Source organism: Globicephala melas, chromosome 19, assembly GCF_963455315.2.
Source record: "Globicephala melas chromosome 19, mGloMel1.2, whole genome shotgun sequence".
NCBI classification, from domain to species: Eukaryota; Metazoa; Chordata; class Mammalia; order Artiodactyla; family Delphinidae; genus Globicephala; species Globicephala melas.
In genome coordinates, this window is record NC_083332.1 from 52,211,146 (window position 1) to 52,499,503 (window position 288,358).

The 288,358-nt window shown below is 42.8% G+C and overlaps 2 protein-coding genes, 1 long non-coding RNA gene and 1 other non-coding gene across 5 annotated transcripts; 3 read left to right on the plus strand and 1 right to left on the minus strand.

Annotated features, from left to right (window-relative positions):
- The first annotated feature begins 27,266 nt into the window (after positions 1–27,266).
- LOC115857052 (U6 spliceosomal RNA) lies at positions 27,267–27,373 on the plus strand. The gene has a single exon (XR_004041098.1). It is a non-coding gene; the product is annotated as a U6 spliceosomal RNA (small nuclear RNA).
- Positions 27,374–58,879: 31,506 nt separating this feature from the next.
- ADAMTS18 (ADAM metallopeptidase with thrombospondin type 1 motif 18) lies at positions 58,880–215,734 on the minus strand. Of its 2 annotated transcripts, XM_060289772.1 has the most exons (22): positions 215,461–215,734; positions 212,225–212,541; positions 143,633–143,915; positions 141,228–141,421; positions 140,877–140,960; positions 139,176–139,335; positions 134,378–134,483; positions 130,692–130,829; positions 128,511–128,664; positions 122,982–123,077; positions 118,565–118,713; positions 112,526–112,698; positions 108,357–108,487; positions 107,405–107,528; positions 106,213–106,457; positions 87,524–87,665; positions 84,776–84,902; positions 81,294–81,498; positions 78,770–78,955; positions 72,665–72,877; positions 66,853–67,000; positions 58,880–59,791 (listed from the first exon to the last, which is right to left on the minus strand). In XM_060289772.1, exons 1-22 carry the CDS (start codon positions 215,732–215,734, stop codon positions 59,676–59,678), a joined length of 3,765 nt encoding a protein of 1,254 aa, XP_060145755.1. In that variant the 3' UTR covers positions 58,880–59,675. The 2 variants fall into 2 exon arrangements, with proteins under 2 accessions (XP_060145755.1, XP_060145756.1); XM_060289773.1 differs by lacking the exon at positions 122,982–123,077 and having other exon boundaries at positions 215,461–215,641.
- A 540-nt stretch (positions 215,735–216,274) lies between these two features.
- LOC132593896 (uncharacterized) lies at positions 216,275–228,638 on the plus strand. Its single transcript, XR_009559900.1, has 3 exons — positions 216,275–216,361; positions 224,832–224,996; positions 228,208–228,638. It is a non-coding gene; the product is annotated as an uncharacterized lncRNA (long non-coding RNA).
- A 28,148-nt stretch (positions 228,639–256,786) lies between these two features.
- LOC115857026 (large ribosomal subunit protein uL18-like) lies at positions 256,787–277,591 on the plus strand (the record flags this gene model as incomplete). Its single annotated transcript, XM_060288305.1, is given in 4 exon segments — positions 256,787–257,015; positions 257,018–257,784; positions 277,181–277,223; positions 277,434–277,591. Coding segments are annotated over 4 exon segments (1,197 nt in total), but the record flags the coding sequence as incomplete, so codon positions are not given.
- Between the last annotated feature and the right edge of the window lie 10,767 nt (positions 277,592–288,358).

Below are 288,358 nucleotides of genomic sequence, written 5' to 3' on the forward strand. Positions count from 1 at the left end.
GTCAGTTCTACTTTCATATGTGTTCTGGCCGTTGTCCATTTGTACATTCATTCTCTCAATTCCAAGCACAATGAAGTAGTCATGAAAGAAATGGTATTGCATTTAAGTGCTATTAATAATGAACTGATTCTAAATATTAAGCTTGGGCTATAATCTAGTCTTAATGGTTATTCATCTGTAGAGTTAAGTCCTAGATTTTTGCCGAAAATGAGTTTCAGGAAAAAGTAATCTTGGTAGGATTTTAAATAAAAAGGAAAAGATGAATGAGATTGGAGAGGTGAGGTAAAAAGATGAGAAGATTGCAGGGAATACATTCCATCCTCAAGAGTATAATGGCTGCATGATTTCCGGAAAGAGGGACAGGCTCAATCTGAAAAAGAAAACATTTAGGAGATGGAGTGCTGTGGTCGGTTGGCAAGTCTCACTGCATTCACAGTATTTAAACACTCCAAATAATGTAACGTGATTTTTCCCTTTCTTAGCCCTAGAAAAGTTTCTGTTCATGGTTTTGTTGTGTCAGGTTCAGAGAGTCAGAAATAAGTGAAACAATATAAATCACTTCAGGGGTTGGGTTTGTTAAAAAGGCAGTGAATGACTTTTCAGTTGTTCCGTCCAACGGGTAACCAACTAAATGGATATAAACATGATTTTTCACCCTCAGTGAGCGTAATTAAATTATTTTGAATAAAAATAGAAGATAAACTGAGGTCTGGAGAGAATTTTAGAAGGAGCCTCTATACTTCAAATAAAACCAACCATAACATTAGCGAATTTCAAAGGGAAATTAATCACTACGTTCCATTTACAGCTAATCTAAGCGCTATAAATGATTCTGATTCCTCACAACTTTCAGATTCACTCTAGAAAAGTCTACATGACATGTTTCAAGAGACACTGGAATGAGAGGGCATTTGGCTTCGTGAAGAAAGTGGATTTTATGAGGAAATAAAATTTTTTTCCTATAAGGGATGGTGTACTAGCTTCCTAGGGCTGATGTGACAAAATAACACAAGCTGGGTGTCTTAAAGCAACAGAAATGTCCTCATTCATAGTTCTGGAGGCTGGAGGTCTGAAGTCAAGGTGTTAGCAGGGTTTAGTGTCCTCAGGAGGCCCTGAGGGAAACTGTCTTGTGCTTCTCTCCTTGCTTCTGGCGGTTGTAACAAATCCTTGGAGTGTCTTGGCTTGTGGACACATCACTGCAATCTCCATCTCCATCGTCCTCTTTCCTGTGCCTCTGTGTGTCCTTTTCTCTTCTTCTAAAGACACTCTCATTGGATTTAGAACCCACTCAAATTCAGCATGATCTTACTTTAATCCTTAACTAATCAAATCTGCAACGACCCTATTTCCAAATAAGGTCACATTCAGATGTTCTGGCTTTTGAAGCACAGTAGTGAACCTACTACAGATGGGGAAAAATTCTTAGAAAAACAGCCAAGCGAGGCTCAGGAAGGTTTTTAGTTCAAATTCTGGCTCCTTGCCTAACTGGAAATATGACGATTAAACACCCATCTTACAAAATTCTATGTCTAGGTTTCTCTGTTATCAAATGTGGGTTCCCACTGCTCGCCGCTTACAAAATCAGTACTCTCAAATGGTAGAAAGGAAAGGCGCCTTTAATCAGAATGCCAACAATCTGGGGAGATGGTGGACTCAGCTTCCCCCCCAAAACCACCTCCGAAGATTCTGCTCAGCCATGTAAATTTTTTTTTTTTTTTTTGCGCTACGCGGGCCTCTCACTGCTGTGGCCTCTCCCGTTGTGGCGCACAGGCTCCGGACGCGCAGGCTCAGCGGCCATGGCTCACGGGCGCAGCTGCCCCGCGGCATGTGGGATCTTCCCGGACCGGGGCACGAACCAGCGTCCCCTGCATCGGCAGGCGGACTCTCAACCACTGCGCCGCCAGGGAAGCCCTACATATTTTGATATTACAAATATTCTTTTTTTTAATTTTTTTAAAAATTTTTGGCTCCTTTGCATCTTCATTGCTATGCGCAAGCTTCTCATTGCGGTGGTTTCTCTTGTTGTGGAGTACGGGCTCTAGGCATGTGGGCTTCAATAGTTGTGGCTCGTGGGCTTCAGAGCACAGGCTCAGTAGTTGTGGTGCACGGGCTTAGTTGCTCCGTGGCATGTGGGATCTTCCCAGACCAGGACTCGAACCCATGTCCCCTGCACTGGCAGGCGGATTTTTAACCACTGTGCCACCAGGGAAGCCTGATATTACAAATATTTTTATGAATGTCAATGTCAAATTGTTAGTTCCTAGAGACAGAAATATAATTTATTTTTTGTATATTGATCTTGTATTGGCTTACTAAACTTAGAGTTTTAAGAGTTTTTTGGTGGATTTCATAAAATTCTCTCTATAGACATGCGTTTGAGACAATGTATATCATGCTATTTTTGGTGCAAGGTTCTATAAATGTCAATTAAGTCAAGTTGGTTAATGTTGTTTGAGTCGTTTATATCTTTCTTGGTTTTTCTGTGTACTTTTTCTATGTATTATTGAGAGAGGAGTGTTTATGTTACCAAACCAGGTTCATTTTGTGTAAACCTGAGATGTAGGGGTTTGCAGCAAAGAGGGGGTTCATTCGCGGACAGCCAAGTGGGGAGACAGGAGAGCAAATCTCCAATCTGTCGCCCTGAAGGCAAGGGGCTTGTGGTATTTATAGGATAAAGAATAGAGAAGCTGGGCAGCCTGAGGTGTGGGGTGAGTGAGGAAAGGTGATGAGAAAAAGGTGTGGCAGTCGTGGTTCTGCGCAGATGCAGCTAGGCTGCAGGCCTCTGTTCTGAGGGTGGAGTTTTCCGTCCTCTAAGGTCACTGAGAGGACAGTCGCGCATGCCCAGTTGAAGGGTCAGAGGTCCTATCCAGTCTCAAGCAGCTCAGCTTCAACTAGATGCAGCTGACTCCAAGTTCCTGGAAAACAACTTGGGGAAACATTTTATTGTTGAGGCTACTTGCTGCTTGAAGGAACTGCAAGTCTTTAAATGACCTTGATTCGTGAAGTCAGGTGAAATGGAGTTAACCCATGGTTTAAATATTTGACTGCAGTGGTGGGTTTGCCAATTCCTTTGCTGTTCTATTACTTTTATATTCATGCATTTTCAAGCTCTGTTATTAGTAGGATGAAGGTTTAGGGTTGTGTGCTTTTGGTGAATTTTTCATTGTAACTCTTTATCTTTATAAAATGACCCTCTTTGTCATTGGTATATTCTTTCCTCTAAAATCTACTTTGATATCTTTTTCCATACTTTTGATTTTAAATTATTTGTCTCTCAGTATTTAGTGTGAATTTCTTGTAGGCACCCTAAAGTTGGGTCTCGGTTTTTTGTCCAGTATGATAGTCTCTGTCTTCAATAGCATGTTTAGACTATTTACGTTTAATGAGATTATTTTTATGCTTGGATTTAAATTCACCATCTTGTTCTTTTTTCTTTTTTTATAAATTAGTCTCATCTAGTATTTGTTATTTTTTCCTTCTTTTTGTAACTTCTTCTGGATTGTGTATTTCTTTATTCCGTGTTATCTCCAGTGTCAGTATATTAGTTATTTTAAGGATTGTGTAGGGTACATAATTGAAATCTTTAGGTTATCTCAATCTGTTCAAGTGGTATACATTTTTTTTTTCATATGGACATATTTTAGCTCTACATTTTAGAGAGAAAGAAAGCTGAGATTCAGAGAAGTGACTTGTCTGTGGCCAGAAAACTTGGTTGGGGTAAAATAGGAATTCTAGTTTACTGACTTTAGATTCAGTGCTTTTTCCACAGTGTAATGCTAGGATGAGTGTCAATGCACTTTCTTTGGAGAATACCAAGTCACCACACTTACAAATTATACATATAAACACCAATGGGAAAAATTGGGGATTATTCTTTTCTTTATTGGGAAAATACAAGTTTTAAACATCCAATAGAAAAGCCCTAAAATTTCCCTGCAGACCACTTGGATAGGCATCACACAAAGCATCAGATAAATAGAGATAAACCTGTGAGCCAGCTTTTAGTTGAGACCCTGGAGTGGAATTTGGCTTCCTTTGGCTTCTCACATTAGTCACTGTGGGAGAGTGATTCACATCCCGTAAGTCACATTCTGCCTGTGGCTGGTAGGGTTGTCTGAAATCGTATTTACTCATATTATTCTATGTGCCAGGATTAAAGAATATCTGAGACCGTCAGCATGATGGGGACCTCTGTCTAGGCCTGGTTATGTAAAAACTGAACGGAAGATGCATATTTACTTCTTGAATTTGTAACATTAGGAGTGCACTGTTCATCTGTTAATATACTCAGTTTTGGGGAGATCAGATTTTATGTTCCCTGGATCATCACAGGAACAAAAAAAAGAGTCTATTAATAATACAAATACATTAAGATTACTTTTAAACACAAGTGTGACATAAATAGGAACCAATATTTATTAAATTCAAAATAATTTTTTTTTCTTTCTTTTTTTCCCTTTGTGGTACTCGGGCGTCTCACCGCTGCGGCCCCTCCCATTGCGGAGCACAGGCTCCGGACGCGCAGGGCCAGCGGCAATGGCTCACAGGCCCAGCCGCTCCGCGGCATGTGGGATCCTCCCGGACCGGGGCACGAACCCGCGTCCCCTGCATCGGCAGGTGGACTCCCAACCACTGCGCCACCAGGGAAGCCCCAAAATAAATTTTTGAATTCCCACAATTCTCTCAGATAGGGTTTCCTTATTATAATTGCACTTATGTCCAGATTTATTTCGCGTATTATATATTTATACAAGACTCAAATGAAATGCTCTTCTGGGTATTTACACACCATTATTTTTTTATAAGTTATTTTTTAATAAATTTATTTATTTAGTTTTGGCTGTGTTGGGTCTTCGCTGCTGCATGCGGGCTTTCTCTAGCTGCGACAAGCGGGGGCTACTCTTCATTGCGGTGCACGGGCTTCTCATTGCGGTGGCTTTTCTTTGTTACAGAGCACCGGCTCTAGGCCCACAGGCTCAGTAGTTGCGACACGCAGGCTCAGTAGTTGTGGTGCACGGAGTTAGTTGCTCCGCGGCATGTGGGATCTTCCTGGACCAGGGATCCAACCCGTGTCCCCTGCATTGGCAGGCGGATTCTTAACCACGGCGCCACCAGGGAATTCCCCACACCATTATTTTTTGTTAGTATTCATGAGCTCTAAATAGCAGATACTTACTCTCTGAACCTAGAAGACAGGTCATAAATGTAATCAGCTGTTATCATTAGTTTGATTTCTGATTTTTCTCTGGTTGAAGAAAATAAAGAGTAGAATTCTTAGGTTGAAACAAAGTTGGTCAGACCAGGAATTTATGTAAGTATGTATGTACGTGTGTGTGTATGTATGTATATATGTATGTATGTATTCATCTATTTTTCCAGAACTTGTTTTTAAAGAATATTAGTGATGCCAAAATGCCTGGATTTCTTTCCTATATTTATAAGAATGTTATATAGAAATATATATTTCTGAAAATAAAACTTTTGGACTAACATTTATATAACCAGAAGAATTTTTAGACTTAGTTGTTAAGGCATTTGACAGTATGTAATCAGCTTCTCCTAGAAGTTTACATCGTATTGGGGGGAAGAAAAAGGAATAACCGTCGTCCGGTGGTTTCCACTGTAAATGCACAACAACGACTGTGCGCGTGTGCAGGCAAATGATCTTCACAAATGTAGGCCTCTGAAGACAATGTACAGACGAGCTCCTGTGCTGGGTGTGTGAAAGTGGAGAGTGGGGAGGTAAACAGTGAAAGTGAGAGGACCGAAAAACGAGGCCACTTAGCCTAGTCCCATCACTCTTCGCTGTATAGCTGTGCAACTTCCAGACCAGATGCTGTTCTTTTCAACCTTTCCCATATGGTTTAATAAAAAAAAGAAATTTCTCCAACCTTCTGCAGTGCAAGCACCTATTGGAATAGAGGTTTAGCTGGCATTTTCACTCTCTTTTCTTTAAAAGAGATTTTTAGTGCTCTTTTCATTTCAGTTCCAGGAAATTGCTTTATTTCTGTGTGGTGGCTCTCTACCACATTAGACTCGATGATGGTGTGTTATTGCCCGGCACGTCCACTGCAGGTGACCATGATGAGTCCCCTCCTGGGCATGGCTTGACTTCATTTCCTAAAATGTGCTTTAGACAAGCTGATCATTTGGGTGAATGATAACACAAAAGCTCTGTAAAACTGAGTTAAAAATGTTTACTCAAGAAAATCAAGAATGTAGGGTGAAATTTTGTAAAGGATTAGTAGTAAAAGATTGGGTTTGATTGAGATGTGCATTCATTTATTCAGAAATATTTCTGAATGCCCTCCATGTCCCAGGCACTGTATTATGCTTGGTTATAAGTTGGCAAATTAAAAAAAACAACATGACCCCTGGGAACTCAAAATCTGGGAGGGAATCAATAAACAAGTGGACAAGTAAAAATTTAAATTCTGTATTATAATACAATTATAGTTGATGAGTGCTATGATAGAGAATCATTTCGTTGGGCTCCTGTTCAGAAATAAAGGTTATGAAAGTCCCTCAAGGAATTAGTATTTAAACCCAGACTCAATGATGGATATGACCAGTTCACTCTGTGAAAATTTGGTGATACCACTCTAGGGAAAGGAAATAACATGAGCAGAAGTCTGAAGATGGACGAAACTGAGCATATTTGAGAAAGGGCACAGGGAGCCAGTGTGCTGAGGAGGAGACAGAACTGAAGTCAGGGGAGATGTAGTTTGGATCATTTAGGGCCTTTTAAATCATGTAAGGTGTTCAGCATACAGATAAAAAATAGTTCAGTATTTTAATTCCATTTCTTTACTAATTGGCATTCTGTTACTCAATATAAATGATTGAACAAACACAAATTATTGAATAATATATCAACTACTTTATACCTACTTTAATCCTGAAAACAAATGATCTCAGACCATCCAGTGGAAAAGTACAAGCATTGTGATAGGGCTGACAGGCTGAGGGAAATGATAATGACTTTGAAATGACATAGACTAAGGTTAAGTGGTGTAAGCAGATTTAGAACTCAATTCATGTTTAACCTTTGACATGATTCTATTAAGCATCAATGGATTGAAAAAATAAATCCTGCATGTATTGATGTATCACGATAAAAGGTGACAAAACACACTGTATGACAAGCAGGATTTAGAAACGGATAACGTAATGGAGGTGGAACCGTTTTCCAGTTCGGTTGTCTATACTTCCTAAAGAAGACGGAAATGAGTAGAAACTTAAAATATCATGAGATGCGGTAACCCATATATGTGTCAAGAATGTTAAAATTAAGAGCTGGACCAAAAATGTCCCCAATTATGTGGAGCATTTCCTTTACTATAGTAGCTGGGGGAAAGGCATGCAGGATAGGTCAGTATTGTGGTAGAGTTGTCACCTAAAGCATTTTTTATAATGATTTGTCTGCCCTACTTTCAATCTCAAAATGTATTTTTCTCTTTATGAGTTGGCTTTTCATGTCTTCCAACCCTCTGGGCTCTTCCCTCCTTTTGAGTTCTTTCGACAGAGTGCTGTCTAACATATGCCCCTTCACGCAGTAATTCACTATTTAAAAAATAATTTCTATTCAGGACATATAATAAGATACTGCCTTTCAAATAGTGAAACTGTATCAGTAGAAAGAAGTATTTACATTAGTAACTACAATGCAGGAAAAAGAGTTGTAGTTGGTGCTACAGAAATTAAAAACATCTGCAGGGGGCTTCCCTGGTGGCGCAGTGGTTGGGAGTCCGCCTGCTGATGCGGGGGACGCGGGTTCGTGCCCCATTCCGGGGGGGGGTCCCTCATGTCGTGGGGTGGCTGGGCCCGTGCGCCGTGGCCGCTGAGCCTGCGCGTCCGGAGCCTGTGCTCTGCAACGGGCGAGGCCACAACAGTGAGAGGCCTGCGTACCGCAAAAAAAAAAAAAAAAAAAAACTGCAGGGCTTCCCTGGTGGCACAGTGGTTAAGAATCTGCCTGCCAATGCAGGGGACACAGGTTCGAGCCCTGGTCCAGGAAGATCCCACATGCTGCGGAGCTACTAAGCCCGTGTGCCACGACTACTGAGCCCACGTGCCACAACTACTGCAGCACGTGCGCCTAGAGCCCGTGTTCCGCAAGAAGAGAAGCCACCGCATTGAGAAGCCCACGCACCACAACGAAGAGTAGCCCCTGCTCGCCACAACTAGAGAAAGCCCGCGCGCAGCAATGAAGACCCAGTGCAGCCAAAAATAAACAAATAAAAATAAATAAATAAATTTATTAAAAAAAATCTGCGGGGGGAATTCAGAAGAGAAAGTGACAACATTTAGTTGGGAGGGAGGATGCACACAATTAGAGAAGCGGCGGAACTTGAAGTGAAACTTGAATAGTGGGCGTTATTGTGCAGGTCGGGAAAGGAGGTCCCAGTGAAGGAATACGGTGAGCGGAGGGGAGGCGGGCACGCGCACATCCTCAGGAGAGTGGGGTGATGCCGCCGACTGATGGTTTGTTTGGACACAAGCCAGCATTCTCCACCTTGCTCACTTGGTTCATCCTGCTTGGCACCAAGTGCCTATCCTGATACGGCTCATTTATGTTTGTTTCACTGTGGGAGCCAGGTTCCCTGTGATTCGCGCTCTTGTGTAGTTCACTCCCACGTTGCACCAGGGTTGGTCTCCGGGTAAACATGATACAGAAGACAGGATGGAAAGCAGCTTCCGAGGTGAGGTCATAGGATACTGCTGCTTCTGGCTTGGTGGTTTGCTCGCTCCCTCTTGGGTCGCTGACTCAAGGGAAAGTCAGCTGCCATGTGATGAGTAGCCCTATGGAGCGGTCCACACAGTGAGGAACTGAGGTCTGCAGCCAGTAGTCACCTGAGTGGTCTTTGTAGGAGATCCCGAAACCCCAGTGAAACCTTCCGACGAACGAGTCCTGGCTGCCGTCTTGAGGGCAACCCCATGGGAGACCCTGAGCCAGAATCACCAGCTAAAGCGCTTCTAGATTCTCATCCTCAGAAACTGTTGCTGAATGGTTTTTGTATCAAGCTGCTGGGTTTCGGGGTGATTGTGTTAAGCATCATCAGTAGATAACTAACACTTTTCCCAACACCTAGAATAATGTCTTTTAAAAAATTTTAGTTCTAAATATATAATTTTTTTATAGAACTCAAATTATGTTTAAAGAACTTTAAAAACTATTAATTTGCAGCTATTCAATGTACTGTTGACTTATTCCTTTCTTCAAGTGAGTCCCTGACATTCAAATACCAATGTTGGCTGCAGGTTAAGATTTAATTTTCAGCAGCTGGCTCCATTCCATATAAAAGGCTATGATTCTATTTTGTTTATTATGTATGACTTTTATTTTGGTCTCCAGAAGCAAATTAGAAAACAATTTTCATGAAAGTGTTGATTCTTCAATGCAAAATTCGTAGATAAACATAATCAGGAGACTTAATTTTTAAAATTTTGTCTTTAGTTTTTATTACATTTAAAAGCTCCTTGTCATGAGGGTATCTGATTTAAGAACTTAACATTTGTACAGGATCACAGTGAAATGGAGGCTTGAGGTATTATTCTGCATAAGTCTTGATCAATCCTTTAATTTTTAAAAAGGCATTATCTTCTGAGAGTTTAAGGTTCACAGCAAAACTGAGGGGAAGGTACAGAGATTTTCCATATACCTCTACCCCCATGCGTGCATAGCCTTCACCATTATCAACATCCACCCATTAGATGGTATATTTGTCTTAATTGATGAGCCTATATTGACACATCATAATTCTCCAAATACATAATTTACATGATGGTTCCTTCTTGGTGTTGTACAGTGTATGGATTTGGACAAGTGTATAAGGACATGTTTCTGTCATTATGGTATCATACAGAGTATTTTCACTACCCTGATAATCCTCTGTGCTCTGCCTCTTCATCCTTTCCACACCCCCAACTCCTACAACCAGTGATGTCTCTCCCGTCTCCATAGTTTTGCCCTCGCCAGAATGCCATATTGTTGGAATCATACAGTAGGTAGCATTCTCAGATTGGCTTCTTTCACTTAAGACTCTTGATACGTCGCATTTTGTTCAGTGCTGAGCAATATTCCATTGTCCAGATACGGTTTATTTATCCACATCTACTGAAGGACATCTTGGTTATTTCCAAGTCTTGACCGTTATGGATAAAGCTGCTATAAACACCCATGTGCAGGTTTTTGTGTCGTCTTAAGTTTTCAGCTCCTTTGGGGGAAGACCAAGAAGTGTGATGGATGGATTGGATTGTAGGTGTATGTTCAGTTTTGTAAGGAGCTGCCAAAATGTCTTCCTACGTGGCTGTACCAGTTTATACTCCCATCAGCGATGAATGAGCGTTCCTGTTGCTTCAGTCGTCACTAGCATCTGCTGTTGTCAGTGTTCTGGACTTTCACCATTATAATAGATGTGTAGCTGTATTTTGTTCTTGTAGTTTGCATTTCCCTGGTTACATATAATGTGGAACATCTTTTTATATGCTTATTGGCCACCTGTATGTCTTCTTCGGTGATTTGTCTGTGACGGTCTTTGGCCCATTTTTTAAAACACATTGTCATTAAGTTTTAAGAGTTCTTTGTGTAGTTTGGATAACAGTCTTTTATCAGCTGTATCTTTGATAAATATTTTCTTCTAGTCTGTGGCTTGTCCTCCGATTCTTTTGACATTGTCACAGAGCAGACGTTTTTAACTTTAAGAAAGTCCAGCTCATCAGTTATTTCTCCCAACCCTTTAAGTATTGAGAAAATGGATACAAATGTGTTTTTTATAAGTTACTCATATAACTTAATGTAGAAGACAGACCCTAAAGTGATCCCCAACCTCTGACGTTCATGCCTTTGTGAAATCCCCACTCCTTGAGTGTAGGAGAGCCTGTGACGATATTCTTACCAGTAGAACACAGCAAACGTGATGGGCTGGCATTCCTGTGATTATATTAGGTTACATAAGACTGTGTCATATCCTACTGGAGCTACAGACTCCCCCTGTGAACCTGATGAAAAGAGTGGCCATTTAGAGAAGCCTCGTGGAAGGGGACCTGCAGGAGGCTTCCAGGGCCCGTGGGTCCCCATGACCTGTGGTCACCTCCAGCCGGCAGCCTGCAGGAAGCCGGGCGCTCACTTGTACAGCTGCAGATGTTGGGATCGGACAACCGGAATGAGCTTGGAAGCTAGTTCTTCCCCAGTGAAGCCTACACGTGGAAGGCATCTGTGCAGACACTGTGATTGCAGCCTGGTGAGACCATGAATGGAGGACCAGCTGAGCTGCGCCTGGACTCCTGACCCGTGGAAACTGAGAAAATAAAGATGTGCTTGTATTAAGCGGCTAAATTTGTGGTAATCTGGTGCACAACTAGAGAAAACTGACACACTTTGTGATTTAAATGTATTGTTACTCATGTTCTTAACCTTTTAAGAACCCACTTCTATCTTTGATAATAACAAATATACATATATATATTCGCTATTTCAAAATAAAATTACTTCAAAACAAATAATTACAATGACACATCAGAACAAATCTTTTTTTTCCTTCCCTGAAACTGGATGACAATCATTTCTCTAACTTATTGGCACCTGTTAAATTATTTTTACATGTAGGAGGACGAAAGGGAAGTGGGAAGGCAGGACCATTTGCTGTTGGTGGTCACTCATGCATTTTCTTGCAAACAGAAGTGGTCCTGCACGGTGATCAGTCCCCCTGTGCTAAATGCCTGGGTCCGTTTCAACGTGGGGCAGCCCGCTGGCTTCTGTTCTGCAGGGAGGATTGGCTGACATCCGTGTATCAGTTTTCCTCCTGCGTTAGCTCCAGTCTAAATATATGGGCATACGAAGAACGGCTGCATTTAACAGTCACTACGTATGATCATCTAATTCAGTATGATTTACACTGTGACGTGAACCTCAAACTTTTTTCAGTCTGTACCAGGTCATTCACTGACTTGTCGTGGCAAAAGTAGACAAGAAACAACTTCAGATGCTACAGTCCACATTCTCTGCTTTTGTGAAACATCCAACTTAAATATATCCTGGATGGGAAGACTGCTCTCATCTCTACGACGTCTCTCTAACAATATTCTGCATGTTTTCTTGTTATTTTCTGTCTACGTATTTCCCTGTCGCATGACACAGCATATCCTTCAGGGCAGGCATATGTTTCCTTTTGCGTTCTCAGGCTACAGTCTAAGCTTCTCCACCAATTATTCAGTTGCTACTGCCAGGTGCTAAATGTTTCATGCATTGGTTCATTTGGTTCCCCTAATAACTTTGTATTTTAGGTAATAATATTATCTCCAGTCTACAGATGAGGAAACAAGCTTAACATGTTGTTTAAAGCAGTTGGCATTGGAAAGGCAGTTGGAAAAGATTTTTTAAAAAGGATAAACAGAAAGCAAATGAAAGATAAGTTATTTTTTAAAAAAGAAAAGAGAAATAACATGACACAGGAGAATTTTGAGGGGAAAATATTCAGTGAACAAAACATGTTTAGGGCCCTGACCTAGGCTCTGAGAAGATTACAGATATATTAAGTGTGATCTGATAGTGAAGGAAGGACATTGCTTCCCCAGATACCTGATAGGGACAGAAGTGTGGACTGAGGGGAACAGTGAGAGCTACTGGCCCTCACAAAAGGGATGGCATGGTGACAGGGGCCACATGCTGAGATTTGATAGGTTAGTATAGTAGTAGTAGTATATATTTTGCCTAGGCAGAGAGTGAGAAAAAAATTCTTCTAGACCAGGAAAACTGGGTGACCAAGAGTGGGAAAATGAGAAAATATATTGTGGCAGATTTAAAAAGAAATTTTTTTGGGCGGTGAAGTAGAAAAGAATCCTTTTATTTGCCAGGCAAAGGGGGCCACAGCGGGCTCATGCCCTCAAAACTGTGTATCCCCCCAAAATTTAAAAAAGTAAATAAAATAAATGCAGAAATGAAGGCAGAGGAGAGAAGGAAATCTCTGCCTTTCTCTCCTCTTGAAAGTCAGCCTCATGACCCTGATCTCCCCAGCCTGAAATCCAGCACCATTTTCACACCAGGTATGTTAATTTGCTTCAGTTGATGAGATGACTAAATAGATGAGTTGACTAAACACCCAGTTCCTAACCGAATGAGACCAAATCTCCAAAGTTCTCCTCTTCCTTCTGAGTCATTTTATTTTAGTGACACACGTGCACGGTTCACTAACTGCTAACTATCCAAGTAGGGTTTCTGTGTGCGTTTATCCAAGTGCCACCACAGACCACTCAGCACAGCAAGATCTTAGTGATTGTCGAGAGCCCTGGAGGCGAGGTTGGGGAAGGGGGATTAGGTGGAAGTGGCTGGATTGCTGGCTCCTTCTTGGTGGGAACAGGAGGGCTTGTTGAGAGCACAGCTGGGAAGCAGGGCACGGGAGACCAGGTTGTGTTTTGTCATCTCGTCACGAGCAGCCCCTGCAAGGTCTCTCGAGAGGTGGAGCCGTCATGAGCGGAACCACGGTTTGAAAAATTTAACTGAGCAGGAGATTGAAGGAGGAAAGATGGCACTGGAATCTAATCTAATAGTTCAGGAGGAGGCAACAGGGGCCTTAGCCCGGCAGCAGGAATAGGAAGAAAGAGATGACAATACTGGGATCTAAAGAACAGGGGTAGAAGTTCAATTCTAATTCCTTCTCTGAGACGCTCCAGAGTGTGAACGTTGAGTCACTGTGTTCCTTTGATTGTTGGCCTCCAAAAGGAACGTCCTGTTGCTCTATCTGGGTGGAAGGCGTGTTGGGTTGGTTATTGGTGTCGTGCCATTGGTCTGGTGGAGCTCAGCCCCTGATCCCTACTCATGTTAGGGAGAGTGTAGCGTACACAGAGGGAGGTGCTCAAGTTCTGCTCAGACTACCTGGGCTCAAATCCTTGCCTTCCCACCTGTACCTGTGAGTTCACTGCTGACCCTCCCTGATCCCCCGATTCAAGTGCACACGAGGTTGGCAGGACTGAGTGCAGCGTGGCCTCCGTGGGGATTAAGGGATTTCTGTGAAGCACCGAGCACAGTGTCTGACCCACAGGAAGTGCTCGATCTCACTCGCTAGTGTGCAAACTTCTCAAGGCACATGGTTCCTAAACTCTGATCACCACGTTCCGTGAACAAGGAGTAGACGTCCTGCCTGATAGGTTCTGCCTGTGTGTATCATGTTCTTAAATACTGGGCTCGCAATTATTTTTACAGTGGGACCTATTAAGCTTATTTTCTTAGGAACAGAATTGGTATGTATTGCCCCTTTTCAGTGAACAAAATAGAAGATTCACTTTTGAACTGTCTTTTGAAGAAGAGGAAAATTTCCACACAATGGAACTATAAATTTGAGTGAAATACACTCTGGAATTTACAAGAGATGGCAGACCACGTTCTTAGTCTTTCTGAAGGTGTAAAATTGTAGTTAATTGCTTTGTTCTCAATTTTAAAGAGCAAAGAGTTCATAAAATAATACGATTGAGTGGCAGTTTGCAAAGGCTCTAAAACCTCTCAATGTAGTTTTCATTGTCAAAGAGGTAATTCTTCTGAATGCTCATTATTTCCATGCATCTTAAAATATTTTAAAATACCCTACAGAGACAGGTAAGAATAAACTCTGAATTGCTTTTGAATAGAGCTGTATATTTCAACGAGAAGCCTACTATTTTGGTCTCCTATGACAGTTGCATCCTTTATCTAGATATAGTTCTTAAAAATGTAGGGTTTTACTATGAAATTACTACATCCTAACTGTAAGAAGTAAATTTTCAAAAATTTTGATTTACACACTATATGTGTGTTTATGTGTATGTTTGTATATATATATGTGTGTATGTATATACGTACATATGGAGAGAGGGTCTATTTACTTCATATCTGACAGCTATTTGTTCACTGCAAATATCCATCATTAAGTCTCTGCAAGATCTATTGGGTGGGCCAAAAAGTGCCTTGGGTTTTTTAAGTAAAAATAAAAGACACATTTTTCATTTTCACCAAGAACTTTATTGAACAACGTATTCACTGTTTTGTTCCACTACCTTCTGCCATTTTTCAGGCAACTTCATAATTCCATCTTCCCAAAACTTTTTATCTTTTTGAGCAAACAACTTTTCCAGGTGCCTTTTACAGTCTTCCAGGGAATTTAAATTTTTTCCATTAAGTGAATTTTGTAAAGACCGAAATAGATGGAAATCCGAAGGTGCAGTGTCTGGTGAATACGACAGATGAAGCAGAACTTCCCAGCCAAACTGCAACAGTTTTTGCCTGGTCACCAAAAAAACATGTGGTCTTGCGTTATCCTGATGGAAGATCATGCATTTTCTGTTGACTAATTCTGGACGCTTATCGTTGAGTTCCGATTTCAGTTGGTCTAGTTGGGAGCAGTACTTGTTGGAATTAATCATTTGGTTTTCTGGAAGGAGCTTATAATAAAGGACTCTGTTCCAATCCCACCATATACACAACATCATCTTCTTTGGATGAACACCAGCCTTTGGTGTGGTTGGCGGTGGTTCATTTAGCTTGCCCCACAATCTCTTCCATTCCACATTGTTGTATAGTATCCACTTTTCATCGCCCATCACAATTTGTTTTAAAAACGGAACGTTTTCATTACATTTCAGTAGAGAATCGCATGTGGAAGTAACGGTCAAGAAGGTTTTTTTCGCTTAACTTACGTGGAACTCAAACATCAAAGCGATTAACATAACCAAGCTGGTGCAAATGATTTTCAGCGCTCGATTTGGATATTTTGAGTATATCAGCTATCTCCCACGTGGTATAATGTTGATTGTTCTCAATTATTGTTTTGATTTGATCGCTGTCAACTTCAGCTGGTCTACCTGACTGTGGAGCATCGTCCAGCGAGAAATCTCCAGCACGAAACTTTGCAGACCACTTTTGACACGTTTGGTCAGTCACAATACCTTCTCCATACACTGCACAAATCTTTTTGTGTGTTTCGGTTGCTTTTTTACCTTTCTTCCAATAATAAAGCATAATATGCCGAAAATGTTGCTTTTTTCCCTTCCATCTTCAATATTAAAATGTCTACACAAAAATTAACCAATTTTGATGTCTTTTTTTTTTTTTTTTTTTTTGTGGTATGCGGGCCTCTCACTGTGTGGCCTCTCCCATTGCGGAGCACAGGTTCCGGACACGCAGGCTCAGCGGCCATGGCTCACGGGCCCAGCCGCTCGGCGGCATGTGGGATCTTCCCGGACCGGAGCATGAACCCGTGTCCGCTGCACCGGCAGGCGGACTCCCAACCACTGCGCCACCAGGGAAGCCCTGATGTCTTTTTTTAAATGCACGCTGATATGACGGTTGTCACATACACTCTAACAAAATTGTTTCAAATGAAGTTAAAGACAACTAAGTGCTACTAGAGCCGTCTTACGGAAAAAACCAAATGAACCTTTTGGCCCACCCAATACTTTAGTATCCTAAATTCTTTTGGATTACAAATTTCATCAAACATTTAAAAATACTTAAATGTGTATTTAGTATGCTACTATCGTTCAAGTAAAGATACAATAAATATACATCATTTCTCGCCCCTTCCTGTAGCCGAAATTCAGCTCTGTACCCCAATACTGAATTGAATCTTGGAAACAGAGTTTTTGGTTAAGTAGAAAAGAATAGCTTTATTGCTTTGCCAGGCAAAGGGGGCCACAGTGGGCTAATGCCCTCAAAACTGTGTGTCCCAACCTGGAGGTGGTAGTGAGGAGGTTTGTAGTAATGGTTCAAAGAGGAGGGGTGATCAGCTCGTGCACATTCTTCTGATTGGTCAGTGGTGAGGTAAGTGGGAGTCAGCATCATCAACCTTCTGGTTCCAATTGGTCTGTGGTCTACATGCTTGTGGGTAGCATACAGTTTAATCCTCCCAGCTGGTGGGCCTTTCAGTATCTGAAAAACAGCTCAAAGATATTATTTATATCCCTTCAGGGGGAACCAGGACCCTGCCTCAAGGCTGCACTATTGTTTCTTGACTGTTCCTCCCTTGTCTCCCCATCCTCTCACTTCCCTGATTACCAGCTGTTTGAACCTGCCCTTTGAAATTCAGGGAAGGTCATGGAGGCTGAAGCCCATTCCCTGAAAATAAGAAATGGGGGACACACAAAGACTTTTATGCCTGGGAGCCCCACAGTGTCCGGCTCAGTTTCATTCCTACCAAAGCCAGCACAAATAACCCAATGAAAACCACAATCGTCTGAGGTAAATATAATTCTTTGGGACACCCCAGCACCAAATGATTGAGATTTTCAAGGCACTAACTCAACCTGGCCATGTTGTATCACCATTTTAAAGGCAGGTTTTGTATACAAAGAACTTTCACACATAACAGGGTGATCAGAATCCTCGTTTTAGTGGCCACAGGTTCAGCAGATAATAGTATGTATTGCATATGTATTTATTTGCTGCAGATTTAAGCAGCAAATAAATACATGAGCAAACCAACCAAATCCAGGCATGAAGAGAACAGCTGTTTTTCTAACTCAGCCCCCTGCCCCGGGAGTCCATAGAGGGGGTGGTAACTAAGGTTTGTTTCACTTAAGTTACCAAGAATCCCATTTTCCTCTGGGTTCTTCAAATCCCACCATTTCCCACCCAAGCAATTAGAAATCATACATGAAAGCACAATTCAGAGAGAAGAAACAATAAATCGCTTAGCTTGTTTCTGAAGTTGAATGTAATTTAATCTTATGGTTTGTCTTTGAGAAGTTATACAATGGAAACATTTATTTTAGGTGACATTCCAATGTCCGTGCCATGACAACCAGGAGTTTGCCCTGGGAAGTGGCCAGTACTGGAGTTCTTTTTTTTTTTGGCCACACCGTGTGGCTTGTGGGATCTTAGTTCCCTGACCAGGGATTGAACCCTGGGCCCACAGCAGTGAAAGCACCGAGTCCTAACCACTGGACCACCAGGGAATTTCCAGTACTTGAGTTCTAAACATAGCATTTGAATTACAACTTGACCACTAAGAAATCTTCCTATCGGGGCTGCACTGTCTTCTTTTAATTAGGTTTCCTCGATGAGTAAATTGCTCGAGAAAATGGTTTGTAAATTTAAAACACTATGCAAGAATTAGTCACTATTATTTTTCCTTTTTTTGTAATTTCAAACTCTTGGGGAGCCATCTTGTAAGCTCAACCTGAGTGTGATCTGTCATCACTTGAGATTTAAGTATCATGTCAGTCCTAAAATTATTAACAATGCCACTGGTATAGAAGTAAAAATTAACATTTCCATCAAAGAGCAGTCATATCTGAAAATACAGCATGAGTCATCACTGTTTGATGAGATTCTTTTTAGAAGCCAGGCTTAGAGACAGCAGGTTTTCTTTTCACTCTTGTAATTCCTTTTGTTTGGTGTCAGGTAAATAACCATTTAGAGAATACACTGTAGAGTATACAGGAAAATTAAAGGATGGTTGTACTACGTAATCCCTAAAATCCATAGAAAAGAAAGTTCTTTGCAAAAAATATCTTCCCCATCGGGGAGGGTGCTCCAGAGTTACTATTTGTAGTGATAGCGTGACAATTAATTTTATAGAACAAAAGCCATGTTGTATTCTTTCTCTCCCTGGACTTGCATCATCTGACTGACATTATTGCCTCCAAAATAATTGGACAGTTCACTGTTGGCACTTTCAGGGAATGGACGGTGGAAATGAGAGCTGTGCTCTTTTCTGATTTTCATCAGATTCTCAGCAAAAAACCTTTACCTTACTCCATCCTGTTGTTTTTATTCTTCCTGTCATCCAAAACAAAAACAACTACTTGAAAGAAAACTCTGTACTTTAAGGATTATACTCGTTTCCAGTATAATATCTACAGCTATTCCATTTCCCTAAATCATTACATATATATGTAACATTTAGGACCTAGAAGGAGGAAAGGAGGATCTTGAAATACATAGGACTCATCTCTGATGTCTCTGAAACCAGAGAACCTGCTTTACTTGCTAATTCACACAGATAGGCTTGGTCTGGGTTCATCTGCCCCTCTGTGCCCCACAGAGAAGGGATGCAGTTACAGCAGCACAGAGATGACTATGTGATCCTTCCAAAGAACGAGAACTGGGGACACCCTGTGGTGTGCAGGGTAAAGCGATGGGATTTTCTCCTTACTGTAATAAGGTGTGAATGGTTTGTGACCTTTCCTCATATTCTGTAAAACCTCACATTGAAACACTAAGGACATGGGTAAGGTATACCCTTTAAGTAGAATTTAATACACACTTCATGTTTACTTATTTATAAATATTTTTTAAAATTAGAGAAGAGGAATTTTGTTTTACTAGCTGGGTTTCACCTATGTTGATCATATATTTATTCTCACTCAAAACATCGTGGTAGCTCTGTGCATGTGTGTCTGTGTCTGTCTGTTTGTCTCTGTCTATCTCTATCTCCATCTCTGACTTGCAGAGGTTAGAAGCACATATGACACATGTAATCAGATAATTTCTCAGTGGCCTGGAACAGGTATTGGCACACGGCCCCCTGGGCTGCTTCTCTGCAACTCCATTCACTAAGATTATCGTGGGTTTCCTGTGTCAGTTGGGATGATTTGGGCTGCAGGTAAGACGGTATCCTCACTACAGTAACGCCCAAGGCAGTGAGAAGGTTGTTTTCTGCCGTAACGATTGTCGGAGGGGTGGCCGGCTTCAGGCTGGGTGGTGACGCCCTCACTGACGTCTTCGAGGACCTTGGTGCTTCCCGTGTCTCTCCTCTGTCTTGTGCTTTTCCACACAGCCTCCCTTCCTGTGTTGCGTGATGGCTACAGGGATTCCAGGTATCACGTAGAAAAGATAAGAATGAGCAGAGAAGAAAGGAATATCGTCCCTTGCATCTTTTCAGTTTAGGTTTGAATGACTCTTGCCCAAGTCAGCCCTGTGCAGCCCTTGCCCGTGGCATCTTGCACTGCCCCTTGGGGCACCTGAGAGACAGCATTTCACCTGCGTGGTGTCAGCATCTGCTATCCCCGCTCTAAGCAGAGGGTTTGCAGCATTTCCAAACAACTGTTGCCTTTTACTGTGGCAGCATTCGCCTGACTGCCTACCTGGTTTGACGTTAAAAACTTATCTCCTCAGAAGAAATTTATTTTTGTTAGTATTCTGGCAACAAGGTTGTGTAGATGGGGGGAAACTTATTTTTCCCATAAACCCTATTATTTTTATTTTATTTATTTAAAAATATATATATTTATTTATTTTTGGTTGCCTTGGGTCTTCGTTGTTGTGTGCGGGCTTTCTCTAGTTGTGAGCAGGGGCTACTCTTCTTTGCAGTGCGCGAGCTTCTCATTGCGGTGGCTTCTCTTGTGGAGCACGGGCTCTACACACATGGGCTTCAGTAGTTGTGGCACGCGGGCTCAGTAGTTGTGGCGCACAGGCTTCAGTAGTTGTGGCACGTGCACTCAGTAGTTGTGGCTCACAAGCTCTCGAGCACAGGCTCAGTAGTTGTGGTGCAGAGGCTTAGCTGTTCCACAGCACGTGTACTCTTCCTGGACCAGGGCTCGAACCCGTGTCCCCTGCATTGGCAGGTGGATTCTTAATCACTGCACCACCAGGGAAGCCCAACCCTATTATTATTATTTTTTAACTTCAGAGAGAAGTTGCACCATGGTTATAATTACAGGCAATATCCTGTGATTATGCAATTATGCAATCTTTGGTTGCTGTCAGGAATGACCGATGAATGCTAAAATTCAGAATACTCTTTGATTCTGAGATGGAGTTTTTAAATGTGGTTTTACCTGGTTTCCAGTGGTTCACAAGGGCCTCTGCTTAATTCTCCATGCTCATTTCTCCCCATTTTCTCTTCCCCTTTACATTCTAAACCTTACAGCATGGATTTACCTTGTTAGCTGCTCAACACTCTCCATCCTCTGTGTATATTTTTGGCTCTGAGTGGACAACGTTCTCCCCATTTCTTACCTCATTGTCCTCTATAGTTGTTTAGATCTCAGCTGAGATGTCACTGCCTCTGTGAAGCTTTCCTAATTCCTTTAAGGTTTTTCTCCTCTTTCTCATTCTGGAACAATCAGTCATTTTACTTTCCTTATCTACTTTTCATACACAGTTGTTTCATTTTTTTTTTTAACTTTTTTTATTATTATTTTTTACTTTTTTTTTTTTTTTTTTTTTTTTTTTTGCGGTACTTGGGCCTGTCACTGTTGTGGCTTCTCCCGTTGCGGAGCACAGGCTCGGGACTCGCAGGCTCAACGGCCATGGCTCACGGGCCCAGCCTCTCCGCGGCATGTGGGATCTTCCCGGACCGGGGCACGAACCCGTGTCCCCTGCATCGGCAGGCGGACTCTCAACCGCTGCGCCACCAGGGAAGCCCTGCACTGTTGTTTCTTGACTGCTCTTCCCTTGTTTCTGCACTCCCTCACATCCCTGACTAGCAACTGTTTGAATCTGCCCTTTGGAACTCGGGAAAGGACAAGGAGGCTGAAGCCTTTTTCCTGCAAATAAGAAACAGGGTACATAGAAAAGATTTGTACCAGGGAGGGCCTCACAGTGTCTTGCTCCATTTCAGTTCCACTTATTTGACTTTTAGTAAACCTAGGTAGAATAAAAGTATTATATTTAATGCTGATAATTCTAAAGACATGCATGTTTTAATTCAATCAACAAACTAGCTTTTATTTACTGAAGATTATCCTAGATCATGTGAACTTCTAAAACATTTGGCTTAGTTTCTATATTTCTGAGGGCATACTTGATTTCTTTTATAAATGCTTGTTTGTCTTTCAGCCAATTAAATGGAGCTCTTTACAAGTTAATTTTAGTAATACCATACAGAGGTGCAAAAAAAATCACAGATTTTATAACATACATAAACACAGAGACAAATGAAAACAGATATCTTACAGCTTTTGTTTTAAAATTTTAGCCATGAGACAGGTACAATAATGCAAAAACCACTAGTTTATAAAAAAAAAAAAAGTTGGTTCTAAATTGTTTCTGGCAGAGGGAATGAATTTTCTGCTCAGATGGCTAAAGCTTTTTACTGATAAATGTGGAACAGAAACTTAAGATTTTTCACTTGCTTAATTTCCAAATAGGCTTCCCCCTCTTTTTTACCCTTCTGATAAGAATTACCTTCCTGAAGTTTGCATTTCAAAGAGATGGCCTAGATAAGAGTGCTTGGAGAAACTTGGTAGAACATTTACAACTCAAAGGCACAGAGAAAGAACGCATGTTCCTCCAAGAAGGACTTTTCCCCCGCTAAGGCCAGAATTTTACAATATCTACAAGACTTTGAGATGAATAGGGGAGGTTTGGGAACAGGATAGGTGGGCATTGAATTGCTTTCAGAGCTGCATTTCTGTTATTGTAAAGACTCAGTTTGTAAGACAAGGAAAGTTGTTTTTAATTTCTCAAAGAATTGGGTTGCAACCTGATGAGTTCAAAAGCTCCCCGTCCTGCCCATTCTAACTGCTTATCTTTAAGTTGCTTCTTTATATCAGCGAGAGGATCTTCACCCACGATGGAAATCAAAAGATTGCCATGTTATAGATCTAGAGCTTTGTCTCTGGAATATTTGTTGTTGTTTGTTTGTTTTTCCTTTGCATACATTTAGCTCAGTGGGGTTTAAAGTAGACTATAGCTTCCAGAATTTGGCAAGGTTTTCCATTAATTTTAATTTTATTTCCCCCTCTGGTAACAGTTTACCAGGGACTCCCTTGGAGTCCCTTAAACTCTGAGCAGCTCATGGGAGGGTAGATATGGGCTTGTCTGTTAGGCCACTAGCTCAGCCACTTAGTAAGGCCACCGACTTGGACTTTTGTTTATCGTCTTGTAGTTTCTTCAAAGTGGAAAAGCAATTCAGATAGAAGATTCGTAGACTCTGAATATTCAGGGAAAGGAGGATAGAGGAGTGTAGCAGGAGTCATGTAAGTCTGAGTCTTGTAGGTACCTCTTGTGTCTTTAGGTTTTTTTAGCCTTTTGCGGTGAACCTTTCAGTGAAGCTGCTTTGGAGCACTGAGGCTTTTGGAGCTTTCTGCGTGCCAGTTGAAGCAGGTATCCCATACTGTTGGTTTGGTTTGGCACCCATTCCTTTCAAGTGTCCTTTTTAGATGAAAGATCTTGTGTAGTGAGAACATTCCCTATAACGGTAATTATAATCCTAGGTTGTCTCAGTAAGATTCTGCCATTTTGATAAATATCTACAGCTTCCAGGACCACAGTTCTTAGATAGAAGAGAATGCGGTTGTGCCAGACACTGGCATGCTCAATTCTTTGAAACTTGAGGACCCTGTTTCTTTAGCTAAGACTTATTAAGTCTCTCCTAAGACAAATTAGTACCCAAGAGAAATGTGCCACTGAGTTGGTGATCGTGTGGTGTTTTACACTGTGCCTCATGGCATGGAAATTTTCATGAGGTTGGCCAGCAGCTTACTGTCAATCCAACCTATTGCATGACCGACTTATTCTAGCGCAGGAGCCTTAGAGTTTGGTGGCAAGTGCTAGGATAGTTTTTATGTGCTCGATCCATGCCCACCAATTCTGTGGCTTTGGCTTCCAAGACTCCCACTAACAATAGATTTATTATTCCTTTACCTCATGTAAAGGAATCAACAGTTAACAAGGAAACAGAGCTGTGCACACCAGCAGCAGCCCAGGAGATGGTCTTGCGGACTGGCCAAGAGAAGGCCTTAGGTGCTCACAACCAATAGTTCCCCAAGTGGAACTACGGACTAAACGAGCAGAACCCAGCAAATGGGGACTGTGGGCCAACCAAAGGCTGGGGACTCAGGTTCTGTCTGCCAGCTGAAGCCCTGGGCCAGGGTCACACGCTAACCAGTGGCTAAGGACTCATGCTGAGTTAGAGCCACCTGTCAGTCTAGACTGACTCCTTAACCGTGGACTGCAATGCCAGTTCGATCAGGAGCTCAACACACAGACAGCAGAGCTTAGTTCTAAGAGGAACTTACCCACGGCCCTTGGAGACAGAAAAAAAAAAAAAAAAAAAAAACAGAGCTCAAAAGGTTCACAGGTACCAATGCCGGCATTTCTTCTTGTCCTTAAAGCTGTCAGAAGTCTCCAGATCCCATCAATGCCACTAAACTGTTTAAAAAAAATTCAACTGAATACATTTAAAAATCTTATTGGCTTTATGTAATGATTCTTGAGTCAGGTAGCATCCCGTCTAGCAGATAGAAAGGAGCTCCGGGGAGCTGTATGAAATGAAAGACTTTTATAGGCAGAAGGGAACGGGGACAAGGAAGTTACACTAGACAAAAAAGCTGGTTATCGCAAGGTCAGTTTCCTTTGGGGGGTAGTAGGGGTCTATCAGGACGTTACCTAACTAGTGCTTACCTAGGACGTTACCTAACTAGTGTGGAGCTTAGCATAAGCAACTCCATTTGAGCTTGTTGTTTTTACAATCTGGTAGTGAGTAAAGATCACAGTCCATTTGACTTAATTCTTTGAAGTTCCGTGATTCGACTTGCATTTGTTGAGACTCTGCCACATCCCTGGCACATTATTAGTCATTGGGAAAATAACAGAAGGTGTTTTAGCCACACGTTCTGCTCTCAAGGAACTTACAGACTCACTTGAGGGAGGAGACTTACACAGTTAACAGTAGCAAACATAAAACAGTACGCATTTGTGGGGCAGGAAGGATCATCTTTCCTCTACCCTTGGAGGTTCTGGCTGAGACACCCCCTGTAATAAAAGACAGATTAACAGGAGAAAAACAAGGAGAAGTTTAATAACATGTATACCTCCTGTATACATGGGAGATAAACTGAGTAACTCCTCTAAATGGCCCAAGTCACGGCCTTAAGTACCATCTCCAGCTAAAGACAAAAGCTGTTGGGGGAGGGGGAGGCCACTTATTGGAGGGGACCAGGAAAAGCACGGTAAACAGAGGTGAAGTTGTGCAGATTTAAGTCATCGCCTTCTCCACTGATAAGAGTTTCTGGAGCTTTAGAGTCAGCCTTCTCTTCTTGGTACAGAGAGGGGTCTGTAACTTTTACAAATAGAGATGTCCCCTGTAAGTGTCAACGTCTCTTATGAAAGGATAAGCTTTCAGAGCATCTGGTGCCATAGCAAATCTCGGAGACAGAGTTTGGGATGAAGTAGAAAAGAAGAGCTTTATTGCTTTGCCAGGCAAAGGGGGACACAGTGGGCTTGTGCCCTCAAAGACTGTCTCCACCCGGGAGGATTTGGTGAGGAGTTTTGTAGCATTGGTTCAAGGGTGGGGTTGTTGATAAGGATCAGGGTGTGTTCAGGGCCTGCACTCCTTTAATCTGGCCTCAGGTGGTCTCTTGAAGAGCTTCTGTGGTTCTCAAGGTTATCAAACTGTGACCTTCTCTGGAATGAAGAATGCTTCATCAGCTGGTTAACATCTTCCATTTGTTGGGGGTATTAGTTCTGTAGAAGAGCTCAAGGATTCTGTCTCAAGGCTACACTATTGTTTCTTGACTGTTCCTCCCTTGTCTCTGCATCCCCTCCCTTCCGTGATTAGCAACTGTTTGAACCTGCCCCTTGGAACTCAGGGAAGGACATGGAAGCTGAAGCCCATTCTGTACAAACGAGAAACGAGGGACACAGAAATGCTTCTGTGCCTAGGAGCCCCACTCGGTCCTGCTCAGTTTCACTATGTCTGCTCTTTCTTAAAAATAACCAACTGAAAATAATCAGTATGCCAAAGAGACATATTTTGAGGTGGTATGTTTTGCTCCCCTTCACTGTTAGGAGGAAGCGGGGCCAATGGAAAGAGTATCCAGCCAGGAATCAGGTGTTTCCTTTTCTAACTCACTCAGTCCTGGTTCATTGTGTGACCATGCTGGGGAAAGATTACTAAAACAAGATCTTCTGCCAACCCACAAAACCTCTCTGCAAAAAGTAGAAGAGGAAGAAGACAGCTTTATTACTGAATAAGCATTAAACTAGAATGTGATGCACATCGCAGGCACTCCACTAAAGAACAGACCGAAAGTGGATAAACAATGACTCATCCTCAAACAGCAGGCTTGACAGCACCATTTGTCCCACATAGGTTATCCTAAATTCATTTGGTAATTGGAGTGACCATATGTGTTAGCTAGTATGATTTATCCAAAGAAAAAATCAAATGACAGTAGGTCATTTTGGAACAAGGCACCTGCCAAATCAGGCTCTGACCCTCTCACAGAAAATGCGAGATAGAGGTGCTGTCTTCCTTAATGATGACATTTCAAAGAGATGATTCCTAGGTCCTTGAGAAAGACACTCCTGGGTCATAAAGGTGGTAAGAGGCTTATTTAGCTTTTAGTAAGATTTATATGCATTTCAAAGAAACAGAGATAGAGCCAACAAGTTTTCTAAAGTAGATGCTGAAAGAAGAGGCAGGTGAAGCCTCTTCCCTTATTTTCAACAGGAAGAACTGAGCCTCTTATTTTTAATTCATATTTGCTCTTACAGCCTTCCATCGGTCACTTCATTTTTGGCCACTTTTTCCTCCAGTGTAGAAAAAAGGGGGAGATCTATATCAGCATTCATAAACTACCTGCCCACCAAGTTTGAGAACTAGTGAAGTACCACAAGGAAGAGCTTCTGAAGTCTTGTACTTTTTCATGTCTCTTCTTGTCGTAGACTTAATAATAATGATAATAACAGCAACAATAATAATAATAAAAATGGCAGCCTTTGAAGGTAGAAAATTTTAGGTCCAAGCCTAAGATCCTCACAACTGAAAACGTGACCCAGGAAAAAGTATTTTCCTAATTTCCAAATACCTCACCTGTAAGTAGAGATTGAGATAGAGGTTTTTTTTGGCGATAGAGGTTTAAATAAAGTTACTGTAAAGATGAAATAAGGTAGTGTCAATTTACCTCCCTTCCTTATTAAGGGGATCACTATTTCATGATATGTGTCTATATATTAATGGGAATGATAAGCAGTTCTGTTTATTTACCCTGAATTGAAGCTTTGAATGCTAAATATGTCTGTCAGAATGTCATACTCCTTTTTTTTTTTTTGATGTTTTGGGTAGTTCCTTTATTTATTTTTAAATTTTTAATTGAAGTATAGTTGATTTACAATATCATGTAAGTTTCAGGTATACAGCACAGCGATTCAGATTCTTTTCCCTTATAGGTCAGAATGCAACACTCTTTATCCATGGCTGAGGTCAGTGTTTCACCAAAGTGTGGGACTCATATCACCTGTCATCCGTGTGGTCCAGGTGACCCATTTAATAACGTTGAATCACATGGTGGAGTGTTATTCACTGCTCAGAATTGTTCAGAATAGTTAAATACATTAAAAACTTACTTTGGTGCTTGCTTCAACAGCACATATACTAAAATTGGAATGATACAGAGAATATTAGCATGGCCCCTGCACAAGGATGACATGCAAATTTGTAAAGTGTTTGATATTTTTAGAAGATGTGGTATGTATATACAATGGAATATTACTCAGCCGTAAAAAAAGAATGAAATAGGGGCTTCCCTGGTGGCGCAGTGGTTGAGAGTCCGCCTGCCGATGCAGGGGACACGGGTTCGTGCCCCGGTCCAGAGGAGCCCACGTGCCGCGGAGTGGCTGGACCCGTGAGCCATGGCCGCTGAGCCTGTGCGTCTGGAGCCTGTGCTCCGCAACGGGAGAAGCCACAACAGTGAGAGGCCCCCGTACTGCTAAAAAAAAAAAAAAAAAAAAAGGAACAAAATAATGCCATCTGCAGCAACATGGATGGACCTAGAGATTATCATACTGAGTGAAGTAAGTCAGACAGAGAAAGACAAATATCATACGATATCACTTATATGTGGAATCTAATAAAAGGGTACAAATGAACTTATCTACAAAACAGAAATAGAGTTACAGATGTAGAAAACAAACTTAGGGTTACCAGGAGGTAAGGGGCAGGAGGGATAAATTGGGAGATTGGGATTGACATATACACACTACTATATATAAAATAGATAACTAATAAGGACCTACTGTATAGCAGAGGGAACTCTACTCAATACTCTGTAATAACTTACATGGGAAAATAATCTAAAAAAGAGTGGATATAGGTATATATATGACTGATTCACTTTGCTCTATACCTGAAACTAACACAACATTGTAAATCAACTATACTCCCATAAAAATTAAAAAAAAACCTCTTACTTTGGTTTAAAATGCCTAAAATACATCTCAAAAATGTCTAATGCCCCCTCCTCTTTCAATAAAGCCTTTGACAAGCAAGTATGTTTTTCTAGAACGTAATATTTGTTTAGTTTTTCCTCAATTTATTTTTGCACTTTCCTTCTAAAGACAAATGGTGCTAGGTTTTCAAGTATGATAGTAATAAAAAGATTCTTTTTAAGTACATTTAAGTAAAAAAAATGAGTTTATTTAAAGAAATATTTAAAATAGAATGAGTGGGTTCTACACAGTTATGACCAGTGTAGACATGCCTGAAAATCAGCATTTCCCATACTTCAGAGGTGGTAAACAGAAACCGTAGCCTTAAACTCTCATAATCAAAGAGGAAGATGAGTAGATGGAAAGTCTGAAAACAGAAGGCAGAGCCAATCTTGTCATGGCATAAATGTGAGTACTTTATATTCTGGCTGAAAGGCCAGGGTCAGTATATAGAAAATTTAGTAGAAGTTTGTATGAAAGAGAGCTGGATGACATTGTATAAAAATGTTTATTAACCTTTTCAAACCACATGTATGCGTCTTTTTTTCTTTTTTTTGCGGTACGAGGGCCTCTCACTGTCGTGGCCTCTCTCGTTGCGGAGCACAGGCTCCAGACGCGCAGGATCAGTGGCCATGGTTCACGGGCCCAGCCGCTCCGCGGCATGTGGGATCTTCCCGAACCGGGGCACGAACCCGTGTCCCCTGCATCGGCAGGCGGACTCTCAACCACTGCGCCACCAGGGAAGCCCACATGTACGCTTCTTTAAATGCATTGATACAACTCTGGTGTACAGAACAAGAAGATCATGGTCCTGCTGATCAAGGCATTCTGTAAAACTCTGATAAACTCGGTTTGAGAGGGATATTAACAAAATAAAGCGTATCCAAATAAGTAGGAGAAGTATGATAAAGATTTTGAAACCTGTGTCATGAGAGCTGAGACTGAAGAACCTAAGAAAATTAATTCTGATGAACATGGATAGTGAAATCCCCTTTGTACTTCTCAACGGGGGTCACACGAAAAAGGAGCCAGACAGATGAGGACTTGCTAACAAACAATGTCCAACAGTAGAATCAGCATCCACTTTGGGTAGTGAGAGCTCCATCACCAGAGGTAATCAAACAGGTTAGGCAGTAGCTGACGAGTGTGCAGTCACAGATGTGTGCAGTTCTGGGGAGGTGAACATAACAGGCTTGTTTGGGGTGTGTTGTGTTGAGGGGCAGGGTTAGAAAGGGAGTTATTAAGTGAAAAATAACTGCTATGTTTAGGCTATCTACCAGTATTTTGGACCACATGTTTCAGTGTATGAAGAACTTTTCAAATTTACTTTTAAACGTGTAGAATCGCTGAATTCCCACCCCAAACAACAACAACAAAATCTTCATATAACATTGATGCTTCAGAATCATGCCTCTCATCCAGGGTCTTCAAAGACCAGAAGGAAAGCTAGGAGCACGTGCCAGTTTGCAAAGTGCAATGGCAGAGACATGTGTAGGGGAAGATGGACCCAGAGCATGTTTTGCGGTAATTATGGGCTCTGCTGACAGCCAGCTCGCTTTTCCTTCGTGTTTTCATGCCTTCCACAAGCCGACTTTGGGGCTTCAGGTGAACAAACGCCCAAGCCCCTGTAGCTTCCGGCTTAGAACTTTGAGCATTTGAAGGTTGCAAAATGTGACTCTAACCAGGAGATGGCAGCATCTACCTAGAGATGCGCCAAGCAGCGGCTGCTGCCTCGCAGCACCGTGGAATGTGTTCAAGGAACACTAGAGGGCGCTACGTTCCCACTGCTGGTCAGAGATGGGGCTGGTTCAGAGCACTTCGTAGGGAACAGTCCTCCCCAAGTCTCCACCCTACACCTATTCACAGAGAGGGTCCTGTGGCTGTCTGCATAGGTGTGACTATCTCTCTCTCTGTCTCTCTCTGTCTCTCTCTCTCTCTCTCTCACACACACACACAGTCACTCACTCACTCACTCAATTTCCAAGCTGACACAGGACCAGTGAGCTACCAAATCTCAAGGTTCAGAGGCAGCTGTCATCTCTTCTTTACCTACTCTTTTACACCTTGGCAGTCACGGGAAGTGTTCTACATTAAATACCGGTTTCAGTGGCAGGATTTATTAGACTCCCAGGTCAACCAGGGCACCAGATGGACAGAAGTTGTATCCAGTAGGAAACAACAGCAAATAAGGAGCTAGGACTCTTTGTGTGCTTCTATGCGGTGAATGTATGTAACCAATGAGATTTTAGACATATATACAGTTCAATTTTGTGAGAGAAGTAACTGTATCCCCCCCTTTAAACTTTGGGTAGCTGATTCTCAGTGTTGTTTCTTAGTCGCTTCTGCATTGTCATAAACTACCTAGTAGTGGAAAAGAGGTTCAATCCTAAATTTACCTGATTGCAAACACTGTTCTTTCTACAGCCTCTTTCTACAGTTTGCCCTGTAACACGGGGACAACAAGAAATAGTCAATCCCCTGAAAGGAATTTAGTGTCACTTGTGATTGTTTTCCCTTTTCCAAATAGAATGCAGTTGAATTAAACAAAGACTTTTTGGTCAGATCCCACTCTGGGCCATACCTCTCCAGGGCCCTCAGCGATTTCCTAGTCTGTAGGCTGAAGAGATGTTTAAGGGGGGAGCATAGCACCTGTATTCAAATATGCAAACATGCAGGGGACATTTTGGGAGCTCTCGGTGAACAGATGTAAGCCTATAAACAGAAAATAGAAATAGAGGCAGAGTGTATCTCATTTAAAGGAAAACACTGGCACACGTACCACTGTCCTGCAGTGGAATGGGTGACCTGGTGAGGGCATCAGTAAACACTTGATGGACTGATGAGACACACAAGCAGAAAATTCTTCCCACGCATGGCATGTGCTAAACCAAAGCTGGGAGCACAATAACGGCTGAGGCAGGCTCTGTGCTTGCTTTGTTGAGCCTTCAGTCGGATGGGAAAACAGGTATTACAACCATAAGGGTGTGAAAGGTACTATAATAGGAGAAAGAAGAGAGTGCTAGGGAGCCTGGCAGAGAAGCACCTGATCCCATCTCAGGGGAGTTGGAGAAGAATCCCCACAGAAAGGTTGTCTAATTAGAGACCTGAATAGCAAATAGGAGCTAGTTGGATAAAGAGAATGGGAGAAAGAGAGACATTTCCTATGGAAATAACCCACCTTCCCCAAAACAAAGGTTCCTGTGACTTCCTATATGTATGTGAACCTTTCTAAAACACCTAGAAAAATGTCTTATTTCATCTGTTATCTACTGCTATCCAACAGACCACCTCAAAATATCGTGTCTTGAAACTGTGACTATTTGTTTGCTCATGGTTCTGCCGTTTGGGCTGGGCTCAGCTGGGTGGTTCTTCTCTTGGCTTGTCTGGGATCTGTCATGGGGCTGCTGTCACCTGTTAGCCTGGGTGGGTTGGTGGCATTTGGTGTTAGCATTCTCTGGGGGCACTTTGGATCTTCTCCACATGGCTTTATATTCTCCAGTAGGAACGACTGAATTTTTTAATATTGTGGGCTCAGGTCAGCATTTCCAAAGAGCAAAAGAGGACATTTCAAGGCATCTTGGGAACTGGGTTGTAGAATTAACATAGTGTCACTTCCACCACATGGTATTGTTCAAAGCAAATTTAAGGCTAAAGAATGAGTAACTAGAATCCTATTTTTGTTGGGAGGCATTGCAAAATACTGTGATCATGTTTTTCAACCAACCAGTATCATGCTGAGAAAACCCAAAGTAGAGTCGATTAAAGGTGAATCCAGAAACGTGAAGTTTGAGCTCAGTCTTTAATGATAAGATTTTATTAAGCAGAACAGAAGGGAGCACAGCATAGCAGGGGGAGGCTGGAGAGCATGGCTGGACTGTTTGGAGAAGTTCACAGAGTTGGGTATCAGAGTCAGGGGAGTAATTGCAGGAAAAGACACAGCAGGAGAAAAGCATCCTCACCTCTCCGCAGTATCCCACAATGCACTGGGATGCCTATGGAGTGATCATACAGGGCCCTGTATGATCAAGGTAGGAGCTCAGCAAGATAACATTTACATAAGGAGATTTAGACCATAAGTCTTGTTTTTGTACATCTGAAGTGTCATTTCACAGACCCTGCATGAAGCAGCCTCAGAATTATTTCATTCCTATCGATTTGGTTGGAACCTTAATTACTAGGACTTGCTGCGTCTCCTAGTTCGATTATTTCTGTGAGTCCTGCCTGCTTTGGTCACATTACTTCCCTAGGAGTAGAGGAGAAATGCTGTTTTCTTAGCTGGCTGCAAAAACTCCATTGAGTTTCCTCGTGGACACAAACCAGTGAGTCTGAGGACCGTTAGGAAAGCACATGGACTTCAGCACGTGAGGGCAGAAGCCATCTAAACCGACACACACCTGCTGACAGTAGGATCTCCACAGGATTCCCCCCTACCCCCCCATTTATCTTTAATTGGTAGGGAGAAAACATTTTATTGCTGAACAGCCAGTGAGAGGAAGAACTGGAGAGCAAGCAACTTTTTGGCAAAGCCAAGAGAGGGATGAATCAGATCACCGAAGGTCATACGATAGCCAGATGGTCTAAACCACTGCGGATGGATTGCAAACATTTCCTCACATTTTTGGTTGCTCTGTGGGCAGGAACAAAGCATGATTTAAAATTAAAACGCAAACTCTCTGTTTTGAGCAAATCCTTCTGTCATTTTGAGGTGGGCTGGCAACACGTAGCCTATATGCTGAGAAAGCCTTTTGAAAATCAAGTAGGGGCACGTTTCTAGAAGCAATGGCAGGCGTAACAAGTGTCTTCCGCTTCCTAAACATCCCCCGTTGTTCCTTTCAACCCGAAGGAGCATCTTTCGAAATACAAACCAAGAATCCAGCCGTTCTTAATAGTTATCAGTGGGCATTCGTGTTGTTTGGTCAGCCTTAAGGCTGGCAAAAACGATTCCTTTGTTTTGCTTTGGGGAGAAGTGGAGGCTCTGAGAGGTGGCAGGAATAAAAACCTGTTGACTCAAAGCATTTTGTGTTAGGTTAGCTAGAAATGAAGTGCCCCTGGGCCCTGGGTTGCCTGTGTTTTGCTAAGATAGGAAGGATTCCCTCAGGGACAGACAGGCCTGGGGTTAATTATGCTGCTGGGTGAATTCATCACTAAATCTTTTTTTTTTTTTTTTTTTTTAACCCACAAAGACAAATTACCTCATATGTTTTAAAAGGCCCTAAAAAAAATTAGGTGAGTGAATCAAACATCCAGCCAACACGTGAACCCAGAGTCAGCAGTTGGCAGCCTGCCAGAGAGATTCCTCACTGTTGGTTTGTATAGACAAAGATGAGAACAGGCAGCCGTCCTCGGGCACGGAGTTCGCGTGAGCTTTCACATACCATGAGCTTCGCTACAGTCATTGAGAGGAGGGGTATTATTACTACCTTCATGTGTAAGCGAGGAAATTGTGAACGTCAGCACCATGGATGCAGAAGCTTGGGTCTTGCAGACACACAGCTCGGAGCCCCGATTCTGTACCTACCCGTCATTTGCTGCAAGCATGACGTTGAGATTTAAGAATCTCTTTGACGCTCAGTCTCCTCGTGTTTACAGCGGGGATGACAATACCTACCTCCTAGGCTTGTGACAGCAGAACTCATTCACGTTACACACTCACGACATACAGTACACGCAAGTCAAAAGTGCTTATTTTGCCAGGTGGTTAATAAGCAGTGGACCCAGACTATCTGTGTTCGAACTCCAGCTCTGCTCTCTACCGAAATCATAAACCGGAGAACTAGTTGAGCTTCTCTGTGCCGCATTTCCTTGTTTAGAAAATGTGGGCAATTATAACAGCTGTCCCAATGGTTTTCTGTGAAGCTTAAAGCTGATAATGATAGGTAAAGTCAATAATAGGCACTTAGGGTTTCCCTGGTGGCGCAGTGGTTGAGAGTCCGCCTGCCGATGCGGGGGACACAGGTACATGCCCCGGTCCGGGAAGATCCCACATGCCGCGGAGCGGCTGGGCCCGTGAGCCATGGCCGCTGAGCCTGCGCGTCCGGAGCCTGTGCTCCGCAACGGGAGAGGCCACAACAGTGAGAGGCCCGCGTACCGCAAAAAAAAATAATAAAAATAATACTAGGCACTTAGATGATGATGATGATAGTAGTGATTCTCTTATCCCTCAGATGATTTGTCCAGGGTCACATAGCATGTGACCCTGGTCCAGAGCCAGGGTCCAATCTTAGGAATTCTAGCTTTAAGTTGTAAGGTTTTTCTGTTGTGACACAGGAGCACAGAATTAAGTGCAAGGATGGGAAACAATTTGAAATCCCAAGAGATGAGATTTCCGTGGTGGTAGAAAAGACTTGAGCAACTTTCAAGAGACAGTGCAAGTGTGGGAAGGCTGGGCTAATGCCTTCCTTATGGCCAGGACGGGACCTCTCAGGCTTTGGTGTGGGAGGCTCAGAAATGAGGTTATACTGCAAGACCTACATCGTCTCTCTAGTCTGTGCACAAATTGTGTTGGACATGGGACTGAATTATGGAGCTGTTGGATCTGGGTTGCGGTCTTCAGCTCAAGTTTGAGAGAGGGATCTCTGCCGTGGTCACAGGAAAACCATAATTCCTTTATTATTTCTCCCTTTGTCCCCATGGCTTCCTCTTTGGGGGGAAGTATCTGGGGGTAGTCATTTATATGTGTAGTAAAAAGTATCTTATTCTGTATCATTCAGTCATGGACTCATTTTCTGTGTACTACTCCTTGCCTGAGATCAAATGGCCAATATATTACGTTTCAGTGTCCTTATCTGTAAAACTGGTAATATGAGTATCTATCCCTTAAGATCTTGTTCAAGACCGTATAAGATAATATAGGTAAAACACTTAACTCTTATTGGTTAGTTGCTGGTTTACTACTTATTGAAAACTCTATTAGAAGCACATTAGGGATACAGCGGCAAGAGAGGGATTTGGTCTTTCTGGTTAATGTCTGAAGGTCTAGGTTTGAGTCCTGACTCTGCCACTGATGATTAATGTGACCTATTCCAAGTCACTTTTTCTCTCAGACTCTTTTCTTCTTATCTGTAACATTAGGATATTGGAAAAGGTCAACATTGAAAGGTTATCTTCCAAGAAACGTTAGTCTCATGAGATTGTCCTTAGAATGAAAAGGGGTTCGGTGGGCATATAAGTTTGGGGGAGTTTGTATCTTAGATTCCTCTCCTAGAAATCGTCAGTACACATCACCATAGTAAAGACCCTGCAGTGAAGGAGTCCGATAATAAAGAAACCTGTTTGATTGGGTTTAAACTGAAGTTTCCCAAAGCCATTTGATCACCGGACATTTTTCCCTTTATAAAAGCAAATTACTTTCCCGTGGATTATTCTTTGGGACACACTGAAGCGGGTAATCTCCTAAGAGCCTTTTCAACTTCGACGATCTTTCCCCCTCTGCCAACATCACCTACGTTTGATGTTTCTTTCTGTAGTTGCAGCATCAGGTATAAGTCAGGATGCTCTCCTTGTTGATACAGGTCACATCTGTCAATCCCAAATCATGTGGCATGGACAGCTGAGAAGTCTATATTTACACAGAGCTGCATGGATAAAATACACACCCATCTGTGTGCACAAAGACGATGAGAATATGAAACATCTAAAAAAGCATTTCACAGCTTTCTATTGCTGCCAAAACTGTTTGGGTTTTATTTAAAAAATTTTTTTCACTGTTCCCTGGGCAACCTTTTCTTTCCAATTGTGTCCCAGTTTTCTCACCCAAATGGAGAGAAAAGCTTGGACCCAGAGCCTTTCATTGCCTTCTGAGTAGCTGAGCCAAGTCAGGGTGATGGTCTGGAAACCAGAAAGTTCGGATTCCATTTCTGCCTGTGCCATGAACTTGACCTTGATTTGGAGCAAGTCACCTGTCCAGTCAAATCCTGCATTTCTCCACGTAGAAGGTGGAGGGAGCTGAGCTAGATTGGTCTCTGTGTTCTTGCCCGGCATGAGATGCGGTTTCTTCTAGAGAAATGGCATCTGAAGGCAGCTTTTTGGTCCAGCCGTCTCAGTTTGTTCCTGCAGCCTCCTGTAGTAGCCATCTGATCTGCGTGGCTTGTATTAGCCTCCCTGCACCAATAAGCAATAGAAGGGGATGGGAACAGTTCAAGTCCCTCTGGCTCTTTAATTAAAAAAAAAAGTTTTCTTTTTAATTTTAAAATTTTTATTGGAGTATAGTTGATTTACAATGTTGTGTTAGTTTCAGGTATACAGCAAAGTGAATCAGTTATACGTATACATATATCCACTCTTTTTTAGATTCTTCTCCTATATAGGTCATTCCTCTGGCTCGTTTAAAAGGGGCTGTACTTCACCCACTTCATGCCATTGCCTGTACGGTGTCCTCTTCATTCTTGGGGAAAATGCTCTGTTAGGACAGCCTGTGTCCACTAGATCAATGGCCTGGATTGTAGGGATTTGGGTGTTTTTCTTCTTTTTTTATATTATAGCAAAAGAGATACTAATGCAAACCCTAAATTAAGTTACGTGAAGGCTTTTACTTAAATCCACAAAAGCAATGAGAACCAGACCTGGGCTTGCAAGGAGGGCCAGACACAAAGGCTTAGGTTAAGGCACGAGGATCAGCTTCAATTTTGAGGTTAAAGATTGTTCCTTCTTTTGTGGCTCTGTCAGGCTCTTGACATCACTTAAGCATAATTGATTCGGGGGGGACTGAATCCTGTGAATGTGCACACTGGCTTCTGTTTCTCCAAAACTGTGCTTTCAAGGAGCTCAAATTCCCTGAACTACTGAGCACAGAGATCCTCTCCCCAGAAAAGGCCTGAAGTGTTGATTTTGTGCCCCTCTCCGTGCTCCATAGGTGATCAGCTAATTAAGACCTAGTTGGGGCTTGTCTGGACCCCCCCAGGAACTTCCAGTGGGGGGATATTCATACAATTGCAGGTGGAGGAGCATCAGAGACCTGGGCTGTCTCTGGGTGGCTCAGTGACGTTACTACTCTGCGATCGTGGACCAGGCATTTAACCCCTCCTGGCCCTACTCAGCTTCCTTTTCTGGGCAGTGCGGTACATAAGGCCTGCCATGAACCTCTCATGGGGCTGCTCTGCTGGGACCCTCTTCCTTCTTCCCCAGTTTGTTCTGTAATATCCGTGGAACATCTTGCCTTTGTCTTGACCTTGTTCTCTGGTGTCTTGGAGATTTGGCAAAGGTCGGCCCCTCTTCTGGCAACAACCTTCCTCTTTTGCTTGGTGACGGTGTACTCATGCTTCCAGGCTCAAATGGAGTGTTTTCTCCCCAGGTCGTTTTTCTTGACGTTTCAGGATAGATTTTCCTTCTCTGTGCTCCCCTCTCACACCCTGTATTTACATTTGTCATAGCACTTAGGAAACCCGAAGTCCCCACCCCCAAGATGCTCACAGACCTGTGCTGCTTCTAGAGTTGTATGTTTCCAGCATCCCATCCCCTTTAGGGTGGTTAATGCTATCCTAGGCATATCATCGTTGGTGAATGGAAGTGAAGAAGCTATCTCATTTTTACACACCGGTAGTGGAAAAGGTCTTTCTAGTGAGTTGGGTGAAGGAAAAAAATCTTGGTCTGTTATGAGCCAAGATACTTTACATATGGTACCTCATTTAACCTCTTCCAAATTCTGATGATGTATATGGTAACAATGTAATTTGAGAGAGGAAAAAATGGAATCACAGAGAGTTTAAGTAACTTACTCTGTTAGTTGGATCCTTTGGGAAGGAGACACTGAGATGGAATTAGTAGTTCTAGTGGCTCATTGTGTGTGTGTGTGTAGGGCTGGGGGATGGGGCAGGGGCTTTGACAAAGTGTGGGCCAATTCAACAGGGAGCTCCAGAGCAATGATTGCTCATTAGGGATGTCCCACGTTGAGCAGAAATGGTCATCCTCCAGTATCCCCACTGTGCTCAAAGGCTGATGTGAGCAATGAGGGTACTGCAGCTGAAAGTTCTCAGCTAACTGTACTCCCTGCCATATTGAATCTAGCTGTCCCAACAAAGCCACAATTTGCAAGTATGTCATTCTGACTTTAAAGCCCTTTTTTTTTTTTTACTACACTACACTTCTGAAATTTAAGGGGCCTCCTATTACATATCCTGAAATAAAGTTTCATAAATCAACTGGATGACCAACATTAACACAATACCAACATAAATATGACACTTGAGTTTAAGCTCCTATGTAAAACAAGAGAAAAGGTGACCTGCTCATTCACAATCTTGCTTCCATTACTTTATTTCCTTTCTCTTGAAACTGTGTCTTGGCAGGACCTACAGGGATTGTATAATATACTGAATGATTAAAAGTTATTAGAACTCCACATGATTGAACCTACTGATTAAGCAACTGTATGGACATCCAAATCGCTTAACAGGCCTCTCATGGTCGCCAAGTGTTGTAACCCTGGGCTGGAAAGGCAAGGGGTTTATACAAGCTGGAATGCTTCTCAGGCTTCCTCTACCAGGGCTTGGTCTGAGCCAAGTCTTGATTAACCATGACCTCATCTTCATCACAGACATCCTAGGACTGCAGCCTTCCCGTCACCTTTTTCCAGGGCCACAGGAGGGCCATCAGAGTGAGACGGCACCTGATCTATTACAGTGTGAACTCTCTGGAGTATTCAGAAAACTACGAATCAACGCAAAGCCTCTTCTTTCAATCCAGTGCTTTACAATAGCTGCAGAATAAGATATCAACTAGAGAGTGAGTTGGGTTCAGCTTTCCCTCAGATGATTCCTTTGCTCAGTTTGGTAAAGCCAGGTCTAGAGATGGTAGTAATGGTAAAGTTTCAATCACTCTACTTCTCAGACCCCAACTTAGAGTTAATGAGTACCTCTGGGGTTAGAGCTCAGAATCATTACTTTATTACTGATCTGTTTGAACTCATCTCAAGAGAATGAGCAGACTAGTGGCGGCCCCTAGAGTCTTGAACCCCATCGAAGTCTTCACTGATCTTAAAAATTCTAGTCCCAAGGTGACCAGTTGTTTAGTGGGAGAGACAAGCCTAACAGCCAGTCCAGTAGTCCATTAGAATTATAGGGAGTCATAGAACTCTTCAAATCAACATGTTGGTGGCTGACTCAGCTGGTGGTGAGCTTCCCATCCCTGGAGATAATCAAGCAGATGTAGGAAGGTTATCAGTTAAGTAGGCTGTAGATAAGAGCCTTGAAGAGGGAAGGAGGTGGGAATCCATAAATTCTCTTGCAACTCCTCTGAAAGTCAGCCTCTCATAAAGGTAGACACAGATAATCCAGTAGGAAAAAAAAACACTGTAATTCAAGGCTAATATCATATCTGCCAACACCTTTCTTCAGATCATGCTCTGGTGTCTAGGCATTTACCTTCTAACTCTCAAATTCAGTTGCATCAATTTTTTGCTAAAGTCAACAACAGTCCCCTCTTAACAGCTCTCTATGGTCCCCCCTGACTACAAGATCTTTCCAATCCCATCATCCCCTTCCCTTCTGGACCTCATCCCTTACCAGTCCCCCTCTTATCTCAGAGCATGACATAAACTTGGATGCCACCTACATTAACTACATATTACAGTGTAACAAATTACCCCCAAATTGAGTGGTTTTCACTAATAAACATGTATTATCTCACAGGAATTTAGAAGCGGTCAGCTGTGTGGTTCAGGTTTGAGGTCTCTCATGAGGTTTCAGGAAAGATGTTAGGCAGGTCTCAGTAATCTGAATGCTGGGCTGGGGAATCTGCTGAGCCAAGATGGCTCACTTACATGGTTCTGGTTGTTGTCAGGAGGCCTCAGGTCTTCTTCGTGGGGTCACCTCCATGGTGCTGCTTGAGCACCATTACAGCATGGTGATGGACTTCCCTCAGAGTGTGAACTCCGAGAGGGACCAAGACAGACAAGAAAATATTCTATATGGCCTAGCCTTGGAAACACACACAATCATTTAGGCAATATTTTATAGGTTACACAGGTTGGCTTTTTTTTTTTTCCCTTCAGTACAGGAAGGGACTACAGAAGGGCATGAATACCAGGTGACAGAGATCACTGGGGGCTTTCTTGGAGGCTGGCTGCCACACTCATACCTCTGAGCATGCTGCTGTTCCTTTTGCCTTGATTTCCCTTGCCTCTTCTCTACCTATTACTCTTCTAGCCATCCTTCTAGAAGCATCTCGGATCCCATCCCATTTGTGAAATCTTCTCTGAATCCATGAAACAGAACTAAAATTTTTCTTTTCTGTTTTCCCAAAGCACTTTGTACATACTGCTACGTTATCTCTTATAAAAAGATATGTTTTATTGTAAAGTACAGTTTTATCTCTCCACTAAGAGACATATAAAAGATGAGGCCAAGAGGTATGTAAAAGAAAGGGCCACATCTTATCTAGTGTTTCTAATATTGAGTTAAGTTTTGGCAAATAACAGGTATTTATGGAACATGTCAATGAATTAGTATCATTTTCTTCATCTTATCATCTCTAACCTACTTTCGGGGCCAAAATTAATACAAGTGAATTAAAGTACAAAATACTACCTAAGGCAAAGTAAAAGGCACCAAGTGTTATTTTTTTTACTTAAACCCTAAACCTAAGTATAATTTTAATAGGAAACAACTTTCTGTAGGGAAAAGTTGAGACAAAATGGAAATTAAGTGTTACAGCAGGAAAAAGCCTTTAAAGTTATGTTGTCCAAATTTCTCCTTTTGCAAATTGTAAAAATTGAGGCCTGATTGTAACACATATTTTTCACACACATTTTAACTGGAAAAGAGGGTTAACTAACCTTGATAAAAAGAGAATTAAATCTCTTGAGTAGATTTGGTTTTTATTCTTTTATCCGTTTCATAATCCAAATTCCCTAATTTCATCCCCGTAAGTCACCTTAAAGAAAAGAAACAGAGTGAATTAAATTGAATGAGATATTAACTCATTAAAGCAGATATTAACTCCAAAATATTAAGAGAAAACTCAGGCATTTGGTGCCAGGCATAGGTAGAAAGAAGTCTTTAAAAAAAAAAAAAAAAGAAAGAGAAAGCTTGGAGGAGGCCCAACTCACCTCTGTCTGAGCTCCAATATTCTCTGTTCTTGATATAGAATCCTAACTCCTAGAGTGGGGTGGTTTTTCTCTGGAGAAAGAAAAATAAATACAATGGCAGAGGCTAAGTACTGAAGATCAGTATTCAACAACAGAGGCAGATTCAAGATGGCCAAGTTGGAAGATGTAGAGTTAGCATCTCCCCACAACTAGGGTGCCTGCCGGTCACTGGTGGGGGACTCTAACCTCCAAGGAGACAGGTGGAACCCCAGAGTGAACCGGTAGGACATAGGGGGAGAAAAGGGGGAGGAGAAGTGCAGGCCAGACAAGATTGGCGCCCCTGAGACCGGGGAGATCAGGAGCGGCAGGTGGGAGGGGGCCTCCTGACCCCAGACCAGAGGAGCAAGAGAAGAGAGGAGAGGAGGGTGTTTGCTCTGCCCACTCAAGCCCAGGAAGCCTGCTGGGCTCCCAGGTGAGGTCCCCCGCCCAGAACCATGTAAGTGAGCCATCTTGGAAGCAGATTCCCCAGCCCAGCATTCAGATTACTGAGACCTCCCTAACATCTTTCCTGAAACCTCATGAGAGACCTCAAAGGGAGAGGACACAAATCAATAAAATTAGAAAGGAAAAAGGAGAAATCACAATGGACACTGCAGAAATACAAAGGATTATAAGAGACTACTACAAACAACTATATGCCAATAAAATGGACAACCACAAAGAAATGGACAGATTCTTGGAAAGGTACAATTTTTCAAGACTGAACCGGGAAGAATTAGAAAATATAAACAAACCCATCACAAGTAATGAAATGGAAATTGTAATTAAAACTCTTCCAACAAACAAAAGTCCAGGACCAGATGGCTTCACAGGCTACTTCTATCAAACATTTAGAGAAGAGCTAACACCGATCCTTCTCAAAATCTTCCCAAAAATGGCAGAGGGAGAAACACTCCCAAATTCATTCTATGAAGCCACCATCACCCTGATACTCAAACCAGAAAAAGATATCACACAAAAAAATTATAGATCAATATCACTGATGAACATAGATGCAAAATTCCTGAATAGAATACTAGCAAACAGAATCCAACAGCACATTAAAAGGATCATACCCCATGATCAAGTGGGATTTATCCCAGGGATGGAAGGATTCTTCAGGATATGCAAATCAACAATGTGATGCACCACATTAAAAAATTAAGGAATAAAACCATATGATCTTCTCAATAGATGCAGAAAAAGCTTTTCACAAAATTCAACACTGATTTATGATAGAAACTTTCCAGAAAATGGGCATACAGGGAACCTACCTCAACATAATAAAGGCCATATATGACAAACCCACAGCAAGCATCATACTCAATGGTGAAAAACTGAAAGCATTTCCACTAAGATCAGGAACAACACAGGGATGTCCACTCTCACCACTCTTATTCAACATAGTTTTGGAGGTCCTAGCCACAGAAATCAGAGAAGAAAAAGAAATAAAAGGAATCCAAATTGGAAAAGAAAAAGTAAAACTGTCACTGTTTGCCGATGACATTACACTATACATAGAAAATCCTAAAGATGCCACCAGCAAACTACTAGAACTAATCAATGAATTTGGTAAGGTTGCAGGATACAAAATTAATGCACAGAAATCTCTGGCATTCCTATACACCAACAATGAAAAATCAGAAAGAGAAATTAAGGAGACACTCCCATTTACCATTGCAACAAAAAGAATAAAATACCTAGGAATAAACCTGCTTAAGGAGGCGAAAGACTTGTACTCAGAAAAGTATAAAAAACTGATGAAAGAAATCAAAGATGACATAAACAAATGGAGAAATATGCCATCTTCTTGGATTGGAAGAATCAATATTGTGAAAATGACTATACTGCCCACAGCAATCTACAGATTCAGTGCAATCCCTATCAAATTGCCAGTGGCATTTTTCACAGAACTAGACCAAATATTTCACAATTTGTATGGAAACACAAAAGGCCCCGAATAGCCAAAGCTATCTTGAGAAAGAAAAACGGAGCTGGAGGAATCAGGCTCCCTGATTTCAGACTCTATTACAAAGCTACAGTAATCAAGACACTATGGTACTGGCACAAAAATGGAAATATAGATCAATGGTACAGGATACAATGCCCAGAGATAAACCCATGCACATATGGGCACCTACTTTATGACAAAGGAGGCAAGAATATACAATGGAGAAAAGACAACCTCTTCAATAAGTGGTGCTGGGAAAACGGGACAGCTACATGTAAAAGAATGAAATTGGAACACTCCCTAACACCATACATAAAAATAAGCTCAAAATGGATTAAAGACCTAAATGTAAGGTCAGACATTATAAAACTATTAGAGGAAAATACAGGAAAAACACTCTTTGACATAAACCACAGAAGATCTTTTTTGACCCACCTCCTAGAGTAACAGAAATAAAAACAAAAATAAACAAATGGAACTTAATTAAACTTAAAAGCTTTTGCATAGCTAAGGAAACCATAAACAAGACAAAAAAACAACCCTAAGAATGGGAGAAAATATTTTCAAATGAAACAACAGACAGAGGATTAGTCTCCAAATATACAAACAGCTTATGGAGCTCAATATCAAAAAAACAAACAATCCAGTTAAAAAATGGGCAGAAGACCTAAACAGACATTCACCGAGGAAGACATGCAGATGGCCAAGAGGCACATGAAAAGGTGCTCAACATCACTAATTATTAGAGAAATGCAAATCAAAACTACAATGAGGTATCACCTCACGCTGGTCAGAATGGCCGTTATCAAAAAAAACTAGAAACAATAAATGATGGAGAGGGTGTGGTGAAAAGGGAACCCTCTTGCACTGTTGGTGGGAATGTAAATTTGATACAGCCACTATGGAAAAGAGTATGGAGCTTCCTTAAAAAACTAAAAATAGAACTACCATATGACCCAGCAATCCCATTACTGGACATATACCCTGAGAAAGCATAATTCAAAAAGAGACATGTGCCACAGTGTTCACTGCAGCACTATTTACAATACTGAGGACATGGAAGCAACCTAAATGTCCATCGACAGATGAATGGATAAAGATGTGGCACATATATACAATGGAATATTACTCATCCATAAAGATAAACGAAATTGAGTTATTTGTAGCGAGGTAGATGGACCTAGAGTCTGTCATACAGAGTGAAGTAAGAAAGATAAAAACAAATACCGTATGCGAACACATATATATGGAATCTAAAAAAAAAAAAAGTGGTACTGATGAACCTAGTTGCAGGGCAGGAATAAAGAGGTAGACATAGAGAATGGACTTGATGACATGGGGTGGGAGGGCAAAGCTGGGGCCAAGTGAGAGTAGCATCCACATATATACACTACCGAATGTTAGATACTTGGCTGGTGGGAAAAAGCAGCAGCATAGCACAGGGAGATTGGCTCAGTGCTTTGCAATGACTTAGAGAGGTAGGATATGGAGGATCGAAGGGAGGCTCAAGAGGAAGGGGATATGGGGACATGTGTATGCATATGGTGATTCGCTTTGTTGTGCAACAGAAACTAATACAGTATTGAGAAGCAATTATACTCCAATAAAGTTCTATTTTAAAAAAATCGAACAGTAAAACTGACTTCCTTTTAGGAGTAGGGAATCTAGGGAATTGGAAAGAGGACAGAGAGAGAACACTAACTTTTCAAATTCAATCTTGAATTTAAGCTGTATTTTTTTTTCTCAGTAGAGCAGGGCTCATTTATGCCCCTGTCTCATTCCTCTGTGATCTTCACCAACCAAAAGTGGTTTGAGTAGTTCTATTGTCAAGAGTTACGACAATATCAGTGTGCGTTTTCAGATGTTCTTAGGTGAGAAGGAAAGTAGGTAATTGTGGAGCCAGAGAACTCTACTGCCTGTTGTACCAAAGCTACCAATAGAGTGTAGGCAGGATGTTTGCTGCTAGCATCATAGCAACAGTGACATACATCTAAAAAGGTTTGATTCGAGTTTTCCAACAAGTTCCCTGAGGACCATCTTCCCCCATCCTCATTGTGTCCCATGTCACTGAGGCAACTAATAACTCAGCACAGATGTTTTCAATCTTTGCTTTTTGAGCCCACGCAGGGCAGATAAATAAATTTCTTCAGCAATTGCACTTCTGGGCCACTTACACAATAGGCTGAAGTCATTCTTAGATTTCCAGAGACTGGAAACCACCGTAAAATTATGGAAGGTTCAAGGGCTTGGAAGAGCCCTTAAATGTCTCATCTACAATGTTGTTGGAATTGGATCAATGGTTCCAAGTCCTGCTGAATATAAAAATAACCTGGGGAACTTTCAGCTCTATCCCAAATCAGTGGAATCAGAATCTCTGGAGGTGAGGCATGGCATAATCTTTTTTACATTCTCTCCACATTGCTGTAATGTACATTCAGGGTTGAGAATCGCAAGATCGAATGATATCCTGGGTTCAAGAAGGGTATGAGAATAAATGAAGTTCATGCAGAGAATTAATGCAGAATAAAACCTAAACCCCAGATTTTCTGGCTTCCAATGTGGTCTTCTTTTCAGTGCACCATAGCAATGCACTTAGTAATTAATGCACTTAGTAATATCTGCTTAATCAATTCAGGGAAGAGAGACAGTAAATCTTAAGATCTCTTTCTTTAAGTAATGAAACTCAGGGCTTCAGGATCCTCAGTTACTAGAATATCAGGTTCTATTACTTGTTGTTGAGAATTGGGCTGAATTTATTATTTCTGAGAGGCAGCAGAGCTCTTAGAAAGCATGTTGGGACTGCAAGTCAGGTAAAACCAGTTTCTAGTATTGGCCTTGTCAGTCTTGTTTGTTTTCAGTGACAATTACTCCATGTGTAGGTGTATTTTTGATGTGTTTGTGTGGGGAAGTGAGCTCAGCGTCCCCCTACTTTGCCACTTTGATCTCTCCTCACCAGGTCAAGTTAGTTGTGCTTCTCTACTATCAACAATCTACCAGAAAAAGAAATTTAAAAAACAATTCTATATTTACAATAGCATCAAAAGCAATAAAATACTTTGAAATAAATTTAACCAAGGAGTTAAAATATCTGTGTACTGAAAACTGTAAGAAATTGATCAAAGAAATTGAAGACACAAATAGAAAGATATCCCATGTTCATGGATTCGAAGAATTAATATTGTTAAAAATGTCTATGCTACCCAAAGTGATCTATAGATTCATTGCAATCCCTATCCAAACTCCAATGGCATTTTTTTCCCACAGAAATAGAAAAAAAAATCCTAATATTCATATGGAACCACATAAAACCCAGAAGAGCCAAACCAATCTTGACAAAAAAGAACAAAACTGGAGTCATCAGTTTCTGATTTCAAGTTGTATCACAAAACCATAATAATCTCAACTGGTTTGTGTTCAGGTTTGCCGCTTCTTCCTTTTGCCTTGTCAAATTTGTTTCTTAGCCCCTCTAGTAAATTACTTTTTGTTTCAGTTAGTGGACTTTTTAAACTCCAGAATTTTTGTTTCTTTTTTTGTTTGTTTGTTTTTTAATAATTTCAACCTCTTTATTGACATTCTCTATTTGGACCATTGTTCTCATACTTTACCATCACTCTTACACTTTTGTTTAGTTCTTCAGGCGTGATTTTCTTTCATTTTTGAAATATTTGAAATAGCTGATTTATAGCCTTTTTAAAAATTAAGGCTAAAATCTGAGCTTCCTCATGGGAAGGAAAGGAAAGAAAGGAAAAGCAAAGAAACTTCTTTGCTCTTTGCTTCTCCACACTTGTCCCTTCAACAATGTGCGTGTTTATGTTTACTCTCAAGATCGTTAGGCAAGTGCTGTTCCTATTTTATCCAAAATTTTTTTGATTGAGACTTGATCTCTAGAAGACTTAAACCATCATCCTGTAAGTGGAAGTCACAGGGCAATTTTTAAACAAATCTTATTATTGGCTTTTTTTTTTTTTTTTTTTTAAATTAGCTCCTCTCTTTCCTAAGTAGAAAGATTTTACTACCTGAGACAGACTTATATTCTAAACCCAGCAATATCATGTTTTGCTCTGTGACCTCAAGAGAATTATTTACCTTTATCGAACCTCAGTTTCCTCAGCCTTAAAAGGGAGGAAATGATAATAAGGGATTTGATGTGAGAATTAAAGGAGAGAATGCAGAAACAGAGCACAGGACAATATCTGGCACACGACTGGGGTTTGGTAATTATCAGCCCACTTTTCTCTGTGCAGCAATAAAGGCTTTGGAAAGGAATTGAACTAGCTGGTGATGATTATCTGGCTCCTGCATTTGAAGGCAGTAAAACCAACATCTGAATTATCTGAGTTGATAAGATTATCTAGATCACTGCTAAATCTCCCTGCCACTTTGTACTGGGGATACCGAGACACCTAACTCCCAAACATAATCTTCTGAAAAGCAGGTTTTTTTACAGGGTAACTCTGAAAGACGCTTTGTGCTAGGAACAATACCCAGAGTGTGCCTTCCAGGTAGACAATATGGTACAGAAACACATTAATCTTCCCCGCAATCCTATTTCATGTCTTCCGGACCTTGCAGAGGGGAGATGGGTGAAAACAATTGATCCATTGAGAATCGCAGGCTGACCTCCAACTCAGACCTCTACCTGGGTGAGTAAATTTGGATGGAGAACAAGTGCTCTGGCCCCAGCCAAAGGTGGTTTCCTGCTCCTTGACTGAGGCTGGCTCCAGTTCAGTTATGAGATCTTGCTAGCAAGGCTCCCCTTGGAAAAGACGTTAAAAGTGCCCACCCAGTCAGGATTTAATTAATAATCACACAGGAACCAACTTCCTCCCACTCTGGGAAAAGGAGGAGTTGGGCAGGTGGCCATTCCCAGGCTGCCAGCTCTCAGACTTCTGAGATCCTCAGCCGTGCACCTGTGCCAGGACGCTGTCAGCTGAGGGTCAGATGATCCAGGGCCTCAAGAAATCTTGGCCACGAATAAACCTGCTTCTCAAGTTATTTCCTGGAAAGCTTCAAAATCACAAAACTCTTCTTTTACCCTTTAAATCTCCTTTGCTGTTGCAAGAGCATCTGTTGCCTTCTTCACGATTCTGTCTTCTTTTTCTTGATTGTCATTTTTATGGGTACCATGTGTTCAGTATTACGGTGGGTCAGGATCTCCCATTTAGTGAACAGTACCTTACTGGGCATTCGAACAATTTTAGTTACTGGAGTTACTCCTGACTAGGTTAGTCACCAATGAATGAATGACATATGGGTTGAGGGTTTGTGCAGGGTTGAGTCAGGGAATACAGTTCCAGTGGTTTTCTGTGCTTGCAGGCAAAGTGGGTGCTGGCAGTGAGAGCACGATCTTAAGAAAAATAAATGCAGGTGCTGGCTTTGGGAGCAAAATCACACCACAGACTGGTGTGCAAGAAATTGATTAAGGGTTCCAAGCACATATGGCTAGAATACCATGTAGTTCCTGCTACAACTATATGCTTGTTCTGCTTAGTGCTTATCATGGTTGTAATTTTATGTTTGTCTATGAGATGCCTTGGTTAATTAATTTATTAAAAAATTTTTTTTTGGGCTGCGTTGGGTCTTCATTGCTGAGTGTGGGCTTTTTCTCTAGTTACGGCGAGCAGAAGCTACTCTTCGTTGCAGTGTGCGGGTTTCTCATTGCGGTGGCTTCTCTTGTTGCAGAGCACGGGCTCTAGGCTCGCGGGCTTCCGTAGGTGCAGCACTCAGGCTCCGTAGTTGCGGCAGGTGGGCCCCTAGAGCGCATGAGCTTCAGTAGTTGTGGCTCACGGGCTCTAGAGTGCAGGCTCGCTAGTTGTGGTGCACGGGCTTAGTTGCTCTGCACCATGTGGGATCTTCCCGGACCAGGGCCTGAACCCATGTCTCCTGCATTGGCAGGCGGATTCTTAACTACTGCGCCACCAGGGAAGTCCCGATGCCTTGGTTAATAGCTGTACTCACCCATGAATATAAACCCAAAGAGGGCAGAACTCTTGTCTACTTTTCCTTAACCGTGTAGTATCCAGCACAGGTGGTGCTAACTTTTGTTGAATAAATGATTCAGTGTCTGTTTCTAGATGATGAAATTAAGGATCAAAGAAATGAAGTGATATTGCCACTAACGAGATGGGTTCTCAGAGGGAATTCAGGATATGAATTTGAGGTTTGTGTAGATGCAAATTTCTTGCTCTTAATCAACATAATAGTGTCACCATGAATCTAATGCCATCGTATAAAACGTCTGTGAGCCTTATTTCTTATGAAAAACTAGGGGAGTTAATAATAATTATTTTACATTGTTGTTTTAAGATTCAGATAACTACAGAAATTGAGATTAATATATGGAAAATACCAAGTACATTCCTTGCACATAGCAGATGTGCATTAATGTTAGTTATGATTATTATTATCATCATCACATCATCCTTGCCTCTCCCTGCTGTTCCCACTCTAGTATCTTATTACATTGTTATTTTTGGTTTTCCAAGGAGGTCCTAGGAAAATTTTATGAAAATAAATGAAACGTTTACATTTCACCAAATCACTCTTAAAGCATTAAAAAAAATCTGTTTCATAGAATGCACATGATATTAAAGAACACTGGGTCCAAAACACCTTCCCTCAGGTATACCTCTTTTTCTCTTTTAATGTGTGGGACAGGAAGAAGGGAGTAAGATCAAATTCGTTTTTTTTTCCTTCCACCCTCTCCAACTCCAACCTTATCATAATTTTGGGGGGATGGAGGTGGCTAGAAATGCCAGATGTAGCTGTCCCTGCCAAACTCTTGAAGAGTGGAATTGAATTGAGAGAGTAGATTGAATGAGTAAGGCATAATGCCAAGGGTAGCCCCTACCCTCCCAACTGTTTTCTACAACCAGATTCCAGAACTTTAAAAATGCTTCCCACCTTACTCTTGTCCAGCAGAAACAGACCAGCTCCTGACAGGTCCTTATCCTTCAGCGACATCCCAATAAAAATGAAGGGTTGACTTCCAAGCTGCTTAATTTCTTCATACAATCCAAGCAGGGGCAGGAGGGTTTAACTATTGCTTCAATTGTTCTATATTTATTAAGAGATCACATACAGTAAATCAAACTACCGTTTTAACTTAGCATATGTGGCCATTTTAAACATAATTGATTCGTGATAACATTTGGGTCAAAACATGCTTGCTATCTCTGTCCTAAATATTGATACTGTGAATGTTTCTCCTTTGTGAAAGAGTATAAGGGAATCCATTTAGAAAATGTTTAAAACAAGTGCTAACATTGAGCTTTTCATCTCAGTCATCAAGTGAGATAATCACAAAAAAGAACTTTAGAAACAATATGATTTAGTGCTCTTTTTTCTGGCCCTGCAGAGTTCTCTTTCATAGATGATTTCAATTCTATAGTAAAAACGCTATTTAATGGGTTTCTCTGGTGGCGCAGTGGTTGAGAGTCTCCTTGCTGATGCAGGGGACACGGGTTCATGCCCCGGTCCGGGAGGATCCCACATGCCGCGGAACGACTGGTCCCGTGAGCCATGGCCGCTGAGCCTGCGCGTTCGGAGCCTGTGCTCCACAACGGGAGAGGCCACAGCGGTGAGAGGCCCGTGTATCGCAAAAAAAAAAAACCCCCAACCCCCCCCCAAAAAGCGCTATTTAATTTTCTGAATCCCTAACACCTAGACTACAAGTTTGAAGAGGCAGAGACTATGTCTATCTTGTTCCCCTTTGTATCATCCATTCAAGAAATGGTAGGTAATGACAATACCATACTAAACAAGATAGAAAAATCCCCTACCCTCATGGACCTTACATTCTAATGATATCTTCAGTACCAAGGACAGTGGCTGAAAGTTACCCTTGTCTGGTTGAGTGAAATAGCAAATAGATGAATGAAGTTGCCCCTTCTGTAAACAAAATTGGTTTGGGGCACTCTTGAACCAAGTAAATGGGGTGTGAACAGTACAGGAAGAATTAGTGCTACACAGCCAAGTTCCTATGTGATCACAGGTGTGAGCAAAGACAGTCCTCATCTCAACCACATTCTTATTTAAACAATTTTATATCTCAATAAAGAGGTATAATCTACATGCCATAAAATCGCCCATTTAAAGTGTCCAATCCAATGTATTTGAGTATATTTACAAAGTTTTGTCACCTTCAACATCCTTACTAATTCATGGCTCAAAGCAAAGCAGTAGTTCAGTTCCCTGAAGATACCAGCCTTTGGGAAAGGAAATGGGTCAGATATTTAAAAAGATTTTGTTCTTTCATGAAGTCCCCTTTGCCCTGCAGAGAGGAAGTATGACAACATCTTTATGCTTTTTATGGTCCCAGAGTATTTCTTTTGAGGAAGGGGAACTTAATACCATAGATATCATATGAACTCAGCAGTTTTTCTTACTAGGTTTCTATTTGAAACTCACTACTCATTAAAATTCTCTGAAGTCTCCAGAGTAATTGTCAATAAAAGCATTTACTTATCAAGTGAAAAATCAAATATTTTATAATACAGTGAAAAGAATACTTGTATAAAAATTATTGTATCTGATTTTACTCTTGGACTTACCATTAACTCACCGGGTAATTTTAGGAAAGGCCCACAAATATTTGGGTCTCAGTTTCTACATTTGTGAGGGAGAGAGAAGGAAATGATAGTTCATTCCAGTTCATAGTTTTTACACATTAATTTGCAAGTGGGCCACTCTGCTTAATTATAATTGGGTGATTTTATTATTTTAGAAGGGGACCCCGCCTTCTACATCTACATGATCCTGATTTGCATTATGTGATATGGACAATAATACAGGCTGAAAACAAGCATTTTCAAATGCTGAGTGGGGTGAATGTAAAAGTGAGGAATTCTAAAGAAATCTTAGGACTGTATGACCTTGGACCATTGCCTCATTTCTGTGTGGATGAGCGTTTCAGATTTTTAAGAATCCGTCCCTTTGGGTCAGGAAGAAGATCTGTTTCTATGCTTGGATCTCACATTGTAGTAGATGCTCAATAAATGCTTGTTGAAGGAAGAATATGTTTTAGATAGCAAAAATGCGGGGAAAATGTTAGTTTAGGTAGAGCGAACTACAAGAGAGTACATGTGATTTTTTTTTTAAATTAATTTATTTATTTTTATTTATGGCTGTGTTGGGTCTTCGTTTCTGTGCGAGGGCTTTCTCTAGTTGTGGCAAGCGGGGGCCACTCTTCATCGCGGTGCGCGGGCCTCTCACTATTGCGGCCTCTCTTGTTGCGGAGCACAGGCTCCAGAAGTGCAGGCTCAGTAATTGTGGCTCACGGGCCCAGTTGCTCCGTGGCATGTGGGATCTTCCCAGACCAGGGCTCGAACCCGTGTCCCCTGCATTGGCAGGCAGATTCTCAACCACTGCGCCACCAGGGAAGCCCCGTACATGTGATTTTTATGTCAGAGAGATTTTAGTGTGAAAACAAATACTAACTTCCACAAACACGTGAAGTCTGCCGACCTATCTGCATGTCATAAAAGCTCTGGGTAATGTGGGCCTCATAACAAAGGCAGAAATTCGCTGTATACAATAACAATTACTCTTTTATTGCTTTAAAATGATGCAGATATATACATAGACAGACATGTTCATTTTAAATATCTGGAACCAATCTTAAAAATAAAAACCCAGGGCTTCCCTGGTGGCGCAGTGGTTGAGAGTCCGCCTGCCTATGCAGGGGACACGGGTTCGTGCCCTGGTCCGGGAAGATCCCACGTGCCGCGGAGCGGCTGGGCCCGTGAGCCGTGGCCGCTGACCCTGCGCGTCCAGAGCCTGTGCTCCGCAACGGGAGAGGCCACAACAGTGAGAGGCCCGCGTACCGAAAAAACAAAAAAACCCCATAAATTAATAAAATTAGCCATTAAACAAGAAAAATAAGAGGCCCAGAAAAGGCACAAACCATGGAATTAAACTGTTTATTCTTTAGCATGGCCCCAAAGCATCCTCCTAGCAGCTCTTCCCTATTATTATGAAAGATGTTGTTTCAGGGCTTCCCTGGTGGCGCAGTGGTTGAGAGTCCGCCTGCCGATGCAGGGGACACGGGTTGGTGCCCCGGTCCGGAAAGATTCCACATGCCGCGGAGCTGCTGGGCCCGTGAGCCATGGCCGCTGAGCCTGCGCGTCCGGAGCCTGTGCTTCGCAACGGGAGAGGCCACAACAGTGAGAGGCCCGCGTACCGCAAAAAAAAAAAAGATGTTGTTTCTTTTGTCTTCTGTTGGACAAAAGCTGAAGTTACCATTTTCACTCAGTCGAGTCAGCCATTGCATTTTTTGCAGTTTGTAAGGAAGGGACAGTTGGCCTAATTCCTAAAAATGATTGATTCACCTCTTGGCACCTAATGACCGGGCAGGAAATAGGACGGAAGGCTTCATTCTGCCTTGACTCTGGATCTCAGGAGTACAACTGTTTTCATGCACTGTGTGTTTCTTCACACACACACAAGAGCGCTGGGAGTGATTTGCCAAAAGACACTTTCCGATGGGGATTTCACTGGCTTCTCTATGGTAGGCCCTCCCTCCCCCACCATTTTTAAGAAAATAAACGACAGTACAGTAGCTGTTGCATGTGGGTGCTTGACTGAGAGAAATGGCTAATTTCCCTCAATACTGTTCCACTGCCCGCCAAACCCCTCTGTAGGCTACTGACATGTTTGGGCATGAGAAGAGAGAAAAAGGTGAGCAGGTGGTCCCTGCCTGCAAATCCTTTTCTTGACACACAATTTACCATCACAAGAGTTTACCAGGTGAAACATACATGCAAAGAATGAGAAGAGGCCAAAGGCCCTTCATTCTCAGCTGAGTTTGGCCCAGACCGCTGCAGAGCTGCACTGCAGGGCGTGGTACCTCGGGGACTCCCTTGCCTGTATAAGGCAGACAGACCCAAGGCACTTCCTTATTTGCCCCAGACCAGTGGTTCCAAACCTAGCTGTTCCTCAAACCTGAATGCCTTTTTCAAAATATTAATTAGTTAATTTATGGCTGCGTTGGGTCTTTGTTGCTGCACGCGGGCTTTCTCTAGTTGCAGCGAGCGGGGGCTACTCTTCATTGTGGTGTGCGGGCTTCTCACTGCGGTGGCTTCTCTTGTTGCAGAGCACGGGCTCTGGGTGTGCGGGCTTCAGTAGTTGTGGCACGTGGGCTCCAGAGCGCAGGCTCAGTAGTTGTGTTGCACGGGCTTAGTTGCTCCGCAGCATGTGGGATTTTCCCGGACCAGGTCTCAAACCCGTATACCCTGTATTGGCAGGCAGATTCTTAACCACTGCACCACCAGGGAAGTCCAACCTGAATGCCTTTTAAAATATAAATGCCCAGGTCTTGCCCCCAGGTTACTTAATTAAATTTCTGGAATGAGGCCTGGGAAGTTCTATGTAAAATATCCTTAGGTGATGGTAATGTAGCTCATGATTTAGAAATTATTGTCCTGAGACTTATTCTAGATACAACTTGGCTTTCAAAGGGGATGGGGCAGGGGAGAGAGGACCCTCTTTCCAAGAAATGGGAGATACTATGCCCCTTGGTATATGAGACAGAAATCTGCAAGAATGGTAGACTATGTAGACCTTCTGCCAAGTGGGGGGCTGCCCCATCCTTCCTGTGTTCCGGCCACATGAAAGAAGAGAGAGGAGAAGTCAGAGAGAGAAACAGGTCTGGGCCTTGTCTCTGGCAGGAACAGCTCCTGGCCCTGGTTCACCTTGAAAGGCCATTTCCTCCAGGGCTCTGATTGTTAACACAGAGAAAGGGCTACTCTTCGTACAGCACATCAGTTTTAGTTAAGTCTGTTAGCCTCGGGGATGGAGGATTCAGGCGTACCAAGTGTTCCTTTAGAGTAGTGCTTTCCAACTGGCGTATGGACGTTCTGGTGCAACACCAGGTAATGTCAGGTGATGTCCTAACCTGTATGAGGCAGAGGCAGCCTAAATCAGGAGGCCAAGGCGATGGAAGGAAGAAGAGAAGAGGGGAATAAGGAAACGGGGGTTGGGGAGAGATGGCCTACAGGATTTCCTTTCCCTAGACCTTGGTGCCTCTTTCTCATCCCAGTTAGTGTGCTGGGAACAATCCATGAACATCATTTGTCCATTTTACCAACCAACGATTGTATAAATTTTTTTTTAATTGAATGACCTGGTTATGAACTCAGCTGTGTCCCTTATGAAACAGAGTTTAGGAAAACACTTAGAAATACTTTGCAAGTATCCCTTCATAGCGTTCAAAAGGGGATGCCCATTGTGTGCACTGGGTAAGGCAGTTTGCCATTGTTTTGCAGAAACTAACAACTAACTGGATACATTTAGAAAAATACTTTCTGGATATTTCTCCTCATGTCTTCTTTGTGCACAAAAATTTGTTGAACAAAAGTCAAGTATGATTCTCAATGTCTAATTCTATCAGCATAGGCACAGTTAAATGGATATAATCTGCCTTTTCTATGTACAAATATGAGGTGGGATTCAAGACCAAAATAATCTTATTGACACAGCACTTTATCTTAAGCTTAATGATGCTAAATTGAATATTCCTGAGGAACTAGGAACAGTCACTTATTCTCAGGGAGAAATTTTTCTTAGATATGAATTCTGTGAGCCAGTCATAGTGACTATATTTTATTTTTCATTAAAATAAATTTAAATGTTAATACTATTCAGTGGGCTTTTCTTTGTCTTCATTTATGGGAAATAATATAAATTTTCCATTTACAGGAGTTATAAAAAGTTTACTTTTTAAACAGTATTTTCTTTAGATCACATCACTTTTAATTAAATAGATAGATAAATTTAAATAACACATTTAGTAGAGGTGTTTTGTGCTTACAGGGAAACTCAAGATTTATAGTAAATGAATGACAGCAGTTCAAGAATCACTTCTTCCTGTGGTACCTTCCGGAGGACGAAGGTAAAAATCACCCAGATACAGGGGTGATTGATGAGGTGTTCAGAGCCTCAGCATCAGTGGCGACCACAGAGGAGTTGAGGACTTAAGATCTTATGGGAAAGATAAGGTAAGGCAGACGATACATGGAATCTGCAAACAAATTTTTAGTTTCCAAAATAAACCTGTATAGGACATAAGTAAGTGGCCTTTTCTATCGATATATCACGTTTTGCAGTAACGGGTTCTATGCAGTTAATTCCATAAACTATCTCTTGCAGCATGCACGCTGCTGTGACAGCGTCCTTCCCCACAGTTGGCATACAGAATCTATGCCAAGAGCACTGTTCCTCACTCTCTCTCTCCATCCTCATGGACTTGGCATTGCAGGCTCCCGACACTGAGGTCCTGTTGCCCAGGAAACACTACCATCCCAGAGGGAAACAGTTATTAAAGAATAAAGACTTATGCAACAAGTCTTTAGGTATCTTTTTATGGCCGTTCCGCACGGCATGCGGGATCTTAGTTCCCCCACCAGGGTTTGAACCTGCGCCCCCTGCAGTAGAAGCGCGGAGTCTTAACCACTGGACCGCCAGGGAAGTCCCAACAAGTCTTTAAGCATCCTTTATTGAAAAGACAGGCTAAGTGGGAATGTATTGCCTCCCATCTCCAATGCCCCACCTTAAGTCATCCCAGCTCTCCCCATAATTCTTCACTGTTAAATCATTTATTGTCAAACCCTCTTCACGTGTGTCTCAGGGGCCATAACAAAATTCTAAGGCCTAGATGGACTTCTCTTTTTCTTTCTCTGTCTCTTTTTAAAAATCTTTCCCAGGGTGATGCAGCACAGTGACAAAATAATAACCTTTTAAGTCTGACAGACCTGGATTTGAGTCCTGACCCATCACTCAATGACCATGTGCCCTTGGGCCAAATATGTGATCTCTGTGAATCTCAGAGTCCCCATCTGCAAAGGGAAGATAATAGTATCTACCTAACTAGGCTGTTGTGAGGATTAAATAAGATAACATATGGTTGCTTTTATTAATAATATTTTATTAACACAAGGTAGTAGAAAGGTAACTTATCTGCCATCTATTCCATTTTTCATTATTAACCATAATTTTTGTTATGTCTGCCAAATAGCAATAATTCACTTAAAAATCCTCTTAAATATATTTTAAAAATAGCATGCATAAGTTTTATACATATATATGTGTGTGTGTGTGTGTGTGTATATATATATATATATATATATCTCACACATGTAGGGAAAAAATACTGTTTATTCAGGTCATTTGGACTTACTTTGCCCAGATAGTTTTATTTTTCTCTGGTCTGAATATTCAAAATTTCAAAAACCTGAGAACAATTTGCTTTTCAATTTATTACTTAGTTTTTTTTTCTTTCCCCCCTCCTTTCCCTTCCCTCTCTTTCTTTCTGCAAAAAGATTTTCAAGCAGAAAAAAAAAAAAGAGATGCAACTACATTTATGGCTTATCTAACTTGGATGACTTCCATAAATAAATGATTACATGACTATTAAGAGTAGAAAAAAAATAATTCAGTATCTCCACAAGATGGTAAATGTCATGTATTTCATCCCAGCATTTGACGGTTTGTAATTTTCTCATACACAAACAAAAAAAATGATTAATGAATATCTTACCGCAAACCTTTTCTCAACTTTTTGAGAAATTACTCTGAGATTCTTAATCAACATTTGTACACTTATATCACCTTGGTAATCACTGGCTTCTCACTAATTTATTCAAGAACTTAACAAGTTTCAAAGACAAAGAAACAGAACACTTTATTATAAAACTTATAAAATAATTAAATATTACACATATATTTTGACTTTTCTCTATAACCCATGTTTATTTATTCAACATTTTTCCTCAGAATTAATATCACTTAGCGAAGCAAGTGAGAACACATAAGAATAGGCTATTAATTAATAAATTAATTCTCCATAAAATAATAAAATGATAATTATATAAAGAAACAACTTGCAAGTTTTCAGAGGGCAAGGGGGTGGTGACGTAGCACGATATATATATATTTTTTTATGATAAAATGGCCATTATTCTGGGCCAAGCCAAGGAGATTGAGAGAATATTCTAATCATCATTTCTCTGAGATCTGAGAATGCATGATTCTAATTAGAATGGAACAAAGGATGCTCTAAATTTAACAAACCGCTGTCTCGTTGGTTGTGCTGAGCTGGCAAATCCCTGTTTGAATTGAGACTTTTTAAAGCAGTAAAATTGGGTTACATTCATCAAAGACACTGAGGAATAGAGAAGAATTATATAAATATGCCCTTAATAACCACATCTCAAAAAATTACAGAAGGACACAGTCTCGTAAGTTACTTTGGTTTTGGCAAAATACTGTGGTATTTTTCCAGTTGAGCGCAATTTTAAGCTCATTAGTGCCTACCAACAGCTGGTTTCTGAACACTGAAACTATGACCTGAAAGATTATAAAACATTCTTATTCGTTGAAGGGTCTTGGCATATTATGACTTATTAATATTCACATAGCAAGAAGACAGATGGATTTTTCTATTGCTACTGTGACTTTTTTCTTGTTAACTAAATCCTAGGGCAAATTTAAACATGTCAGTTGGTAGGGGAAAAAAAACCACAAGCGGCCTTTAATTTTCCAAGCATCCCTGATAATATGTAGGGAGCATTATAAATGATGTTTTCCTCTCCTTCAAAACAGGGCTGTTTTGCTGTTTAGCTCCTCTTAGATTTTTACCAGAAATGAACAACTCACCAATTGTGATTCCCAAAGAGCAGACTTGAGGCTCCTGAGTACTTGTTCGACTAGCACCAAAAATTATGAGGTTCATGGAGTGTGTAGGGCAACAGTGTTTTGTGGGGTTTTTTTTTTTCTCCTTTTTTTCAGAGTGTGAATTTCAATTAAGTGGCGATCTTAACTAGTTCACGTTGCCCTGTTTTCAGAATATTCCTTTTCAAGTTGTGAATTTTAGTCTCGGAGACTGTCTATAAGTAGAATATACTTTAAACAAAATAATAAAAAAACAACACACACACACACACACACACACACACACAAATAAACAGGACATGAAGCTTGCTAGTCCAGCAGCAAGCACAGTCACGAGCACCATCTGGCGTTTGTATAACTTCTGGTTTGGGGTGTCCACAGTTGCATCAAACTGTGAGCTCCAAGGAAGTTAGGCAGTGTGTTCCGTCCACATTTGATTGCTCCAAGTCTCAGTCTTTGACTTGAAGTCTTAAAGGGCCTTTTCACAACTGACGTCTTGGTCATGGAACCCTCTGAGGTTCACAGGGGGGGTCTGTCCCAAAGTTAACAAGAGTCTCACTTGGTCACAATTTGTTCTATCTCATTGTAAGTTATCACTTCTTGCGTGTAACAGTGCAAATCAAAGCTGTTCTCTTTCTGTTTTACGTTTTTGTAAATCAGATTTGTCATCGCTTCCCATTTTCAAGTGCTTCTGAGTACCATGTGCATTGGGGAACTGAAAAAGGAGCCTGTCAGTACTTGAGAGCGGGCCCCTCCAACACTGCGGTCAGCTCACACGTGGTTTGCAGTGTTCAGCTTTCGATGGGAATGTGGCTGGTCTTTCTGGAGGCTGGGAGGTAAGACCCTGGCCCTTCCAGGCTGGAAGGGTGTCAAGATCAGCTCTTCCTTGTGCATGACTTGCAGCACTGTTTGCCATAAAATTTGTGGTTGCAGACACCATGCTGAGGCACAAGATGACACCAGCCGAAGAAATCTACACAGGATGGATCCTCTAAGGTGAGAGAACACATTCAGCACGTTAGGATAGGTTCTTAGCCTTTTTCTTAAGGTCAGGGCCTAGAGAACAAAGACTTGGGGTCGACTTGCCTTGTGCCCTGAGTGGTTCTTACATTATACATTAGGACTTTGGTGGGAGAGTGGGGAAAGCAGGATTAGGACACCTAAAGGGACCCATAACCATTAACAAAATGTAAACAGGTGGGGGGGAAAGTGGGTGTTTGAAAAAAGTCATATCCAGCCTGAGGTTAATGTCAGATCCTCCCAAATAACCCGGGGGCTACCGTTCTGCCTCCAAGGGAGGTACCCTAGAACAGCGCATTAGGGATACCCTGAGGGTGTTGTTAAACCACTAGTTCTGCTTCAGAAGGTCTGGGGTGAAGACTGAGATTTTTTATTTCTGCCACATTCTGTGTAGGTTTAAATAAAATCTCATGGCCAATTTGCAAATAAGTGAATTTAAGTCAGCACCAATCTTTTCAAACTTCTTTAGTTCTTTAAGATAACAGACGTGATTATCTATTGGAAGCAGAACATTGGGCATCAAAGGGTTTTACCCAAAAGGGCCTCAGGAGATACAGAAGGCACAGGAAGTTGTATGTAAATTTCTCTTTATGTAAACATAAATGCATGTTTTAGGAGTTAGGGTTCAGTCATTCTACTGGATTCTCAAGGATCTTTGACTTCAGAAATATTTAGGGTCTACCCTATACTCTCATTCATAGCTGGAATTTTTTTCTCTATGAAAGCCTTAAGTCACCCTCAACTCACCCAAAACCACACTCTGCCCACAGGCACCCAATCATGTCCCTTCCGAATTTGTCCTTCAGTGGCTCCCCTGTGTGCCTTTAGACATGTCATGAAAGGTTGCCGCTCTTCTGTTTTTCCTGCTGCTCCCAATTTTTATCCTGTCCTCCTGCGATTCAGAACTGCCTACAGTTCCTTCTTCCCTTCCTTAAGACTTGGTTCCTCTGCCTAAAACTCCCTTTTATACACACACACTTCACCCCTGTCTCATAGTAGCTCCAGTGATCCTTTTAACACAGAAATCCATTCATGTCATGTCCCTGCCCCTAACTCTGCCACTGGATCCCATCCACTCAGAGTGAAAGGTATGGTCCTTACAATGACTGACGAGGAGGCCCTAGGATCTGGTTCCCCTAAGACACCTGAGACACCTCTCCTTCATTTCCCTTAAGTCTTTGCTCAGAGGTCAGCGATCAGCAAGGCCTTCTCTGACCACCCTATAAAAACAGCAAGCCCCTTGGCCTCCCAGGAAGGAATCCCTGTGCCCTCCCTTGCTTTATTTTTCTACACTGGATTTACTGGTATTTATCATATTATGTTTACTATCTGGGTCCTCTCTAGAGTACAAGATCCTTAAGCAGAGGTTTTATCTACTTCTTTTCACTGCTTTGTTCCCAACATCTAGTGTCTTCTGAGTAGCTACTCAAAAAGTATTTGTTGAAAAAATAAATTCCCTGTACCTCTCATGGCTGAAACAACCAACTGAAACTATACTGTCAGCTTGGGTGTAAGGATGAAATGGAGTTGTTATTGTCTTTCCAATAAGTCCTGGGTATATTTTGGAGGTAGAGTCTAACGGATTTACTGAAAGGTTGGTAAAGGGTATGAGAGAAAAAGAAGAATCAAGAATGACTCTAGGATTTTGACCTGAGCATCTAGAAGAATGGGATCACGTTTACTGACATGGGGGACCTCTATAGGAGTGGAGGTAGGGCACCAGGAGACTGGTTTAGGATGTATTGTTAGAGATAGAAGCTAGACATGACACGAATACTTTGCCTATGTGTCTATTTATACATCTTCAAGTTCAATTTTTTTTCTTTTTTTTGCGGGCTTCTCACTTTTGTGGCCTCTCCCGTTGCGGAGCACAGACTCAGGACGCGCAGGCTCCGCGGCCATGGCTCACGGGCCCAGCCGCTCCTCGGCATGTGGGATCTTCCTGGACCGGGGCATGAACCCGCGTCCCCTGCACCGGCAGGCGGACTCTCAACCACTGCGCCACCAGGGAAGCCCCTCAATTATTTTTTAATATACACTTGTACAGTGTCTTATACCCCATTAGCATGCACCCTAATCAATCAGAATGTATGTCTGGATCAGTTTCTATTTAGATTGTAGAGATTATCTTCTTGATGCAGTGGAGATACTGGAGGATAAAAACAGACCACTAAAAGCATGGTCCTAACTGCACTGCTTATCGTCACTTACCCCTCTCGAGATAAGAATGGAATTTTGACAGGTAGCTGCAGCTTGTGCTATAAGCTAAACGTAAGTCCCGAAGCAGACATGAGGGGTCTCACTATGCTATCAGTATAAGTGCCGTGTTGGGTTATAGTTATCATGATCATTACTAGTAGCTTGTTATTCGAGCTTCTATTATGAGTCAGGTATTTTATTTACACTATTAAGGACGACCCTAGAGTGAGCTTCACATCTTACATGCAGACAACTGACAAATATTTTTGGCTTCATCTTCAAAATACAGTCAGCATCCAGCCACCCCCACACCTGCGACTGCCCCAGTGGGAACTCGTCCCCTCGCTGGACTGTTGGAGCTGCCTTCTGCAGAGCAGACAAGTCCTCGTTCTGTTCTAGGTCCCCTGCCCTCATCTCAGTATAAGTGCCAATGATCTCCAAGTCAGATCCTCCTGCACCTCTGCTCTAAGTTCTCTGTTGCCTTCCCTCGAACTCAGACTTTTATCTGAGGTCCTTATAATAACTTACAGGGCCTCCAGGATCACTTTTAGCTCATGGCTTAACCCCCCTTCACTGTATTCATCCTGCTCCAGGTGTCTTGCTGTCCTGCCTTGATCAGATTTACATATTCCTGCCTCAGGGCCTTTGCATTTGCTGTTCCCTCTGCCAGGAACACTCTCCTAGATGCATACATAGCTCACCTTCCTTTAGGTTGTCTTCAGGTCTCTGTTTAAATATCGCATCATCAAAGTGGCCTTGCCTGACTATTCTATCTAAACTGGTTTTCCCACCACCTCTTCAACCCCAACTATTCTCTTGTCATACACCCTTCTTCAGTTTTATTCTCTGCTACTTTGCCATATAACATTGTACATTAATTGGTTGGTTTGTTGTCTGTTTCCAGGTATGAAGGTGAAACTGCCCATTTTGTTCCCTGCTCTATCTACAGTCGGACATCAGAACAGTTCCTGGTTCCCAGTAAGCACTAAATAGGTAAGTATTAAGAACTGAATTACCTTATTTAACTCTCAGTAACCTTTTAAGGTAAACATTACCTTAAATGCTTTTTATAAATAGTTTTATAAATAGTTTTAAAACTATTTATAAATAGTTTTATAAATAGTTTTAAAAATAGTTTATAAAAAACTTTTTATAAATAGTTTTATAAGTAGTCCATTTTATAAATAGTTCAGAAAGTTTAAAACCTTGTCCATGTCCACACAGTAAGTGGCACAATGTGGACTCAAATCCATTTTTTTCCCCATTATTAATAGATGCATGTTTTATTAAAGGTATAAAGACCAAAGATTTGTAACTTTAATAATCCAGATTCTTATTTTAAATTCACCAACATTATTTATTCATTTTTTAAACTTTTTTTTTCTTTTTAACATCTTTATTGGAGTATAATTGCTTTACAATGGTGTGTTAGTTTCTGCTGTATAACAAAGTGAATCAGCTATACATATACATATATCCCCGTATCTCTTCCCTCTTGTGTCCCCCTCCCTCCCACCGTCCCTATCCCACCCCTCTAGGTGGTCAAAAAGCACCGAGCTGATCTCCCTGTGCTATGCGGCTGCTTCCCACTAGCTGTCTATTTTATATCAAATCCATTTTTATGAATTCAGAGTCCTTGCTCCTTTCATTGTACAGTGCTGCCCACCCGTCCCCCTCCCGACTTGAAGATGTGAGGACTTCCATGAGGAGTAGCTTGTTTGTATTGTGTGTCTAGTCATCTCCAACTTCATCTCACTAGTCTGCAGTCCAGGCATCTTCCAGACGGTTACCAGTTATAGGGCAGTGTGACCGACAAGTGTCTGGTGGTTACAGCCCAGGGCTTTGCTCTTTTCTGAATAAGCCTTACACATAAAATATATGTAATACCAAGTCATAGGGTTGGTCCCCAAAGTGGAGATCCAATGAATACATCCAGGTAAAGCAACCCACAGTGATGATGGTATGAGGTGAATGCCCTAGATGGGCTGCCAGCATGGCGGGGGGTGTGAGGGATGTCACACCTGCTTGGCTGTCCTGGAAGACAGGATAGAAGAAACATCTGCTCTGAGGTCCAGTTTGAGTTACTGCAATGCCTCAAAACTTCCACCTGACTGTCAGCTCCTTGAGGGCAAGACTGTATGTCTGAAACTCTCACAGTGCCTAGCAGAGCACGCAGCCCCCCGCAGGGGTCTCAGAGAAGATTCAGAGAACAGAAACCTCTTCCCTGTATCCCCATGGGAACGCTTACTGCCCACTCACAGTTCCTGAAAACTCAGGGCCGAAAATACACTCAAATCACTTCCCCCAGTGGGCATCCAGCCAGCAACATAAGAAGGAAGACTTCTGGGCAGTAGCGTGTGCATGCCACCCTCCTTACCTTGGGGATGGCAATGGGAGAACTGAGAGGAAATCTCCAACTTAGTAAGACTATAGCCCACGTTTTTGGCCAGGAAGAAACACCTGGGCTTGTGTCCTTCATATTTGCCTTCTCATTTTACTCCTCTTTCTAAAAGGAGACCTGACTCGGTCAAGAGGCATGGAGAGAAGTCCCTCTTCCAGGAAGCCTTTCCCCACATCCTCCTTTTTCACTTCGCACCATCCCTGCAAACCAGCTAGAGCTCACCGCCGTCACAACGCTAGGGACGTTCCCCCTGTTTTATTTGCAGTGGTGTCTTTCTCCTCTTTTGAGACACTGAGCTCCCTGTGGCTTAAGACCAAGACCCTGCCATGTTCTTTTATCCCTAGAAGAGCGGTAAAGGGGAAACAAGAGTACTTAACACACAGTCCTTTATTTACACACTCCTGCATTTGTTCATGTAACACGTGTTGAGCACCTACTGTGTGCCATGTGTGGTGACGGGTGCACAAAATAATAAACATCGACAGCCTCCCCACCGCCTTGCCCCTAGCATGCCTCTTGACTCTCCCTACCTCACAGTCCTGCCCAGGAAATACGTACTCTTGAGTATTTTCAGGATTGGCCTTTGGCCTTTCTGAAAGTACTGAGGGGGCATGCCCTTTATTTGTGGCCCTTCCAGACTGAGCCTTTGTATGTGTGGGTTTGTCTGTGGCCAACTGACTAAAGGGTGAAAGTGAAAAATCACCGATGGTGAGGAAAGGGGTCGTCAGTCTGGGAGTATATGACCACTTACTTCTTCCCCTATAAGCTTTATGCTGAGAAAGGCTGCAGGTTTGTAGAATTCTGGCATTGCCTTAGAGGTGATCTGGCTCTGCTATGTTATTTGTTTTCTTATCTTGTGCAAACCCCAGATAAGAAAGGAGAAAGAGCAGAGGAGAGAAAATTGATGCCTGGAGCTAAGGCTGTAAGAAGGAGATAAACAACAACATCAATTTAGAGATGGGAAGTGGTATGGACAGTGAAAGAGGAAGTGAGGAACAGGCCTGAACCTGATTCACCACAACTTGGAAAACCTGGGGTAAGAGATTGGATAAAGTGAAAACTCAGCAGGTACACGATGGAAAATGATTCTTGGGCACAAGGAAATCTGATTAGGCTGAAGAAATATTTCCTGGTGTTTGTCAGATTACTTTAAAATAAGATGGACTAGTGAAGAAGAGTATGGTTCACTCAGACAAGTGAATTTCCCATTTTTCCATCAGCACTCACTGTACTTCATTTGACCTAACTTGAACCAAAAAAAAAACCATTCAGGGTGTAGTGCTAGGATAATGCATATTCACTGCAATTGTAATTTATCTGTCGCCTCAATTAAAATGTAAGTTCCTAGGGCTTCCCTGGTGGCACAGTGGTTGAGAGTCCGCCTGCCGATGCAGGGGACGCGGGTTCGTGCCCCGGTCCGGGAAGATCCCACATGCCGCGGAGCGGCTGGGCCCGTGAGCCATGGCCGCTGAGCCTGCGCGTCCGGAGCCTGTGCTCCGCAACGGGAGAGGCCACAGCAGTGAGAGGCCCGCGTACGTATGTTCCTAGAGGGCAATTCTTGTTCACTCTTGCATTCTGGTGGATAAGCATTATCTCTGGCCTATGGTGGTTACTTTGTTCAACTTTTTTTATCTTTCTTTTTTTAAATGTAATTTTTATTTGATCTTGCAGTATAGTTGATTTACTATGTTGTGTCAGTTTCAGGTGTACAGCAAAGTGATTCAGTTATACATATATCCATTCTTTTTTAGATTCTTTTCCCATATAGGATATTACAGAATATTGAGTAGAGGTCCCTGTGCTATACAGTATGTCCTTATTGGTTATCTCTTTTATATATAGTAGCGTGTATATGTTAATCCCAAACTCCTAATTTATCCCTCCCTCCCCACGTTTCCCCTTTGGTAACCGTAAGTTTGTTTTCGAAGTCTGTGAGACTGTTTCTGTTTTGTAAATAAGTTCATTTGTATCATTTTTTTTTTAGATTCCACATATAAGTGATATCATATGATACTTCTCTTCCTCTGTCTGACTTATGATGAGCTCTAGGCCCATCCAGGTTGCTGCAAATGGCATTATTTCATTCTTTTTTATGGCTCTGGCGCATGGTGGTTACTTTTTTCAATTTAAATTTAAGAAAAGGGCCTTGCAACATTACCATTTCGTCCTTTCAAAGTAAAAATGAATGGCTAAAAAGCCATTAATTGTAGAATTAAATGTTCTTGCATACCCATGCAAACAAGATCACTTTGAGCAGGAACTTTCCTGGATCTGTGCCTTGTACACCTCTCAGGAGTGCTCTTCACATAGACTTGGATGTGAATGGCGCCCCCTAGCGTTGTGCAATGCATAAGCTACGCAATCAAATACGGTAGGCTTTTGAAAAATATTCCAAAGAGCAGTAAAACTGACTGGCACGTGGGGTCCTTTACCTCTCTTTTCAGGAGCTGGACAGAAGTTTGTATTACAGGCTCGTAGCACCGGAGGTTTCTGCCGGAGCAGACAACTTGAGGAAGGCTGGCCCTGCTGAACACAGTGGACTGATCGAGTCTGGACCCCTCCTCCACAGGTCACCGTGCACTGCAGAAAAGGGAAAAGAGGAAGGTGTCAGGATCAGTCGGGATGGTGTCCTGTCTGATGTCAGTGACATCAAATAAAAGGAATCCCTATGCTTCATGACATCGCCAAGATGCCTGTCCATAAAACAGGGATTGTCCAGAGCCAGGCACAATGTGCTCGTGGTACACTGAGTCTCTTCTAACATGTGGGAGCCATGGGATCTGATTAGAAGGCTCTTAAGCAAATGCTGTCTATCTCCCCCAAGAATGTGTGTCTCCCAGTTAAGTGACTCATAAAGAAATACAGAAGCTGCTATAAGAATGCAGAAACAAAGAGAGACACATCTAGGCAATTCATCACAGTATTTAAAGAATTCCAGGCAATCTCTGCAGATACGATAGTGGAGGGGATAGTTCAAAACTTGGACAGCAAAAGAAATAACTCTCCGAGACAGCTTTGGAATTATGCCCTCTGTGCCCAGCCGAATTCTGAGTTAGCCTGGTGGATATGGTGCTTCCTAGAAGTCAATTATTTCACTGTCCAACTGAAGTTTAAAAAAAAAAAAAAAGACTAATAAGGAGTGTCAAGTTATATTTTTCCAGGCACACATATAAGGATATTTGTGCCTGGAAAACAAGAAAATATTATCAGGGGAAAAAGATAGCCCTTTAAATAGATTTTTATATGTATTTTGCTTTTAAAAAATTCACTAAATTATCCTTATTATTTTTCTTATTTTATTGTGGACAGGTGCAGACTTCATCTTGGACAAGCATCACTGTATGGATTGGCATTTGAGAGGAAAAGATACGTTGAGGTAAAAAGAGTATGAGTTTTGGATTTAGCCCCAAATTCAAATACAGCTGTATTAGTGTTATCAAATCATTTAAACCAGAAGTTGGCAAACTTTTTTTGTAAAGAGCAAGACAGTAAATATTTTTATTTGATTTACAATATTGTATTAGTCTCAGGTGTACAACAGAGTGATTCAAAATTTTTATAGATTATATTCCGTTTATAGTTATTATAAAATATTGGTTATAACCCCTGTGCTGTAAAACATGTCATTGTAGCTTATTTATTATATATACAGTAGTTTGTACCTTTTAATGCCCCTCCCACTCTGTTACTGGTTCTCTATATTTTTTACATTCTACGTATAAGTGATAACAGTGTTTATCCTTCTCTATCTGACTTATTTCACTAAGCATAATACCTTCCTGGTCCATTGATGTTGCTGCAAATGGCATTATTTCCTTTTTTATGGCTGAGTAGTAGTCCATTATATACATGTACCACATCTTCTTTATCCACTCATCTGTTGATAGGTACTTAGTTTGCTTTCATATCTTGGTTATTGTAAATAATGCTGTTACGAAAATTAGGGTGCATGTATCTTTTTGAATTAGTGTTTTCTTTTTCTTTGGATACATACCCAGGAGTTGAACTGCTGGGTCATATGGTAGTTCTATTTTTAGTTTTTTGAGGAATGTCCATACTATTTTCCACAGTGTCTGCACCAATTTACATTCCCACCAACAGTGTATAGGGGTTCCCTTTTCTCCACATCCTCGCCAACATTTGTTATTTGCGTTCTTTTTGATGATAGCCATACTAAGAGGTGTGAGGTAACATCTCACTGTGTGTTTTTTTTTTTAATGTAACTTTATTTTTGGCTGCGTTGGGTCTTCGTTGCTGTGTGCGGGCGGGCTTCCTGTAGTTGCAGGGCGAGTGGGGGCTACTCTTCAGTGTGGGCTTCTCATCGCAGTGGCTTCTCTTGTCGTGGAGCACGGGCTCTAGGCACGCAGGCTCAGTAGTTGCGGCATGCGGGCTCAAGAGTGCAGGCTCAGTAGTTGTGGCGCGTGGGCTCAGCTGCTCTGCGGCATGTGGGATCTTCTAGGACCAGGGCTTGAACCCGTGTCCCCTGCATTAGCAGGCAGATTCTTAACCACTGTGCCACCAGGGAAGCCCCTCACTGTGGTTTTGATTTGCATTTCTCTGACGATCAGTGATGTTGAGCATCTTTTCATGTACTCTTTGGCCATCTGCATGTCCTCTTTGGAAAAGTGTTTATTCAGTTCTTCTGCCCATTTTTGATTGGGTTGTTTTGTTTTTTGATATGGATTTGTGTGAGCTGTGTATATGTTTTGGATATTATCCCCTTATTAGTCACATCATTTGCAAATATTTCCTCCCAGTCGGTAGGTTGTCATTTCATTTTGTCTATGGTTTCCTTTGATGTGAAAAGTTTTTAAGTTTAATTAGATCCCATGTGTTTATTTTTGCTTTAGTTTCCTTTGCCTGAGGAGGCAGACAGACCTAAAAACACATTGCTACAATTTATGTAAAAGAATGTTCTGCCTATGTTTTCTTCTAGGAGTTTTATGGTTTCTGGTCTTACATTTAGGTCTTTACTCCATTTTGAGTTTATTTTTGTATATGGTATGAGAAAATGTACTAATTTCATTCTTTTACATGCAGTAGTACAGTTTTCCTAGTACCACTAATTGAAGAGACTATTTTCTCCACTGTATATTCTCGCCTCCTTCATTGTAGATTAATTGACCTTAAGTGCATGGGTTTAATTCTGGGCTCTCTATTCGGTCCCATTAATCCATGTGTCTGTTTTTGTGCCAGTATCATACTGTTTAGATTACCATAGTTTTTTAGTATAGTCTGAAGTCAGGGAGCATGATACCTCCAGTTCTGTTCTTCTTTCTCAAGACTGTTTTGGCTATTTAGGGTCTCTTTTGTTTCCAAACAAATTTTAAGATTATTTGTTCCAGTTCTGTGAAAAATGCTATTGGTATTTTGATAGGGATTGCACTGAATATGTAGATTGCCTCGGGTAGTATGATCATTTTGACAATATTAATTATATTAACTCTTCCAGTCCACAAACACAGTATATCTTTCCATCTGTTTATGACCTCTTCAGTTTCTTTGATCAGTGTCTTATAGTTTTACGAGTACAGGTCCTTTACCTCCTTGGGTAGGTTTATTCCTAGGTATTTTATTCTTTTTGAGGTAACTGTAAATGGGATTGTTTAATTTCTCTGACAGGTTGTTATTAGTGTATGGAAGTATAACAGATTTCTGTACATTAATTTTGTATCCTACAGCTTTACCAAATCCATTGATGAGCTGTGGTGGTTTTTTTGGTGGTGTATCTTTAGGAGTTTCTATGTACAGTATAATGTCATCTACAAACAGTGACAGTGTTACTTCTTCTTCTCCAGCGTGGATTCCTTTTATTGCCCTGCCTTGTGCAGAGGCTGCTGACCGCTGCTTGGTGAGGCTGTGTCACAAGGTGGCTGGCTGCAGAACCCTGGGGTTAGTGCTGGCTTGCTGGGGAGCAGGGTCAGGGTCCAGGAGATCCCAGGGCTGAGGCCCACCTACTGGTGCATTCAGCCGGGTCCTGGGGCTAGTGCCAGCCCAGTGGCAGGCAAAGTCAGGTCCTGTCGTCTGGCTGCAGAGTCCAGTGGTCCCAGAGGTTGTGTCTAAATGTTGGTGGGTAAAGCCATTTTCTGACACAGCTGCTGTGGGCCTGGCATGTCTCACAGCTTGTGTTGGCCTACTGATGAGTTGGGCTGGATCCCAGGGCAGCTGGCAGCCAAGGTATCTTAGAGCTGGTGTTGGCCTGCTGGTGGGTGGGCTGGGTCCCGCCATGGCTGCAGTTGTCCTGAGGCTGCTGTCCACCTGCTGGTGGGTGAGGCTGGTTCTGAGGCTAGAGCAGCCTCACTGGTAGGCTGGGCTTGGGCCCAGGGAGTCTTAAGGCAGCCTCTTTGCTGGTGGGTGGGGCAGCATCTGCACCCAGTTAAACTGCTTGGCCTGAGGCGTCCCAGTACTGGTGCCTTTAGGCTGGTAGGCAGGGCTGGATCCCTAGGCTAATCAGCTCGAGGGAGGTTACAAAATGGCGCTTGCCAGCACTAGTGTCCATGTGGTAGAATGAGCTCCCCCAATGCCAGTGTCTGTACCCAGGGTTTGTTCCAGTTGCTTCCTTCTTCTCCAGGAGACTCTCCAAGATCAGCAGGTAGGTCTGACCCAGGCTCCTTTCTAAGCATTGCTTATGCCCTAGGTCTCAGAGCGTGTGACATTCTGTGTGCACCCTTTAAGAGCGGTGTCTCTGTTTCCCACAGTGCTCCGGAACTCCTGAAAGTAAGCTCCACTGGCCTCCAAGGCCAGACGTCCTGAAGGCTCAGCTTCCTGGTGCAGATCCCTCGCTCCCTGGGGACAAGCTCTGCAACTGTAGCGATTCTTCCATTTGTGAATCACCCACCCGGGGGTATACTGCGACTCTGCCTCTCCTACCCATCTCACTGTGGCTCCTTCGTTACATCTTTAGTTGCAGAAGATCTTTTCTGGTAGGTTCCGGTCTTTGTCGTCAATTGTCGTTCTGTAAATAGTTGTTATTTTGGTGTGCCCGTGAGAGGGGGTGAACTCCTACTCTGTCATCTGGGGAACTCTCCTCTCACAGTAGTACGTATTTTAGGCTTTATGGGCCATACGATTTTTGTTGCAGTTACTCAACTTTGCCTTTGCAGCACTAAAGCAGCCGTGAACACCACAAACAAATCAGCATGGCTGTGCGCTAATGAATCAATTTCTAAATCTGTTAAAATTTTTTAAAGGAATTCATAGCAATAGGCATATCACCTAGTAGGAGCCTAGCCAATTAGAGAGATGCAATCATGCTAATTTCCTGATCTTTCCTCCATGTTTTAGTTCCCAGAGCCTCCCCAATACATACCCAAACCTACCTGGCACCTGTGTTGCATGATGAGGTGGGTAGCACCTCTCAAGCCAGTGGGGTCTCTGAAGAGCTATGTAACTCCCATTGGTTGTAACAATGCACGGACCAAAACACAGCTTTGGATTCCTGAGGGCATATCATTCTCTGAGACTTAGCATCACATACCAATCCTAGCCCAAAGCAGTGTGTCTAAAGTTGCCTCCAAGTCTTTCGAGGATCTGAGTTTAAAAGCTGGGTGTCTTTGGCTGAATTGCCGAAGTCACTGAGCTTTACCTGCCTCAAAAAAGGGGCAATAATACCCACTGATAAGACTGTTTCCAGGATGAACGGAGGGAACAGAGGATGCATGCACAGTCCGTAGCGTAGAAAGCGTTTGACAAATGTTAGCTATTATATTATTCAGAAACATGACATAAAAACCAAGCGAGTCAAGCCTCTGAGCAGCATTTCTAAAATACAGAAGACTCTCGTGATGGTTTGAACACCAGCAACGACTGTGAACATCAGCACGGTGTGACGGCCCTGGGACTAAGGACTTTATTTACTCATTAAAAAAGGCTTCCCTGGTGGCGCAGTGGCTGAGAGTCCGCCTGCCGATGCAGGGGACACGGGTTCGTGTACTGGTCCGGGAGGATCCCACATGCTGCGGAGCGGCTGGGCCCGTGAGCCATGGCCACTGAGCCTGCGCATCCGGAGCCTGTGCTCCGCAAGAAAAAAAAAAAACCCAGCTCTGCAAGATATTATCATCTCAATTTTCTAGATGTGAAAATGGAGGCTCACAGATGATGGAATCTGCCCAGGGCCGCATGGGCAGTGGAGCTGGCCAAGGAGCTCAGGTTGTTTGGACAGGTCTGTAACAGCAGCAGCTGTAAACTGCCTCCTTTTCTTGAATCTCTCCTAGGTGTAAAACCCCTCACTCTGTGTGCACTCACCTGTTGCCATGGCGACGAATACCACCCAGCTGCCATACTGTACACTGGACGGGCTGGACACGCCCCTCGGTTGCAGGTTTCTTCCAAGTCCAGGTTTGGTTTCTTAATATTGCGGCACCGTCGCTCAGGGAGGGTTACCAGCTTGCCCTGGAAGGCCTTCTCGCTGCATTTCATTTCCCTCTTCCTTACCCCCAAACCACAGCTAGCGGAACACTAGGGGCCAAGAAAAGAGGCGTCAGTGTGCAGGCTCCACCGTTACGTCTGCTGCACAGATGCGTTCTGACCTAAGGAGGCACCATCCACGTGTAATCCGAGGGACGGGACTGCAGCAGGTCAACCTGCACCACGCCTGGATCCCGAAAGCACTGCACCCAGTCCCTCGTGCTGTAGAGGCCAGAGAATCGGAGTCACTTTCCCAAGGTCACAGAAGTCATCAGTACCGTAGAACAAAATGAGGCCCTGCCCAGCAGGACCAGGAGATGCCACGTGGAGGGAGTGAGACAAAGTCCGAGAGAGAGACAAAATTGGCAGAGGATGTGATCAGGATCTCTGTGTAGTGACTGGATGTCCAGGAATACCTGAGGCCTCTCTGCAGAGTCAGGGCTCGGTGTGCCAAGGAAGCAGGGCAGGGAGACTGGGGTTAGATGCAGTGCAGGGGAAGAACCGTCAGATCACAAGTAACTTGCCTTCATTTTTACCCTGCTTCCCTCTTGGCTGAGATACAACCTGCAGCTGTGGTATGGCAGGAAAAACAGAGAAGGATGGAGGCTGATGAAAAGTATGAGAAAACCTGTTTGTTTTGGTTTTAAACAGTATTATGGAATACTGTACGAAGCCTTGATGAACTGAATAAATCCGTAAGAAGTGGCATCCGTGTAACCATCATAAATAACGAAGGACAGGGATGGGATCGAGATGCTGGAGGACCAGGGTATGGAGCTCACCTTCTGCCACAAACACATCAAAAATACACCTGCACGTGGACTGATTCTCACAGAACATCTACTGAACCCTGGCAGGAGACCTCAGACTTTCAAAAGGGTAAGAAAATCTCCACATAACTGGGTAGGACAAAAGAAAAAAGGAAACAAAAGAGGAATTGGGACAGGATCTGTGCCCCTGGGAGGAAACTGTGCAAGGGGAAGGCTTTCTGCACCCTGGGAAGTCCCCTCACTGGCAGGGAGATCAACCAGGACAGAGGGGAAGCTTTGGAGCCTTGGAGGAGCACAGCAACCAGTTTGTAGAGGGCAAAGAGGAGAGAGACCTGCATGGAGGGTTGGTACCACTGCCCGGAACCCCCTAGCCTGAGATGCTCCTCTGCTGAGGCAGGCAGGGGCTGGGTGCTGACGCTCGGGATTTGGAGGTCAGACCCAGGGAGAGGACTGGGGTTGGTTGCTTGGAGACACCCAGAGGGGGCTAGGGCGTGGTATGCCCCAGCTGAGGGAGGACAGAAAGAAGCCTGGGCCCATTAGAGAGGCAAGGCACTATTGTTGGGGGGGGGGTGTGCTAGGAGGGGGGCAGGACCGCCATAGGAGCTTCTTTCTCTGTGAGGGCACTCTCGGCAGCAAAGTCCTGGAGGGGAAAGTCTGCAACCTAGGTTACTCTACCCAGCAAGATTACCATTTCGAATAGAAGGGGAGGGAAAGAATTTCTCAGACAAGCAAAAACTAAAAGAATACAGCAGTACTAAACCTATCCTAGAAGAAATACTGAAAGGTCTTTTCTAAACAGAAAGGAAGATATAGGAAGGAGGAAATCACAAATGGAAAGTAAATCACTTAAAGAATTCAATATACAGATCAAAAGGAAAAAAAAAACCTATCTGTGAAAGCAATGATAAATACAGGAACAGCAAAAGGATAAACATGAAGATGTACAAAAGGACATGAAAATCATAAAATGTGGGGAAAGAGTAAGAAAATGTAGATTTTTTTTTCTAGAATGTGTTTGAGCCTATTTGACTATCAGTCTAAAGCAAGCAGATATAGGAAGGGGTGAACATACTTGAAAAACAGGGCAACCACAAATCAAAAACGTACAATAGATTCACAAAAACCAAAAGGAAGAAAACACAAGCATAAAATAAAAGGAAATCATTAAACCACAGAAAGAAAAACAAGAAGAACAGAACAAAGAAGAAACAAAATTAACTGGAAAACAAGGTTTAAAATGGCAATAAATACATATGTATCAATAATTACCTTAAATGTCAATGGACTGAATGCTCCAATCAAAAGACACAGAGTGGCAGACTGGATTAAAATACAAGAGACCCACCATAGGGCAGAGGACACAAATAGATTGAAAATGAGGGGATGGAAGAAGATACTTCATACAAACAGAAACGACAAGAAAGTGGGAGTCACAATACTTGTATCAGACAAAAGACTTTTTCTTTATGGCCTCTGTTTTAAAGAAGGACACTATATAATGATAAGAGGGTCAATACAAGGAGAGGATTTTACACTCCTTAACATATATGCACCTAATATAGGAGCACCAAAATACATAAAACAAATCCTAACAGACATAAAGTCTCCAACTATTATTGTATTCCTGTCAATCTCTCCCTTTAACACCCCACTCACATCAATGGACGTATCTTCTAGACAGAAAATCAAAGACAACAGAGATCCTAAATGATACAATAGAACAGTTACACTTAATTGATATTTTCGGGACATTACATCAAAAAAACCCAAACAAACCAGAATACACATTCTTTTCAAGTACACATGGAACATTCTCTAGGACTGACCACATACTAGGGCGAAAAACTAACCTCAACACATTTAAGAGTATAGAAATTATTTTGAGCATCTTCTCTGACCGCAATGGCATGAAGCTAGAAATCAACCATAGGAAAAGAAACGAGAAAAAAACCGATTACGTGGAGACTAAACGATGTGCTACTAGAAAAACCAGTGGGTCAACAAGGAAATCCAAAAAGAAACTAAAAAGTACCTTGAAACAAATGAAACGAAAGCACAACCACACAAAAGCTATGGGATGCAGCAAAATCAGTTCTTACAGGGAAGTTCCTAGAACTACATGCCTTCCTCAAAACAACAAGAAAAATCTCAAACAACCTAACCTACTACCTAATTGAGGAGATAATTAGAAAAAGGAGAGTAAACAAACGTAAGGCAGCAGAAGGAAGGAAACAATACAGTTTAGAGGAAATAAAACAGATTAAAAAACAATAGAAAAAAATAAAATCAAGAGCTGGTTCTTTGAAAGGGTAAACAAAATTGACAAACCTCTGACCAGACTCACCAAGAAGAAAAAGAGAACCCAAATAAACAAAATAAGAAATGAAAAATGCCTTAAAGACTTAAACTTAAAACATGACACTGTAAAACTCGTAGAAGAGAGCATAGGCAAAACATTCTCTGACATAAATCATACCGGTGTTTTCTTAGGTCAGCTTCCCAAGGCAATAGAAATAAAAACAAAAATAAACAAGTGGGACCCAATCAAACTTACAAGGTTTTTCACAGCAAAGGAAACCATAAAAAAACTGAAAACCTGTGGAACAGGAGAAAACTTTTGCAGATGATGCTGCAGATGATGCAACCAACAAGGGCTTAATATCCAAAATATACAAACAGCTCATACAACTTAACAAGAGAAAAAACAACCCAATTGAAAAATGGGCAGAAGACCGAAATAAACATTTCTCCAAAGAAGGCGTACAAATGGCCAATAGGCACGTGAAGAGATGCTCAACATCACTAATTATTAGGGAAATGCAAATCAAAACTACAGTGAGGTACCACCTCACACTGGTCAGATGGCCATTATTAAAAAGTCTACAAATAACAAATGCTGGAGAGGGTGTGGAGAAAAGGGAACGCTCCTGCCCTGTTGGTGGGAATGTAAGTTGGTGCAGGCACTGTGGAAAACCGTATGGAGGTTCCTCAGAAAACTAAAAATAGAATTGCCACATGATCCAGCATATAACCAGACAAAAAACTTTAATTCAAAACGATACATGCACCCCTACGTTCATAGCAGTACTATTCACAATAGCCAAGACACGGAACCAACCTAAATGTCTATTGACAGATGAATGGATAAAGAAAATGTACATATATGAAATGGGATATTACTCAGCCATAAAAAAGAATGAAATTATGCCATTTGCAGCAACATGGATGGATCTAGAGATTATCATACTAAGTGAAATAAGTCAGAAGGAAAAAGACAAATACCATATGGTATCACTTATATGTGGAATGTAAGATATGACACAAATGAACATATCTATGAAACAGAAACAGACACACAGACATAGTGAACAAACTTGTGGTTGCCAAAACGGAGGGGTGGAGGGAGAGGGATGGATTGGGAATTTGGGCTTAGTAGATGCAAACTGTTACATTTAGAATGGATAAACTACAAGGTCCTGCTGTATAGTACAGGGAACTATATCCAATCTCCAGGGATAAACCATAATGGAAAAGAATATAGAAAAGAATGTATACATGTGTATAACTGAGTCACTTTGCTGTACAGCAGAAATTAGCACAACACTGTAAATCAACTCTACTTCAATAAAGATAAAATAAATAAATAATAAAGGATAACACTGAGCTTATACTTACAGCAGCTCTATGAGGGAGGGAGGTGCAAGTGTTGGCTCCAAGGTGCCAAGGAGGAAAATGAGGCTTAGCCCAAGGTCACACCTGTAGTAATCACTGAAGGCTGCGTTTTAACGGGCTAAGTCTGATTCAAGCCCATGCCTTTAGCCATTAGGTTATAATGTCTCTTAAAGAAAATGAGCGAGGAGGAGAGAGGCGGACGTGTTGCTCTATACTTGTCATCTACATAGAATGAAAGGGCATTGATGGAAAAGACCCAGAGGCTGTTGGGATAGAAGCCCCTCCACTACTGGACCTCACCATCCCCACTAGTGACCTTTTCTCTTTCTGGGCGTCTGTCTTGCTCACCAGACGGTGGACTCCATAGAGCAGAGACCTCACCTTACGTGTTTCTGATGGACACTTGCGGTTTGGCGTCTTTTCTCATGTTTCCTATGCCTGTGAACTCAAAGGATTTTCCCAAGCTACAAGTCTGGGGGGCATCTTTAAATCTTCCCTCTCCCCTACCCAACATATGCCTGAAGGTACCAGCCGGCTTCTTTAGGAACTCTCAAAGACCCTGCTTCCTGCCATCCCTGGAAAACTTTCATCTTTCATTTTCATCACTGCAACGTCCAGGCAAGCGGCTTTCCTGCCTCTGGCTTTGGGTTCCCCTCTGTCTGAGATGAAAACCTGATTGTTCCACTGCTTTATTTAAAATTTTAAATAGCTCCCCAACCGTTATAGGATATATTTGTAGCCCACCACCCCCGGCCCTCACGAGCTGTGCGTGATGAAACCTCCAGCTTCCACCCCGACCCCCTGCCCAGTTCCGCCCTGACTGCGTTATATTCTCCGGTCTCTCCCTTGCGTAGGGTGCACCCTCTGTCTGAACAGCCCTGGCCCTGGCTTTGCCTGATTCCTGCTCATCCCTCAGGCTCTCACTCCCTGGAAAGTCTCTTCTGCCAAGGTTTCCTCCTGACGCGGGGGTTGGGTGGACCTCAGGCTCTCCCGTGGGATCACAGACCTCTACCACAGCACTCTGCTTACCTAACCTGTATTTTTTTTTGTTTATATAAATTATTTATTTTTGGCTGCGTTGGGTCTTCGTTGCTGTGGCTTTCTCTAGTTGCAGCGAGCAGGCTCTAGAGCGCAGGCTCAGTAGTTGTGGCGCACGGGCTTTTAGTTGCTCCGCGGCACGTGGGATCTTCCCGGACCAGGGCTCGAGCCCGCGTCCCCTGCATTGGCAGGCGGATTCCCAACCACTGCGCCACCAGGGAAGTCCCATCTGTATTTTTATACACATGCTTTATACGTACGGTTTGGTACCTCCACAGCCCAGGCACTGCCCAATCAGTGTGATGGGTGCTTTATTAATATGTGAGGAAGAAATCAGCAGGGAAGAATGAATAGTAAGCAGCCACTTGGTATACACGTGTGGAACAGAGAGGAGCACTGAGTGGATGCTGGGGGATGAGCTGAGCATTCCCAACAAAACCCAGCACTACATCTGAACTCATACCTCACTCCACGAAGAGACGACCCACTGGAGCCGACTGTTCTTGGGACATCGTCCTAGGACGCAGCCCTCCTGCGATTCTGGTCTCGGGCTGCTGGCACACAAGCTCTCAGGGACGTCCTCTACCGTGGCAGAACTTTTACACAGGACTTCACGTCTCCTCACCCCTCGTCCACAGGTCTTAGAACACTTGAGATTTAAAAAAAGGCATGTACATGCTAGTCTCAAAAGACTGTCTTCCAGACGAATGCATTAATGAAGGGTTTACAGAGCAATTTTTAAGCACTAGAACCAAATGCCCAATAAAATCCCTTGCAGCCAGCAGAATTAATCTTTCCTCCCTCCAGAGCCTCTAAGTACAGATTACTGTTCCCTTTCAACATTCTGAATGCCCAGGGGTTGCTGTGTTGCCCCAGGTCTGAAGACAAGTTTTATTCTTAATGGAGAAGAGAGGGGTTCTGTGCACAGCACACATGATAACAATTTGGAAAATGGTACAGGGCCTATTCATGGATGTAACTGTATCTCTCTCTGGCACAAGGCAGAGTCAATCTGGGCATTGGTGAAAGAGGACCGTCAGTGCTTCGGACAAGGAGAATAATAGCAAAGTATAATATGTACAATAGGGACGGCAACAGACCGTGACATCTATGAAAATGGGCTGGGAGTGTCCAGTTCCTGCCCCTAACATCTGCTGTTTCTAGGCGGGGCACTGTGCTAACTCTTGGGGAAAAACTAAGTCGACACTCATCAAATATTTGGAGGCAACTGTGCACGGTGGTCTCATACTCTTCTAGTCTTACTGTCTTGACCTTCACAAGCACTGTGAAATATATAAGGCGGCAAATCATCTCCTGGCTTTCAGATTTGTACTTCACGAGCTGCCAAGATCACTTAGAAGACTTTGGCCCCAGGCTGGGGTGTGCCCTCAAGGGACGTGTCCCCTCCCTGGCCTTTACAGTCTTCTTGTTGGCCTCTCAGAAGGGCCGCACGAGATGTGGTCCCGCTTGTCTTGGCTGTCTGTGAGTTTGCAAACATCTGGGGCACCGTTCCAAGCCTGCTCAGAGGACCGGTGGGAATTCTCATTCTTCCTATTTCTAAGGGAGATGGAGACAGGATGGTGATGATATCATAATAATCATCTCTCTGCAAACCACAGCAGAGGATGTTTATTGAATGCCTTCTGTGCACGGTGATACACCTTAGTGTATACCAGGGCCTATATCACATGACCCTCTAAACAGCCCATGAGATAACCGCTATTATCCCATTTTACAAAGGAGGTGTCTGAGTCACAGAGCTTAGGTACCTTGACCAAGATGAATCGACCGTCTGCCAAGTTGTGGAGATGGGCAAATTCGTCTGATATCAGACCAGGGCTCTGCACCCCTAAACGTCTCTCATTCACGTTCATAACATCCAAGTAGTTAAATTCTTATTCAATAGAATTCTTATTTATCGCGATTTTTTTCCAGCGTGGTAAAATGTTTAAATTGCTTCCCAAATGGTTTCCAGAGCCATGGTCTCTCATGGAAGAACTGGTTGCTCTCACAGTTCTGAAGGACCCCTTTCATACTGAGTAAGTTCTCAAAAGGACATATTTGGTTTTAGTTGTCAAATAAAAGGGGGTGTGAGGGTGCAAGGCTAAACTGCATCCGAAATCTATACTGTCCAGGATGTAATGCACCCTATGCGGAAACTCGGGAGAAATGTGGCCAGGGGCTCCTACCTGGCTTCATAGTTCAGGTGATGAAACCTCTGCTTGCCATCCATGGTTGGGCAGAGGCTGGGCTCTCACCTGCAAGGATGCTGTGTACCAGGGTTCTTGGCACATTTTGGACCAGATAATGTCGGGGGGCCAGACATTTTTTACAATGCCCTGTGCCTTGTAGGATGTTTCCCTCTACCAACCAGATGCCAGTAGCACCATCCTCCAGAGCTGTGACGATCAAAATGTCTCCACGGCCAAATTCCCCTGGGGGGCAAACTGCCTCCAGCTGAGACCCTCTGAGTTGTGAATGTCAGGTAGTTCTAGGGCTCTTCCAACTTCATGAGTTTGTACCTTTCACTGGGAGTTCGTGGCAAGAGCCAACTTCACGCCCAACTCCTCTCTGTATCCTAATAACCGCACCTCTTATCACTGAAGCAAGATGATGCCTAGTTCTATGTTTCTATGCCTAGTTCTTGCTATTTTCCGTTTGCTTTGGAGAATTCAGTAGCCAGTTTCATCTGCCAATCCTCCAACACTCACTAGTCTAGCCTAAATGGCCTCCATATTCTAATTTTTTAGGAGATCAGACTTTGAAGTACTCTAAGCTGTCGTACAGGGGGGTCTCACACTTCCGGCTGCATAAGCATCGCTACAAATGCTCATTCAAATGCCCCATTTCCCATTAACTCAGTGTGATTCCCACAAACATATCAACAGCTGAGACACTCTTAGGGGAAAAAAGATACCACCCATATTTCTGTCACCTTCCTTTTCCACGGGGAATGAATCCAATGACTCCAAGCCTTTGCCACTTACCTGAGACCAGGGCCCAGGGCTCCATTCTGGAGGGCAGGCATGGCTGTTGCAGACTTGAACCTGAGTGGGTGTGCTCACTGGGCAGAGAGAATGCAACACCGCTTCCTCCTTTTGGAAGGGCTTCTTCTGGACACACTGGACCTTCCGGCTCTGCTGGCCCCCCGCACATGACCGGCTGCACACGCTCCATTCACCTGGCTTCCAGCTTTCAGTGAAAGACAGAATTACTTCTGGTGAAGCTAAGACTAAGGATCATCAATTCCAAAGCAGTTACTGTGAAAGATTAACCACCTGATGAAAGTCTAAGGTCAACTGTAGAACCAATATGGCCAATTCATACTGATTCTGCTTTTATAGATTTTCAAGCCTACGTGAGTGTGGTCCATTTGTAGGGGATCACATGGAATCACCACGTGATTCTGGGGAAAAATACGTTCCTGCCCTCTGCAGGCAAAGAAACATGTGGCATCTGGAAATGTGAGCGATTCATTCGTTCAGCCAATTGGGATCTTAAACCCTGCGCCACGGGATCTCCTAGGCATTAGGGTTGGAAAAGATGGATGAAGCAATGCTTTTCCCATTAAGAAGCTTATGGAAGGAGGTGGCTATGTGGACAAATAAAGAAGATACTTGCTGATAATTGCTACAAAGAAGTTAATAAAAGTACAATAATGAGACTAATGAAACAAGGGGTCAGTGAGGGGGAGAGAGGGGTGTGTGTGTGTGTGTGTGTGTGTGTGTGTGTGTGTGTGTGTGTGTATGTGTGTGTGTGCGCACGTGCGAGCATCTGAAAGAGAGAGGGGCACATTCAGAGAGGGTCTCACAAAGAATATTTCTAAGTAGGTGGTTCCCCCACCTACTTTTTCTGGTTAGCCTTAAACTTTACTGATGGGTTAGAGATATAATCTCGAGTTCTTTATTTAAAGATTGCCAGGTCGCTTCTTTTTTTTTTTTTTACAGCTGTCTGAGACTTGGTGTACACTGAAGAATGATCAACTGCAACCAAGAATCCTTGTCAACAACTGGCTGTGATTAATTGAAATTCTCTGATTCGAAGGCCTAGCATTAAAAAGATCCACCAGATAGGATCACGATACGTTTCAAAGCATCAATGTCTAAAACTGCTCTTGGTTTACAAATCTTCTAAGTATCATTTGAAAGCATAAAAACATCACCCAGACCAAATGTGTGTTTGTTACACGTCTGCATTTCTGCATCTTCCTAGTCCTATGATATTTGCTCTGGTTTCCCCTGCCCCCACAAGCCTGAGGTGTGAGGTTAAAGACCCTTCTGTTAGTCCAGAGAATTTAGCACATGAGTTCTAGGATTCTAAGTATTCTAAAACATTGCATAATCCATGTTATCTTAGTTAAAGAGAGATGATACCAAATAAAAGAACTCCTTGTATTTGTATAATCATTTTCTCTTACAGTAAGATGCAAAGAAAAGATATATATTATCATGAAATTATTAGTTTTAATCAACCCCGACCTCACAGACCTGATTCCTCCACTTTCCATTTTCTCCCTTATTGCCTTTTTTTTTTTTTTTTTGGCCGTGTCTTGTGCCTTGTGCAGAGTCCTAACCGCTGGACCACCAGGGAAGTCCCCTTACTGCTTTTTTATATTTATCATTTTTATAGCACGTATCTCACTGCATCTCAATTATCTGTTTACACATCCAGCTCTTCCATTCGATGGTGGGTTCATTGATGGCAGGAAATACAAGCTATTCATCTCCATCTTCCAGTCCTCAGCTGAGGGCCTGGCGTACCGTAGGACATATAACATGGTCATTACATGGGAAAATAATGGAGTTAGATCAGATGAACTCCTTTGTCCTTAGAGCTCTAATAATCTAAGCCCTTATTTCTAGTATATCTCTGCAGAAGAATAGTCCCTAAAAGGTCCCATTATTCAACAGGAAATACTGAGATAAATAATAGGGTTGCAGGGAATTCCCTGGAAGTCCAGTTGTTAGGACTTCGCAGGTTTGATCCCCAGTCAGGGAACTAAGATCCTGCATGCCTCTCACTGCGAGGCCAAAAAAAAAAAAAAAATAGGGTGGCATAAAAGGGAAAAGAAACAAAAGACACTGCCCATTTCACTCCAACTCTGCAGAGTCACTGCAGGGGGCTGTTCTGCTTTTAAAGAGCCAGCAAACTAGTTACTGCACAGAATATCATTTCTACGTGGAGCTATCAGGAAAGTTCTGGGAGTTAAGCATGACTAACGCTCTCTCTCCCTTTTCATGGAGGTACATACGAATGGGGTTTCTTTCTTTTCTTGGCGGAGATAAACAATGATGGAAAGGAGGCTTAAAATAGGAAAACATTAGCTTACATTCAAGTGTACTGACAATCCCTACACGCACCTAAACGTACACACACATGCGCGCACACACCCCCCCATCTAAGGGAGAGATTATTCCACAAGGATCAGTAACACTGTCTGGTTATCACGTCTTAGAGCCACGGGATATTTTTAGAGCCAGACATTTCTTAGCAAGAGAGAAAATTCCATGGAAGCCCCCCACATGTCTTTCTCCTTTTTGTGTTCAGGATACAGCTGGTTCCAAACTCTAAGGGAAAAACGGAGTTGACACTTGGGCCTAGGGGATTGGTGGGGAGCTGAAGCCCCAAACGATTATGACAAATACACTATTTACAGGGAAAAAAATATGTATGTACATAAAAAGACTGTGCAATATAATCGCATCACCACAAAGCAAACACTACTTATTAAGATGATCGGAAACAGCAGGGAACACAACAGTGCTGCAGAAGAAACCCTGTCAACTCTATATAAATACATTTGGCAGAAGATAAATCAAACAAGAAGAGACTCCATTTGGCTGGGAACATTAGTTAAAATTAGCGTTCAAATAGTAGTGTGGCTAAAATCAATCCAAAAGCAAACCCACTGAGCTCCCCACCGTGTCTCTTCATCAAAAATGGGGTTACCACTTGGGCTCTACACACTTCCTTTTAACTTTGTGTCTTGCTACTGTGTAATTTGCATTTGGGCCTTCATGGGTTGCAGAGTAATATGATTTTTAAAATCTTGGATGACTCTCTAAACGTTAAGCATACAACCACATAGAAATTTAACTAACATACGATTCTGTGTTATTTAAATATCTGTTTTAGTTCAGAGAAGAGGGGTCTCTATGAAAAGGTTGAAAAAAGATGCCTTTATGCCTTTTTTTTACCCCAAGCTTATGCTGGCATAGCCAGAGTCTGAGTGTCTGAAGCAAATTTGTGTTTTTCAAGTTATATATTTTAACTGCAACTCTCATCTCCTTTCTTATATTGACTTTTTTTGGGGGTGGGGTGGGGCGGGGGGTATTCTGTCTATCTTTGAATGACTTTTTTTTGAATCACTTTGGATCAGAGGCGTCAACAGTGGCTTCAACCATCTCCTATCAACAATAAAGGCACACAAGTACAGATGCAACCAGAAGGACATTTCCAGATGACTTACTAGGCAGGGCAGGAGAAGGCATTGCACATTTTGGGTTCAGTTGCTGGCTTGGCTCTCGCATTGCAGAATGAGGAATTGACTTGAGTGTTTTGATCCCGTAAGCAAATGGCCTTGACACTTATGTAACCTAATAAGATATCAGAAGTTACAAAGTGAAAATTGCAGGTAACCAATTCCGCTTAGTTTCCAAGTGTAGCTTCGGGTTTACCAGGGTTCTGATAATTTACTGAAGATACAGAACCTAAATATTGTACGAAAACACTTCCTTCTGATAAAATCTACAACTCATGTGAATTCCACCCTCATGCCACGCCCCCCCAACAGTTTTCATATTTTAATAGTTTTTAACATGTAGCGTCTTAGTTTTCAAGACTGCCGTGGATTCTAGAACGATATAGTAATGAAGGCAGGGCAATATTTTGAAATTGAAAACAATTTTGAAAACGGGGCAATATCTGTTTGAGGGAAGTATCCCAGAAGCTTTAACTCACACTGCACATATCTAATGGAAAATGTTCTGCAAAGAAAAATCTTGGGGGAATTCTGTGTGGAAACTCTAAGATTTTGCTTTTTCATGAAGCATCTTCTACACTTGCCTGAGTATGTGCACATATAAACAAAAAGTTGAACTCACTGAATATGTGTTCATACTTGTCCGCAAGGACTCTGGTTTTTTGTTTCTGTCTGTTCACCCCACTGCCTTGTTTTCGATATTCATTTCAGGACCTCTCATCAAGATACACTTTATTTTGTGTGTGATTAACTGTATTTGTCAGCTCCCCACATAGGAACGCTGCCCCCTCTTTCAATTGTCTTTATTCACATGGACTTTTCCTTAAAATGGAATCTGAGCAACAGTGAAAAGTCACGCCCGCTAGAATGATTAGGTTGAAGGGGGTCTGCTTTCAGGAGGAACTGATCAAAATATTGGGACTCCCTAAAGTCAAGAGTTTGCTTCTGGAGAACGTATTCATTTGGACTTGTCTTCTCTTAGACTTCCGACATGCTATGGTCTGTGAGTCACACGAAGGTGTTGCTAACTCAAGGCAAAGGAGAATCCCATAATGCACTTGTCCAGCATCCTCCCCTTGGTTGTATTTATTCCCTGTAAATGGAAAATGGATTGACTCTCTCTCTTTCCCACGGAACCTGTGCTCTCTCTGGAATACCAGGAAGTTATCGCGAATGATCTCAAAGAGCATTTGATACATGAACAACTGCTCATGCTTGAAGACTACGTGAAAAACAGCATAAAGATTATGGTTTCTGTTCTGTTAAAAAAAGAAAAAAAAGAACATAAAATGATACATGTGTGGCATGTGTCTGAGTAGGTGAAACACGTGTTTTTATGTTTGCTTAAGAAAAAGAATACGATATAGACCAAAGTATTAACACTGGCTATTGCTGATTAAAAGATTATGGGAGATTATTTTCTTCTTTATAGCATATTGCTTTTAAAATGTGTATTAATAAAAAATATATTCCCTTTTAATTATTTCATATATATTTTAAAAAAGAAGTATTTCTTCATATTTTGTTAACTAGCATGGGCAGCTGAAGACAGAATTTCTTCACTTTCTGTATTTCTGCTCTGTCTCTGGTCCCAAGATGCCCCATTTTGCTCAGTGGGATGGACACAGTAGGGACACCTGCTGTCACCAGGTGCTCTGAGCATGAGGAAATGAGGGACCAACCTTCATGCTTTGGTTTCATGGACTCATTTATGGACTCATTCTTCTTCCCAAAGGGCAAGTGTGACAAAGATTGACTTACCAACCAATATGTGATATTTTGGGACCTAAATAAAATGCCTCCCGTCTACGCACTGAGAGGATGGCTGTTGTTTTTCCCTTCCTTACAAGGGCTATTTCTCGGATTTAATCCATTTCCCTGCGGGGCTGGAATGCCACTGCTTCCACGTGTCAGATCGCTGTCTTAAGTCTGCCTTGCGTGTGTTTTCACTGTCTTGCCCCTACCTTCTCTAAGTCCCACTGGGAGGCTGACAACAACAGAGAAGTCAGGACAGAAAGACACGAAGCTGTGAGCTGAAAAATCCATCAATGACTCAATCCTTATAAGAAATGGACACATATTTTCTATTTCCCCCCCTTGTAAGTTTCAGATGCCTAACTCTTGAGTCCTGGTTGTGGCTGACTTGAGATTTGTGTGAGTGGGTTCCTTTCTACCTAGGAAAATCCCCGAAGAGTACAAATAATATTTGCTTTTTTTTCTTACAGTGACAGTTCCCATAGAGATAGTTCTTTTGTTGCTTATTTAAACCATACAATGGAAAGATGTCTGGAGTGAAAGAACCTGTTTTTGTTTTTTTTTTAAAAAACAGGGCAGGTGAGGGGGGGTTCTACAAAAGGAAACTGAGGCGGGGGCCAGACCACGCGGGGGCCAGTGGGCCACAACGAGGAGCGTGGGTTTCATCCAAGTGCAAAGAGGAACCATGGATGACTTTGAAGTAGAAGAACATAATTTCATTTTTTTTTCTGTTGCTGTAATGTTTTTTTGAATTTAATTTTTTTATACAGCAGGTTCTTATTAGTTATCTATTTTATACATAATAGTGTATATATGTCAATCCCAATCTCCCAATTCATCCCACCACCACCCCTGCCCGCCACTATTCCCCCCGTGGTGTCCATGTTTGTGCTCTACAACTATGTCTCTATTTCTACCCTGCAAACCAGTGAAAGACCCTGTTTGAGGAGAGACGTGGAAGACGGTGAGGAAATCAACTACCTCCACCACAGGAGAAGGAGCAATCTGACTGCACTGTGCTCCAGGTGTGGCTGTGTCTTTCTGAGGCTGGCTGAGTTCCATTCACGACCTGGGGAAGTGCATACTTCCAAGATATCCCCGGATTTTTGCCTTGCATCAGAATCTGGACAGTGTAAGATACAAATCAGAGATCAAGATACAGGTCAGACCCTGGAATTCCAGAAATCTCACTGAACATTTTAGAGATATTTGCATGCCATTTTGACCTCAAAGCCGGTTCACATCATTGTTCCCAAGTAGGTTTTATGTCGATTTAAAGTTTGCCCATGACACTTTAACATGTGTACCTCTAGAGCATCAGAACTGGGATTTAGAAAGACAGCAGGGAAACAGGACATTTGCTATGAGCCCACAACCCTCAGTTCTAGGCGTATCCAATGAATAAGGCAAGAAAATAGATTTTTACCTTATGTTGAAGGAGAGGTTATACTATGAGGTCTCAACCTTCACTTTAAACTTGAAAGCCTAGCATGATACTAAAATATGCTAACTCTCAACATAGGCATAACTCTCTCAGCAGAAATCATCCTCATATTGAATACTGGGTGGATATATGTGGAACCTCCCAGGTTTGGGATGTTGAAATGTCTTTTCCCCCCCTAGGGTCTCAAACCTTTGGCCCATATATCTTTGTTCTATTATTTTAGGTATGACACCAGACAGTTCAACAACTCTCGTAGAGAGATTCTAGTCATGGTGGTGCTCCAGAGATAACGGCTGAAATTGAATCAGCGTATATAGACTTTTATGATTTATCCTGGCCCACAACTTATAATCCCTCTCCTGGATGCCAGGAGATGCTAGACACAAGGGAAGCACTCAGAAAACCTTAGAACACCCCACTTAGAATCCCTATCATCAACCTTAGAATCCAGGCAGATTCCCAATAGGATTTCCAAAGAGAATCTGCCCAAAGAGTAGGTGTCTGTTAACTGTGTACCAGGATGAGCAGATAAGACAAAAAGAAATACGATCAGACGTCGTGGTTGGTAATATATATACTGGAACGGATCTGACCTCAAAAGGGCAAGGACTTGGGATAAATCTGACACTATCAGGCACTTCCCAGGTGTCAGACACTCTGCCGGGCTTTTTCTATGCATTATTTCAAGAGTCCTCTAACAACTCTATAATGTAGGTGTCTATTTTTTCATCGAAAAAAAAAAAAAACTGAGAAGAATGAACTTGTGCAAGATCACACAGGTGACTGGTGAATGAAATTGAAATAGAATTTCGGCCCTCCAACAAAATGTGCCTGAAGACTGTAAGATATCACTTTTTTTTTTTCTTGGAGTATAGTTGATTTACAATGTTGTGTTACTTTCAGGTGTAGCAAAGTGATTCTGTTATAGGTGTGTGTGTATCTATGTGTGTGTGTGTGTGCGCATATGTGTGTATGTATATATATTCTTTTTCAAATTCTTTTCCATCATAGGTTATTACAAGATATTGAATAGGGCTTTCCTGGTGGCGCAGTGGTTGGGAGTCCGCCTGCTGATGCAGGGGACACGGGTTCGTGCCCCGGTCCGGAAAGATCCCACGTGCCGCGGAGCGGCTGGGTCTGTGAGCCATGGCCACTGAGCCTGTGCGTCCGGAGCCTGTGCTCCGCAGCGGGAGAGGCCACAGCGGTGAGAGGCCCGCATACCGCAAAAAAAAAAAAAAAAAAAGATATCGAATAGAGTCCCCTGTGCTATACAGTAGGGCCTTGTTGTTCATCTATTTTATATATAGTAGTGTGTATCTGTTCATCCCAAGCTCCTGATTTATACCTCCTCCCGACCCTTTCCCCTTTGGTAACCTTAAGTTTGTTTTCTGTGTCTGGATATCACCTTGTTTTTGGTTTAGGCAAGCACATTATCACATTATTTGCCTCCCTTCCTGATCCTCTCTCTCTTTTTTTTTTTGGCGGTACGCGGGCCTCTCACTGTTGTGGCCTCTCCCGTTGTGGAGCACAGCCTCCGGACGCGCAGGCTCAGCGGCCATGGCTCACGGGCCCAGCCGCTCGGCGGCATGTGGGATCCTCCCGGACCGGGGCGCGAACCCGCGTCCCCTGCATCGGCAGGCGGACTCTCACCCACTGCGCCACCAGGGAAGTCCCGATCTTCTCTTTTCTTAACTACTTCTCTTTGTTTTTTCTTTCAAGCTCAAAGCGTAAATACAAACAGCTGGTTTTCTCCCAACCCGTGTCTTGTGAAAAACGTGTGTGACCACCAGAACTGGGCATTCATGGCCGAGAAGCAAAGCAGGTTTCGGTTAAAAATAGGAACTCCTGGCTCTGGCTCTGTCTGGTGGGATCCCACCTCCATTAAAGTTGGGTGGGTGGCAGCTTACACCAGACCGCTCCTTAGGATGCTACAAAATGCTTTCCACTCTGCTATTAGCGTAAATGTCTCCAGAAGTATTATGGCTTGCTCTGAAGATTCCACGATGTAGACATCATTTGTCATCCAACAAAACAAATCCTGGTGGCTCCCAGAAACAACCAAATTGTTAACAGATGGGTCTTTGTTTCCCTCACCCCCATCCACAACAAAAAGCAAACAAAACACAACAGGTAGTACCATTAAAATCAACAAATGCCTAATTCTCCTTAGTCACCAATGAAAACCTTCTCAAAATCAAGGTCTCAGGAGTCTTTGAATTCCGAGGATCCTTCTAGCCTTTGCTTTTCTTAGTTTTGCAGCTAAGTGATACAAAGCGTTCTTGGAATCATGTGTTCAGGTATGGTATAACATTTCATATATTTTGAATAAATAGAATGCTTTCCTTATTTGAGATGTTCTGCAGTGTTTTTCTTAATGTCTCTCATGTGATATTATGTAAACAGAGACACTTCAGAGCTTTGTTCACAATCAAGCTAGAATTTTGAGAGGAATTTCACATTCAGAAGGTAATACTGATGCCCATGGATATTTCAACTCAATTTCTCCTTGAGTTAAAGTGATATCTCAAATGTAACACTTTTGGTTGCTATTTTCTTTACGCGGTAGTAATGCAGAGATCTTGTAGGGAAGAAAATAACGCAGCACACCACGTGTGCGAGCATGGCACTAAAATACAGGTGAAATGTATCAGAGTTACAGTGAGCTAAGGCTCAAGGTCGGGATGATATTACAACACAATGGAGCTGCAGCACACACGCACATAAGATAGACAAGTTCAAGGGCAAGTGTGACAGAGACAGAAATCCACTCACCTAGCTCCGCTTCCTAGTACAACCCCACCCCACGTTCAGACTAGATCCTGACTTCCACTGCCGCAGGGGAAAGGGATCCCCAATGGAAGTGCAAAGAAAATTAGAAAGAACTTTAGTTCTTGCCTTTTGAACGTCAAGGACTTACGTTCTGGTGATTGAACAGTGGGTTAGCACATTTTCAATGAGCATTTGAAATATATTCTACTTTTACCTTTCAGACAGATTCTAGAACCTAGGCCATACGGTGGCATGTGGTTTCACTGTAAAACTTTTAAGATGTTGCTGTGAACAGCAGGCTGCATTTAAGAGAGGGAGGAAAAAAAAGGACTGTGAAGGTCAAAGTGTCGTCCCTATTAAACAAACAAAAACAACCAAGATGTCAAGGTTCCCTAGGCTTCCAGTAAAGCAATCCATAAAATATTATTGATGCTACCATCAAGAAGAGAACGTAGGCAATCTCTCCCGTCAACTGTGTTTCTGCGTCTGGACCCACACGTTCCTCCTCTCCTTCTGTTACCCAGGATGCTCAGCCGGGTTGTCCACTATTGCCCTGGAGCCCATCTTCCCTCACCTACTTAAGGGCATCGCTGCTAGTGTCGTCCCCTCTCTCTTGAACCTTATTGAAATGTCCCTGTCTATTGGATCATTCGATAAGCACATGAACATGCTATTATATCCCTCATCTCAAGAGGAAAACAATGATCTCATCTCTACATACACTTCCAGCTCACATTCACTGTTTCCCTTTGTAGCAAAAATCCCTCTAAGAGTCGCCTTGACTTTGGATCTCCGCGTATCCCTCATTCTCCCGTGGTCCCTCCTTCTCAGGCATCCCTCCCCACCACATCACTGAAACCTCTCTTTCAAGGGCACCTTGTCATTTCCAACAGTCAACGGCTTTGTCTTACTCAACCAGTCATCAAGCACTGGACATAGCTGATCACTTCCTCCTGTTCTCACTATTAGAAACCCATCATTTCAGTTCTTTTCCTCCCTTAGTGACCGACCGACCTTCATTCCTAGTTTCTTTTGCTGAATCCTTATTTCCTAATGATTCAATGTCAGATTGACTTCCAACCTCTCGACCTCTTGTTTTTCTATCCTCACCCTTCTAGGTGATCTCATCCAGTCCTGTAGTTTAAGTGCAATCTACAGGTTGACCACTCCCAAATTCGTAACTCTACAGCAGCGCTTTCCGGTAGAACTTTCTGCAATGATGACAAGTATTACACTATAAACCTGTGTTGGTCCATGTGGCATCCACAAGCCACACGTGGCTCTTGAGCCGTAGTATACATTGTGACTGAAGGATAAAACGTTACGTTTAATTTAATCTAAATCTAAACTTAAAGAACCACGTGTGAGTAGTGGCTACCATATGGGACAGCTATAAATGAAGCCCATCCTCGGACCTCCACATTCGAAGAGTTAACTGTCTAGTGAGCATCTCTACTTTGTTTAAAAGGTGTAACAAAGTCTAACAACGAACTCGGGATTTTCTACCCTGTTCTCTGAAAGGCTGTTCTTCCCAGTCTCACAACATGGCAACCCAATCCTCCTAATTGTTCAGGCTAACATAGAAAGTTGATCTCCTCTCTTTTCCTCACACCCCACGCCTAATCGACCAAGAAATGGTGTTATCTTTACTTCCAATATTACTCAAATCTGACCACGTCTCACTTTATCTATTGCTACTGCTGCTTCCTTGGTCTAAGCCGCCATCATCTCTTTGGATTTCCATGATCATGGCTCTCTAGGGATGAGAAGAAGCCGTATTCTCTAGCGGAGGAGATGGACACAACCACGCTTAAAAATAATATGGTTACTTCAGAGGTTAAAAACGAAGTGTCGTATAACCTGCCAAGGGAAATCAAATGTTCCTGTGAACCTGGGGGAAGGGGATCACGTGACTGCCTAAGGAAACTGTGTAGCTGTTACTTAATTAATGAAGTATTTTGGTGATGATTCCTGCCAAGAAGCCACAAAAGAACAATAGAATTTGTTTTCTTTGAGGATTTCTATTCCCCCCAAAAGGACAAACTTTTTTTTTTTTTTTTTTTTTTTGCGGTACGCGGGCCTCTCACTGCTGTGGCCTCTCCCGTTGCGGAGCACAGGCTCCGGACGCGCAGGCTCAGCGGCCATGGCTCACGGGCCCAGCCGCTCCGCGGCACGTGGGATCTTCCCGGACCGGGGCACGAACCCGCGTCCCCTGCATCGGCAGGCGGACTCCCAACCACTGCGCCACCAGGGAAGCCCAAGGACAAACTTTCATATTGAGTTTCCCACCTTCCTTCCCTTAGGTGAAGCAAAAATATGTAAAGATCCTCTGAAAAGTAAAACGTCTGCGCTAAAAGTAGTTAATAGCAAGAAGGCAACTACTCCATTTCATACTATCAAGGTAATAAAAGAAGCTTACTTATGCAGCCACGTCAAGAAGAGGAATAACTCCCACGATTTACTGTAAATGTGCACAAAATTATGCAACTTTAAATGACTAACTCATAACATATGTCGTAGCTGGTTACTGTCATATTACTAGTATAGTTCTATAGCCAATGGCCTACAGGACATATTGTTCATATTTTTTTTGTTGGACATATTAATGCATTCATTGAATGCACAAATGAATAAGACTCTCATCTTTAAAAAAAATCAGATGACTCATGGCTTCACTACAATGTCTGTGTATCTGTAAGGTCACAGGGAGTTCTATGTGTAATCACGTAGGCTGAAGGACAGTATTTGTATAAACCAGCAGAAAGCTCACTTTAGAATTTACTTTAACATCAGCTCACAAAGCCTTCTTAAAGAGAGTAATTATTTAAACAAATGGACACCAAGACCAAATATATAAAAGATGAGTATTTGCCAATTACATTATTTGCTTCTCTATGATAATTTAGGCATTCTCTGCCCTTTTTCTAATCCTGTATGAGGAACAAAGTAACCGAGAATGGAATACACAGCAGTTGTCTTATCTTCTACTGTTTGATGCTTGCAATAGCCAATCCTTTGGAAATAGACTGATCGTCTGGCTGAAAGAATCTCTAAGTCCCTCCTTTACCCCATTCTGAAGAAAGACTGGACTTTGTTCAAAAAAAAAAAAAAAAAAAGTCAATCCCACCCTCAGGAGTGGCTACATAATTTGCGGGGCCCAGACGAACATGGAAATGCAAGGCCCCTCGTTTAAAAAAATGATTAAGGATTTCAAGCTGGTGACAACAGAACAGTAAACCAAACATAAGGCACTTCTGGGTCCGAGGTCCCCTGTGACTTTGCGGGTTCCACGTCCATGAAGCCACCTCTGCCCGACCTGAAGGCTGAGGTTTTCTCACCTGCATCAGTTTTAAGACACAATTTTAAATGTTCCAAATTCTAAATGGTCCTGCGGTCTAACAATGACTTTGCCCACTCCTCTCAGTGGAGATGACACCCACTAATCTGGCAGGCTCGGCTGTACCTAAGTACCTCAGTGTGACCATGACCATCACCTTGACCACAGACAGTGCGACCCACCCGACGCTCGGAAGCAGGACCGTGGGACGATGTGCGATAACCGCGTAGCTAAGATTCTAACTGCCTCTGCAGATGCTGAGGAGCGAACCCATCTGAAACAATACGTCATTTGAAAATGCTAATTCCCATCGCTCACATCTATTTAGAGATATTTTCAGTGACCCTGTCAAGCGCAGTCGATAACTTTTTTCAGCACTAGTGGAGAACACAAAGGCCCTCCAGGTCACGTGGATGCCACAACCCTTCCCCACCCCCCATCATAGCACAACATCACAATAACGCCCCGTGCTGCGCGTCGGACTGTATAGCCCAGCTGCGAAATGCACAAGTTTGGAAAGACTGCCAGCAGTTCAGTCTACTTAACTGGACTCAGTCCAGAGGATTTTCCAGCCAACTGGCACTGGGTCTCTAACTTACAGTTGGCAAGCAACCTCCTTAAATGCTTCCAGGTCCTCAGTAGAACTGTTCAGTGTCTACCTTTAACACACCAACCACCTGACTTCAGACACAGCACTCAGCAGTTCTGACCGCAGGGTGCGGAGCTATAAAATTTACAGCTTCTTAAGTTGGAAAACCACAGACGGGGCTGGACTCTACCAACTGCCCTCTGAAGGAAGGGGGATGCAGGCTCTGCTTGGGGCACACGAAGTTAAAACAAAGGACACATTGAGTAATCTTGGGTAAACAGCTTGCTTTCTGTCACTCCCACTTTTAATTTTTAATGTGCAAACTATAAATGCCTTCAATCAGCTTCTTTTTTGTTTCATTACTTAAGGCCCCTTTTTCCTTTTAAGGAAGTTGTCCTAATTCTCCCATGGAAACTAAAGAGTTATGCATAGGTTCTGAAGACCGACTTTTTATTTAGTGCATGCTTGGAAGCCTATTTCTTGTCTTCAGTAATGTACTTGATCGCTTTAAAAAAACAACAGCAGCAATACTTAGTGTTATGCCAGGCAAAGCACTGTACAAGCATTATCTCATTTAAAGCTAGTAACAACACTCGGGACTTCCCTGGTGGCGCAGTGGATAAGACTCTGCGCTGCCAAAGCAGGGGGCCCGGGTCTGATCCCTGGTCCAGGAACTAGAGCCCACATGCATGCCGCAACTAAGGAGCCGGCGAGCCGCAACTAAGGAGCCCGCCTGCCGCAACGAAGACCTGAGGCAACCAAATAAATAAATATTAAAAAAAATAATAAAGCTGGTAACAATACTATGAGGAAGGCACAGTGCTGTTAATATCTTAGTACTGTAGATGAATGCACCAATACACAAGGTCCCGTAGCTAGTCAGTAGCAACACTGAGAACGCAAGTCTCTGATATTGTCCGACTCCCAAACTGGACATCTTAACTCTTGGGACACTGCATCTCCAGCTCTGAAATGTCACATCTAGGATTCTAATTTAAAGTTCTAAAAACTGGATGAACTGTTGAAAAGACGTTGTCACTGGGATGCAAGAGCATGCTATAACATTTACATTGTGCTATCGGGTTCCAACCTGAAAACGTTGTTTCTTGAACACGCTAATATCTGACTTAAGGATACATGATTTTTAATCTCCTCAATCCATGTTCCCCTGCATTTATAGATCTGTTGGATTTCACCATTGTTTTAACTGCTGAAATACAACCTACTTTATAGACTGACCCCTTCCGAGAAATGATGAATTGCGCCGTACGTTACGCGTTGGCTAAGTCAGGGAAGGGATAGTTTTGTAGTGTGAATTCCTGTTTTTGTATAATCCTGTGATTTTTTGGAAGCCTCGTGATGTGAAAAATCAGCCAGTTGTCTTTGCCTTCTTGTTTGCTTCAAAGTCTGAAAAACATGACCAGGTATCACCACTGCTATTAGGTGTGAGTGAGTTGGATTTGACAAGACACAGCACCACAAAGACCCCGATCGGGGCCTTGGAAGTACATCTGTGAGGCAGCTTCAAAGGTGTGGGCTGACACATTGAACCCCGACTACAGTTCTAATTCAACTCATCAACATTCCTCAGAGTTTAGTGAAGAGAAATAGTGTTCTCCGACCTGTCACAGAAGTATTTGCCATGAATTAACTGGGGGCCTGCACTTCAAATAGCAAATGGCAATCTCTAGACAAATGATGTGGCATCATGAAAGCACATCTGAATCGTCCTCTGGAGTCTGGAGTTTCCTATCATCTGTTCTGAATTTATTCTCCATTACTTCTTTGCCTCTTTTGTGTTTTGTGTCTTCACCCCATCCCTGCTCCTTGGATAATCTACTTTCCCTTACACTGATTTTATCGTGAGGCACATCTTTACTCATTTCAGCCCCTTCCCCTTGTGGGGGGCGGGGGATGCAGACAGCAGGGTCACAAGGAAGGAGCTGGCTGAGAAGGTGAGTCTCTGTCAGTGATGCTCGCACACTGTCAACTCAGCGATCAATGTGCCTGTCTACCTGGTCCCCCGCCACCCCATCATCTCCTTTTGCCAGAGAGCGGAGGAAGTTGTTTATTATAGTAATTTTCTTTAGATGTCTTTTTCTGCCTTGAAACTGGCCTGTGGTTAACCTATTTCTCACTTACTGTCATTACAAAGGCTGCTGTATTTGTCAGCTGCAGGATTCTCTCTTGGTACACGATTCATTGGGAAAGGGTTTTCAAAGAGTTAAACACCCCCTTTTGCCTCTTAACAGAGAGAGAAAAAAAATCCTTAACATAAAGGAGAGCTTTCATTTTTAAGACTTTTTTTTTTAAAAAAAGGAATGCTGTAAAAACACAGGGGATCATATTTCAGCCCTAGACTAGCAACCTGTGTTATCATGTCGTCCTGACTCACTGTTTATCAGACAGAGATGAAGTTACTTTATAAATGAAACACTCATGGTGAATTTCCTCACCTGCCCTCCAATTGCATGACAGTTTGATGGAGAATATGACTCATTCACTGTTGTGTGTGAGAGAGAGACAGATAGAGAAACAGAGACAGAGAGAAACAGAGCAAGAGAATAAAGGAGAGGAAGGAGAAAGGGGGGAGGGGCATGAGAGGGGGAAGGGGGAGGTGGGGAGAAGTGGGGGGAGAGAGAGAGTGTGAGAGTGCATCAGCTAGCAAAAAAAGCTGATCTTCAGTCACTTCTAAAGAATGCATCATCTCTAAGTGGACACCTTCACTAATCACGAAAAGAAAAGAGAATTTTTGTGTTTTTCGTTCTCATTGCCAAGGCTCCCTAAAATTATATCTTAAACGGGGCTTTTGCACTGCACTTATACAAAGGACAAAACCGGTGACCTTACATTACCTATAGCTCAATCTCAAAACGGAAAAACATTAAATTTTCAGCCATACTCAAAACGCCCAGCATATAGACGTCTACTTCAGATTAAACGATTATTTTTCAACGAAGACGTGTAAATTTCAACTCTGAACTTCAGTTTTCACATTTCTACCACTTCAACATTTAATTCCTTGTACAAGACACACACATACACACACACACGCACACACACACACAATTTAGCTATGTGATGTGCAGAAGATTTAGTTTTTCTTGTGTTCCCAAACCCAGTAAAATAAATACGGTAGGTCTACGCATAGTATCCTGAAGACTATTGAAATATAAGCTGACTTTTAAATCTTTCAGATGACTAATGAGTGCACTAGTTCAATGAGAAATTCCTTAGACTCTATGCCAGACTCACGTTGTAGGGGATAAGCTGAAATAAAGAAAGATGTGGAAATTATCTAGTTTATAATAACTGTGTCTGTAGTGATCTCAGAAAGTATATGGTTGCCAAATCAATATTGATTTCTTTCTGTGCTGGGGTGTGCACGTGTGTGAGTCATTTTCCCCTGGGCAACGCAGAAATATGATACAGGGTCATGAACATTAGCTCCATTTCTCCAAGTCCTTTACATGTATATGTATGTCTGTACTTCAAAATAAAAAGTTGATTGATGGGCTTAAATAATGCCTAAAAATTTAAGACCTCAGACAATCATATAAATCCTTGATTACCCTTAGGAATTTCCTCTTGGCCACTGAGGAAATTAAGGGGCCAGCTCACTCTAAATTGACATCCACCTGTTGCTAATGTTGGACCATGTAGAATCCGGGTTCCGAGAAGAATGAAGGTTTGTAACAGAGACTGTATTTGAAAATTAGGCAGACACATGCCTTGGTGATAAAAGTGAAAATCTGTTTTCCATTTAAACTGAGCTTCCCTATGAAGACATTCTGTAAAGTTCTGACATTAAAAATAACCAGAAGCAGAAGACACTTGTGTCAGGCCATGCACTTATTTCTTGAGGTTAACTGACAGCAGTCAATCTGTCCCAGGACTGCATTACCCCTGCCTTGCACTAGAAAACACCCAGAAATAAGTGAAAAGATCTGTTAAACCCACCACCCTGGGAGGGCAAGTTGCTGTTCTCCCAGATGAAGGTAAGTCAACTGTGAGCTAACTGGTCAGCAAGTTCTTATGTGTAAATTATTCACTTTGGGAAAGGCAAGCCTTTCAGAAAGCAGATCGATTCCTCAAATGCAACTGAGGAGATCAAATTTCAATATTTAAATGCCCTTCACTGTACTTAACTTTCAACTGTACAATTCTAGGACTAGTCCTAAGAGACGAAGAAATCCAGTGGTTTTTAAAATGTGTACCGCAGAAGTCTAAGCCTTTCAGAGAACTTCAGATTACGACTGTGGTTTGGGACAGAAGGGCAGAAATGGGGAGGAGAGGCTGGCCTCTGGGCCCTGTCACTCTTGACTTTGGTCAGAGAAAGTCTCCTTGCACTTGATTTATTGTCTCCATGTATGATTTTTCAACTTGGGAAGAAGATTCTACTATTTATTTATTTTATTTTTAATATTTATTTATTTCTTTGGTTGTACCAGGTCTCAGTTGCAGGAGGTGGGCTCCTTAGTTGCAGCACGTGGGCTCCTTAGTTGCGGCAGGCAGGCTCCTTAGTTGCGGCTCGTGGGCTCCTTAGTTGTGGCATGTGAACTCTTAGTTGCGGCATGCATGTGGGATCTAGTTCCCTGACCAGGGATCAAACCTGGGCCCCCTACATTGTGAACGTGGAGTCTTATCCACTGTGCCACCAGGGAAGTCCTTCTACTCTTTAAATGAATGAATGAACTTTATCACTGGATGTCATTCATTCAGTAAATTTTTGTTTTTGAGTGACCACGACGTTCCAGATACTGTGCCAATTGTGGAATCTACGAAGAGGAGTTAAGTCATCTTTCGGCAACATAGGGTTTCAGGTGCTTAGAAGTGCTTCAAGACAGTGTTACAGGACAGAGTAGAAAATATTAGTTTAGTCTGGGGAAATCATTTCCCAAATGAGAAGACTGGGCCTCAGATAGTTTAAGTGACTCATGCAAAGTGACAGAGTAGTATCTGAGTGACCCGTATCACCAACTATTTATAGAGATGTTCCCTGTTCAAACCCACGTTGCTTCCAAAAAGAATGGGATCAACCTACCAAAACTCGCTCTTTACATTTTTTAAAGACCTGAGACTATAATGATCTGGTGACATGATTTATGTCTTAACCACTGGTGCATCTCCAATGTCTATACAGGGCTGGGCCCAAATGGGCACTCAACAAAAGTTTAGTTTTCTTCTATCAGACGTCAAGAGAAAAGAAACAGAGGAATACTGCTTTGAAGGTAGCTACCTAAATCAACACATGCCAAAGTAGTTGAAGATAAGACTTAGCTAAGATATTGGGAGGATCTGATTAAAATAAATGAATGAGATATAAAAAGGGACGTTATCCTTACACTGCTATCCTCATGTGTTCTGGCAAACACACCCTTCTGCTGAATTTTACACTATAATATGAGCTCGGTGGACGTGCAGTCATTTTAAGCGGCCAAGAGAGAAAGTGCTTTCTTTCACAGGCTTATACTTTCTGTGGATAGAACAGCACTTTCCATTTTGGTAGGTTCCCACTTTCATCATCCCACAGGACTGTGAAACACATTCAACATTTCGTATTGGACTGAACATATTTTTGGCTCCAAAAGTATTCATTTTAGTTCAATTCATAGTTGCATGGAAAGGCATATGAACTTTATTTAACTTCCTTTAAAGAAGAAGGCCATGGATTACTTGGATGTTGATATATAGCCTAGTTTTGGAAAATGTAATTTATCGCTTATTGTGATTTTCAGTTTTTAAAGTCACTGTGTTCTCTCGATTTTGGAAAGGCATGAGCATGCGATAAAAACCGACCTGAAATTTGATGATGTTCTCCTGAGAGCAATAAAGTACAATTTAAATATTAAAGTCATTAGCCCAAATTCTTTGAAAAGATAAAATAGACATAATACGAGGTTACTGGATTGGATTTTTTAAAATCTCCTAAAATAGTTGCAAGTTTTGAATGAAACCATAACTCCTTTAAAACATACAAGCAAGGCATGACCAATTAATCATACATGTTTCCCTCTGGAATATTTTCAGACAAGTCACATTCTTAGGACATCAATTGAAGCTTTCATGGAATCTCTAAGTAGAATGTATACATAAAGTAAGACTTTGTAAAAACAACAGCTAAGCAAATGTGACCTTACTGCATTGTGGTGAAACTACAATTTTGTATTTATAGAGATCTTATTATAGTTTTTACCCTATTTATATAGTAGGAAAATTATTTTATAAAACCGTACATATCCAGTTGAACCTGGGGAAGACTTTATGTTTTTATAATTTTACTAGATCTATCCAATAATTTATCCTTACATTTTGATTGTTTGTGTGTTTGCGTTTTTCCCCCGAGGAGGTGTCTGTATCTGCAAGGACAATCCAGCTGTTTTTGTTTGTTTCTTAGTTTGTTTTCTGGCCGTGCCCCACGGCTTGTGGGATCTTAGTTCCCCGACCAGGGATTGAACCCAGGCCCTCGGCAGAGAGAAAGAGGAGTCCTAACCACTGGACCGCCTGGGAATTCCCTGTAAGAAAATCGATGACGAACCTGACCGATTCTGCAGAACTCCATCACCAATTGAGGCCACCCTTTCATTTCTCAAAAATAGCTCCTAATCGTCAGGAAAATGTTTGGATCTGGTGAACAGTCCAAAGATTTACTTTTAATCAGCACTAAATAATGGAGATGAGTGAGATAAGGAGTTACGCTTCAATTAAGCAAAGCCCAAATAAAAATTCTCAGCTTCAGGCTGGCATAGCGCTCGGTGACAATGTGGCCGTTATCTGGTCAATTTGATCAACACAGACAATGACAGGGGACATTCAGGTTCTAAAGATGAAAGTCAGAAGGAACTCTGCGATTCTGCTTTGCACTTTCCATCACTTCTTGTCTCATTCTTTGTTGTGGTTTTCCCGCAGATAACGTATGTTTAACAGCAAACCTTAAATTACAAACAGAACTGTGAAAACCTACCGGAATGGCTTTGTGATGATGAAAACTGGACAGAGAAACAGCAACAACAAAAAATAGCTGCTTGTCATCAAGTAGTAAAACACATATTTCTTACGAGGAATCATTTGGACTTAGTTCTGGTTGCCCGGGGCAGAAGCCCTGAGAGACACCCACCTTCCAATCTGGTAACTTTCTAGCCACAGAACTTGGTTTGTGTACATCTGCTTAGAGATGGATCAAAGGCCTCGTGGCAAAACTAATGAAACCATGTTGCTCTAAAACGAATCCCTTGCAAGCTAAATATACCTCTCTAAAGAAAATACACCTTTTCTAAAGAAATGGAAAAGATGTTTGCTGCTCAAATGCTTGATAGAAAGAAATAAACATATGCACCTAAAAAATTAGGACTGAATAAAAAGTCTCAAAATCTTTAACCAGAAAGTTCAATTCCTATGCCTTAGGCGTAATTACAGGGTGATTTTAGGGCCTTGATTCATTGTTGAGCTTCAAACTACCCTAACAATAGTCCAATTTGATTTGGGGTTCCTAATCTCATCTCCTGAAATAAAAGAAACAACCCAATCAAAAAATGGGCAGATGATCTAAATAGACATTTCTCCAAAGAAGACACACAGATGGCCGAAAAGATGCTCAACATCACGAATTATGGGAGAAATGCAAATCAAAACTACAACGAGGTATCAGCTCGCACTGGTCAGAATGGCCATCATCAAAAAGTCTACAGACAGGGCTTCCCTGGTGGCGCAGTGGTTGAGAGTCTGCCTGCCGATGCAGGGGACACGGGTTCGTGCCCCGGTCCAGGAGGATCCCACATGCCGCGGAGCGGCTAGGCCCGTGAGCCATGGCCACTGAGCCTGCGTGTCCGCAACAGGAGAGGCCACAACAGTGAGAGGCCCATGTACCACACACACACACACAAAAAAAGTCTACAGACAATAAATGCTGGAGGGGGTGTGGAGAACAGGGAACCCTCCTACACTGTTGGTGGGAATGTAGATTGGTGCAGCCACTATGGAGAACAGTATGGAGGTTCCTTAAAAAACTAAAAACAGAACTACGATATGATCCAGCAATCCCACTCCTGGGCATTTATCCAGAGAAAACCATGGTTCGAAAAGATACATGGGCCCCCAATATTCACTGCAGCACTATTTACAACAGTCAAGACATGGAAGCAACCTAAATGTCCATCAACAGAGGAATCGATAAAGAAGATGTGGTACATATATACAATGGAATACTATTCATCCATAAAAACGAATGAAATAATGCTATTTGCAGCAACATGGATGGACCTAGAGATTATCACACTAAGTGAAGTCAGTCAGACAGAGAAAGAAAAATACCATATGATATCACTCATATAGGGAGTCTAATTTTAAAAAAATTATACAAATGAACTTATTTATAAAACAATCATGCAGATTTAGAAAACAAACTTACGGTTACCAAAGGGGAAATGTGGCAGGCAGGGATAAATCAGGAGCTTGGCAGTGCTTTGTGTCCACCTTGAGGGGTGGGATAGGGAGGGTGAGAGGGAGACGCAAGAGGGAGGAGATATGGGGATATATGCATATGTATAGCTGATTCCCTGTGTTATAAAGCAGAAACTAACACACCATTGTAAAGCAATTACACTCCAATTAAGATGTTAAAAAAATAAATATGTAAACACACACATACACAAATTAGGAGCTTGGGATTAACACACACACACACATTCACACACACACACTACTATATATAAAGTAGATAACCAACAAGGACCTACTGTATAGCACAAGGAACTCTACTCAATACTCTGTAATAACCTATATGGGTAAACAATCTGAAAAAGAATAGATACATGTATATGTATAATTGAATCACTTTGCTGTACACCTGAAACTAACACGACATTGTAAATCAACTATACTCCAATATAAAAAAAAAAAGACCTGAGAGGGTTGGAAGACCATTTCCTAAAGACAGCTGCTCTCAATTGTGAAATCTTTGCAGGACCTTCTATCACACAGACAGAGATGACAGGACCTAGTGTCTCAAGTTCACAAGATAATGGGAAATTAACTCACGGTCAAGACCTAGGGCCAGGGTTGCAAACTCAAATATCTACTGGGACCAGAAGTTCCTTTTTCGTGAAAGATGTCAAAATCTATATTTTTATAAGAAATCATCTGATATTAAACCTCTGATCCATTTTTTAAAAATTATGAAGATCTGGGAGCTGGATTTGGCCTGTGGTTGCCAGTTTGCTCATCATGGTCTGAGGTTTAGGTTTTTAAAAAATATATCTGTTATATGCTCAGAAGGCAGAAGTATGGTAACAGTTAGAAACGTTATGCGCCAAGCACTCTGTAAGCACTGAAGTTACCTTAAATTCTTCTTATGCTAGCACTGACAGTTAGCTGGTATTGTTTGCCCATTTTTACAAATGTGGACATTAAGTGACACAGAGGTGAAGATACTTGTCCAAGTTACATAGCTAATTACGAGTCTGTACTCTTAACCATACAATGGGTACAACATCTGACTTAGAATCCAAAGTTATGTTTAGTCTATATACAATGGAATATTACTCAGCCATTAAAAAGAATGCCATTTGCAGCAACATGGATGGACCTAGAGATTAACATACTAAGTGAAGTAAGTCAGACAGACAAAAACAAATATCATATGATATCACTTATATGGAGAATCTAAAAAAAAAGATGCAAATAAACTTATTTACAAAACAGATATAGACTCATAGTCTTAGAGAATGAACTTCCGGTTGCCAGGGGGAAGGGTGAGGGGAAGAGATAGATTGGTAGTTTGGGATTGACATGTACACACTGTTATATTTTAAATAGATAACCAACAAAGACGTACTGTATAGCACAGGGAACTCTGCTCAATACTCTGTATTAACCTAAATGGGAAAAGAATTTGAAAAAGAATAGATACATGTATATGTATAACTGAATCATTTTGCTGTACACCTGAAACTAACACAACATTGTTAATCAAATATACTCTAATATAAAATAAAAATTAAAAAAATAAAAAACGCAGTGCTTAAGAATCCACCTGCCAATGCAAGGGACATGGGTCCTATCCCTGGTCGGGGAAGATCCCACATGTGGTGGAGCAACTAAGCCCGTGCGCCACAACTACTGAGCCTGAGCTCTAGAGCCCACGCACCACAACTACTGAGCCCATGCCACAACTACTGAAGCCCGCGTACCCTAGAGCCCGCGCAACGCAACTACGGAAGCCCGTGCGCTCTAGGGCCTGCATGCCACAACTACTGAGCCCGTACACCTAGAGCCCGTGCTCCACAACAAGAGAAGCCACCACAATGAGAAGCCCGCACACCACAATGAAGAGTAGCCCCTGCTCGCTGCAAATAGAGATAGCCCGCGTGCAGCAACGAAGACCCAACACAGCCAAAAAAAAAGTATTTCATAGCAAAAATTAAAATAAAATAAAATAGGTCCCTTCAAGGGGGAAAAAAGTTATATGTAGTCATACTTTTAAACTATCTTTTTTTAAATTCATCTTCCTTAGTAAATGTTTAAGACTAGTACCTTAAATAATAACAATAATAATAATAGTTGAATTAAGCTTATGTTTCCTTGATTCCAGAAGAGTATAGCAGTATGACTGGACTGAGAGGAGATATCATACTTGTAGATGGAAAAGATTTGGACTCCAACTCAACTCTGCTTTTTTCCTAGCTATATGAGTTAGGCAAATCTTTTAACATTTCTTCACACTTCATTGCTTATTTTGCTGGCAAGTCAGTGAGATAGGTTTTCTATCCCAATTTTGCAAGTGAGAAATTGAAACTCCACGTGACTAACAGGAGTGCCTGGTCACATGAGTCCTCAGTACCTGGTGGCCACGACTTCTACACAACCTCAAGCAAATCACGTGCCTCTGAAAGCGCACAATTAGCCCCATTTTACAAACTGGAAAAAGCAAACCCAGAGACGTGACGAGGACCGAAGAAAATGTACCCAGGATAATTGCGTTACAGAGTCATTTGCAGACATGGTGGCTGTTTTTATTATCCTCATCATTACCCACTTATTTTTTTTCTTTTCTCACCTCTAAAGAAATGATAGCTTACAAAAGTAAGGTGGTTTGCTATGACTAAAACTTTCTTGACATCAAGCAAGTGTGCTTTCTGTTACATCACTCTGCATGCCACAACTACTGAGCCCGTGTGCTGCAACTACTGATCTATGTGATGAACAGCCACAATGGGTGATCCCAACAGCAGACACACACAAACTGGAATCAGGTAAAGACGATTCCTTGTATATCCCTCAGCTATCACAACAGCCAAGTGTACCCGTGAAAGGTGGGCACCTGCACGTGAACATCAACACATTCTCTCCGGGACCCGTTGGATCCCTGCCCGCTTCCCCCAGATGGAGCTGCTGTCTTTTCCCCTTTGCACATTGAGATTTAGCCTATTAGGAAGCAAATGTGAACTAGGATTTTTGTAAGCTAGCTCAAATCGGGGTCATCACTATAAATTCCGCAAGAGGCACTGAGAACTGAATAAAGAGAAGGGGCTTACTTCAAAGACCAGGGTCTCATTGGTGGGTCCCAGCGCGGACAGGCGTTCTGGGTGGTTGAAGGTGCGCTGGTACTCAAACACCGTCCCCGCGAAGGCGAACTCCCCTGGCCAGTCGATGCTCCAGCCCCCCGTGAGGTAATACTTGTGACTGAGGCTTCGGACGGCGAGGTAACTGGAGGATATCTGAAGCTCCTGGACCTCGATGCTGCGGGCGCCCGGTGGGACGGTGACAACCGGATAATATTCTAAGTGGAAAAGAACAGAGTATTTCTGACATCCACGTCGTGCACTGGAGATGGGCTCAGAGACAGGTAGTGGCCATTTTTACAGAGTGGGGAGTTCGATCATCAGCTGACATTCCTTTCTACTCTTATGAAGTGAAAACACTCAGTTATTTCATTTTCCAAGTGGTAGGAACACCAGAGAGAGAAAACGGGTGACCTTTTCCCAAGCACATGTGTGTGGACAGGAAACACTCTTCCCTTTTGCAGAACAACAAAGGCCATGCAACTCAAGGATGCTTTTTATTTTTAATCTACCTGGAAAAAACTTGGAGCCACCTATTCTCAACAGTGATGTGCAGAAGACAGGGCTCAAAGTTCAATTCTACTCAAGATAGACAATTGCTTCAAATATTCATCTAACGTTGTAAGTGTGGACCATCTAAGTTCCATAATACATTCTTTGTTTAACAAATGCACGTGGGGCGTATGGCAGCCTGGTCACAATATTGAAATTGCTAAGCAGAAAGGCGTTTGTTGAACACCCCTCCGGGATTTTTTTTTTTTTTTTTTTTTTGCGGTACGGGGGCCTCTCACTGCTTTGGCCTCTCCCGTTGCGGAGCACAGGCTCGGGACGTGCGGGCTCAGTGGCCATGGCTCACGGGCCCAGCCGCTCCACGGCATGTGGGATCCTCCCAGACCGGGGCACGAACCCACGTCCCCTGCATCGGCAGGCGGACTCTCAACCACTGCGCCACCAGGGAAGCCCTGGGATGTATGTATTGATGAAACTACTCACACGAAAAACCCACCAATTCTCCCTTGCTCTTGCATAAGCACTAAAAGCCATCATCTACTGTGTGTCAGGTGAGTTAGTAAAAGGCTCAAGCGTACTTAGCATGACTTAAGTTTGCTCAGCAGCAAAGGGTGTGTCCCACCAATGACAGCACTGAATTTGCAGCATCACTTACCATTCGCTTTGTGCTGGTTGAGGTACAGGCCTTTATAAATCTTGCAAGTTGAATTGTCACCTTTGCAAACACCACAGGCATCTGAAACTGCTTTAGAGCCAAGTTCATGATCGCATCCCACTGGCTGTCACCAAAAAAAAAAAAAAAAAAAAAAAAAAAAGGGAGAAAAGTCAAAGACTATAGAAGCCAGTAGCTTTGAATAACCAAGAGATACATGGTTTTCCATATTTACTGAACATTAGGAAGGTAGGGCAGCTTTATGGTTAAAAGCAGAGTCTCAAGTTTGACCAGGCATTCAAATCCTTCCTCTGTCATGACTGGATGTAAGATTAGGTAAGTTACATAACTTACAGACATCTGTAAAACTGGAATGAAACGTCACCACTGCTACTAATGGGAGGGGAATTTATTCAGGCCAGCTCTACCAGTGAAACATAAAAATGCTGGGACACCACCCCCTTCCCCACCACGAACACACACACAACCCTTAAAAGATCACAGAGCTCACAATCCAATTAAGACCAAAGAGAAAGTGGATACCGGAAGGAAAAGAAAAACTAATCCGAAATAAACAGAGTGCTCTTTCCAAACACACTTATGAGGTTCTAATCACAGAGTGAAAATACTTAGTGAACACGAAAGAAAAGTCTACTACTATTATTTACATTCTAATTGAATTTTGACAACTACTGTGTAAAGTAGGATATATCATCATCTCCATATGTGGAAAGAGTGAAAAGATAACTCAAATCACTGGACGGGGGTCACGCAGAAATTAAGAGGGAATTTGGAGATAAAACTCACATCCAACTGGAAAATGTTACCCTCTTCCCCCCACACCACCTGCTTTTATCCAGACCCAAGAATCTCTTGGAACACGTCTCACACTATGCATTTGATAGGAGGCAACACAAGCATGACCATACACCCCAAAGCAAAGATGTTCTCTTACTTCACAAATCCCATCAATGCAAACATCATTTTTGTGTGGGGAGCAAGGAGTTCCGTCTTTCACCTTGCTGGACATGGCAAAAAAGAATTCAAAGTTCTCAGCCTTGCAGTACAGCTTACATCGATCTTCCTCTAGAAGCAAAGAGACCAAAAGAGGTCATGGTCAAGAGGAAATCATAGAAAAATGACACGAGTACCAAAAAGATGAGTTAAATTTAATTAGAAAGCTATTATGATCAAGATGGAAGATGTTACACACAGTTTTCTGGCGGGGTGTGTGTGCAAGGGCATGCCCGAGGGCAGATGTGTGTGGCTTTTAAAAACATGAGTTCCTTTTAGTAGTCCACATAAAGTCTGCTCTAACATTGATACATGAGAATTTTATTTCTCTAATCCTGAGTAAGAGCCATAATACACGTGGTTGGTGGGTTGTGTCACTACCCTCCTTGGATAGTAGATATTTAAGGCTTTACAGGCCCTGAGGTCAGCCACTGACAATACGTAAATGAAGGACTATTGCTGTGTCCCAATAAAACGTTATTTTTAAAAAACGGGCCAGATTTGGCCCACAGGTCATAGTCTGCTGACTGTGATTTAGGACACGGATTATTTTACGTATTTATTCAGTCTGCTAAGAGGGAAAATTCTAGGCACTTTGGAAAAAAGGCATATGGTCAATAATGTTTATAAAACATATAGAAAAGAATCATATCATGAAAAGGAGGAGAAAGCAAACAAACTAAACATTCAGGCTAAAAAAATGTAATTTTTATTGATCATTAAGTCCCTGAGAAGTTTCTGGTATCACAGGCAAAAACAAAGAAGTATTATCTCTATAGAGCACTTGGTACCAGAAAGGAGTTGTGCCTATTTCTCCAACAGAAAGAGTTCTTTTTTGACCAGGAATTCCAGATGACGTTTCTCCCATGAGACCTGACGTGCAACTGTGTGATATCCCTGATAACAGTTTTACAACAAACGTGTAAACAGTTTACAAACGGTTGTGCTTCACAAAATCTCTCAATAAAAGACAAAGTCAAAAATATGAAGGCAGTGGAATTATTATGGTCCAAACATGCAGCCATGTGGATGGATTCCATTTTTTTTCTCACCTAGGAATTCTTTCTAATAGAAGTTTTATCTCACGCCTCCTACCCTGTGCATATGAGATTAGGAAGCTGGAAGACATGTTACCCTCTTTTTTCTCCCTCATTCCCAGGAATTAACAAGTTCTAGAAAGTTCAGTTTTTCCAGTACAGGTTCCTGGGAAAGTTTAGGAACTAGTCTATTAGAAAGAAACAAAGAAGCTGGGGCAGGGGATAAATTAGGAGTTTGGGATTAACAGATACACACTACTATATATAAACAGATAAACAACAAGGTCCTACTCCATAGCACAGGGAACTATACTCAATATCTTGTAATAACCTGTAATGGAAAAGAATCTGAAAAAATATATATACACATACACACACACATATATATATATATATATATACACACACACACCAACTGAATCATTTTCCTGTACACCTGAAACTAACACAACATTGTAAATCAACTATACTTCAATTAAAAAAAAGAAACAAGGGGCTTCCCTGGTAGCGCAGTGGTTGAGAGTCCGCCTGCCTACGCAGGGGACACGGGTTCGTGCCCCGGTCCGGGAGGATCCCACATGCTGCGGAGCGGCTGGGCCCGTGAGCCATGGCCGCTGAGCCTGCGCGTCCGGAGCCTGTGCTCCGCAACGGGAGAGGCCACAACAGTGAGAGGCCCGCGTACCGCAAAAAAAAAAAAAGAAAAGAAAAGAAAAAAAGAAACAAGAAGAAGGAAACTCATCACTGGAAGACAAAGACTGTCTACATTTATGAATAAATTCTTTCCCAAACTGCATGAATGGCACAGACCTTCAAATCATGGTCAGTCTTTTCGATTTTAAATAAGTATCAAAAGGAGAAGAGGGAAGGATGAGAAGGCCTTAACTTTTTTGTCTCCCACTCTAGGATGTGCGACCCTAAGTGTCTGTTTTTTATTCTTTATTTTTATTTTTTGGCCAAGCGGCATGTGGGATCTTAGTTCCCTGACCAGGGATAGAACCCATGCCCCCTGCAGTGGAAGTGCAGAGTCTAAACCACTGGATCGCCAGGGAAGTTCCTGGGGTCTCTGTTTTATTCAATGTACTCGCCTCTGTATCTAGCAGAGTGTCTCCCAGGCAGTAAGTACTCAGTCAACATCTGATGAGTGAATGAATGAAATGCCAGGCTCCCTACCTGGTAAAAACTGCAATAATATTAGTGAAAGAAATTTGAAATCAAAAACCATTTTATAAGTCACAAAGTTTACCTGCTTCACTTTCTCTTTATGTATTCAACCCACAACTTATCTAAAGGATGATAACAACAGATTCTGTGCACACTATATTTAAAGGAAGATGTGGGAAAGACCAAGAAGACAAAGCAAAGGAAGGACAAGAGAGTCTTGGATAAGGAACCATAGATGAGAAACATGGAATTAGGGGCGAATACAGCCAAGAGAAAATAAGTCTTCAAGTGTCAGAACTGAGAGCAACTGCAGCTATCCTAAATGTTTGTGGGAACCTGCTGCATGGTACCCATCCTAGGTAATTTCTTAGTTCCTGATAGAATGTCTCCAGTGATAGAGCATTTACTGCTCAGGATGGGACACACTTCCATTAAGGACAGTTGATATTTATTTATTTATTTGTTCCAAAAGTTATAAATATGTTCCAAGTGCTGTTCTTAGATGAGAGAGATACAAGCATACTCAAAACGGACAAAGGCTTCAACCCTGGGGAACCTAATAATTCTTGTGGGAGAAAGATAATGAATAAATGCCAATATAATATCAATTCTCGCACCAAGAGCAATGCAGAATAAAGCAGGCAAAGGATTCAGAAAAGGACAGGAAGGAAGGTCTCTCTGAGGACACGGCCATAGGAACCATAGGAATTTCTGAGCACGTGAATTAATTCTGTTTTCAGAAGCAATTTCCAATAAATTGAAATCTCCCTCTGTTCAATCTCTCTGAATTTTTGAAGGGAACTAGTTTCTCTCCTACAGTCAACATCTGTCAGTCCCTCACTGCTTTCTCCTAAGACACAGATTTCAGAATTTTAATGTCAGTCCCAATTTGTGCTTTTAGACAAGCAGCTTTTGGACCCAGAACTAGATTCACACTCCTGCAACTGCTGGGCTGGTGTTAAGCAAAGCTGAGTACCACCCCCTTTGATTTGGAGGTGTTACTTGTCATAACGATGTCTCTGATTGCATTAGCTTCTTTTTGGTCTCTGATCATATAGGTTCATTCTGAGCTTTTGCACAGAAGCAGCCCTCCATCTTATTTCCCATGAATTATCATTAAATTTGGTCTCTTCCCATCCTGCGTATGTACAACTGCGATTCACGTTAATCCCTTTTCCAAAGGAAGAGTGGATGAGTTTTGATAAAGCAAGTGAATGGAAAAAAATGAAAAGGAAACAACCAAAATGGTGACAGCTTATTCTGCACAGGTAACACAAAGTACGTTAAATTTGGTACTTGTACTTTGTACACATGGTAACTAAAATAAATTCTGATGCTCAGCTAAGATCAAATCAACATAAAAGGTCAAATACAAGCCATTACTTTAAGGTATAATAAGTACCAAGAACTTAATATAGAGACATTTTTTATTCATGATGCGTGTGCGCGCGCGCGCGCGCGTGTGTGTGTGTGTGTACACTCTGCAAACAGGCCTTTCCATGCTTGTAATCATCTACCACCTCAGGTACCGAGTGTGGTGTCTCTATGGGGCATATATGGTTTCATGAGTTTTTGGTCTGGACAATTCATACCAATTTCAATTAACATCCCTGGGAGACTTAATTGCTGAAATGTCAAAGGTAAGTTTAGAAACGTAAGTACATTCCAAACACATGAACTCTTCGACTTATACATGTGGGAGGAAAGGGGTGTCTTGTGAAAAAAAAAAGAAGTGTGGAAAAATAAACAAAACCTAAAGAAGTGAATGAAAAACTGGGCCAGGACGGGTCTGGGGAATGAAAGGTAAACATGGAAACTTTTTTACACAGGCAGCAATTTCTTCTGTGCTGTTCATTCACGTTACTGTTCACATAGAGACATACTTGTTTGAGGTTCGTAGAGACCAAATTACCTTCCACTTTCGTATAGGGTTTCCACTGGTAGAACCATCCACGGAAAGGTTTGCTGTTATATTCTGCACACTGCTGGGCTCGAAAATCCAAGCTATTTTCATTACAAGGGTTAATATTGCACAGCTGATATACACGGCTAGAGCCATGACAGAACTTGCCACCATACTGAGGCCTAAAAAGAAAATTAAAGATCTTTAACACTAGCAATCAAAAGGCTATTAGTCACAGGCAATAATATAAGGAGGGACAGTCAAGATGATCATGGTCACAGTGTATGCAGTCCATACAGTCCATTACAAAAATGGAATTATGTAGTCTACTACCCTTATGTCCCAACCCTTCTTATACCCATGGCAGACATAACTAATCAATCAAGGATTTTTCTTTTTCTTTGCTTTCTTTTCTCAGCATAGCCCTTGGGCAGCCACTACCACTGCTCATCAATTTCCATGTTAGACCAAACTTACTTGCCACCTCTGAGCCAATTTTTACATTCTGGCGATTTCCATAAAGACTGATGAAGGCATATTCTTGACACTCATCCTATCACCTCATGAGTTAGGGAAATCTGTAAACACACCTCAATGTTCTTGTTAATGTAGATGTGTGCTTGTGTGCTACACATGCAAACACACACGCCCCATTTGTTGGCATCAAAGCTCTTCCAACGCAGACCCAACTCCTCCCCAGCTTGTCTGCCATCTCTGACCACTCCCATAATCTTCCTACAGCTTGCCATGCACCTGCTGTGATGTAGAACAGCGGTCCCCTACCTTTTTGGCACCAGGCACCAGTTTCGTGGAAGACAATTCTTCCAGGAACCGGGGTGGGGGGCGGAAGGCAGGGGATGGTTCAGGAGGCAATGCGAGCCATGGGGAGCGGCAAAAGAAGCTTCATTCCCTCACCCGCCACTCACCTCCTGCTGCGCGGCCCGATTCCTAACAGGCCGTGGACCGGTACCAGTCCGCAGCCCGGGGGCTGGGGACCCCTGACGTAGAAGGTCAGTCAGGACACTGAGGATATTACATGCCATATTTTCCAATCCAGCTTTGTCAGTCACTGAGCTGATAGCTTGATGACTGTCAGACTCACGTGTGCTTTATTCTAATTGATTCTAAACGCTGGGGGAAAAAACATGTCCTTGTTTTCATCTGCATCATCACTTTTTAACGTTGCAGGTGGCCTGCTCCTTTCCTGCCAAGCACAATGGGAAATGGATTTCCAGAGTAGGGAATCCCATTAGAACATAAATAATTGTGATCTAATGGCAAGCTCTTTAAGATCTCGCTAGGCAGACTGCAAAAACCAGAAAGCAAAATAAAAAGGAGCGTCAGCCACACTGAAAGTTACCAGGGACACCTTACCCAGCTGACTCCTGGCACAAAGCAATTGCTTCTTTTCATTCCCACTTTTTTTTGGGGCTTTCTCCTAAGGCTAGACACCAACTACAGATCACCTCGTACAAAAGCTCAGGGCAAACATGTAACATGAAAGAAGGCTCCAAGTTAATAAATTTCTGTGATTAAAATTCCTTGTCTCTTTAGGAAGCACAGGAATGCTATAAAACTCCCCTGGATTTGCTTCGGCACATTTTATCAAATTCTCCTATGCTAAAATGGATTCAACAGAAACGGGAAGTGTCACACCGCCAGAGTGAGATTTTTCAGCTATTTAAAAACATTCTGGAACAACTACTAAAACATTCAGCAGTCACTGTGCGAGATTAAATCCCTGAAGACTTCTTAAATCATTATCCGAAAAGCGTTTCGAAAAACCTTAAAGTGCCACATGAGAGCCTTACTCTATTCTCGGTCATCTTCATGAGTCATAATTAAAATTTTCTCAGCGTAAGTCTTTCTTGTCGCAGAGTTTACAAATAAGCTTCATTTAGACTACTCAAATTCAATAAAGTGAAAGAGGACCACGTGCGACTGCTTCAACTCAGACACTGTAACATGGGAAAGACCTCAAAACTCATAGAGCCATCCCCTCATTTTATAGATGAAGTGGAAAACGGCTAATAGAGCTTCCAAAATGTGCTCAGTGAAGGTCACATGTCTAGAAAGAGACAGAACAGAGCTCAACCTCATCCCTTTGCGCTCTCCCGGATGCCGGTCCTGCCCTGCCAGGCATGCATTTAACTGAGTTAGGCTACAGGGGCGGGGCATGAGAGGACCGAGAGGGAGACAGTGATGTCCAGTGGTTAGGGAACTGGCCTTGGACAGTGAAGCAGACCTGAATCGAAACAGTCTCTGCCCTTTCTCAGCTTAACGTTAGGTAATTTTAGCTAACCACCTAAATCTGTAAAATGAGGACAGCTGTGATGATTACCTGAGAGAATGTTGGTAAAGAATTTCGGGCAGAGTCTACAGCCCAGCTAGCACAAATAAACAGTAACTATTTTAAAGTGCTTGCTACTCTTAATGACTGGCAAAAATTTGGACTTTGCCATCAAATCCTCAATTACACATACATTTTTTTCTGCAGCTTTGAACGTGAGTATTAGGATAAATTAACAGAAAATTCTACCATGATGGCCCTTGGTACAATGAGTTCTTTATCATTAAAAACAAAAAACAAAAAAACCAGAAAACAAATATCTAGGCACCCGATTTTTCTTTGTATTAAGCTACTATAAAGTATACCCATATTTGCTTCTGCATAATTTACCAAGTCCTGACTACAAATGGTTATATATATATAACACATACATATACACATATACACACACATATATTTATACATACATATATTTACATATATATGATTTACATACACACACGGACACATATACATAAATGATAGTCCTGGGCCCTCTGCAGGCTTTCTCAATAAAAATACATGAGGAGGGATATCAAGAAATCAGTGCTTTTTAAAGCACACTTGATGATTCTGATAATCAGCTGAGCCCAGAATTTACTGGTTGAAAAATGGGCCAGAGATATGATTCAACGATTCTCCTGGCACTGTGACTCCAGTGGCATGACATTCTTTCTCAAATCGACTCACGTTTTAGGAGAGTTCTAGAATGCCTTAGCAAGCTTACTTATCACTATTTGAATTATTTTACTATTTGAATTTTCACTATTAATTTTCTTGAACAGAGTGTATAGGCATTTCACGAGGCTCTCTTCCAGGGACCCAGAAAAAATGTTCACTGTAAGGATTAAGACAGTGGGATCTTGGTCTGACTCTCCCATGTCCAGCTTGGTGACCCAGCAAGAGCCGCTCCTCTGAATGGGACCCTCTGTCTCCCCTGGTTACCCATTTGCAAAATAACTAGAGGAAACAACAGGTTTCAACTCGCGTATCTGTTCTAACCTGATTGGGAGCAAACGCCTGGAGAAGTCTTTTGAGGAGGCACAGTGGGGAGGCTTTGATCCATTAATAAGGTCTGTCACAGACACAGACGAAGAAGAAGGGCCACATTTGCCAGGGACTGGCCATTCCAGAACCAGATAACCTTTCAATTCTTTTGAAGCTGAAAAGTTGGATAAATCCATGACCCAACCAGAAATAATTCATTTTTTATGAAACAAACTATGTTCTGAGAAAACCATCATTACTGTGCAATGAAATGCTCACATTGCTTTTCACGTGAAAAAATGAAATGGTTAGGCTGATCTGAACAGACCAAGTGTTTAAACTGAAGCAAGCGAGAAATAAGTAACTTGAAAGAGGGAGAAAAAAAACAGCTTTACGACAACAATGTGAAATAAGAATGGAGGACTGATTCAATTGTCGTGAAGCAGCCGATCACTTACTTGTTTTAGTTGTGACTTCGTGCATAATCAAAGAGAATCCTGATTAGCCCTAATCTTGCTTAAAATGATAAAACTGCACCCAGTAGAACTACTCGAGTGATTAATTCTTTTATAGACATCTCTGAAGTTACAGTATGCTATTTCCATGAACAAGGCCCTATTATAATGAGTGTTCCCAATCCCACAGATATGAGAGAGGTTTTAATTTAAATCTCAGGGGCGTCATTCATGCACTTCACCAGCAGAGTTATTAAATTAGGTAATCTCTTTCTTTCTTGGGAAAGTAGCGAGATTGTAAAATGTTGCGATGTATGAAAACCAGATTCGTGAAATATGCTGCAAAAATGAAAAGTAATACAATGATTTCAACAATTCTATCCAAGACACGGGCTACATTCAAAGGATGAGGAGGGTGTTTTTAATAATCTGGTATAAACTGCAAATGTATCACAAGCCTCTCTACCATTAGATCTAGTTATTGGGTCAGATTAGAGCAGAACATCTCAACTGGGAATGACTTTGCCCCCTACAGGATGCTTGGCCAAGTCTGGAGATATTTTCGTTGCCATAACTTGGAGGTTGGGGGGAGGGGGACTCATCCTACTGGCATCGAGTGGGTAGAGGTCAGGATTGCTACTAAACACCCTGCCACATACAGGACAAACCCCCAAAACAAAAAAGTTTCAGCCTAAAATGTTAAGAGTGCCAAAGCTGAGCGATCCTAGATCAGCCTGAGATACTGCAAGCACCTAACAAACCATGCTCAAAGCATCTCCAAACCCTCCCTTACATTTTGGAACAAACTGGCCTCTTGATCCAGCTCAGATGAAGTACGATTTGTCTTTTCAAAAATTTCCTTTTGCTCTAAGTTCATTATTTATTTAAATTTGCAATCCACCAAACATTTATGCAATGCTTGCCATGTACCAGGCAATTGTGAAAAGCCCTTTACAAGTACCAGCTCAGTTGAGGGAGGTCCCATCATTATCCCCTTTTTACAAATGAGGGACCCAGAGCAGGGAGAGTTAGGCGTCCAAGGCCGTCTAGCAAGGAAGGGGTGGACAGGAGGCCCGCTTAGGTTCCTGGGCTTGAGAGTCTCTGTTCTCAACCTCCATGCTATGTCACCAACCGAATCGTGTGGTAGAATTAAATCCACTAGTTTTTCAGGGTCCCATCAGTTTCTTCTCACCCCCATAGCCTTCTCCAGAGTCCAGTTTCATCAGGAAGGCCTCTGCTCGCTGCTTCTGAGCACTGACCCTCTGTTACCCGTGTTCCTGGCGAGTTCAGGATGAGGATGATGAAAACCACATGGGCCCCAGAACCTTCTGCCGAATGCCCACTGGATGCTCCCCAGCGTGCCGGGAATTCTAGAGACACAATCTCTAATCCCCCCAAACCATGTGAGGTGGGCGCTGTCATCTCCATTTTATACATAAATCCAACCTCCAAGTTCAAGCGATCTTCCCAAAGCCACACAATTAATAAGTGACAGACCCAGGATGTGGAGTCATATCTTTCCATCTCCAAGTTCTGAGCTCTTTCGACATCACCACTCCAGTCAGGAAATGTACATCTCACACTTGTTTCACATGGGAATTAGAGCAGATAAAAGGAACCTAAAACCACCTTCATCTCACAGAGCACAGAGGGCAGCTCAGACTCCCAGCACCACCAGGTCAGACGGTGCTCGCAAGCCAATCTCAACCCAGGGAGGTTTTGATCAGTCCTCCCAGCATTTGATCTTTCTAAAGAAAATTGAGTTTGTTGTCAATATTTTAAAAATTGGGAAATTTCACACAACAGTGTTTCGGATTTCTGGTTTCTCTCGAAAAGTCAGGCTGATCTGTCAACACATGTTGATGTACATTCCTGTAAGGCAAAAATCAGCATACTTTCTCCAGTTCATCAGTTTGCAACACACACACACATACACACACAGAGTCTACCAGCCAAGCTTCTCTGTCCTACAATATCCCAGGCATGCAGCTGTAATTTAGATGCGGAAAGTAATTCACACCATTACTGGAGTCCGTGACAGCAGACTCACACAGAGAATAACTCCTTTGCTGTTTTGAGGTTTCTGCCCATCATACCTCCCCCAGTGCATACAGCCTTTATATACAAGCAGTAAAACCCTCATTCTTTGATTGCTATTAAGCAGATGGAATAAAACTACAGTTATAAACAGGTATAAACAAGACAGACAAATATGCAAATATGTAACAGGCTGAAGGTTCATGCCTTACAAATGCTGACTTCGTGTCAGAGCCTTACTTGGGGTTATTGCAGTGTCTCTCCTGATACTTCACGCCTCCACCACACGTTCGGGAACATTCTGACCACTTCGACCAGGCGGACCACTGGCCGTGGATGGGCCGAGGCCCGTGCTCCCCAAACTTGACACACTGGCCTTGTCGACACCACTGTGAAAAGAATGTGTGACTTTCAGAGACCACCTGGGAAAGCACGCGGAGATGCCTTCATAGCATCCCTTTCGCTGGCTGTGCTTACACGCTGGTACCCTGCCTTCCCCACGTGCATTCTGAAAGGCTGACATCTAGGGAGAAGGGGCATTTGTCACCAGAAGGCTGAGTATAACAGGACAGGCTTTGCAAGCTGTCCAGGTGACGTGTTCAGATAAGGATCTACCCTCCCGCCTACGGAGGCAGCGCAGACACGAAGGCGAGCCTCCCCTGACATTTGGAAACAATGGGGCTCAGAGAACCCTTGGGCTCATTTTTCTTCCGGGAGAATCAGCTTTTCAGATATGAACACAGAATTTATCATGATTATCACATCCGAAAGACAGATATAAGTATGCATACGTTTTTATTTCAAATCATCCCTAGAGAGCATTTCTGTTGAAACCGAGTAGCTTTCAGGCTACACAAATTGTGTTTTTAGATAACACCTTTGCCCTTCTGTCTGTATGAAAGGTCCCTGTGTCAGACCCTCTGATGACTTTGAACTGAGTGTCTTTTCTGAATCAGCTCTGGGTCTCTCATGTGCTGGTGATCTGCTCAGTCCGAGAGCTGTTTTCTGTGCTGACCTTTCCATTTGAGTTCTTCTTTGTCATCCAGTCCAGTTCTGTGGGTCACCTCTGTCCTCTGGGGTTGCACTCACCGCTGGGAGTGCTTTCTTTTTTCCCCCTGCGGCGCTTTTATTATGAGCAAGTTCTGCATGATTTAGAGCATAATTGCACACTTGCCTAAAAGCCTCTGCAATTAGATCCAAAGGGTTGGGGTTTGGATCGTGCCAGGTTCTGCCGAGGAGTGGGGATCGGTTACAGAATTACGGGGAGTTGGTTACGCGTTCAAATCTCCACTTTTCCCCCGTGATACACTTGGCTTCGTGGCGGTCTGTTGTGAGGCTTGGTTGCTAGCGCGCTTTGACTAGGTCAAGAGATGGCTTCCTTCCTTCAGTTTCTTGCCATGTGCTGATGAATTCCTCTGTTTTCCATTTTTCTTTCCCCTGGATTAATTGCTACTTCAGAGTCTGCATGAAATCATATAACGTTGTTGAGAACTTTGACGGGGGAAGCAATGGGTCATTTGAGGATTTTGTCAACCATAAGCACGAACCTGAATCTTCCCCACCAAGAATGGCTGCGTCTCTCAGGCACTGAGCTCAGTGGCTGGGACAAAATGATAACAAGAGCCAATACTAACAACAACAGCAGCTACAGTTTATTAAGTTGCTTCTCTGTGTGCACAATGGTGCTGGGGGGGAGATGGGGGAAAACTTCAGATGCAGTATCTAACGTAACCTTCACAAAGCACGTCGCAGTTAATAACTATTTTCTGAGTGAAAGAAATTTAGCAAAGAAATACTAACTTGCTCAGAGTCAAACTACCCAACTAGCTACACAACCAGCCGAGACTGGGTTTAAACTCAGTAGCCTAAGGACATATTTACTACTCACCTCGGAGGCAAATGACTGACCAATGCATCTTAACTCAAAATTTTTTTTATTTTTTAGAAATATGGTTTTGAGATCTGTTCCAATCCTTCAATTAATTTGCCTTTCTTTTATTTCAATATTCATCCTGGTATCAAGTTAAGCTGCTCAGAGATTTGTCTCCTCTGGCGTTTTTAATCAGTAGAGAAACCAGGAATACATAGGAATATACACACATACATGCACGATCTGCATGTTTATTACATATAAAACGTAATACATAAGATATATACACATGTAGTTATATGGATCTATTCATATATGCTTCTATCACTGCTTCTAATTTCAAATTAAATGGCCATGACTTGGGCAAATACCTTTTATAATAGACAGCAAGCACAAACCTTTCTTTCCTCATACACATAACCTAGATAGAAGTATGAGACTTTCATATCCTCACGTGTTTACCCGGTATTCGTGGCACAAATACCACTGAAGGACCAGCGAGAAGGGGGCAGGGAGGATTCAGGTGGGTTTCAGTTACAATGAAAGAAACAAAACATGGGGTGACTGCTACTCTACAGGACATGGCCCTGGCCTCATGGAGTTTACAGTCTAATGAATAGCCAATTACATCCCCTAGGGAAAGAAGACTCTAAGAACCATATCCATGAGTGCAGTGTAATTATACTGGAGTGAAGCTGGGTGGAAGTTACCAGAATGCTCTCAACTGAGGGTGACCTTACTGGTAAGGGCTTTTCCGCAGTTTATTATTATAACCATAGTCTGGTGTTTCAAAATAGTGAGATGGGGGCAGTGGTCTAAGGACATCTATTTTCTAATTCTGGCTTGATTAATCTCATGCTATATTAACTTAAGTCTAATCCAGAAGCAGTTTAGCCCCTGTCGAACTAGATCCTGGGTGTATTTGCATAACGGACCTTTGATCTATGCCATTTACCACTTATTTTCCTCATTTACTATATAAATCTTTTCTCGTACATCCCTCTCATGATTAATGCTGTTGTGTTCTTAATGAAAGAATGCCCACTAATCCTCAAGTTGCAAGTTCGCAACTTTGACACGCCAAAAATAAAAATGATGTGAGCAGTATTTACATATTCGATTAATTCATTGTTTTGTATCACCACAGCTAAAACACCCTTCTGCACATTTTCGCTGAGAATCCTTACTGAGATTTCCTAAGACCAGGACATCTGATTAAAAATCGCATAGGATGCTTCAATTTTTTAAATGTTTATTTGCTTTAAAATAAAGAGTTAAAAAATAAAATCTTTTTAGAGGTATTGAAGAAATGCCTTAACGAATATCAGAAAGCATCTTCTCAATATTCATTTATTTCATGTGTCTGTGTCTTTGCCTTTATTGCTGGTCTCTTCGAAAAAGTCTCTCTTTCACCCAACTGAGGAACTTCAAATTCAAATTCCTTCACCCAACTGAAGAACTTCAAATTCAAATTCCAACAGCCATCTTGGGGCACCCATTCATCGTAGTTTATTCTAAGTGCACCCCTATTTCCAAGCAGGATTCATTTCTTATTCACTTGGGCTTCGATAGCAGCTACGCGCTTCGAGAAGATGTGTTTAAAAAGAACCAAAGTTATTGGCTTCTGTGCAGGTTCCCCCATTGGTCTGTAAATGTTTGAAGAGATAAAATGGAGTTTTATTTATCTCTGTAGATATTTCACTGATATCTAGTGGTCAAGAAATTATGATGGAATTGAATTCAATTTAAGTGGCCAATTCTTTTCTACAGGCTTGGCTGTCTCAAGAGAGCCAATGGCAGAGACCGAAAAACCTGCAATATCTCCAGCTCTCTCATTGTTCACAGCTTCTCGGTCATGGTCTTTCAAAGTTATGCCCCAAATCTGGATCATTTTACTGGGACCTCAAGTGTATCTTTTTTTTTTTTTCCTGCGGTACGCGGGCCTCTCACTGTTGTGGCGTCTCCCGTTGCGGAGCACAGGCTCTGGACACGCAGGCTCAGCGGCCATGGCTCATGGGCCCAGCCGCTCCGTGGCATGTGGGATCTTCCCGGACTGGGGCACGAACCCGTGTCCCCTGCATCGGCAGGCAGACTCTCAACCACCGCACCACCAGGGAAGCCCCATCCTCAAGTGTATCTTCCCCTCCAGACTCTACTGGGAAAGGGGAAGAAAAACAGAAACTCATATATGAGAGTCCTTCCTTCAAAACACAGAACTCTCCCATAATCTTCTGTAATAGAAATGGTTCTTAGGGTTAAAGATATTGCGAGCGAAAAACCCTTCTGTACAACCTAGACGGAGACACAGCTTGCCCCTCAAGAGATGCTGCTATAAGGGACAGGATGCTGCTAGCGGGCATGTCGGAAGCTCAATGACTGGTCCTGTGAGGTGCATCACAGAGGCTTTGTATGCAGGCACAGTCCTTCCTTTGCTACTAAAGGAAATATCTGCTTCCCAAGGCTTGTCTACACTGAATCAAGTTTAAAAAACAAACAGTAAACAATGAAGCCCTCCAGCTCACTGAACTAGAAACATTTGAACCCAAGCCTCCATCTAAAAATGGAAAACAAAGGCAAAAGGAAAGAAACCTTCTTAAAAGATGGAGCCAACTCGGTTATATTCGCAGTGAGTTTTAGAATAGCTGCTAAAGAATGCTGGTTAATTGAAAGCAAAGTCCGAAAACAGATGAAGCCAAAGTGTTCCGGTCTGAGGTAACAGTACAAATAGTTTGGGTTCTATACTTTATGAAGCCTCTAGAACTAAAAACTAACAAGTAGGCAGTTTACCATACTCAAGCCACAAACGGTCCCTTCCGCGGCAGGCATGAACTTGGTCTCACACCTGTGGCCCGCTCGGTGGCACCAAAGCGATTTGCAAATGTCCTGAAAGGAAAGAAGGAGATGGCGAGGGTGATGATGCAATAAAAACAAAGACATCCAAAGCTGTTGTATAAAACATTCTATTTCCAGGTGGCCGAAATGGGACATTATCCAGAAAGCAGAGTCAAGTGAAGCTGGTAGTAGCAAGGTAACCAGTAATATGTCCTAGCAAATACGTAAGCAGGAAACTTCTACACTACCCGTATATTCATGTGTGTTTAGTAATGACTGGGAGGTCACAATAGTTAATGTGGAGACTATTTGCCTTTTAACTAAGAGATCTGGTTTCTAACCGTCATCACCACCATCATCACCACCACCATCATCATCATTTAAGAACAGACCAGGACTGGAATAATGCATGTCTGATTCAAATCCTTGTCCTGCATTTCCAGGTTGCAGGACCTATGGACATGTTATAGAAGCCCTTTAAACTGCAGTTTCCTCACCTGTGAATAAGTGATAAAATTAGCACATGCCTCAACAGGGTTGTTCTCAAGGATAAATGGTGTAAATGATCATCATCGTTCCTTCTTCACCTTTATAATAATTTTCAAGCATTTGGACAATTTAATTCTTACACTAGGCCTAGGAAATAATGTAACTCTCATACTGGATTGTAGTAGGCAGAATGATGGCCCCCAAAACAACCATGTCCTAATTCTTGGAACCTGTGACTATATTAGGTTATATAGCAAAGGAGAATTAAAGTTGCAGATAAAATTAATGTTGCTAATCCGTTGACCTTGAGGTGGGGAAGTGCTGAGATTTTCCAGATGGGCCCAAGGTAATCACAAGGGTCCTTAAACAGGGAAGAGGAAGACAGAAGAGAACCGGAGAGATGGCAGCGGGGGGAGAACTCAGGGAGCTGTTGCTGATTCTGAAGATGGAGGAAGAGGCCGTGACCCAAGAATGCCAGCCACTTTGGGAAGCTGGAGAAGGCAAGAGAATGGCCTCTCTTCTAGACCTTCCAGAAGGAACACGACCTGGCCAACACTTGATTTTAGCCCAGTGTGATGCATTTCAGATGTCTACCTCCAGAACTGCAGGAAAATAAATTTGAGTTGTTTTAAGTCACTACGTTTGTGGAAATGTATTACAGCAGGCATAGGAAATAAATACTGTCGTTAACACCATTTAGTGGTGAACAGCAATTCCTCTTATAAACTCATTGAGATGAGGAAACTGAGCAAGATACTGACAGTTTCAAGCTGTAAGGTCCCCCAGCTGGTAAGTGGCAAAGGCAGGACTCAAACTGGCCTGATTTCAGAGTCCGGATCCTTGACCATTGCTCTGGACCTGGATGTACCACCAATGGATGCTAGAAAGCTCTCAACTTCTCCAGGCCTTGGCTGCCTATCTATAAAGGGGGGGGGGACTTCCTTGGTGGCACAGTGGTTGAGAATCCGCCTGCCAATGCAGGGGACATGGGTTCAAACCCTGGTCTAGGAAGATGCCACATGCCGTGGAGCAACTAAGCCCGTGAGCCACAACTACTGAGCCTGTGCTCTAGAGCCCGTGAGTCACAACTACTGAGCCCCCATGCCACAACTACTGAGCCCATGCGCCTAGGGCCCATGCCCCGCAACAAGAGAAGCCACCGCAATGAGAAGCCCACGCACCTCAACGAAGAGTAGTCCCCGCTCGCCGCAACTAGAGAAAGCCTGCGCACAGCAATGAAGACCCAACGCAGCCAAAAATAAAAAACTAATTAAAAAAAAGAAAAAAATAAAGGAAGGGGACTGAACCAGATTCCTTCCAGCTCAAAAGGTGGAATTGCTTTTCAGAATGACATCATTAATGGAAGTCAAAATCATGAATCGCCAAAGTCATTCCATTTTGTTCACCACATTCTACTGACTAAGGTAGAAAGTGAACACATCTATTTTTGGGAAAATAGTAACGATGAGGGAGAATACAAAATGACTTTTGTGGTCACTTGTTGTACTCCTGAAAATTCAATGAACCAGGCAGGCACCTGATTCTCCAAGCATTCCAGTTAATAGACATTTCATGGTTAGAAAATATGGCAAGAACATACTTAGAAATATTTCACAAAGAAAGTGTTCCACAGGACTGAGAAGAGAAAACACAAGGAAACGAGAGATACAGGCAGTGAGCCTGGTCTTACGGAGCGTAAAATTCTTCTCCCAAAAAGAGAAGGGAAGGACCTCCAGGACACTGCTTGGAAACACCACCACCAGCAGCAGCCCCAGATAGGCACCACACATGCTATTTCCAAAGCTCGATACAGCTCAGAAGACACAATATGGAAACATTTCCCATGGAAATGGACCTGCTACTGACATTAGTAGAAAGCCTAAGGCAGCCTTCGGACAAAATGAATGAGGTTCATCATCTCCGTGTGCTCCCACATTGGGTCATAGGTGGGACAAGTTAAGCTGGGAAAAGGATAATCTACATCAAAATGGAGGAAAGGGAGGTAACCATTGAAACAAAGCCGCAGTTCGAAAGGCTTTCAGAATTAAATTGTTTTCCCTCTTACAGCCAGGGGAAAGCCATAACCCACACCCGGAGCCTAGGTGGCAGCCACCCAAATGACCCCAGGGTGGACCAAAGCAAAGGAGACCCCCTCATTCCACAGCCAACGCCAAGCCACAGGGCTAAGGAAAGGGGGCAGCTGGAGAAGACCAGGAAAATAAAGCAAAACACAAAAACACAGGGATTCCAGAGTGAAATACGACAGGCTGTATGAACATGTTATTTCTTTTGCGGTGAAGTACAGAAGTCAAACGTAATTATAGCCAACGACATGCTCTGACGACCCGAGAGCCCTCTGAGAAGGCTTCCTTTCAAAGTAAACAGAAATGAGAGTTTGCACTTTTTTGCTTATTCTTCCCTCTTTTTTCCCCCAGCCTATTCATCTAACTTTTCCTTATCTATATAATTCCCTAGTCTTAAGTCATAATTTAAGGGAAAGGAAAATAACCACGGAGACTCCAAAGGTCTCAGGTTGCCTGGATGTGGCTCTTTAAGGAAAGAGTCTCTTTGCAGTATGTTGCTCTGTCCTGTCCCTGTTGGCCACCTTTCTCCTGTTGTATTCTAAAGATTGGATGCCCCTTCAGGGGAAGCATGACATACTCAAAACGTTAATGGTCCTTGCATACCAAACTCTATCAAGCGTCTCAAACTTAACATGTCCAAAACAAAATTCCCCAGCTGTCCCCCCAGATCTGTCCCGTGTTCAGCCTTCTCCAGCTCACTAGCGTTTGCCAAATTAAGATCCACATACCATGGAGGATACACCAAAAAATGTGGATGGTGTATGCATAAACTTTTCTAATGGTTACGCATTTAAATTGCACTAGAAAAATATGCAATCCCATATAAAACTGGCGTTTTGGTGGTTATTATTTCTCAGGACTGGACTTTTTTTTTTTTTTTTTTGTGGTACGCGGGCCTCTCACTGTTGTGGCCTCTCCCGTTGCGGAGCACAGGCTCCAGACGCGCAGGCTCAGCGGCCATGGCTCACGGGCCCAGCCGCTCCGCGGCATGTGGGATCCTCCCAGACCGGGGCACGAACCCGTGTCCCCTGCATCGGCAGGCGGACTCTCAACCACTGCGCCACCAGGGAAGCTCTGGACTTTTATTTTTTTTTAAAGTGAGTTGATTCATAGAAAAGCAACAAGTGAAAAATACTACAAAGATATGGCACCACTAATAAAGGTAATTGTTAAGGACTGAACATTAATGCTGAAGTTTAGGAAACACTGGTGCTAACTAATGAAGAAGAGGAAGCTTAACATCAATGTGGGTGATGCAGCTTGTTTAGCTTCCACCAAGGAAGCTTTTTTTTTTTGTGGCTCTGGGCCAATGGAATACATTTTCTGAGCTCTACTTAAAAAGTGGGTGATAGGGCTTCCCTGGTGGCGCAGGGGTTGAGAGTTCGCCTGCCGATGCAGGCGATGTGGGTTCGTGCCCTGGTCCGGGAGGATCCCACATGCCGTGGAGCGGCTGGGCCCGTGAGCCATGGCCGCTGAGCCTGCGCGTCCGGAGCCTGTGCTCCGCAACGGGAGAGGCCACAGCGGTGAGAGGCCCGCATACCGCAAAAAAATAAAAAAAAAGTGGGTGATAATTCTCACTTCAAAAGGTTTTTGTGAAGATTCAGGAAAAGTAAAATAAGTCTCTAAGTGGAATGCTTTATGTGGAGCACTCACGTGGCAATTGCTGGGGGGTGACGGTGGATGCTGGTGACGGAGGACAGCAGTGATGGTGATAGCGATGGCGGTGGTGTTGCTGATGGTGGTGGTAATGGTAGTGGTGATGGTGGTGGACAAAAAGGAAGAGGGAGAAGAAAGGAGGAGGAGAAGGAATAGGAATAGAGAGGGGAAGAGGAGCTATAAATCTCCAAAATTTCCATGTATCCAGATACCTAGAATTTCCACGTTTCTCTTTGGATACTAGGAATTAACCAACTTAAAAATGATTCTACTTTTTAGGGATGTTGAGATGGTCAGTGATGTAGTTGTCAACCAGTTGGAACCATGCTTCTCTCATTTCTACGTCCTGGACTTTTGCGTCTTCCCATATATCTTTTTCACAGAAAGGTAATTCCTTCTTTTTTTTTAATTTTTAATTTTATATCGGAGTATAGTTGATTAACAATGTTGTGTTACTTTCAGGTGTAGAGCAAAGATGAATGGATAAAGAAGATGTGGTATATATACACAATGGAATACTACTCAGCCATAATAAAGAATGAAATAATGCCATTTGTGGCAACATGAATGGACCTGGAGACTATCATACTAAGTGAAGTAAGTCAGACAGAGAAAGACAAATACCATATGATATCGCCTATATGCGGAATCTAAAAGAAATGATACAAATCAACTTATTTACAAAACATGTAAGTCTTTCTTGAACAAAAGATGACACAAAAATTTTAAGATTACTCAAGATACACCTTGATACTCAAAAAAACAAAAGATTACTCAACATACATACAAAAGAAGTGTTAAGATTACTCAAGACACAAGAAAAGTTAGCTGCCAATGATCATGGTCCTATTACTGTAAAAGGCATATGTACGTCTTCTGAGGTGGTGATGATCTTATATGAATTACATTAAAAGGGAATATGAAACAATGATAACAAAAACAGTTACGAGCAGTAGGTAAAAGCTACTGTATCTAGATTTACTACTTGTGATAAAATCTTTGTCTACAGAGGAGGAATTTTCTTCCAAGGACGCAGTCAGATGGTATTTAAACCAGGCACGGTCTATAGGGGATAAGCCTGGATAATTCACTGACAGTAAAATTGCCACTTAATTATCACGCCAAACAGATGACATTGTAGAGATAACCCAGACTCTAACCCTTGGCCTCAGCAAACCAAATGTTTATACTTCTGGTAGATACACAGACACGCGATAGAATCTTAACGTAGGTTTGAAATCACAAGCAAACATACCTTCACAAAACCAAGGCTGCATAGCTTGGCTTTGGCTCCGAATTGCCACTTGCATTGTGTGTCAGCGTCATAAATCTGTCCTGGGAGTTGGTCCGGATATTTATACTGTCCTGTTTGCTTGGGCTCATCCACCAGACACCCAGCCTGAGGTGTACTGCAGTGATAACACATCCTTATTAGTTACCATGTCTATCTGTCATCTGGCCACACAAAACAACATACCTCCGAAGGCATTCATGTGAAGAAAAATGTAACATGGCAAAGAAATAGGAACACGCTTAAAGTTAAAAGAGTGAGTCCTGTCCCGTCCAAGAAGATGAAGTTTACACAACTGCAAAGGGTTTTTGTACATGGTACTGGAAGTTATAGCCATCCAGCTTGTGAGGCCTGACCTACTAGGAGATGGGAGAAGTCAGTACCTTTGAAAACTTTCCCCAATAGTCTCATTCAACAACGTTCAACAAATTTGTCTGAGTGCCTACTCTGTGGGGAGTATTCAAGGTACAAAATAAACTAGTTAGAGACAGTTACTTGTCTTTAAAGAGTTGAAAGTCACGCTGTGTTTTTTACAGACAATGGGGCAGTGGTCAAAGATGTATTTTACCTCAAATAATCTTTATGAGCAAAAAACGGAAAAGATTTTGAAACAAATCAGGGAATCAGGAGAAAGGATGTGTTGAGCAAAAAAAAAAATCAGTCTTAATGGGATGGATTTTCATAGAAAGCACCTTATCTCCACTTACTTAAATAATTAAACTAGGATGTCACTGAGAGGTGAAACAGTATGGTGGTTATGTGGCATTTTGGAGTCAGACAGATGGGGGTCCTAGTCAACCATGCAATCAAGATCAACTCTTATACATCTCATTACTGACATAATTTGACTTCCATAAGAGCTGTTAACACATCAAGCGAGACAATGTAACATGCTCGCCACAGCGCAGGAAGCATTCAAAGTTAGCTTCTGTTGCTGTGATTATTATTATACACAAAAAAGCATTTAACTATATCATAAAAATGATGGAAGTTCAATCTATACTAAATTGACTTTGATTTATAATATTTATTGATTTCATTCTCACATGAGATAGAAGAGATAACTTCAGGCCCCGGATCATAAATTTAAAATGAATTAGAAAATCTTCTATGTGCAAAAGTCACATAGCGAGAGGTTTGTCCATTTTTTACTGTCCTTTGGGGCATCATTTGGTTAGACATCCTTCCATTGAATCAGCCTTGCCCGTGTGTATGGCTAATTCTGTAAACATTTGCAAACAATATGCACTGGCACAAGTTCAAAACAAAAAGTATCAGGGGAATACGAATTCTCAAAGAAACGTGGTTAGTTTCCCTAATATCTGGTCAAAGGGAGATGCGATAAGAACCTGAGGGTTCTTACAAGTCAACATAAACAAGCTATATCTACATACATATAAAATAATACAATACATGTATGTTTAACCACAACTCTAGTGTTGTAAAATGGTCAAATAGATATAATATTTAAGAAAATCAAAGGAAATGTCCAAGAGTTTCAAGTTTGTGTTCATCATTTACTATGAATCAAATAGTGCTACCTTCCTAACTCCCATTTTACTAATGAAATCTAGGAGTTTTGAGTTATTGAAGGGATTCTACGTAGGTATCATCACGCCCTTTGGATGTCTCTTGGACACTGAGCTAGCTCGTGGCCATTTCAAACAAAATAGCCAATCAACACAGGGCTCCATTCACCGTAACACAAGCGCACCATTTCAGCACTTTTAATACTCTTATGACTGAGGTGACTGATCACATTAAAATAATCAGTTACAGTAAAAAGGCAATATATCCAGCAACCTCTGGACTTCATAAAGAGAGAGTTCTAAGCACAGACCATGGAGTCACAACACACCTAAGTGTGAGGCTTATGTTGACAACTTACCAGCACAATTAACCTCCCTAAGACTAAATTTCCTCAACTCTAGAATGAGGATAATAATGGGATCGACGTGAGGATGGAGTGGGGCAATATATGAGGAGCACTTAGCACAATATTAGACCTTCACTGTATTTCTTCAGCAATAATCATGACAATATCATCGTCATCAATCCACCAAGTATTTGTTTTCATGTCTGTTGAGCACCGTTCACGGTCACTACTCCAAACCTGGGAACGCCCCTGGCTCTGGCCTGTGTTACCTGAGGAATTTCTTCAGGTACTGCCGGCTGCACGAGGACCACGAGAACACCCCATTGTTTCCGGTCAGCGTGGGAGACATGATGTTGCCTTCCGCTTTCCTGCAGGGGTTGCCTTCCCCATCGTGAACCATGCCGAAACTACAACACAAAGAAGAAAACAGAAAGCCTTCTGGGAACCCGTTTCCCAAACTATAAGCAGAGGAAGAAAAAGATGTATTGAGAATCAGGGAACCCAAGTGAGGGACAGAGTCACTGAGATTGTAAGAAAAGGGAAAGACAAAACGAGGTACTATCTACTGTTGTAAAATTCATGTAGAAAATTCTAAAGAATGCTAAGGGCTTTTTTATATTATATCTTGGCCACAAAATCAAAGAATGGCATACGTGCTACAGATTTTAAGGGCAAGAAAATTTTGGTCAAGATTTCCAAGTTAAACTAAAATGATGAGACAGTCAAATTCTTTTATTCCAAACAGCAAAAATTTTTTTCTTGCCACCCATATGGAACTGTGGTAAGAAACTTCAGAATGAGTAGGAGGTAGGTACAGACAAAAGCTGATTATACTTGTTTACTGACTGTTTATGCATTAGTGTGACATATAAACTTCTAATGCTGATCACTTTATTGTGGAAATCACAGACTCTTTAAATAATTGAATTCCCCTACCTACAGCCATAAACATCTTTGAAAATTAATAGTTGAATCCATACACTGAAGGCACATGATGGACTTCTTTTGAATGCATTTTTTGAGAAGACTTTAATTTAGTCTATTTCACCAAAGAAGGTTCTAGCAATAACAGAGTAAAAATAATTTTAGGTGGTTTACCTAGAAATCATATACATTACACCTCAGTGACTCAATGACTCCCAAATCTCCTAACTGGTAGCATAAATGTGACATTAAAGTTTATATGCACATAGAATACACACACCACAAAGACAGAGCTTACTTCAGGCCATATTAAATTGGAAGGGGATGGGGAAATAAGCTTCTTTGGTCATCTCCAAAAAATTCAGGGCCCAAAAAAGCTTTTTCTGACTTCTCTCTGGAGGTAGAGAATGGAGGGATACCAATTTATCATCGATTTAGATTGTTCTTAGCCTAATTATTTAGAGGAGTAAAATGTGTCTCTTAAGAACATATTTTTAAGAGGCAGGTAGGATTTCTGTGGAAATAAGCATGCTACTCTGATATAATAACTTATCAATATAGCCATCCTTCGAAGGTAGCCTATTCCAAATAAACAACTGTATTATAACCATAGATATGATCCTATTGTGACCCATGTCTGCAAACTAGCTATTTTCCCATCATTCCTCTCAATTTATCAGGCAAGGAATGGTAGGATGGTGGTATACTGTGGTCCTATCAGTGAGTACCCCAGGGCTTTAGAGGTGACGGATTCACACATAGGTATTAATTAACCTCAAAACACACTCGGGGGAAAGCATTTTCCCATCCTCCACTTTGCCCAATTCAGTTCATCGTTGTACCTAACCAGGAAACTAAGGGAGTTTGTTTGGGAGACACTCTAAAAATATTTGTGAAAGTCAAAAGCAGAAGGAAATTTACATGTAAAGCACCACAGGAAAGGGTAAGAATCACAGAAATGGGGATAAGGTGGGGAGAGATCAAAGCCATTACTCTAAGAGGAGAAGGTCATTAAATCGGCATTTCACTGTAGTTTTACGGACATAAGAAAACCAAGTTTGAATTGAATTTTGAACTTGAAATTTCTTAATTTTCTAATTTACTTTGATTTAACACCCTTTTAGAAGATAACATGCGTTTTCTTTAGCACATGTCAAAAGTCTTGTCAAAATCTCATGAATTGTCTGTTTCAAAATGTAACTCTGTTAGGCCATGTTATTTAGAATTTGAGTAGGTACTTTCCATTATATCTGTTCTTCCTGCTACCTCTGACTCTCCTCACCCCACCTGGAGAATGTCTTTGGTTTTCCTTACTAATGTGTTGGATTTTGATTTTGGTAACTTTAACTCATGACCAAAGATGATTACATTTTTTAAAGGCCAATACGTTTTTTTTTTAAAATTTATTTATTTTTAATTTATTTATTTTTGACTGCATTGGGTCTTCGTTACTGTGCGCAGGCTTTCTCTAGTTGTGGCGAGTGAGGGCTACTCTTTGTTGTGGTGTGTGGGCTTCTCACTGCGGTGGCTTCTCTTGTTGCGGAGCACGGGCTCTAGGTGCGTGGGTTTCAGTAGTTGTGGCACGCGGGCTCAGTAGTTGTGGCTCGCGTATTCCAGAGCGCAAGCTCAGTAGTTGTGACACACAGGCTTAGTTGCTCCGCAGCATGTGGGATCTTCCCGGACCAGGGATCGAACCCATGTCCCCTGCATTGGCAGGTGGGTTCCCAACCACTGTGCCACCAGGGAAGTCCCTAAAGGCCAATACTTTTTTTTTTTTTTTTTTTTTTTTTGCGGTACGCGGGCCTCTCACTGTTGTGGCCTCTCCTGTTGTGGAGCACAGGCTCCGGACACGCAGGCTCAGCGGCCATGGCTCACGGGCCTAGCCGCTCCACGGCATGTGGGACCTTCCCAGACCGGGGCATGAACACGTGTCCCCTGCATCGGCAGGCGGACTCTCAACCGCTGCGCCACCAGGGAAGCCCAAGGCCAATACTTTTTTTAAAAGTGAGAGACTGGTTCATGTGGACCTCATGCTGGTGAGACAAATTTAGATATTTTATTTTCTGCACTTATCAGGGACCTTGTGCCTAATGGGCATTTTTGCACCACTGTTCCAATAAAATTGGTTCATTCATATCTTGCTATAAAAGCAGTTGTGCTTAGATATAAAATGCTGGGTGACTGTTGGATAATAGTAATGGTCAAGATTCAAATTTTCTGAAGATAATAAATAGCTCACAAGACACACTAATACCAAAATACAAATCATAGTTGCAAAACAGATCGCGTTTGCTTTTATTTTTAAGTCAGAAATTAACTAATGCTCTGAAAACGAGCATTCAGTATAAATGCTGAATACAAGACACACATACATACACTCCTAAACTCATACACCCTCTGAGACAGTCATTTTGTGAAGCAGTATGCTTATTCCAATATAGATGCTACAGCTTAAATAATGTTTGAAAATTCTCTGTAGAACTGTATGTGTACCAGGTTATATGCTTCATAAAATACATTCATCTCATTACTCTTAGGTTTCTTATTCCTCCTTTCTAACCCTATTCTCACAAAAGAATTAAATTAAAAGAATATTAAGGACACGCAATGACACCGAGGAAAAGAATATCCAGCATACACAAAAGTTTTTAAACAATTAACATGTCATTACATTCTAGGAATTGACATGTCCCCATGACTATTTCTGTAGTATAATGAACTAAAAGTATCTTTACTGCCGCAAAACTTGGAAGAAAATAAACACATGCCTAAATGACCAGCGGATCCATTAGATAACTCGCAGTCCCTTTATGCACACAATCTACCATGGAGTAGCTATCGAATGTCTTTAACAAAAGCCTCGACAATGACTGGCCTTCGATTGAGCCCTCCTTAGAGTCAAGTACTACTCTAAGCTTTATACAAGATTTATCCTATTGATTCTACCCAGGTCAGTAATAATCATTAGAGGAATGTCAATGAATCGCCCAACTGGTTTTCATATAAAGTGGTATATCAAGGGGTCACTTACTTGTGCCCTGACTCATGGGCGATGGTGAAGGCCAGGCCAAGTCCCGTGTCCTCATTGATGGTACAACTTCGGTACTTACTGCACATTCCACTGATGGGGGCAAACCCTGTTGAAAGAGCAATTTCAAACCCAAATTCAAAAGGAACACACACAGATACCTGATCATTTCTGATGCCCTCAAAATGTTCTGTACAGTTTTAGTTCAAAGGATTAATGTATTTTCTTTTTTTGGTAGAAAAACACTAAAGGTGTTTTACGCCTCTCTGTTCTCTCTAAATAGATAAGAGTGGGACTTAATACTTTCTTGCTTTTAAAAGATATTGTCATCAACTGACCCTCCTAACAACTGTATGAAGGCAGTATGAGTATTGTAATTCCCATTTTATATACAGGATGGATAGCAAGTCACAGGGTATTTATATGCCTGATCTAAGCTCATTATTTGGGTCAGAACAATTGCTAAAATGACAGCTAAACCAATGTAAAAAAGTCACTTAACGGTAGTATTAGCATCAAAGCTCAAGGTGTATTTTCTAAGAGAAAACAAGGTATATTTTCTAAGAGACGCACCCTCATTTTCTTCTAAAGCAGATAACATGGAAAAGCCTAAAGAGTGTTAGCAGATTAACTTTATTTTTCTCCTAGGAGCAGTTATAAAATCATTCCAGCCTGTTCTCAAGTTTATCTTGAACTACGTTATAGTGTTGAATGCCTTTCTTCCCAAGTGTGGGTCTTCATAACTAGGAGAACAAGGATATGTACCCAAGAGTATGAAATATATGCTTGTGAATTGACTGCTTCCACCTTGCTGCCATGATGTAAGTGGGGTCATCTGGTAAACCTAACGTATAGGCAGGCAAACATCGTGCATGGCACCATCATCATCAATGCTAAATAAATGGCAGTTAAATACCATACACTGTCCTATATGCCTCGTGTACATCTACGTGTGCGTAATTATATATTAGAAACTGAGGCTCAGAAAGGTGAATTAATTTGCGCAAGATCTCACAGTCATAAACTGTAGACTCAGGATTTAAGTGCAGACATATTCGAAAGTCAACACCCATGTTCTTTGCAATAGGACATGCTGCTTTAAATAAGTGACTTGTACACCAGTTGTTAGGGTTATGTCCTGACATGACTGTACTTGTTTCTCCAAGCCTTTCCGTATATTTTGGTCTCTGACTGACTGATAAAACTACCTCTTCTCAGAATCCCTCTTCAAAACAGCAACAATGCACTGGGCTATCAAATGTCACTTTGCAAATTCCAAGCTCAGAATATGACTGAATGTATACCACCTCCGTCATAAAAACCCAAACTATGGAACAATACCCCAAACGGTTGATTCTCAGTCATGCACCGTGTTTTGAAGACTGTGATTAATGGTGAACTATTAAAATAAACTTATTTTATAGGACATAATACAGGCATTACAGAGAATTTTTTTAACATCTTTATTGGAGTATAATCGCTTTACAATGGTGTGTTAGTTTCTGCTTTACAACAAAGTGAATCAGTTATACATATACATATGTTCCCATATATCTTCCCTCCCTCCCTGCCACCCTCCCTATCCCACCCCTCTAGGTGGTCACAAACCACCGAGCTGATTTCCCTGTGCTATGTGGCTGCTTCCCACTAGCTATCTATTTTACATTTGGTAGTGTATATATGTCCATGCCACTCTCTCACTTTGTCACAGCTTACCCTTCCCCCTCCCCATATCCTCAAGTCCATTCTCTAGTAGGTCTGTGTCTTTATTCCTGTCTTGCCCCTAGGTTCTTCATGATCTTTTTTTTTTTCTTAGATTCCATATATATGTGTTAGCATACGGTATTTCTTTTTCTCTTTCTGACTTACTTCGCTCTGTATGACAGACTCTAGGTCCATCCACGTCTCTACAAATGACCCAATTTCGTTTCTTTTTATGGCTGAGTAATATTCCATTGTATATACGTGCCACCTCTTCTTTATCCATTCATCTGTCGATGGACACTTAGGTTGCTTCCAAGTCCTGGCTACTGTAAATAGAGCTGCAATGAACATTTTGGTACATGACTCTTTCTGAATTATGGTTTTCTCAGAGTATATGCCCAGTAGTGGGATTGCTGGGTCGTATGGTAGTTCTATTTGTAGTTTTTTCAGGAACCTCCATACTGTTCTAAATAGTGGCTGTATCAGTTTACATTCCCACCAACAGTGCAAGAGGGTTCCCTTTTCTCCACACCCTCTCCAGCATTTATTGTTTCTAGATTTTTTGATGATGGCCATTCTGACCAGTGTGAGGTGATATCTCATTGTAGTTTTGATTTGCATTTCTCTAATGATTAATGATATTGAACATTATTTCATGTGTTTTTTGGCAATCTGTATATCTTCTTTGGAGAAATGTCTACTTAGGTCTTCTACCCATTTTTGGATTGGGTTGTTTGTTTTTTTTGATATTGAGCTGCATGAGCTGCTTGTAAATTTTGGAGATTAATCCTTTGTCAGTTGCTTCATTTGCAAATATTTTCTCCCATTCAGAGGGTTGTCTTTTGGTCTTGTTTATGGTTTCCTTTGCTGTGCAAACGCTTTTAAGTTTCATTAGGTCCCAATTGTTTATTTTTGTTTTTATTTCCATTTCTCTAGGAGGTGGGTCAAAAAGGATCTTGCTGTGATTTATGTCATAGAGTGTTCTGCCTATGTTTTCCTCTAAGAGTTTGATAGTGCCTGGCCTTACATTTAGGTCTTTAATCCATTTTGAGTTTATTTTTGTGTACGGTGTTAGGGAGTGTTCTAATCTCATACTTTTACATGTACCTGTCCAGCTTTCCCAGCACCACTTATTGAAGAGGCTGTCTTTTCTCCACTGTATATTCTTGCCTCCTTTATCAAAGATAAGGTGACCATATGTGCGTGGGTTTTTTCTCCACTGTATATTCTTTGCTCCTTTATCAAAGATAAGGTGACCATATGTGCGTGGGTTTATCTCTGGGCTTTCTATCCTGTTCCATTGATCTATATTTCTGTTTTTGTGCCAGTACCATACTGTCTTGATTACTGTAGCTTTGTAGTATAGTCTGAAGTCAGGGAGCCTGATTCCTCCAGCTCCATTTTTCATTCTCAAGATTGCTTTGGCTATTTGGGGGTCTTTTGTGTTTCCATACAAATTGTGCAATTTTTTGTTCTAGTTCTGTGAAAAATGCCAGTGGTAGTTTGATAGGGATTGCATTGAATCTGTAGATTGCTTTGGGTAGTAGAGTCATTTTCACAATGTTGATTCTTCCAATCCAAGAACGTGGTATATCTCTCCATCTATCTGTATCATCTTTAATTTCTTTCATCAGTGTCTTATAATTTTCTGCATACAGGTCTTTTGTCTCCTTAGGTAGGTTTATTCCTAGATATTTTATTCTTTTTGTTGCAATGGTAAATGGGAGTGTTTTCTTAATTTCACTTTCAGATTTTTCATCATTAGTGTACAGGAATGCCAAAGATTTCTGTGCATTAATTTTGTATCCTGCTACTTTACCAATTACAAAGAATTTGAAAAATACAAAATATAAAAAATTCTAAAAGTCCAATCTACTTTTTTTTTAAACAAACTTATTTTATTTATTTATTTTTGGCTGTGTTGGGTCTTCGTTGCTGTGCGCGGGCTTTCTCTAGTTGCGGCATGCAGGTTTCTCATTGAGGTGGCTTCTCTTGTTGCGGAGCATGGGCTCTAGGCACTCGGGCTTCAGTAGTTGTGGCTCGCTGGCTCAGTCATCGTGGCTCGCAGGCTCTAGAGCACAGGGTCAGCAGTTGTGGTGCACGGGCTTAGTTGCTCCGCGGCATGTGGGATCTCCCTGGACCAGGGTTCGAACCCGTGTCCCTTGCATTGGCAGGTGGATTCTTAACCATTGTGCCACCAGGGAAGCCCATAAAAGTCTAATCTACTTTTATCTTTAAGATATTATGAAGGAGTATAAAGCACTTCAAGGAAAAATATATTTTGAGGAAAAAATGGGAGTAAATCACGTAAACTTTTCTCAGTACCCCCAAATTTTTACCATCAATCTGGACTATCAGTTGTGTCTGAAAAATATGGTTCCCACTGCCTGTTTTAGTAAAGGAAGTTTTATTGGAACACAGCCATGCTCACTTGTTTACATACTGTCTTTTTCACTAATACAGCTGAAGTGAGTAGTTTCAACAGAGCTTATGTGACACACGCAAAGCCTAACATATTTACTGTCTTGCCCTTTACAGAAAACATTTGCCCACCCCGATCTAGATGAGCATCAATTCATTTAAAAACATTGTTGAATTCCTACTGTATGCAACAGACTATACTAGAAAATATAATATAGATGTGAAAGATAGAGTTCTAATTCACTGTCTTGTACAAATATGGAAGAGCTGAGTGCTTCAAAGTTCAAGTAACTTTCTAAAAGAAGCGTGCTACCTAGGGGCATAGTTGAATGCCACGGAGACCAGTCAAGTTCTTTTCAGCTATCCAGTTCTGCCGTCAAGATGCTTATGGAATAACCTACAACTTGTGTAGTTACATGACAATTTATCTCATGCCTAAAGGATCATCCAAAGGTTTAAAGAAAAACACAACAGGAATAAAGTAAAGGGGTTCCCATTCCACACTGAGTTCAGTTAAAAAGAACAATATTCAGCAGAGGGTACAATGAAGATACTCCACAATGTGCAGATTAAGTCTCCTTATTAAGAAACCTGAGGGCCACCCACCCAATGGAAAGTTTCCAGACTGTGTTTTTAGCTAACATGGGTGTGCATGAAGCATTTGCTCATATCATACCTAGAGTGTCACATGGTTCGTTCTTCCAGGAACAGATATCAAATCCCGTGAGTAAGATGGCGTGGTCATGCCTCTTCCCATTCTTTCCAATGAGGGCAGACTGCCACTGACAAAAACTATTCAGAGATTGGTCCGCATGATGGTTGATCAATAATCCTCCCTATGGGAAACCCACACAAATTAAAGTGTGAATTTGTCACAGAGATGAGAATGTTGCATCATTCCATTTGTACAGGCACACACAGAAGCATCTTGTTTCTGGGGGAAGGGTCAGCAGAGGAAAACATTTGAGCTAAGGCTGGACATACTGGTGTTAAAAAAACAACTAAAAGTATTTTGGGTAAACGCTCACAGTATTGCTAGTTACTACAGAGTTTCAGTAGTGGGCTTTATGACCAACTGTGTTTCTACAACAAATAAACTGGCATCAGTTAGAAACACCTCTGTTCATCTCACGCTGGTACCATATTTATAGAACTGTTATTACTTTTAGAACATAATTATTAATTAATGGGGATAAAGTTCCATGGCTTCTTCAACAAAGCATGAGGACGGTACTGACCATAGCTTGTTTAGCCCCATGTCAACATTTCCAGCCAAGGGCTCGGCACATCATAGGTTACAATCCATCAACCGATAAAATGAAAGCTCGCTGAATGGATGAAGAAACAAAGAGCCACAATATTCTAAAGGGTAAGAAAGGACCTAGTCTTCAAATAATTTTTATCAAAATGTTTTCTCAGAACTATTGACTTGGGTCAAAAGGGTTTTTAGGCAAAATCTTTAATTATCAGTGAATTAGGAGGTTGCTGTCTTTGAGTCCTTGGGCAAAGTGTGAGTGGTAGGTTAGACAGAAGGGTCTCCCGAACAACACACACCTTTTCTGCCCTTCCAAAATTCTAAGAATAATTTGATACGTTGTTAACCTCTGTAGCGCTATAGACCTGGGCAGTTAGGTTCATTTTTCTCTGGTCTCTGACTCTCTGCTTTGTCCATTCATTACTGGAGTTACAGATGGAGAGGAAAAGCCTCAGGGGACTTAAAAATAGTTGTATTGGTAATCCCCACCTCAGAAAATACAGTTTCAACATCAAAACGCTACAAAGCAGTAGGCGCCATGCAACTTAACACTTTATTATATGTTCTGTCTTGCATCTCACTGTAAGCAGGTCAAGGGCAGTTGAATATTCCTTGTTCAGTTTCTGTAGTACCTAAGGTGGTTGGTTTTGGGAGACAGTAGGTTTACCACCAGAATTTTCAGATGACTTATTTCCAGTATATTTTCAAAATACCCTTTGTACCTACCCAGCATCTCCAACTTGCAAAATCCAGCTAACTTTTAAAGCTCTTACCAAATGCACTTTCCTTGTGAAGCTTCCATAATATTTATATAACGTAATATCCATACTTTACTTTTGTATTCATATTATATATGCACATTTAATCATATTGGATATCACCGTATATTGAAAAATATATATTGCATATATATTTTGTATGTTTATATATAAATAATTATTTTGTGATGTTTTAGAATTTAAATGCACAACCCTATCAGATTGTACTTTCCTTGAGGGTAATTGGAAATTTTCCAATTTGAACTTCTAATGACAATGACATGGGTTGGCACACAGTAGGTGTTCAATAAGTGTATTCTGAATGGCAGGATGAATGATGAAGTAAATGAGGTTTGGCACTTACAGGTTCTTGTTCCAGAAGAATGAGGCTGACTACAACAATGTTTATATCACTTCCAATGGTCCCATCTTTAAAGAGGCTGGAAACCTGTTGGAACAAATTGAAATCAAACAAAAGTGAAAGAAACAAAATTGGAAAATTTCCAAAACTGCCAGGGGAGATCAGACATATATATAAGCATGTATGTTTTGATTTTACCAAATACATGTAGGTATGAAGCCAATTTCCTCCAAATTTAATTTTTTTCAATAAAATCATGTGGCTACACCTGCTCTTCAACCCATGCGAGGGAATTCCATGATTCTTAGCTATCTTGGAGAGGCAGGGGGTTGGGGTCCTGACAATCTCCCTTACCATGTTCATGACCGTGAGAATGTACGTGGTGACGTTGGCCTTGCCATGCTTTTCCACCATTTTCTTATCTGCTACCACAAGGGTTTCCACGTTTAGGCCTTTGTGTGACTTTCCAGCTGATCTTCTGGGCCGCCCTGCGCTCCCGTATTCATCAAACATGAGATAGGTATCCTCTGTGGGAGGCTTAGGGGCATCTACAAGGAACAGAAGAGCATTTGGAGGGCTATCAGCAGAGATCTTCCAGGGGAGACAGACAGAAATCTAAACAAGGGGAGGAGAGAGACCATGTAACCAACACTTCACTCATCTCCTGATAAATGACGCCACTGGTACCTGTCCTGGGGCTATGGACCTAATCTATGGTCAAGAGAGATTCTTTCAAAAGAAGGTTGGATGGATGGATGGATGGATGGATGGATGGATGGATGGACGGACGGATGGATGGACAAATGGATTCAGTAACTCAAAAATGTTCTTCTAAAGAGTCAAAGAAAACAAGCTACAATTGTAGTTGGAAGAGTGGGTCAAGAAAAATCAGTATGGTGGGAAGGAAATGCTCATTTTATTTTATTGCTAAGAAACTGCAGAAACAAGACATTATCCTTTGCTTCTGAATTCATTATCACACTTTGTATATTATTTTCTAAATAAAATTTAGAAATATGTATCCTGTAGAACACTGCCCATGTTCTTGTTTCATCAACACAAACTTTAATGTAGCACAAAATAAGTGGTCAATAAGGGCTCTTTGACCTGATATTAATTTAGCTGCTGGGGAGACAGCACAGTCAGAAGTGATATTTAAAATTAATACTTTGTAACAGATAAGGTACAGGCATGGATACTGGCCACAGTCTCTGAGCAGAGACCCGGAAGTACCCGTTGGATTAAGCACGACCCCTTTAGTTAATGGGCTGTGACAGATGCAAGGGTTGCTGGGAAGGGAAACGCATTTGAAAAGCTCAGGACAGTATGTACTACTAATATAGATATATTTTAATACTTTAACAACCGGTATAGTCATTATAGTGAAGTCAACGCTCCCCAGAGAGAAATTAAAACATCAAATCATTGAGAGTTAGATTTAAAACCTCAAGTACGCCATTTTGATAAATGACTCTGAGTTTGTTTCCTCATCAATGAAAAGAGTATAATATCCAACCATAAAGTTGCTCTAAAGATTAGCTTTTACATCTCATATCAAATACATATCACTGCCACTATAAATATCATTACTATCATTAATTAACGCCACAACTAGTATAAATTCATGCCAAATAGATGTTCTTTAAAAAGGATGTTTCAGTTACACCCAAATCCCCAAAACCAATTAAAATGGTAGAAAGAGTCTTGCATCTTCCTCCTGATCAGCACGGCAGGGATACCACTTCCTCTTCTCCGTGGATATCACCTGGCCGCTCTGTCCAACTGGCTAGTCATGTGCTGCTTACGGCTCCTGAGACTTTGAAATGGGGCTGGCGCCACTGAAGGAACCAAATTTTTAATTTTATTGAATTTTTATTCATTTTGTTTTACACTTAAAAAGTAATATTTGTTTCAGCTGTTGAAGACCTTACGCATATGTGGAACAGTCTGACTATGTAAGTCTACGTTTAAACTTGAACTTGAAGTTTTATGAAATCGAGATACAGATGAAGTATTTCTGGTGAGAATTTTTTGTCTGATTTGAAATTGTTCTCGAAGTGTTAAATAAATAGATTTCCAAAACTTAATATGAAAAAAGAATACAAAATACTTCATTTTAATTTGTTTTCATTGATTATATTGATGACATGTTGAGATATTTTGTATATATTGTGTTAAATATATTATTAATATTAATTTACCCATTTAAACATTTTTTAATGTGGGATTTAAAAAATGTAAAATTACATTTGGGGCAGGTGTTATATTTCTATTGGACACTGCTGGTCTGAAAAATGCAGACGGTTGGGCCCGGGTCACAAACCAAGTCCAAGGGTCCTTATGTTTCATCGCCACCTCCAATCAGGTGCCAGTATTCTTGTTAACTGGGAAGTCTTTCCCTCAAATCCTCAAAAGGAACACCCAACCACACCTGGGAATTCACCTCTGATTTCTTTCATCATTTGGAAGACTGGGTCCTTTTCTCACGGGTACAGAAACTAAAATAATATTGGGACCTCCGACTAAAAAGTAAAAGATGTTAAAAGAGGAAAATAAATCTTTCTAGTTTAACTTAGAAAAAATGATCACCCAGTTTTTTGTCTGACAGGGATGATTCATGGTTCATCTCCAAGATTAATTTCAGTGGGGGCTTAGTGCAGCCCAATTTTAACCTGCAAAGTCAGCACACCCAGTGGCACTTGGGAAAACCTGTCGAGGGCCCAGAGAGGAACAGAACAAGAAAAAGTTTCCTTACATACATTTCTTGCGTCGTCCACAAAAATGCTGCTTTTGCAACCTTCCGTGGTGATGTTTTCTTTCTGGACTCCAAGATGTGTGGGGAGTGCGACTTGGGGGGTGACCAGCAGAGTTCCCGCTGGAGCTCAGGTAGCCATGGCAACGCTGGACCTTCTCCTCCGCCGTCCTTTTGTATAGCACGTGAGGATGGTGGCCTGCAGGGGAGCTGTAGTTGTGTTCCTGGGCCAGGAGCTGAGGTAATGGCGAGATGAGGAATTCATTTCTTCGTGTCCTTATGAGACCTGACTAAAAAGCCAGACACAAAGAAAACGTTAAGGATACCGCGCATCCCTTTTTTGATGTGTTGATTTTCAGCCACTGTCTATCGGCTTCTTCCCATATGCAGGCACTGCGCTAAATGCTTGGCGTGTATCATGTCGTTTTATTTGCACCATGAGCAGTGGCAACTGTTATTACCCCCATTTTACAGATGAGAAAACTTAGGCTAAGACAGTAAGTAGGAAAGCTAGTACTGGCACCCAGAATTCTCCACCTACTGGAGCAGCACTGTTAATTACTATTCCAGGCTGCCAGGCTTGATGTTTGGGACTCAAGGGCTAAGCCATGTAACATCCTGGGAGTCTCCACATCTAGGACATGGCAGACACTGTGGTAAACACAGGACAGAGTGATGAGCTGAAAAACAGCCCCACCCTGAAAGAGCTTATAGTGTAGACAGTGAAAACAAAGACATTCCATCTTGATTTCATAAGCGCTCGACAAAAGTAGCAAGGATTGCAAAGTGAGAGATTATCGCTTATCTCCAAGTAGAGGTCTGGGGAATCCAATGGGTTGCACCATCACGAAGAGACATATCTGCTAAACTGAGAGGAAAGAGGGGACTGGGGCGAGCCCACCCAATCACAACGTCACTTTCAGGCTCATGGCACAATACGTCTATCTTTGTACCTGATATTTTGGCCACAGCACACCCCTGCCTTGTCCCCAGCACGCTTCGTGCTCTCTCTTCTCTGCATTTGGCTTAGAATTTCCCTGATCTCCAGGCGCTGCTATGGAAAGTGTAGTCTGTGGACCGGCAGCTCCAGCCTCACCCGGGGGTCTGGTTAGAAATGTAGACTCTTAGGTCTCTCCCCAGACCTGCGGACTCAGAATCTACGTTGTACGTAGATCCCGGGTGATTTATCTGCCTGTTAACGTTTGCAAAGCACTGACACAGGCCAGCAATTCTTAAACTTTGCTGAACATAGGAAACGCCTGCAGATCTAAATACACACACACACACACACACACACACACACACACACACACAGAGTCACTCACTCCCAGACAAAATCCCATACCATCAAAAACCAAATCTCTTGTGACTCATGTATCACAAATTTTTTTAACTGCTCCAAGGATGACACCAAAGTACAGAGTCTGTGACCCAGTGCTTCAGGTCCCACCTTCTTCATGTGCAAAATGGGGAGAATTCTTCCTGCCCTGACCACCTTTCAAGGGGAGATAAAATAACCATTGCAGAAGCCCTTTAAACACTCTCAATCCCAGCAGTTTGGATGACTGACAATAATGAGTGAGTAAATCAACCCACATTCACTGAGCGCCAGCGAGGTGCCAGGCATTCAGGTAACTGCGAGCACATAGCTGTGCAGGACATACGCACACACAGCATGCAGTTTACTGGGGAGCCAGACACGTAAATATTCAAGGACGTAAGGGGGTGTCAGGGTGAGGGCAGGTTACCAAGGGAACACAGAGGCGTGTGTGGGGTGGACGGGTGGCATCAGAGGGGCTGTCCCCAGACCTTATTTTAACCCTCTGTCATGATTCAGTTTCTCACTCCTTATAGGAGTCCCAGAATGTGTGATGTGGTCCTGATTTTCCTTCCACGTCAGAAGTCGGCTGCCTTCTTAAAGACTGTCTTACGAGGACTTCCCTGGCGGTCCAGTAGTTAAGACGTCGCGCTTCCACTGCAGGAGTCGCGGGTTCGATCCCTGGTCAGGGAACTAAGACCCTGCATGCCTCGTGGCGTGGCCAACCCCCCCCACACACACACAAAACCAAGCGAAAACAAAACAAACAAAACAACAAAGACCGTCTTATGGTCGGCAGCACCAGCCTGATGCTTTCCTGCGTTCAGAAAACACACTGAGCATCTAATTCACAGCCCTGTTCTAGGCACCGGCACAAAGAGGCACAAAGTCATGAAGCAGTTCACATTCCTGCCGTCATAGAGATGATGGGAGAATCAACTGGCAACAAAATTTAAAGAAGTGAAATCTCACGATCCCAGAAATCCTGCCCACCCACCGTACCTTAGGCTGTACCTCAGAGCAGCCCGTCCCCCGCCACCAGCCCAGTGCCAGGCTGGCAGATACTTTCATCCTTCATTTGCACACTTGCCATTGAATCTTCCAAATCCCCCATCTTCTCCAACATGGTCTCCTGACATTGGCCAGTGTCCTCGGCCAACATGAATCAACTCACTTCATGCGCCCTGGTATTCATCTCAAATCCGAATCCCTTTTCCTGGCCCACGAATCTCTCCACCATCTGCTTACTCTGGAGGCTGGCAGCTGTGCCTGTCCCCTCTCCTTCATACCATCCTGAAGAGGACACGTCTTTGACTTTTTCTTTTGGCTGTGTTGGGTCTTTGTTGCTGCGCACAGGCTTCCTCTAGTTGCGGCGAGCGGGGGCTGCTCTTGGTTGCTGTGCACGGGCTTCTCACTGTGGTGGCTTCTCTTGTTGCGGAGCACGGTCTCTAGGTGCACAGGCTTCAGTAGTTGTGGCACACAGGCTCAGTAGCTGTGGCGCACGGGCTTAGCTGCTCCGCGGCACGTGTGATCTTCCCGGACCAGGGATCAAACCCGTGTCCCCTGCATTGGCAGACGGATTCTTAATCACTGCGCCACCGGGGAAGCCCCAGAGCATTTACTTTTATAAGGGAAAAGTCCATGTGTCGGGGGTCTCCCTCTTTTACCAGGAAGGAGAGGTTGACTAAATCTCTAGAAATTCTTATCAACTGAGAAGTTTCTGCCTTAAATCTGTGTCTGCGTAATAGCCATACCCTTGTTTACTGGGCTTTGCCTGATAGGCTCCCACAGCTAGAGGTGGTATTTAAGGGGGCGGGGATGGCTTCGGCCTCTTGGGGGAGTTACTCAGCTTGCCTAGGCATCTCCCATGCACACAGGAGGTACCCTTGTTATTAAATGTCTATTTGTCTTCTCCTGTTAATCTCTCCTTTATTACAGTTGGGGGCGTGGTCTTAGCAAAGAACCTAAAAGGTAAAGAGAAAATTCCTTTCCTTGCCTACACACTCTTTTTTTTTTTCCTTAACATCTTTATTGGAGTATAATTGCTTTACAATGGCGCGTTAGTTTCTGCTGTTTAACAAAGTGAATCAGCTATACATATGCATATATCCTCATATCTCCTCGCTCTTGCGTCTTCCTCCCACCCTCCCTATCCCACCCCTCTAGGTGGTCACAAAGCACGTGAGCTGATCTCCCCGTGCTATGCGGCTGCTTCCCACCAGCTAGATATTTTACATTTGGTCCATGCCACTCTCTCGCTTCGTCCCAGCTTACCCTTCCCCCTCCCCGTGTCCTCAAGTCCATTCTGCGTCTTTATTCCTTGCCTACACACTCTTAACCGAGTTCACACACACTTTTCCATTCCTCTGCCAACGTCTTCCTCCACAGACTCACTTGCTTGGCCTTCTCTTTGCTTCGTCTTAGATTCAATACCGTCTTCCCAGAGAGACAGGACTCAGGATGCTGCTGAAAACTACTCTCTCCACTTCCCATATTTCAGGCCACAGTTTATTTGCTGTGTGTCCTACTTCAATGAAGGAAACAACGAAAATGCAAACTTCCCACCACGTCTGAGGTCCAGTTTAAACGTCCAGTTGTACACTGGCATCCCTGGTGTATGCCACACATCACCAACCAATAAATAATTGGCTCTCATCCTACATACATTTGTGGAATAAGTGAACTGAAGAATCTCAGAGTGGAGGGGATGCTGAGGGCGGGCATGCCAGCACTCTCCTCCCTTCCCAGGCAGGGAAACCAGAACTGGGAAGTGACATGTTCAAATTCATAAAAACCTTGAACTCTTTCTATATTACAGATTTTGTAAGCAGATCGGTTATGGGGTCCCTGGAGAAAGAGAAGCAGGAATGGCTCTCTTGACACGAGAGAAGCCATTTTGGCCTAAGCCATTTTGTGATCTCAGCCTGGCCACCATGCTTGCCCTTGAACAGGTCTCAGTAGCCAATGATCTTAAGGGAACAAAGGAATGCAGGAACAGAGGAAAGGCAGTCAAGTAACAGTGCAGTGATAAAGCAGGGTCCTAGTTCCTCCTCAAGGGATATACGTAATTTTTGTCTTTGAGTTCTGCAGGAACTAAGACCCCAACTCAGGTGGAGGGTGGAATGATGACGTTGACCCTCCTGACTTCAATCAACGAAAGCTTGCACTCTGTCGACCCTGGCCCCCAATTCTGTGCTGAGTCCTTCTCTGCTCAAGCCCCTTCATGAATACGCATGTACCCTGAGCTTCAAACTTCCCCAATTGTGCTGTTCAGGGAGATGGTGCTTTGGGAAGCAGCATCTTCTCCAGTGTTCTCCTCACTTGCTGCAAGCAGTAATACCCCCTTCGCTTGGTTGTGTCTACTGGCTGGATACCCACCAAGAGGCGAATCCAGTTTTGGGGTAGCAGTGTGAAGGCAGGAGCCCTCCCTGTAATACCTTAGTTAAACTTCACAGCCACCCTGTGAACGACTCTCTGCTGGGAGCCCAGGTAGGATTCAGGCCCCCTTTCCCTGAGCAGGGCCCTCACGTCTAAGCCCGGCCTCCCAGTGCCCTCACCTCGCCAAGCTGCGGGAAGACAAAAGACCCCATTTACAATCCCCAGCAGACAGAGTGAACAGTTAAAGGGAAAAAAAAAAAAAGGGAATTATCCATGAAAGCGCTGCAGCCTTGCTAACTTCCTAACTTGGTTAAACTTATATCAATGGCTTAAGCCACTCAACTGCCTTAACTGGACTAACCGGTTTAGAAGCTTTCTCTTTCCTCGTTATTTCTGGAGAACCGTAGGCAACGCAAATGCAGAGTGACAACTTCTGCATCAAGAAAGCAATAAAAAAAAAATGGGCATCTTATATTGGGACAACACATGGGCCCAAACAACCCTTTGTATTACAGTTTAGGGCAACAAGGACAAAGCTTCAGAAAAGTTCTTTACAGCAAAACCAGCATTTTACAGGGCTCGATATTAAGGAAGAAAAATCTTTTGGGGGGTTTGGTTTGATGGAAAACAGTGGAGTCTAACCAAAAATACATTTTATAGTTTAAAAATATAAACCCAGTACCTCTAAAAGGAACCATCTGTTTAACTGTAGAGTGTATGAAGCGTTTTGAGTGACTGAACACAGGTGACATTCTGACAAAACGTGGCTTGGAAGATGGATCTGTGGTCCCATGGGCTTCCAACTAAATGGGAGAAGCAGGGATGAAACAAGTAACGATCACAACTGGGTAGGAAATATTCCTTTGTGTCAAGTATGAAGGAAAACAAGCAGGGTTCTACGAGAGAAAATAACAGAAAGAGTGAGGGGAGAGGGGAGACTGATTTTGGAAGGTTTTTAGGAAAAAAAAATTTTTAATTGAAATATAGTTGACTTACAGTGCTTCAGGTATACAGCAAAGTGATTCAGTTATATATATACACACTCACACTCATATATATGTACATACATATTCTTACCATGTTCTTTTCTATTATGGTTTATTATAGCAGATTAAATATAGTTCCCTGGGCTATATAGTAGGACCTTGTTGTTTATCTATTTTATATATAGTAGTGTGTATCTGCTAATCCAAAACTCCTAATTTATCCCTCCCCCACCCCCTTTCCCCTTCGGTAACCATAAGTTTGTTTTTGGAATTTTTTTTTTTTTTTTTGCGGTACGCGGGCCTCTCACTGCTGTGGCCTCTCCCGTTGCGGAGCACAGGCTCCGGACGCGCAGGCTCAGCGGCCATGGCTCACGGGCCCAGCCGCTCCGCGGCATGTGGGATCTTCCCTGACTGGGGCACGAACCCGTGTCCCCTGCATCGGCAGGCGGACTCTCAACCACTGCGCCACCAGGGAAGCCCTGTTTTCGAAAGTTTTTTTGAGGACAGGTATTTTCACAGAGACCAGAAGCCCTCTCTTGGTTCATGCAGGGGGAACCTAGAAAGAACTATGAGGTGGACAGCTCAGAACTGAGGACAGGAGAAGCTGGCCAGGCAGAGGAGGCTGGTGGAGACCTAGAGGTCCGCTCAGCAGAGGCTGCAGCGTGAGGACACCCTTAGGCGTCCCCTAGGCTAGAAGGACAGGAAAGGCCCCAGGTCCATGGAGATGTGGGTGCAATAAGCTGAGAGCTGCTCCCAGCTCCCCTTCTGGACCGAATATTGTTCCCACGTGTTCAACCTTTTCCATCAAGATGGTTCAATCCCTTCCAATCAATATGGTTCAACCTCTTCCAATCAATATAGTTCAATCTCTTCCAGTTTGAAGACCTAGAAATTCAGTCCTGTAGTTCAGCTGCTAAGTTTAAAAATTCAATGGATAATGACCAAGAGTCAATAATATATTCAGATCAGATTTTTTCCATTTTATGCTTTTAAAAAGGAGATACTGTAAGAGAATATGTCTTATTTGTTAGCAGTTGTTTCCTATTTTAGATTTCAATGGCCTAAATTTTTCTCAAAGGACTCATGTCAGGTACAAAACAGACTTCAAGAAATTTCCCTCAATTTCCATTTAAAACTCCCTCCCTATAGGTCATATTTGAACTCTATCAAAGGCTTTAGATTTAACAGAAAAATGGAGACTGCAGATTCTAGAAACAGTTGATGAATTAAATGCTGGTATGAAGGCACAATTTTTTCCCAAAAGTTCGGAGTTGGGCTTCCCTGGTGGCGCAGTGGTTGAGAGTCTGCCTGCTGATGCAGGCGACACGGGTTCGTGCCCGGTCCGGGAAGATCCCACATGCCGCTGAGCGGCTAGGCCCGTGAGCCGTGGTCGCTGAGCCTGCGCGTCCCGGAGCCTGTGTTCCGCAACGGGAGAGGCCACAACAGTGAGACACCCGCGTACCGCCAAAAAAAAAAAAAAAAAAAAGTTCGGAGTGAACAGCCTTAAAGATCAATGAAAATTAGGACAAGACAAGCTCCCTGAAAGCAGGGTCTGTGTGTTACGTGACTTGTATCCCAACATTTACACACATTAAATAATCAAAAACCAAAGACTTAATGGGTTAATGAGGTTTGTTAAAAATGAAGCGGAACTTCAAATGAAATAATAATTGAAAAAGAACTCCACAGGCAGTATCATTAATCTATTTCTATTTTTAGTAAGGATTAACTGACAGAACAACAAAGTAGCCCCCGTGAGGCTGGCTGGAGAAGTAACGGCAAAGACATATACTTGCGGTTATCAATAATCAAATTAGTTTTCACTTTAAAAATTTTTAACGTCTCTCCAGCTACAGCAACATAAAAATACCGTGACTTCATTGAAGACATCACTTTCTTTTACGACAACATGGATGGACCTAGAGGGTACTATGCTAAGTGGGATAAGTCAGATAGAGAAAGACAAACACCGTATGGTCTCACTTACATGTGAAATCTGAAAAACAAATGAACAAACATAATACAACAGAAACAGAGTCACAAATACAGAGGACAGGTGGTTGCCCAGCGGAGGGGGAGAGAGATATGTGAGGGCTATTAAGAGGCACAGACTTCCAGTTACTAAATAAAGGAGCTGTGGGTATGAAAAGTACAGTCTGGGGAACATATAGTCAGTAATTGTGTAATATCTTTGTATGGTGAGGGATGATAACTAGTCTTATTGTGCTGATCATTTTGAAATGTATAGAAATACTGAATCACTGTTGTGCACCAGGAACTAACATAGTGTTGTAGGTCAGTTTTACTTCAAAAACAAATTCATAAAGAAAGAGATCCAATGAGTGGTTAACAGAGGCAAGGGGTTGGGGGGAGGAAGAATTGGATTAAGGCAGTCAAAAGGTACAAACTTCCAGTTATAAGATAAATAGGTACCAGGGATGTAATGTACAACATATAAATATAATTAACACTGCTGTATGTTATCTATGAAAATTGTTGAGAGTAACTGAAGAGTTCTCATCACAAAGGAAAAATCTTTTTCTATTTCTTTAATTTTGTATCTATATGAGATGATAGATGTTCACTAAACTTACTGTGGTAATCATTTCATGACGTATTAAGTCGAACTATTATGGTTTACATTTTAAACTTATGCAGTTCTGTATGTCAATTATATCTCAATAAAACTGGCAGGAAAAAAATAAACAACTACTTTAACTCCCAGTGGGACGGGAGAGGTGAAGACATCACATTCTTACAAAAAAAAACACAAAAAAACCCCCACTCTTTTGTCTAAATAATAGTACTAAATAATAATTAATTTGTTGTCCAACATATATGAGGACACTCCAAAGGAGAAATCTCAGTTCAGAATAAGCAAAAAGCTTAAGAAATGTCATCAGTATGAAACAAAATTCCACCATCCAGGGGTTCGGGAAGGAGAAAAAGAAAGCATCAGAGAAATGAAAGACCAGGAAGTAAGGAAAAGTCCGAGAAAGACTTCAACTGAGGAAAACCATCGGCAATAGAATATTTTAGGATTTTGCGAAGAAGTAACAAATATTATCAAGGTAAAATGGAACGGTACAAGGACAATACATTAGGGAAGCACTCAATATAAAAATGAAAGAGTTTAGAGGTAAAATTTAAGCTCTGCCGCTTGGTAGCTGGGCTTAAGCATTCTGAACTTCTGTGTGCTTTTATCCCCCTTCTTTTTCCCATCTGTGAAATGGGAATAAATGTATCCCTACCTTGGGGGTTTCTCATTGGTTAAATAAATGAATACTTATCAGGTACTGTGCTTAGCTGTGTATTGCTCAGTAAATGCTAACATAAAAAATAGAGCCATAATGACTGTTAAAAAGAAAATTAGGGACTTGAGAGTATATTAAAAAACAAACAAACAAAACAGGTTCCAGGTGAAAAACATGTGGAACCATTTCCAGTCCCATGATCAGAGAAGAGACAAAATCTGATAAAATTTTGCCAAGAGCATGTGGACCCTGCTAACACCCTCAGTTCTCTATAAAGTATGTAATTCTAAGAAACTGAAATCGAATTCTTTTGCCATAAGCATCTACACACGCAGAGCTGGATTAACAGACAACAGGCCCTTACACGTGGAATGTGTGTTCAGGATTCCCTATTCCCGTCAAAGGGGGAAAAAAATCTCATATGCTGGGAGAAAAAAACCAAAAATATGTATGTCAACAAAAATCTAGCATTTCTCATCCATTCATTGATGTTAATATGAACATCAATGGGACTCACACTACAAATACGATTTAGAAGGGGGGAATTTATGTTTTCCAGAGTCATATACATGGTGATCTTCCTTCAAAAAACTGTAAAGCCCAGTCCATAAACATTTAATCAGATGCCATCAATATCCCCAAAGTCCTCACAGCCTGGTGAGAGAGGAGGGGGTACGATGCTAATAAGAGCCACAAGGTATTTTCAGTCCTGTGATGGTTAAGTGCCCCTTTCAGCTTTTCTCTTATCTCCTGAGGAAGTTTACATACCTCTCAAGAACAAACCTCTCATTTTCCGAGTCCCTGATTTGTAAAACGACAATCATAATAGCACTTCCCTTATCGGGTTTTTAGAGAATTAAGTGAGTTCATACTTTTAAAGTGCTAAGAACAGCTCTTGGCAAGAAAACATTCAAAATGTGTTTATTGTTGTTATAATTATTATATTTGATTATTTGAGGGAACAGAGCAGAGAAGCCGGGCCTTGTTCTAACAGTGTGTATTAAAATTCTCCCCTTCAACTGGACCTGAAATTCTGGGAAGTGGCATCAGTGTTCTGTTATTGAGAAAAACAGTGAAAGGACTGAACAAGGCTTTGAGACCTGAAAAGAGACATATTAATGAAATTCTTGCAAACATAACTGAAGGTATTTAAAGACAGAGGTGAAATCATGAATTTTTCTACCTTGGAGAATTGCTGGAATTCTAGGTTTTGGTTTCGACTTGGTGGTTGGTTTTGATGGGGATGGGAAAGAGAGATGGGCGATGAAATCACGGACTGCTCCTCTACAGATCCTTTTTGTGCCCATCAACTTCTCCTCCACAATGTTCTTTAGTTAAATTAAGTCTATGCTTAGTCCCTTCTGAAAACCCAACCTCTTACCCACCTGCCCTCCTTGAAAAGAGACAATGTCATGGAGAAAAGGATGCTTTTGATCAGCCTTAAAGACTAGATGGATGGTTGCTGCTGGGAGAGAAAAAAAAAAAGCAAAGTAGACTTTCTGGAGTATAGGGTAGAACGCACCAGAAGTGTGGACTAGCGTTCTCACGTTACAAGCTGGCCATCTGTTCAGATGGGACAGGTAAGGGCCCACCTCCTCCCAGTGAACACCTGAGCAGATCACTCCAAGCCATTCAAGAGATGCTCACTGAGCACTATGCCTGTGGTACACGCAGCTGCATCACTGGGCAGTGATGATTTACCCAGGTGACCCCTGACCTCAGCCAGGCAGGTAGAGCCTCCCTGTACTCTCAGTCCCCGTGGCTTTCTGAATCACACTGATAATGATGGATTTGAAGAAAGGTCCAAAAATCTTGCTGCAGGAGCTCTTAGAAATGTCTGGCTTTTTTCTTTCCTAGCCCGGGATCGACTACTTCTTCAAATACTCCAGTAGGCTCAAAATAAATTATCCTTTTCTTTCACTTACAGTAACCAAATCTGGCTCCCAAATAATACTAACTAAGACGGCTTTGACCGTATGCAATTGTTTATGCTACTGACTCAAAGATGAATCGACTCAGCCCCTTTCTTCAAAGCATTTCAACCATAACCATCTTTACTGGTAAAGATTATGCCATTCAAGCAGCTCTAAAGAGATATTCATAACATGCTGATGAAACTTTTTTATTTGGCGAATTAACAATCTAGTGAAATAAACACTTAATGACTTCCACAGTCCAAATCTCACGAGACCAGAATACAGTGGTTCACAACTCAACATGGGGATGAGAGGTGTATGACAATTCTGTCCAACTCATCCGTGTGCCCATTCTCAGAAGGGCAAATACGTCTAAGAAACTATTTTTTTTAAAACAATTAACATCAAAATGGTTGACATATTTACCCTGGCCTAACTGTATAAATTTTAGTATTGATTTCTAAAAAATTAAATGCACACATACTCAAAAATGCACTCAGTTTGTATAAGCAGTCACAATCTATGGTTCAACATTTATAAATTAATCCAAGTGGTTTAAACATGATCCGTAGGTGTTGGGGAGTCTCTCTCCTTCTCTCTCTCTCCACCTTCCTATACTGCTCCATCTGGAGGAACAGTTCCTGATTTCCTACGTACCAGACTCTGTGCAAAGCATTCTACCTGCAAACTCTCATCTCACCCCTAGAGCAGTTCTATTTGATGGGTACTTTTATTTACCTCTCGATATTCCACGGCTGTCTGAGTCCACAGCCTTCCCTCACTCTTAAACACACATCCTGCTAGGAGTCAAGAAAAGTTCCAGAAACACTGTCATTGAAATTTGCTAGGAGGGCAGAACTTAGATGTTCACACACACACACACACACACACACATACGTAAATATGTGAAGTGATGGATGTATTAATTCAATGAAGGGAATCCTTTGAGTGCATATACAAGTCATGACATTGCATGTTTTAAATATCTTATGTGAATGAAAAATGTTGCCTGCCATGTCAGTAAACAAAGGATGCTGTAGCCATCCAGCCATCACATGACAGCCGCCCCCATGGTGAGCCCTGAGGAAACTCAGCATGGAAACAGGACCCCCGCCATCAAGCAGTCAGCCACTGTAGCCACCCCCAGTGATACCCCCTGAGGAGACTTGATGAAAAAGCACAGGATGCTGGCCCCAGATAGCTGAGGTGCACATCAAAGGAAAGATTTCAAGGAGCCCAGACTCTTGCATCTCCCCATACATAGAAAAGCGCTAAATTCCTTAACTCACGATGTCTGGTTTTCTTTAATTAATAGTCATCTTCTGATGTTCCGTCTACCTGGTCTTTGTTGCAAAAACTCCTATATATCCAGGCTCCTCTCTGACCTCTTTGGGACAATCTCTCAGAGTGATCTCAGATGCTGTGTCCCCAGCTTAAGTCCTCAGTTTTGTCCGCCAAATAAAACATAATTCTCAACTTTCAGGTTGTGCAATTTTTTTTCAGTTTATGCTTACATTTCTATTTGTCAATTGTACCTCAATAAAGCTAAATAAGAAAGGAAAAGAAAGATTCCAGAGAGGATATAACTTTCTGCAGGACGTAGGGTAGCAGCACAAACTGACTCTTAAGAACAAAACACTTCCAGGCACGCTTAACCTAGGTCCTAACTCCCTGTCAATTACTTTTTACTTCCATTTCAGAGGGACCTGAAGGACACAGAGAGATGGCCACAAACTCAGACCTTCCAGAAATGGAGGCTGGAAGCTGGAGGCAAGTGGCACTAAAATCAGAGACTCATCCTTTTGGCTTCTCCTCTCCATTTGCACCCCAAAGAGAGGGTGCTGAACAGTATTCACTGAGAGAGCATCTCCACGGATCTGGAGAAAACTGGCTCAACCTTCAAATGTGGCCTCACTGGACAGGCCTGATCTAGTTCTAATTGCACCCTGCAATGCTGTGGTTTGCTCTCTTCTAGTGCACTGCAAGTACTCTGTGAGCAGTGCTGGGCTCTTCTGCTTTGCAACAGCTATGTCACACCCTGGACGTCATAGGCAACTCGTACGTCTTTGGGAGAGATCTACACAGAGTAATAAGGAAGAGAAAGCATATCTTCCCAGCCCCTCAGACAGCCAGCTATACCCTGACCATCAACACGAAAGACAGATGTCAAAGCTACATGACCCTTACAAGCAGTGCCGTCATGAAGATTTTCTCATCTAGGAAAGACTAAGGTAGGAGCCATCTGACAGCTTTGTGTCACATGATCCTCTGCTCCAGCTCCCTCTCAAGAATCTGATCATTTCAAAGGGAGCTTAAGGAAGGATGTCATTTGGAAAACACGTGACTGCTGTAACGGCTGTTGGTTCATTGTGAGTGACCAAGTAGAGACAGCTAGCATGTCTGGATTTAAGAGAAACCAGATGTGCCACAAACTTCACATGGGACCATGCAGCCAGCCTTTCCCCCAGATCATTGGAGGCTTTGGTGCTGTGTCTGCTAGTAACAGTCCTCCTCTGTCACATGTCAGCAACCTCTGGAAGACGGGGGACGGGATGTGCTAAATGTCTGGGAGGAGATGTTCAGAACTAATAGCCAAGTTGCTTTTTTTAATGTCAATTTCAGAATCTAAATCTGGGCTCCCAACCTCACTATCCCATCTTCTTCAAACAGTGTCCTACAGAACGCAGAACTACACGATTCACAGTGCTGACAACATCGAGGTACGAGGGACCTCTGAGCTCCAAACTCTGTCCTTCTGCGTTCTCACTCCAGCTTAGTCCTGTATCACCCCAGGTGGAGAATAAAGAAGTGACCTCCTATCTCATCTCTCTGTTGGCAGTCCCCACCCTCTTCTGCTCCAAAATTACTTTTCTAAAGCATCACTTTGAACAGGTCACATTCATGCTGTATTATCACAAGATGAGCGCCAGAACAAGAAATGTGGATTTCAAACCACTTTGAAGCCCAGTCCCCGGTAGCCTTTCTATCCACCTTCTACCCTCTTTTACTGAACTCCAGGTACGTTGGCTCCATTGTTGTTCCATTAACAGGACAGCCAACCCATGCAAGGAACTCGGTGATTGCTGTTTTGTGTGTCTAGAACGTTCTTCTCCCAAATACTTCATTTAGATTTCTGCCCAAAGGCGACCTCTTTGAACCATACTATAAAAATAAGGCAGACCTTGTCACTCTCCATCTCAATCAGCTTTATTTTTCTGTACAGCCCTTATCCCTACTTGACGGTCCATCGTGTAGCTGTTTGCTTATGTGTTTATTGTCTGTTACTCCTGTTAGCTCCCTAAAGGGCTTGTCTCTCTCTTGCTTATTTTCATATGGTCGGCGTTTGGCACATGGTAGGTGCTCTGTAAATATTTGTGGAATTAATTAATGAGCTAGGAACAAGGAAACATGCTTGGTACGAAGGGAGACAAAAAGACACCGAAGCCTGCACTTAAGGATGCTTCTACAACAGGAGACAAACATATAACCAACTAATCAGACATACTGTACCTTTTTCCAGATTCATCTGATTTGCCTATCTCTGGAGTAGGCTTCTCCACCATCCTGCAATGAATGAGGGAATACACAAAATTCTGTGGGAGTGCAAAGTCAGGGCACACCACCTCTTGAGGATAATATTCTAACTCTTGTACAGTGAGGGACACCTGAAGGTTTTGAAGGAAAAAGCCCTAAGAATCGATCTACGGAATAGAAAACCGGTTGGACCCAAGTTGTTGGGACTCTCTGCCTCCTGTTAACGGTGAAAGATAAACTGTTTAGACACTTTGTATCCTGCCTGGCATTATTGGTAAATATGTCAAAAATTTAGAGAAGAAAAGAAAATTACATAATGAGCATATATTAACTGACATCCAGTTTGTCAATTCTTACTATGCACCATCTTTGGCCTCAGGTTTCTTTTTTAAAAGAGCCTAAATATTACTAGCTAGAGGTATTCAAGTATTGAAACCTAAACTCTCAGTGTCAGTTAAGATGCATACTTCATATAAGGTTAGTATCCCTGGTTATCAAAATTCTAACTGCTCAGTATCGGAAAATAATTAACACATTATTGGTATCACTTGCTATTTAAAGTCTCACTACCCAAATTTCTTTGGTTTCTGGGTTTGGAGAGTAGAGTATTTATGTAGTTGGCGCTTAATACATGTTTGCTGAAAATAGTGACTTTCCTACAACGAAGACTTGACGTGGGTCTTATGATTCAGCTGGAGCTGTACAAACAGTGTCTGCTGTATTTACAAGATAGTGGAGCAACCGTTTTTGGAATAAGTGATCTCCTCCATGCTCAAGGCGGCTGTCTGCTGATGCACAGCATCGGGAAGACACATGTTTTTACTTGTTTCTGTAGTGGTGATGGTTTATGTCAAACTCTCCACCCCACCTTTCCCCACCTCCCTTGGAACTGACAGCATTCATTTGTTAAAAAGACAGCTGGAGCTGGAAGCCATGCCGGTAACCAGCTGTTAGTGATGTGATGACGTCCGCCACGTGGTGGCATCCCATTGGGCGGCCACACAGAGGCTGGATGATTGACTGGCCTTCCCAAGTTTTCCCAGGGGTGGGGCGTGAGAGCCAGAGACACCATATTGGAAACGCCTGGTCCCAATTTTCCTCAGTTATTTATCTTCTCCTTTCCCTCCTCACCCCCTGCCTTAAGGTAAAACCAAGGAAAATAATCACGGGATTATGGGGTGTTAGCAATTGTGTATTTCACCCCCCTGATTTTACAGAGAAAGGAAATGGGATCAAGGGAGAACAAAGGAGGTACCCAGCGTCTCACAACTGATGAGCAGCAGATGGTTTAGTTTCTCGTATACTTAATGAAGAGACTGGAGTTGATTTAAGGGCCCTTCCACATCTGACGTTCTTTTCTTTTTATCAGTTGGTATGACACGCAGGTAACTTAACTGTGATGCCAAATACAATTTCCGCACAGGATAGCAAACTCGCTTGAGAGCGTGGTACACACATAGCAAGGAACGTTATTCGTTGATTGTGTCGCCTAATAGCAGAGCCCTTTTAGAGCCCTGAGGTCCGATCTTCAACCCAGCTGAACACCCAGCTTAGAGATGAAGACACGTGTACCCAACCCTGCCCTTCTAGAGTCTGAATGCCTAGGGTTTGAAAACCAATCTTCTAGAACAGAGACTACAAACTGATGCCTCCAGGCCCAACCCGGCCCTCAGTAGGATTCTTTTCCCCCGGCTTTACTGAGGTATAATTGACAAATAAAAATTGTATATCTTTAAGATGTACAACACGATGTTTTGATATACAAATACACTGTGAGATGATTACCAAAATCAAGCTAGCTAACATATCCATCATGTCACAGAGTTCCCATACATTTTGTGTCTGTGCTGAGAACACTTAAGATTTACTCTCTTAGCAAATATTAAGTTTACAATCCAGTATTATTAACTATGGTCACCATGCTGTACATTAGGTCCCCGGAACTTATTCATCTGGCCTGAGCACCCTCTGACCAAGTACCTTTGCATTTCCCCTCCTGTCCCTGGCAACCACCGTTCTATTCTCTGATTCTATGAGTGTGACTTTTTTAGATTCCACACATAAGTGACATCATACGGTGTTTGTCCTTCTGTATCTGGCTTATTTCATTTAGCATAATGTCCTCCAGGTTTATCTATGTGGTTGCAAATGACAGGGGATTTCCTTCCCTTTCATGGCGGAGTGATATTCCATTACAGGCGCACGTGTGTGCGTGTGTATTTTCTTTATCCACTCATCCACTGATGGGCACTTCAGTTGATCCCACATCTTGGCTATTGCAAATACTGCTGCAGTAAACATGGGAGTGTAGACATCTCTTTGAGACCCATGTTTCATTCCCTTCAGATATATACCCAGAAGTGGAATTACTGGATCATATGGTAGCTCTGTTTTTTGAAAAAATTCCATATTGTTTTCCTTAGTGACGGTACATTCCCAGCAACAGTGTTCTTTTCCTCCACGTGCTTTCCAACACTTGTTATCTCTTGTCTTTTTGAGAATATCCATCCTAACAGGTGTGAGGTGATACCTCGTTGTTTCGAGTTGCTTTTCCTCGATGGGTGATGTTGAGTCTTTTTTCCATAGCCCTGTTGGCCACGTGTATGTCTTCTTTTGAGAAATGTCTATTCAGGTCCTTTGCCCATTTTTTCATCAGGATATATGTTTTCTTGCTATTGAGTTGAGTTGCTTACATATTTTGCATATTAACCAATTATCAGATGTATGTGGTACAGATATTTTCTTTCATTCTGTAAATTGTCTCTTCACTTTTTCCATTGTTTCCTTGGCCGTACAGAAGCTTTTCAGTTTGATGCAATTTCACTTGTCTGTTTTTGCCTTTTTTGCCTGTGCTTTTGGGGTCATATACAAAAATTCATGGCCCAGACCGACGTCAAAAAGCATTTTACCTGTATTCTCTTCTAGTAGTTTTACAGTTTCTGGTCTTATTTTTAGGTCTTTAATTCATTTAGGTTCACTTTTGTGAAGATATTTCCGTTCATGGATGGAAGTTCTAAGAGGAGACAAGCACTGGAAACTTCTACTCCACCATCTTGTTGGCATAACTCCTCCTCAGCTCTGCGTTAACGTTTTCTCCCATGTAGGAATTTGAACCCAATATTGTCATTTCATCCAATTATTCAAGGAAGTCAGAAATTCTAATGTGTATGTACAACTATTGGGCAACTGCTAAGGAGTGGCTGCCCCGCAAGGATATAGGATACTTTCCAGTTTTTCACAGTCCCCACCACTCCCCACTGTCCCGTGTCCCTCACAACACTACTAGTCTGGTTCTTGCAGACATCTGCCTTTGTGACCTCTGCCCTAATTCAACCTACATTTGATGCATGGCTTGTATAAGAGTCACGTCTTATTTTCCAAGGCAGTTCTTTATCCTTCTTTCACACCCTGCCGGATCACCTAGGACAAGGCTAACTCCCGAAACTTGTCACACATAAACCTAATAACTGAGGAATATACCTGAGTCTATACTGAGCAAAAAGAAGAAGAGCTGGGATTCTGAGTCTGGACTTAGACTCAAGTTCTCACCCAACACATAAAATCTTTGCAACCTCGCATGACCTACCTTAGTCTGAGCTTCCTCATCCGTAAAATGACAATAACAGAATTCTGATTTTTAGCATTGCTTGGGATGACATTAGGAAACGCCTGGAAAGCACACTGCTTGCTGACAGACATTCATGAGGCAGGTAGATAAACACAGCTTTCTTAGAAGGCTGGAAGAGAAGCCTAGTTTATTTACCCTGTGAGGTCTGTGAGTTTGCAAGTACTCGGTACCTTCATGCAGGAAACAAACTACAGAAGCCTGCAACTGGGTAAACATTTCTGCTCTGTGAACCAAACTTGCCTTCCGTGGCATCCAAATTACTACTCTAAACAGATGCTGGAGATGGAGGAGGGAGCCTGGGGGCAAAAATAGCAAAGGACTGTTTGCCTTCAATTAAGGGAATACCCATTCCGCTTCAGAAAGACATAAATGACACAGGATGTAAGGCAAACGCATATTTTGTTAACTCATTAACATATAACTGAGGGATTACCTGAGTGTATGGCCGTGATTTCCAAGTTTTTCCTCACACTCTCACAGATTTCCTTGACTTATCCAACCTCCATGCAAGTTCCCTTCCTGTTACAAGCACAGAGTAGCAGGAAGACAGGAAGAGGTTTTCTTACCACATGTTGGGTCACTTCCATCTAATGCTAGTAGTTACAGATTAGTCTGTCATGGGCCATGGATCAGTTTACAAAGTTATTATATATAGAATGGATAAACAAGGTCCTACTGTATAGCACGGGAAACTATATTCAACATAAACCAGTGGAAAAGAATATGAAAAAGACTGTATATATATGCATAACTGAGTCATTTTGCTGTACAGCAAAAATGAACACAACATTGTAAATCAACTACACTTCAATAAAATTAAAACAAACAAACCAACCAGGTAACTAGGTTCTTGGAAGCTATCTCAAAATGCACTGTTTAAGAGTGTACACACGGAGACGGCTCTATCATAACTCAGCTGCCGATGCTTCACACACTGCAGTTTCCTCCACAACCCATTCTTTTAATGTAAAGCAGTTTAAAGTGAACTACTCCTGCCGTCACAGCTCTCCTTTAATCAGAGATTACACACTGCGTATCAGTGGTTTACCATGATCACACTGAGAAAATCAGTAGCAGGATGCTGAGTTCTTTAGCTTCTGCCAAAAAAAGTTTTATTTGATTCTGCAACCATAGCTAAGAAAACGTGAACTGAGATTACAGCTAACATCTTTACATCGATCCATCAACACCCAACACTATGAGAAGAATTATAACTTTGCTCTCCAGCGGTTTCTTTATTTACCTGATGGCTGCTGCCTTCACTTGGGCGCTGTGGACTCATCTACAGAGCTTGAGTGAGAAAGATGGCGCCTGCGCTTATATTCTTTTTTTTTTAATTTATTTATCTTATTTGTTTTATTTTTGGCTGCATTGGGTCTTCGTTGCTGCGCGCCGGCTTTCTCTAGTTGCAGTGAGAAGGCGCTACTCTTCGTTGTGCTGCCCAGGCTTCTCATTGCGGTGGCTTCTCTTGCTGTGGAGCATGGGCTCTAGACGTGTGGGCTTCAGTAGTTGTGGCACATAGGCTTGGCACATAGGCTTCAGTAGTTGTGGCATGTGGGCTCACTAGTTGTGGCTCACAGGCTCAAGAGCGCAGGCTCAGTAGTTTGGCACGTGGGCTCAAGAGCGCAGGCTCAGTAGTTGTGACACGCAGGCTTCAGTAGTTGTGGCATGCAGGTTTACTAGTTGTGGCTCGTGGGCTGTAGAGCGCAGGCTCAGTAGTTGTGGCGCACGGGCTTAGTTGCTCCGCGGCATGTGGGATCTTCCCGGACCAGGGCTCGAACCCGTGTCTCCTGCACTGGCAGGTGGATTCTCAACCACTGCACCATCAGGGAAGCCCTGCTCTTACCTTCTTTCTGACTTTCTCTCTCACCACTACACCCGCCCGCCCCCGCCAATGTCCCATGCTTCCCTCTAATGAAGTATTAAAGCAGCCGGGTCTTTCTGCTGTTCTCTCAACTTGCCAGACCTATTCCGGGCTTTCCCCACTAGGAACACTGTAAGCCCCGCTCTCTGAAACTCTGGATTCGCCTTCTCAGAAAGTTCTTCCTGACCATCTAATCTAAAACACCCCTCGTATGTCCTCATTGCAGGCAGCGTTGTGGTTGTGCCACAGACCTGAGCCCAATGTCTGGGTTTCAGTTCTGGCTCCACTACTAAGACTTGTGACCTGGGCTGAGCTACTTGACTCCTTGTGCCTCAGTTTCCTGAGGACAAATGAAGGATAGAGACTTGCTCTGGGCAAAGATATTAATCATTAATAATTATTATAGATTATCAATATTAACATTAGCATTAATAATATATTAATATTCTAATATAATATTAGAATAGTGACTGACACACAGTGAGTGCCTGGCTGGCCTATTTCAGTTGCTACTTCACTGCCTAAAAGTATCGTGTTTCCCAATAGACTGGCTGTTTATCTTTCCTTCTAGCATGTGGGGTAGCAGAGAGGAGGGACCTTGTATGTTCCTGGCCCGTTTTTCATCTTTAAGCTTACCAGCATCAAGACTAGTGTCTGATGTATGAAAGCAACCTAAGCGTCCATCAACAGATGAATGGATCAAGAAGACGTGGTACGTATACACCATGGACTGCTACATGGCCATAAAAAAGAATGAAATTTTGCCATTTGCAGCAACATGGATAGACTTGGAGGACATTATGCTAAGTCAGACAGAGAAAGACAAGTACTGTATGATATCACTTACGTGGGGAATCTAAGAAATACAACAAACTAGTGAATATAACCAAGAAGCAGACTCAAAGATAGAGAGAAAAACTGGTGGTTACCAGTGGGGAGAGGGAAGTAGGGAGGGGCAAGATAGGGGTAGGGGTGTAAGAGCTACAAACTATTAGGTAAAAAATAAGCTACAAGGATATACTGTATAACACAGGGAACATAGCCAATATTTTACAATAACTATAAATGGAGTATAACCTTTAAAAGTTACGAATCACTATATTACATACCTGTAACATATAATATTGTACAGCAACTACACTTCAATAAAAGAAAGTGTCTGGCACATGGCAGATCATGTGTAAGTATTCACTGATTGGATGAATAATGTCCAAACGATGTTTTTGTAGCAGCCACTAATGACGCTGTCGGCAGTCAACTAAGTAGTCATTACCTGGAGAACCCGGGATGTGATTCAATAATAAATAAAAACGAAAGTATCCCAAAGCTTGTATTAGCTAGCTCCACGAAATGTATATAGGATTCCAGTCTACATGAGGAGTTGGGTTTTCTTTTGTTTGTTACTTTTATGGGGTGTGGGGCGGGGGAGGCTGGGGTCTGGAAAACTCCCCACCTGACGGCACGTGCCTGTCAGATGAATTCATTCAAGAAATATTGAGTATTTACAATGGGCTAGATGCTAACCTAGGCCCTGGGGATTAGGAACGAAACAGTTCCGGCCCCTGCCTCAGGTGCTCTGCTACTGACCAGGGAGACCAGCAGCTAAACAGACATCCCAAGACAGTCTCCTGCCCCGCCCCCATCCTCCCAAGGAGCTTGGGAGACCACTGGAGGGGCACCCAACACATTCTTAGAAAGGCTTCTTAGAAGAAGGGCTATCTAAGCTTAGTCTTTAATCTTGAGTGAGGCCAGGTGAACAAGGTGGTGGTAGGGGGCAGAGGAGGATAGCCAGGTGAGGGAGCAAAGGTGAAAGAAAGACAGAGAGGCTCCGTTGCCTGCAGCTACTGGATACGTCAAGCACAGAATGGTCCTGTGCACTGGCATGCATATGGTTTTAGAAGTGGACAGTGGCAGACTTTTTAAAGTCCCCAAATACGAAAAAGATAATGTGTAACCACATGTGATTCCAAATAGAAATAACATCATTCGGAAAACTTACATTCAGCTGACACAGAAACAGCCAGACTTTTACAACTTGCGAAGAGAAAGAGCCATTCAGCTCATTAAAGCTCGGGACTGTGAGCTCCATCCTTCCAAAAATGAAGATTCATTGGGGAGTTAATCCTGGGGAGAGTTAATGTGCTGGCAATGTGGAGGATGGATCAAAACAAAGTTAAGAATTGAGATTAAGAAATCCAGCAGAGGCTACTGCCTGGGGTTTTGCAAGAGAAAATGGCAACGGAAATTAAGTCATGGTGGTAAAGACGGAAAAAAGCAGGCAAGTTAAAAAAAAAAAAAAAGAATGTAGACTTACAAGGGTTTAATAATTGGGAATGAGTAGTTAAGGAAGGTACTCGGAACTCTTTTGCAGGCAACTGGGTAGATCAAAGGTAAAAAGAGCCTTTGGTCTCAATTTTTAAAGAGTCACCCCGCCCTGCTGACTTCCTGTAGACAACTCCTACAACCCATCAAATCTATTCTGTTCAATACAGGAGCCACGAGCCACATGTAGCTATTTAATTCGTTAACATGAAACAGAAGTGCAGCTCCTCAGTCACAGCAGCCGCATTTTAAGTGCTCACTAACCACATGCAGTAGTGGCTGCCACCTTGGACAGCGCAGAAAGTTGTACTGGACATACTACGCCACCATCCTTACATCAACAGTATCCAGGAGATAGTCCATGATCCCACACACTTAAATTCTGCTTTCCTTTTTAATCTAAAAGATGTCAAGCTACTTCTAAAGACAGGAATCTCTATCTACGTATATGCATAAATTAAACGCCACTGCATACGTGCATTTGGAAGAGAAAAGTGGCAGGATTAGAAACCAACCCTTGATGTTTCCTCCATCTTAGAGGAAACTAGAAAAGGCTTGCTGCGAACAAGCTGGGACCTAGGCACATCAAATAACAAGTCATTCTTTGGGTGTTCCTGATAAAGTGTCAATACCCACAACCAGGGGAAGGGGGAAGAGGAGGCGTCAGCAAGAAGATTCTACCAATTTCCCTTTTAATACCTGCAAAGAGCCTATGAACAACCTATAATCTGCTGGGGTTAGAATTAACGCGAATTATAACATCTGAAAACAGTAACAAAAACTATGACAACTGTATTTGGTTTCAAGTTGAACAGAAAGAAAAGGTATTGTTTTCTTCAAGCAGGGGGCAGCCAAGGGGGGAGAAGGTGGCTTGGTGAATTGGATAATGTGCTTTTGCTTTGAAAAATGTAATTCACACCGCTATTAACTAAGAAAATAATTCCATTGACTACCTCTGTTCATGGAAACTTCAGTACCAGAAAAGCAGTCCCTTCCACATGGAGGATACCCAGTCATGGTAGAGGAAATTGAACAAAACTAATGAGAAGCATTTAATCAAATTGCTGAGCACATACTACCTGCTGGGCACAACTGGTAATGTTATGGGAAAGGAGATAATCCAGGTCAAGGGCTATCGCTTCCCTTCTCTGCTCAAAACTCTTGGGCGGCTCCTGTCCAGCTCAGAGCAAAAGTCAAAGTGGTTGGGCTTTCCTGGTGGCGCAGTGGTTGAGAATCTGCCTGCTGATGCAGGGGACACGGGTTCGAGCCCTGGCCTGGGAGGATCCCACATGCCGCGGAGCAACTAGGCCCGTGAGCCACAACTACTGAGCCTGCGTGTCTGGAGCCTGTGCTCCGCAACAAGAGAGGCCGCGATAGTGAGAGGCCCGTGCACCGCGATGAAGAGTGGCCCCCGCTCGCCGCAACCAGAGAAAGCCCTCGCACAGAAACGAAGACCCAACACAGCAAAAATAAATAAATTAACAAACTCCTACCCCCAACATCTTCTTAAAAAAAACAAAGAAGTCAGAGTGGTCATTATGGCCTACCTGGGGGTGTCACGTTAAGTTCATGGTTTTCATGATCTGAACTCACCCATTCTTCTTTGACTTTATTTCCTAACGCTTGTCCTTCACTAACTGAGCACCTGCTATACTGGCCTGATGGCTGATCCTGAAATACGCCAAGTATAATGTTCCTGTGTAGGGCCTTTGTTAGTCCTGTTTATTTTGCCAAAAACACTCCCCCCACCTTGGCTTGCACCCTCCTTTCCTTCCTGCTCACGTCAATTTCAGCGAGCCCTTCCCTGCCCACCCTGCATGAACTTCCCACCCCACCCCTCCCCATGCCTGTCCTCTGCCTCTACTTTCCTTCCGAACATTTTACCTTCTGATAATTATAAGTGTGTTTGCTTAGGGTCCATTTCCTCCCACTGAGTACAGGCTCCAGTAGGGCAGGCACTTCTACTGACTCACTGCTGTACTCCCAGTGCCCAGCCAGCTCCTGGCGTGAAAAATATTTGTTCCATGAACGAGTGCCTCCGTCTTTATGGAATATACATCCCAGATGGCAGATCCTTGTGCAAAGTGTCATTAAGTACTAAAAGATGTAAGAGGAATGGTGTATTTCATTTACGATTAAGTTTAATTAGGCATTCAATCAGAAAGTATAAATGGCAACTATCAAATCTTTTTCTGTGCTGACTGATGAGTGGGCTGGCAGAGGCACTTTTCAGACAGTATGGAGAGCTGAACGTACCTAAAGGAGAAGGGGAAGGCAGTCATTAAGGAAGGAAAAGGACCCACAGTAGGAAATCAATGGGTACCAGAAAGGAGTCATGTGCTGATCACAACTTCACCAAAAGTCAGCTGTGTTTGTAAGGATACTATTTAACTCTAAAACTGAAAGGGGTCCTAGTCACCATCTGGTCACCATGGAGGTGAAAACGGACGGCCAGAGGAGGGTGTGGCTTGTGAGGTCAGAGAGCAGCCAAGCTGTGCTTAGAACCCAACGTGCACACTTTCAAGCCAGTCGCCTGGTTCAGCACAGTCTCCACGGGCTTAATGCAGGCGTCTCAAAGCGAAAGGCTGCTTGGGGAAGTACAGTCCATTCAAAACGAGGAACGGGGTAGTTTGGAGCCAGCAGGGGCCAGGCAGCTCGTACTGAGATCACGCATAGCCCAGTGGACAGTTGTCTGAACCCTAAGCTGCGATATAAAGCAGCCTAACTAAACCCTCCATGAGCCCAGCCTGTTACGGTCCAGTGGCCTCTCATATGACTCTCACTCCAGATCCATTCTTTCTTCAAGTATCTCCGGCAAATGTAAGCCACACATGGAGACATATCCGTCTAGTCGGATTCATTTAGGCCAGGTTTGCACCACTGCATTTGATTCTGGCTATGAACCCTGCACGCAGCCCAGTGGGATTACTGTTGCCAAGATATTTGATTCAAGTTAACAGGGTTTCACAAGATTGACAATGATTTTGTTTTTTCAAGTCCATCAGCTTTGTATAGAGCTTTGTATAAAGATTTATTCCCCGGTACCCATTAAACTTGATATCACTGTACATTAAAAATACAACTTTAGCAGTCATTTGGGTGGAGTGTGGGTGGGAAGGAAACTGATCTCACTTCTGAGAGATTTTTCACTTCACATATAGGGCCCTATGAATTTAAGTGTTTGTTTACAGACTATTCATTGCTTTGTATGTGGACACAGCCCACCGTCATAGAATAGGCAAGGAGTTATTTAACCCTAGTTTTAAGTCCTGGTCACTAGCTAAGTGACATTTTTCACTAGCTAAGAGGCTGTTTAATCTCTCTGAGCTTAAATGGGCTCATCTAAACAGTGAGAAAATAATAGCTTTATTTGGGGGCTGACATGAGAATTTGATATTTGTCCAATACCTGGTACAGACAGAAATGTGAGTCATTAGTGTTATTTCAAGAAGAAGGTTTTAGGAGAAAACACAGGCATTAGAAATTTGTGCCAAAAGAACTGATCAACATTTTAAAGCACCTTAATAAACAGAAAGGAGGAGGAAAAATGATCTGCTGGAGATTAAGATAAACTGCGTTTGAGTTACCTTATGAATAAGAATAAAATAACATCCCCCTATTATCAAGATGAAAAATAACAAATTTTGGCAAGGCTACGGAGGAAAGGGAACGCTTGTCGGTGGGAATGTAAATCGGTGCAGCCACTATGGAAAACGGCGTGGAGGCTCCTCAAAAAATTAAAAATAGAACTGCCAGATGATCCAGCATGTCCACTTCTGAGTATTTATCCGAAGAAAATAAAAGCACTAATTTGAAAAGATACACACACCCCTGTGTTCATTACAGCATTATTTACAATAGCCAAGATATAGAAGCAACCTTAATATTCACTGATAAAGAAGATGTAAGAACTGCGCGCGCGCGCACACACACACACACACACACACACACACACACTGGAATACTACTCAGCCATAAAAAAGAATGAGACCCTGCCATTTGCAACAACATGGATGGACCTTGAGGACATTATGCTAAGTGAAATAAGACAGAGGAAGACAAATATCATATAATCTCACTTATATGTGGAATCTGGAAGAAAAAACAAAAACAACCAAGCTCATAAATACAGAGAACAGACTGATGGTTGCCAGGGGGGTGGGTGAAATGGACGAAGGGGTCAAAAGGTACAAATTCTAGTTATAAAATAGATAAATCATGGGGATGTAACGTACAGCATGGCAACTATAGTCAATAACACTATATTGCATTTGAAAGCTGATAGAAGAGTAAATCTTAAAAGTCTTCATCACAAGAAAAACATTTGTTAACTGTGTGTGGGGATGGATGTTAACCAGACTTACATGGTGAACATTTTACAATAGCTACTAATAACAGATCATTATGTTGTATACCTGAAACTAACATGCTATACGTCAATTACACCTCATTAAAAAATAAAAATTCTGCTGCTGAAAAATGTTTCCACCCAAAGTATGATTTACAAGGAAATTTTCAAGAAAATACATAGCATGAAAAGCGAGGAGTTCTTAGACTTTTGGAATTCTTGGACTGGAAATAGAAACTGTAGCTGATTAATATTTACATGTAGTTTCTGCCTTTATTCCCCAAACTACCATCTTATAGCAACATCATTTCATAAAATAAAAATTAGGACATTTTATCACCAATGGGTGACAAAGAATAGGTACACACAGATACACACACACACACACACACTTAAAATAATGCATATATATTTCTTATCCTTCTCTTTTCATTGAAAACCAATCTTGTCTTTTGGGAACTGGTAATATAATAGAGATCTCTGGCTTAAGGGTCCAAACACACAAAAATGTAGTCACTGCCTTTAGAAAGCTAATGCTCTAAGGCCATATGCCTTGGAATCATCTGGAGAGCTTGGGATAAATATCACTGCACAGGCCACACCATGATAAACTGGGATTCGTCAAATCTGAGATGGTCCTTTAGCATCTGTGCTTTTATAAGCTCCACAGGTGAAACTACTCAGTCCTTCTCACACTTGGGTGGGCAGCCAAGCTGTAAGATAACATGACCACCTGCACATAAGTTACTAACCCACGGTCCTCCCACTTGGGTGGGCCTGGGCTGTCAGTGAGCAGAAAGTTCCAGGCAAATGCCTCCTCTTAACCACTCTGAGTCAAGCATTCCTTCACTGCATCCGGCACCTCTCTTTTGAAGCACTTACCAAAGTTGCAATTGCATGTCTCTAGGATTCTTGAACGGACATACGCACTCTGACAAGGTTATAAGCTATGCAGTCCACAAGGGCAGGAACCTACCTTTTAAAAAGGCAATCATTCCATCTCTAGCCTCTCCTAAAGGCCCCGACAGCGAGTAGGAGTTAATAACAAAATTCATGAAAGGATGGAATGAACAAACAGGATGCTGGAGGAATCAGAATTGGGAAAGCCTTTAGGTATGTTTAGATCCACTCGAGAGAAATGTGATGGACAGAATTATTATTCCTACCACTGTAACTACAAGTACCAGGCCCAGTAGTAGTTCTTTCAAAGGTGTAGGAAGCGCTTTAACTACAAGCTGGGCAGGGTGCCAAGGTGCTTAATCTCATTTAGTTCGTCTAACAGCATTGTCAGGTGGGAAAAATACCATTAATATTTTGTAGATGAGAAAAGTTTAGCGACTTGCCCAGGGCCACCCAGCTCATAGGGGAAGCCAGGCTTTTCACTAGCCATTGGACTACCAAGCTCGAGCACTAAACCACAACAATTTAGAACTCTCCCACACGTTCCATCCAAGTTTTACACAGAATCAAAGCATTTTTCATCTCTAGACATCCCCATTGGGTAAATAAGGACTTGCCACCTGACAGCCAGGGAAGCCAAGAGGTTAATCGACTTCCTGTGTTTGCCGTAAAAGGAAATTTGAAATATCAGCAGGAAAAAAAAAAAGTATCAATATGGTTTCAAACTGCTGCAAATTAAAAACAGATCACCGCCTCTCTACAAAACTATGACTATACTTCAGCATAAAGTCATTTAAAAGTAACTATTTCCAGATGCCATATGGGTTATGGACCAGTTTCACATGATTAGTGTAATTTTTGAAGGAAGTTGTTATCAGAATCACAAGGTTGAAAAATCATTTTCGACCAAAACCGCAGGAAGGTTTTCAAAGGCAAAAATCTGAATGGAGAAACGGCTGTTGAAGGTAAGACAACAGGTCAAGAGAAAACCTGCAAAGACCAAGTTCTAAATTCCAGCATACGGGGCAGGTCTGGATTCCGAGAAAGCACATCGGAAACGGGGATTGGTTCATTTTGTAAACCAACGTCACAGACCAGGTGAATTCCAAAACCGTGATTGTGTTCAGACAGTTTCACATTAAAGCATACCCCGGCTTTGTCCACTAAGCCTGTGCCCATCTGCATTGCCGTTTAGGGTACTCCCATTATACCAAGTCTAATACTACTGTTTCCACCAGTAAAGATGAAAAAGTCATTTTCAAATCTGTTTTGGACATGGGAAAGAAGAAAAAACCATGTGGAAAGGAGGAACTTTTATCTATTCCTATATAAGTAAAGTATATATATATATAACTTCATATATATACATAAAGGAAGGCAGGATCCTCATTTCCCCAATATTCCTAAGTACAAATATAAGATGATGTCACACTTATCAAATGCTGTGGCTAGAATATTAATACATCATAGGACCTCTTCTCTGTCATCATTTTTTTTTTTTTTTTTTTTGCGGTACGTGGGCCTCTCACTGTTGTGGCCTCTCCCTTTGCGGAGCACAGGCTCCAGACGCGCAGGCTCAGCGGCCATGGCTCATGCGCCTAGCCGCTCCGCGGCATGTGGGATCTTCCCGGACCGGGGCATGAACCCGTGTGCCCTGCATCGGCAGGCGGACTCTCAATCACTGCGCCACCAGGGAAGCCCCACTGTCATTATTTTCATTGGCACCATCACCCAGCAGCTAATACATTCACAGAAATGCACGATTAACTCCTTTTCAAAGAGCGCCCTTTCGTTTGACAAGCTGAATGGAATCATCTTGGCTAGACATACAGACCTTGTAGAATTTGGAGTCATTAGCTTATTGATGTTAATTGACTCCAAGAGGGACTTCCCTGGCCGTCCAGTGGTTAAGATTTCACCTTCCAATGCAGGGGGTGAGGGTTCGATCCCTGGTCAGGGAGCTAAGATCCCACAGCCCTCGTGACCAAAAAACCAAAACATAAAACGGAAGCAATATTGTAACAAATTCAATAAAGACTTTAAAAAATGGTCTGCATCAAAAAAGAAAACAAATATATATATGTATATATAAACTGACTCCAAGAAACTGGGTAAGTTTGCCACTACACAGAGCACAAGAAGAAAACAGAGATTATTATCATTATTTTTGGCCATGCTGCATGGCATGCGGGATCTTAGTTCCCCAACCAGGGATTGAACCCGTGTCCCCGCAGTGGACATGTGGCGTCCTCACCGCTGGACTGCCAGGGAAGTCGCAACAGAGCTTAGTTTTTAAAAATCCCCGGGAAATTCTGATACCGAAGGCAGAGGTGGCTACACACTGACAACACAGAATAAGTTGCCCGCGTTAAACACGGGAAGATTTCACACACTATCCAGATGCATGGCTTGTCTGGGAAACTCAAGGAAGCTGGCAGCACTGGGCCACATTCCTGAAAAGCTGGAGGTGACAAGTAGCTCCCTCTTCAGCTGAGGCCCAGCCCCTCTTTGCCACAGGTCCCCCCCTCCGTGCCCTCCTCCATGCATTGGTGCACTGATATTGCTTTATATACTTGCTTATCCTGCCTGGGCCCAGGATTTGAATTTGGGACACCTGATATAAACAATGATAAGGGTAAGAAACTAGGAAGAAGCAGTCAAATGAATACCAGGAAACCCAGGGGGAGGGGGTGTTACTAGTACCTAGGGGGAGGAGGCCAGGGATACAGCTAAACATCCTATGACGCACACGACAGCTCCTACCTTCCACGACGATGTCTAACCTGGCGCAAAATATCAATCATGCAGAGGCTGAGAAACCAAGATCTAATCAATGCCTTAAAACTATGCCTAAAACATGGTTCCCGTGTCCCAAACAGATTTGAAAGCTACTCTTTCTTCTTTACTGGTGGAAATAATAGTATTAGATTTGGAATAATGTATCTTAAAAAGCAACGTAGATTGGCACATACTGAGTCCACAGTCACATACTCCACGGCAATGGAGGGTTTCCAGAAAGCCACGGCCAAAATTGCCAAACCTTTTGGAAAGGCTGGATAATCTAAGGGCTGAGAGGAGTGTGCCAGCTTTAGCAACGAAGAGGATGTAATAGCTTTGGTCACAAGTTTTTTAAAAAAAATTGTATTGAAGTAGAGTTGATTTACAATGTTGTGTTAATTTCTTCTGTACAACCAAGTGACTCAGTTATCCATATATATATTCTTTTTCACATTCTTCTCCATTATGGTTTGTCACAGGATATTGAATATAGTTCCCTGTGCTCTACAGTAGGACCTTGTTGTTCATCCATTCTACATATAATAGTTTGCCTCTGCTGATCCCAAACTCCCACTCCATCCCTCCCCCACTCCTCCTACCCCCTTGGCAACCACAAGTCTGTTCTCTATGTCTGTGAGTATGTTCTTGTTTTGTAGATATGTTGACTTTTATCGTATTTTAGGTTCCACATATAAGTGATATCATATGGTATTTGTCTTTCTCTTTCTGACTTATTTTGCTTAGTAGGATCATCGCTAGGTCCATCTATGTTGCTGCAAATGGCATTATTTCATTCTTTTTTAATGGCTAATATTCTGTTGTATACATATACCACATCTTCTTTATTCATTCATCTGTCGATGGACATTTAGGTCGCTTCCATGTCTTGGCTATTGTAAACAGTGCTGCTATGAACATTGGGGTGCACGTATCTTTTCAAATTATAGTTTTGTCTCGGTGGTTTCTTTCTTTTTAATTGAAGTATAGTTGATTTACAAGGCTGGGTACAGCAAAGTGATTCACTTATATATTGATATATATGTACTATATTTAATAATGTACATATTCCTCTTCACATTCTTTTCCATTACGGCTTATTACAGGACATTGAACGTAGTTCCCTGTGCTCTACAGTAGGTGCTTGTTGGTTATCGATTTTATATATAGTAGTGGTCACAACAGCTTTAAGACATTGATCTAGATCTTGGGTTCTCAGCCTCTGCCTTATTGATATTTGGGACCAGGGCAGACTTGTGGGGGGCTGTCCTGTGCACTGTAAGATGCTGAGCCGCATTCTGGCCTCAACCCACTAGATCCTAGTGGCACCCCCTTCCCCAGAGGGAACAACCCAAAGTGTCTCTAGACACCGTCCAGCGCCCTCTGGCAGGGGCAACGTCACCCATGATTGAGAACTGCTCTAGGTAGAAAACAGAGGGTTAAGCAGAAATTCAAGACTGAAGAGAGGGAGGATTGAAAATATGTATCTAGAAGTTTGGGTTCGATGAAGAAAAAACAGGCATAGGATGACAGCCACTGGGAGATGCGTATACGAAATGATGGCGTGTTTATGTCTGGACGTAAAGATAGAGATGACATGACCCTGAGTAGTGGCCGTCAGCGTTCTGACCTGCCTGGTGTCCCTTCTTCTGGGCCAGAACCACACCTCTTTGAGGGCAAACGCCTTCCAACCCCCCTGCCATTCCATGTGGTGCAGGTGCCAGGTGGACCCACCACTTGCTTTGGGAGCTGCCCCTTTACCTGGGTCCAGAGATGAGCCCACCTTGACCCTGGCCGAGGACAGTCAGCCCTGTGCACGGAGCTGGATCTCACGGGAGAGAGGTTGTCTCTAGTCGGAGATCATTAAACTTGTAGGAAATGAGACCAGGACTGTGCTGGCCAACCTCACCACCACTTAGAGTGACCTGATTAAGAAGCCGACACAGAGGGACGCGGACCCGAGAGAGGGAGAGAGACCAAGTCCTGATGGCCTCGTTTAGCACCTGAATCCAGAAAAGCCCCAAACCGGACACTCCTTTTTTTCACTCAAATCGGTTAACTCAAGCTTTTCACTCATGGAAGCTTCAGGGAAGCTAAAGGAGTTCTAAATTTTTCACTTTTTTTCCCTCTAAAAAAATATAAAGTGGTACGTGTTGTTTCTTCTAAGTAAGGTGTTAGGACCCTGGAAAGTTACTTAATTTCTCTAACCTTCAGTTGCTTCAGTCACCAAATGGGAAAGATGACACTATACATTTCATAGAGTTGTCTTGGGCTGCAAGTAGGTTAATACTGCCAGAGACAGAGCATGGCGCCTGGGCGGTGTCGAGCACTCGGTACATAATACATGTCAATAGTTACTACCCAGCATTCAACCATGACTTAATTACTCCTGCTACTACTACCACTACTATTACTACTACTGCTACTACTACTGATAATTACCACAAATGCAATCATCCTAAGTAATTCTATCACATATATAATTACAGATAACTTTGCTATCTACAATCTAAAACTTTATATCGGCCTACTTCTAAGAAAACAGTGGCTTATACAAATACCTGGCCAGGTCTATCTCTCCTTACAATAAACAAAAAGATTTTCTGGTACGAAGAAGTGTACAGTGGCACTGGTTACAGTGAATCAATGCCTGCAGTCAGATCTCTCAAGTAAGCTAACAAAATTGAAAACAGAATTTCTGACACCGCACAATGGAGAAACTCGCCCTGTGATTCAGGACCTCATAGAAGACCGCTCTGGTGCCTCACATCACATCCCCTCGAGCCCCCTCTGATTTCAGCCCCACTGCAATGGACAGTTCAGGGTGAGCTCAGGTTTACGTCCAGTTGGCCACATCCCACCTCAAACCACCACTGTTTATCTCTGCAGGTCTGCCCCGTAGCTTTCTTCAATGCCAAAGTCCGCTCATTCTCCAGCCCAGCATTGAGGAGAGACTGAGTTAAGACCCTCAGGGTAACCCTCAACGAATGGAGGATGGGACCCAATAAACGTCACCCTCCAGGGAGAATTCCTGGAGGCATTCCTGTGCTTCTCAAGATATCTTGCTGAATGGAGCTCACTGTACCCCCAGAAGAATCCTCTAGAAAGCACCCTAATACTATCGCTTTTCCTTCCTTACTGCCTTCTCCCTTCTCTCTCACTTCTGGTTCCTGGGATCACCCACCACATAAACTACCTGCACCCAAATCCCTGTCTCAGGTTCTGCTTTAAAAGAGACCAAATTAAGACAGAGTCAAGGCTGAATAACGCAAGATAATCAGAGCTAATATGCGTACTGTGTTCTAGGTGCCATTACCAGAGTTTTACTTAAATGAATTCATCAGTCCTTTGAAGAAGGTGATATTACTGACTCTGCTTTTGATTTGTTTTGTTTTTTTTCCTGGCCGCACCGCACGGCACGCAGGATCCTAGCTCCCTGACTAGGGATCGAACCTGTTGCCCCCGGCATTGGGAGCGTGGAGTCTTAACAACTGGACTGCCAGGGAAGTCCCTGACTCTGCTTTAGAGCTGTGGAAACTGAGGCACAGAGCATTTAAGTCATTTGGCACCCAATGGTGGAACTGGGGTTTGCACCTGGTCTGCTTCCAGACCCTTAATCCCTGTGTTATACTGTCCTCATCAGACACTAGAATTCACAAGCTCTGTATCCTTCTAGAACAGTTGGAAAAACACATGTAGAAAAGAACTTGAGTCATTTAATGAAATATTCAATTTCCTAAGTTTCCTGTTACAGCACAAAATATGACCCAACACTTCCTTCCCACCCAAAGAGAAGGCTATTCTACTGGGAGATATCTGCCCCTCCACCCCGATCACTCTTGTCCTCTTCCTGAAGGAAGCTGCAGGGGATAGCAGGGTTCATTACCCTGAGAGTCCTGAGAGCACCTTTCTAAAGAGATGCTCTAGCACACAGGGGGCTCTTCCAGGCTCCCACAACCCCCTGAGTGCAACCTGGAGTGTCCGAGCATGGGAAGCAGAGAACGGAGCCCACTTCTGAGTGCTGGCTGGGCTTCCTGATGGGCTTTAAACTCTGAGAGTAAATTTTAAGTCCCAGATTTAAGCAGAATGTAAACAACTTTAAAAATCGACCTTAAGTGGAAGAATGTTTTTGTGCCTTCTCATCCCCTTGATACATGAATCTGCATTGGATCAACACGGATCATTAGTCTAAAGACTAGATAGAAAATACATTTTTATGAAAGAAAGGAAGGAAGGCTGGATTAGCACTGCTGGCCCCCCCAAAAAACAAAGCTTTAACTTTCCAGTTCTTATTCTTACAAAATGATCCTGACTCTCTGCAGTTTTAAGAAATGCTTGGCTTAAGATCAAGAGCTCCAGCCATGGTTGAATGCCCTGAATTCTTCACCTCTGCACCTGGCCTCCTCATGGAAATGCCCCACGATGCCCTAACAACACAATCTCTACCAAACACACACGAAGCAATCACTGGACGATAGTCACGTGGTGATATGTTATTAATAATTCCTATAAGTTATAACAAAGGAAGCTAATATCTTAACTGCTTACTACGTGCCAAGCACTGTTTAAACCTCTCTACACGCATTAACTCAATTTCATGCTCAATGCAACTATGAGATTGATAATAATAATGTCAACTTTAGAGTTAAGACAAACGATGCGCCAAGAGGCTGAGTACCTTGGCCAAAATCACATAGATAAAGAGAGGAAAGAAGAGGAATTTATCATTAAGAGGTGTTGATACCATTAAGAGGTGAACAGTAAACACAAGTCTGGAGAGACTTTATCCCTGGGCTAAGATTTGATATTACTGGGAATAATAAAGCAAGCATTTATTTATTTATTTATGTTTTTGCGGTACGCGGGCCTCTCACTGTTGTGGCCTCTCCCGTTGCGGAGCACAGGCTCCGGACGCGCAGGCTCAGCAGCCATGGCTCACGGTCCCAGCGGCTCCGCGGCATGTGGGATCTTCCCAGACGGGGGCACGAACTCGTGTCCCCTGCATCGGCAGGCGGACTGTCAACCACTGCGCCACCAGGGAAGCCCTAGCAAGCATTTATTGAGTATGCTTTCTTTGACTCACATCATTTAATCCACATAATGATATCCAGACAGAAGGAATATTTTATCCATATTTGGAGGCAGGATATAAAGAAATGAAGATTCAAGCCATTTTTCCAATGTCACAATCCTAAGCAGCAGAGACAAGACTTGAACTTAAGATTGTCTAGGTTCGGAACCTATGCTTTCGACCCACTATACCACACTGCATATGATATATGAGGCTGGGAAAGGGGGTTAGGAGGTCCTGGGGACCGATATGGCTAGAAGTCCTTTGGCTTCTGGATATCTGGATCCCTTTGCCTGGAATACAGCCCTTTGCCATCTGAGCAGGTCCTCTGAACAAGGTCTAAACGATCTTCACATCTCAGCCAGTTTATGATCTATTACAGGACACGGAGTAACTGTTGCATTCAAAATATATATGTGGGGTACTTGTATACGCCAGATAATATGAGCAAAACACAGTCCTCCCTCGCAGTCCTTGAGGTCTGGTCGAAGACAGAAACAATACCCAAAGACTAACACAGTGAAGAATATGCTAATTACAAATGGAGATCACAAGTTTGTAAAGAAGTAAAACGAAGGGACTTGGACGAATCTAGTCTGGAAAGAGGGCTTTCCTAAGAATGTGACCTGGAAGAGAGGTCTGAAGGAGAACTGGAGTTAGATTTGGAGCAAGGTTTCTTCAGGGTACCACCTCTGAAAATTCTTCAGGTGCTGGTTCTTGTGACTTGAAAGTCTTGGCCTCTAAGAAGACTGTCTCCTTGCAGGAGGAGGAGGAGGAAGTAGAAGAGCAAAGGGCTTGGAAGGAATGAATCAAGAGCTTGAACTGAGTTCTGCATTCCTACTACAACCATCATAAAGCCCCATGAGACAATGGACGCCTGTGACCAGGGGGAAGGAGGTGCTTCTCAGAGGGACAAGAACAGAGATTGGGAGGAGAATGTCTCAGGGCCACAAAAAAATTAGGTTTGAGAGAAAATGGATTTTGAGGGTGAACTTCAATTCTGTCCGACTATATTATATGGATCCAGGGCTTCTAAGTTAATAACTGAACCAATAACAGCAACATAATTATGGGAAGAAACAAAACCATAGAAAATTTACAGTAAACTCCAAGGCTAACTATCGTTTAAAATTCAATTTGGGTTGGGAGGGAGGGAGATGCAAGAGGGAAGAGATATGGGAACATATGTATATGTATAACTGATTCACTTTGTTATAAAGCAGAAACTAACACACCATTGTAAAGCTATTATAGTCCAATAAAGATGTTAAAAGAATAAAGATAAAAAAATAAAGACTCACTCTAAAAAAAAAATTCAATTTGGGAAACAACAGTCATCATGATTTGACTCTCAAATACATGGAGATGGGGTAGTTAATAATGCTGGGGTTTTCTCTTTGTTCTGTTTGTATAATGAAGAGCTATAAACTCTCAAAGCTCAATTCAGGTCATTCTGTCCATCTAAGTAGGTTCTAAGACTGCAAAGATTTTGATCTGGTCTTTTTCCTTAAAGAGTTACCAGTCAGGGAGATGGCTAAGTAAACAGGTAATTGCCATGCAGCATGATGACCAAGGTAAGCCCCAAAAGCACAAAGCTTGAGTCCTTAATTCAGTGTGGGAGCATCAAAGATTTCTTGATGAAAAGGATGTTTGAACAAAATCTTAATGAAAGGCAAGGCCAGAGCCTCCAGAAATATGTTTTTTAGCACTGCTGTTAATTGTCTGAGCCACTGGTGAGGAAAAAATTCCAACTGATTTTGGGCAGATCAGCTCTGACTAAAAGTGACATTGAAATCCAGACAAGGAGAATGCAAAAGAGAGACTTAGTTTAAGACTTCGTCTTGAAGCAGCATTTGGCCACCCCTGTGCTGGGAGTGGAAGAGAAAATCTGGGCATCCCAGTGGTGTGTTGACAGCTACGTGGACCGAAATTCACGTCCAGACAAGCAGCTCTTGGAAAAATGCATCCAAAACTTTTCAATCCTGAATGAAAATCAAACTGAAACAATGGAATTCTTTTCAATATCTTCAGCACCTCTCCAACCCATGTGGGAGAACATCTTGCAATGTCCAATCCATCGTCCAATGCAGCCCTGATTTCAATCATCAACAGAACAGATATATTTTAATGCTCTCAAGGAGCAGACAGGCTATAATCAGGTTTCAACTCCACTTAATGTTCAAGTATACTGCTTAGGAAATTAACTCATCCAGTGTGTTATTAACAAGAAAACAGTATTACTCCTGCAAAACTTATTCCTCTGCCTCAACACATAAGAGGCTTTAAGTGATTAACCTCTTACATTAGTCAGCTAAGGCTGCCATAACAAAATAACAGACTGGGTTGCTTCAGCAACAGAAATTAATCTTTTCACAGTTTTGGAGGCTGGAAGTCTGAGATCAAGGTGTCAGCCAATTCAGGTCCTGGTGAGAGCTCTCTTCCTGGCTTGCAGACAATCACCTTTTTGCTTTGTCCTCGGCATGGGAGAGAAAGAGCTCTGGCGTCTCTTCCTCTTTGTATAAGGGCACCGTTTCTATCAGATTAGGGCCCCACTCTTATGACTTCATTTAACCTTTATTACTTCCTATCTCCAAACACAATCACTTAGGGAGTTAGGGCTTCACCATCGAATTTGGGAATGGAGGGAGACACAAACATTCAGTTCCTAACACCTAATACTTCATTTCTTCTCCAGTAAAATGGCGATGATAATGAAATCTCTGTAACACAGTTATTATAAGACTTAAATGAATAATTAAGTAAAGCACTTAGAACATATTTAAAATAAGGAAAAACCGTTATTATAAATTGAAATATAGTACAGTATAGTGCTTAAAATCTCAGACCCTGGACCAAGAAAAACACTTTAAAAATTACTAGCTACATACAGAAGGAATGCTGATAAGGAAATGAAATGTTCCCCTAGCTTAAGTATAACTCTTCATTTAAAAAGTAGCATTACATGCAAAATAATTACTCTTCTTTTCAATACCTGTGTGGTTTCTTTGTCTCTCAGTTCCCCATAAAGCCAGCCACAAAACAGGTGTACAATAGTTTACGTTAGCTGTTCTCATCATTCTCAAATTTTACTTTTCTCTCTTGTCTACAGTGTCCTCAATAATTCAATAGTAAAACAATAAAGACATACATTGAGATTATCTTGTAGGACACCATCCCTTCCATTAAGAACAACTAGATAAGCTTTATCAGATGTCTACCTCCCCCCAAAATCTATTTTAGGATTTTAAATAACTATAAAGATACCCAGGACCAAAAGGGTAAAGAACCGAGAGGGAAGGAAAAGGCTGTTAAGTGATCTCTGCATTCTACATTATCTTCCCCTCAAGACATTCAATGAAGAGGCTGAAGAGAGTAATTTAAACCAGATGGTAAGAAACAGAAACCTCAGCCCAATTTTCTGCTGAGTCAAGAAACTAGGAGGACTGAAACTTGTGTGTGGGTCTATCAAAATATCTAGGACTTGAAGTCCCAACATTCCGTAGAGAAGAGCACACAGAAGCGAATGCAATAGTCTGAAATGCTTTTCTCTCTGTGGAATTTGCTAACTCATAAATGGTGATGATTCAGAGAAGCCAAACAGAAAGTGACAACTCAAAGTTTGAGGGAGCTAAACTAAGGCCTTGGTAGTTTCATGCAGAGATAAAAAGAAGATTGAGCTCATTCATCATCATGGAAGAAGAAAACTGGTAAACATCGCTCAGTCTTCAGTTGAGACACCTGGAGGTGAACATGCTAGGTACAGGGGAATACTGGAAGTAGAGTTGACTTTAAAAAGACTGCAGTTCAGCCTCAAAACTGTTGTTTGAAATAAACTGATATACCCTCACCTAACTGTTTCAAGAAGCTAAAGGCTGAACTAGCATCTCTACAGTTTTTCATACATAACACTCACCATTTAATTAAAATTATAAGGCATAACAAGAAGCAGGATGGGGGGCGGGGGGGAACCCGAGAACCTAGAAAAAGACCCACAAGTGATGTAAATATTGGTGTTATTAGCCACAGACATTAAAGTAACTGTGGTGGTTAACATGTTCAAAAATAATAATAATAATAAGTAGCAAGTGAGAAAATTTCAGTAGAAAACCAAAATTTATTTTAAAAATCAAATTTTAGAAATTATTATTCAAATGAAGAACTCAGATAGATTTTTAAAAGATTCAGATACAGCTGAGGATTAACATTTCGGAAAACAGGTAAGTAAAAAATATTTAATATACATGTTATTGGTATATTTTATGAGAATCTATGTGTAATACATAGGCAACTGGCATCTCAGAAGACGAGGTGAGACAACATAAGATGAAACATGTGAAAAGATAATGATCAAGAACTTTCCAGAACTGAAAATGTACAGCATAGAGAATATAGCCAATAATACATTAACAGTATGGTGACATATGGTAACTACACTTATCATGGTGATCATTTTGTAATGTATAGAAATATCAAATCACTACATTACATATCTGAAACTAATATAATATTGTAAGTCAATTATACTTCAATTAAAAATTAATTAATCAGGGGCTCCCCTGGTGGCACAGTGGTTGAGAATCCACCTGCCAATGCAAGGGACACGGGTTCGATCCCTGGTCCGGGAAGATCCCACATGCCGCGGAGCAACTAAGCCCACACGCCACAACTACTGAGCCTGCGTGCCGCAACTACTGCAGCCCACAGGCCTAGAGCCCGTGCTCTGCAACAAGAGAAGCCACCACAATGAGAAGCCCGCACACCACAATGAAGAGTAGCCCTGCTCACCACAACTAGAGAAAGCCTGCGTGCAGCAACAAAGACCCAACTCAGCCAAAAATAAATTAATTAATTTAAAAAATTAATTAATCAGTTAATATCTCACCTTAAAACTAAGGGCAAAAACGTAGAAAGTGAATGGATGGAACAAAGTTATACCACAAAAACATCAAACAAAATAAAACTGTTGCTGTACTAATCAAAGTAGACTTTAAGGCAAGAAGCATTACTACAGATAAAAGGAGACATTTCATATCTTAAAAGGGTTTAATTGACCAGGAAGAGATAAAAATTTTAAATCTGTATTAGCTCATACCAGAAATTCAAAATAGATAAAGCTAATTTTATGAAACTAACAAAAAAAAATAGATACCTTCACAATCATAATGAGAGACTTTAATGTACATCTCTCAAAAGCTGAAAGGCCAAGCAGCCAGAAAAATCAGTAATGGCAAAAATGATCTGACTAGCATAGTTAATATACTTGACAAAATTGATGCATAAAACACTGTACACACAATGAGTAGAGTCACATTCCTTCCAAGTGCATATGGAACATTTATCTTGAACCTAAAAATGGCCACATCCCAGACCATAATGCAAGACTCAATAAATTTCAGAGTGGAAAAGTGGATGGATATTCTAAAATCACTGTGAAACTAAACTAGAAATCAAAAACAAAAAGAACTGGAATGCCTCCAAATGCCTGCAAATTAATCAATTAACTTCAAAATAATCCTTGAGTTGAAAAAGATATCCAAAGGGAAATTATAAAATATTTTTAATAAATGACAATAAAGATTTAACATATTAAAATTTGTTATATATAGCTAAAGTAATGCTTATGTGGAAATGTTTAGTTTTAAAGGCATATATTAGAAAAGGAAAAAGGTTGAAAAGCAATGATCTAAGACTCCATGCTAAAAAAAGAGAAAGGAACAGCAAATGAAACCCAAGGAAAGCAGTAGGAAAAAAAATTTTTTCGATTCATTTTATGAAACCAGCCTAACTTCGTTACCCAAACCTGACAAGGATGTAATAAGAAAATAAAATTACAGGCTAATTTTTCTCACAAACATCCATGGGAAAACCTAAACAAATGTTTTCAGATCACAGTCAGCAATGACTGAAAGTGATAGTACATCATGGACGAGTAAAGGAAGGCAAGGTTGGCTTAACATTTGAAAAACATCAATATATCAATATTTACTGAAAAAAGTAGAAGAATCATATGATCTCAACAGATGCTAAAAATGTTTTAAGTACAATTTATTAGCAAACGACAAATAAAGGGAACATTATCAATCTGATGAAGTATATCAACAAAGAAATCTACAGCTAACATCATGCTAAACGGTGAAAGAGTAAAAATATTGCCCCCCAATATCAGGACTGAAACAAAGATGTTTAATATGATCACTTCTGGGCTTCCCTGGTGGTGCAGTGGCTGGCAGTCCACCTGCCGAGGTAGGGGACACAGGTTCGTGCCCCGGTCCGGGAAGATCCCACATGCCGCGGAGCGGCTGGGCCCGTGAGCCATGGCCACTGAGCCTGCACGTCCGGAGCCTGTGCTCCGCAGCGGGAGAGGCCACAACAGTGAGAGGCCCATGTACCGCAAAAAAAAAATTATCACTTCTATTCTTCATCGTACATAAGGTCCTTGATTTTGCAAGAGGCAAAATGATAATAAAATAATAATAATGATAATAATAATAGTAAATTCAAAAAGATTGGGAGAAACTGTCACTCAAAGACACGGTTTTATATAGAGAAGTCAAAAAATTTATAAGTAAATTTCTAAAATTGAGACATGAAGGATTTCTAGATAAAACTCTATACGCAAAAATCAATTTCACTCTACTTATCAGTAGCAAAAGCTTAGAAAATGAAATAAGTACAAGTATTTCATTTCAAGCAACACTGAAAACATTGGTCAAGAAAAATAATCTAACAACACAAGACCTCTATAATGAAAATTACAAACCATTACTGAAAGAACTTAAAGAGTTAAACAAATGAGATATACCATATTTATGCACTGAAAAGTAATACTGTAAAGATTAACCTATAAACTCAATGTAATCCAAGTAAATATCCCAGCAGCATTCTAATGGGAATTGGCAAACTGATCCTAAACTGCATACAAAAACGCAGACGATCCAACGCAGCCAAGCCAATCTTGAAGTACAAAGATGTAGGACTTACACGACGAGGTATCAAGACGGGTTAGAAAGCTACGGTAACTAATAAAGTGTGGTACTGAAGGAAGACTTAAAAAATAGAATAAAATAGCGAAATCAGGAACAGAACGACACACATGCTATCACGTGATTCACAAGAACGATACCACTGCAGTGCAGTACTCTTAAAAGAATCATCTTTGAAATGAATGGTGCTATATCAGCTGGATATCCAACTGGGGGAAAAGGTATCTTGTCCCACCCCTCATTCCATCCACAAAAATAAATTCCAAGTATAGACTAAGTGTGTAGGTAAATAAATAAAGCTTCTAGAATTTTACACTGGAAAACATCTTTATGATCTTGGATGTAGGAAAGGGTTTTAATAGAGGACGACAAAGACTGATCAATTGGGAGACATTAAAATTAAGAATGTTATTTATCAAAAGAAACCATTAATGGGGTAAAAAGATGCGCCAGAGGGTGGGAGAAAATACATTTATCCAAAAGAGATCTCATCTCCAGATAAACCAATTGAAAAATGGCCAAAAAAAAAAAAAAAAAACCCCAACCGAGACATTGGATAAAAGAAGTTATCACAGGTCCATTAAACTCTTCAGTCATCAGGGAAATGCAAAATCACAGTATGATATACTCCACACACTCCAGCTTTGTTAAAATGAAAAAAGGGGAAAAAACAAACAAGCAAACAAACATCAAGTGCTGGCGAAGATGAGGAACAGTGAAACTCATATACAGCTTACGGGAATGTCAATTGGTAAACCCACTTCAGAAATGGACAGCTTCTAGTGAAACTGAATTTGCACACGCCTTATGACCCAGAGATTCCATTTCTAGATACCCAGCAGAAATGACTACATCTTTGAACAATAAGACCTGCAAAAAACTACTGACAGCGGCCTTATTTGTATAGCCCAAAGCCAGAAACAACCCAAATGTCCATCAGCAATAGAATACAGTGTGGCAATTAACGTAATGGCATACTTTGAGCAATGAAAGTGAATAAACTACAGCTGTGTACAACAAGATGGGTGGCTATCACAACACGCGGCTGAACAAAGTAACCTAGTCAAATAAGAACATTCCGTAGACTGTGTTTAAACAAAGTTCAAAAACACGCAAAAGGGGCTCCCCTGGTGGCGCAGTGGTTGGGAGTCCGCCTGCCTATGCGGGGGATATGGGTTCGTGCCCCGGTCCGGGAAGATTCCCACATGCCGCGGGGCGGCTGGGCCCGTGAGCCATGGCCGCTGGGCCTGCGCGTCCGGAGCCTGTGCTCCGCAACGGGAGATGCCACAACAGTGAGAGACCCGCGTACCGAGAAAAAAAAAAAAACACGCAAAAGGAATCATCTGTCATAGAAGTCATGATAACGATTGTTTTTGAACAGTGAGGCAATTACGTAACGAAGGGACACATAAGAAGGGCTGCAGGGATGCCGCTGATCCTCTACATTCGATCTAGTTACATGAGCGGCCACTTCACAAAATTTAAGTGAACTACATATTCATTATCGTGCGTCTTTCTAAGTTACGCTGTTTCGATTTTTTTGTAAAGCAGAAATAGGAACGTTCTCTAAAGGAGAGAAGTGGTATGCAGGATTTCAGCATCACTTTGTAAATTGAATGGCAACATTTAGGCAAAAACTCGAGACTAAAGCTACATCGCCTGAAGCCCTGTCCTACTGACACAGGCAACAACAGAAAGTGGAGATAAGAGCTATATGCTGGGGTCACAAGGAACATTTAACGGGGACTGGCTTATTCCACAGAGAGTAACAAAAAACCGTTCACCTAAGCTGATATGACAGGATAAATAGCCCCACAGACATTCTGCCCTCAGTAGCTGACTCAACAGCCGAGGCTGACAGATTTACAATGGAGAACTGAATCCTCAGATCAAAAACTGTGTGCTCTGTTTAGGGCTTGATGACCTACAGTATACAGTGAAACCCTTAAATCAACACGTTTATGGCATTTACGGCAAAGCGCTCCGACGGGTCTTACTTGGTCAAACAAGCCTTGTCTTGAATCTGAGCTCAGCTAAAAGCTGGGCTATGAAAGGCTAGCATTTGCTACCAGGAGAGGAAGAATGCTCCACTTCTGTTCAACGACTTAATGGAAATCTTACTTGCACTTTGGGGATAAAGGGGAAAAAATGGCATAAGTGTATAGAGCTGTACGTAATGTTTAAGATCTATCAGTGCTAGAAAAGACATTTGTTCAGTGACTCCATAGTTCCTGTTAATGTTACCATAGCACAACTCTCAGTGTTTGTCTGGGTTGGATCTAAGTGGCTCACACAATACCACTTTCTTGAGGTACAATAACAGAGACCACATCACAGCCATTAAATATGAATGCTCTATAACAGTGTCTTTTAAACCATTTTGACTAAAAGCCATGTCTAAAAAATTAGCATACACACCCCACACATTTTATAACCTGACTCAGTGAATGCACACATACATACCCACACTGCGAAATGTCATAAACTACCCTTCCTAGACACCAGTTAACCTGGTATTGTCTACTCTACCTTATTTTTACGCCACTCTGTAGTACTTCCTTTCTCACTAACGTTCATCATAATACCTAAATTGATTCATGACCCACTAATTGATCCCAACCCCAAGTGTGAAAAAGATATTTCCTCTTAGGAATTATAATTTTTTCCCAAATGTGTGAGCCAGGCGACCTTTTTCTAAACTGAAATGTGACATATAACATTATATTAGTTTCAGGTATATGACATAATGATTTATGTATATATTGCAAAATGGTCACCACAATAAATCTAGTTAACCTCCATCACCGCACACAGTTACATTTTTTCTTTTGTGATGAGATCTTTTAAAATTTACTCTTAGCAACATTCAAACATATGACATATATTATTACCTACAGTCAATCATGCTGTATATTCCATCCCCAGGCTATCATTTCTTCATTTCACCGATTCTCAAAATGTGGTGAGCGTGAGAATTATTGAAAGTGAAGATGTCAAGGACCCCAGTCTCAGAGATTCTAACAGATCTGAAGTAGGGCCTAGGAATTTCAATTCCTAACAAGTACAGCAAACAATGCCTATGCAAGTAAACTGAAGTTTGAGAAATGCTTCTCTAATCCCATCCCTCCAGTTTGAGATGAGGAAACCCAGGCTCAGAGAAGGGAAATGATTTGCACAAGGTCACAGAGTAGGTAATAAGAGTCCTGAGGCTAGAACCAAGTCTCTGGGCTCCCAGACCATCTCAGCAGGTGGCCAATGACCTTTCCCCTTATTTTAACCCCTATTCAGAGAGTGAAGAAAAAAACCTGCACATTAGCAAGTTGGAAGAGCAACTCAAACACCGGAGGTTCGTCTTCAGGAATTAGCTAGAACCAAACCGAGGATTGAGTACAGGAAGCTGAGAGCATCTTCTTCCTCCCAGTTAATAAGGCAACAGGATATGTTCAGCATAGTCAACCTTTCCAAAACCTTCCTTATTGCCCTCATACCTCAGAGTGTGGCCAGCAAGAGAATATCCTGGCCTTTCAGATACTCCCTGTTTACCTAGAACTTTTGGAAGACCCTCACATCACTTCAGATTGGCCCACTTACTCCAGCTGAAACCCCTATTTTCCTGCAAAGTGTCATTGAGGCATAAATACCCACTGCCTACCCGTTTTAGGTGATGAGCAGGAGAGATGAGTGTGGCAGTAAAGATTTACGGTGATGGAAGATGTCCACTGAGTATTGGGGGCTCCTGAAACACACCACCTATTCCCGTCTACCCCAAGGCACGTGCACTCACCGCCTCTCCTCATGGAGTTCTCTTCTCCAGCACGGTCACCACTGGCTCCTTCACATCTTTGGGTCTCCATGCAATTTTCAGTTCATCAGTGAGACCTTTCTTGACCACCGATAGGGAAGAACAAACGCCTCCTTCTCCAGCCTTCCATCCTGCATTCCCCATATGCCTTACTCACTCTGTAGCACTTTGACCTTCTGACATACGATGTGTTCACTTGTTTGTTTTTTGTCCCATGAAGGCAGGGACTTCCTCTCTCTAGTCACTGCTCTATCTCCAGTACCTAGAATGCATCCTGGCAGACAGGGGGCACTCAAAAATTACACATTCAACGATTAAGAGATAGATGCTTGCCCTCTCCAGTGCATCCTGAGATGTGTTCTGCATGAAGAAGGTAAGACAACACAACTGTAAGAGGTAGGTGACCTTATCCACAGGTTGTTAATTAGGAAAATGAGAAGCACAGTGGGGCTAAGGTTGCTCAGCTCACAGGTGGATGTGCTCAGATTCACACTGCAATCAGTCTAATACTAACGTCCCCTTTCAGGACCGCGAGGCTATACTGCTTCCTGAACACCTCCTGGGTGGACCTGGTTGTCACTCAATACATATTTGATAACTGAGTGAAGTCATTTGGATATATATATATTTATTTATATTAATTAATTTTATTTATTTTTGGCTGCGTTGGGTCTTTGTTGCTGCGCATGGGCTTTCTCTAGTTGCAGCGAGCGGGGGCTACTCTTCCTTGCGGTGTGCAGGCTTCTCACTGTGGTGGCTTCTCTTGCTGTGGAGCACGGGCTCTAGGCGCACGGGCTTCAGTAGTTGTGGCACGTGGGCTCAGAAGTTGTGGCTAGCAGGCTCCAGAGTGCCCACTTGGTAGTTGTGGCACATGGGCTTAGCTGCTCTGCAGCATGTGTGATCTTCCCAGACCAGGGCTCGAACCCGTGTCCCCTGCACTGGCAGGTGGATTCTTAACCACTGTGCCACCAGGGAAGCCCCTGGATATATTTTTAATACTTAAAATATTATTTGATTATATTACTCTATTATGAATGCAGAAAAACACTTGTATATGTTTATATTTGAATATATATATTTGAAGAAAGAGTGAGTGCTGGGCACTATAACAGATCGTTGAGATACAATGACGAGAAAGAAGATTTTTAAGGCAGAGTTCACACTCTCAGGGACACTTGTCATCTAGCCCAGGAGACGGATGTTATTGTAATCATCACATTACTAAGTGTGAAAGCACAGCTGGTGTATGTTATGAGAAGAAGGGGTGTAAAGTCAGCTTTGCCGAAGGACAGTGAAAAGACCCCGTGACAGTGAATTTTCTGTGTCAACTTGCCTCGGCCACAGGGTCCCAGACAGCTGGTGAAAAGTGATTCTGGGTGGGTTTGCCAGGGTGTTTCTAGAGGACATGAAGCTGTGAGTTACAGGAGACTGAGGAAAGCAGAAGGCCCTCCCCAATGTGGGTAGGCCTCAGTCAGTTCTTGCAGGCTGACCAAGGGAGGGCTTGCTCTCTCTGCCTGCCTGTCCTTGAGCTGGGACATCAGTTTTCTGCTTTCAGACTCAGACTGGAATTCACCCCATGGGCTCCCTGAGGTCTCAGCTGCCTAACTGCCAAATCTTGACTTCCAAGCCCTTATCATGCATGAGTCAATGCCTTACATATATACAATAATGCATGAGTCAGTCCCTTAGTTATATATAATAATGCATCAGCCATTTCCTTACATATATATAATAATGCAAGAGTCAATTCCATATATATACATACACACATGTAAATATAAAAACATACATACACACAATGTTATAATGCATATTAAATATATGTATTAAATATACTGTATATTAAATATATCATATATATATTAAATTTATTAATGTAGTATATATTAATTATTTTTCTGGCCTAAGGCAGGCAGGACTCAGCAAGGGCTAGACCCTCAGTACCAGGGTCAGGCAGCTTGAACTCTGCAGCTGGAGAAGCCACGGCTGGGCCAGGGCCTGGAGAAACCCTTCCCTCTGAGGACGGCTCCCGCCTCTCTGTGGGAGCCGCTGGCTTCAGGGAGTCACGCTGCCAGCTACAGAAATGGGCTTAGATATCCACTGGAGCAGAAATACAACGGGGTAACTACATTTTATGATACATTAAATATGATTCTAAATCAGATACAATGGGTTTTTGAATCGTCACTGATCTGGATGACTTTGGCCACCGAACCCTCCGTAAGAGGGGGAACCTAATAAGAAATGTAACATTAACTTTTAACGTCCTGACCATGAATCTTTTAATGCCAATTTTACTTTGGCTTCTAAATATGTTAATTAGTATAGCTAAGAAAGTTATAATGAAAACAAACTAGAAAGATGAGAGGAAATAAAGAGGTTTCCATTCAAAAGAGAGCAAACGTTAATTAAACTAGCAGGTTTGGACCAAGTATAATTAGAAGAAAATACATGTGTATATTCTGAAATTTTTCGAAACATAGTCTCTTTCACTTATCTTCAAGAGAAATATTTAATTCAACATCTGTACTTTAAATCTGATTGTCGCCATCAGATTGCACAATTCTCTACGTAACTACGTAACGGTGAGGCGTCTCTGAGTCAAAGTTATCGACGTGTCCACACCAGACAGTATCTAAACAAAAACTGGAGCTGTTCTCCAAGTACTATTTGGAATTCCAGCCAACTAGTCAACGAAGAGGGAATCTTTCCTGACTGTGTGCTTTCACTGTCCATGTTAGGAAACTTCAAGATAGGAGATGAATACACCTATCCGGTCCAATCCAGTAGCTGTTACCAGGCACTTGAAATGTAGCTGGTCTGAAATGAATGTGCAGTAACTGTAAAATGCACATTGGATTTTGAGGACCTGTGTGTAAAATATCTCATTAATAATTTTGGTATTGATTATATTTTGAAATAACATTTTTGATATATTGATTAAATCAAATAAAATATCAACACAAATCTCACCCATTGTTTTACTTTCTAACATGACTACTAGACAATTTGTAATTACACACGTTGGCTCGTATTATATTCTATCGAACAGCACTGCGCCGGAGCAAAGAGGAGATGGAATTCTATGCATCATAAAAAAGAAATAGAAGAATTCATGGGGTGAACAAAACCACTTCTGTTATCATCATTTCAAAAAAAAAAATCCCTGCAGACTAAAGTTGGATTGATTAAAATAAACATCTTCAAAGACACAAATGAACGGCGTATAAACGCGGAACCACGTAATGCATCGATAACCATTCCTGCTTTACAATAACGGTCCACATGTCATCGTCCCAAGAAATCAATGAAAAGTGGTTTCAGAGTGTGAAGTCATCCTCTAAGCCAACCATGGAGGCCCCATCTCCCTCCAACTGCTCACTGACAGGCACGTAACGTGCTCACTTGTACTGGCTGTTTGAAACCCTTGTGCAGTCATGGTTGGCGGACACAGAGAGGTGTGTGGTAAAAAGACAACTGACAGATAAAGTAGTGAATCAACAAGCTAGATGATGCATCCAAGATGCACTGTAAGGAACAGATACTGACAATTCTAGAGGCAGTCAGACTCTGTGCAGTGGGCGTCACACCCAAGAAATGCTGATCACGAAACGCGCAGGCAAGCTGCCCATTGCATTTACCTGTCGGCTACTCCATGCTGAATGCCTGGTTGCCGTAAGCTTATTTTCTCTGGGAGTCTAGGAGCTCTTCGTAGAAAGTGTCCAGAACTTGTTCATCCCTACCACAGTTAGGACTTTCATTTCAAAGGGAAAAAAGTTAAACTAGATTAATCCAAAAAATGGGGTGACGGTTTATGGTTCATACAAATGAAAAGGCCAACACACTTTAATTTCAGGCATAACTGGACATCAAGGCTGTGATGATTCTACTATCATCACAGATGATAGTAAAGATGGCTGTAAAGATGGCTGCAACTCTGGACTTACATTCCATCCTCTCTGCTTCCCCCAGGTGTCCCAGGCTCTGATCCTGTTACATGTTCACCCCTGAACCAATCACTGTAGTCAAGGATAGCTGATGTTCTGACTGGTCACTATGGAAAATAAGTCACCTCCACCCAATTCCAAGGCACAGGTAAGGAAGGTAGGTCCCCAAGGAAAACTTCAATGTTTTTACCAGAAGACTGGGGAAACAGATGCTGGGCAGACAAAAAATTATAGGTGGCCACTGCTCTCTCTCAATCTCCATTATCTAACCTGCATATAACAGTCGGGTAGTATGCATAAAGAGTAGGAACAAAAATAAAGCAAGATAGGGGGAGGGAGAGTAACCGGGTGTCAGGGAGGAACTTTCTGCAATGATGACGTTTGCACAGAGCACTGAAGTGTCAGAAGAAAACAGGTGAGTATCTGGGGGAAGAGCAAAGCGCAATCACAGGAGTGGGGGGCTCTGGGGATGTTCAAAGGCCCCCAATCCTGTGGCTGCGCTTTGCTCCTTCCCTAGATATCAGAAGGGCTGGGGTGGAGTTTACCATGGGAGAAGATATAGGACCTCAGGCCAAACGAGCCAGATCACACAGGGCCTTGTAGACCATGGTGAGAAATCTGGGTTATATACTATGGGTAATGGAAAGCCATTAGCTGGTGGAGGAGAGGAAGGTGAAATCATCTGGCTACTTGGGAAAAACACCTCATAGGGACACAACGTAAGAGAATCATCAGATTGGAAGCTGCGGGGGGAATCCAGATTAGAGTGGCTTCGATCACAGTGGCGACAGTGAAGGTGGTAAGAAGTGGCTGGAATTGGGTATTGAATTGACCTGTGAGCAATGAAGTTTACACAGACGTGTGCATAAGATCACCTGGTATTTATATATCCTCATGGGCTAATGGGATCATTGAAATTGCCTGCCCATCGAATTAAAAATTAGTCTCATCACTTTATTTGTGCTCTCATGGTTCTTTAAACACACCTTAGCAATTATATTAATGTTGTTACACTGTCCTTATGTGTTTATATTCCTGTCCACAATACTCCCCACTCTCACGTTGGAATATCCTAAAATTTAAGAACCATATTATCATTTTTGTATTTCCATAGTCTATGATAGGACTGAGGCACATAGTAAGCTGGGAATAAATGTTTTGGGTTAGAAGGATGAGTAGATGGGTGGGAAAGAGGAAGGAATAGAGAGAAAAGAAAGAAAAAATGTCAGCAATTCTTACTGAGAACGAAGAACACAAGCCCCCAAGGGACCTTGACTTGGCTTCCCTGGTATATTTATAAAGAGGTTGAGTAATTTAAAGAATGTTGCAAATTACATAGGACCCATGTACTACTCACTCTTAGATGAAGGGTCTATTCAAAGAAGGGATGACAGAAATAGATTCAACGATCAGGTCAGCTGGTGAGTCTATGACTATGAGGGAATTAGGTTTCTTACCCAGCATTCCAATTAAAACAGAGCTCCGTACCTCTCCAAACACCTCCAAGTACCTCGCCTCTCCAAGTACTAAGAAGTTAATGTATAATAAGTTGCCCCACTCCATGCAGTAGATACAAAAATCGAATATACCGTTACAAGGCTCCTAGGGTTGAACACACGATCACAAAACATAGAGGACATTCTCCCTTCATTCCCAGAACTGCCCACTGACCCCTGTCCTATAGATCAAGAGAACACACAGGGTATTTAACTCTTCTCTAAGCTCAGCTGCAAATCCAGAAACGGAATCCACATTTCTAACCTACATCCACATGGTCAGACTCTCTCCCGCACAAGAATACAAGAGTCAATTTTCTTATCAATATATCCCTGTGCCTTCAGAGATCCAGTTATTTTCAGCAGGCTGGACTGGCATACTGTGAAATTCAAAAGCAAATACACATCTTTCAATATACTTCCAGACGGTTTTCCTGCTGCCACCTAATCCACCTGCCAGTCCCCATATACCATTCCTCTCGATCTCCTGGGCTAAATTCCTCAAAAGCAGGTGAAGTACCTAAAATCATTATTCTTAATGGCATTGAGATCAACAACTATACACTGAAAAAAATAAACTTACGTGAATGCATTCTATTAAAGAGGCCAGTTTGTGATTGTGTTGTACCAACTGTTCTCAGCTGGGCACAAAGATGTCCCCAGGGAACACCTGGCCATGTCTGGAAACATTTTTGGACACAGCCAGGGGGGTGTTACCGGCATCCAGTGGGTAGAGGTCTGGGGTCCTGCTAAGAATCCTACCATGCACAGCAAACTCCCCTCCCCCCGCCTCAATGGCGTCAATGGTGCCCTGAGAAACCGTGGGCTACACATCACAATTTCCTCCGCAGTTGTAAACAGTGAAATCGAAGGAGGCTTTTGCTGCTTCTCCTTGGACCTACTGTTCCACTTGCCCCACGAGGCAGCATGAGGGGCTGATGGATGATCTCAGATGACCATGATTCTGCAAAGGAAAGGGACCGTGTGCTTGAGCCAGCTACAGAGTAAGCACTCTAGACGTTTTCTGCATTTGTTTTTTTATTGCTACAGAACAAATTACCACATAGTTAGCAGCTTAAAAATAACCCCTATTTATTAGCTCACAGTTCTGCAAGTCAGAAGTCTGGGCACAGTGTGACTGGGTTCTCTGCTCAGGGTTTCTGCCTGAGCCAGGCTGCATTCCTTTCTCTGGGAAAGAATCCACTTTCAAGTTCATTCAGATGGTTGGCACAGTTCAGTCCCTTCTAGTTATAGGACCAAGGCCCCGTTTCCTTGCTGGCCGTCAGCTAGAGGCCACCTGCATTCCTTGCCACGTGGCCCCCTCCACCTCCAAAGCCAGCAATGGAGAATTTTTCACATGTCAGATCCCCCTAGCTAAACTCTCTGCCTTTCCTGATTCTGTGTGATCACAGAATAGGTCAAACCTACCTGGACAATCTTCCTGTCCTAAGGTCAAGTGATGTGAAGCCTTCATTACATCTGCAAAATCCCTTCCCAGCAGCACCTAAATTAGCAGTTGATCGAATCACTGGGAGAAGGTGTGCATATACCAGAGGCTGGGAAGCTTGGGGGCCAATTTAGAATTCTACTCCCACAATTTTTATATGTTATCATTATCTCATTTAATTCTCAAGGTAACCCTTTTGAAACAGGAAGGAAGGGGGCAGGGCACAACCTCTAAAAGCATGACATAGCCCTTGAGGATACAACATAAATTGGTGAGAACCAACTAGTTAGAACCAACTAGGTTCAAGACGGCAGAAGTTTTGACTTCCAATTGAGCCTCATTATGTGCTCACTCTAATACATTAGCATATGCTAAAGGACACACCCACAGGCGCCATGACAGTTCTGAGGCTGACCATAAAAGGCCAAAAAGTGGGCGTGGCCCAATTCCTGGAAATCTCTGCCTCTTCTTCAAGATAGTTGGAATAATCCTCCCACTCATTAGCCTATGAAATTACCCAGCCCATAAAAACTAACCAATGCATATTTCGGGGACTCTCGCCTTCTCAGATGTCTCACACTCTGTCTGTGGAGTGTGTTTCTCCCAGGGCCGTTCTCGCCTCTTGAGATGGACAACATTCTGTCTACGGAATGTGTATCTCTCTAAATAAATCCACTTCTTACCTATGACTTTGTCTCACTGAATTCTTTCTGCAATTAGAGAAAGAACGGGAGCTTCATTAAGTCCTGAGACCAGGTGTGTGATCTCAATTAAAAGACAGTGGGTTCAAGTCCCAGTGTCGGTTTTGGCTGGGTTCAAGTCCCAACCTTAGGTGTACGGTTTCACTTTGAAGGTTGTTTTTGAATTTTTTTTTTTTTTTTAATCTCTGCTTTACAGTCAGGGCAACTAGATTCTCAGATAATTTGATAATGTCCCAAAGCTGGGTGAAGGATACATGGGAACTCTCTATATTATATTTGCAACTGTTTGTGAGTCTAAAACTATTTCAAAATAAAATGTCTGGACTTCCCTGGTGGTGAAGCAGTTAAGAATCCGCCTGCCAATGCAGGGGACATGGGTTTGAACCCTGGTCCGGGAAGATCCCACATGCCGCGGAGCAACTAAGCCCGTGTGCCACAACTACTGAGCCCACATGCCACAACTACTGAAGCCCGCACACCGAGAGCCCGTGCTCCACAACAAGAGAAGCCACCACAATGAGAAGCCGGCGCACCACAATGAAGGGTAGCCCCGCTCGCTGCAACTAGAGAAAAGCCCATGCGCAGCAACGAAGAGCCAACGCAGCCAAAAATTAATTAATTAATTAAAAATAAAATGTCTTTAAAAAGAATAATTTCACCAAGATCACGTAACTCTTAAGTGAAAGAGATGAACTTCTAAAACTCCCATGCATTTTAACATACCATCCTGCCTTCTTAAGTTACTGCACAAGGCATTTCTAAGGTAACAGCATCTCTAAAGTCCCTGAGGACGTTTATCTAGAGCAGGGGTCCTCAAACTTGACGGCACATTAGAATCAACTGGGGAGTCTTTTAAAAACACAGATACCTGGGCCTCATCCTCAGCTATCCTGCTTTCATTGGCCTGGGGTAGGCTCTGGGCATCTACATTTTTTTAAAGCTCTCTAGGCTGAGACTCACTGATCTAGATATTATTTTATCGTAAATGACAGTGCTAAATATATATTAGACAGAAATTAGCATTTGCTTTATGCACAAAAGGAATCTTTTAAAGGGACTGGAATTCATCTTACTTCAGTGCCTTTCACAGGAAAACAATGACTGTAAAACCTGAGACAAGACTAAGCCTTAGGAAAACACATTAGCATATTTAAAGAGTGAGAACGCTTTTCAGTAACATTTTCTTTCAGCCACATCTCTGTGCTGCCTACAACAGACCTCAACTCGACAATCAAGGTAGAAATAAAAATTGCGTTCATTATTTATCGACAGAGAAATTCATCTGGGGTAACTCTTCATTCGCCTCCTCGAAGTGACAAAGGAAAATATGAAAGGGAGCTGAGGAATTGTAAAGTCACAGAATGAACCCACAGACACTCAAGCAGCACTCGGCTGTGGGAGAACTCAGTAAATAATGAGAGAGATAATCTCCTTTGACTAGCTTATCTCAATCCCTTTCAAGTGCCAGTTCTAAAGGAGGGTGTGCACATAGCCGGCTTCTAGTAAATTAGTGATGTGCACTTTATAATTTATATTAGAAAGCATGCCCCCTTGACTTGTGGTGGTAATAAGGGCAGATAAGATATTTCAAAGCTCAGTGGCATGAATAAGCAATCAAAAGAATTCAGCTGAACATGAAATCCTTCCATACATCAAAGGCATCCCTTCAGGAGAGGTGAGCGTGCAGTCCAGACAGAACACTCTCACCAGACTTGTATTATGGTATTTGAGTGTACGGGGCCCTGTAACTGGATAGAAAAACCGTGGGAACGCGCTTCCATGGGAATAACTTGATCTAACTGAGGAGGAACTCCTGGGTTTGTGGACAGAGATGTGCAGGAAAGCCAGGCAAATATTTTGGGTCATGAGAGCCTTCATGTGCACTGTTAACATTAGGCCTGTTTATACTTGGACTTCAGGAATTAATCAGTACCATTTTCCCTTAAATTGTTTATTGTTGATGGTGGGAAACCATGCAATTTTACCAGCACACATGCTCCCCTGGAGAGAACTGGTTTTCTAAGCCACTGTCTTAGGCTCATGGAAAACAAAGAATGAAGTGAGTTCTCAGTAATTCTGCATGTTATACAACCAAGGTGATAGTGATATTGGGTGGATAATGTCAGTATCAGCAAGTCAATCTCTGGCCATAGCTTACATCCCATATGCGTTTGGCATCTCAGCTTTTCATAAAGTAGGTCTTTCTGTCTCTCTCTCTCATAAAATATACAATTGCATGCAACTAAGAAGACCCATATACAGGGAGATCAGCTCAATGCTTTGTGACGACCTAGAGGGGTGGGATAGGGAGGGTGGGAGGGAGACGCAAGAGGGAGGGGATATGGGGATATATGTATACATACAGCTGATTCACTCTGTTGTAAAGCAGAAACTAACACGACATTGTAAAGCAATTATACTCCAATAAAGATGTTATAAAAATAACGCCCCCCAGCCCGCCAGACACATAAAGAAGACTCATATATATGCATGCTTTTTCAGCAACAGCAAAAAAAAAAACCTGGAAACAAATATATTAACCGGAAGGGAATGATTACATATACAGCAGTTAAAAGAATAAGATAGATGCTTACGTCGTGATAAGAAACTCCAAGTACACATTATTTTTAAGGACTTCTCCACCAAAAAAAAAAGCGCTTCAGAAATAGTACTGGCTAACACAATTTACGTACATCCTAAGGGCACACACACAACAGAAAGAATCAACTCTGGCTTCAAAAAGAGCTTCAAACTGATAGGTAACTGGGGAGCTCTTGGCTTGCGGTGCATGATCCCAGACCTCCTTCTGTGCGTTAATTCACACGCCAATACAGAAACCAAAATACGATTTAGTCTTGTTTGGACACACAGATGGTTTGACTGTGGCCCTGTGAGGCTTACTGACAGGTGAGAGAGCAAATGCAGCCCAGAGCCCCACCCACTTGTTCTCACGCATGATATAGGTTACAACTGCGGAGTTACTGCTCCGTAAGTCACAAGAGATAACCAGGCACCCAGTGAAATGTCTGAATCATGTCTGGAATTCGGGTGGTCCTGCATGCAGAAGGGCAAGATAGAAGAGAAAAGAGAGCTGAAAGACTGATAGAAAGACGGAAGTGATTATGTCATTGGGTAGCTTGGGTCCAGCCTTGCTGAAAGCTAGTCATCTAGTACAAGGTGGGGGAGGGGAAGAAGGAAAGAGGAGGAAGGGGGGAGGGAGGAGAGGGAGGGGAAGGGGAAGGGGGAGGGGGAGGGAGGGGAGGGGGGAGGGAGGGGAGAGGGGGAGGGAGGGGGAGAAGGGGAGGGAGGGGGAGAGGGGGAGGGAGGGGGGAGAGGGGGGAGAGGGGGAGGGAGGGGGAGAGAGAGAAGAAAGTTTATCCCAGAGCCAAAAAATATATTTTCTTATGCTTAACCAAGTCCAAGGTGGAGTTGTTCTAATACTTGCCACTGAGAAGTCCTATAATATAGAAACAAGAACCATCTGTACACCTGGATTCACATTAGCCACCCCTACCTGCCCCCGCTTAGTACACACAGTGCCTAACGCTAGTCAGAGCATCAATGACCACACTTACAAGGTGTGATGCATTCCAAAAGCAAAAACAATTCTCCAAAAGCATGTTCCACTAGTCTTCTATCTCCCCGGAGAAGGTTCTTTGCGGACTTCTTTAGGACAATGATTCACAGGCCCCAGTGGCCCCGGAACCATCTGTGAAGCTTTTCTTTCCTTTATTCAAGTGGACACACAGGCTCTACCTAGTACCTACTGAATGTTCAGAAGCGGAGCCTAAATATATATAGTTTTTTCCCCTCCAAAGTGCCCAAGTCTTTTTCAAGCTCATGGGGAGAAAAAAACTGCTACTTTAGACCTTGAATAGCAATATGCCGACTGGTGGTTAAATATCGTTAAGGCCTCCATCTGTGTCTTAGCTGAATCTTCCTCTCCACGGCGCCAGTTTTGTTTTTTTGTTTGTTTGTTTGTTTTTGCGGTACGCGGGCCTCTCACTGTTGTGGCCTCTCCCGTTGCGGAGCACAGGCTCCGGACGCGCAGGCTCAGCGGCCATGGCTCACGGGCGCAGCCGCTCCGCGGCACGTGGGATCTTCCCGGACCGGGGCACGAACCCGTGTCCCCCGCATCGGTAGGCGGACTCTCAACCGCTGCGCCACCAGGGAAGCCCATGGCGCCAGTTTTAATAATTCAATACATGCTCAATCAATATAAACTGTTATTAAGATCTAGACTACAACTTTACTGTCTGTGGGTGGTAAGGTGGATTGGCATTAGCCAATTCTGCTACGATAATACCAATTACTACTTGATATATTATCACACTATCAATGTTATTACTATGTGCCAGGCACTGTTTTTTAGCATTGTACACGGACCATTTTTGTTTCAATTAAGCATCCATAAACCTGAGGGAGGAACTACTGTTATCCTCATCTGGCCAGTGAAGAAATTAAGCCCAGAGAGGGTAAGTAATCTGACCTGGGTCACACAGTAAAGCATTACACTACATTACCTGTAATTACACTACATTACCTGCAGTGTAGCATTACATTACACTGCCCTGCTTTATCTTATGCACCTTGATCCCCATCTTTATCGATTTCTTTGCTCCTTCCTCTTTGATTCTTTATCTTCCTCTCATTTTATGTCTTCACAGTTGATCAAGTAGTGGTTACCTTCCCCCACAAAACCCCCAGGACTCTCACCAGGACGACTGCCAACATCCAAGGGCTCATTTCCTGTTCTGACGAGCTCGAAAAGGCTCCAGGGCAGGAGCTTCAATTACCGTTTCCTTCCTAGACCCTCTCAGAGACCAAAGTCAAGAATAATCAAGGAACTACCATATGACACAGCAATTCCACTCCTGGGTCTGTATCTGAAAGCAACAACAGTAATGCAAAAAGATACACGCACCCCCAGCGCTCACGGCAGCATGATTTACAATTGCCAAGATACGGAAGCAACCTCAATGAACATCAACAGGTGAATGGATAAAGAAGACACACACACACACACACACACACAATGGAATACTACTGAAAAAGAGTGAAATTGTGCCATTTGCAGCAACATGGATGGACGGTATTATGCTAAGTGAAGTAAGTCAGACAGAGAAGGACAAGTACTGTATGGCATCACTTACACAGGGAATCTAAAAACTACAACAAACTAGTGAGTATAACGGAAAGAAGTAAACGCTCACAGATACAGAGAGCAAACTAGTTCTCTGTACCGGTGGGGAGAGAAAAGGAGGAGGGGCAATATAAGGGTAGGAGAGTAAGAGGTACAAACTATTACATATAAAATAAGCTACAAGGATATATTGTATAACATGGGGAATACAGCCAGTATTTTATAATAATTATAAATGGAGTATTTTATATATATATATATTTTATAATAATTATAAATGGAGGATGACCCTTAAAAATCGTGCATCACTATAGTGAACATCTGTAACTTTATAATATTGTATACCAACTATAACTCAATAAAAAAACAAACAACAATGAAAAGAATAATCGAGGATAGAGTTCATTCATAGCTCGTCACAATCCTGAGAGAGGGAGTTACCATTGCCCATTTCTCATCTCTTTACAGATGAGAAAACTGAGGTGCAGAGCCCAAGATTCACAATTCTGGCCTTCGGGGAGACTGATGCTTCAGTGGCCATCCTCTAACAGGCAGAGAGCATGGGGAGAAAGGATCAGCCTTTCACCCTCCCACGAGAGCACCCTTCAAATCAGCCTGGGGGTCCCGCTCTCTGGCAAGAACCCTGGTGGGTTTTTTTGTTTGTTTTTTGTTCAATGAAACCTAGATATGCTTTATTAGGATGAAAGAACTTTACATTTGTTTTAAATATCAAAATAACACAAAGAAGTAGTTCAATACACAACACCCTTCCTAGTCTTCACAGAGAACTGAATTTTTCTAGAGAGACACTGGTACTCAGGAAACACGACACAGTCAAAATACCTATAAAACTCACAAGATACTTTACACAGTTGCCAAAATGATGAATCTTGATATTTCAGATTTTTCTTTGTAATTGTTTTTAAAAGAGTCTTTAGTGATTAAAAACAAAACTTAGGATTGGAGACTGAAAGCTAAGTTCAAAGGCATTTCCACTTTAGTGTACATCATAAATTCCATCATCAGAACACCTTGGCAATTTTTTTAAAAAAAAGACTGCCTGGCATTTTGCTAAAAGTGTTGTCATGAGCAAATAATCATCTTCACACATCACGTCTGAAAGGAGCATACAGGAAAGACGAAAAAAAAAATCTTTTTACCCTTGATGAAACAAGGCATAACCTAAGAAAACATCTCTGATTTGGGTCAGCCTGTGTCCAAAAACTTGTAAATAGAACCCAGTCTAATCCTTAACCTCACGTGATCCTGTCAAGTGACCAAAAAGTGCCAAGGGGGTGTGTGTCACGCAGCAAACCTCTGCTGGTTAACGAGGCCCCACAAAGCAGGAGAGCCTGCGTTCTTTCTGCCTGTCTGGACTAAGGTCATTTAACTTCAGCCCTTTTATGAACGGAAATCTTTCTAAAGACTACCGGGCAGCCAGCGACCAGCAACAGACAACTCAATGGCGGAGCTTTCTGAGTCATAAAATACTTATGAAAAACAAGGAGATCAAAGTGTTCCCCTACTGCCTATTGAAACCAACTGCTACCAAAGCTCCTTTCAGGGACCTAGGCTCTCCGGAGAACAGGTCCCTGCCGTCAGAGTCCGAAAAGGCCACCACTAAGAAAGAGACAATGGGGACATTAGGGCAGCCAGCCATGGAAGAGAAACACCACTTATGGTTTAATTGTTCAAGACAAAGCAAAAGGAAAGGAAGGAAAACCAAGGGACAGAATTGGACGGTGCACCGGCAGTCAAGGCTGGAGGGATTTCGTGGTACATATTCCACTCTGAGCCCCTGATGTGATGCTGAGGCTGGATCCTAATCAGAGACTGGACAGAAGATGCCAAAGGGACAGCACAGCTCTCTACCACTCCCGCCAGCTGGGCCCCCTGCTGAGGCGATTACTCAGAGGCAAAGCACCCATGTATCACAGATCTGGGCACAAATGCTATAGGGGTGGCATTTTTGCATGCCTCTTGCTTTGATCTTCACATTGGAGCTGAGTGCCCAGAGTTTAAGCAAGAGGTGCGTTTTCCCAATTGGAAGACGTACGCGGTAGCTGGATTCATCTGGTACCAATAAAGTACAAATAATCTCAGACCTAAGAATTGTTCTTTCGTGGTGAACCATGGAACCCTGGGCAAGTTGTGGACGGAAGCATGGCTTAAAAGAGGGGATGGGGAAGCAGTCGAATTAGTATCAAAATTCCCCCGCTTGGAGCTTCCCAAGGCACATTAGAAGGTGAGAAATGTATTAGAGCAAAGACATTTGCTTAATAAAAGTTTCCCGAATCTTATCGGCATATATGACCATGATACCACTTCTAGGGTCATAAAACCCTTTTATGGCTGGAATACCTCTGAGTTAGAAATCAATACATAATATCATAGTACCTCTTTGGGGAATTAGTGCTTTGGTGATTTTCTTGTCACTAGCAGACTATGAAGAGAGGTTCCTTGAAAAAAAGTTTCCACAGTCAAATAAGTTAGGGAAACTTTTTAAACAGTTAAGCAAATGTCTTTAACACAGGACATTTCTGAGTTGTTAACACCCTAATCTAAAACCATACTCCATGAACCCTTTGTTCCAGGGCTCTGCTGCATCACAGCCTGGTTCAAAATAAAATAGCATTTCTCGGTCTAACATCACCACTCCATTTCTTCCTTAGAATGAAATCCAGTGACACGAAAGACAGCATCCACCTTGCTTGCAGCTTCTTCCACCCTGTGCCCTGAACAGTGCCTGACATAACAGAAGCCCATCGATACCTGAATGACAGTCATTCAATGTATCTTTCCGGTCAGTTCTCCAAATGTGACATTTCTACTAAGTTGCAGAAATGGGCTCAGTCTGTCAAACCAACAGCAATTAAGAAAAAAAAAACTTGACTCTATGTCCAATGTCTTAATCCAATGGTTCTCTAATGTTAATACCTATTAGAATCACTTGGAGAATTAAAAATACATACTCCTGGGCCCAGCCTCCCTGACCTTCTGTTGTATGTAGAGATATTGACATTTTCAACACCTCAAGTTAAGCTAATCCAGCTGACCACACTCTGAAAATTACCGTCTTCCTGAAAAAGGAATGCCGAGGTAGAAAAATTGGGGGCAAAAGGGTCTTTGAGATCTCCTAGTATGTAGGAAGAAAGACAAAGGTTTGTCCTAGCATCCCAGACAACGAAATTAAGAAATACAGGTGAAAGTCATAAGAAGGCAGGTTGTATGTCAACATCAAGATGAAGGGTCTCCTGACAATGGCATAGGCTTCCTGGATGTAATGACAGTTTCATCAACATGGTGGTCAAGGAGATGCTGGGTATGGTCAAAAGAACGTACATGGCAGAGAGTGATTAGATTGGGCTCATCTGCAACCCTGAGATTCTGGGACAAAGTTCTGCAAACCTACATAACCTTCACAGGGTGTAAGGCAGCCAGGCATAGGGAGCACTGGTGAGCTGGAGAGAGCTTGTTCCTGTTGAAAGGCATTCAAAATTTAAAAAATTTAAAAGCAGGGGCTTCCCTGGTGGCGCAGTGGTTGAGAGTCCGCCTGCCGATGCAGGGAACACGGGTTCGTGCCCCGGTCCGGGAGGATCCCACATGCCGCGGAGCGGCTGGGCCCGTGAGCCATGGCCGCTGGGCCTGCGTGCCGGAGCCTGTGCTCCGCAGCGGGAGGGGCCGGAGGCCCGCATACAGCAAACAAACAAACAAACAAACAAAAACTTAAAAGCTTTTGCACAGCAAAGGATACCATAAACAAGACGAAAAGACAACTCTCAGAATGGGAGAAAATATTTGCAAACAAAGCAACTGACAAAGGATTAATCTCCAAAATATACAAGCAGCTCATGCAGCTCAATATAAAAAAAACAAACAACCCAATCCCAAAATGGGCAGAAGACCTAAACAGACCTTTCTCCAAAGAAGACACACAGATGGCCAACAAACACATGAAAAGATGTTCAACATCATTAATCATTAGAGAAATGCACATCAAAACTACAATGAGGTATCATCTCACACTGGTCAGAATGGCCATCATCAAAAAATCTACAAACAATAAATGCTGGATAGGGTGTGGAGAAAAGGGAACTGTTGGTGGGAATGTAAATTGACACAGCCACTATGGAGAACAGTTTGGAGGTTCCTTAAAAAACTAAAAATAGAACTACCATACGACCCAGCAATCCCACTACTGGGCATATACCCTGAGAAAACCATAATTCAAAAAGACACGTGCAACCCCAATGTTCATAGCAGCACTATTTACAATAGCCAGGTCACGGAGGCAACCTAAATGTCTGTCAACAGAGGAATGGATAAAGAAGACGTGGTGCATATATACATGGAATATTACTCAGCCATAAAAAGGAACGAAATCGGGTCATGTGTAGAGACGTGGATGGATCTAGAGACTGTCATACAGAGTGAAGTCAGAAAGAGAAAAACAAATGTTGTATAATAATGCATATATGCGGAATCTAGAAAAATCTTATAGATGACCTAATTTGCCAAGCAGAAATAGAGACACAGACATAGGGAACAAATGTACAGATACCAAGGGGGAAAGGAGACGGGTGGGAGGAACTGGGAGATTGGGCTTGACACATGTACACTATTGATACTATGTATAAAATAGACAACTGATGGGAACCTACTGCAGAGCACAGGGAACTCTACTTAACGCACGGTGGTGTCCTAAATTGGAGGGAAATCCAAAAGGGACGGGATATATGTATACGTATGGCTGATTCATTTCGCTGTGCAGTAGAAGCTAACGTAACATTGTAAAGCAACTATACTCCAAAAAAAATTTTAAAGGACACCCCCTATATAAAAGACATAACGGTAGGCAGATTCACTCGTGGAAGTTTGCAACTCCTGTTTAATGGATTATTCCAAGTAAATAACTGCCTACTTAACTCCTGAATAAAATGAGACCCATCGTGTGTGGGGGGTACATTTTAAGAGACTATTTCGAGTATAGTTTAATTCTGAATTACTGAATTCCCTGCCGGAGAAATCCTAACCGGAATATGTATGTATGCAAATATATTTCACTATTAGAACCCCTCCACCCTCTCTCGCTCGCTCTTGGAGTTTCCCTACCAAGTCAAGTTAATGGTTAGCTTTCCTGTCAGTACTCTATTATCTAAAGGGGACTTCTCACTTTTTTAATACACACTGATGCACACTAGGAAATTGCTAGAACCTTGAAAGTCACTCTGATGCCAGTTGCCAGCCCCCGTCTCGGGGAAACACCAACGGAGACACTTCAGGTGAAAGAAGATTCATCTCAGTCTCCTTCACCTCATGCCAGTTTCTGTATTCATGCCAGAAGAGTCGTTTATCTCTTCTGGCTTGTGAACTCTGACACGCGTGTAAGAGACCTGCCCGTCCACCAAGCATGTTAGAGACCTGCCCATCTCCTGAAGCCTTGAATTATTCTATTCTGAATGCATTACAGCACTTGCTAATTCACTTTAGGAACCCCCTGTCTGACCAAAGAAGGTGAGCAGTGTTCATGGATTCTGGGTAGCTAGAAGGAAAGATTCTTCCTCCTGGAGTGATGATTTTCCTCCATCCCCATCTCTCAATGGGCCTAGAGAAGAGATTCTTCAATGTGGCGCCTCAAGTGATTTCCCAGAGTTCACTATTGCTATTCAACAGTGTTTCATATGCAGGTCAATGCATCGTTAGAGATGCAAAGCCATGATATCAAAGATGCTAAGTTGGCAAAGGTGTTTTTGCTCAGAAGCCTTGTTTCTCTTCACAAAGAAAGGAAAAAGCACCACAGTTTGGGCTGAAAACATATACAGGAGTCCTCCACTTTCGCAAGTTTGCTTTATGTCACTTTGCTTTTATGAAAAACGCAATTAGCACCTGGTTTTTGCTAACCAAAAGAAATACGAAGAGGATTTTCGTTTTTATGGGAAAAAAAACCAAAGCAAAATAGCGATCAGCGTGGTCAGTGTTTGTTGGTTGGTTTTGCAGCTAACCCTTATACAGGCAGCGCTCACCCTAAGCAGGGAGAGCGGCACCGCCCAGCTCCTTCCCCAGGAACTGCACTAAGAATCTCTGCATCAAGCCACTGTCGCTCTGAACTACGTCTGTGAGCACTTGTGCTTTATGTCCATTTATTTTGTGCATTCATTGCCAAGATGTGTCCTAAGGTAATTGCTTCTTTGCTTTTGTCATTTTGGCTTACGAAAGACTTCATAGGGACGCTCTATTTTCAGATAACAGGGAAAACCTGTATAATACTTCTTGTCCATATATGATATCCCAAAAGAGGGTATACAAGTGGCCAGTAGGCATAAGAAAGGATACTCAACTTCATTAACCATCAGAACAATGCAAACTAAACCCACTGTGTGATACTGCTTCACATCCATCAGTGGGAGTGGCAGAAATGGAAAAGACAGACAACAGCCAAGTGTCGATGAGAATGTGGAGCAACTGGAACTCTTATCCACTGCTGACGGCCGTGTAAATCAGTGCAACCACTCTGAAAAGCCGTTTGGCTGAATCTAGGAAAAGAGCGGTAAGTGCAGTTCCTGGGGAAGGAGCTGGGCGGTGCCGCTCTCCCTGCTTAGGGTGAGCGCTGCCTGTATAAGGGTTAGCCGCAAAACCAACAAACGAACACTGACCACACTGCTCGCTATTTTGCTTTAGGGAAAACATATATATTAACCTATGACCCAGCAACTTCAGTCTTTGGTATGTTTCCAACAGAATGTGTCCATAAGCTCACCCAAAGGCATAGACGAGAATGTTTAGTATTCCTCCTCCTAACAGCCCCAAACTGGAAACAATTTAAATGCCACCAACAATTAGATGGAAACAATGTAGAATATTCATACAGAGGAATTATTGTATGACCCTCTCTTAGGTAAAAAATTTTTAAATAGGCGAACTTAAGCTATGTGACAAATTAGGACAGTGGTTACTTCTGGTGGACAGTCACTGGAAGGGGATGTGGGGTAGGGGTCTTCTGGGACACTGGTAATGTCCTGTTGGATCTGGTTGTGGGTTACAGCGGTGTGAACTTTGTAAAAATTCATTAGGCTGTACTCCACGATTTTTGCATTTTTCTGTGTATACATTTTTGCACTTTTCTGTGTATACATTATACCTCAATAGAAGTTACAGACGTTAATACAGAGCAGTGTCTCAGCTTCTCATTTGTGGCTCTGTCCTCTTACTTGTTTTATTTTTCTTATTGTTTGATTGAGGATGGCTGTGTCTGTATTTTGCTGCTGTTCGGCAGGGACTTGGGGAGGTGGGTAATGCAAGGGGGATAAGCTTGATCCTCTCCCTACCCCATGCCCCATGGGCCCAAACAATTGGATAATTGGACTCAGATGCCTAGAGATGGCCGTGGTCTTAGAACTAATTTCACATGGCTCAGGAGAGGAAACTGAGGCCTACAGAACTAAAGTTAATTAAGTATATGTGGCTGGCTTGTTGAAAAGTAGGAACAGATTGTGAGTTTCATGATTTCAATTTATAACAGCCTTATAAAAAAGAATGAAATGCTATTTGCAGCAACATGGATGGCCCTAGAGATGATCATACTAAGTGAAGTAAGTCAGACAGAGAAAGACAAATATCATATGATTTTGCTTATATGTGGAATCTAAAAAAATGATACAAATGAACTTATTTACAAACAAGAAACAGACTCACGGACTTTGAAAACAAACTTATGGTTACCAAAGTGTAAAGGTGTGGGGGAGGGATAAATTAGCAGTTTGGGATTAACATATACACATTACTATATATAAAATAGATAATCAACAAGGACCTACTGTATAGCACAGGGAACCCTACTCAATATTCAGTAATAACCTATATGGGAAAAGAATCTGAAAAAGAATGCATATATGTGTACGTATATGTATAACTCAGTCACTGTGCTGTACACCTGAAACTAACACAACATTGTAAATCAACTACAGTCCAATATAAAATAAAAATTGAATTTAAAAGATAAAAACAAACAAAAATCAGATTGGTACGCAAAGAAAAAGAATTATATCGGCCTTATACACGGGCAGATGTGGTTGCCAATGACTTCTTTCACCTTCAGCCCAAAGATGGAACTTTTAAATTTGCCTCATTCTTTGTGTTAAGTGGTCATTCTCTGTTCAAAAGTGAACCTCCTTCTGAGGAGAAACAACCTAACATCTATGAATATGGGATAATTGGTCAGATTTCCTATCACTCACAGAAAGTGGAATATTGAGCTCATTAACCACGGGGAGACTAAGCGCCTTCCAAGAGCTGCTGTAGCACTTTCCATGTAGGAAGTCACTTTATCCCCACGGTGCTGTAAACCCTCTTGTTATTCCCATTGTAGAGAGAGAGACACTAAGACACAGAGAGATTCATAACTTGCCCAAGGTCCTACTAGTAAGGGCTGCTATGAAAGATGAACTTGGACAGACTACTCTTCACCACTGGGTTATCTGGAATGGGATAGTTTAAGCCACTGTGATGGAGGGCCTAACCTCCTTCTGAAGACATAAGGATACTGGAATAGATAGAAGAGAGGGAAAAGAGGGGGACGTTACCAAACGAGCAGTAGACTCATGACAACCAAACCAACCAAACAACAAAAACAAGATATATTCACGTGTGTGTGGGCTGCCTAGGTGCGTGTAACTATCTTAGAACATATACGTCACTAGTAAGCCATATTGCTCATTTAAACAGATCCAGCTTAGCCAGGAATTGTTAAATCTTTGCTTCACTCTATAGTTTAAAGACCATACGAAAAAATATCGTAACTCTGGTGGTGATAAAAGATTTTAACTACATGTCAAGTCACAATATGAAAACAAAAACGTTAAATAATAAAGTTTCAGCTAGCCAAGAACACGGGAGTCTTCATTCACCAGCGCCTGAGCCCCTCTCTCTTGCTCAGTCACGATGTATCACGTACGTTACACTAACTACATCCTCTGCTGGGCTTTCTCACATTTTCCTTCTTCTAGCCACGCCAGAGCATGACCATGGTGTGTCTCAACACACACAAACTCTTCTGTCAGTTACAGACACTTCTCAATTGCAACAGAAGATGAAATCGACCCAGATCACCATTTATTGTCTCACAGATGACTGAATCCAGAGACAAGCATCATTTATACCAATATTCTTGATCTCGAGCCCAACAGCTGAGGATTACACAAGAGGAAATAACGCTCGTCCCAAATCTTTTTAAGTGTCCTGCCTTCCTGGATGCCACACTTAATCCCACCAGCCCCTGAACACACCACATCACACTCAGAAAGGACGCCTTATGGGAGCAGGACAACGTGAACAGATTAGTTGAAAGAAAACAAGAGGCCTCCCTTCCACAGGGAAGGTTGGGCTTCCCAGGGCAGTGAACACACTTTTGCATTAAATACGGTTTTCCCTGTTTCAAAGCACTGTGGAGGCACGCAGCTTGTTAGATTTATATAAAGCCTGGTCTCTCAAGACTTTCCAAAGCGAATGGCATCCATCACATTAATTTCCTTGGGGGATCGTCTCAAACATGGAAAATGAAGAGGCCCAGACCATTAAACATCAAAAGAACGTTCTAAATGGTAATTAAAGTTCTTTTAGATAGATTTTCTTTTTCTGGGAGCAGATTAGATTAATTCAATTGAGAATATTATACGTATCAAAGCTGACAGTGTGAATGTGTGGAGTTGGCTGCAAGAGCACTTAGGATTGCAGACATCTGTTCATTCCAGTTATACAAAACACAGGAAAGAGGGAGTAGGGGGTGCTTACCAAGCCGGCACATGTAGACACAGCGACGGAGGACAAGCTGTCGTTTCTGATAAATCCCTGATAGAAACATCTTGGCACCACGGGTTCCCGAGTCTCTGAAGCACCATCTTTTCCAAGTACCTGGACAATAAAGTGACTGCTCAAGATTGCCGAGGGCTTAAGTTCTAAGTGTAGTTCCTGTCCAAATGCTGAAAATCGGTAATGCAGGGAGCTGCTGGCACTCTGCGCCGACCGCTTTCTCCTGCCGCTGTGCAAAATGTCGTGTGAAACATATGACCCGCCCGAGTCCACTTCTACCGGCGTGACAAAGACGTAATCTGCAATGGGAAAGGTTTCGCTGTCAGCACCCACGGCCCGCAGTGCCCGAGGGTCCCTTTCCAAAAGGCTGGCAAAGAGCAGCACACAGCTGAAAGGTACTTGTTCTATTGCCTCGCACCTAAACTACCTATAATTCAGAGCAGCTCATGACGAGGAGAATTGTGTGATCTTGACAATTAGCTCTGCCACAGCAATTCCTACAGAAACTATAAGTCAGGCACCATCTTGTAGAATGTCAAGAATGTTTCTGGAAAATGCCACAACTCTCATGGTCTGCAGAGAGAGATGGACTTTTTATATATTAGTCATAGAGTCATCCATACATAAAAATTGATTTGGGGGAGACAGTGTTAATAACTATAAAAACCACAAAGCCAAGAAAGGAACACTTTTTTCCAAGATGATACCTTTGTGCTTAAACTACATTGGGAGCATTGGGGTGGGGGGGACAGAGTTTAAATTTCAAATGTAACTCACAGCACTGAGTAACTTGAGATGAATTCTCAGGTAATTAACAAGTAACAGTAGTTTTATGTTTCCAATATTAATTATATGTGATAATAAAACTCCAGCACTTGTATCACTCAGCGTTTTACAAACGAGCTTTCCCTGGGACAATTCCATTTAATTGTAAGCATAAAATAGAGTGGATACGTAAAAATGCCTCGAAATTGTCAGAACTTCCCACTACAGTCTGTTGCTGAAAATTGCTCAGACATGTTGGTGGGGGCGTGTCAGATCAGGGGACACCTGGAAAGACGTGTTTAAAAATACCTTCACTGTTGCTCCCTAGAGCAGCGCTAATTACTGCTTGTCCCAGAGAAGAGAAGTTAAACAACAATTTGCTGCTTGAAAAAACGAGGCTAGCAAACTGTTTTCTATCACACGACATTGAAACTGAAAAGTATCATCCCACAAGATGATCTGGAATATGCCCTCTGCGCATTAAAAAACGCTCTGTATTTCCACTTTCTAGGCACAGAATGGGAAACTAATTTGGACCGTGTTTAGAAAGATTCTGAATAACCAAGAGGCATGTTTGAGTCACTTGGGTCCTTGGTTACTGGAGGAGGAAAAGCAAGAGGAATTTCCCTTTTCCGAAAATAGTCAACAACCGGAAAAAAGAAAAAAGGAAAAAAAAAACAAGAAGAGAAAAGAAAGAAAAAAGCTAAGGAATGAACAGAAGCCCTGTAGCTAGCAGGGATCAACGAGTGATATTCTAATTGGTCCTACATTAAAAAAAAAAAATCCCAATATGACAATAATTTTCAACTATGTTCTATGAACCATCTGTTACTCATATTGCTTGAGAAATTCATTCTTACAATGTTCTTGCCGTTCTCCCCCATTTTCTTCTTCACTCCTTTAACTAGAAATACTATCTAATTGACATGCATATTAAAAAGCAATTAAAAAATGTTTTTCTCTTAACCTTAAAAAAACTGAGTGGGATATACATGATTTCTCTTCTCTTTAAAATTGCTACTATGCCGTTTTCCTGGTATGTGGCTTTTGATTAAACACAGCTTTTTCTTAGGGACAAACCACCTTCTCCCTCCCCCATACTAAAACCTAATTGTGAAAAGCATCCCTGACATGTGCTCAGACACAGTCTCTGTAAGCTGATTCTTACCTCCTTGACCAAAGCCATCTGAAACTCTGCCTGCTCTTAGCTGGGAGAACACGCAGAAGCCTTATCCAGCCAGCGGTCTGCAGAATCAGCCTGCAAAGCCCCCCACCCACACACCTGCTACTAGTTTGTTTCCAAGGGGAGAATGAACAAGCAAGCTGATGGTAATATTCAGTCCTTGATGGGAAGAGGGGCAGTCAGGGCCCCTGTAGTGAGTGATCTGATTAATCGGCTCAGGGGCTACCTAAAGATGAGGTCCTTACAGGTGGTAGCTGGAATGGAGGGGACCTCCAGCCATTTGGCCCTGATGAAACAATGAGGGGTTGTTTTAGAAACTGCAGCCAGCTTTTCTGGTTGGACAAAACGCGAATTTCTCAAGGGCGAATTCCTGGCTCTCCCCTGTCCCCTCACTCACCCACTCCCTGGCGGCACAGCCTTTCTCCATGACTCTGCCATCCCCCCTCTCCCCAGTATGATCCCTGGTCCCCTGAGAGGAGGAGATAACCCTGCAAGATTAAAAAATGATAAAACCCCAGCTAGACATCAAGGTCTTGCTATAGAAACCTTGGATCAGGAATCAGCTGTTCTCCAGTAGCCCATGGGAACAATGGTAACAAGGATTTTCCTTCCAGGTGCCAGGGAGAAGTTAATAAATGACAGAAGTAAAGAGTGTTCTGGAAGTCTGAAGCGAGGGAACTTCAAAGGAGATAAAGCAAAACCCCCCGCCCCCCCCCCACCAGAGGATACCTGCTTTCCTCTCTCTAAAAGTGATCTTTGGGAATCAATGATACGAGGGAAGAGAAAAGGGAGAAAGAAGGAAGGAAAGGGAGAAAGGGGACAGGAGTGAAGGGGGGGGAAGGAAGATGGGGGAGAGGAAAGATGGGGGAGGAAAGAAGATGGGGGAAGAAGGGGGCATGTCCTTTCCCGGAAGAGGAAGGAGATGAGGACGGTGCCCTTTGATACCAGCTACCTAGTCAATGTCCACTCACTTTCTAATTTCTCACCACAGCACGGATTTTTTTTTTTTTTAAACCAGCCGTCTGTGAACGAGGGAAAGTATTGTTTTCTCATTTATGTGACTTGCAGCTTGAGGCACTGATTCTTCCGATAAGTTCAGAGTCCGGGCCACATCCCCCTCTCCAAACAGGAACCGTTTCCAGGACGCGCGCACACCTGCCACGTGGGGGGAGGGGTGGCCTCATCTGCCCTTTCTCTCTTTGGGGGGAAGGAAGGGACAAAGTGCCTGGAGAAGCCCTTCTGCGGGGGGGGCGGGGGGGCGAATACGAACCGTGGTTTAATCCGCTGCCGCCGCCGCCTCGGCTGTCACTGGCTAAGGCTGCGGCGACCGACGCACAGCAAAGGCAGCAGAGCTGGAGCGCCTGCAAGAGAAAAGGTGACACCGTGCGTGAGGGGCGCGGCGGGGCTGGGGTCCCCGGCCACCCGCCATCGGCGCCTCCCCGCCGGGCACCTGCCTTGGCCACGCGCCCCCGTCCCGCCGGCCCCCACGGCGGGCCCGAGCGGGCGGCGGGGAGGGCGCACGCGAGCAGGAGGGCGCACTCCATGGTCAGGTGCGGGCGCGGCGGCTGCGGGCGGCGCACATCCTCCCCGCCGCCCCGGAGCGCGGCGCTCCAGGTGCGGCGCCAGGTGGGAGCCGCCGCCGCTCACATCGCAGGCCGGGCGCGCCGGGCCTCCCCGGCTCCGGCAGCTCGCGCGCCCTCCCTCCCGCCGGCGCCGGCCTGCACAGCGCCGCCTGCGGCTCCTGGAGGCGGCACGGGGGAGCCCCGGACCAGGGCTGGCGCGCGCCTCCGAGCGCAGACGGCCGGGGGACTCTGTTCGCGCCTGCCCTCCCGTCCGTGCGTCTGTCTGTGTCGGGGTGAGCGTCTGAGGCTCCCGGGGCCAGCAGAGCCAGCTGGCTCCCCCAGCGCGCCGGAGCCGAGCGCCCGCCTCTCCACCGCACGGTGATTGGCGACCAGCGGCTCCCGGGCCCGTCCGAGCCCCCGGGCTGGTGCAAGGGCGTGGGATTCCCCACTCCCGCTCCGAGGGAGGGGGCGCACGGGGAGGGGAGGCTGGGGGAGAGGAAGGGGGAGGGAGGGAGCGACCGCCGAGGGAGGGAGGAGAGCGCCCTGGGCCAGGCTGGGAAAACGTCACTGAAGCGCACGGAGGGATGAGCCGAGCAGGGCGGCACTCAGGTGAGTGGCGCGACTTCTCTCGCTGCCGGTGCAGACTTCTGTTTTACAAGTCTCCTGGCGAGACAGCCCAGGTATTTAGCGTTCTCAATACCTCAAAGGGCCAGCCGCCCTCCTCTGCTTTATCTCGCTCACCTCGGACCCTCTCCTTGCAAAGGTGGGCCTTATTAACCCCTTGATAAGGTTGAGGAAACCGGGCTTGGCTGGGCTCCAGAGTACCTCGCTACCCAGAGAGTAATCCCGGTAACTCGCAAATCTCAGGCGGCCTGGAGGGCTGGAAGCAAGAGCCTTGCCACCGGCTGCAGCGTGTGAAAACCCAGGCTGGCCGGCGGTGGCCTCACCTCTTCAAGTGACCGCGTTTCCAGCTCCTCAAGATTGAATCCTGGCCCCAGACCCCGCAACGTGCAGAAATGAGCCGTAACATACACTGCTGCCATCGCCACGAATGCGCATCCCCTCTGCCGGGTGCCTGCTGATTACACGCCACGTTTATTTGATCTTTCGATCCCCACTGTTTGCAGTGATGAACAAAATATATTCTCCTCACAGGCTAATGGAAAAGACCCTCAAGGAATAACTCGACCATACCAGAACCAAAATGATCACAAATAGTCTACAGGAAAAGAATGGGGTCCTAAGTTAGAAAGAATAAGAGCAGAATCTAATTTAATTGGAGGGGGTCTAAGAGTGGGCGTGTAACTGTAAGATGTCTGTTAGGAGCTGACATTTCAAAGAGGACCAAAGAGAGGGGGTCAGTTTTATAAAGAAAGAAAGGAGTGAGGTCTTGCATGTCCGGAGACAGAGCACAGTGTAAGTGAAGGTCTTGAAGTAGGAAACGTACCTGCCATGATGGAAGGCCTACAGGCCGGAGGGAGAGACAGAAATAGCAGATGGCCAGGTCAACAGGACCTTGTGGGCTGTGGGTGAAGCATGTAAGAAATTTAGATTTAAGATTGTGTGTGTGTGTGTGTGTGTGTGTGTGTGTGTGTGTGTGTGTGTGTTCAGGGTCTGTTTCACTGGATGCATCAGTGAAGATCTAAAGCTGGGGCTAGAAAAGCAGAGAAGGTGGCACAGCTTCTGTGTGGAAAGGCCTCACGGTGAGAAAATCTAGGTTAAACAAATCACGTGGGTTTCACGACGTAATCTGTTTAAGCTCTTGTGGCCTCCATTGTATAATCTGTAAAACGGGAGTTCAGCACAATATAGCAAAAGCATCGCAAGGATTAAGTGCATGTCCTTCTGAGCCCTTTATAAGTGGGCTTTAAAAATAAGAACAGACGGTACCCGGAATTGCTTTTGCTTATCCATCTTATGTCACACTTGAATGTGCATCAAAATCACCCATGACGCTGGCTTAAAATACAGATGCCTGGGCCACCAGCCGTGGACGTTCTGATTCAGGAGATTCGGTGTTGGGCCCAAATATGCATTTGTAGCAAGCAGCTGTGGGTGATTCTGATACAGGTAACTTCAGTGCTTTATGCTTCTAAAGGAAGCTGGAGGGGTGCGTGGTGTGCTCACACTTGGCCCAGTGAAACCATGTCCCTGATCTGCATCTCTCCCGTGAGACACCTTTGCATGGAGTCATCCACACCCCTTTGGTCTTGCTCTTTTGCGACCAGGAGTAGAGGTTCCTCACCATGGTCAGGGCTTGAGTCTCAGAGAACACTTCTTACCTGTGCTTCTCACCCTCTGTACTATTGACCTTGGAGGCTGGATAATTCTCTGTGGTGGAAGCCATCCTGTGCATTGTAGGATGTTAAGCAGTGTCCCTGGTCTCTACCCACTACATGCCAGTAGCACCCTCAGAATTGTGATAAAATGTTGTGATGTTACTAGATGTCCCTGGGAAACCAAATCACCCCTAGTGAGAACCTGGATGAATAGTGTGGACTCCAGTCCTACTCTGTGGCATTTTTCTCCATTGATGTGGAGCCTCATAGCTTCTCATTCAATGGGACAAGTATTTGTTGAGTGCCCACCGCTGAGGGACTGGAGGCCTCCTCTTGAACTTCCTCTAAGTGTCCCATCCCCCACTGATTTTACAGCTCTTCTCCCGTACCCTCGGAAACGTTTGCACCCAGGAGATCCCGACCCTCCATGGTTTGGTACAGAAATCAAGACCCCCGTCTCATATACTCCTACGTGAGAAAAACTTCCCATTCCATTCATTTGCAGATGCCTGGGTCCAATTTATTCTGTAGGGCTGACACACAAACACTGCAAGCCCCAACTTCTGGGATGATTTTCCACACTCGATATTCCAGGAACTAGCCCTGCAATATGTATAAATTGCCTCTAGATGGTGACAGAGAGGCGGGAGCACATGGTCCTTTCAGCTGTGAAGTGCAAAGGAGCACCAGCTTCTAAATTACTTGGAAATCTAAATCTGAGCTGATTTTAAAACTATAAATCTAAGACACTATAAAGAATATCTAAAGTTCATAGTAATCTGTCTCAGTCCATTTGACATGCTATAACAGAATACCACAGCCTAGGTGGATTAGAAACAACAGACATGTATTTCTTACAGTTCTGGAGGCTGGGAAGTTCAAGATCAAGGCACCAGCAGATTCGGTTGGTGTCTGGTGAGATCCTGCTTCTTGGTTCATAGATGGCCTTTTTGCTGTGTCCTCACAAGGTGGCAGGGGCGAGGGATCTCTCCTATAAGGGCACTAATCCCTTTCATGAGGCCTCGGCCCTCATGACCCCTCATGACCCTCATGACCCCTCATGACCTCCCGAAGCCCTCCCTTCTAAATGCCATCATACTGTGGATTAGGTTTCAATATATGAGTTTGGGAGAGGGATACAAACATGGCATGAACAAATGGGGAAAAGAAAAAAATGATCCCTTTCATGATGTATTCTGTCATACTTAGCCCAGACCCTGGCACAGATAAGACATTCAGTAAGTATTTGTAGGAAGGAAGGAAGGAAGGAAGGACGGAAGGAAGGAAGGGAGGAAAGAGAAAGAGAGGAAGGAAAGGAGGGAGGGACAGAGGGACAGAGGGACAGAGGGAGGGAGGGAATGGTGGGGAAATGGAAATGGAGAGATCACACAGTTTCACTCTTTTCCATCCTTTAAAATCAGTGGCACAGTTCTAGGTATTGGTTTCTCATCTTTTTACACCGACATAAGTTTAACCTCTTTTTCAAGATAATATGCTTTAAGTCACATACCTCCTCCTGGTCAGAGCAAGAAATAAATGGTGATCCCTCTTATTGATTCACTTTTTCCTTGATCTCTGCTCCATGAGGATGCAAGGGTCTCTTGCACAGAAAGGAAGAAACGTTTAGCCCCTCTCCCATCACAGCTGACTTTCACAGAGGGATGCTGCCCCTCCTCTGGCATTTTAAAGCGGCACTGAATGGTCCGTCAGGTTCCTGACGGTTTCCTGTAGAAGGCATTTTCATGTCCAAAGAGAAAGATGTCCAAAGCCAAGTATCCGAACCTAGAACGGGGTAACCTAGAAACAAGTATCCGAACCTAGAACAGGGTAACCTAGAAACAGTAAACGGGACTTATTTCAACACAGTAGCCAAAAAGAAAAATAAAGAGATGGAAACGGATTTCCATCCTTGAGCCCTGAGAGGCAAGGGCTGCCTCCTGGCCAATGTCTCAGAAAACAAGGTGCAGTTACAACCGCGTCCTCAAAAACAGTGGGGAGGGGGAAAGGGAGGAGGACAGAGCAGCATCTTCTTTAGAGATAACCATCCAGAAAGATAAAGTGTTTCCTTCACCATGCAAAATAAAGAGTGAAATTCAAGCAAATGACACGCATAGACGGGTTTTCATTAGTGACAGGAGATCGTCCGCAAACCCAATTTAGGAACTACCAACTGTTCTCTCAGCTCAAATTATATTTAGTCGATCATGCCGCTTTCCTGGGACACAGGCATCAATTTCTTCTCTTTGCAACCTGCGCTTGTCTGACTGTCTCTATGTTAAGACTTTCTCTATTCATCTCAGCTTCCCTTGCTCTGTCTACATGTGCTGCTTCACGGCTCTATTTTCAGCCCTTTCCCAAGCCCTACAATTAAAAGTAGCTTGTCTGTTCCAGACTGGAGAGGCAGCGTTACAACTAGACTCCCTATTCCCACAGACGAACTCAAGGCCAAGTTCTGCACTCTCTGTGCAGCAAAGAATGGAGCATATATTTTGCCAAAGCTCTGGAAAATCTCAGGCTGCTGGAGAAAGGGAAATGACTCTTGTCTACATGAAGTATTCTCTCCTTCTCAACCACCAGATCTCATCACGCGCAGGCTTAGACATCTGCCCTGATGACTCCCAAACTCACAGGTTTAACACCAGCCCATCTGCCCGAAGCCCGGGACAGCCAAGATTGGGAACAACTACTGCTAATCAGAATCACCTGGGCAGTTGTTAGACCTGACATTTCTGGGCATCCCTATGAATATTCCAATTAAGTGGGTCTGGGAGGAGGCCCAGACATCTGTCTTTGAACCAACACCTGGGTGTTTCTGATGTAACCAAATATATTACAAACCCGTAATTGTGGCCCACTGTACTTACACCTCCATGTGAATGCCAGCACTGCTTCCTAGCCAATAGGGTTTAAAGCTTCTGAGATGCCTTTGAGTCTTTTTTTATTCACGGAGAAAGCAAGGTATAATAGAAAGAATAAAGGACGGGCTTGGGATTGGCTCCTTGATACAGTTATGAGCAGGAAGGATTTGTTATTTGATTAGATCTTTGAATTTTGGAGAGAGTGATTTGCCTTCTAAACATTTCCATCTCCGTTCTTCTGGTTTAATCCATGATTTAGACCTGCCCAAACATAATAACACTTTCTTTTGGGCAAAAAATGTTTGGCCAACGCGGGGTTGGGCGGGGGCGGGGGGGGGAGGGCGCGCGGTGGTCTGGACTCAAGTGTAACTTGTTAGAATCATTTGCTTGTGCTGATCTACACAATTGGGGAGAATAAACCCGTGTTTCAGCTGAGGTTGTCACGATATGTGATTAAAGCCTGGATATTGCAGCAGCCATCCTCTTGAGCTGCAAAAATGAAATCCATCGAGGAGGAAGGAAAGAGGAAAATATGCACGCTCCAGTTTGAGACCATGATTCTCGTACCTGCGCCTTTAATCCTTGAAATCACTGCCATTTAAGCCAAGAAAGCTCTTTCCAATTCCTTTGCCTTTTAAGTTGGTTTGTATTGGGTTTCAGTCAAAGTAGTCCTTGTATTTTTGCTATGTGACCTTGAACGCAGTCTTTTATGTGTTCATCTGTCACACAGGCTGAACAATCCTTATTTCACATCTTTTTTTTTCATGAGGGTTGAATAAAACAGAAAATGTCTGATGCAGAACCCCAAACCACTGGTGCTTGTTAAATGATAGCTCTTCTCCCCTTTTTGGGGAACTTCTTTGAACCTCATTCCTGTAGCCACTCCACTTCCTTCAGCTGTGAACTGTTGCTTAGAGATGGATGTCATCTGAATATTCTTTCATCTAAACTCCAGGCTGGATCCTGGTATCTTCCATTAGATTTAAGGGCTGCAGCTCCTAGACACAGTGTGCATTCAAAAATGGTGCACCCGTAAGTTTGTTTTCGAAGTCTGTGAGCCTGTCTCCGGTTTGTAAATAAGTTAATTTGTATCATCTTTTTAGATTCCACGTACAGTATGATATGATATCATATGATATTTATCTTTCTCTGTGTATGTACAACTGAATCACTTTGCTGTACACCTGAAACTAACACAACACTGTAAATCAACTGTACCCCAAAATAAAATAAAAATTAAATGAAAAAAAATGGTGTGCCCTTCTGAGGCAGCATTCGAAGTAAAGCAGCCAAAATTTGGAAGCTCTGCAAATTAGGACAAGAGTGCGCCTCTGGGCTGCTGACTCCTTTGGGGGCAGGATTTAGAAGCCTAGGACCTATTGGATTCCATTTCAATTCAAGCCCAGGCAGGACACAGCCATCCACAGTGCCCAGCTTGGGTTGCAATCTTTTCTTAAGCCTTTCCTTATCTTGGCTTGGGGAAGTGAATGGGAGCAGAGATTCATCCCACTCACTGCTGAGTGCTGCATTACAATTTCTAAATGACCAATTTCATCATTTCCCCCCATGTACTCAGCATCCTTCCCATGTGTTCCCACTCTCTTGGAGTGCCCTTTCAAAAGGCTGGACCGTGTAGGTGAAGGTAAATGCATTGGTCATTTACCCTTCACTTCTTCTGCCCTCAGTCTCCTGAAACTGTCCCCACCAAGGCCAGACTCCAAAGGGTAATTTCATAATCACGAGATGAGAAAAGCTATTTTAAAATAAGAGAAATAAAATCAACTATACTTCAACAAAAAAATAAATTACAGGGCTTCCCTGGTGGCGCAGTGGTTGAGAGTCCGCCTGCCGATGCAGCGGACACGGGTGCGTGCCCCGGTCCGGGAAGATCCCACATGCCGCGGAGCGGCTGGGCCCGTGAGCCATGGCTGCTGAGCCTGCGAGTCCGGAGCCTGTGCTCCGCAGCGGGAGATGCCACAGCAGTGAGAGGCCCGCGTTCCGCAAAAAATAAATAAATAACCAAATACAGAGAGATCAAAATGTGTAAAGCCTGCTCCTTTCGCTCAGAACCATTAAAAATGTTTGCGAGAGAGAGAGACTGAGCCCCTGGCAGTGTGTCGTCTTTAAATTGTTGTGGCACTTGAAATTCACGGTCACTGCTTCCTCTTCAAAAACCTCTCACCTGCTCAGTTTCCAGGTCATTACCTTGTCCTGTTTTCTCCTTTCTTGTTTAAGTTTTACTTATCAAAAAATTTCCCACCCTTTTTACGTCCATTAAAGGTTGGCATCCACAGACTTCCATTCCCTCCCCTTGTCTTTTCTCATAAGATCACCTCTTCCGTTCCTGGACATTCACATCCCATCTGATGTGCCGGTGTCTCCCAGATCTCTTTTTCCAGCTCAAATCTCTGTTCCAAGCTCTAGACACACATTTCTAGCCACTTACAGGGCAATTTGACTGGCTGCATCAGAGGCACCTAAACTCAACAAGGCACCAAGCCTGAACCATCAGCTACTCTCCGTCTGCCGCCATCTGCCCAGAACCCCAAGCTGGGAAGTTTGGGCATCTCCCCTGAATTTGGGAGGCAAAGCCGGGAGGGGGGAGATTTATTTTTTTCTGCTGATCAACTTCTTTTATTTTTTAAATTATTTTTAATACAATTTTAAAGGTTCCACTCCATTTACAGTTATTACAAAATACTGGCTATATCCCCGTGTTGTACAATACATGCTTGCAGCCCGTCTTACACCCAATAGTTTGTACACCCCACTCCCCGACCCTATAGTGCCCCACCCCCGCTGGAAGTCACTAGTTTGTTCTCTGTATCTGTGGGTCTGTTTTTTTGTGTGTGTTTTTAGGTCTGGTTTTTTTTTGAATTTTATTTATTTTTATACAGCAGGTTCTTATTAGTTACCTATTTTATACATATTAGTGTATACATGTCAATCCCAATCCCCCAGTTCATCCCACCCCCACCCCACCACTTTCCCCCCGTGGTTTGATTTTGTTGTTATATTCACTAGCTTGTTGTATTTTTCGGATGTGGAGGGGGAGATATTTGTCATCAAACCTCAGGATGCCTCAAGATCAGTCCCTCATCCTCACCGTGATTGCTTTAATTCAGGCCCTCAGCATGTGTCACCCCTGAGACTGAAGAGAAGGGGCATCTCATCTAGGACAGACTCCCCTGATCACTGTGGCTGGGTGGGTTGGGCTGAGTTTGGCTGGGTTAAGTCCATCTCCCTGTGTTCCTACAACCTATCATTCCCTCAGCCTCTGATCGGTCAGTGAGACAAGCACGGTGGAGGCCAGACCCCACCCCAACTGTCACCGCCTGCTTAGAGCAGAGACGATGCCATCGACATCTTTGTTTCCAGTACCAGGAACAGGGCTCACTCACAGTGATACTGTGTTGAATGGAAACCTCATTGCCTGGAAGGAAAACAATCCAGGCTGCTGAGAGAGCCCTCCTTGGCGAGTCCCAACCAGGGAACCTCATTACTCCCACCTCCTGTGACAGATAGAATCCACCACCCAACTGGCCCCACACCTGCCTGTGAACTAGCTCCAGCTCTTTTTATTGGTTTTCACTCCCTCCCTTATTCCCCAGCATGGCCTCATTTTGTATCCCGTACCTCACCCTCCAGGACACAGTGGTCTTTCTTTTTTCCCCTCCCCTTCCTAACCAAACCGTTCGTTCTCGTTGTTGTTCAAGTAAACCTAAGGGCCTTGAGGCTTACCATGATCATCTCAGCCATAGGACTCCCCAGCTCTGCAGATGGCCTCAACCTGGGTGCACACTGGCCAAATCCCAACCCCAGAGATCCTGAATTAGGGGGTCTCAATGCCCATCAGGAGCATTTTTAAAGCCCCCTGGCTCCAGGTGAATGTAAAATGCAGCTAGTCAAGACCCAACCGCTGTCTGTTTCCTCTATATTCAGAGTACAATCCCCGGACCAGCAGGCTTCCCATCACCTGCAGCATCTCAGTTCCAGCCTCGGGCCTGAATCACGTCCTGCGCTAATCAAGAACGTGCATGAGACCCAGGTCCCCGGGTGGTTGTCCACACGTGAACGTTTCAGAAGGGCTGCCGTAGAGTCAAACAGGTAGGATGGCGACACCACTGGGTAAACCTGGATAACCTCGTGCCCTCTAGAAGCCTCAGTCTCCCCATCTACAAGATGGCGATAAAAACAGTACTGTCTCCCAGGGATGGACGGAAGAGAACTAGGGATCTTCATGACCGTCAGGGGCGGCGCTCGATGAAGCACTTGCTAAGTGGCAGTCTCATTAGCATGCATTCTCTCGCTCTCCCTGCCTCTCTCCATCCCTCTCCCTGCGATGGCTGGGGGTGGTCAAAGCAGGTCCACTCTTTATTTCTAGGATGCCAACTGTGTTATCCCGGGAAGCACAGCCAGTAGGAGGCTGGCAGATGCCACAGTCACATCCACATTAAACATTTCCAATTTTAAGCACAAAAGAAGTTCTGTTTCCCTTGATTAACCTGCATCACCTGAACCACCACCCTGATCTGGGCTGCTAGACACCCCATCTACCCAATTACACAATCACCTGCCCACCAGGAGTGCTGTATGGGGCCTGCACCCCGTTGCGCAGGCAGTCTCTTTCCAGAAGCTGCGTAGTCACTTTGGTCCCCACCCTGCCTGAGGCTGGCGTTTCCAAAAGGCTACCGGGCACCATTTCAAGAGGCTGATCACTTAAAACCAAGGACTGGAACTCAACTGGCTTCTGCAAGGAATTAATTGAAGGAATCCAAGGTGCCAGAGGGATCATTGTAAAAGGGTTGGGAGGGGGCTGATTTCAAATTTTTACAGGAGTCTGGGATCTATTTAGAGAGGTTCCAAACATCAGGGGTGGTGTCCAGACTACAACCCAATATTTTCTATTGCTCTCTTTCTGAGAGTTCAAGCATCCCCTGCGATTGCATGGAGTCTCTCTGAAAACCTGACATTGAACTGGGACATAATAACAGCCTTGGGACATCAGAGCGCCGGTGCCTGCTCTGCAGTACTGGACGTTTTTATGTGCATTACATTAAGAGCTTCCATCTCTCCGGACAAAGGGGGGAAGCGCTTCCATGGTGGGTGGCCCCAATTAAACCCTGTGCCTAGTGAGTTTCCGCCGAGGCTGACTGGAAGGCAGCCAGCGCTGATTAGAAAGCAGGTACCTCAAATGGCCCAGTGCTGCCATAATGAAAAGCCCTGGAAACTGCTAAACGACACAGAGGAAAATCATCACAATTAAACCCCCCACCCCATGCTCCCTCATGCCTAAAAAAAAAGAAAAAACCCTTCTTCAGGATTGCCTAAATATTGCTTTGCCCAATGAGTTAACCGTACAGTAAATGAAAGATCTCTTGCAGACATGCAGCTTTGAACACACTGCTCTCATTAGGAAACAGTTCTCTGGTTTAAAAGCACAGAAAGAGAATGCAGACAAAAACAACCCCCCCCCCGCCCCCGCCACAAAGAAAGCAGATAATTTGCCTGACAAGTAGACTGAGTATGGAAGGTCTGCAGATCGGGCTTAAGTTAAAAACAGTAATAAGTATTTGTTTTTTAATGATGACAAGACCAATACAAGCTGTTTTTGAAAACCTCAGAAAAATAAAGTATGATGAGAGAACAAGCGTAATTCATCATCCACCCCTCAAAGATGACCACAGCTATCATGGTACCTTCCTTCTGGAAGCACTGTTTTATATAGTTGAGAACTGCATTCAATATACTTTTGTGAATGGCTTTGTTTCACTAGTATTATATGTGGAATATATGTTGCAGGTATTAAAATTCCCTGCACCACCGTTGTTAATGGTTGGGACATAATCCATCAGAGGAGTGTAACGTAACACACTTAGCAAAACTTTGGAAGCTCTCTTGCTGTAGAACAGCTAAGCTATAACAGTAGCAGCAGCAGGGACGTCGACGCCATTGCCCCCAGAATGGGGAAGAGCGGTGGGGACTCATATTCTGTGAGTCACACTGGGCCAAACGTTTTGCCAGGTAATGTTCTGTAGGGTTCCTCATTTCATTGTCCGACAGCACTCCGAGGGGGTCATTCTAATCCCCTTTAACACAGAAGGAAACTGGGGTTCACTGATAGGTAAGGTCACCGGCCAAGGTTACTAAGCTAGTGAGACACAGCCAGGATGATGACGCAAGTGTGTCAGGTTCTCCCTTCATTCTTCCTTCTCATCCATTTGAAGAGACACAGCAGCATACTCAAAGGGCATGAGTTTGGAGTCTAAGTGTCCTTTCACGTACCATGCAAAAGCTAAGCGCCCAATGAATACATATTTCATAAATACCTTTCATTCTACTCTGAATTTCATGAGTACTCTCACTCACAAACCTAAAACCTTTTGTGGACTGCACCCAAAAAACGTTACATTCACGAGGCATATTTTTTTCCCAAGAGCTCCAATTAAAATTTTAATTTTATGTATGAAGGATATCATAGGTTTAGTTAATAACGTAGAACTAGGAAAATTGAAGCACAAAGCAAACGTATGTCTCAGAAAGTTCCACTGTGGTAGACAGAGACTCCAGTTTGGTTGAGAAAGAAATGTAGTGAGGACAATGAAAATAATAGAAGTTACTCCCACTAATTAATTGCTTACTTGGTGGTGGGCCAAACACCGGGAATGTAACAGGGAAGAACAAAATCTGACTCCATGTTGGATCTGTTTCTTTTACTTTGACCTTTGCTTTCCACTGCTTTTGTTCTGTCTATAGCTACTGGCATACACAATGGCCTCCCTTGGGGAACCCTGCCCCTGCCTGAATGTTAAACTAAAGTGCCTTTGTTCAGGCCACAGGGAAACACCCTGACCCTGCCCACCTGTGAATGGCCAGTAAAGAAGAAATTAACACATCCCGTCCCCTAGGATGGCCAAAACCAGGAGATATTTTGCAAGACTTATGGTCTTTTTACTTCCTCACCTCCTCCCCCTCTCTGTTCTATAAAAGAAACTGGCACGAAGACCCCGATAACATGGTACTCTAGGACATTAGTCTGCCATCGTCTCAGATGCCCAGCTTTCTGAATAAAGTCTCTATTCCTTGCCTCAACACCTTGTCTCCCAATTTACTGGCCTGTCGTGCAGCGAGAAGAGCAAGCTTAGACTTGGTAACATGAACATTTAAAGAGCAGAAGCATTAAAGTACTCCGTAGCATCGTTGCCTAATCTGGAAAAGGAAAGTAAGAATGTCAAATGCACAAAAAAGTAATTCCTCGCTGACATAATTTGGGTAAGTGTCAGGGGTAGAATCTGAAAGTGGGTCTACTGTTTTTCAGATGCCAGATTCATCTCAGCCTCCTAATTTACTGGGTAGCATGAAGCCTTGGGCCAGTGGGTACAACACGCCCCCGCCCCCCATCACGCCAGCAGGAGTTTCAGGTTTCCAGGGAGTCTCAACAGAAGAAGACACTCCTGGGATCCAGCAGCAGATGTCTGTGGAGCCATCCCTGAAGGCTTGGCCAGACAAGACCTTAGCTGGGAATGGACAGCATTTGAAATTCATCCTGAACTTTCAGAGTTACATTGCAAAACACCTTCATAATTCACCCGGATTATCCCCGGGTGCTATAACACTCACCTGGCAGGCCACGGGCCTGATGCAAGATGGCATTTCTATGCTCAGATGATCAGGAAAGGGCGCTAAGAGAAGCAAAAAATCAGGGGCCTGCTGGAGGGACGAGGAAATTGAGGGCAAAAGCATGGTGAACAAAAGCCAAAGACAATAACTACCAAATGGATGCAATGTAATGTGAAGACAAGTGAACCACTTAAAAGGTGCAAAGAGAGGAAACAGTGTGTGAAAAGGTAGCATCCCGACGTTAAAATTGGTAGGTATTAGATTTTTACAGCTATTTAACTTTGACCCTTATAACAGCCCTGTGAGATTGCTAATAGAAATAGCAATTGATAAACTCTAAGCTAGCACGTAGATTACAGTCTTTGTGAACCTTTTTAATTCCATCTTTATGTTAAGCCAGATGATTGACTAGGTGTACCCTATCCCTTAAAATGTGACCACAAGTGGTGTGATCCCTGACTCCCTTGTGTTGGGTTGGCCAAAAAGTTCCTTCGGGTTTTTCTGTAAGATGTTATGGGAAACCCCAAACGAACCTTTTGGCCAACCCGATACTATTGGAAGTCTAGTGGCTTTGCCAGAGTTGGAATGACTTCTAGACTCTGCCTCGCGTGTTTCCGCTGGCTCTCCCCAAACTCACTACATCCCCGGCTCTCACCTACTCCACTGTTCTCTCCTCTTCTCTGTCCTGCATCAACCCACAGAACACAGCATCTCTTGTTACCCCAAAACCACTCAAGAAAGGCATTTGTGTGTGTAGCAGTTGTCACTAAAGTTTGGGGACCCAAATGCTTTTTATTTTTGATTCTGGAAGAATACCATCTTGGTCAGGGTTCTCCAGAGAAACAGAAGCAATAGGACACATGTAGATACATAGGAGAGTTATTATGAGGGATTGGGTTTGGCCCACCCAATAATGGAGGCTGAGAAGCCCCATTGTTACCAAGCCTGTTGCCTGAGAATCATACCCCTGCCCCTCCCTCAAATGGAAAGTAATTGCTCTTGTCTAAGTTTCAGGATGAAGCGGCAAAGAGAAAAAACATAAGAACTGGTTAGAACCAGCTAGGCCCAAGATGGCAGAAGATTTGACTTCCAGTCGACCTTGAGCCTCATTACACGCTCATTGTAATACATTAGCATATGCTAAATAACACACCCACAGGCGCCATGACAGTCGATGTTGATGATTCTGTTGTGACAACAACAGAAAAGCCCATGGAAGGACTGAAAAGGAGAATTGCTTCAGTTCTGGGTCCAAACCATACCCAGGTTCTCAGACAACTCATGAATATTCCTCCGACTCTTTCCATATGCCCCCCTTTTACTTCAACCCTCCAATATATTAGGTGTCTCCCCCCGAATTGGGCTGAGAAGTTGATGTACGAACTAAGTTCCCGCTTCTCCCTTTTTGGCTGTTGAATAAAGCTTGTGCTGTCCCAGTCTCAGCATCGGTTTCTTTATTGGCTGTGCAAATCCGAGCGGAAAATGAACCTCCCTGGCCAAGACAAGGGGTCTTGGCCTGGGATAGGACCCTGGCACGGGTCCAGCCGACCAGTTCATAACCACACGATCGACATCTGCAAGCTGGAGGCCCAGGAAAGCCAGTGCCACAATTCCAGTGCAAGCCTGAAGGCCTGAGAACCAGGCGGGGGCCAGTGGTCTAAGTCCCGGTCCAAAGGCCTGAGAAAACCAGAAGTGCTGATGTCCAAACTCAAGGGAAAGTGTATGTCCCAGCTCAAGCCCAGAGAAGGAATTTACCCTTCCTCCCACTTTTGGGAAATTTTGTTCTATTTAGGCCCTCAGTGAATTGGAAGATGCCTACAGGCATTGGTGGGGACTGATCTCTGAACCTAGGCTACCCAGTCAAATGCTAATCTCTTCCAGAAACACCCTCACAGACACACCCAGAAATAATGTTTTATGGGTTATCTGGGCATCCTTAGCCCAGTCAAGTTGACACATAGGGCTTCCCTGGTGGTGCAGTGGTTAAGAATCTGCCTGCCAATGCACGGGACACGGGTTCGAGCCCTGGTCCGGGAAGATCCCACATGCCGCGGAGCAACTAAGCCTGTGCGCCACAACTACTGAGCCTGCACTCTAGAGCCCACAAGCCACAACTACTGAGCCTGCTCTCTAGAGCCCACAAGCCACAACTACTGAGCCCATACGCCACAACTACTGAAGCCCTTGTGCCTAGCGCCCGTGCTCTGCAACGAGAGAAGCCACCGCAACGAGAAACCTGCGCACCACAATGAAGAGTAGCCCCCGCTGGCCGCAAACAGAGAAAAGCCCACATGCAGCAGTGACGACCCAACTCAGCCTAAAATAAATTGAAAAAAAAATTGACACAGAAAATTAAGCATCACAAGTCCACACAACATGCAATTTACCATTTTAACCACTCGGAAGTGTGCGTTTCAGTGGCATTCAGTGCATCCACAATGTTGTACAACCCTCACCACCATCAGAGGGTTTATATCACAGAGGTCTAAGCTGATTTAAAGTGATCCCAGATATTCTTTTCTTACAAGTCACCTGGCCACCGACCAGGTTGTGTGCCATCTCCCTAAACCCAAAGACTTCTCTCTCTCTGCCTTTCCTACTCCCCTACCTTTTGTGCAGGACAATTTAGCTTCCGCCCCAGTCCAGGCCTATCTTAGCATATCAAATAACTCATTAATGGGCTCTTGAAAATTAGAAGGTCATTCATGCCTTGCTTTACTCTTCAGTAGAACAGAATAACAAAAGCACTGATGTTTCAGATCTCCTTTCTGCTTACCTAGTCTCCACAAAAAAAGAAAACCTGGAAAGAGATTGATTTCCTCATGGTTCTGAAGACTGCTGTTTCCCTCAGAAGCAAGAAATAGGAATCATCATTTTAGGCTTAAGATAAAAAATTACTCTTGTTTTTAACTTTTTTTAAGTCTTTTAATTGAATTTGTTACAATATTGTTTCTGTTTTATGTTTTGGTTTTTTGGCCGTGAGGCATGTGGGATCTAGCTCCCCAGCTAGAGATCGAACCCGCACCCCCTGCATTGGAAGGCAAAGTCTTAACCACTGGACACCAGGGAAGTCCCTGTTGTTAACTTTTAAAAAATAAAAGCTAGAATACATTCTCTCAACCATGGAGCTAGGGATGAGACCAAGCCAAATCTTCTCATCATTAGTTCAGACTGACCAAATGGGTCCATGTATAGAGGTTGATCCAATAGACCGTCATTGGCATGAGCCTGAGCTCAGCTTTCTCAGTGGGAAGCCTTTCAAACCATCCCCAACCCCTCCAAATGGGTTGATGACCCTTCTCTCTGATCTTTAAACACTCAGTATTGTTACCGGACCAGACTTTGGTCTACTCGCCTGCACACAGTAAGGCCAATCTTACCGACACCAGGTTGTGGTGAAGGAAAGTGCAGTGTTTATTGCAGGGCGCCAAGCAAGGAGAACAGATGGCTTGTGATCTAAAACCCTGAACTCTGATGGGTTTCAGCAAAAGTTTTTTGTTTTCTTTCTTTTTTTTTGCGGTACGCGGGCCTCTCACTGTTGTGGCCTCTCCCATTGCGGAGCACAGGCTCCGGACGCGCAGGCTCAGTGGCCATGGCTCACGGGCCTAGCCGCTCCGCGGCATGTGGGATCTTCCCGGACCGGGGCACGAACTCGTGTCCCCTGCATCGGCAGGCGGACTCTCAACCATTGCGCCACCAGGGAAGCCCCAGCAAAGGTGAGGGAGGGGCATCCCAGGGTATGCGATCAGCTTGTGCACAGTTCTCTGATTGGTTGATGGTGAGGTAACAGGGTGGTATCACAGGGGTTAATGTTATCAAAACTTAGGTGCCAGTAGGTCTGGGGGCTACGAGCTCATGATCATCAAGTAGCTAAATCTTCCATTTGGTGGTGGTTTTAGCATCTGTAAAACAACTCAGGGAATGTGCATCAGATCCTATTATCTAGGTACTTCAGAGAGGAGCTACTGCAGAGGATATGGGGGTGAGGTCTCTCCCGGAAAGGCCCCATAGGGTCCTGCTCGGTTACAGTATTTTGCTCTGTCACAGTATAGTGAATTAAATCAAAAACTAAAATAAGGTGGGATGGCTTCCCTACTGGACTTTGAGCCTCTGAGATCTAGGGGCTATGTCAATTCTATCTTAAATGGTGGTTTTCAACCGGGGTCATTTCCTATACCCAGGGGACATTTGGCAATGTCTGGAGACTTTTGGGGTTGTCACAACTGGGTTAGGGGTTGCTACCAGCGTTTATTGTGCAGAGGCCAAGATGTTGCTAAACATCCTACACTGCACAGAACACAACCCCCGCAACGAAGAGTTATCCGGTCCAAAAGGTCAACAGTGCCGAAGCTGAGAAACCTTGATCTTAAAGGTTATTCATTTAGCGAATATTTATTAAGTACTGTCTATGTATCATACCTTGTACTAAGGGTTGGAAAACTTGCGCCTGTTTCCTTGCCGTAACTATTTTTGTGATAACAATCGTCAACCCTATTGAGCATTAAAGGGAGTAGGGTCCTATGTTAACTCTTCACGTACCTAATATTATCTTCTATAATCTTCACAATAACTCTGTAACGTCATTATCTCAAATGATAGAGTAGAAGCTCAGAGAGGTTAAGTAACTTTCCCAAGGCAACACAGGGTCTGGCTCAGGTTTCCTGATTCCTAACTATCACACACAATTGCCTACCAGGTTAAAAGCAATTGGGAATCATAGTATATACCTCCTAGGGCTGTTATAAAGATTATTTATGTGGCCTCATTTTTTTGTGTTTAATGACTCCATGAATATAATAGGCTTTCAGGCTAGAGGCTTGAAAATGACTTTTGCTATGGTGGGTGGTTTGACAGGTGCTAGACTGTCACTTGAGGTAAAGAGAGAAGACAGGACGTCTAAAAAGTGGCCATGATTGTAGACAATATTGAATGCCAAATTATTCCCCAGGGATGATGAACCTTTGTTGCAGACCCTTTTTAGGAGAACAAGCATGTGTGTGAGCATATGTGTATGCGTGCGTGTGTGTGTGTTTGTGTGTGTATGCGTGTGTGTGTGTGTGTGTGTGTGTGGTGTGTGTTGGGAAGGGGAGATTTAGTGGATGGCAGAAAACAGAGAGAGAATTGTGATAAACAGTATTGAAGAGAGCCTGGACCAACTGAAAGAAGAAATATCTCCATTTCTTAGAATCTCAGTCCACCCCTTTTCAGTAACTGTTTCCCTTTCCTCTGCACCCTCTCATTTTACCAGGATCCTCTGAGAAGGAATAAGTCCGCAAGGATATTAGGGGTCATGTTCATAAGAAGAAACAGGGAGGAAACAGGATGTCTGAAAAACCCATCAGCCCATGATGTGGGTCTGACCCCAAGAGAAGGACAGATGGAAGGATGGTCGAGTGGAAGCGCTCAGACTTCTGTGCAATCTAAGGAAGTTTCCAGAAGGCCAGGGAAGAGGCCTCAAGCCAAAGCCAGCCAGCAGAGGCGTCTTGTGTTTCCTAGGAATGGGCCTGCTTAGTGTCACTGCTGCACCCACCGGTTAAAAGCAGCCCAAGGAAATGGCCTGGCATGAAGGCAGCAGGGGAATTCAGTGTACAGCAGCTGGGCCCTTGGTTGGTTCCCTTTCCTGGAGTTGAGCGTTTGTGAGATGTATTCTCATGACCACCAAGCTAGGTACTTTTTTTTTTTTTTTTTTTTTTTTTGCGGTACGCGGGCCTCTCACTGTTGTGGCCTCTCCCGCCACGGAGCACAGGCTCCGGACGCGCAGGCTCAGTGGCCATGGCTCACGGGCCCAGCCGCTCTGCGGCACGTGGGATCCTCCCGGACCAGGACACGAACCTGCGTCCCCTGCACCGGCAGGCGAACCCCCAACCAATGCCGCCACCAGGGAAGCCCCATAGGCACTTTTAAATGTCTAATAAAACACCCACAAATCTGTCTTCGATTCAACTAGACATGCATGTCCTCAAACACATGCCCTTTGGGCAAGCAGCGTGTCACCTGCCTGTCCTCGGAATTGAACTCGAGCATCTGTTTGTGGTGCTTAGAACCAGTGAGCTCACCTGCTTGCAGGACATGTGATACCTGCCCCTCTCCGTGTACAGGTGATCTCTCACTGCATCCCACCTCGCCCCAGAATGATCTATGATGCCGTTTTGCTTCCTATTAAAACCTGTATCTCTGCTTCGACTGTCTGGCCCTCCTGTTTCTTTCCGGAGCCACTAGGCCCAGGATAATAAGCTATAAACACCTCACCATGTGTAAACAATACCTCTCTGAGGTGAGCTCCAAGCGAAGAGGCAGTGCAGTCTTCATTCCTCTCCTGCGGGTCCTGGTCACCCTCCCGAGGGCAGCTCGTAGGATGGGAGGGGCAAGTCTGAGCCTCTGGATCCCGGCCAGCCAGCTGGGAGTCCTTTGGTGAGACCTGAAATAGTAATCAGGCAGAGTGGATGGAGGTGAGGGGCTTTCAGAATCCTACCTGAGTGCTCTGTAGGTGGCCGCGGGGCACTTGACTCAGATCCAACAGAGGCACCTGGCTCCCAGCTGGCATGCAGCCAGTTGCAGGGGGTAAGATTGCTGTGAATGATGGTGTCTGGACTCAGAGTACGCTTTATTGTTGTGTGTCTCTTTAAAACTAATTCCTCACTGAAAGATGTTTGAAACCTAAGCCTCCCCAACCTCCCTCTCCTTTTTATTGTCAGTTGCAGGCACTTGTCCCTGTTGAGAATCAGGAGAGTCCTGCTAAAAAGCAAATCCCTGCTGGATACTGAATCCCTGAGCAACGCCAGGCACAGTGGTTGACGTATGAAGCTTCTCCCAGGTCTGGAAATGACTAAGCCAAGAGCAAACCTGTTCCTCTCCCAGAGCATCCAAGGCTGTACGTAGTGCAGTAAATGAAGAAGGGGTGATTTCTCAAAAATGTTTGGAAGACACTGATGTAGTAACTGTTTTCTAAAAATGTATGTGGGGTAGTACCATGGTTCTCAAAGCCTGGTCCTCAGACCAACAGCAGCAGCATCACCAGGGAACTCATTAGAAATGCAAATTTTGGACAAACCCACACCTACTGAATCAGAAACTTGGGGATGGGACCGAGTACTCTGTTTTACCAAGATCTCCAGGCGATTCTGATCATCACTAAAGTTTGAGAATCCCTGCTCTAGAGACAGAGATTGTGTTTTCACCGATAACTAGAACACAAGACAGTTTAACTATGTCATAATCGTTTCATCACAGCATATTGGTTCAAATATTTATTGAGCTACTACTATGTTCTAGGCTCTGGGCTTGGCATGGGAAGGTATCATGGTAATTGAAGAGACATGGCCCTTGTGCTCACAAGCTCATCTTCTAGCCAAGAGAACTGATATTAGTCAAACACAGAGATAAGTATACAAGCATCAGTTATTCGAGGTGCTGTGAATGAAATCGACAGACCTGATCCAGTATGGGAGATCAAGAAAAGCTTCAGCGAAGAATCTCTGCTTATTGAGATACAAAGGGAACACAGACATTATGTTGGTAAACTTTGGAATGCAGGTGGCTTTTCCGGCAAAGGAAACAGCACGTGTCAAGGCACTGGATGAAGGTGGCTCATTGAAGGGATTGACAGAAGATCAGGGTGGCCGACATGCAGAGATCAAAGGGCAGAGAATGATGAGACAGGACGCATAAAAGAGGCTTGCAAGGATCTTAAAAATTTGGTCCTTATTACAAGATCCACGGCCTCCACTGAAAAGCTTGAAGACAGGGATGCGGCCACATGAGGAAACCAGCACTGGGAGAAATCCCAGTCTGGTTGACGTGTGGAGGATGGACTGGGAAGGAACAAGGGTCGGGGGTACAGTTAGGACGGCAGTGCTGTTGTGGAGGCCAGAGGTGAGGTTGGGAGGCCAGGGTGGTGAAGGTGGAGATGTAGAGACATGGCAGGAAGTGAGAGGCATTGGCAAGAGCTGATCCTGGGGGCAGGGAGACAGAGTGCTGTTTCTGGCTTTGCAGCTAGAGGGGTGGGCATACCATTCAGTGAGGTGACGTCTCTGAAGAGCATTTAGTTTGAGACGAGGTGAGCTGAGAGGTGAGACACAAAGAAGGAAGCTTTTCAAATGCTGAGTTTGGCCTGTCCTTGAGACTGACAGGTGTGTGCCTGGAGTAGGATCTCAGAGAAGAGATCCAGGCTGCAGATATCAAAACGTGAAGTGACGAGAAGTGACTCACGTGTGTGTGTCTCAGGGTGGAAGCCACAGAGTCTAGAATGAGAAGACAGTAGGTCTCAGGACCCATCCTGGCGGGACTCTGACATGTGTGGCTCACGTGTAGCAAGGGCTCCGTCAAGGTTTGTATAATAACATGAAGCAGAAAGCGGGGGGGGAATGAGAGTAGGGCAGATTGCACTGGGATAAAACTGTTCAGTCATCTGAGCAAGTTACTTATTCCTTTCAAGCCTTAGTTCCTCCATCTGTAAAACAGGGAGAAAGCAGTCCAAATCTCACATGTGTATCGTGAGAATTATGTGATGTAATGTTTCGTACATAGCAAATGAGTAACAAACCTTAGTGATCGTTGCCCTGAGCATGGCACAGAAAAGACTTTTAATATTATCTTTGGAACTATTACAGGAGTAAATCAATCCCCTTTCTCAAAGGACTATTTTGCTGAGATCCACTTTGCAGTAATAGAGCCGGGGGTGGGGGAAAAAGTGTTTGAGTTTTGCATTCCATCCAGTAACCTTAAGCATTTATTTTGAGCCTCTATCCTCTTTGAAGAAATTGGAAAAAAAACAAACAAAAAAACTGAGGCTTGATTTCAACCTAGCAAGATTTTGTTTTTTAAGACAGATTAGATTATCTTTGTCATGAGGCTATTCTCTAAGGAGGTATTACTCTGTAATATGTATAAGAAGGGATTATGCCAGTTGGTGTGTACAAGCTCATCACTTAAAAAAAATCTGTAGAGAGAAAGAAACTGAGGCACAGGGAGGTTAAAGAACTCCCCTAGGCCACTCGACTAGTGAATGATGAGGCTGGGAATGAGAAAAAGGCTTATCAGGCTCCAGACTGAGCTCTCTTGACATGAACCAGGAGGCAATTTTGTAGGTCTCTCTCTCTCCCTCCAGTCAACAAATAATAACTCTTCCTCCTCGTTGAAAAAAAAGTCAAGGACGATCATACAGTTACACAGATAGGCATCGATAGATATGAAACTTTTGTGAATTTGAAGGAAAATAAAGTGTTAGATATCAACCATCGTTGTCGTTAAGGACTTAAGAAAAAGAAAAACTAGAATGATAGAAGTTTTGGAAACTGAGTCCAATTGTTCTCTGCCAACCTCATAATTTTTCTTACTTTTTTTCTCCCCAAATCTGTGTATCACCTGAGCTATTTACTTATTTTTATGTAAGTTGATTCACTTTACAATGATTTTATGTACCTTGATTCACATTACCATGCTTCACTTTAAAGTGATTTTATCCAGTGTGAATATCTTACTAGTTTAAAGCACAAATCTATAAAATTAAAAAAAAAAATTCTGTGTCCCCAAGAACCTTCTGGAGTGCCAGTGATGGAATGCATTTCCCACAATGCACTCCGGTAGAATGATGGGGAATGCGGGGAAGAAGACAAAAGAAAGCAAACAATGGCTTTGAGACATGGTGGCTCCAGACCTCTCATCTCTGACATCTTTTTTCAACTTCCCCAAGGAATCCCCATAGGGCATGACTTGGTTGCCTGGGAAACTCTGGTCTGTATAACCTGACCACATGGCATCCTGTGACATATGAAAGGGCCGCCAGCTACACCAAGGACCTGTCACAGACATGTCACCTTGAGTCTGAAAATTTCATGTATCACGAGCACTGAATTTAAAATTCAAAAAGTTATCCATCAGGAAGAGAAGGTATCACAAAATAAAACCCAAAATGTTCTCAATTCAACAGTGGACTTAGGAACATATAACACTGTTGTCTCATGTATACAGGCAAAAAAATGCAGCAAAGCACAAATGTTTAGTTTCAAAAAAGGAAACTTCTAGTCAGTTTTGCTCCAGTATCTTCTCTGCGGTCCAATTAATCAAATCAGAATGGATCCGAAACTGGTAGCCACTTGCCAAGCCGGCAAAAAAAAAGAGTCTGATTCTGATTATTAAGTAAACAACACTCAAAAAAGGAAGCATTATGGAAAAAGACAGACATTTTCTTCCCCTGAATTGCAGTGTTGTGAACCCCTCCCACAAGTTGGTGGTAGGAAAAGACTAAACTAACTAGAAATTGAAGGTCTATCAAATCATATTTTATTCTAAACATAAGATATCAAAATGTCTAAATCGCCTCTTAAAAATTTAAGTGTTATTCTTTGTCTTACATTTTAAAGAAAATAATTATGACACATTCTTGGATGATAAAGGTTTTGGTTATATATTTCTCTGCAGAGTTCTATAAATTAGTAGTCTCTTCAATGTAAAATCTTCAAAGCAAACACTAATGAATTCAATTTTGCTTGCATAATCTTTTTTTTTTTTCTTTTTTTGCTGTACGCGGGCCTCTCACTGCTGTGGCCTCTCCCGTTGCGGAGCACAGGCTCCGGACGCGCAGGCTCAGCGGCCATGGCTCAGGGGCCCAGCCGCTCCGCGGCGTGTGGGATCTTCCCGGACCGGGGCACGAACCCGTGTCCCCTGCATCGGCAGGCGGACTCTCAACCACTGCGCCACCAGGGAAGCCCTGCATAATCTTTTTGATGATTCTTTATGCCATAAGCCAGAAGGCTGGTTTAAACAACCTTAAGGCAGCCTCTGTTGGGACAAGAATCAGCAGATTTAGAGCAGAGTTCCAACCCTAATGGCTACTTACTGTCTGTGGGAGAATAGCCCGCTCTGATCCTTATGGTCATGTGTAAAGCGGCGACACTTCACGATTGTTGAGCATATAAATGAAATAGGAAAGTGGGAACTCTGTGGTTGGAAAGGAAAAAAAAAAATCTGGAAGGACAACACGTCAAGTTCTCAACCAAGCTGTCCTTTCGGGGATGTGCGCACCTGTGGAGGTGGGCACTGGGGATTGGGGGTCCGGGGTCAGTACGTGGCAGGGTGGACTCCCATTTTGTATTTTACATACTTCCAAACTAGGTGAATGAGTTAAAATGAACATGCTTCACATATAAATGTCAATGATCAAAAAGACATTCAAGAACAAAAAACAGCAAGAAGATAAAAGGTGCCCATGGAAGGGGTTCTTGGTCCTTGACTCATGTCCTGAAACCCAGTGGAATTCAATGTCTGGATCCCTCCCCAGAACTGATGATACTCTGCCAGGGGCTGGCTTGATTCTAAGATGAACTGTGCAGTGGAGTAATAGGAAAGGCAGCCCCTCGGATACTCTGGGCCATCTGACCCTCAAACTGCCTCATTGAGCAGCTTCATATCCCTGCTGAAGAATTAAACAATAGAAAAGAAAAACAAAATGTAAGTCACTCTGTTTATCACAACTACAGTCACAATGCTGTTACTAGCAATCATTAACACTGACTGAGATTTTGCTATGATCTGGGAAGGGTGCTTAGCATTTTTTTTAAATGAATGTCTTATTTGATGTTTGCACAACCGTTTGAAGAAGGCAGTATTATCGTCCCCATTTGCATGTGGAGAAAATGACACTGAAAAGGTTAGGTAACCTGATCTATGTACGGTCACAGGGCCAGTGAGTTGTAGGGCTGGAAACGAAATGCCAGCAATCTGGAATGTTACATGGGATTAAACAGCAGGAGCTCAAAAGTACTAAAGCAGAGAAGTTGGCAAATTGGTCCTTTCTGAATATAGTTGAATTTCTTGTGGGCTTGGCTAATTGACGCAGAATTTTTTGTGCCGGAAAGGATGGTGCAGGTCTCTGAGCTCAGAAAGAGAGGAATCTTTTCCACATATCCATGATAGATGACCTTCTATTCTTTGCTTCAACTGTTCCAGTAAAAGGAAATTCAAGATTTATGTGGACAGATCTTTGCGTGGTGGGATAATTCTCAGTAACACTTCTTCCTTAAATTAAGCAGAAATTAGTTGCTCCACGAAATTGTACCAAACGCCTTAGTTCTTGTGTCTGGAAACCCACATCATTCAGTCTGTTACCTCTTCCATATGCTAAGGCTTAAAAATATATGTAGACAATACTTGTGTCCTCAATGAATTTGGATGGCTTCTCTGGAGGAGAAAGCAGTTTAAGTTTAGGCAACTTATGGACCTAGATTCGAATCTCAATTTGGCCCTTTGCTACACTTTAATCTGTAAACAATTTCCTTAAATTAAGCCTCAGTCCCCTCATCTATAAATTGATGAACACAGCCCATGTCACAGGGCTCTGGGGAAATAAAATATGAAGGTGCCAGCATAGCACAGTGCCAGGCACAGAATAACAATCTAGTACCGTTTGGCTTTCTGTTCCCTTTCACTCTTTTGTCGACCTTCCTCTGATTCCTATTTTTTTTAGTGAACCCCCTGAAATGCGAGGCTCTCATCTACGCACAGTACTCCAGGGGTAGTCTGATGCAAAGGAAGGTAGAACCATCAGACTTCATGACATAAACACACTGATTTTTGAAATTTCAATGTCTTCATGATTTCAAAGATCCCTATTGGATTTGGAAATGCATGGGGGAAAAAAAAAATCAGACCTTTTTCCTGCTTTCTCACCAAGTCTCATGTCTCCCATGGTAAACTTATTGATTTTACTATTAGCCCCCAAAGCAAGATTTCCTTTTCTCCCTATTTGCATTCCATTTTCGGACACTGTTCCCGCCTGTTGATTTCATTGTGCCTTGGTTCTGTCATCTGTGCTATTAGCAACCCCTCCCCACTTTGTGGCAACTGAAAATGTGATAAGCATAGTTTCAACCCAAGTAACTGGTAAAAAAAATGACAAACAGGACAGAGTCAGGGAGTGATCCCCACGTCACGCTGCTGCAGACCTCCCACCAAGTTGACAAGAAGTTATCAATCAACCTCCTCAATCATCTATGATTGTGTTCAGGGGTCCCATCATCTAGTTCCCATGTCATAATCCTGCACACACAACCATCAGGGCAACTTGATCAAATCCTTCTCTGACACCAGTTCGCCTTTGTCCCCTGACTCACCAACCTCGTAGGAAAACTACTCATACGTATGTAGAGTTATTTTGGCACAAAAACAAACTGCCTTTTAATATCAACACACATTTGTAAATGCTCATCAATTTAATAAAAGGCACTAGGCTCTTTAGAGAAGATTATTTCTCTTTCAAAAGATTAAGTCATTTATTCGGTTTCTAGAAGTGACTTCAATAGTCCCCCTCTTAGAGCACTGGGTGTTTCTAACCTAACGGCATCTTTCCTAGTCTCTAAGAAAATTCAAAGGTTATGGAAAATTATGCTAATGAATTTTCAGATCTCAGCATTGTTTTCACAAGCCCTGAAGGAAGATACCTGCTTTGCGGCATGCGATCACTATCTTCTTTCCTATCTAGGGAAGTTGCCACTTTTTTTTTTCCTGTCTAGGAAAGTTTCCACAAAAATGTATGTGATCTTTTCTTTGCTGTGAGAAGACAGATCCATGAAGTTTCATTTCAGACCAGCATATTTTAGCTATTGGAAATCACCAACATACCTTTACAGTTGCAGTTTTAAACTAGTCTCAAAACATATCCAGTTTGTGCTGTTTCATATTCTAGTGGTACAAGCAAGCAAAGTTTGATATGTCAGCTGCCTGAATTATGATGCTGATGTTAAAATACTGAAAGTCGAACAACTATAAATTTGTAAATTTAATTTTTATATAGATATGAAAAAAAATCTTGTCTCTATTAGTAAAGAATTGCCTTTTATCTATTTGAATTATTTCCTTGATATGAATTCCCCTGACCCAGAGAATTGGGTCTAAGCAAATGAGTATTCTCACTCCTTTTAATGTATATTACTATTTATGTGTAAAATAATTTACAGTGTTACCACTCACACACAGATGTGTTGGTTAAAACTACAACTGCGTTATATATACTGTTCATTTTTCGAATGCTCTGTTCTAATAACTCTTTTGTCTTTGTCGCATCAAGTCTTACATTTGTGGCTTGTAGATGGTTAGACAGTAGACATTTGTTACATCAATTTCCCCAGTTGGTAAATTAAAAACAAACTTGTTCTGCTTAGTTTTGTTCCTCTCCTTTTGAAACAGGGCAATTAGATTTTCTGATGTGGCAACCTTACATCATTTTTTTCTATAGTATCCACCTAGTACATTTATCAGAGAGGTGGCTTATGACAGCTATGCAGAAACCTACAATGGCAGCTCTCAATTTGTAAAGGCAAACAGTGAACCAGCTTTCAAAACTCACTGAATTTGTCTGCCGTTTAAAAAAAACCAAAATTTATGGAGAAAGCATTTGTTCCAAGCATGGTAGGTGTGGTGGTACAGGCAAAGATGAATAAGACACGGCCCTTATATTCAGAGACATGTAATTGAGGAGTAATAAAGGGGAAAAAAAACCCACAGAAAAAGGAGGCAGAATATGGAAAATGCCCTGAGTGTACAAAATGCTATGTGCAAAGGTTGGAGAAATGAATCTGGGATTAAAACACTCTGCCTGGGGCAAGAAGCGGGGGTGGAGTTCATGGCGATTAAGACTCAGCAAAACCCCAAAGAGACATTGTCTCTGCTGCTCAAGTTAGAGAACAGCGCAAATAAGACTGATTCCTAGGCAATCAGAAATAAACTCTCTCCCTAGAGAAGGGTCTTCTCTTACTCTTTGTATTTGATTTTGTTTCACTTTTTGATTTTACATTGGAGTGTAGTTGAGTTACAATGTTGTGTTAGTTTCAGGTGTACAGCAAAGTGATTCACAGTTACACATATACACGTATCTATTTCTTTTGAGATTCTTTTCCCATATAGGTCATTACAGTATACTAAGTAGAGTTCCCTGTGCTATATATAGTAGGTCCTTGTTGTTTATCTATTTTATAGACAGTAGCGTGCTGAGAGTGTGCTGGGAAATGCAACGATCCGGGAGTTGCGCTCTGAGAAAAGACAGTGTGTTAGGGCAGATTTTCTTTGGGCGGTGCTTTCTCAAGGAGGAGAGTTTGGTCTGGGATCCAGAAGGACTCTGACAGCTGGGCTGGGTTCCTCGCAATCCTGCAAGAGTGCAGTGCGACTTGTACACTGAGCTCCCACTGTGTTTTGCCATCAGGCACTGGGCACTATAAGACTCGATTTGTCATTTCGATATTCATCAGGCGAGTTCACCAAAGACCATGCGTTTGTATCTTCTTGTTTCTCCTTGGCCACCCAGAAATCCTAATGTGGCCAGCCCTCGGCCAGCCTGGAATGCATGCGTTGCTTTCCTTTCCAGGATAGTTGATCAGGGTGCCTGCCACCTTCCCCAGCAAGGAATGTTGTTTATTGATTTTAAGTAATTCTGGGAACCTACATTCCAGGGCAGCTTGTCAAAATACTGGTCAAGTTAATATGTCATTTGATTACCCTCTCACGGCTGCCAAAGATTCTTTAAATTTGATACATAAATAAATAGAAATCACATCCCTTTTTACCCTTTACCTTTTCTCCCACTAGCGATAAACTACTGAGTCGTTCAGACTTGACTGATTAATCTTGAATTGCACAATACAATTTGTTTCAAAAGGAACTTGGGAGACGTGGGCGCAAATCTTGCCTCTGCTACTATGGGCAAGTGGTCTGGATTTAAGAGTGTGGTTTTCAAGGCAGTTAAGATTGAATTTTCTCCTAGGTCTTTCAATAACAGGTCCTTTCTAATCATTCAGGTGCCGGGTGAAATACCAACTCCTCAGAGAGGGCTTCCCTGATCATTCAGTTTAAGACCCTCTCTCTCCCCCAGTCACTCTCTATCCTATTATATTCTGGCATTTAATTTAATTTTTTTTTTAATATTTATTTTATTTTTAATCGCAGGACTTGTTACAAGTCCCGTGATAAAAATGTTTATTAAAATGTTTATAAAAATGTCAAATGTTATTTATTTATTTTCTGTCTCCTTTAACAAGAAAGTGAGCTTCATGTGGGCAGGAGTCTTTCTGTCTTATGTATCTTGTTCTTGGCACATTCTCTGCCGTGGGCTATGCAGTCAATAAGTATTTGTTGAAAGCAAAATTCAACGAATGGGATTTGACAATGGATTCTTAGATATGACTCTCTTATGGGATGGATTGGTGGTACCTCAAAATGTGACCCTATTTGGAGACAGAATCCGTTAAGTGGTACTGGAGGCTAAATGAGGTTGTATAGGTGGGCCCTTATTCAATAGGACTGGTGTCTTTATAAGAAGAGGAAATTTGGACACACGAAGATACCAGGGATGTGTGTGTGCAGAGAAAAAAACAGGTAAAGAGGCAGCAAGAGGGCATCCATCTGCAAGCCAAAGAGAGAGATCTCAAAGGAAACCAAAGGTGTTTCTGTTATGGCAAAACAAAAAGCCAGAGGTGCTTTGTTACCGTAGTCCTAGCAAACTAATACAGACTCTAAAAGGATGTGCAACACGACCAACAAATAGATAAATAGGACGTCATCAAAATTAAGAACTTTCATGCACCAAAGGACATTCTTAAGAAAGTGAGAAGACAGTTTGCAAAATGTGGGGGAAATGTGCAGATCGTGTATCTGATAAAGATTTAATATCCAAATATATATTAAATATATATTATATATTAAAATATATATATATATATAAAGAACTCCTAGCACTCAACAACAAAAAGACTAACAGCCCAATTAAACAATGGGCAAAATACTTGAATAGCGATTTCTCAAAAGAAGATATACAGATGGCCAGTAAGCACATGGAAAGACGCCCAACATCGTCATCAGGGAAACACACATCAAAAACAAAGATATCGCTTCATGTCTGCTACAGTGGCTACAATCAAAAAATGGAAAATAATAAGTGTCAGTGAAGGTGCAGGGAAATTGGAACCCGTGTACATCGCTGATGGGACTGTAAAATACTGAGGCTGCTGTGGAAAATGGTGGTGGTTTCCCAAAAAGCTAAACACAGAATTAAGATCCAGCAATTCCAAAAAGAATTGAAAAGACAATCCAAAAGAATCGAAAACAGACTCGAACAGATACTTGCATGCCAGCGCTCATTGCAGCATTATTCACGATAGCCAAAAGGTGAAAACAACCCGTGTCTGTCAACAGATTAACGGATAAACAAAAGTGGCAGATCCACAGAATGGAATATTGTGCAGCCGTCAAAAGGCATGAAGTTCTGCCACGTGCTACAATGTGGATAAACCTTGAAAACGTTACGCTAAGTGAAATAAGCCAGACACAAAAGGACAGATATTGTATGATTCCACTTACAGGAAATATCTAGAATAGACAAATCCACAGAGAAAGAAAATAGATTCAGAGGTTTCTAGGGGATAGGGGAAGAAAAAACGAGTTATTGCATAATTATAACAGGGTTTCTGTTTGGGGTGATGGAAAGGTTTTAGAAATAGTGGTCACGGTAGCACAACATTGTGAATGTAATTAATGCCACTGTACACTTAATGGTTAAAAGGGCAAATTTTGTTACAATATTTTACCACTAAAAGGAAACAAGTGAATAAATGATTTATGGCAACTCCCTTAATCTTCTCCCAGATTAGACGTCTATTATCAAACGGTTGACATAACTGATGCTATATTTAAGAAGCTTTTTTTCCTACTTGCATTTTATTTCTGAATGAGTTTGGCAGTAAAAACTGATACAATTTTTGTTAAGTTGGGAACTTCTGAGCCTGCATATATTCTTCCTTGGAAGCAAGCTTAAAAATCATGTCTTCTTTCTAGTTGCAGACAAGGTTAGGCTCCCTGTGAAAGACTCCCATCACAGCTTGTATTTTTTCCCTAATGCTCATTCACACCTGTATCCCTGGTACAGTGTGCAGCACACAGTAGGTGCTCAATAAAAACTTATTAAATGGCAGAAATAGTAAATGTAGCCAGAATCTCCTAACTCTTCTAGGGCATCATGACAAATTCTAGCAATTGAACTTCATATGTAACATCAAACTCGCTCATTAGATCGTCAAATTAGAGTAAGCTTTCTTTTTCTGTCTTCAGTAGGTATTCTCTAGCAAAGATATAGTTGTGTTTTGTTTTTTTAGTTGTTGTTGTTTTGTTTTGTTTCTTAGCTCTAAATCTTCTTCAAAATGGCATGTATTTCTCTGAGTCACTATGGGTAGAAAAATGTCCCATATAATTTATTCAAAGTTCCATTAAGGAACCCTAGTAAACTCTTTCCTCCAAATAGATCGTGTGTGTGTGTGTGTGTGTGTGTGTGTATGTGTGTGTAAGAAGGATATAAGTGTCTTTGAAACATAACATTTCTGTACTGAAAACGCTCCAGTTGGAGCTTCCACAGAACAAAAGCACCCGTGGCAGAGGATGAAGGGCTTCCGGAGGAACGGGAAAGGCAGATTCAATCACAGCGGCAAATAGGGGCTGAAGATTTCAGGAAACACAACGGAGCAAACCTGACTCTGAGGACTGGCCTCCCGCCTCATAACTTACTCTGTCACTGTAGGCATCTTGACTTCTTTGAGCTTCAGTCTTTAATGTAAAAGTGGAATCACCAGATCTACATAATGTGATCATGATAAGGTTTAAATGAGATGATGAGTTGAACAGCTCCCGAGTTCAGGTGGTTCACTGAGTGACCCTTCCCACCACCACTACAACATCCTCCCTGATAGAGAAAATGGAAAACCTGAGTGACACCCAGAGGACTACAGACCCCCGTAACCAGGACCCTTATGCCTCATCATGGAACCTCAGCTCTTTGATCTGCTACACAGCCCCTGGTCTGGAAGCAGCCACGGTCCTGAAGACCCAGATCCCTGTGTCCCTGTTCACTTGCAGTTCATTTCTCATCAGCAGCATTTCCTGCCATATTCACACAGTTAACAGTATCCTTCTTCTCAAGGGCTCATCAACACACTCTGATACTAAAATGTACTGTTTAGAAAGAAAAACAGGGATTTTTCTATTAAAACTCTTTGCCTTTAAGTTTTAGTGCTGTGTGTCATATTTCGACCTATGTGGACTTTCTCATGGATGTTTTGTGTGATTAGAAAGAGCCTGATTTCAGTAGGTATGTAAGAATATAAACTCCACCAGTTCTCAAGAAGCTTGATGGCTTTCCAAAACGGTTTAGAGGGATGGCTTTTCCAAATCTTGGTCCTAGTTACTGAAGCTTCTGTTCTGTTGCTCTCCAGGAAGAATTGGACAGGACAGGTATTGTTTGAGAATAATTAATTTTTATGGAAGACCTGTATAAGATTTGCACCAAAGCAAACAGTGATAAAAGTACAGCACCCTGCCCTTTGCAAGGAAATCCCTCTCATGGCCAGGACTGATTTCACCCTACCAAGGATTAAACTGTTTAATTGGACTTCTGGTTAGGCCTGGGAGAGCCTGCATTCCCCATTCCCGAGGGCAGAAAATGCTCACCAGACACCACTGATAGTTCAGGAGATGATTTTCAGAAGTGCACGAACAAAACAACAGTGAAATCTGAAGAACTGAACAGAACTGAAACGGGACTCACTTGCTGGTTACATCAGGGGGAAACATTTTGGCCTGGAACTAGTAGATTTTTAATACCTCTCATTAAAAAGAGAGATTAGCAAGCATTGAAGAAAGAACAAGCCTGGGGCTAGAACCTTTGGCTGGCAACAGTGTCTCATTAGAGGGGGATTGAAAAAAAAAATACAATGAAAATAATACAATGTTTAACAATTCTTATTATGGCAAATGGTACAAGGATTACTTTTTAAGTACTTTTGTTGTGGAAAAAGAGTGAATTGGTTTAAAGACAAATACTAAGGAAACATTAGTACCCAGGGTCCTTTGAATATGTCCTGAGGGATTCTGATGTTTCCCTCTCATCTACTTTCTGTCCCTTTACTTCCAACCCAAGGGTAGAGAACAAACATGGGGAATTTTGACTCTCCTGAAAATTCTACACACAAAAGAACAGTGGTCTCTTGGACGGTCCTTTCACTCTTAGAATCATGGCTTGTTTTAATTAGAGAATCTCAAAAGTTCCTTCAGGCTGTACCCACTCACTTTTAGATGCGATTCCTGGGGCTCAGAGAGGTCATCGAGTTTGCCCAAATTCACAGGGACAGTAAGTAAGCAGCAGAGCCAGTACGAGGGCTCAAGGCTCCCTGTTCACCATCTGCTGAGTAAAGCTACCCAAGCAGGTTTGGGGCAATATGGCACTCTGCTCAGTTCCAAATCCACTTTCTTCCTGTGAACTCTAGCCTGTAGGTACTGGCCCACTGGGAGAAGAGAAGCCTCAGCTTGCCGGCTCTGAGGCAGAGACCATCTGGTGCTTGAGAAAGACACGTGTGATGATGAACTCGGGAATGAGGTGACAGCAAAGCCACAGGAGACCCTGCAGTTCCGTTCTTCCAAAGAGCTTGATGATGCTGTCTTCCTCCCCAGGACATGGGAGTCTACTCTGTGTTTATCGTTCCCATAGCCCAGACCCAGGGTGGGCCTTCTGTGACTGCTTCCCAGCCCCACCCTGTCTAAACATGCAGCCCCTACCGAGTTCTCCTCAGTTGTCCCAGCAGGACTTGTCTAAACCCTACTGCTGATAAAGCCAAAAGCCATTGCAGTGAATGCCAGAGGCGTCTGTGTCATTTTCTTTAGATCTGGCCCCACTGATGGTTAAAAGCTGACTTACTTTTTAACAGCACCAACCATTTCAAATGAAAAATGGCCATAAGGAAAATTATTTCCTGGTCTCACTTGTCCAAACAGGCATTGGTCCACTTCGAGGGACACGTATATTATTGACTCATGGATGTTGTGTATATATTCAGATACAGAACATCGCAAAGATGGCGCTAGCCTCAGTGCTCTCCCTTTGGGCTTTTCTTTTCTTATACGGTGATCAGGACAACTGAGTGTTTTGTAAACTAAGTGCTTTGGTGTCACTGAAGGAAAAGCACGTCGATCTGTTTCCGATTCACTAGATCAGCAGGAACGGCAACTAAATTCTGCTAGAACGGCACCTGAGATGGGATCATACAGCTTTTTGGAAAGGTATGTTAAGGGTATTCCCTCGTGTACCAGAATTCACTCTCAGCAGTCTTGACCACCACTCTCTTAAACGTAGCAAACACCAGATGAAGAATCATTTGGGTAAAGAACTGTGAGAAGACAGCTTTACAAGAGGGGGAACAATCCTGGGCCTCTGTCCTCCTCTGCTCTGTTGTGCGGCTTCCTCTTGCTCTTTCACTCTTCAGGGAGAAATCTGGAGGAAAGTGCCTGATATAGAACAAAAATTCATAGTACGCTGTGAGAGGCTGGTCAAAGATCGTTTCCTGATGTCACCTGGTACTCAAGCAGAAGGCTTTTGATGCACAAGCTCAGGGGCAAAGACAGCACAGCCGTCAAGAGCGTGGCTTGGAAGCCAGGCCGCCTTCACTTGAGAATCCTGGCTCTGACACTAACCAGTTCTGGATCTGAGGCACTTAACCTCCTCAAGCCTTCATTTCCTCATCTTCAAAAGGGAGACCATAACAAGATCTTCCTCAGAGGTTGCAGAGCGGTCATGTAATACCCTTAGAATGGGCCTGACGCTAAGCTTTTGTGGTTCTGACATGCGCATGTCAATAATAATAAAAACTGTCAGTAGTTTTTGTGCATGCGGCAGACTTTGCTCGTCCTGATGTAAAGAAACAGGGTCCTGCATTCTCTCTCTTGCCTGATATATTTGAAATGAATGAGTAGAATTCTCATTCCAGCCCCCCTACTAATTCCGAATCTTTACATTGGGTAAATTACTTCCTCTTTATTCACCAGGACTCTCTTGGTTTTAAGTAACAGAAACCCAACTCAAACCAATTTAAAAAGATAGGATTTATCAGATCATGCAACTGGGAAGTCCAAGTACCGGCTGCAGCGCTATGGGATGTGGAGATCATGAATGATTAAACTCTGATGACCTGCATTTTTTGATGTCTGGCCCCATCCCCGCTGTACTCTAATTCTTGGCTGTGTTTCTCTTGTGGCTCATGGATTCACTCCTACTGCACACAAGCTTCCTTTGCATGTTTTTGGAGCTGGCTCCCAGATAATTCTGATTCATGCCTCTAATTCTGTATCCCCAAAGACAAAACCCCTTTTCTTTCAGCCCTAGATGAACGAAGTCCTAGGGAAGAACTTGGAATGACTCCGCTTGGGGCATGGGACTAAGCCAATTGCCACAGTTAGAGAAAAGTGGTTCTGATGGTTGGCTGGGTCTGCATTATATGCCCAACCAGGTCTCAGCTGAACCACAGTGAGTGGAGGTGAGCATATCCATGGAAGAAAAGAGGGTGCTGAAAGTAAAAACTAATTGTATCCTTTCACTCAGAGTATGAAATTCTCCACTTTGAAGAATTTATTTCTACATGTTGATGGTTCTCACTGGGGGCACATGCCAGAACCTCAGGCAAGGAATTAAGTATATTAATTTTCAATCTTTTCTTTATTTTCTCAATTTTATCGTTCTTCATAACTCAGAACTTTGTGTATCCTCCCCAGTCAAGAGTTCATTTGTTCGTTTGTTTTCAGCTGAGACTCACTGAGCTAGAAGACTGTTTGCTATGAGAAAGGAAGAAATGACTGTCACTTGTGTAGACCCTGTGTCTGAACCATGTGTTCAGATTTCCACCCTGACTTCATTTTCACGGCCTAAAGGAGCAGGGAACTGGCCCACAGGGCTCCACACAGTATTTTGTGGCCTATTTTCAAGCCTAACCCCTCTCCTACCACCGCAGAGCGTTTTAAGTGAAGGGAACGCACAGCACGTGAAATTGTATAAACAACTATTTCCAAGAGACAAATTTGGGATGAAATCTGGGCCCTATTGATTACAAGCTGTGTAAGCTTAGATAACTTATGTTACCTGTCTGAACCTCATCTTCTTCTGGTAAATGGGGGTGGGGTTAGCTATTCCAACGGCTCATTGATAAGACTAGATAAGATACTGGAAAGCATATTTTCTGTTCCAGACAAGATGGATTAACAAGATTTACCCACCCACTTGAAACAAACCGACAAACAAAATACATGGAAAAATTATTTTCAAGGCATTGTACACCAAGTGACAAAAGAGAGTGATCTCTGAGAAGAGGGAGAGAGAGGAAGCTAATGCTACCATTGCCCCAGCTTGTTTCTGACAAGGGGGATCCCAGGTGAAACCTTTAACTCTTTGAGTTGGATGATTGAGCTGAGTGTCCAGGGAGATCAAGGCAGCTAGAGTGTGCAGACCACCATGACTAGCATATAGAGGGCAGAGTTTTGGAGAGGAAAGAGCTGCACTTAGCGAGAGCCCCAAAGGTCAGCAGACAGTCCTTCTTGCATATTCATAATCATTATATGCCTGTAAGGAAACTACCCCAAATAAGGCAAAGAACCAACCAAAAGGATTAAAGGGAACATTGCCTGGTACTTACACAGGGCCAGGAATAATGTCTTTTTCCCCAGGGAGAATTCATATTTCATGGGGCATCAGGGCGAGTACTCAAGAAGGTCTTGCTTCATATATATAGATAGATAGATAGATAGATAGGCCACAATGAACTTCCAGAGATGAAATCATCTATGGTGTATAAGATGAAAAATACACTGGATGAGATGAGACATCATAGCAGAAAAGATTAGTGATCATGGAACTCTAGCAATAGAAACTCTTCAAAATAAAACTCAGAGAGGAAAAAAAAAAGAATTAGAGAAAGAAAAGATTATCAGTGTGAACTGAAGGACAATTTCAAGTAGCCTAATAGATTTGTGATTGTATTCTGTAAAGAAAAGAGGACAGATGGGGGAAGAAGATATTTGAAGCAATCGTGGCCAGTTGTGTTTTTTCCCAAACTTAATGAAAGCTATACCCCTACAGATCTGAGAAAGTCAATGTTTCCCTAGCACAAGAGACACGAGAACTAGACAAAGGCACATCACAATCAAAACCTGCTTTAAAATCATCAAAATCATAAATAAAGTCTGCTTAAATCAGTGGTAGACAGAAAATCTTAAGAGCAGTCAGAGAAAAAGAGCCATGTTATGGACAGAAAAACCAAGATAAGGATGTAGGCAGATTTCTCACTGCAAACGATGCAAGAAGACAGTAGGGCCACCTAGAGCAGTAAGCACCTCTGGCCTCTGTCTTGATGTTCTACCATCTACAAAGTTCACAAGGTTGAAGCTGGTTTCCCATCCATGGGGAGAGTAGAAAAGGAAGCAGAGCTTGCTCTAAGGGATGTGACTTGAAAAGTGTCCACCTGGTCTCTGTTCACATCCTGTTGGCCAGAACTGAGTCCCAGGGCCAAACTTGGCTGTGAGGAACTATACTATTAAGTATAGTCTCTGACCTCGGGGAGGACCACTGCTCAAATGAAAAAGAAGAACATGTTCATTGTGGGGTGATTCCAGTAGACAGAGTAGAATCATGGCCCTATTCCCATTTATTCTTTTTTCAAAAATTTATTTTATTGAAACACAGTTCATGTACACCCATTTATCCTTTATCCAACCCTCTATTTATCTGGCCAACTAGCAGATGTGTGGTTGCTCCTCAAGACTTAAAGCTCCATGAGGAAAGGAACAAGGTCAATTTGGTATATTCCTGCCCAAGACTTGTTTCTGTTTGGGTTTTGTTCTTGTTTCTTTTGTTTTCTTTTTTATTTTAGTTTTATACTGTTTCTCTACATTGCGTTTAACAGCCTCATTGAGATATACTTCACATACCATACGACTCACCCACTGAATTTAACCATATTTGGAAGATTATGCAACCATTACCATTTAGAGTATTTTTGTCACCCCCAAAGAAACCCCATACCCATTAGCAATCACTCCCCACTTTTCCCTCCACTGTTTCCACCCAGGCAACAAATAATCTACTTCCTATGTTTCAAATGCATGAAATAGCATGAAATCTCAGTCCCCAGTGCCTCACATATGGTGGGAATTCAATAACTATGTACTGGGCTTAGTTACAATCTTTTTGCTGTTATCGTACCTTCTCAGGTTAAAGATTCTCCCCAAAGATTTTCTGAAACACATACTGTTATCTGGTGGACTTTATCACTTTTCCTAGGAGCCCAGAATAAACAAATAAAATCCTACTAACAGGCAACTGGTAAGTATTTCATTTTGTCTCCATCACAGCCCTCTGTGAAGGGAACAAGTGTAGCTCCCATTTTACAGATGAGAACACTAGAGTCTGGCTCCGCCTCTAGAGCTGGCTGATTTTGAGAATTGTTAACCCAACTTGCTCAACACAGGTCTGTCTGAATCCTCAGCTCTGGCCAAGCAAAAAAAAAAACGCAAAAACTGTGAAGTCGTATGTCTTAGAAAATGTTGTCTTAACAGGGCTCTTAACAGGTGTGCGACCTGTTACGTAAACAATATTTGTTTTTCAACTGAACCATTACAACCTGCTGTCTGATCTGCCCGCCAACCACCCTCCTATCAGGCATTCCGTCTGTGCCATCATTTCCCCCAAAGTGACATAAACATCCACACCAACACTCAGAAAACCTGGACATCTTCACAGACAAGAATTTTTCTGTTCCTTAAACTGTTTCCCAGCTTGCTCTCACAGTTGGCAAGATGCCTCTGTTCAATCGCTTGATATTCTGACTTTTCTTTTTTTTTTTTTTTTTTGCGGTACGCGGGCCTGTCACTATTGTGGCCTCTCCCGTGGCGGAGCACAGGCTCCGGACGCGCAGGCTCAGTGGCCACAGCTCACGGGTCCAGCCACAACGCGGCATGTGGGGTCTTCCCGGACCGGGGCACGAACCCGCGTCCCTTGCATCGGCAGGCGGACTCTCAACCACTGCGCCACCAGGGAAGCCCCTGACTTTTCTTACAGTAAACTCTGCAAACAACCAGAAGCACAGATGCCCTGCCCTTTCTAACCGTGTGCGACCTGGGCACGTGGAAACGGGAGGGCATTCAGGGTTCTGCTTTCTCACAGAAGGTCTTCACAGTTTGGATCTATTTGCTTTATTGTAATATAGCCACTTAATGTACCAAAATGAAAAGAAAACTTGTTTGAAGTATCTGTTTCATAGCTTCTGGTCCTTGCCCTGAGCCACGAATTTGCCAAATGTTGCTGTCTGCCCTGTCTCTCCTTACTAACTGGTCCTTTCTTCAAGGGAACAATGGTCTTTCTTTCCAGACACATTGTGGAAAGGATGGATGAAGCGAAGTGTGGCTGGTGAGGACAGGAGCTGCCTCAGAGGTTCGGGATGAGTGACAGGATGGTGAGAACGTCTGGGAGGAGGGCCCTGCAGACCTGCTCCTGGAGACTTTGAAGTTTGGAAGGCATGTGGAAGGCAGCCAGGGAAATTCAGATACACTCACCACCGCTAATTGATTATTCAGCTGCATCTCAGAAAGACACAGTTTGGTGGGGGTGATAGCTGTTGTTTCCTTTTGCTGCCTTTGCGGGGGGTGGAAGCCAAGGAAATGTGGGGCAAAGATGCAGCCTTTAGGGGACTGGAGGTAAGAAGTCCTGCAGCTCACGGAGCCTATTGTTCAGATACGGCTGAACAGTCTGAGATGGGCCATGCTGTGAAGTAGAACCTGATAAGAAGGAAAAGATGCAGCTATTGATGAATGGGTGGAGAAGACGGAAAAGTGAGGGCAGACACTATGGACAAATGGGATTTTTGTGGGCTTAGTGATTTGTCGGTTCTTTGTGGGGCGGATAATATGAATCCACCAGAGTTCAGTGCATGCACAAGTTTTGTAAGATAATGAATATTAATTGTGATCCACCATGCTTTTATTCCACTGCGTGTTGACTTTCACTTCTTTTTAAATACACTACCAAAAGAGTAGATGAAATATTAGACCACTGTTCCACTCAATGTAATTTTCTTGTAATTTTTTAACAGACGAATAAGTGTCTACAATAATAACTTCCACTGGTGGTTCTTCATGAGCATAATGTGTGAACATTTCTAGGCTGGAAAAGAAAACTTAGAGAGCTTCTAGGACAGTGATTTAAATTCGGGGTGCATGAATATTGTGGAGAGGGTAGAAGATAGGAAGGTACAGATCAGATTTTCCCAGGGGAAAATGCACACAAACACTTAGAAAGATTTTTAAATTATTTCACTGCTTAGATTTAATGGTGTTCAAACAATTTATTCTGTTTGGAATGTTCAAGGGATCAAGCTGTTTAAGATTGTTACAACGTGGGTGATGCTGACCTAATAACAACTTCTCATTTACAGGCAAACTGATACCCAGAGTGACTAAGGAAGGAAAGGTAAGGCAAACCAGCCAGTGCAAGAGGCAGAGCTGAGACTTGGAATTACTCTGATTCCAAACTCAGTCCCCTTTTCATGATATTCATGTATTTGGTGGCTACATGTTTTGGTGTTTGTCCTAATCTGCTGAAGAGAAGAAAATGGAGAGCCTCTGGACGGCAGTTGATGTGCTACAAGACATAGTAAGTGTTCAGTAAATGTGATTTGTTTGTGCTAATCATTGTGCTATGCAGATGATTATACTCCAAGTCTGGTACCATAATCACCCCCATTTTGCAGGTGAGAAAACTGAGGTTACGAGAGGTTCAATATTTTGCACAAAGCCATGTGGTTAGCATGTGGCTTACTCAGTACTATGCTCATGGCAACTGGATGCAGAACACACACCCCTAACTGGTGGACATACAAATACCTAAGATCACAGCTGTTCCTGTTCTCAAACAATGTAGGCTTCAGCTCTGGTAGAATTTGACCATCGTTCCTTCTCAGTGTTCCAACAGTCGCAGGGACGGCCTCGGCATGTAGTAAGCTGAACGTCACAGAGGGGAATCAAGTAAGTGTAGAATGTCCACTGGGAAAAGACGTCTCTGATCCAGGGTGAAGCCACTGACCTACGTCTTTTCCAATATTGGATGTATATGAGTCTCAAGACTTACTGTCCGTGCCTTGCCTCTCAGCTTTCGATCCACTGATTTTGGTTTTCCCACTTGTATCTCTCAGATTATGGTGTCTATTGGTGTCACCAAGGTATCTATGGTCCTGACCATACTGCTAAGCTGCCTTCATAGGGTATGTGAATTCCAGAGAGAAGGAATTCTGAGAGTTTAGTGTTTCTTTTCCCAGTGAATCAGGCAATAAACATCATTGAAAGAGCTACACTTTTGCCTGAGCCGCAGCTGGTATAACAGCATGGACCTGGACTTGCTGATGGATGCCGAGACCATACAAAAGTGACGCATCTATTTTTTTCCTCCCCGGAGCTGTGCTGGTTCTGCAGCTCAGTGGCGGCTAGGGCCTCTGTTCTGCAGGACGGGGTTTGTTAAAGTTGTCGAGAATAAGGCCTACTTCAAGAGATACCAAGTGAAATTTAGAAGACGGTCAGAGGGAGAAACTGACTACTATGCTTGGAAACGATTGGTAATCCAAGATAAAAATAAGTACAACACACCCAAATACAGAATGCTAGTTCGTGTAACTGAGATAACGTTGGTCAGATGGCTTAGGCCCGTATACAAGGAGATATGATAGCTTGTGCAGCTTGTGCTCGCAAACTCCCAAAGTATGGCGTGAAGGTTGGCCTGACAAATTATGCTGAAGCATCTTGTACTGGCCTGCTGCTGGCACGCAGGCTTCTTAATAGGTTTGGCATGGACAAAATTTATGAAGGCCAAGTCGAGGTGACTGGAGGCGAACACAATGTGGAAAGCATTGATGGTCGACCTGGTGCCTTCACCTGTTACTTGGACGCAAGGCTTGCCAGGACTACTACTGGGAATAAGGTTTCTGGGGCCCTGAACGGAGCTGTCGATGGAGGCTTGTCTAACCCTCACAGTACCAAACGGTTCCCTGGTTATGATTCAGAAAGCAAAGAATTCAATGCTGAGGTACACCGTGGAAAGCACATCATGGGGCAGAACGTTGCAGGTTATATGTGTTACCTGATCGAAGGAGAGGAAGCTGTTTACGGAAAACAATTCTCTCAATACATAAAGAACAAAGTAACTCCAGACATAATGGAGGAGATGGGTGAGAAAGCTCAGGCTGCAATACGAGAGAATCCAGTGTATGAGAAGAAGCCTAAGGAAGAAATTGAAAAGAAGAGGTGGGACCGTCCCCAAATGTCACTTGCCCAGAAGAAGTATCGGGTAGCTCGGGAGAAGACAAGCTTCCTTAGAGCTCAGGAACGGGCTGCTGAGTTAATAAACCAAACCACAATTTCTACGAAGATTTTTCAGATAAAGACAGTAATAAACTTCAAGAACAAGTTAAAAAAAAAAAAGGGATGAATCTTTGCTTGGAAGTTACCTGCCCCACAGGAGCCTAGCAGTATCCTGAAAGTGCAGATTATTTGAACAGGTAAGGACTTGCTTATCAACTGAAAGTCACCTTCATTTTGACATATGAGAAAAACCAGAGAAAGCAAGCAAATTGATCTATGTCACACAGCAAGTTGGTGGTAAAGCCGGCACTAAAACTTTGGGATACCTCTGAGATCTTCATGGCTCCTTCCATCCATCTGACCTAAACTTGATGGGATGAGTAAGAGTTTTTTAGGTAGCCCTGTAGGAAAGACAGAGGCAATTTAGGAAAATGGCCCAGACATATGAGAGGCCATGTGGAGATGAGAGAGAAAGCCTTCCCTTCATGTGTATGCTAAAAACAGAGATGGAAAAAACTGAAAAAGTAGAAACACTGGCTACCCCAGAAAAACGTTTGGGAGGTGGGTCTCTTTAGGAAAACTCCTACACAAAGGAATCCATAGAAATGCGGTCAATCTGGAATAACTGCCTAAAAGCAACCTAAAATATCTAAGGAGCTGTCTATCTAGCTTGCCTTATCTCATTCCATATCAGTTTGATCTTCCAAGATGGTTGCTGGCATCAAGAAGAGAGTGAAAAACCATAAGTAGGGGAGGGCCAGGGAAGCACAGCATTCCCTTAAACATATTCCTTTATGGAGGCAGCTCAAGGGTGCGGTCAAAGACTTGTATAATTTAGTGACACCAAGAGACGCCATAATCTGAGACAGACAAGTGAGGAAGCCAAGATTAATGTCTCAAAAGCCAAGAGGCAAGTTATAGAAAATAAGACCCATGATCCACGCAGGCTCGCACCATAGGTTTGCGATGTTAGTGACTTTATCTGAAGGTGCAAGAGTCCTTTTGACTGAGCCCATCCTTGTATATGTAAAAGGCCCATTTCAAGGGGGTCCAAAGACCACCATGATTGGAAAATATGCTTCATGTGGTTAGAGTGGTAATAGAACAGACAGCTCACTGTCCACTCCGAGAAGTCCTGTAGACCTCAAGGAACTGACAAACCTCTGTGGTCTCGCCATCAAAGCCATGGCACGATGCCAATAAAGCCAAAATGAAGAGTGTAGAGTGCCAGAGTGATCACATGTCTCTGAGGAAAGAGTGAATGGATTTACTTTCTCTCTAGCATCTATCTCTGCCTAGACATGTTCATTTTTCTGGTTGTTTTTTCTTTTTCCTCCAAAAGATTTGCTTCAGGTCAGCTGGAGAGAGGAGTTTTGCTTAACTCAAGATTTGGCATGGACAACCACAGTGGAATCAATTTTGAAAGACCCAAAATGTGGGGTCTGGAATGACTGGCCAAAGTTACTGAAATTGTTTTCCACAGAAAGCCAGTGACTACTCAAAAGTTATTAGGAAGTCTAGGCTGCCTACAATTATCTGATGCAAATAATTATTTGATGCATATGCAAGGAGCCACACAGGTCCCAATTTTAAATAGGTACATGCTGTGATGGGCTGGGCTATGGTGCCCAGATATTCGGTCAAACATTATTCAGGATGTTTCTGTGAAGGTGTTTACTGGGTGAGATTAACAATTTAAAGTGATGGCCTTTGAGTAAAGCAGATGACGTTCCATGATGGGAGTGGGCGTCATCCAGTAAGTTGAAGACCTTCATAGAACAAAGGCTGACTTCCCCCAAGTAAGAAGGAATTCTGCCAGCAGGACTGCCTTTGGACCAGAAGTGCAACTCTTCCTGGGTTTTCAGCCTGCCAGCTTACCCTGCAGGTTTTGATTTATCAAGCTTCCACAGTTGCATGAGCCATCGCCTTAAAATAAATCTCTTGGGGCTTCCCTGGTGGCGCAGTGGTTGAGAGTCCGCCTGCCGATGCAGGGGACACGGGTTCGTGCCCCGGTCTGGGAGGATCCCACGTGCCGCGGAGCGGCTGGGCCCCTGAGCCGTGGCCGCTGAGCCTGCGTGTACGGAGCCTGTGCTCCGCAATGGGAGAGGCCACAACAGTGAGAGGTCCGCGTACCGCAAAAAAATAATAATAAATTAATTAAATAAATAAATCTCTTGATAGGCAGAAAGATAGAGGATAGATTAGATTGATAGATGATAGATTAATTAGATAGATTAGATGTATGATGAAAGAAAAAGAAGGAAGGAAGGAAGGAAGGAAGGAAGGAAGGAAGATATACGCCTACTATTGGTTCTGCTTCTCTGGAGAACCCTGACTAATACACACACACACACACACACACACGCATAGTCATACTACGTGTCTACTATATGTCAGGCAATATGCCAGATTATTTATGTCTGTTCAATTCTCATAAGTACATTACAATCTAGATATTATTCTCTCCATTTTATCGGTGAGAGAATTGAGACTCAGAAAGATTAGCTAACTAGATCACAGCTTACAAGAGACAGAGCTAGGACTTGAATTCAAGTCCATCTGACCAAGACATTGTGCTCAATTCCCAAAGTGATGACAAGTAACCAGGCAAAATGAAACAAATTAAGTGGCAGAACATGTGAAGGGAGAAGACCCACAAGTGTGGAATCATCTCCCGATAACAATCAGCAGCAAAATCATTTACAATTGGAAAAGACAGGCTGCTGGAAGAGACAGGGCTGCCCTGGCAGAGGTAAGCACAGTCCAGACCGCTCTCTCTGGCTCTGCCCATTCCTCCGAGCTGCTCTGATGGGTTTTAGCTGATTCCAGACGTGCCCTGGAGGGAGAGAAGATTCATGGCAGCCCAAAAGGAGGACAATTAGGTTTCCCATTAGCTTCCTTCATGAGTTCATCACTGACTGTTTCTCTTTGTTGCAGTATTTTCGAAAATTATCCCAGACAGGTTTCTGGAATACATGGGACTTGGAGATTTTTTTTTTAATGAAGGACATTCCACTGAGAGCAAGCCTCAAGACTGACTCATCAGAGGAAGTGTGTTCTTGGGGTAATGCCGATGGATGTGGGCAGCTGAATCCCAGCTCTGCAATTTTAATCTGGGTGAACGTGGGTATGCGGCAGTTCCCCAAGTTCATCCCCGGATCTCCAATGCCTAGCTTAGAAAAGGATGGAAGAGGACTCTTAATCAGCCCCACTTCCTCTAGTCTTCCTTTCTCTGGCCATGCTCGTAGCTTTCCCCCAACATGTTTTTCTGCCAAAGGGAAACCTTTACCAGTTTTGACTGGCAGCTAATCTTGACGATTCCTCTGCTTAGAGTGCCCGAGGATGACGTCATAGGGGCATTTTCGTACCTAGAGACGAGCATTTGATTATTTGAAGATTTGTATAAACCTCTCCATTCTCCATCAGCTTAGATAATCCAGTGTTGACCAAACGGTTGTCTCCCTTGCTCTCTATGCTGTGAACATTTATTTCCAGCTTCCCCCAGATTTTCCACGGATGTGTTTGCAACCCGTATGTGTCTCAGCATCTCCAACTTTGACTCTGTTTTGTTTTTATTTCTCCCTTTGTATAGTCTTTAAGTGATCCCCGATGGTGTGCGTATGTGATTTCATATCAAGAGAATGGTGTGGCCATAGCAATGAAGCATTAGGGTGTATCATAAATCAACCACAGTTTGGGGAAACGATAACACGTGTGATTTATAGGCTATTTCAGCTCTGATTTCCATATAGCTATTCTCTGATTCACAATTATTCCTGGAGGAGTAGAAAGTAAAAGAAAGTACAGTGTGGGTGGTAGATTTCCTCCCCAGAAATCCATGATAGTCATCATCTCCATATAGAAGAGCACATACTCATGCTTTCCAAAGGATGAATGTTATCCATGGCAACTGGGAAACTGTCAGAGCTGGAAGAAGTGAGTCAACTAAATAGCATTTTCCCTTGACCTGGGTAAACCAAGACTAATTTTATATATTTGTCAAGAGAATTCGAAAATTGCCAATAATTTACGGCAGGGTAAAACCCCTAGATTTTAACCTAATCTATCAATATGTAAATTAAATATATAAAGGTTGATGATCAACGTTTGTTTACGTTAAGTGAAAGCAGAATATGTGCGTGAGTTTACCGAAAGGCAGTTCTTTGCACACACACACCACTTTGGGCCTATTAGCCTTAGCTTGGGGGGACCATAAAGTTTATCTTCCAAACTGGGATATTTCTAAGAGTGAAGGGAGGTGCTTTTAATTATTCCAGTCAACGGGGGTAGCCCCTGGCCACCTGGCGCCTGTTAGTCATCGTGATCTCCGTGTCACCTGCCCCTTCACTAGACCCTTCAGAAGCAGGGCTCAAGGTGCCTTGGTTTCTTTTAGTCAGAGGCCATTTTCTTCTCTGTTAGGGGCTAAAATACGTTTGTATGAAATAAAGGACACACTGATGCCCGAAATAAATTCACCCAGGTGCCTGGTATAAGATAGGCATTCAATAAAATATATTAATAATTATAATTTTAAATATTAAATTAAGTATACCCTATCATGGCTTAGAGGGCTAGCATCTTTTGCAGGTGCTCAAACTCAGTGATTTGGGCAACACTTTCAAATGTTTGATTTTCATTTTCTTACTGGAGGTCTTTTTGTTTTTCAAATGTAATCTTACCTAGAACCCCAATATATAAAAGCGATAAAAACAATTACGTATGTGTTATTGGAGAAAAGCTCTCCAGCATCTGCAGTACTCCCAAAAGACAGCTTCAGAGCCAAACACTTCACTTGGAGCAAAATTCAAACTCTACAAAGCTAAATAAGCCCTGATTAAAATGTTAAGACATCAACTAAGCATGATTGGGAGAGAGAATCCCAATACTTTGGGCGAGGTCAGAAGTGCATTACGGGTGAATTGAAAAGAAATACCTTGCATTCACTAGGTTTTTGGTTTTCTTTCAAGTTCAACGCGTACAATACAGCAAGTTGAGTCCTGAGTGATTCCTTCAACTTCAGAGACAGAACAGAACAGGTAGAGGAAAAGACCTCTGCTATTTGCAGCGTTTATCTTCAGACTCCTTCAGACCCAAGAAATCAGTCAGTGGAAAACAGATTTTCTGAATGAACCCTATGATATTTTTCTTAAACTTCTCCTTCTGTCTGGCCTGCCAAGTCCTTGCTTCAACCCTCTAGGCTGGGTTGATAGCAGTTGTTCTTTCTAATGTCGGTTGAAATATAAGTAGGTGCTTCCATTTCACTGTGATGCTAGAAGATCCCACGAGATGTTCCTGTTACAGATCGTGAGGGTTGGAGCAAAGACTTGGATTGGTTGACTCATTCTAGGAGAAGCTTCTTTCCCAAGCTCCACGAAGTTCCACAAAGCCAGAGCTGTCTGCAGTGGGTCTAGGCTAACATCACAACAGAGCCACACCCAGAAACTTGCCAGGCTCAATGCTCCTGGAAGCAGCTGCTGAATGGTTAGGCCACCCCGAAGCTTCTCTCCCATCCCACACACTCCTTTCTGTCTCAGTGGACCTTGGAACACCACTGTGTTAGTCATCTACTACTGCAAAGCAAATTACCACCAACTTAGGTGACTTAAAACAACATGCATTTATTATGTCACCGTGTGTATAGATCAAGAATCCAGGCACAGCTTAGCTGGGCCCTCTGCTTCACACTTATAAGGCTGCAGTCAAGGCACGAGCCAGGGCTGGAATCTCATCTGAAAGTTCAACCAGAGAAGGACTGGCTTCCAAGTTCATGTGGTTGTTGACAGAATTTCGTTCAGGAGGATTGTGGATTGATGGCCTTAGCTCCTATCTGGCTGTTGGCAAGAGGTCATCCTCAAGACCTTGCCATGTGGCCTCACCACTAGGTCAACTCACAACATGGCAGCTCGCGGCATGAAAGCAAGGACGCAGGTCAGAGAAAGACAATGTGAGATAGATATCGCAATCTTTTATAACCTGACCTTGGAAGTGACATACCACTACCTTTGCCATATTGTGTGGGTTGGAAGAAAGTCATAGGTCCTGCCCACACTCAGTGGGAGTGAGTACCAGGAGGTGGGGAGTACTGGGGGTCCTCTACGAGGCTACCTGCCACTATCACTGTCTGCTGTTAGGGACTCATATGAAGCAGAGGAAGAATTCGAGGTCAATGCATTTCCAAACAGGCATTCAAGTCCTATATCTCTAAACCACTCTCCAGCCTCCCCATAGACCATGGGGAGAGACCGTAAGTCTTCTCTGTCTTCTTCAAACACACCATGACTACAAGCTGTATGGCCACCATGCCTGCTCTTCTCACTGCCTAGAAAGCTCTCCTCTCAACTCTACCCAGGCCCCTGTTGAGATGTCATCTTTCCTTGAAGTCCTAATGTGTTTACCTGTTGGATACTTATTTATTGAGCTCCTACTACATGTTAGGCATTGTCTGGAACCCTGCCCCACAATAGGAAAAAAACCCCACAATCTGTAACCTTGAGGAATTCTCTATTTAGTGGAAGAGACAAATAAATAACTAGTCCTCAGCACACCCTATTGCAAGTACTATGAGAGAGATAAGCGCAGGGTGCAGAAGTAGTAAACTAGGGGTGTGACATGGTTGGATGAAATCCACTAATCTGCCCATAAGTTGAAGTCAAACTCCTCAGCTTGGCACAAAAACCCTTCACAACTGGTACTACTTCATCCCTCTTTTTTCTCACTATATAGTCCAGTCACAATGAGGAAAAAAGTCAGATGTGTTGTCCGTGCTGTGCTTGTCCATACTCCCTTCCATGCGTTGTTCTCTCTGCTAAAAACATTCCTTCTTTCTTGTTGAGCTTGTATGCATCCTTAAAAGAGTTAAATCTAATGCTACCCTGTCTTGGTCTGCTCAGGCTGCTATAGAAAAATACCATAGACTGGGTGGCCTAACCAACACAAATTTATTCCTCATGGTTCTGGAGGCTGGGAGGTCCAAGCTCAAGGTGCCAGCAGATTTGATTCTTGGTGAGGGTCCTTTTCCTGGCTTGCAGATAGCCAGTCTTCTTGCTGTATTTCATATGGCAGAGAGAGGAAATTCTGGTGTCTCTTCCTCTTCTTAGAAGGGCACTAATCTCATCATGAGGGTCCCATCCTCATGACCTTATCTAAATCTAATTACCTCCCAAAGTCCTCATCTCCAAATATCATCTCACTGGGGGTGGGGGTAGAGCTTCAACATATGTACCTGGAGGGGACACAAATATTCAGTCCATACAACTCCCCTTTTTAGAAGCCTTCTCTGAATCCCTAAAAACTTAAGCAGCTACACACACTGTGCTTCTGTAACCCTTTGTACTTAACTTGAGTAGCATGTGCAGCGAGTATTATCATTGTGAACATGAGTCTTTTATTAAACTGCGAGTGCCTTGGTGGCAGACTGTGAGTCTTCCTTGCTGTCTCCTCTGTGAGTACAGGGCAAGGTGACCACCCAGCAGTGGTCAGTAAACACTTGGGAAGAGCACATAAAAGAGCAGAGAAGCCCTTCCCTAGCACTCAAGTTATTCCCCACTCACCTTGACTCTTCCTTTCGGCTCATGTAAACACCAGCTGAACTCCTGGCTGCCTGAATCTCAGCTGGAATGTTTGCAGTACTCGGCCATCCTCTAGTTGGTGAGAAGTTCCAACATGTCCACCCAGAAATTAGAAACCTGAACGCCCCTGACTCAGAGTATTTCGTATGTTATGGTCTTTGAACCCCAGTCTGAATTGGATACATCTGTCTTCAAAAGAACTTAAATTCCAACATGAAAGTCAAGGAGGAAAATAGCATCCTGGTATTCAGAAGGCGGGTTCCCATAGTGTGAACTTCTCTGTCTGGTTAGGATTGCTTCCCTGTGTTCGAACACCCAGGCTGATGATGTTTCACTCAGTTATCAGTGCTCTTAAAGGAACTGCTTTATGGCCAAGTTTCTCTGTAATCTTTAAAGCACAAACTTACATTACGATGAACCATATTTTAAATGAAATCTCCAATGTATTTCAGTGTAGTGAAAACTTGTCTTTTACAAAGCTTTAAAATAAAATTTAATATATTTTAGAAAGGCTCACTACATGATTATTTCTAGCCTTTTAACCTAGTCCCTAATATTGACTGTGATCATAAAAATATCAGTAACAATAACTACCATTTTGAGCATTTATCACGTGCCAAGAACTATACCAGGTGTTTTCTACACGGATCTGTTTGGTTTTTGCCATTTTATTCTCTAGAACCATCTGACCTTGATGTGACTAACATACTTTGTAAGTGAGAAAATTGAGACTCAAAGAAGTGTCTGAGGGCAGACAGAGAAGACATAAATTTGGGGGGAACCAGGAAGAGGCCTCAGTTCCTAGCTGACTGTTGCTCAGAGGTCATCCTCAGTTTTTCTATCCCATTCTGTCTCCTGACATCCAATCCTTGGGGATAAAGTCTTTTGTTCCCAATTATAAATGAGTCAGTGCACCTGAGGCTGCAGAATCCGTAACTTACAACCATACTAAGATGGGGACTAATAATTGTGTCCTTCTTGAGGAGAGATTTCAATAAAAAGGGGTGGGAGGAAGGACAGACAATGGGAGGGACATCAAACCAAGGACCCTGGATGACTAGAGGGATCACCTCATCCCCTGTTAGAAGATGACCCAGACGACTCAGCTTTGTTGGACCGAAGAGGAGAGCAGATCAATAACTGAGACCTTCACCTACAGTCTGGTCCTGTTCTTCATTCCTTCGGCAAGTGCTGCTGTGCCTAGCTATCGTACAGGATTAGATAACACGCCTAACGTAAACAAATACCCCTCGACATCTCATATGGAAGTTTGTAAGTAACCAAGTGTTTCAATAAGTCAACATTCTGTTTCTACACTTGTGGCTTAAAATCTCCTTATATTATTCCAAAAAGAACAATGAGCACAGGTAAATAATTCTTTCTCAATTTTGCAGCATCTGAGGGTAGATCCCTATAGACACCTCCAACCCTCACACCCCTTCTCTTTGTGTAACTGAGGCCACTTGAGCTCACCCTAGGCTCTCAGGCCACTCCAGAGCCACTGAGAAGTGGATTGCAGGAGGCTTTAGTTCAATACATGAAATCTGACACTGCTCAGAAGACGAGCCTTCTACCCTGCCCCGTGACACAGCTCTCACTCCCTAGCACTGTTCTGATAAAGTCATGGCCCCCTCAGGACTGCCGGCATGCCCTTTGCTTTTCCTGTACCCCCTTTTGCAGTGGCTCTTCCCACTTGTTGTCATGCACCCCCTAGCATGTCTTGGCTTTGCCTCTTCTTGTGAGAACACGTAGCGACGTGGCATCCATCACCCCATTCCCTGCTTTCATTGACAGAAGAATGGACAAATACCCTGACCTCAGAGCTGCTTTGTATTTTTTCCTTAAACAAAAAATTAAACTTTCTTCAAGTGGAAAAGAAAAGCTTCCAGTTAACAGAAGGTTCTGAATGAGACTCCTAATATTCTAATACCAAAACCCTGAATGGCCAATGAATATTTGCCAGTGTTGATCTGAAACCCACAGAACAGACATTCCAGGTGTGGCAAAAGAGCAAATGCCACGAATGCCAGGATTTTCTAGAAGCTGGAAACTAATTAATGTCTATAAAACTTTGAACCATACAGATTCTCCTCATCAGAAAAAAAAGAAAGAACAGAATATACAGACATTCATCCTCAATGCCACAGTTATATTTAGGTCATCTCAAATAGACTGTCAGAGAGATAGATAGATAGACATACAGACATGTAGACAGATGGTAGACAGATAGATGAGAGATAGATGAGAGATAGATAGATAGATATGCTGGTTGGAGGGAAGGAGGCAGGGAGGGAGGGATGGGCAGGTAGATAAATAGGTAGATAGGTGTATAAATTGATAGATGGATAGATAGATAAACTGGTGATTAGTTTTGTTTGAATGAACCGACACTTCCTTCTCCACGACTACCTGTACTCAGAAGTCATCATAAAAAGGGATCTGACGCTACCGACCAGCTAAACATCAGAAAGGAGATTTCAGTATGAGAAGCTGTGACATTCTCTCCTTGTGCAGTCACCAGCCAGACGGTAATACGGATTCTGAGGAAACAGACGCGCTCCTCATGGGACGGGTCCACTCCTCCTAAAGACGTGGGTAGAATCAGAGCCCCGGTCATCAGCAGCGCTCTAACTCTTCCTGACTCTGGACCCCTCAAGGAGCAGAGGCTCTATTCTGTCTGCCCTGCCTGAGAAATCAAAACCAACAGAAATTGGTAAAACAGAAGCGAGGCCAGCGGAGGAATTCAGCTACCTACTTTCTGAGAGCCAGGCATGGAGGAGTATGTCTGATTCCCTCCCTCCCATCCTGTCCGGCCCTCCAAAGGCTGGCCAAGGCCCATTTGGAGTGAAGAAAGACAAAGCATCTCTGGGAAGGAAGGTGGGAGAGGTGCTGACAGTGAGTTGTAACTTGCCCGCACAGTAAAGGTGGCAGTGAAGGGGGAAAATCTGAGGGGCAGACCCTGGGGAGGCGGAGATGATGAGAAAGTAAGCCAGGGAGGAGCAGGGTGGGAGGATGGAGGGTGTTTTGCATTAGCTTAATAGAGGCAAAGTGGAAAACGGAAAGGAATACACAGGTCAGAGGATATGGGCTCCACGTAAAAATACAAGAAAGTGCTCTACCTCAGGATGAGGAGAGGCTGGCCAGCTACGAACCTCTCACCAAGATGACATGTGAGCTTTCTTCCTTAGCGAGCCGAAAGGGAAGCGTGGGGAAAGGCAGCTTCTGTTTGTGCAACTCTGTTCAAAATATCTCACACAGCCTCAGACCAGCCTCCACTCTGGAGTCCTCTTTGTGGAGACAGGGTCTACTCCTCTCTTGACTGACCCATGGCAAGAATGCAATTCCATGCCAGTGTAGGTGGTAAATAGCGGCAGTATTCTTTAAGCACCTATTAGGTGCCAGACATCTACACCCTGTGAGGTAGGCATTCTTATCCCCATTTCACAGATGAAAAGATTGAGGCTTGGGGATAAGAAGTCACTTGCCCAAGTTTCCATAATGAAAGAGAAGCAGATCAAAGTGTGAATACCAGTAACCCCAGCTGCACTAAGTTCCAAGGAGTGTGTTTTTTCCATTACACTCTTGTCTCCGAATTAAAAGCAGGAAGGGGGCTGAGAAAAAGGGAGGAGACCAGAGTGGCATGGGGACAGTTTCTAAACGACTACTTGTGCTTTATCATTTTAACACAGAACAGGAATAGGCAGTGCTGTTGGGAGATGATTTTCCCTGAGTCTTACACATCCCTGCACCTCTTGTCAGCAGGGGCACTGACCGACTTTGTTATGTACCATCTTCTAAAGGATGCCCAGCACACAGATTTGGAAGATAGAGATAATATCTCCCTTGGGAGCAACGGGCAGTCTGCTTACTATCTAGCAGGAAAAATCAGCTTCCTCTTCTGTGACGTACCCTACAACTTGTGTATGTGTCACATGGCTCCCTTTGCCTTGCCCCGCGAGCGCCAGGGCAGGGGGAGATGACACAAACACGAAGCTCATGCTGGTTGCTATGCCAGGAATCACAAAGTCCTTTGTCGCTGACCCAGGAGTTTCACGTTTTCTGCCAACATCCATGAAACCTTGACAGACTAACTTGTTACCTGGCCAAGTAGGGTAATATCTCAGACTCCACAACACTGGAGGCTTCATAGAGCAGCAGGGAATGGACAGAGAAATCCAGACGAATCCTACGTGTCTCATGGTGCCCAAACAGAGTTCAGATGCTCCCACGTGGCACACCAGTAGGCATTCTGGTACCTCGTGCATCCTTGGGCAGTGCAACCTGGGAAATATCTCGAATGCTAATTAGGCCCCAGCAGGTCCCAGTTCCTGAGTGAACACCATGATTCCCTAGGCTGCCATATATCTATAATGGGGTACTTGACCAAATGCTTGAGAATGGCAGACACTTCTGAGAGTCTTATGCACATGATTTAATTGAATCTTCAAAAGAACTCTATGAATTAGGAATTATTGCTCTCAGAAAGGTAAGTAACTCATTCAAGATCACACAGCTAGTGCCCAAGTCTGTCTGAATCCATGCCTGCAATTAGCATCCTAGAAGACTCTCTTTTCCTGCCAGCAGTGAATTCATCACTCTTCTTGAAACATATTCCCTTTCAATTCTTTAAAACAATTCTTTAGACGAGCAACTGTGCGCTAATAAGAAGACGCAGTTGCCATTCAGGATGGGGAAAAAAAAAAACTTATTTAGTTAACGAGGAACACTTGTTCAAGGAAAGAAGCACTCTGGGGCAAGTGAAACTTTATTTTTTTCCTTAATTATCTGAGGTCCACGTTAGGGTAATCCAAACCACCCCACAGAGAGGATGCAGTCTGCAGAACCCCAATTTTCCCCCTCTTATGACCCTTTTGGAGGGAAAGAAGATGTGAGGCCAATAAGGGCACTGAGAATGCCTTTTGCTGGGCCGAGAGATATAACCCAGCCCCTCAGCTCACGCTATAGTCAGCACTGAGGCCAGGCTGCAAAGGCGGGTCTGCCGGCTGCTTACGTGGCTACTAGGACAGAGGGATGGCCAATCTTCAAGATGTCTGGCAAAGTCACCTTTGGGGAAGAAGCACTCTGGAGTCCTTCTGGAAGAGTGGAATGTGTATAAACACTATGGAAGAGAATATGGGATCCCTCTTGTGCCTGTCACCAGCTCAGGGATTCAGAAGAAGCCCCCTCCAAGCTCAGAGATGGTCAATGCACCAGTAGGAGTCCTTGGCTTTCATAGATCGCGATCAGTTGTGAGAATCACTGCAAATAATGAGTTACTGTATTTACCTGAGGGTTGCCCCAACACCTAGCAAACTACAACCAACTCAGTGTTAAAGCAACAGAAATGTCTTCTCTCACAGCTCCGGAGCCAGAAGTCCAAAATTAAGGTGCTGGCGGAACGATGCTCTCTCTTTTAGCTTCGGGTGGTGGCTGGCACTCCTTGGCTTGCAGCTGCATATCTCCAGTCTCTGATCCATCATACGTGGTTCTCTTCTCTTTGTGTGTCTGTGTCTTCACAGGGCACTTTCCTCTGTGTGTGTCTGGCCCCTTTTTCTTTAGAGTCTCTGTTTAAATACCCTCTACTCTGTGAAGATTTCCTGCAGACCTCCTTCATTCTCTACCTGGGTAGCTTATTTGTCTCTTTGGTCAGCATTTCTTTATTATAATTTGTTTCTGTCTTTAAGGACCATCACCTCCTACCTCACTGGTGTGTAATCTATATGTGGGCAGAGGTTTTACTGTGCTTTTCTTACAGTACCTGGGATGTAGTAGAAATTCAATTAATACCTATTAAATAAGTGAACGTATGAAGGAGATGGGTTCATAAGTCAGAGAGAGTGGGATGTCCTTACAGCCAGCACTGGGATGACTCCAACCACCAATAGGCACTGGTTAGAGCGTGCCATCGCTTACACATTAAGCGTAGATACTTTGTCCTATTGAAGAATGTGGGCTTTGGAGTCAGACAACTGGGGTCCTACTGCTGGCCCTTCCCCATAGCTCCTCTGTGACCCTAAGCATGTTACTTAGCCTCTCTGAGATGCTGTATAATATGGATGTGTGGTTCTGACTTCATAAGATTATTGTATACATTATTCATTTAACAAACATTTATTGAATATCTTGTTGGGCGCCATGATAAAATAGGATAAGGCCTACACAGTGCTTACCAAAGATTCTGTCATGTCGGAGGTGTAGGTTAAGTGGCATTTTGCTCAGTTGAATACCCAATATGTGAAGACAGATGAGGAGATCCACCAGGTGTAGTGTGAAGATGACCAGAGAGACCAAATGTCCTCAGCATCCTTTCTCACTATAGGTGCCCCACTCTGCCCACCCACTGTGACCAGAGAAGTTTCCACTCAGCAGCTGGTGAGAAGAGGGTATGAGGGGTAAGTGGGAAAAAGAATGTGAGAGAACATTGCCCAAGTGGGGCATCATTTGTCACCGTTCTCTTGGGGGGTTTTGGTACCTCATCAACTCCTGAGGTACCAATCCTATCAGGCAAAGGTGAGGGCTGGGAAGGTTGCAAGGAGAGGGAGAAAAGCGCAGTCTTCAAAGTCAACATTGGGTATGAGGTGAGTTTCTGCCACTTACACACAGAGGATGGGCAAAGAACCATATTCAGAGAGGATATTCATTTGGGGGTACCATGGAACACCTACGATACGCCTGCTGTATTCTTTGCTGAACACTCTACTGCGTTAAGTCCCATCATCCTCCCGTCAACTCTTTGAGTCAGGAATTAATATCCCCACTTTGCAGATGTAGAAAACGAATCCTGTGAGATGTCCCAAGGACAATGAGCCACTAAGTAGAGCAGGGGGTGGAACTAACCTCTGTCCGCATTCCTTCTGCTTCCAGCACTCCACATCCCTCCCATATCCAAGATTCCTGGGTGTGGAGTTTTCCAACCATAAGCAGGCCAAAGTTCTAACTGGGTTGTTCAGTGTGGAAATGTCTACATGGCCATTTTTATCCCATCCCTTTATAGAAGACACAGAGTTATTTGAGTTTATTGGCACAGAGAACTTTCTGAAATGGCGTTGCCCTCTTATATGACACCATACGATCAAAACCATACTAATGAAATAACGTTTTATCTCTGGGGTGAAAGAAGGAAAACCTTAATGTGGTGAAACCAGACCAGAGTTTCTCAACCTCAGCACTATTGAAACTTGGGGCTGGATAATTCTGTTTTTTTTTTTTTTTTTTAACATCTTTATTGGAGTATAGTTGCTTTACAATGGTGTGTTACTTTCTGCTTTATTACAAAGTGAATCTCCTCCATATCTCCATCTCCTCCCATATCTCCTCCATATCTCCAATCTCCTCCCATATCTCCTCCCTCTTGCATCTCCCTCCCTCCCACCCTGCCTATCCCACGCCTCTAGGCGGTCACAAAGCACCGAGCTGATCTCCCTGTGCTATGCGGCTGCTTCCCTCTAGCTATCTATTTTACGTTTGGTAGTGTGTATATGTCCATGCCACTCTCTCACTTCGTCCCAGCTTACCCTTCCCCCTCCCCGTGTCCTCAATTCCATTCTCTACGTCTGCGTCTTTATTCCCATCCTGCCCTTAGGTTCTTCAGAACCTTTTTTTCTTACATTCCATATATATGTGTTAGCATACGGTATTTGTCTTTCTCTTTCTGACTTACTTCACTCTGTATGAGAGACCCTAGGTCCATCCACCTCACTACAGATGACTCAATGTCGTTTCTTCTTATGGCTGAGTAACGTTCCATTGTGTATATGTGCCACGTCTTCTTTAGAGGCTGGATAATTCTTTGTGGGAGGGCGGCTGTCATACACGCTGCAGGACGTTTAGCAGCATCCCTGGCCTTCACCCACATACTAGAAGCACCTCCTCCCCCAGCTTGTGATAATGAAAACTGCCTGCAGATATTGCCACAGGTCCCTCGAGACGGGGCTGGTAAGTATCACCCAGTTGTGAAACAGTAAACTAGACGAACACGGGTCCAAATTCTTAGTCTACAATTTTCATGGCTTTGGGAAAGTTACACACTCTCCTTGAAACTCTTTCTCATGTATGGAATGGAGATATTAACTCCTGTCTTGCAAGGTAATTGTGCCAAGATAATGCATGCAAAGCACATTGTATGTGGGTCCTCAGAAGATGCTCAGTACATACTTAGAAAAATAAGAACTTATTTTTTAAGACTTATGATGAGCTTTCACAATGCCCACATCTGAGGATCTTGTTTCCTTTACCCCTGTAGAAGGTGAGGTACACACTTTAAAATTGCTGCTGCCCCTTCCATACAAATTGACCTTGAATATTTATGAATAATATCTATCCATTATATTATGCCCATTATCTCCTTTTAATCTTTTTAAAACCGCTTTATGGAGGTAGGATTGACATACAAAAAGCTGTACATATTTAATGCGTACAACTTGATGAGTTTGGAGATAAATATACACCCGTGAAACCACCACCACAGTCTACACCGTTAACATACCCATCGCGTCCTAAAGTTTCCTTTTAATCTTTACCACAGTCCTACAAGGATCGTGGTTGCCATCACCATTTTAAAAACAAGGAAGCATAGGGAGGGTGGGAGGGAGGGAGACGCAAGAGGGAAGACATATGGGAACATATGTATATGTATAACTGATTCACTTTGTTATAAAGCAGAAACTAACACACCATTGTAAAGCAATTATACCCCAATAAAGATGTTAAAAAAAATAAAAAAATAAAAACAAGGAAGCAGTTTTAGAGACTTCTTTAAGTAACTTACCCAAGATCACACAGCTAGAAAAAAGGGTTCAAATTCTGACTCTACATCCCAAGATATTTGCTAGTATCTTATCATACTTCCATATATACCCAAGAGGCACGTCCTGAATTCTGTACTGAGAACAGGCTCTTCCGCTGAGTTTACAAGGGAAAATAAGCAACTACCTTAGGTGGGAGGAATACATTTTACATAAGGGGAAGAACAAAGGGTTATGAGAGCACAGAGGAGGCATATTTATCTCACCTGAAAGGTTCTAGAAGGCCTGCTAACAGAAAACATACAAAGAGAATCACGAGTTAGGAGAGAAACAGTCCAGATAAAGCTAACACACGTGCAAAGTCCTAGCACTGAGAGCAAACGTGATGGGCACACAGTTGGCCCTCCTATCTATAGTTCCACATCTGCAGATTCAACCAACTGCGGATCAAGAAGGTTTGGGGAAAAATTCCAGAAAGTTCCAAAAAAGCAAAACTTGAATTTGCCATGTGTCATCAACTACTTACATTGTATTTACAACTATTTACATAGCATTTACATTTATTAGGTATCACAAGTCACCTAGAGATGATTTATAATATACAGAAGGTTATACGAAAATATTACGCCATTTTATACAAGGGACTTAAGCATCTGTGGATTTTGGTATTCATGGGGTTGGGTGGTCCTGGAATGAATCCCCCAGGGATAGCTGTAGTTAAGAATGGATGAACTTTGCAGAGCAACGAGGGGAGAAGGCAGGGGTGAGACGGGAGGTAGGCAGGGGCCAGACAATGAAGGGATGTGTCTGGCTGGGGTGTTTAGAGCTCTTGTTCTGGGTCAGGGAGCTTGCATGTTTCAACTTCCTCCTACATCCTACTTCTCACATCGACCCCCTAAAATCTCTCTCCAGTGGCTTAACGGGTTATAAAGAGCTCCATTCCTTTGTGAAGGCTGCTGCTATGAAGTTGACTTTCCACACTTTGGCAAATAGAAATGCTCTCCTGGTAAAGTTGATCCATGGTTACCAGGCCTTTTGGCCAAGAGACCTAATGAAGAAAGATGAACACGACTGCTGGACTTTATACAGGACCTGTGACAAGTCACCAGCCCCTTCCCAGAAGCCTGCGTGAAAACAGACGCCTAGCTCAGCAAAGAGAGGCAGTGCTCCTGGCAGGCTGTTGCTGGGGAAGGAAAATGGGCGTGCCAGTTTGGGGAGCTGGGGTGACGCAGCAAGGGTTTACGAGACCCGATCTCTGCGGAGCTTGGCAGACACTCAGAGGCCAAGGCTTCCTGAGGAGGAAGGTTCCTCGTCAGTACCTCCAGCTTATAAGGGTTTTTCATCAGAACCAGCAGACAGGCTGCCCTGTTCCTCACACTTTAAAACCTTCAAATAAGAAATGTCAATTACTTTTCAGACTTGAGAAACCTAAACTATCCAAATTGGCTGTTTTGCAACGCGTATACATAGAACGTGGTCGCTGGGTTAAAGGCACGTCTTGTGGAGTTTTTTCTCGTATTCCTAGCATGTTGAACATAGTGGGTGTCTGGCAAACGATGGGAGCCAGGAAGTGAATCGTAATCCCTGTGGCAGCCTAAAAAAATGTCTGGCCCATCTTTATTTTTCACAGGTCCAATCACCACTGATAGAAATATGAGGTATCCAAAGTATTGTGGATTAACTATTCCCAAAGTATATCATGTTGCCTTGGTTCTCATGTTGAAAAGCGCAGGGCAAGTTGGAGAAAGATTTTCCTGGTGAAGGAGACAGGAACAAGTCTGAACATCAGAGAGGTCCATAAGACAAACGCATACACACACACACACACACACACACACACACACACACACACACACTGAAGTCACATATTATTCAAGTGTAAGATTTTTTAAGTCATCATGTAAGTAAATCACTTGTGATATAAAATTACCGTTGAAAAACTTCCTAAAGAAGGATGGAAAGAGAATGCTGAGTAAGAGGGGAAGTAATGTCATGCAGCCGGGCTTGGAAGTGATATGTTGCTGACCATTAGGGACAAGGTGCCTGGATGAAAGTGAGTGGGGGAGGGGGAAGGTCAGAAGGTTCTACTAGATTCTTCTCTGCTGCCCAACCAAACTTCAGGAGAGGAGATGAGTTATTGGAGTTTCCACTGCATGTTTCCCAGTTTCCACTGATGACCACACACAATTTTAAGCTTAGCTAATAAAAAACATCTAGAAGTTTCTCTAATTGAAAACCAAAGATACTCAAGAGATTATTCCTTTGTTGCCCTGTAGTACAGACTTTGAAGGAAGGTTACGTTTGGCTGAATCTGGGCGCTGTAGAATCTACCTGACCCTCTTAGCAGGAAACACACAGAAAGTTGTGTAGTTAATTTCAGGGGTTCGTAGTCCTCTGGAAGTGCATCCACGGACCTTCCCGTAGAAAGAAAAGGTTTGTTAAGCAAATTAACTGTGTATAGGAAGCACTCTTTGAAGGAAGTAAAACTCCTGCCTCTAAACTTATTCCAAATAGTTTTTTTATGGATAAGTTCCCTTTTTGATAAAGTTGCTAAAAAGGCTTATTGAATGATGTAAAGAGTCACCCCTGGGATTTTTATTCCCAGTATTGCATCATAATGAGTAAGTTAGTCTACAGGAGAAGTTTCAAGGGAACCAGAAGGTTACACGAGTTTCTCCCTGGATGAACTTGGACAAGACATTTCCCCTTCTCAAAGTGCAGTTTCTTCATCTGTAAAGTAAAAGGATTGTGCCACATAACCTCTAGAGCTCCCTCCACCTCATGAGACAATGAATGCTTACAAGCCAGACCCTCTAGAAATTCTGCTACGTCTTCCCTGGAGAGAAATCAATGGTTAAATTCTGATCTTTATGTGAACAGAAGAGCAAAACCTTTCCTCAGACAAAGCAAGAAGGAACAGAGGCCTCTGTTTCGATGGAGAACTGAAAATAAACTAGTTGTCTCATTTTCCACCTCAGCCTCTCCTTTGAGAATTAGAAAGCTATTCTTGGGTTTAAAAAACTCCTCAAAATTATCAACACTGGCAGAAAATTAACCATAGTAAACTGCAAAGATGTCTCAAGGAGCCCGAGGAGAAGGCATAAGCAGGTTCCTGTCGGTTCCCTGTTGGCCCCATTCCTCCTTCTCTTGATGATTACTTTTCTTGTAGGGTGAAGCCCAGCTAGGAATGCGTAGGAAGGGAGGAAGAAAAGGTGAGTCATCATTTGTTGGTGATTATTCCAGGCCAGGAATTGTGCATATGTGATTTCATTCCTCAGGGGAATTTGGTTGAAGGATGCGGAAACGAAGCCTCAGTGGCGATAAGAAACTTGCATAAAATTATACAAATAGAGAACATCAGGATAGAGAGGTCAACCCAGGTCTCTCTATCCCCAAGCCCCATGTACTTTTCACTGAACCAGGCTGCCTCCATGAAGATCTGGTGTGTGACCCCTATGAAGATGTTTCTGCATCTGAAAGCAAAGATGACCTAACGTGTAACGCACGACTCGGAACTGTAACGTCCAACGCTACCCAAAGGGCCACAGGTGATGACGGCAAAGACTACAACAAGGGATGACACTGAAAACAGCATTGTTGGGGGGACAGCCAGCGTCACTCAACGACAAAGCACACAGTGAAGATGAGGAAACTGGGCCAGTCTTTTCTACGAACCAGCTATGAATCTTGAGTAACCACTTAACATACCAAGGCTCCTGTTCCTTTGCCTTTAAAACACAGAGGAGTGGTATCCTTAGACCCCTTCCTCACTGAGCCTTTGTGATCATGAGAATAATATATGTAAAGACACACTTGGAAGAACAAAGTAGTGCTTTATGACTGTGGGGTTTGAGAATTTTTAACATACTTTCTGGATCTTTAGTTCTAGCCCACAGCAACTAACCAGACAGTTACCTAACCTAGCTATAATTCACTTTTGGTTGTTGTCTGTATTACCATACTTACTAAAGAATATAATAGGAAATAAAAATACAAACAGATTCAGACACTATTCCTTTAGTATAACCGTATGTCCCCTGACTAGTTAGCGCCCCAGTCATGAGTTTCCAGTTTCACCCAGGAGACCGAAACTTCTCTTCATTTCACGGTGAACTTCTTTTAGCCTAGCTCATATCGCTCTTTCATGCCTGGTTTCCAAATGTCAACTCGTAGTAAGAAATGAAAGCTAAGAGCGCCCTGTCACTTAGCTAACAAGCAGTGTTATGACTCAAACGGAGATCTGCTTGACTTAAGAGGTGATGCTCTTTCTACAAATGCTACCCTCTCCTACAGCAACGAAGAGCCAACAGGAGAAAGAGAGCCTGAAATTCCACTTGTCTGATTAATGCAGAGTGCCTATCTAGAGATTTATCTTTGTTTTTCTACTAAATAAATGGTTACATTTCCCCAGCCAAGAATACACTGGGCTAATTAATAACAGCCCTCTTTCAAAGTCTACTATGTAGAAAAAAAATTCTATCCCCAGGGACCAATCCCTCACAATGGCCATGGAGAGACCAACTCAGGAGTTCCTCCCTAAGAGACCCTGGAGAGCGGCCACACATTTACGTCCTATTGGCCATTCACACCTTAGCAAAGATTAGCACTGGTGAACTGTCAAGCAGAAAATAATATGGAATGAATGGAGGAGGAAAGGGGAAGAGGGAGGAACAGAGAAAGGGAGACGGGCTGGGAACGCAGGCAGGAACAGGAAGGGAAGGAAAGACAGGTTGAGAGCCTCCTACTTTCCAGGCACTTTCTGGGTAACGTATACATGGCTTCACTTAACAACCTATAGTATTAAACTTTTGGTTCATTACTCACTATTTATTCAAATATTCTAGATCAACTTTACGAGCTATAACTTACATGCCGTAAAATGCTGCGTCTGGTTAGGTTATTCAACTAGGTAAGCGTCACCATCATCGTGATAGGCAACACTTTCATCACCCCAGCATCCTCCCTCCTTCTCCATTTACAGTTAACTCTCTTAACCCCGGGTTCTGGCAATCACTAACCTGATTTCTCGCTATATAAATTCACTTGTTCTGGACACGTCACCTAAATGAAATTATACAGTAGGTAGCCATTCTCATCAGACCTCTACAACATGAGCTTCTCTCATGTTGCAGCACGTCTCAGGATTTCATCCCTTTTTTCTTTCTGAATAGTATTCCATTACATGGATATTCCACATTTCGTTTATCCGTTCATCTGTTGATGAGTTAATTCCATTTTGGGGGCTATTACTAGTAAAGCTTCTCTGAACATTTATATACAAGTGTTTGTGTGAACCTATGCTTGTGTTTCTCTTGGGTGAATACCTAGGAGTAGCATTGTTGGGTCGTAGGGTATGTGAATGTTTACCTTTTCAAGAAACTGTCACACAGTTCTCAAAAGTGGGTGCACCATGTTACACGCCCAGTCTCCCTTTTTCAACCCACTAGCCAAAGAAAATATTTTGATTATCAGCCTAATATCCTCTTCCCCTTTTTCTTGCTCATCAGAGGTTAATTTGAGTTAAACGATAAAGTGCTGAAAGGAAAGAGCTAGAAAGAAGAAAGTGCTGAGCATATGTGGGATAGAAAAGGATTCTTTCCCTACAGTGCATGCCTTCCTTCACGTACACACATATACAACACACACGCATAGACCCCCAACGAGGGCAGTTAAGAGACGGATGCTGAAGTGTACAAAGGAGAGTGACTGGAAGAGGAAACAGGATTAGTAAGTATAACCGTGGGCTGTGTATTTGGGCTCTGTTCAGTGCCCTTCAGCGGATGTGCATGATAAACTGTGATTCCTGAAGGTGGCGCTGCCACAAGACCGAATCATATGAGCTTCTGGATTGGGAAGGGCCCCATACGGATGAAGGAATCAGAGCTCAGCAGAGCTCTGATTGATTACTTGACAGTAAAGCAAAACACAGCACAGTCAGATCTGAGTCCCAGGCTGGCCTCATTATAAGCAGAAGTTGGGAGCCTGGTCCCCACCCTTCACAAGCTGCCCCCATCCCCGACCAGCCCGGCGTGGAGTTACGCTTGTACTTCAGTGTAACGGAGCACACGTCACAGGATCCTTACAGCACCTGGGTAGCAGTATTTTCATGACTAGTTTCTCTACAGACAAGGCTGATAGCCAGTAGGCATTGATAAGTCTGCACCGGTTTTTTACGTATTGAAATACTTCTGTACCTGATGAAAACCAAATAGTTTGATAAAGAGCCATTTCCTCCAAGGCTTTTCACCACACTCTAGAGCCTCTAGCTGCCCCAGCTGCCCCAAACAACATCTCTATGTGATCCAGCAACCAAAGGCTTGAAGCCTGGCGCAGATGGCCCCCACGATTCCCACTCCCCAGAGATGTGACCTTCATCCATTCTGATGGGTGCCCATGTCACACCAGTTGTTAAATATTTTAACCATCACCACCTTCTACAGAAAATTTTTAGAAGACATTTGATTTCACACTACCTATTTCCTTGACATCTCCGGCGCATGTATTCTTTTCTATTCTTATAGACACTACCGCTTACCTAGAATATAAGTGAGCTGTTCATGGTTATAAAAAACATAACAGCCACTATCATTCACTATCATATACAATATCATACTGTATTCTCTTTATGGGCACAATATCATCTAGTCCCCAAAGAAACCTAGAGAGTGGGCATTTTTGCCCTCATTTTTTTAAGAGACTGAGGCTCGTGCAAAATATATAATATATATTATATATAAGTAACGCCCTCAAAACCAACATCCGGGGCTCTTTCATGTGGAGTCTTTCTACCATGCCTCATTGTCTTTCCTGATCTGAGTAATGGAAGCCATTTAAAACCAACTTCTCAATTAAAACTATGAGGACTGTTCTCAAGTGTTCCAATTCACTTAAAAATGCCAACCACCTCTCCTTTTAAGATGTCATCTTTAATGGGTTTACCAATTTAATGGGTTTCATGAGAAAACTATGAAGACATACAGACTCTAACCTGGCAAGAGCCTGACCACTTCTCACCACAGCGGGGACTGTAATCACACGTGCTGGGAATGTGGAGTCACCCCCTTTAAGCACCACTCGAATAAAATCATTCACTTTTACACTCCCACTCTTATATTCATGTTTTTTATTTATATTCTCAGCCATCATTTTTTCATGCTTTTATTCTCTCTTGTTATAAAATAATACATAGATTTAATGGAGACAGGCTTTGTCACAGTAAGAGGCCTGGATTTAGTGGTTTCTAGGGGGGGAATTATTGGGGATAACTAATTGAAACCAAAGTGCATTACCATTCCTTGCCTGCAACAACAAACACTAGGTCTTCAAAGGCTGACCAAGTTTCCACTGATTCCCAACAATAGCAGTTGTCATTTTCAAATGATGGTCCTTTTGAAACGCCAAGCGGAGTGAAGAAAAAGTGTGTGCTATTGCTGATTAGACAGGAATATGACTTGCAGAGGCCTATGTTACTCTCTTGTCTGCAAATTTTCTGCCCTGATTAATTACAAAGAGTGCCAGAGTGTGTTGACGTTAGTTAAAAGCATTTGCTCTTTCCAGCCTGTCGTTATACCCGAATTAAGGATTTCTGTGTGGAGGTGAGGTCAGGAGGGTTCAGATCTGTTTTTCACTGATAAATCTTTCTGCCCCATAAGGATTAAAGGAACCCAAGGCTTTCATATGTAAAACGAATACATGATCGCCTGTGTGTATATGTCTCCATGATCAAAGAGCGCTTAGCCAAGTGGGAATGCCTCAAAGAGATAAGTAATTTGTTCACTACAAACATTACAATTATCTATCCCTCTACAAAGTACTGAGAATAAATTCTCTAATCAGAGTTAATTAGCAGCTTTGTTGCTTTGGGTCTCGCCGACTCGTTTTCTTAAAGGCACAGGAACGTAAAAAAATTACACGCCTTTTCCGTGCCAACTTCTTAAACTCTGAATTAGTTGGAGTAACTGCCCACTCATTAGCTTCAACTCATTTCCTCCCATTTGATGAAATCAACTGAATAAAATTCACTGAGCTGTTCCTCCACACTCACTTACTCTTCCACGCTTTTACTGGTTGCCTCCCTACTCCGTGCCAGGAGCGTTTCTGAGGGCTTAATGCCGTCAAATTCACAATCCAACACAGGGAGTCATAAAGAGGAACGAGCCGGGGTGCTCCGGAAGCCAAAGGAGAAGAGGGGGGATGGGAATGACCTCTCTCAGGAGGTGAGAGTCAAGGTCGGTTTGGAAGAACGAGCAGGAATTTGGTAGGTTTATATGAGGAAGGAGGGCATTTCGGGAAGATGAACAACAAAGCCACGTGAAACAATAATGACCACAAACATTTATTCAGGGCTCTGTGCCATAAACTCTGCATATTCTAATGCATTGAATCTTCACCCAAAATGCTATAATGTAGGTTCTATTATTATATCTTTGTAAAGATGAGGAAACAGAGGGTGGAGAAGATGAAATAACTAAAACAAGACACAGATTTGGTAAGAGGTGAAGTCAAGATTTGAACCCAGGCCATCTGACGCCAGGGTCTGTATGTTATACCAACTAGGTGCGCATGCCCGCACACACAGAAAATATGTGTCTTCAAGGGAGTCCTGGTCTACTGGCTAGGTGAGGCATAGACACATTGAATTTTTCCTGCACGTCATATGTTGTCTGCATCAAAGAGCTCTGCAAAGAAAATGCAAGAACCACTTGTTTCAAAAAACAAGAAAACGACTTCCCTGGTGGCTCAGTGGTTAAGAATCTGCCTGCCAAGGCAGGGGACACGGGTTCGAGCCCTGGTCCGGGAAGATCCCACATGCCTTGAAGCAAATAAGCCCATGCGCCACAACTACTGAGCCTGCACTCTAGAGACTGCAAATCACAACTACTGAGCCCGTGTGCCACAACTACTGAAGCCCATGTGCCTAGAGCCCATGCTCCGCAACAAGAGAAGCCACCGCAGCGAGAAGCCCGCGCACCACAACGAAGAGCAGCCCCCGCTCGCCGCAGCTAGAGGAAGCCCGTGCGCAGCAACAAAGACCCAACACAGCCAAAAATTAATTAATTAATTAATTTAAAAAAACAGACAAGAAAAAACAACAGAAATGCTTCCCGAAGCACCTGATGCATGGGAAGTGTCTGACTCAGGGGCCATGCCCCCCCTGCCCCTCCAAGCCAGCCTCCTGCACAAGATCTTCCAAATCCCTCCCACCTGAGACGCTCCTTCTAATCTTGGGTGCTACGTGGGACATGGACAGTCAAGGGTGGGGGGTCGTGATTATTTTTTCATACCATTGCAGTGAATAGTGATGAACAACTAGAGTGGACTGTTCTCTGCTCTCTCACTCACATGAAGAAAGCCTGGGATTAAAAAAAATGTTCACTCAGATTTGCCTTTACAATTGTGTAGAGTTCAAAATCGTGTTCTCACACCAACAGCCTGGTGCCTGAGGAGTAGCTTATTATTATATTAGTCATCTGTGTTTTTAATGCTACTTTCTCCTTTCATCCTCCCAACAGCCCTCCAAAATATGCATTATTATGTCCATTTAATGACTGAGAAAACTGATGGCTATAGAGTTGACGTGACTTGTCATATTCATATCCTCCCGGTACTAACAGGAGACAAGATTTGAAACCAGAATTTTTTTTAAACCGTGGATCCACAATGTTAACCATTCCCTCTCAAGAAGTTGTCCATCAGTTTTAAATAATTTGGAGATGGCAAAATCCAAGCCATTTTCCCTTCAGTTATTTTAGGAAAACAGCAGTAGAGACTAACTTCGGAGTCAACGCCTTCTTTTAAATTGAAGTATAGAACGTTGTATTAGTTTCAGGTGTATAGCAAAGTGATTCAGGTATATATATATGTATATATATTATTTTTCAGATCCTTTTTCATTATAGGTTATTACAAGATATGGAATATAGTTCCATGTGCTATACGGTAAATCCTTGTTGTTTATTTTCTATATAGTGGTATGTATCTATTAATCCCATACTCCTAACTTATCCGTCCTCCTACTCTTTCCCCTTGGGTAACCATAAGTTTGTTTTCTATGTCTGTGCGTCTATTTCTGTTCTGTAAATAAGTTCATTTGTATCATTTTTTTAGACTCCACATATAAATGGTATCATATGGTATTTGTCTTTCTCTGTCTGACTTGCTTCACTTAGTATAATAATCTCTAGGTCCATCCGTGTTGCTGCAAATGGCATTATCTCATTCTTTTTTACGGCTGAGTAATATTCCACTGTATTATATATGTACCACATATCCATTCCTCTGTTGATGGACATTTAGGTTGCTTCCATGTCTTGGCTACTGTAAATAGTGCTGCTAAGAACACTGGGAGTGCATGGATCTTTTTGAATTATAACTTTGTCTGGATATATGCCCAGGAGTGGCATTGCTGGATCATAGCATGATTCCATTTTTAGTTTTCTGAGGAACCTCCATACTGTTTTCCACAGAGGCTGCACCAATTTACATTGGGAGCTCATTCTGACGTAAAACGAGCCTGTCTTCTCCACTTCTGGACATATAAAAGCCCTGTGTGGGCTCTCTGAAGTGCTGCTAGAAATGGTTAAATTCAGGCTTTACCATTTCCTCCCCAATTTTCTACATAGTCATCCAAGTTACATATTCATCAAGTTACATGCACTCATAGGTGCGCATTGGTGTTGAAGCTACAGCAAAGCTGTAGTGTGATTTGGGCATGTGAATGATTTCTACACAGCTCTGCCAGGATAGAAGAGACAGTGCTGGACTTGATGAATGTGTTGTCACTGTCTCTTTTGCGCTAAGAACCTAACACTATATTGCCGGACAAGGGGCCCACTGAGGCAACCCTCTGGGGTTTGCAAAGGCCTTTCGTATGCATTATTTTATTTCATGTTTACAGTGGATTATGAGTCAGGCATATTAATGCAGGGATTATTATCTCCGGGTTACATAAAAAGAAACTTAGTCTCAGAAAGCTCAGGAAAACTGCTAGAGACTTTGCAAGGAAAAGATGGGGGTACCCACTCCAAGGACAGTGCTGTTTCCACTGTACCACACTGCCTTCTCTCATCAGCCACTGCCCGAGAGAAATAAGTGACTCACAGACGCTAGCCACGGAAGTCCAGCTTACCAGCGATCCAGAAGCTTCTGAATGCTGCCCGTACTAACTCAAAATGGTGAAGGAAACAAGAGCTTAGACGAGTGGGTCTCGACCAAGGGTGATTCTGTGCCCCAAGGAACATCTGGCAACGTATGGGGACATTCTGTTGTCGCAACTGGAGAGGACGCTGCTACTGGCGTTCAGTGGGTAGGGGCCAGGGGTGCTTCTAAATATCCTATGATACACAGACCAGGCCCCCACCACAGGGACTTATTTGGCCCCAAACGTCAACAGTGTTGAGGCTGAGAAACTCTGGCGTAGAAGAATTGTCCTTGGGATGAGAAGAAAAAGGAAGGAATAGAGCTAATTTTCCCCATTGGCACATGATAATTTAGCACCATGTAGGGTGAGCTACTTCCAACCTTAGGAGCCGCTCTGCCTACAGGATTGGGTGGTGGGTGGGGAAGAAGGGGCTCCTAGCATTTTGCTAGGAGAGAGTCCCTGCTTTACGCAGAGAATAAACAAGAAAATGAACATCCACGGACAGAAATTCACTTTGCAGCTCACTTTTGTTTCAGAAGGCACTTACTCTTAATATTGTTTGAATGTTGAATGATAAAGTATCCACTATGTGTTTATCCATGATATACTAGTGAATACATGAGCCGTTCTCCTGAAGAACACAGAAAAATAAACATAAGTCAATTAATGACAAGAAACATCAAAGGGGGAAAAATCATTTAAAATGATGTCTATACTAGATTTTTAAACTTTAAGATCAAAGTACATGTCTCAGGAATTTTTTTTTAATCACCGTGTCCTATGAAAAGGGAATCTCCGATAGACTCTTCCTGTTTGAACAATTTCTCTTTACCATAGTAAAGGAGTTATCAAAATATTTAAAATATTAAGTTTGTTAATCCAATATTATAACTGTAAGCATAAACAATTCGCAATTCCTGAAACTCAAAGCTAGGTTAAATATAAGCTTAACGGTTTTTAAAAATACATGTCTTTTTTCAAGAGTGAAACCACCAAACCATTGGTAGCTGGGACGAGAGCTTCATTTTCACCACGCAAGTGTAAATCCGTCATCTGTGAGAAGATTGTAAATTACGCATTCAGGGGAAATTCCTCTCGCTTGGCCTACTGGGGGAATCCAAGAAAAGCAGGAAAAATGACTTACTACCTCTGCGCACTGACCTGAAACTTGTACAGATAGTTCATCGCTAGAGAGAGGAACTGGTAGAATATAATTCAGCAGCGAAAGAAACAGATTCTGGTGTTTCATTTTTTCACCCCAATCGAAGACACCTCTAGAAACCTAACGTGTCCTCCTTGAAATACAACGATTTCACACATCAGGATCTGACAAAGCACAGCCGAGAGAGGAATCAGGTGTCGCCTGTATCTTCCACATACGTTCTTGGCAAAGCATATCTTTGTGTATTAAGTGCCAAGGGAATAATACCCAAAGTGCTTGAAAAAAATGAATCAATTCTGAGATGATTAGCCAAGGTTTTTTTTACCATAGACTGTCCAGAAAATAAATCAAATATTTAACAAATAAAGAGATGGGAATGGATCTTTTCTCCTGTGCCAAGGACAGTCCTTCCTTTAGATTAACTCAAGCTTGAGTCAAAGGGCCATTGGTCATCTCTGAGAGCACTGGGACCACGGAAAGAATTGCAAGTTAGTTTCCCGCAATATGAAAGTACTAGCACCTATTTCATAGGCTAGCCATATCGGTTAAACTAGATGCTCTACGTAAAGGGGTCGGAGCATAGATGTGTCCTATAAATGTTCTCAGGATGAAGACAAGTAAGAAGAGAGGTATATGTGCTTAACCCTGTAACCCCAGAGCAGATACACAGAAGGGATGTGCAAGGATGAAAAGGAGAAGTTTGGCTTCGCTTGGAAGAATGAGTAGGAATTTGGGTCATACGTGCAACCAGTTTAGAGACTACGTTCAGAAATCTGACCTTATGTGACCTTGGGTAAACAACTTGACCTCTGTGAGCTTCAGTTTCCTTGTCTGTAAACCGGAAATGACCTTAGTACATTTCTCTGTACAAATAACTTAATACAAACAAAAAGCTTAGGATAGGTCTGACACATTAAAAATGCACATAATAAATGTTAGTCGTTTGCTGTTATTACTATATTTACGATCAGCAAGGACTAGTCAGCATGATACTCATGCAGGATGTTTGGGGAAAGAGTGAGCTCTCACCATTGGTCATATTTAACCAGAACCTGAAAACCCACCATTTAAGAAAGACGTAAAGAAGATGTGGTACATATATATAATGGAACATTGCTCAGCCATAAAAAAATAATGAAATAATGCCATTTGCAGCAATATGGAAGGACCTAGAGATTATCATACTGAGTGAAATAAGTCAGACAAAGACAAATATCATATGGTATCACTTATACGAGGAATGTAAAAAAAAAGGATACAAATGAACTTATCTACAAAACAGAAATAGAGTTACAGACGTAGAAAACAAACTTATGATTACCAGGGGGTAAGGGTGGGGGGAGGGATAAATTGGGAGATTGGGATTGACATACACACACTACTATATATATAATAACTAATAAGGACCTACTGCATAGCACAAGGAACTCTACTCAAGACTCTGTAATGGCCTATATGGGAAAAGAATAAAAAAGAGTGGATATATGTATATGTATAGGTATAACTGATTCACTTTGCTGTACAGCGGAAACCAACACAGCGTTGTAAATCAACTATACTCCAATAAAAATTTTTTAAAAAAGAAAGAAAGCAAGCCATGCCTTGGCACTAAGGTTGCTAAGACCCCGAGCATCCCTTGATCCTAGTCATAACTGGAAGCCAAATTCTTACCTGCTGAAATATGCAGGAGGTTCAGAAAGTCCTCCCACTTTAAATTCTCAGCAGAGCCAAGTCATAAAATTGCACTTTTTTCTCGGGTCCCCTTCTTGGCAGCCAGGCCTTTCAGCCTCCTGCAACTACTCCCCCAAACCTCGGCAGCATCTTAGATGATTTCCCATCACGGTACCTCGTAATAAAGGATAAGACAAATTGGTAGCTTAGAGAAGTGAGAAGTGAGGGAGAGAAGTGTCGTGTGTTACATTGTGTGTTCCTTTAACGAGTCCATCTGTGATTTACAGCCCAACAGAGGGGTAGGGCTCTAATTCAGGAGGAAGGGAGCTGGGTGAGTATATACTGCAAGTGAAATTAGAAGCACCGCAAAGCAG

Coding starts and splice junctions, on each gene's coding strand:
- ADAMTS18 (XM_060289772.1), bottom strand. CDS start 215,734: ATGGAGTGCGCCCTCCTGCTCGCGTGCGCCCTCCCCGCCGCCCGCTCG. Junction 108,488..112,525: donor ACCCTATACGAAAGTGGAAG/GTAATTTGGTCT, acceptor CTTTGCTTCTAG/AGGAAGATCGATGTAAGCTG. Junction 87,666..106,212: donor ATGAGACCCTGGTCTTTGAA/GTAAGCCCCTTC, acceptor TACACTGTCCAG/ATTCTGATGCAAGGCAAAAA.